This window comes from Trichosurus vulpecula, chromosome X (assembly GCF_011100635.1).
Source record: "Trichosurus vulpecula isolate mTriVul1 chromosome X, mTriVul1.pri, whole genome shotgun sequence".
Lineage (NCBI taxonomy): Eukaryota > Metazoa > Chordata > Mammalia > Diprotodontia > Phalangeridae > Trichosurus > Trichosurus vulpecula.
This window is the reverse complement of record NC_050582.1, coordinates 25430049-25718406: the sequence shown is the minus strand read 5'-3', so window position 1 is coordinate 25718406 and position 288358 is coordinate 25430049. Positions and strand designations below refer to the sequence as shown.

The 288358-nt window shown below is 41.6% G+C and overlaps 3 protein-coding genes across 3 annotated transcripts; 1 reads left to right on the top strand and 2 right to left on the bottom strand.

The window, feature by feature from the left end:
- Positions 1-45703: 45703 nt before the first annotated feature.
- ABCB7 (ATP binding cassette subfamily B member 7) lies at positions 45704-166841 on the bottom strand. The gene is made up of 16 exons (XM_036739956.1): positions 166644-166841; positions 112601-112678; positions 109447-109533; positions 102782-102901; positions 84650-84782; positions 83874-84142; positions 78075-78163; positions 77895-77982; positions 77156-77330; positions 75870-76027; positions 75218-75381; positions 74941-75070; positions 68581-68752; positions 60348-60451; positions 57595-57702; positions 45704-49357 (listed from the first exon to the last, which is right to left on the bottom strand). The coding sequence occupies exons 1-16, from the start codon at positions 166818-166820 to the stop codon at positions 49142-49144; spliced, it is 2268 nt and encodes a 755-aa protein (XP_036595851.1). The 5' UTR covers positions 166821-166841; the 3' UTR covers positions 45704-49141.
- A 54709-nt stretch (positions 166842-221550) lies between these two features.
- LOC118832477 (protein elav-like) lies at positions 221551-224007 on the bottom strand. Its single transcript, XM_036739789.1, has one exon. It carries the CDS (start codon positions 224005-224007, stop codon positions 221551-221553), a length of 2457 nt encoding a protein of 818 aa, XP_036595684.1.
- Positions 224008-247139: 23132 nt separating this feature from the next.
- Positions 247140-281214, top strand: UPRT (uracil phosphoribosyltransferase homolog). The gene is made up of 7 exons (XM_036739870.1): positions 247140-247656; positions 270011-270053; positions 273020-273089; positions 275308-275370; positions 277766-277927; positions 278531-278629; positions 279770-281214. The coding sequence occupies exons 1-7, from the start codon at positions 247352-247354 to the stop codon at positions 279874-279876; spliced, it is 849 nt and encodes a 282-aa protein (XP_036595765.1). The 5' UTR covers positions 247140-247351; the 3' UTR covers positions 279877-281214.
- Positions 281215-288358: the final 7144 nt, after the last annotated feature.

The window sequence follows — 288358 nt, the reverse complement described above, 5'->3', positions numbered from 1 at the left end:
AATTGGTCCCTTTTTCTCTATAGTAATATTTTCTGGTTTAATTTTAGCAGGCGAAAAAAAAAAAGATCGAGGGAGAGACGGGGAGATTTGTGGACAATGCCCTTTCTCGCACATTTTAACATCCTGGTCTCAGCCGAACAGCAGGTACCCAATACACTGCTAAACCCACACATCAGAATATTGACAGCTACAAGATAACCTGACAAAATGACCAGAAAAGACCAATTGGGGGAAGGGGGGTAGTTGGGGGGAGGAGGAGGGAGAAGCGCTAGGGGGCTAAAGTCAGACAGACCTAGAATGTCACGGTTGGAAAGGACCATAGAGATCATCTCTCCCGATTCTATGATTTCCGCTCCGATTCTATGATTTCAGATATTTGGTGGATTCTCACCCCACTCGCCGCCCCCCCCCCACCCCCTTCTGCAGCTCAATCTGAACCGGTGGGAAAAGGAATGTCTATCCCACCGCTAGTATTCATGCAATCAATCTCCTTCCTCTGGGAGGTCAGATTGCAGATTCCGCTTTCAAGACGCAAGACTGTGGAACCTGTAGCCCGGTCTAACCAGTTAAGCCATTGCCAACATTGCAGTTGGCTACGCAAGAGGGTTCGGTTCTCAACCCGGTCAGCTTGAGGGGGGGCAAGTCCAAGAAGAGGATGGGGTGGGAGGAGGGGGAAGTGAAGGAAAAACGCATACACAGGTCAAACCTCAAAACTTAGTCAGCAAATCCATTTTTGTTGTCATTGCTGGGTAAATGTCCAAGGCTTCCAAAAATTGGACATTGTAATACAGATGTCCGGGCCCAAATTTAAATTGCTCAGTAGACAGATGGCTAATTATATTCCCAGCCGCATTTTTCGCTGGGATAGAGTTTCAGACAGTCAGCCAGTTTTATTTGATTAGCCAGTTTCCCAGTTAATATGTAAAATGACAGTTCATTAGGACTTTTCTGTTCCCTTCTAAAAATACCTTTTAAAGAAGGGAAAATTCTTCCCAAGCCATGGAACGTCATGGCGGTAAATAAAACCCCAGGCATATGTTCGCCAGCGTGGAAAGCAGGAACGAGAGGGACGAGAAGGACGAGAGGGACGAGAGGGAGACAGAGAGAGAGAGAGAGAGAGAGAAATGAGTGGGGTGAGAGCTGGGTGCAAGGACGCTGGGCCGCTGGGCTGTCGGGGTACAGAAGCCGCCCCCGCTGCCACCGCCCTGGCCCAATGTGTGCCTGCAGCCCCTTGGCTAGCTCTAGTCCCCTCTGCCAAAGAACAGCAAGAGAAATCCAAGTCCCGAGTCAAAGTGCAAGGAACGCCATATTTATAGCATTCCCCCCCGCCCCCACCAGACCACGCAAAAAAAAATAGTGTCTCAGCACAGACACCCCGCAACGAACACTAGCAAGAGGCCAGAGAGCTAAAGATGCGGCGAGGAAGGGGAGGGGGGCTCCAAATGCCCCTCAAACCAGCCGACGCAGCAATCGGACCAATGGGTGGGTGGTGGGTTGTTTTTTTCTTAGTGAGTGTGAGAGAGAGAGAGAGAGAGAGAGAGAGAGAGAGAGAGAGAGAGAGAGTGTGTGTGTGTGTGTGTGTGTGTGTGTGTGTGTGTGTGTGTGTGTGTGGTAGGAGGGATGGAGGGGGGGTTCTGGGATCCCGGGCAGCTTCCCGGGAGGACGGGCAGCCCACAAGCACCACAAGCTGGCACAGGCAGTCATGCTGCAAGCGCTGGATTCCACAGCACAGCGGCAGCGGCAGCGGCGGCGGCAGCAGCAGGCGGCCAGCACTGCGCCCGCCCGCCCACCATACCCGCACTCCCCGGGCAGCGGCCCCCCGGGGCTGTGCCGGGCGGCGCCGGACCGCAAGCCCGGCTTAGCTTGGGCTGGACCGGGCCATTGCCAATTGTCACGAGGGATGGCCGATCCCGGGAGGGAGGGTGCCGGGGTATGGGGTGGGGGGGGGGAGGGGAACTGGCCTGGCCCCCTCCCCCAGCTCCAGCCCGGGACCAAGAAGGATGCGAAAGGCGCGCGCGGCGACGCCGGGCTTCGGGAGCCAGCCCGGTGCCCGCAGCGCAGTAGGCGCGCGCGCGTGTCCGTGTCTCTGTATGTGTGCCTGCGTGTGCGTGGCCGTGTGTATGTGCCGGCCCGTGTGGCCGTGGCCGTGTATCTGGGTGAGTGTGTGTGAGTGTGTGTGAGTGTGAGTGAGTGTGTGCGTGCGCGCGCGCGCGGCTCCCGCGGCCCCCAGCACTTCCCCTCCCCCTCCCGGGCCAGGCAGGCAAGGAGGCAGGCGGCTGAAAGCGAACGGGGCCTTTCCTAGATTGCAATGCCTGGGAGGGCGAGCGCGGGGCTCGGTGCCCGCGGCGGCCGGGCTCCCGCGCCTGCTCCCGTGCCCGCTCCCGCCCTCGCTCCCGCTCTCACACGCCCTGCTGCCTGCCTTCGCTGCCTCCCTCCTCCAGCTGCATGCAGCAGCAGCGGTGGCACCCGCACCCCCCGCCCCCGCCGCCGCCGCCCGGGGCCGGGCAGGGCAGGGCCCCAGCACTGGATGGCATCCAGGCCACTTACCTCGCAGGCTGGTTCCGGAGGCAAAGCGAGGCGAGGCGAGGCAAGGTTCTGGGGCCCAGGGGGCTGCAAGCGCCGACTGCAGTCAGGGTGCTGCTGCCGCCGCCGCCGCCGCCGCCGCCGCTACTGCTGCTCCATGCGCCTGGACCGCCAGGTGGACGCGCCTCCTCTCCTCCTCTCGCTCCCTCCCTCCCTCCTGCTCTGGGGGGTGGTGCCGGTGCCGCCGCTGCGGACCGAGTCAGCGCCGCCGCCGCTGCTGCCGCTGCCGCCGCTCAACGCCCGCGCTGCTGCCGCTGCTGCTGCCGCCGCTGCCGCCGCCGCCGCCGCTGCTGCTGCCGCTGCCGCCGCCGCCGCCGCTGCTGCTGCCGCTGCCGCCGCCGCCGCCGCTGCTGCTGCTGCAGCTGCCGCCGCGAGTCCTGCGGTCCGTGCCCCGCACGCGCCACCGCCCCGAACCCCGGGCGCCTAGCACGCGGACAGCGCGCGCGGCGCAGAGAGCCCGCTCGGGGCGGCGACGGCCCTCCGAGGGGGGGAAGGAGGGAGGGAGGGAGGACCACAACGACAACGAGCAGGAGCTGGAGGAGGAGGGCGGCTGCCGCTGCTCCTGCTGCTGCTGCTGCTACTGGCTTCGCCTCCCGGGTTCTCCCCTTGGCTTTCTCCTCCTCCCCCTCCCTCTCCTCCTCCTCCTCTCCCTCCTCCCTCTCCTCCTCCTCTCCTTGCCTTTCTCCTCCTCCTCCTCCTCCTTCTCTTCCTCTTCCTCCTCCCCCTCCTCCTCCTCCTCACCCCGCCGCTGCTACTGTTGCTGCCCCTGAGCCTCTGCTGCTGCTGCCTCCCCTCCTTCCCCAGGGTTGCCTTTGCCCATTCAAAAAGGTGCCCAGACCTGGGCGCTTATTGCCCCTGCCATTGTGTGCTCCGTTGACACCCCCAGTGCTGGACTTACTGCCCCCCTTCCCCCCATCCGCTTCCCCTATAACCACCTTTTCTTCCCACCCCACCCCCCCTTTTGGGCGCCCGGGAGCGCGCACCGCGCGGCCACCTGTCATAAAAGGCGCGCACCCCCCAAAAAACTGTCCTCCCCCCGTTGAGTTTGCTCCTGGTCCCGGCCCCTTTCCCCAGCAGGTGTGTACCAATGTTAGGGCTTGCAGAAAGGAGCTTTTCTGAAGTTTGGGAAGGAAGAAGATCGCCATAGCTAGTTCCACTCAGAACCTTCCCACTCATGCCTTCACCTTTTGGTCACCCATGCACTCACCCTCCCTAAATGACAGAGCTCAGAACCCAGGGAGGTTGAGGAGTTTGAAACAAGGGTTGGGCAAAGGGAGCATTCCCCTGCAAAAGGGGGAGAAGAGAGTGGTGGGGGCATAGAGATGCTTGCAAAGAGAACTACAAAGGTCCTAGAAGCGTAAGATTTAATAGCTCATCAAATCCAAACCCATCCTTCTACGGAAAAGGAAACTGAGGCCCAGAGAGGTGAGGTCGACACAAGTAATCAATAGGCCCATGATTCCGACCCAGGTTGTTGTTTTTTTTACTCCAAATTCAGGTTACATTCCACTGTGCTAGCTGCCTCTACTTAGAAGGACATTTAGTTATGCCCTAGCTACACCTCTCAAGGGTCTTTGTGGCCAGGTCTTACCCTGGGTAACTCCATTCTACACCCTACCCTACCTCTGTCTTTGGGCCAAGTCCCAGAAAGTTTCTTGGAGAGTTGTGGTTATTGATAAGAGACTCCATTTGGAGTTTCGGGGTTCCTGGCTATTAAACTGCTGCCTGCCTCCAGCGCTGCCCCTTCCCAGCAAATCAGACCTAGTGCCAGCAGCAGCAGCTTACCTAAGAGAGAAAGGAAAACAAACTAGCAAAAAGACGGTCTGGCAGCCTCATAAGAAACAGCTTCTCTTCTGTTCCTCAACTCTGCTACTGCAATCATAGCCCCATTCTTCATCCGGGGGTCCTCAAGCACTGGACTCCAGGGAGTCGGGAAGACCTGACTTCTAGTTGGGACTCTGCCACTCAGCAGCTGTGTGATCTTGGACAAGTCACTTCCTCCCCTGAGCCTCAATTTCCCCATTTAGAAACTGAGGGGGATTGGTTGAATTAAATAACTTTGAAGGTCCCTTGGAATTCTAACATTCTATACTCTAATATCCCTTTCCACCTCAGCATTCTGTATATGTACAGCTCTTTGGTCTTCCAGGCGCTGCTCCACACACCCCCTACCCCACCCTTTGTCAACAGGCCATGCTTGGAACAGAGGGTCACTTTATGTCCTGCTACCCCCTGGCCAGCCAGCCACTCACACCTTTGCCACACAGTCTGGGAGGCAAAGGTTGGAGACAGAGGTCTGCTGTACTTTGCTTACAGTCCAAGTGCTCTTTGCGTTTGTCTCTGCCCTCCACAACCAAGAAAGTCTTGTCTGCTGACACCATTTACCCTTCTTTGAACCCTTGGGTGGGGCTCGGATAATAACAACTCGTTACATTTCTACTCCGACTCACATTTGTACAAGGCTTCTACAACTCTACGAGGGCTTCCCTCACAGTAGCCCTACACACACCACAGAGGTCATCTAGTCCAACTTGCTCATTTTACAGATGAGGAAACTGAGGCCCAGGAAAGTTAGTGGCTCGCCCAAAGTCACACAGTAAGTGGCAGAGCTAGGATTTGAACCTGGGTCCTCTGACTCCAAATAGAACCTCATCTAGTCCAGGGCTTCTTAAACTTTTTCCATTCTCCACCCCTTCAGCACTTCTTAAACTGTGGGTCTTGACCCCATGTGGGTTTAAGAATTGCTGATTCTGGTCCACTCCCTCATTTTACAATGAGGCCTAAAGAGATTCCATGGCTTGCCACTGACACAGTAGAGCCGGGATCTGACTCCAGCTCCATCGAGTTTTCCACTACCCTGAGCTACCTTCCTGGGGGAGCTACTGCAAGAATCATCATCCCTCATTTTATCGATAAGGAAACAAATACTCCAAGTGACTTGGCCAAGGCCACACAATTAGTAAATATGTCTGAGCCAGTCCTTCTAACCCCAGATCTATGCACCAAGCTCCCCTTGATGAACTAATCTCTGGTATGGAAACTTCGTTATAATATTCATTGCCCCAGCTTGGAATTGGGTGTAACACAGGTCTTCCCTGGCTGGTGCCCAATGAGGACAAGTAACTGATGAAGAACCTCTTTCTTGAGAAGCTGTCTCACCCCAAGGACAGCAGTCCATTAGACTTCAGTGTATAAAAGGGGCCATGTTGGGGAAACTGGCCCCAACTGTCTACATAATGATCAGCGAGTACAACACTAACCACCCCAATTCTCTGGGGCTCTAAGGCACCACACCTGGAGGCCGAAGGGATTTAAGGGTAAGGGCCTTATGATGGCAGTCAGAAGACTTACTAGGTTCTAGTCCCAATTCTTTGAACAGCACACCAAGTGACAATCACAGAAACTCCTTGAAATCAATTTCCCCATCTAGAAAACAGACAATTTCCTCTTCCCCTGTGTGCCTTGTACAGAATTTGAGGGGACTAAAGAGTTTGTGTTTATAACACATTGGTGTAGCACAAAGACCACGGGGCTGGGAATCTGATGACCTGGGTTCAAATCCTGACTTTGTCACTTCTTGTTGGGTCTCGCTTTACTCCTATAAAATGAAAATTTATATTAAACGATCCAAATCCCGTTTCAGCTCTAATGCCCAGTAATGGTCTGGGAAGGGTGGTGCCCTGTCAACAAACCTTGATCCCTTTCCCTGCACCTGCCTCTACCTCTCCTCCACTCAAGAGAATATTATTAACCTTAGAGCTGCTTCTCTACATGTAATTTCCATTCAGTTCAATAACTGCTGATTGTGGCCTTCTATGCCCTGGGCACTGTTCTAGGTACTCTGGATACTCCCTGCCCTCACGGAGCTTACATTCATTCTACTAGGGGGAGACAATTTGGTCCTAGAGAAGTAAATAGAAAATGTGGACACAGGAGGTGCCCTGTGATCTGAGGTTTCTGTGGTTCCCAATTCAGTGCTTTTCCTGCTAAATCAAATGTGTTAGAAACCACATCTTTAGTTTCTCCCCGCCCCCCCCACTATGACCCAAGCTCCGTCCACTTACCCCTCTGTGCCTCTTGTTGAACCTTGGCTTCTGGGTTTATCCTCCACCTGAACCCAAGATGGATAAAGGAAGGGAAATAAAAACCATCATTATTGCAGGGTCATACACACAGGTGTTACAATGTATGGTGTTGCCATATTATTATGCATATAATGCACCATTATACAATTGTGCCTGTAGAATATAGAACAATGCTAATACCTGGCTCAGGTTTGAAGGCCCTTTTTTTCTGAATAATGAAGCAGAATAGCCCAGAGGAAGTCATGGGGACTGTGATGGAGAGGTCAATGGATCGAAACCCCATGTGCCAATCTTTCTTTGTTCAGGGTCAGTAGCCAGCATGGTGGGAGGGGGTCCTATTATAGACTATAAAATCCACTAGGCCCTGAACAGGGTAAGAGAACCTTGGGCCAAGTTCAACTCTTCTGCAGAGCCAAGAGAGAGGTAGCTTCATTTCTTCCCTCCCCTCTCTCCTGCTCCCCTTCCCCCACACACAGCATCAACCCTAAGAGGGCCAAGAATTCCTCAGTCATTCAGCAAATATTTACTGAGCACCAACAAAGTGTGCAGCCCCAAGCTGGGCTACATTTGGCAGATGTAAGAAAAGCTCCCTGCCCTCCAGGAGCTCACAATCTAGCTGGGGAGTCAGCTTACATATATGAAAAAAGACCTAATAATACAGGGGAGCACATGCTAAGGACAAAATACACAGTGGCAGTGTAGAAAAGAAGAATTAATTTGGAGTCCCAGAATCCCAGATTTGAAAGGGACCTCAGTGGCCATCTAGTTCAACCTATTCTAAACCACCACCACCACCCCCAACCCTTGCTTCTAGTTCTGCCCTCTGGGCCCAAGAAGAATAAATCAAATCCTTCTTTCCACAAGATAGCCCTTCAAAGACTTAGAGTTATTAAATCCCCCCCAAGTCTTCTCCAGGTTCAATACCCTGGGTTCCTTCCATTAATCCCCATGTGAATGAACTTCAGACCCTTGCCCATCTTGGTTACCCTCCTCAGGATGCTCTCCGCAGCTTATCAATGTACCTCCTAAAATGAACAGAACACAGTATTCTAGCTGGGGCTCTAAATCCCTTAATCTTGAAAACATGGAAGTAAGAGATCACTGGACTCTTGTGGTCCAGGAAGTCTCCTGGAGGATTTTTTTCATGACTCGTTAGTTTTTAAGTGTTTTTTCTTCCTTGCTATTGACATCTTCATTTATGAATATATCCTCCCCCCTGCCTTATCCAGCAAGCCTTTACTTCTAACAAAGATTTAAAAAGAAAAAATGCAGTTCAGAAAACTAACCAACTGGGTCCCATAGTATATGCAGTGTTCCACAGCCGTAGAATCCTTTCCTTATGCAATGATGGAAGAAATGCCATAACTCAGTTCTTCTCCTGAGCCAAGCTTGCTCAGCGATAAGCATCGATTAGGCATGTCCTGTGTGCAAAGCACTGTTCTGGGCACAGAGGGAGACACACAGCTTAGAAGACACAGTCTCTGACAATGAACTTATACAACAGCATGTGAAAAGTCCAGTAAAGAGGTGGAGAATGCTCTGTGAGATCCAAGGAGGAAGGTCATTGTGGCAGAGGGAGAAGGGGAGGCATCCTGGAAGGGGTGACATCTGACATTCAACGGAAAGGAGGAGGGCATTGAACATAGAGAAGTGTATGAGCAAAGGATTGGAGGCATGATGGCATAGAGCATATCTTGAGGTGAGACAGAGAACTGTCCAGTTTGGTTGGAACATAGCATAGGTGGGGTAGTAGGAGTCAAGGCTGGAAAGGTAGGTGACAGCCGGATTGTGAGGGGCAAAGGAATTTCAACTTTACTAGGTAGGCAATAGGTAACCACTAAAACCTTTTGAGCAGAGGGGTGATACATGCCTTAAAAAGATCATTCTGGAACCAACATACAGGACAGATTGAGGGGGGAGCTGGAAATGGAAAGACCTGTTAGGAGGCTATCATAATAGTCCAAGGGGGTGAAAATAAAGGTGTGTACTAGGAAAGTGGCAATGGGAAGGGAAAAGAGGAGAGTGGATTTGAGAGAAAATGCAGGGATAGAATTGCCAGGGCCTGGGAACTGATTGTATATTTGAGGTGCAGAAGATGAAATGATCACAGTAACCTCAAGGCTTCAATTATGGGGGCAGTGAATGGTGGTGCCACCTACAGAAACAATTGCATCAGAAGGAGAAAAGACAGAAAGAGAAAGAAAAAGATGGGTCTTGGATATGTTGAAATTGATCCAGCAGTGGAGCACCCAGTTAGAGAAGTCCGGTAGGCAGCTGGAGATATGGATCTGGTATTCAGAAGGGAGGTTGGGACTGGAAACAGAGCTTTGATTCTCATATGCATAAAGGTAAGTAACATGTAGAGTTGGGGGATAGAGGGAGATTGCCAAAAGAAAGGTTGTGAAGGGAGAAAGGAAGTCTGCCAAGGACAGAACCCAAAAGAGCACCCACAGTAAGGAGCTAGGAAGAGGAGGGGCCTGTGAAGAAATCACAAGTGGGGTAAGGAATATCTATAGAAAAACTGTTAGCTACCTTCAGTTGCTGAGGACTAAAAATGGGGTCTGCAGTGTATGTGAAACCCCGAAAGAAGAAGGCCTGGTCGTGCGGATGCACACATGGACACACACACACACACACACACACACACACACACACACCACTTCCATCCTGACTGTACCGCCAGGGCAGAAGAAGGAGGGGCTAGATTTCTTCCCCAATCACTAAAGATCGGTACCATGGACAGAGATGAATAGCCGCCCAAACACTGAGCCCTCTGCTACCTCTGGTTAGGTAATAGGATCTCAGATATCAATCATTTAGTCAGCGCCCATCATTTTCATCCTGGTAATAGCTCACATCTATATAGCACATTTGGGTTTACAAAGTGCTTTCCTGCATGTATATTTGTACAGTGTTGCTACAGTATAGTGGAAAAAGCACTAGATTTGTAGTCAGCGTCTAAATCCTGGCTCTGACTCAATTTTCTTATCTATGAAATGGGAGGGTGATAATACCTGCAGACAGGAATAATACAGTCAAGTGGGTAGAGTAGGAAGCCAGGTGACAAACTCTGATAGACTCAGCCCAGCTTTTTCATGATTTGTTAAGTAAGGCAGCCTAATATGATGGAAAGAGTAGTGGGCTGGGAGTCAGGAGAGCTATGAAGAGGAATGACTTTGGGATCAGAAGTCTGGGGTTCAAATCCTGTCTCTACTACTTCCTTACTCTGTATGATCTTATGCAAGTTACTTCACTCCTCTGCGTCTGGCCTTAAATTTTTCATCTGTAAAATGATGAGCTTGGAGTAGATAGCTTCTGAGGCCCCTTCCAGCTCTAAATCCATGAAGCTATAATCCAAGTCCTAGCCCATAATTCACTAGCTATGTGACTTTCAGCAAGTCATTTCCCCTATCTGAGCCACCATTTCTTCTTCATCTGTAAATAATAATAATAATAATAATATTGGCACTCTATTAGAAGATTGGGGAGTTCACAGAATCTCACGGGAGGAAGGTACCTCAGGGGACATCTAGTCAATCTCTGACAAATACTCATCTGCTTTCCACATAAAGACTTCCAGTGAGGAGGAAGCCCACTACTTTCTAGGCAGTTCATTCCACTATGGAATAGCTCTGCTGGTTAGTACTGTGGGAGAGAAAGGGAGGAAGGAGACAGAGTCTCTGGCCTCAGTAAAATTATATACCTACATGGGAACAGTGTGAGTGGAAAGCACTGACTTAGGAGTCTGAGGACTTGGGTTCAAACACTGGGTCTACCACTTGTGTGTCACAGTCATACACTGTTAGCTGTGGGACCTTAGGTAGGTCACTTCACCTCTGTAGGAGTCAGCTTCCCCCTCATTAAAATAACTGGGTGACCTCTAAGGACACTTCCAGCCTAGCCACTTTCAGGTTCTATGAACATTCCCTTTTCCCCATGCACCTGTGGGGAAATGGACATTAGCACAATGCTAATGGAAAGTGACATTTCTCTAGCACCTAATGGCTTACAGAACACTTGCTCCACAACACTTCTGAGAGGTAGGAAGGGGACAAAGATTAGGATCCTCATTTTACAGATGAGGAAGCTGAGACCTAGAGAAGGGAAGTCACTTAACCATAGCTAGTAAGGAAATGGCCGATTCAGCACTCAAACCTAGGGTTTTTCCCACTTCACCATACTGCCTCTAGGGGGCAGGAGAGGAGTCTTCCCATGTGGGAGGACCTTTGGCGTTGAAGCTGACTCTAAATGCCCTTGACCACCCATCTGCCACTTCTCCCCACAAGAGCTAAGGACCTTATCTATATTATCACAATCGCCATGGGCCCATGGCTGAGTGCTCCTAATGGGTGTCTCCAAAGAACAGTGGGTTCTCTTTATGCCTGGCTCAATCAACACATTCATCAAAGGGTTTGATGATGCTGGGAAGCCTGCCAGCCTACCCAGGCATCACTAGGTCACCCTGGTAGGGGCCAATCTCTCTATATAAGCTACCATTCCAGGGTTGGTATGAACCTACAGAGGACCATCCCCAGAAAAAACATCGCCGTTCAACAAGCATTTATTATATACCTCCACAGAAGAATTCAGATGGTCTTAAAAGGGGAAATGAGTATAGGGGAGAGATGGGGAGAGGCAGGGGAGGGAGGGGAAAAAGAAGAGGGAAAGGAATGAGGGGAGGAAAAGGGACAGCAGTGATATGAGAGAGAGAGAGAGAGAGAGAGAGAGAGAGAGAAGGGGGCGGGGAGAGCTGTATCTCCTGAAGCCAGGCTGTGGCTGTCACAGGGATTGGAAAATGACACCCAGTGATCACCATTCCCCTCAATACATAGTATATATGAGGTGCTCAGAGGCATATGCAACTGATGCTGCAGAGGAAAGCACCTAGTTCAACCCCCTCATTTTACAGAAGAGGAAACTGAGGCCCAGAGATGGGAAGGGACTTGTCTAAAGTCACACAGCCAATCAGTAGAAGAGCCAGGATGGGAACCCAGGTATTCTGACTTCCCTGTTCCACTTCAGACACAGTTTGGGCACACAAGTCACAACTATTAACCTGGAACCTCATTTCCCACCTCTATGGGAATGACTCCCAAGACAAACACCTCTTACTCTGACATGGAAGCATAGGATTTTAGAGGCAGAAAGGACCTTAGGAACCATAGATTAGGAGCTATAAGGGACTTCAGAGGCCATCGAGTCCAATTCTCTTATTTTACAGAAGACCTGACACCCAAAGAAGCTAACTGACTTACCTAGGGTCACCTAGGTGGTAGAACTTGAATTTGAACCTACCTCATCCTAATCCCAGGAACAGCTAGGTGATGCTGCAATGGATAGGGTACCAGTCCTGGAGTCGGAAAGACCTGAGTTCAAATTTAGCCTCAAACATTTACTAGCCATGTGACCCTGAGCAATTCACTTAACTGTTTGCCTCAGTTTCCTCATCTGTAAAATGAGTTGGAGAAGGAAATGGCAGGTCATGAAGAGTCAGACAAAAATGAAAAATGACTGAACAGCAACATGCAGTATTTTTTCTACAGTTACTCCTCTAAGATTCCAGTTCTCCTTTGAGCACCATTACTACCTACCCTCCAAATAGCTCCTAGATGCCCCACGAGGATCTCAAAGCAAGTATGTCCAAAATGTGCCCCATCCTCCCAACTCCCTTAATTCTACTGAAGGCATTGCTGTCCCTCAATCATCCAGGTTCATTGCCTTAAAGTTATCTCTGACTTTTCCCTCTCTCCCAAATCTAATCAGTTGCCAAGTCTTATTGGCTCTAACTCCACCATAGCCATCCCCTCCTTTCCACTCAAAGAGCCACTACTTTAGTTCAAGGGCTCATTGCCTCTTGACTGAACTCTTTTTTTTTTACCAGCCTCTTACCTGGTCCCCCAGCCTCCAGTCTCTTCCCTTGCCACAGCTGCTAAGTTAATTATCCTAACGCACAGATCTGGTCATGTCATAGCCTTCATCCAAAATATTTAATCCCTCCCTATAGCTTAGAAGATAAAATATGAGCCCCGTATCTAGCACTTTGAAGCCCTCTTTTCACAATCTCACACCAACCTTCCTTTCTGACCTCTCTCACCACCCAACCCCCACACTCTGTTCCAGCTGATCTAAACTAGTTGGTGTTTGCCTTTCTCATCCTGCTCACCTCCATCCCGGGGATCTGCAAAAAGCCTGGAAGAGACTTTCCCCCATGAATGAATGCAAAAGCATTGATTAAGCACTTACTACTTGCCAAAAACAGAAGACAGAAATACAAAAGGGAGGCAGTCCCCGGCCCTCAGAGTGCTAGTTCTAGTAGGCGGAGCCAATCCATAAAGGGGAGTGGCATTTATTTGGGCAGTCACAAGGACAGCACATGAGGCCATACGGGAGATGATGAACCACCATTTCTAGTAGCAATGGCCATATTGATTCGATTCTGACTCCAAAGCTGGAAACTGGGGGAGAGGGGGAGGTGAAATACTCGGAGAAGCAGCAGCAACCCCTCATACCCTCTGGGGCAATGGCAGCTGATTTCTGGAAATGATGAACTGCTTGGCAAAGCTGCTCTAGTCTGTCCTCTCCACACTCTCCAGCGCTGTTCCCCAATTATTTCTCACCACTTCCCGTCAGCCTGCCTTAGGAGGAAGCTAGCTTTCTCAGGTAATGAGGGAGCAATGTCTGCTGAAGACATCCAACCTTCATCACCCCAGACATGGAGATAGACCCTGGCTGCTGGGACACAAGTGCTGGCCTGCTGGCTTTCCTTGCCACCCACTCCTACCCTGCACTGCCTTCTCTATGATGCTCTTCATTTCTCAGGGAACATTGTGTCATTCTGCCAAGACTACCCTCCCCTTCAACCAATCAACAAACATTTATTAAGCACCTATTATGTGCCAGGTCCTTCACTAGGTACTAGAAATACAAAGACAAAAGGGAAACGATGCCCGCCCCTCAAGAAGGGCGAGGAGCTTACATTCTATAGTGGGAGACAGCATGCACATGTATAGGTCTATACACGAAAATTCCAAAAACACCCACAAGGAGGTTTGGGAGGGAGGGCACTAGCAATTGGGGGGGATCATGAAAAGCTTCCTGTGGAAGGTGGTGCTTGAGCTGAGAGGCAGAGATGTGGAGGGAGTGCATTACAGGTATGGAGCACAGCCAGTGCAAAGGAAAGGAAATGAGATAAAGTGCTATATGTGAGGAATAGCAAGGGGGTCATTTGAGCTGGACTGAAGACTGCAGGAAGAGGAAGAATATACAAGGAAGCTGGAAAGTTAGGTTGGGACCAAGCAATAAAGGCTTTAAAGGCCAAACAAAAGAGTTTATATTTTATCCCAGAAGTGCTAGGGAGCCACAGGAGTTGATTGAGTAGGTGAGTGACATGGTCAAGCCTGCACTTAAGGAAAATCACATGGGCAACTCTGTGGAAAATCAGTTGGAGTGGAGAGACTTGAAGCAGGGAGACCAATGGCCTGCTTAAAGACATGTGGTGATAGTAGAAATGGCGAAATCTGGGAACTGATTGGCTGTGTGGGGTGAAGGAGAATGCAGAGTTGAGGCTGACGCTGAGATTGAGAACTTAGGTGAATGGTGCCCTGAAGTGTGGAATTGGAGAGGTTAAGATAATGGGTTCCGTATTGACTGTCAAATTGAAGATGTCTACAGGCCATCCAATGGGAAATGTCCAACAAGCAGCTGGTAATTCAAGCCTGGAGCCCAGGAGAGAAACCAGGCTGGATAAACAAGTCTGGTAGTCATCTACATAGGGATAGGGGCTGGAGCTTTGATTTCATAGAGGAAACTCCCAGGTGAGGAAACTCCCTCTCCCAATGCAAGTTAGTACCATCTCTACAACTTAAAATCCCAGAGAGTTCCCTAGAGCACTTTGAAGTTAAGTGACATGGCCAGAGTCAGACAGTATGTGTCAAGGAGCACTTAATCCTAGGTCTTCCTTGCTTTGAAGCCAATTCTTGATCTATGTCAAGCTTCCTTTCTGTACAGAGATTCTAATTAGAGCCATGGAAGCTGGTGAAGTCACCAAGAGAGATGAATATAGCAAGAGAAGAGGGCTAAGGACAGAATTGTGGGGGTACAGCCACAACTTGGAGGAATGGTTTGTTTGATGAGCCATACAAGGAGCCAGGTGGGAGGAGAACCAGGAGAGAATAGTGTCACCAAAAAAAGTCAAAAAGGAGACAGCATCCAGGAGAAGAGATCATTTATAACTTTGGAGAGAGCAATTTTGGTTGAGTGATGAGGTTGGAAGCCAGACTGCAGAGGGTTGAGGAGTGAGTGAGAGGAGAGAAAATGAAGACAATGAGTGTAGACAGCTTCTTCTAGGAGTTTGGTTAAGAAAGGGAGGAGAGATATGGGATAATAGCTTTAGGGAACACTAGGGTCTAGTGAAGGTCCACTTCTCTCATTTTATAGAGGAAGAAATTGAGGCCCAAGGATGGGGAGGGAGTTTTATGTGTCTGTGATCTGTTTCCTTAACTAGATTGCTTGCTTCGAAGGAGAGAGGGGAATATCCTCCCCCTTCTCTTGTCATTCACATCCTTTCCCCAGGTCACAGGAATATTATTACCCCAACCTGGCTCCCCAATCACTTGAGTATATGGATTACTAGACTCAAGCTTAGATCTTATTTTCTTGTGTATATTTTCATTTCTTATGCTCATCTTCCCCATTAGACTCTAAGTTCTTTGAAGGTGGGGATCATGTGGGTAACATAAAACCCAATGATATAGAAAGAATAGTAGTCATAGAGCCAGAAAACCTGGGTTCCTGGACCCAAACTCTGCCACTTCCAAATTTCGTTGCCTTCCATGTCACTCAAGAAACTGAACCTGTATGAAAGAGTAGAATGAGTGCTGGCTTTGGAGTCAGAAGACCTAAGTTCAAATCCTAGCTTTGACACTCTTTGGGCAAGTTATTCTGCACTCCAGTTTCCTTATCTCTAAAGGCTTAGATTAGACGGACTTGAACATCACTTCCAGCTCTAGATCTGGGATTTTATGAACTTATGTGCATAAGGACAATAATATGTAGAGCCTCAATGAGTAATTCTGGCACCTGAAAAAGATTCAGTCGTGGGGGCGAGCAGGGGAAGGAATGAAAAGAAAAGTAGCAAGGTCAGGTGCAGCCATAATGAGTGAAGGTGGCTTGTCCCTCAGAGTCCAACCTGTGTCTTTATATCACAGCTGATGATCCCTGACCTCCTAACACATAGGAGGAAGGAGAGAGGGAGTGGAGAGAGCAGCTTGGGGGCAGGTGGGTCCCAGAGGAGGGGCATGATAAATGGACTCTTGTAGGCAGCAGCCTGAGGTCAATTGAGGGAGAGGAGGCCATCATGCTATGGAAGCTGAGTGCCATGGCATTGGTATAGGGGTGCTAGGAGTGATACCCTCAGGCTATCAGCACCGAAGGACAAAATCCAATGACCTCACCCTAGTTACAGCTCTGATAATATGAGAGTCAGCATAGTGTAGTGGATTGGGCCAAGGTTCTAAGGCCACCTTGACACTAATTCAATGTGTGACCTTAGAAAAGTCACACATAGGATTATAGAACTGTTTAGAGCTAGACCAGGGAACTTAGAAGCCATAGAACCCAATTCCCTCATGTTATAGATGAGGAAAATGAAGCCAAAGAGGTTACATGCCCTGCCTGGGGTCAAACAATGAGTAATTCGAATTCTGATCTTCCTCACTCTAAGCCCAGGGCTCTATGCATTGTGCTACCTACCTGCCCTCTCTGGTCCTCAGTTTCCCCATCTGTCAAATATCCCATAATTTCTAAGTGTCTTCCAGCTGTAAATCCTATGAAAAATTTTCTAACTGCCTTCTTTCTTTTTAATCCACTTCTTTCAGGATCTAACAGAATTACAACACTTAACCAAATTGATGCAATCCTGAAAGTTGAGCTCCAAGAGGGGTGAAAAATGAGTATTAAGATTAAATCAATGGCTTAAAATAGCTTAAAATGGATTTTTAAAAAAATTAGTTTTCACTAAGTGCCTTTCTTTTCTAAAAACCATATATGACTACTCCAAGGATCTGTGGTCTGGGAAGTATAGGGAAGTGTCATTGTTGAAACTCCCTCCATCAACACTGACAGCGACTTGTCCGTCACCAGAGGACCATCAATTTAGAGCTTAAGGGATTTTAGAGGTCATGTAGTCCAGCCCCTTCATTTTACAAATGAGTAAACTAAGAGTCAGAGAGGTTCAGTGACTTGCCCAAGGTCACTAAGGTAGCAAGAAACAGTATTCTAATGAGAATGGGTCATTTGGTATTGCAGTATTGAGGTAAGCAGTTGAAAACAGACCATGGCGGAGAGAGCTATAGCTTATGTAACAACATCAGTTGCCTTACTTGCTCTCCGGGCTCAGTTCGGACTCTCTAGACTTTGTCACCACATCTCATCTCCAGTACCTTCCGGCCTCTCCCCTTTTTCAGTTTCCGTTTCTGTGTTGTCTTCTCCCATTAGAACAGAAGCTCCTTAAGGAATAGGACTATCTTTCTTTTGCTTGTATTTATATTCCCAGCTCTTACCCCAGGGCCTGGTACTTAGTAAGAGCTTAATAAATGCTTATTACCTTGCTGAGGATGAAGAAACAAAAGACTCTCCAAACTAAATAAATATACACTCTGGTACTTAGTGACTTCAACGTAAAGGTGGGAAAAAGTGAGAGTGACGGTAAATATATGGGAAAGTCTGGTTCAAAAAAAAGGAATGAGTAGCCAAAGACTTGAGGACCACACAGCAGTGAATGTATCAGGAACACTTCCTTCCCGAATGGGATTGATAGGCCCTAGACATAGAGAGCAACAAATAACACCATAATGAATGAAATACATGGGGCAGCTAGGTGGCACAGTGAGTAGAGCACCGGCCCTGGAGTCAGGAGGACCTGAGTTCATATCTGGCCTCAGACACTTGACACATGTACGAGCTGTGTGACCTTGGGCAAGTCACTTAACCCCAACTGCCCTGCCCCCCCAAAAAAACAAAAAGAAGTATTAAAAAAAGAATGAAATGCATCGTTTTTAAGAATGTTTTTATCTTATTATTTCTCAATTACATGTAAAAACAATTTTTAACATTTTTTAAAAATAATTTTTGAGTTTCAAATTCCCTCCCTCCTCTCTCCTTTTCTTAAGAAGGCAAGCACTTTGACATAGATTATAAATGTGCAATAATATTACATTTGAATGGCTAGGAAAGGCTTGTGACCCAAGTGGGAGCTGTCCCTGAACAGTTGTCCACGACAATCAGATGACTGATTTGTCAGGACAAAGATCAGATCGAATACAAAGCACCCACAAGGACAGTGGAACCCCCCACCCTTGGACCCTTATATCATAGTCCCAGATGGCTAATAGCACACAGAGATAGAAAGAATACCGAAGAGAAGAGAGGTGAGAAAAGCAGCTGGACTGAACCATGTGAGCAGAGAAAGCTCAGAGCCGGGGCAGGACACAGTTGTGAGGGTGGTAAAGGACCAATAGGCAAGGTATCTGAAGGAGCAGAAGAGAACAAAGGCAGGGAAAGAATCTCAGACTTTATTCATATCAAACAAAAGACAACCACAAGAACATTAACAACCCCTTATGAGGACATACTCAATGCCAGCGTTAGTAGTAGGGAACAAGCAGGCTTTCACAATCCGTAGCCAAGACTATTTCTGCTGTTTTGCCATTGACTAAAAGATGTAATGAATATAAGGTTACAATATGCTTATCATTTATTGATTTCTTTAAAAAAATTATTTAATTTGGTAGAATAAAACTGCGCCTTAAAAACAATTTTCCATCAAGGCATTTTCCATCAGTCAAGAGTCCTTGAAAAATATGACAGAAATAACATTGCTCTGATCGTAAATATCACTCAAGGCATAAAAGAGGAAACCATATGCTCACCAAAGGTGTTAGTCACTGTGATAGAAGAAATCCAGTGCACAGTCCAAGTGGAAGAGACATTCCTTGTGGATGGTGAGGTCCTTCAGATGCTCCTGTTGGTAATGATTGCATCCAGCCCGAGAACACTCCTGGAAGAGCTCTGTGATCACTCAAAAGACTTTTATCTAACCATCTGCACAAGAGAGACCGAGTGGATTAAAATGTCCATTGCCCAGATTATAACATGAATTCTGATGGGCACCATTTAGAACTTGCCTATTCATACGAACATCTAGGACAGATAGCACAAATGGACAAAATGGGCCTAGAGATAACAGGCAGAAGAGGGTGGGCCAGATTGTATTGGAGAAATTGCAGAGTTCCTTTAATAACCCCATTTCTCATGAAAACAAAGGTCCATGTCTGTAATACCCATATTCTACATATATTGGTATTCTCAAGATGTCAAGAGAAAATGAGGATGGCTTCCAGCACTTTGGGCGGACTCCCTCTGGCAAACTTATAAGAGGACATTGCCGAGATTCTCCCAGGATGGTCAGGCTCAGAGGGCTTTATTGGCACTTGGTGCTGGACCTGGAGTCAAGAAGACTTGAGTTTGAATCCTGCCTCAGATACTTCCTAGCTGTGTGAACTTGGTTAAGGCATGATTTGCCTTAGTTTCCTCATCCGTAAAATGGAGGAGTTAGGCTTCCCTAGCCTCTTCCATTCAGTTCTAAATCTATGCTTCTATGATACAGTGGCTACAATCTCTGTTCTTGGAGGAAATTTCTAACAGAAGCTCACAGCTCCATTGGAGTATTTCAAATGGGGAAACTGCCTTCATTTCCTCATCTGTAAAATAGAAATACAACTACATTTAATTTAAAAGCTGGGAAAGTTCAAAGCTGTCATCATGGAACGGGAGTTATAGTTTCTAAATACTTCAAATGTGTAACAGTAATCACTTAAAATTTTCGTCTCTCTTTCTTGAAAAAATTTTACTGATCCTTTTCCCTTTTACTCAATTTTCCTTTCTGAATTTGCCCCTGCAAATACATACCCTTTTCAGAGAAGTTTGATAAATCTATTGACCAGCTGAACATGTGGTTAGATTCAATTTTGAAGGTCCCCTCTGCTGTGACTAAGACTTGTTCAAGAAAAAGTCAGACTGGCTGCTCAGGCCACACCTTTTGAGGTCTATGCCTGGGATTCAGATTCAGAAGCTTGATTTTCTCCATGCCCCCAGAAATTCACAGGCTTCGGGGAATTGACTGTGGTGAACCAAACTCCACAGAAGACAATGATTTATGAGCGAAAATGCCAATTTGTTTCCTTACAGTAGGAGCGCTGCCTGATATTGTAGGTCCACTTAGATCAAATTACAGATCAGAAGGTTGCAACACTGAATGTTTATTTTCAGTGTTTACAGGGAAGTCATATCAGGCAACTGCTGAGAGCCACACACCTGGATTCAGAGATCATGGAAGTGACAATCTAACTTTTAATAGAAGCTTCCTTGGTAGCCATACAAAAAAAAATCCCACACCTTCTTCCTTTGGACCACATCATTCTTAACTGAGAAATCTGAGCAGATATGGCTCCCAGGTTTTTCTGAATTGCATTTTCCTAGCTTAGTGCCTGTCATAATGCTTGTTAATGGATTGATTCCAGCAGCTGGATTGATTCCAAACCAGCTTTCATGACCATGAGTCACAGGATTGGTCCACCTGGCTTGGACAGACCAATGTTCAAAAATGGAGAAGAAACCCTAAGGTTAAGACAGAGCAGGAAAAGAAAAGACAAGTAGAAAAAAGACGAATGTCTGTCAAGGTAGGGCACTCTGCAATGCATGCCTCAAACTGCCAGGGAGTTGGAATTATTGGTCTTTTCCCATTCCTGCCAACGATGGACTTGAGGGCTGACTCAGTAACATGATTACAAACTATATACTGGTTGACTGTAGCCCAAGGACTTCATGTGCCTGCACTGGAGACCTTGCCCTTCATCAGGGACTCATGGCCTTAGGTATCCATAGGCCCAGCGGCAGGAGGAGGAAATGGCTTGGAACAAGTGGCCACATTCAATGTATTTTCTGCTAGCATCTCTTTGATGCTTTCTTGATACTTTTCATTTTAGGTAAATCGCTTTCCTTCTTACTGTTATGAGGTCATGTGATAAATGCTGACAGTTATAGAGGGAGGAGATTCAGTGGGCAGGAGCTCGCCATGCTGCAGCCTCGGTAGAATGGTGATGTTAGCTACGTAGATGACTGATGGGAAGCAAAACTCCTGCCTCCTCTTGAAGACCTCTAGCCTTCAAGCTATTGGTTTCATCTAAGGAAGTTAATTTACCCAGGGTTTTTTTAACTTAGTGCTTAGAGTTATTTAAAGGGTGTTTGAGTTGGTAGGAGAGGGAGAAGGGCATGGGGACTACAGAGCTGGCCTCAACAAAATCCTACTTGTGCCATGCTGTAGGTGTGTAACCATGGGCAAGTCACTCAATCTCTCTGTGCCTCAGATAATTAACTCTCTAAGATTCTAAGTCGTAGAGAAGGTTAGTGAACTGTACTGTTAGAGGAAGTCCCTTTACCAAAGAAATCACAAGTCCAGTTCCTATTCCCTGTCACTTAAAAAAGTCAGTGCATATTGAAAGCATAAGGATCCCTTTGGGAATTTACAGTTTTTTCTAATGCTGATTCCCATCCCCCTCCCCCGCACACCCGCCCTTTCCATACTTATTCTCCTGCAAGGTATTTCCCTTGAGTGGCCAAGACATTGGCTTGGCTTTCTCATTATGCAGAACTTTGTCTGCTTTTTACCAGGCTGTTATTTCCTAACTCTCCAAATGGCTTCAGATCATTGTTATTACTGAAAACAGCTTTTAAGGCGCAGATGAGAAGGTCGGTTGGCCATTGAGGGTTACCATGGATGTTAGCTGCTGACTCACAGACTAATAGACCCAATTTCTTCTCTTGCAGGTGCGTAGTTGTTCCTCCTTCCCTGAAAGTACGAGATTGAATGCTAATAAACGAGGGTATTCACTCAAACATTTATGGCAGATCTACTCTAAGACCCTCTGGCTAGGTGCTGGGCAGGGGGAAGGGGGGGGCAGGCTTCTAAGGGGCAGTAGACAGAAGTTTTTTCTCAGCAGAAGAATCCTCTGGCCAGGGAGAGGCCTAGTACACAAATAGCTATAATATGAGGGAGAACATGAGTGGAGATATGAGAGGTACAAAGCCTGGTCAATTTGTCCTGATGTTATTTTTGAACACATTTATTTCCTCATCTGATTGTGCAAGAGCTTTCAATTCATTTTAGATAGGAACACAACTTAGGAGTCCATCTTGTTGATGTTGGAAAAACAGTCCTACTCAGCTCTCAATAAGGTGAATACAACCTGAGGGCTGGGAAGGCCCTTGGACCAGAATGAGTTAGAGCTGGGAGGGCCCTTAGAATAAAGCATGCCAGAGCAGGAAGGGGTCTAGAAACATCAGAATGGCAGACTTGGAAATGTTGTTAGAACATGCAATGTCAGAACTAAAAGGGACTTTGAAACAGAACATCAGAGCTGGGTGGGATGTTGGGACAAATGATGTTAGGGCTAGTAGGGCCCTTAGAACTGAGGATGGCAGAACTGGGGAAACCAAACGGAGGTGGCATGGTGTTGTAGCAGGAACACTTTCTGAAATCAAAAGAATCCTGAATCTACTTCCTCCAGTGTCACTTTAGCCAAGTCTCTTCTCTCCAGGCCTCAATTTCCCCAGTTCTAAAATGAGACCTAGTTGGCCTCATCTTCTTTGTTACTCTGTAGCCTTCCTCTAACTCACCAGAACCAGAAGTGACCCCAGGCTTCACCGTAAAAGAGGGATCAGACATGTTTGGTCCCAGAGAGCAGAACTAGGAGTAATTGTGGTGGAGGGGAGGGGGACTACATGAAGGCAACTCTAGGCTTGAGATAAAGAAAAACGCTTTTAACAATTGGTATTTTTTCTTTTTATTTGTATAATATTTTTATTTCATTTAGCCTTATTTTTTAAACATTTTTTATTTATGTTTAACATTCTTTTCTTTTTAATTTTTGAGTTCCAAATCCTCTCCCTCCCTCCCACCCTTTCCCCACCCACCAATAAGGCAAGCAATAGGATATCAATTATACATGTGAAATCATGTGAAACATATTTCCATATTTGCCATACTTCAGAAAAACAGAAAAATAAAGTGAGAAAATTATCCTTAAGCCTGCGCTCAGAGTTCATCAGTTCTCTCTCTGGAGGTGGATGGCATTTTTTCATCATGAGTCCTTCTGAATTGTCTTGGATCATTGTATTGATCAGAAAAGCCAAGTCTTTCACAGTTGATCATTATGACCAATGGGTGTTTTGTTTTGTTTTTCAAAATAGAATGGGCTGCCTTGGAAGGTGATACTAAGAGTTTTTCTTTGTTTGCTCATTTCCTCAGTCTCTCCCCTAGTCCCCCACGACCTCCCTCCCCATGTTGACAACTCTTGACCTTTCCCAATGAGGGGCAGAAGTGTTCCATATGGAACGCAGTGGAGAAGCTCGGCTACCAGTGACTAATGAAGGCATTTGGTGAGGTGGGAGATAGATAGTTCCATGTCTAACAGTCTGGAACTGGTTGAACAGCCAGATCCAGAGAATAATCATTAATGGTCCCATGTTTGTACAGATGTGCCCCAGGGGTCTGTGTTTGGCCCTGTGCTACTTAACATTTTTATCGATGAGTTAGATCATGCTTATCAACTTTGCAGATGACACACAGCTGGGAGAGATTACCAATACACTGAAAACCAAAGCAAGGATCCAAAAACACCTTGACAAGCCGGGATGTTGGACAAAGTCTAATAAGATAAAATTGGCTCATGTCGAATAAAAAGTCTTAAGCTTAGGTTCAAAAAATCAATTTCACAAGTAAAAGATGAGGGGAGTCCTAGCTAGGCAGAAGTCAGTTTGAAAAAGATCTTGGGGTTTTCATTTAACGTTTTTAGTTTTGACAACATGCCACAATTTGTGGGATGCATCTGAAGCAGCCCTTACTCTATGATCTGGGCCCAGGGTGAGCTCAGCCGTTTAATCTCTCCAAGGGGGTAAAGAAAAAAAATAAAACAGAACCAAACCACCAGGCTCTTACTCCTTACGCAGGGCCCAAGATTGTATTAGCAAAGGGCAGCAAGAGACAATCAAGGAAATGAGGAGACAACTAAAAAAACCCCTAGGAAACCACCAAATGAATCATCCTAAAACAAGCCTGCCTATAGAAGACCTTAAAGAAGAGAGAAAACAAAATGGAAAAAAAGACTGGAGAAATAACTACAAGAGCTATTTTTTTTTAAAAAAAGAACAAAGTAGACAAACAATTAGTTAATTTGAGAAAAGCAAAATAGAGAGTGAAATAGGGACTGAACCACCCTATCTATAGCAATGTGTCAATTACCCTCAAGCACTAAGACAAGGGTGGGAAACCTGTGGCCTCGAGGCCACATGTGGCCCTCTAGGTCCTCCGGTGTGGCCCTTTGACTGAATCAAAACTTCGCAGAACAAATCCCCTTACGAAAAGGATTTGTTCTGTAAAATTTGGATTCAGTCAAAAGGCCCCACCCGAGGACCTAGAAGGCCACATGTGGCCTTGAGGCCACAGGTTCCCCACCCCTGCAAAGAGATTGTCACTTATCCAGGGTCACACGGTCCCTGTGGGTCAGAAACAAGATTTGAACCCAGTTCTTCCTGGCTGGTTCTCAATCTGCTATACTATACTACCTCTCTAAAAAAAAATGAGAGAGAAAAGCCAAGTAATCGAAATCAAAAGTTAAAGTTAAGAATTCATAGTAAATGGAGAGGAAAGAAAATTATCAGAAACTATTATACCCAATTACATACCAAGAAAACTGCAAACTTACATGAAAGAGATGAATATTTACAAAAATACGGGGCATCCCAAAAGTCAGTGGGGTTTTAAGCTATTAAAGGCGTGGATTAAAGCTCAAAAGTACATTCGAATTTTTGAGACAATCTGTATAAAATACCCAAGTTAACAGAACAGAAAATAGAAAATCTAATCAACGTGATTTCAGAAAGAAAAATTAACAAAGCCAGAAACGAACTAAAGAAAAGACAGAAAAAACCACGTCCAGACGGATTAGCAAGTGAATTCTATAAAATATTTAAAGAACATTGAATTCCTTTTCCGTATAAACTTCACAAAAATAGAAAATCCACCTTACCAAACAGTTCCTCTGAGACAAATATGTGCTAGATATTCAAACCGGAAGAGGGAAAGCAGAGGGGACATAATTATATCCCATACCACTAATGAATGTTGATGCAAAAATAATAAACAACATATTACCAAAGAGACTATCACAATATATTTTCGAAACTATTCACTATGGTTACATTAAGTTATACCAGGAATTCGGGTATGGTTCAACGTTAGGAAAACTACAATTATAACAAGTAATATTAATCAAAATAGTAAAAAAAAAAAAACAAAAAAAAACCAACCTCCTGATTACACCAAAAAAGCCTTTGACCACATACGGCACCCGTTTATATCAAAAACAGTAAGGGCATAAGAACGAAAGGATTTTACCTTGATATGATCAACTGAATCTACATAAAACCCAAAGCCAGAATAATCTGTAACGGAAAAATTCTGGAAAGTTTCCTGTGAAGAATGGGGCAAGAGAATGGCGCCCACTATTTCCACTAGTATTTGATATAGTATTAGAAATGCTAATTGTAGCAATTAAATTTTTAAAAATCGGGAGAACATAGTCAGGAAGGAGGTAAAATATCTCTATTTGTAGGCAATATGTTGATTCACTTAGAGAATCCCCAAGATTCGATAGGAAAAAATGAATCGAAACAACTAATACCTTCAGTAAAGTATCAGGATGCAAAACAAACTCCCAGAAATCATTACTAACCTCTCAGTATATTATTGACAAAACGCAGGACAAAGAGAGAAAAAATCCATTCCATTACGAAAAAGCATAAAACATTTGGGTGTTAACCTACTAAGCCAGAGAAAAAACTAAAACAAAACAAAACACAACGAAAAACCCTCTTTACAGAAATAAAGTAAGACTGAAAGATTTGGAAAAAGAGATACGTTGCTTATGGTTCTGTGACACCAACTTAATGAAAATGCTGTTACTCCTTAAATGAACTTACAGATTTAGGGCTATATTAGTAAAATGACCACAGGCGGCTTTGGAAAACTAGACAAAATAATAACAGAATTCATTTGAAGGAACAAAAAGTCAAGAACTTTGAAGGAAATGATGAAAAAAAAATGCAAGAGTGAAAGGGGCCTAACATTACCAGATCTCAAGCTATAATATAAACCAGTAGTTGTCAAAACTATTTTGTGCTCATTAAAAAATAGAAAAGTAAAATGCAGAAACAATTAAAGACAATTGTCCAGTGTTTGATAAGCTCAAGAACATAAATTGCTGGAGGAAGGTCTCCCTATTTAATAATTACTGATAGGGAAACAAACATGCAGCAGGGCTGAAAATAGATTTAGACCAACATCCTAACACTGCGTACCACAATAAACTCCAAATGGTTATACGACCCAAGCATAAAAGGTCACACGATAAAAAAACGAATAGAGGAGTGTGGAAGGAGATATCTTTCATAACATTTGCAAGGCAGGAAATTCGTAATCAAACAAGAGATACAGGGGATCACGAAAGACAAAATAGCCAATCTGAGTTATATAAAAATATGAACTCAGTACACAAAACACGTGTGGCTAGAAGAAAAAGAGAAACTTTTGAGTAGGAAAAAAATCTTTGCATCAAACATCCGATAAAATCTGAAAGCCAAAATGTTTAGGGAATTAAACCAAACTCCTAGACTAAGGTTCATTCCCCAATGGATAAGTAACCGATAGTCTTAATGGAATTATTATAAACTATAAATAATCAAATGAAAGATTGCTCCAAATTACTAACAATAAAAGAAATACAAATCACAACAATTCCAAGGTCTCGCCTCACACCCAGCGAATTGGCAAAGACAACAAAAAACGAAAATAGTCAATGGTGGAGGCACTGCAGAAAGACAGACACACTAATAGACTATTGGTACAGATATAATATCACTATTCTGGAAAACAATTGGGAAACACATTTTTTCAAAAGTGATTAAATTATCTGTATCCTTTTACCTAGAGAGCCTATTGCTAGACATATAACCCAAGGAGGTCAAAGACAGAAAGGTCCCACATATAACAACATATATATTTATAGCAGCACTTTTTGCGCGGTAGCAAAGAACTAGAAACAAATAGATTCCCAACCATCAGTGAACGGCTAAACAAATTTTGGCGCCTAAATAGAAGGGAATATAGAAGGGAATTTTTTTTTAAACTTACAAACATGAAGACGAACACGGGAAGATTTATGTGAACTGATACCAAGTAAGGTGAACAGAACAAAAAAAGCAATCTATGTCGTGATCAAAATAATATAAATGTAAGAAATAATAAAAGAAAAATGAATACAGTATAATCAAGCTTGGACCCGGAGAAAAGTTAAGAAAAGATACCTCCCTTTCTTCATCGTGAAGGTCAAGGAGTACACATGTGCAATTTTGTATATACTGTTAGACATGGCCAATGAGCTGGTTGCTTTTGTTGAACTGGGTTTTCCCCCCTTAGTTTTTATTTGAAATCTTTATTACAAGAGAAGTTTTGCTAGGTAATTGAGAGGAGAGAGAATATATTTAGAAATGAACATGATAGGGGGCAGCAAGGTGGCGCAGTGGGTAGACCATAGGACCTGAGTTCAAATTTGACCTTGGACACTTTCTAGTTGTGTAACCCTGGGTAAATCACATAACCCCGATTGCCTTTAAAAAAAAAAAAGAAAGAAAGAGAAATGAACACGATACTCTGGAGTACCAATATGAAGCATGCTACTTGCTTCTTGATAGAGGAGTGATGACCTCCAGGTACTGAGACATACATTTGTGCACACGGCAAAGGTTTTAAGCTTATTTGTTACAAGGATTGTGCTTTCCTTTTTTCACTGGAGGCAGGATATTGTTGGTGTTGAGAGAAAGGAAGGAAAAGAAAGGCAAATAAAGGAAGGAGGAGGAGGAGGACAAGGAGAAGGAAGAGAAGGAGGAGAAGGAGAAGGAGGAGGAGGAGAAGGAGGAGAAAGAAAAGTTATTGAAGTAATTTTTAAATGCACAGAAAAGAACAGAAAATCAGAAGGAAACACTGGCAAGCAGGACAGCTTTGAAAATAACATGCCAAATCTAATGGGTGCATACACATGGGCACAGACGCGCATGCACACACACATTTTTTAAGTAAACCATGTATAATGGGGATTTGTGGTTTAACAAATAACCCTCTTTCTCTGTTCTGTTTTATATTTGGAAATATTCTTTTTTTAGTGCTCATTAGGTTCAGAATAATTTTTTAAAAAAGAAATGAATGTGATGCAGAAACAAAAGGCATTAATAAACCAACTTTGAAACAAAAAATAAGATCTATAAACTGTCTACAATTATATGAAAAAACATCCTAAATAGCTAATAATAAAAGAAATAGAAAGTATAAACTTCTGAGGTTTTCCCTCTCACCCATCAAATTGGCAAAGATAGAAACAGTCAATGCTGGAGGGTCTGTGGGAAAACAGACACTAATACACTGTTGGCATAGCTTTGACTTGGTCCAACACTTCTGGCAAGCAATCTGGCAATTATGTGAGAACAGTTAGAGAATGCTTCATATCCCTTGAACCAGTGATCTCCCTTCTGGGCATATATCCTAGGGGGGTAAAACAAAATAAAGGTCCCCTATATACAAAATATTCGTAGCAGCACTTTTGTGCTACCAAAAAATTGGAAACAAGGGGAGCGCCCACTGATTGGGGAATGGGTGGACAAACTGTGAAAAATAAATGTAAGAAATAATGAATATTCAGAGAAACATGGGAAGGCTTGTATGAACTGAAGAAGAAAAGATAGAAGAATCAAGAGAACAAAGCATTGTGCTACTACAGCCTGGGGGACAAAAACATAAGCAAGAAAGTTTCTGCCCTCAAGGAGCTTACATTCTAAGAGGAGGAGACAGCATATACAGAAAACGATGTGCACAATAGCCTCAACAATGTAAGTGAAAACAACACATGGAGGTGGTTAGGTCTTAGTAGATAAAGCACCATACTTGGAATGGGGAAGGTCTGAGTTCAAAGCCTGCCTTTGACATTTATTAGCTATGTGACCCTGGGCAAGTCAAAGTCACTTTAACGGATAATAAGAGCATCAGAGCTGTTGAGGATCCAATATATGTAAAGAATAACATAAACTAGCCATTATCATTATTTTATTGATACAAAAAAAATCACAACTGAGATTAAAGGCAATGAACAATCTTGATTCAAGGGGGCAGCTAGGTGGCTCAGTGGATGACTCTAATTTCCTCATCTTCCTGAGTTCAAATCTGGTTTCAGAGGCTTACTTAGCTATGTGAGTCTGGACAAGTCACTTCACCCTGTTTACCTCAGTTTCTCTATCTGTAAAATGAGCTGGAGAAGGAAATGGCAAACCACTCCAGTATCTTTGCCGAGAAAACCCCAAATGGGGCCACAAAGTATCAAACACAACTGAAAACGACCAAAAAACAACAAAAATCTTCATTCCAAAAGACTGATGATGAAGCACCTTTCCTGTTATATGAGCCATCAGGTATAGTTGTGAACGTAGTTGTTTTGCTTAACTCCTTGCTTATTCCAAGGAAAGAGTTTTGTGAGAAAAGGGTTATGGGAAAGCAAAAAGGGATGAATTAAGACAAAAAAAATCAATAAAATTTTTTTAAAAAGGATGAAGAGAAAAATTGTATGGAGAGGAGAAGCATGAAGGGCATAAAGAGGAGGAATAAGAAGAGGGGATAAAGGAGAGGAGAGGGAGCAAGTAAGTAGGGGAGCTCTCTGTGCCCTGGACAATATCTATTTCTCACTGCAGGACAGCCATCTGGATTCTCATGAGGATGCTCCTCAAAACCCAACCTAACCATTCTTTCTCTAGCCTGGGCCAGCCCAAAGCAAAGGAAGGGGGACAAAGGCTGAGGCTGCCATATATTTTGATATTAAAGGAAGACTATGTAGGCAAAGCACCAAATAACCTGCAAATGAGTAGGTGTCGTCTTGGAAACATAAGCCTTGGTCCTTGAACATAGTAAACACTTGCTAACTTGAATCATTACAAATTGACAGCCAGCCAGATCCCACACCAATACTCAGCAGTAAAGGCCCAAATCTCCTCTCCCTCTGAGTTCTTGGGACCAGCTGCTGATGTCTCCCCACCTTACTCTTTTCTGGAAATCTTTGAAAATTAGCCTGGGATGATTTGCCTACCTTCCCCCAGCTACTCTAGAGAAAGAACAGAGATGGAAAAGCTAAATGGAGAGAAAGAAAGAGGGCTTCTTCAAACCCCAAAAGACCAAAAGGTGTGGGCTGATGGGAGCAGGAGGCATGCCATGCAGATCCTGGAGGAAGAAGGTAAACAGGAGGGATTTACCTTGAATCTACTCAGAGATTAATCATGGTCACATTAAGAGACCCACTGTGTTTCACGTGAAGCTGTGGGACCCAGCTGTAAAACAACAGGTTTCCAAAGATTGTAGCCACTCTGGACCCAGAGACATGAAAGAGCATGATACCGTTGGCCATGGCTATGGGGTTATCACTTATTGGACTGGCTGCCCAAGAGCTAATTCCTTAGAGAAGAGGAAGCCAGCACAATTTACTAGAAGAAAGCTAAATAGCCAAGAGAAACAACCTGGAATCAAGGGGCACCAAATGACAGTCACAACAGATAGGTAGAGGCCTCTATAGGGAACAGCTACCAAAAGAAAGCTCCCAGTGAAAGAACAACGTAGGGCAGACACAGGGAGCTTTGGGGAGGAGCACTGATGTGGGGAGGCATCCATTGGCAATTCCCCCCATGCTGGCTCTGTACTAGAAATGGGGGTGTGCCGGAGCCAGCTCAAACTGGCTCATAAGAGCTAATTGTAAAATTTCCAGCATGATCATTTACACCTAATAAATCAGCAACCACCACAAATTAGGACTTGATTTGTTTCCTTGGTGGTATAGACTTAAGAAAGTAGCGGAAGAATGTTAGTGATGCAGATTAAACTTTTAAAATGTGTCATGATTTTCAGAGATCTGATTGTTAAACATTTACCAGCACACCTCTGACTATAAGCCACGAGAACTGAACAGGTACCTGGGAGAGGGAAGGTGTTTCAGTGGCAGGGCCAGGGGTGTCTCTTTACTCTCTATGTGCTTGGATTCTAGTCCTTTTTGTGTCGTTTACTGTGTAAATAAAACCGCTTAATGTTTTATGAAATCACAGACCTAGATTCATTTTTTTCAAAGCCTTGAAAGCTTGGAAATGATAGAGAAAAAATGGTTAACAGGGGGTTCATGTTTAAGATAAGTACGGATACAGTGAGAGTACCTGGTTCCCCTTGGTGAATTCAAGTCACCTGGCCCAGAAGAGAACAGCATGCTCAGATAGTGAACAAATGGACAGATATGATTGCTAAGTCCCTGTCAACGCTATCTAAAAGTTCATGGGAGAGGTGTCATGAGATCAGAGAAGGGCAAATGATTTTCTAAAAAGGGAAGCAAGTCTGTCACCTCTAAGCCTGTGAGCTTGCTTTTGATTCCAGGGGAAATCTGAGAATGGATCAATAAAGGGATGTTATTGGAAAGGAAACAGGGCAGGTCATGCCAGCCTAACCTTACTTCTTTTTTTTTGGATGGGGTTATTAAACTAGTATATCAGAGAAATGCTGTAGATATAGTTTACCTAGACTTCCGCAAATCATTTCATAAAGTATCTCATGGAACAGCTGGAGAGATGTGAACTATTAATCAAATACTTGGATGGTTGAATGTATTGTTGAAAAGAGAGTAATCATTAACAATTCAGTGTCCACTTGGAAGGAGGTCTCCAGTGGAGTGCCCCAGGGTTCTACGCTTGGCCCAGTGCTGCTGAACATTTATTGTCAGTGACTTAGATAAAGGCTAGGATGACAAGCTTGTAGAATTTACGTATGACACCAAGCTGTTAGGGATACCTAACACACTGGATGGCAGGGTCAGGATCCGCAAAGGTCTTGAGAAGCTACAATACTGGGCTGAATGGAAGAAGACGCAGTTTGGTAGGGATATATGTAAAGCCTTGCATTTGGGATCAAAAAATCAACTTCCTAAGGACAGTAATTTGTCAGAAAATAATCTAGGGGTTTTAGTGGACTGCAAGCTCAAGAGGAGTCAACAGTGGGATGTGACCTTGGGCTGCATTCAGAGAGGCTGAGCTTCCAGGACTACAGAGGTGGTAGTGCTCCGTCAGACCACATCTGGAATCTTGTGCTCAGGTCTGGGTGCCACAGTTGAGAAAGCACACTGATAAACTGCAGAACTTCCAGAGAAGGGCAACCATTATGGTGAAGGGTCTTGAGTTCAGGTCCTGTGAGGATAGGTTGAAAGACCTGGGGATGTCTAGCCTTCAGATGAGAAGACTTGGGGGTAGGAGTGGATGTGAAAGCTCTTTTCAAGTATGTGAAGGGCTGTCACATAGAGAAGAGTTTTGACTTTGTTTGGACCCAAAGAGCAGTACCAGGAGCAATGAATGGAAGTTGCAAAAGGGGCCAATCCAGACTTGATCCAAGAAAAATGTCCTCTTGCCCAAAAAAGGAAGGGGCTGCCTTGGGAGGTGGTGGGCTCTCCTTCAAGAAGAGAGTTGATGAGCACTCATTGAGTTTTCTATAGTGGTAATTTCCTTTCAGGTCAGGGGTGGGCTGAACTTGATGGCCACTGGGGTCCAGTCCAACCTACAAGTTCTGCTTTTCTGAGACAATGATCCTTCTACTACTTGCCTCCGGGCAGCAGGTGATGCTGTAGTGGATAGAGTGTTGGGCCTGGAGTCAGGAAGACTCATCTTCCTGAGTTCAAATCTGGCCTCAGACACCAACTAGCTGTGTCACCCTGGGCAAGTCACTTCACCCTGTTTGCCTCAGTTTCCTCATCTGTAAAATCAAGTAGAGAAGGAAATGGCAAACCACTCCAGTATCTCTGCCAAGAAAAGCCCAAATTTGGTCACGAAGACTCGGACACAACTGAAAGGACTGAGTAACTGCCTGCCTCACAGGGTTGTCATGGGCACAAGGAGAACCTTAAGGTACTGTAGACAAAGGAACTGCTATTTTCCTTGCCCCCCTTGCTGTCTAAGTAAGTAATGGTACTGCACAAGTAGTCAGGTAGTTGGTGAACACTAGAACCTGAAACATTCCAATTTGTGGTTCACCACCAAGAGTCCACTGGAAACCTGCAACATCTGGGCTAAAGCTTGTCAATAAAATTAGTCTGAGGTTTAATTTCCTCAAGTAGTTTTAAGAGGCAAATGTTAATCACCACTTCTTAGAGCATTAACTATAATTTCAAACATCAAATTAGAAGGGTTGCACAAATGGATAGCAAATTGTTTTGTTCTTTGTAGCAGAGGCTTAAAAATACATGAATGTACCCTGTGTTCTTCCCCAAACATCCAGGGCAGCAGCAACCCTAAGCCTGTGCAGACAGCATGACTCTGCAGAGGTTTCACATAAAGGTTAGACATGAATATTACTCTACAGTTTTTTGAAACCGGAGAAGCCCACAAAGGGGCTTTGCAAGGTCACAGGTGAAACAGGGTTCCTGCTGTGAGTAGCAAATGCTGCATTCAATTCTAAGCAGAGGCTGTGATTCTTTTTAGTCTCTTAGGTCCCAGACTCTCTAGGCCACGTCAGCAGGTACCATGCAACCTCAGGGATGGAAGGAAGCTCACAGGCCACTTTGTCCAGGCCTTATCTGAGGGACAATCCCCTCAACAACATAATGGACTCTGCTCAGAGACCTCCAGGGCCCCTCTTTAGCTTAGCTAAAGCTTTAGCTGTTAGGAAAGAGGCTTTTATTAAATGTTTCCTATGTGCCACGCCCTGGAGATACAAAGGGAAAACCCAGGAAGCAAGCCCCATTGCTCTTCACCCTACTCTCTGGGGCCAAGCAGAACAGGCCAGCTGCCTCTTCTATATGAAGGCCTTTCAAGTACTCTGAAACTAGTTATGGAGGTGCCCACTCCTCAGTCTTCTCTTCTCCAAACTAAACATCCCTACTAGTTCCTTTAGCTGATCCTTACACGGCAGCTAGGTGACACAGTAGATGGAGCTCCAGGCCTAGAGTCAGAAAGGCCTCAACTCAAATCCAGCCTCAGACATTAATCAACTGTGTGACCCTGGGTAAGTCACTTAACCTGTTTCCCTCAGGTTCCTTAGCTGTAAAATGAGAATGATAGTAACAACACCTACCTCCTAGGGTTGTTGTAAAGCACTTAGTGCAACGCCTGGCACATAGTTAAGTGCCATATATGAACGTTAGCTGTTGTCATCACCACACCTACATCCTTCACCAAACATCTCTCTTAAAATCCACTGCCTGAACTGAACCCAGTACTCTAGATATGGTCAGACTAGGGCAGAGGACAACGGGATCACCACCTCCCAAGTCCTAGACATCTATTTAAAAAAACTCATTTTTTCAATTAACGAAAATTTATTTTCTCTCCCTCTCTACTCCACTCTACTACAAAAAGAAAAATAAAACTCCTGTAATAGATATGCATACTCAAGCAAAAATAAACTCCTACGTTGGCTATGTCCAAAGATAGGCCTCGTTCTGCGCCTTAAATCCATTGCCTCGCTTTCAGGAGGTGGGCAGGCAGCGCACTTCACCATTAGCTCTTTGGATCGTGGTTGGTCACCGCATTGATCAGAGTTCTTCAATTTTTCAAAGTTGTTCGTGCTTACAGGGTTGTTGTTGTTGGTATCAAGTGTTCTCCTGGCTCAGCTCCCTTCAGTCTACAGTTCACCACGTCTTCCCAGGTTTCTTTGAAACCATTGTTTTCATCATTTCTTACAGCAAACTCATATTCCATTACATTCATATACCATAATTTATTCAACCACTCCTCAACTGATGGGCATTCCCTTAATTTCTAGTTCTTTGCCACTACAAAGAGTAATATGTGCATACATGTGGGTCCTTTTCCTCTTTCTTTAACCTACTTGGGGTAGAGGTCTAGTAGTGGTATTGCTGAGCATATCTATTAGCAACTTTTGAGACAGTTTCAAATTGTTTTCCAAAATAGCCAGGCCAACTCATAGCCCCACCTGCCAAGTGCATTAATGTGCCTGTTTTCCTACAGCCCCTCCAACATAACATTTTCCTTTTTTTCAACTTTGCCAACTCAATGGATGTGAGGTAGAACTTCAGAGTTGCTTTCATTTTTCCCTATGGCTGTTGATAGCTTAGATTTCCTCCTTTAGAAGCTATCTGTTCATAATCTTTGACCATTTGTCAAATTGGGGCATGGCTCTGGTTCCTGTACATTTAAATTAGTTCCCTGTATGTATTGAAAATGAGATCTTTGTTGGAGAAACTTGCTGCATGTATTTTTTACCCAGTCAACTGTTTGGCCTCCAATTTTAGCTATGTTGGTTTTGTCTTTGTAAAACCCTTTTAGGTTAAGTTATTGATTTTATCTTCTCTGATCCTCCCTATACCTTGTTTCATCATGAACTTCTCCCCTAGCCACAGATTAAAAAGACTGGAAAGGTAAGAGGGGGCTAGCTTATGAAGGGCTTTGAATGCCAAAAAGAACATTTTGTATTTGCTCCTCCAGTTTGTTTGTGAAGTCTAAGTCATATATCTATTTGGAACTTATCATATAGTATGTAATGTTGGTCTAGGCTTAGTTTCTACAAGCCTGCTTTCTGGTTTTCCTAGCAGTGTCAATTAATGGCACTAGGCCTCTTAATGCAGCCATACACTGAATTCATTTTCTTGGCCGCCATATCACACTACTGTCTAATACTGAGCTTTCAGATCACAAAAAAACCCCAAGACTTTTTCAGACAAATTGCTGGCTAGCCATGCCTCTCTTATTTTGTATTTGCAAGGTTGATTTTTTAAACCCAAGTGTAGGACTTTTCATTTATTCCTATTAGATTCTCCCTTGTGAGGACCTTTTGAATCCTTGCATCTAGCTGTGTCCCCTGCAATTCTGACAAAAGATGTCATCTATGCCAGGGGTGGGGAACCTGCAGCCTTGAGGCCACATGCGGCCCTCTAGGTCCTTGGATGTGGCCTTTGGCTGAATCTAAACTTCACAGAATGAATCCTCTTAATAAGAAGATTTGTTCTGTAAAACTTGGACTCAGCCAAAAGGTTGCACTCAAGGACCTAGAGGACCACATGTAGCCTCAAGGCTACAGGTTCCCCAACCCACCCCAATCTATGTCTTTATCCATCTCTCAAAGGTGCCATGATTTGGTCAGTGTGTGGAATCCCTGATGTGGCAACTCCCTCATAGGATGGAGATTACAAGCCTCTGATAGTAGACCAGTCCTAGAGTGTGCCCTGAGGCCCACAGAGGTTGGAACTTTCCATACTGCTATTATGTGTCAGAAGCAAAATTTAAACCTAGGACTTGTGGAGTCCAAGCCCAGGAATGCATGCATTATGTCATCTTACCTCTGTCTTTATTCTAGTCAATGGATAATATCACAAAATCCTTCACTTCCTTCAAGATGCAGCTTCAACACAACCTTCTACGTGAAGCCTTTCATGAATCCTCTACACACACCCCCACCACCAACTGCTAGGGCTCTCCATCCTCTCCAACTACATTACATTTATTTAAATTTCATTTTTATTCTGAACATGTGTTACGTTCAGATAGAATGACTATTTGCATATCCTTAGAACAGAAAATGAGGATTGCACATGAAACCACAGACTATCATGTATAACCTGCTTTTCTTTTAAAAACAAATCAAGTTCAACCTGTAGCTTTCGAAGCTGTCCTACTTGTCTGTGCTTCTTTCTGGCCTCCCTTCTCTGCATTTTAAAAAAAGATGCCCCAGTGATTCTTTTTCCTCTTTCCTGGGAAGGGAATAAGAATTTATATAGCAGCCACTATGTGCCAAGAAGAACTGTTTTATGTGCAATACAAACATTCTCTCATTTGATCCTTTCAACAACCCTAAGAACCCTTTCTTTTTGCTGCCCTATTCATATCCCCTCCTTGCACTCCCACTGTAGTCCCCCCTTGGAAAAAAGAAACACAAAGCCTTTGTTAAAAATATGCAGAATTGAACAAAACAAATTCATCCATTGGCCACCTCTAACAATGCATGTCCTATTCCTCATCTTCAGTCCATCACCTCTGGCAGGAGGTACCTACTTTGTATTAACCTACTTTATGTCCCAACCAATCTATCAATCAGCCAGTAATTATGAAGTGCCTGCAATGTGCCAACCACTGTTAGGCAGTGGGAATACAAGTACAAAGAATGAAAAACAAATCCCTACTCACGAAGACCTTTTATTTTAATGGGGGAGATAAGTATATAGAAAAATATATAGAGCATAAATATAAAGCTTATGTATACATATGTGTTCACATATACATATACAAAGTAGTTAAATATAAATATAAGGTGGCTGCTAGGGAGGACACTAGCAGTTGGGGGGGGGGGATCAGGAAAAGCTTTCATGAAGAACATGGTGTCTGAGCTGCAGCTTAAAGGGAGAAAGGCACTCTTTAAGGCAGAGGTTAAGAGAGAGGGCATTCTAGGCATAGAATAAAGGACATAGAACAAAGTCATGGAGATAGGAGATGGGAGGGTTAGGAGGGAGAAACAGAGAGAAGGCCAATTTGACTTATTTCACATAGTGTGAGAGGAAAGACTAGTGTACAATAAAGCTGGAAAGTAAGTTGAGGCCAGATTGTATAGGGCTATGCAAACTATACAGAGTTTTAGTTTATTCTAGAGGCAATAAGAAGCCCCTGGAGTTTGTTGAGTGACTGACCACATGGCAGATCTGCACATAAGGAAAATGACCTTGGCAGTAGTGAGCAGGGTGACCTGGAGTAGGGAGAGACTTGAGGAAAGGAGACCAATTAGGAAGCTGTTGCAATAATCTAGCTAAGAGGTAATGAGGGCCTGAAGTAAGATGGCAGCTGTATGAGGAGAAAGGAGTCAGATGCAAGAGATGGCATGAAAGTAGATCTGGAAAATGAGCATGTGGGGTGGGGGAGAGGGAGAAGTCAAGAATAATATTAAGAACATAAAACTTGAGACATTGGAAGGATGGTGGCGGGTTCAACATAAATAGACAAGTTTGGAAAAGGGGAGACTAGGAGGAAGGACCCTGGGTTCAGTCTTAGACGTGTTGATTGAAGCTGAGGGGGGAGGGGAAGGAAAGGGGGGACTAGCTGGGGCTGGCCAAAGAAGGAAGGAAGGAACATTAAGCCCCTACTATGTGCCAGGTACTGTGCTAAACACTTACAAATATTATCTCATTTGATCCTCAAAACAATCCTGAGACAAGCACTATGATTAGTGCCATTTTATAGTTAAGGAAACTAAGGCAAAGAGAGATTAAGTGACTTGCCCAGGGTCACACAACTAGTAAGTGTTGAGCTCTTCCTGAGCCCAGAGCCACTACACTCTCCCTCATACTACCTAGCTGCCTCTAGGCTCAGTGGATCAGGGAATCATCTGCATAGAGAGATGACTGTTAAATCCATAGGAGCTGATTAAGAGTGAGGATAGAAGAAAAAGAGGAGAGGACCCAGAAGAGAACATATTTTTATTATTCTGCATATACTTATATATGTGCTTGTCTCCCTTTATAAGCTCCTAGAAGGCAGGCATTGTTCCATTCATTGTATTTGTACCCCCAGGGCCTAGTGCTTGGCACACTGTATGCACTGCACAAATGTTTGGTTGATTGATAAAAATGTGCAATAGCAAGTACCAAGCACAGATCCCTGGGACATTACAGTGGAAGCTGTCATCCAATCTGGCATTGACCCATTAATAGCCACTCTTTGGGTGCAGCAGCTCAATGTGTTTCTGAATCCAACTAACGGTACTTTTTTGTCTGTTTAGCTCATGTTTCCTTATCTTCTCCACAAGAATAACATGAGAGTCTCAGTCAAATCCTTTGTATGTTGAGGCATAGCAGTAACCCTGGCTACTTAATAGCTCCGACAGCAGAATACAAGCATTGGCAGGAACGACCAAGCTGTAGAGGCTTCAAGTATGGGTCTAGCAGTGGATTGCCACCTCAGGAGTAACTTGGTTAAGTGCACGGAGGGCTGGCTGTCAAGCAATGATCAGTTTTGACCACAGCAATTCACAAAGACCATCTACTAAGTTGTACACAGGTCTATGATCAGATTCCTTAAATATCCCCTATGTGAGGTCTAATACTTTAGGGATACATTTACTTTGAGTGCTCACTCATAGAAGTTGGAACAGATCTGAGAGTTTGAGTTCAATTCTTTTCTCATACAGATGAGGAAACTGAGGCCCAGAGAAGATGTGTCTTACCCAAAGCCATACTCGCTTTTCCTGCTGATCACATGTATTTGACTCCTGGGCAAGAAATGGGCTGCCCACATCAGTTCCTATTAGGACTCTGTTTTTCTCCAGCCTCTCAATGGACTTAGGCAGTGGGACAGATTGCCACCCCTCCATGCATTCTCATTCTGTGTGATTCCTACCCGTGTTGTAGAGGCAGACTGAATTCAGCATAAGGAAAGTTCATCACCAATTAGAGGCATGCATGGGGGTTTTGCATCACAGAAGTCTTCCAGCAAAAGTCTGATCACTCATCATGGGACACCGTACGGAAATTCCCTTTGAAGACAAACACTGAGATTCAGTTTAATCTTCCAGACGATCCATCCAAAATGCTGGAATCCTTTCTCTGTTTTCCTATTTCATGGCTATCAAAGCAGCAAGAAGTTTGCCCACCTGGGAGCCTTCACTCTTGCTACATGGCTGGCCCACGTTCTCTTCCAGGCATGTGTGTCCTGGAGTTCTTGGGTATAAGTCACTGTAAGGTCTTTCCATTGCCATTTGCTGCAATTGTAATCATTAGCATCACATCACGAGTATTCATAAACTTATACAGACCTTGGCAGGAAGGGCAGAATCTAACTTAGGCCAACAGGTTCATTCTACTCTTATCATGAGCTCTCCACCCTGGGAATTCTCCCCAAACTGGAGCATAATGGCTGGAGGTGCGTGAGAAAGACTGAGCACCAAAGTTCTATCGGAGGGGCATCAGCCCTCCTCTCATGGAGGGGATAGACCATATCCCCATTTCCTTTGCATTTCCCCTAGAGGTTTCACTGTTGTCTAACATTTAGTAGATACTAAATAGCTGTTAAATGGGGTGACTGACAAACAGGGGGCTAAAGTGAGGACATACAGGAAAGATGGCACAGGCCTCTGGTATGTTCACAAGTGTTATCCTGCTAGATTTCCTACAGAAAGGAGAAGTGGGAGGATATTCTAAGATGTTCGAAGAATGAAGCGTGGGTAGAAGCCAGCAGTAACTCCACCTTCGGAGACCAAATTCAATCTGAAACTTGGGGTGGAGAGAAGAATCAAGGCTGCCTACACTTTTACAATATGTTACAGATTCTCTGCTTTGCCAGAATTACATTTGCTTGGATTACATAGGTTCATGTACAATAAATTAAAGGGAATCAACTAGGTCAGTGAAGCTGCTGGGGTGGGCTAAGCTCTTCCAAGGGTCACAGTATGGCCCACGATCCTCTGGACTATAGTCTCCAGCACACATAATTGATAACATGTATCAGACACATAACCTAGTAATGCCAAATCCTAGGCTGAAGCTTCTCTGAGGTCAAGGTACAGTCAAATGGATCACAACTCCAGGTCCGACATCCTTCGTTCAGAGGGAAAAGTGTCTTGGGTGACAGAAAAGTTGAGGTTGCCTTTAACCTTTTTCACTAGCCTGATTTCAACTAAAAGGCCTCATAACTTTGTTGAATCAACTGCTGTTCTTAGAGTGTAAAATAGCAACTGCATTCCAGACTCGGGGTAAATTCAACATTTATTGAGCACCTACTATATGTTAGGCACTGAGCTAGGCCCTGATCTTTAGAAGCTTCTACTATAATTGGGTGTGGTGAGGAAATGCAATGTGCACATATAAATACAAGGTAATTTGAGGGAGCACACAATAACAACTGGGAAGAGGGGCTAGGAAAGGTTTTATTTATGAGGTATCACCTAACCTGAACCTTTAAGTAAGGTAGAGATAATGGTGGTGGTGGTGGTGGTGGTGGCGGAGGGCGTTTGGTGTGTGAAGAGGGAGTACATTCTAGATATGGGGGACAGCCTATGCAAAGGCAGAGGCAGGAGATAGAATGCCAGGTTTGGGTAAATACCTAATAGGTCAGCTTGCCTGGAATGTTGACTTTGTGAAGGGAGTGATATAAACTAAGTCTGGAAAGGTAAGCTGTAGCTAAACGGAGAGCCCAAAATGACACACTGAGTTTGTATTTTATCCTAGAAGCAATGGGGAGGCACTGTAGAGGGTCAGATCTGGGCTTTAGGAATGTCATTTTGGCAGCTGTTGGGAGGATGCATTGAAGAAGAGATCCTAAAAACAAGGGAGCCAACAGTAATAGTTCAGGTAAGAAGCAATGAAGAGCAGCATGAGTGAAGAAGAGATCCAAATCCAAGAGATATGAAGAAACAGGATTTGCAACTCATGGAGGGAGAGAGAAGAAACTCCAAAGTTTCCAACCTGGGTGACTAGGATGGTGAGACCCTAAAAAAACAGGGGGTTTGGAAAAGGAGCAGGCTTAGAGGAATATCATGAGTTGCACTGTGGACATGTTGAGTATGAGATGCCTATGGTCATCCAGGCAAAGTACAGCATGCCAATGCTGTCAGCTGACAATGCAGGACTGCTAAGAATTATTAGGGCTGGACATAGTGATACGGGAATCATCTGCACAGAGATGAGAATTGAACCCATGGGAGTTGATGAAATCAACAAGATAGGATTAAGGAAGAGGATGATCAGGTACAGAGCTGTGGGAAATACCAAAGCTCCGTGGATGAGACACAGATGATGATTTAGCAAAGCAGACAGAAGGGTGGTTAGGCAGCTAGGACAAGGAATGAGTGAGGTCACAGAAGCTAAGGAGAATCTCCAGAAGGTAGCAGCTAGTGGGGGTGGGAGGTGGGTGATGGGTGGGGAGGGGCTGGCAAAATTGCACAGAGAAGTAGAATAAGAAGTGAGAAAAAGTCAACAAATTTTGCACTTAAGAGACCATTGGCTCTCTAGGTAGAGGAAGGGAGAGATGTATTTGGAAATGAATGTGATGTAAAAACAGAAAATATCAGTGAAAATGTTTTTTAAGAGTTCCTGGGGCAGCTAGGTGGTGCAGTGAGTAGAGCACTGGCCCTGGAGTCAGGAGGACCTGAGTTCAAATCCAGCCTCAGACACTTGACACACAAGCTGTGTGACCTTGGGCAAGTCCAACTGGCAACCCCAATTGCCCTGCCTTCCCCCTTCCAAAAAAAAAAAGTTCCTTGGTGACATCAGTTTCAGGAAAGTAATGGGATTGCGAACAGGCTGAGAAATGATAAAAGGAGGCAACAAAATGTGAAGATGGAAGAAACAAGTTGGGAAAGTAGCTGAGCTAGAAGGTGAAGGCTTCTTCCTCTCTAGACCTGCAGAGAAAGGAGAGTGTATATGGACTATTGTGGTACAGTGGAGAGAATGCTGGAACATTTGAATTCAAATTCTAGCTTTGACACCATGGGTAAGTCTCTACCTCGGCCTCAGTTTCCTCATCCTTTGTAGTACCTACTCACAGGGCAGTTGTTAGGCTCAGACTAAATAAAGTAAGTACTCTGCAAGCTTTAAAATATGAGAAAAGCATCAGTGGTTATAATACTGAAGAAATCTAGGAAGAAGCCAAAGTTGGTGTGGAAAGGCCATTAGCCAGTCACTGAACTCCGAGTGAAAAGTGTGACTTGGACTAACTGATTATTTATCGGTCTCAGGATTCCCAGGACTCTTAGTAATGTGTCCATCATCTTTTTAGGCAGTTCCAATAAAAGGAATCTTCATTGCTGGTACTCCTTTATTTTTCCTCTCTGAGTGCTAAACTAAGATGATAACTACATTGGAAAAAAATCTTAGTCACACCCTGAGATGAATCTAGAACTAAGATTCCATTTACCCATTCTCTGCATATCACAGGCAGGTTTTGGGTGTGGTTAAAAAGAAAGGAGACAGGAATGTATATACTATACATAACTTTGAAATACCTTAAGGTAGCCACTGAAAGTCAAGATAAAAGCCATGCTCCTACCTTTCAGCAAGACCTAAAAAGAACCTAGGAGCAAACCCATTCAAATCTCAAGCAGAAAGCATGATCCAATGGAAAGATCTCTAAGATGGAAGTCAAGAGATTTAGATTCTAGTCATGACTATTGCAGTAGATTTATATTTAGTTGCCCTACCTCAAGTCTATAACAAGGATCTGGCCTGGGCAATATAGAAGAACGGAGAGACCCTGAAAAGAGGAAAGATCATCAAGTGATGGCAGGATGTGGTGAGGAAGAACAAAGAACAGGCCTACAGAGCCTGTCAGGGAGAACGAAAAAAGCAAGCAACACACTACATTGCAGAGGGTTACCATGTGTCTATGAGAAGAAAATAGGAAAAAATGTAAGGACCAGGTTTAGAAGGGAAGTTGGTTAATTAATATAGAGGCTTCTGAGAGTACATGGAAGAGGAAGGCACCACTGATTGGGAAGAGGCCACTTACTCCTTGTGCAAACTTGGAGAGGTCTCTTCTAGTCTTCCTATCCTCTGATCCCCCTATGGCTTGTTCTGACTGATAAGCTCTAATGGAAAGGATGATACCTCTTTTTTAACATAAACCCTATAAGTCCATATGTTTTGTACCCTGGTGGCAGCTGAGGATCACTACTAATCAGCAGTAGAAAGAAAATGAGAAAAAAGGAAATGTTATTAGGTGATTCAGCTCTTTTAGTGATTCAAATTGCTTATAGGATCGCGCTGATATGGGCAGTCCTTACTCTGGTAAAGGTGGTCAGTTCATCATACCTTCTCTAATTGTGAGGTTCTTGTTCACATGTTCCATAAATCTTTCATATAAGTATTCATCAGCTGGTGTGCCACAGTGGAGTGTGCTAAACTTGGGAGTTCCAGGCTCTAAGTTCAAATCTTGACTCTAACACTTAGTAACGGTACAGTGTGGGGGAGGTCACTTAACCTTTCTTGACCTCAGTTAGAAGGTTCTCTAAAGATCCTTCCAGGTCTAGATCTATAAATCTTACTAATACAAGAGGCCTTTTAACATTTAATATTCCATGGCTGTCCATTTGTTATGACTTGTTCTTGTTACATCCCAACCCAAGGATTTTTCCAGTCGTACGTGGTTTTTACAAACATCCAAGTTTCTCACATGCAAGTTATCACTGGTGATATGCTACAATCTCCTTATACCCAGTGGGTCCAAATAATACCTGACATTCAATATAAGAAATGCAAGCAGATTATTGGGGCTAGGACAAAATCAGAAATATAACCAAGTGTCACCTTTAAACTGTTCAAACAAAACTGAATCATGTGCCCTGTCTCAGTACAATTCCGTGCTAAAAGTAGTCCCTTGTGTAAAACCCTGTATGTAGCTCGCCATCTTCTGTCATGGGTCTGTTTTTGGAGATAACCTAACCTCCAGTATTTGTTAACTCATTTTCTTTTATTTTCTACAGTTAAGGGCAGCATCTGTAGAGCTTCTTTGTATCATTATCATTAAAAAGATTTTAAATGTGGTAAATGAACCTTTGGAAATAACAGTTGGAGGCGCCTATAATCAGAGTCAGAAGAGAAACTGCTCCGGGATATAATTCCCTTTTCCTCCAAAGGCATGACTTTCTTTGGAAGGCATTTCAGAACACAAGTGAAACACTAGTGACAGAGAACATGGTTCAAGTATGGGTATGCTGGACCACTAAGGTGACAGTATAAGCTGTAGGCAATGCATGAATCACAGATTCAGTGGTTTCACTGAAAGGATATTAAAAATCAGGAAAAACATGAGGAAAAGACATGAAACTGGTTGTGTGTGAACCATGAAAATAATCTACTCTTTTTTAAATGGCCAAAAAATTCTCAAACCTGTTTTTAATTAGGGTATGCATGCCCTTCCAACTACCTAGCTAATCAAAATGTTGGTCTACTGCTTGATTTGCAGCCAAGATGTTACCCCCCCCCATCTCATCTCCTAACTCCCCCCCCCCCCAATCATTAGGACTGAGAAACTGGGGGCAATCACAACTTACCTTCCACTGATTGGTCATCAAAAATGTGATTGCCTAATACTAACTGAAAGCACTGTAATTTGCTATCACTTTACCCACATTACTGAGCACTGCAAACAATTACTTTCTCTCTGAAACAAATCCAAGTTCTCTCCTTTTGCATGGAGCTGTAAGGCCATACTCCCAGAGTGTCTATTTCATTATCTGTATTCTTATTCTGAGTGTGTCACTGACAAAATATCAGCTTTCCCTGTGAATTGCAGAAAGAGTTGTTTCAATAGGACACCCATTTCTATTCAGAAAGATATGTCATTTATTTAGTAATGATTATCTACACAGATTATCATAAACAATAAAACTGTAATAAAGGGTTTCCCTAGGTTTTTTTTTTTAAAACCAACCAGTTTTAGCCAGCTTCTTTGGCTTAATACTGTTATTTACTGTACAGTTTACATTCAATTCTCCACACTAGAATTGGAAAGAGGGAAAGGGACTTTTCAAAAAAAAAAAATCATGGAACTTTTACACACATGTAAAAGCTTACAATTATGAATTAATAATAGATAATCCTGAGATAAAAGATGTGAAACAAACAGAATTAAGAAACAAGTGTTGCAAAAATTGCTGCTCAGTGATACATTGAACAATCAGGAAAGCAGGGAGAAAAACAAGTGAAAGCTGGCAGTGAGATGGGCAAATTTGGGTAAGTTGTCCCCAAAACACAGGAACTGTAGGACCTTTGGATACCCTTGCCTTTTAAAGCATGGTGTACTTTGAGGATGGCCATCTTCAAAAATTGGGTTCTGTCAACAGCTAGAGAGAAAGAAAAAACAAAAACTTTATCTGAAGGTATAGAAAAAAGTCTTTATTTCTCCAGAGGAAAAGAATATGCATACTTTCAATTCTTGTCTTTAGGGTACAGATGCCAAGGCTGGTTTTTGCAATTCTAGCACGCTGATCTGGTTTTCACAGGTGACTCTTACATTTGAGCTGTTCAAGTTTTTCCAAATGAGTTCACTGACTCACTCATCATCAGGAAAATGTCCAGACCATTCCTTACAATACAGAACTCTTTCAGGGTCAGTCCAATTATAAACTAGGACTCCCAGGGATGGAAGCGGATTGTCCTGGAGTATATTGGAGATAATCCCAAGTGAAACTTCTGTTCAAAACCCAGATTTCAAGGCTGCAGCATATTCAGAACAAATACTTTTTATAAAAAGCATTTTATTCTGCAGCCCTGACTTAGAGACAACCCCCCCCCATACATAGTCCTTTTGCTTGCTTATATATTATAATATAAAATTACTTCACTACGGACCAAGTGCCCTTTCCTTTGGCATTTACTCTAATTAAATGATCCAAAGAAGCTCTTCTTTCACTTTACCTTGGGAAGAGCTTTTATGTTATTATAGTGAACTACCATAATTACTAGCTGGGTTGGAATATGGCCTCTCTGTCACTGTCCTTGCTCATTCCCCACAGGGACAACAAGGGTAGCAGAATGGAAAGAGGACTGGACCAGGAACTGAGAGCCCTGGATCCAAGTCACTGCTCTGCCACTGACTGACTATGTGAAACTGGGCAGCTCACTTCATTGGGGGTGGGGGTGGGGGGGCCGCGGGGAGAAGAGATGATCTCCCAGCAGCAATAGGGTTGATTGACTTGCCCAGGGTCACACAGCTAGTTAGTGAGTGAGGCCACATTTGAACTCAGGTCCTCCTGACTCCAGGGCCAGTACTCTATCTACTGTGCCATCTAGCTGCCCCCAGCTCACTTTATTTTGAGGGACCAGGATGTTCTCATCCAGAAAATAATTAAGGGGGTTGGCTCCAGTAGATCTTTAAGGGCCCTTACACTTCAAAAGTTCTAGAATCCAATGTGGCCATTGTGATACATCTGCAAAAAGGAAAGGTTTCTCTTGATTGTGCCAGAGGTCTTTAAAAATTTAAAAATTCTAACATCCTATGATTCTGTGAGAAAAGACATTTTTTTCCAAGTCATGGTTCTGACCCCAGGACAACTGCATTTTTCAGGCCACATACTGAAAATGCTTCCTAATTATCCAATGAAAATGCCCAGCAACCTGACTGTAACGACTCAGGATCACGTCTAGACAAGCTTAGGTAACTTCCAGGGAAGAAATCATCGTCTACTTGCAATAGTCGAATAATCCTGGCCCTTCCCTAACCAAGTGTCCTATTTGTATACTGAAAGATTTTACTCCAAACATGTATGTATGTATGTAAGAAAGGTCATTTCATTCCTACCTTCCTGATTATTTAACTGAGCTTCATCTTTAGAGGATCATAGAGCTAAAAAGGACCTCAGAGAACATCATCTAGTCCCAAATCTTGATTTTGCAGATGAGAAAACTGAGGTCTAGGGAGAGAAAGTCATTTGTCAAAGGTCACCTGGGTGGTAAGACTCAGAGGAAAGATCTGCACTCAGGTCCTCTGACTTCCAGGTCAAGGCATGTACATGCTGCTTTTCCTTTTTCCTCTGAGCTAAAGAAAATACCTAGAAGGGAGGGCCAAAGGAGAAAAAGTGACATGGATCTCTCTACCACATTTCCAGTAATGTGACTGATTTGTTAAAAAAAAAAAAAGAAACAGTGATTTCATTCCTCAGGATATCAGTAATGCCTATGGCTGAAGAGGATGTAATGTTTGAATAACATTTTACAGCTGATTAAGCACTTTTTTCTTAATGCCAACCTTAAAAGCAGGTTGCTGCTTCATATATTTCTGGTGCCAAAGACAAAGTACTGGCTTCCAGTTACTCATCTCCCTAGATTTACTCTGATATAATAAAATCGGATACCTGAGTTAGGTAAGATCCAGGTATCTATCTACTGATTCAATACACATAAATAAATCTATATGAACTCTCATATTTCCTGTTATACAATGCACATTAAAACCTCAAAATAATAACAATTAAAATAGTCTGATTTTTTTCTGAGAAAAAAATCTTATTATATACAACTCTGTGTGAATTCTTCCACATTATAGAAGATCAAAAAGGTTTTCAAAATGAATAATGACTACCCATGAGCATAAAAGAAGTACACAGTAGAAAAGAGAGTCCAGTCATCAACTCACACAAGTTTTGCTAATTGTTCCTGGAAGGCAAAACCTGATTACCTGTAGGAGCCCAAGAAGGCTCCTACACAGCAAAGTTCAGACACATCTAATTGCTGAGCCAAGAGGGAAGATCTTACCTAGAACCTGAAGTGTCAACTGAGATTAATGACCTTTGTTCCTCACCTAGAGAGTAGGACTAATCCTCCCTGGGTTCCTAATAGTCCTTAATGATTTTTAAATGGAAGTGGCTTCACTCAAAAGCCCCATCTTCCCCCTGCATAATTTCAGATGATAAAAGAAAAGAACATTTAGAAAAAGAACAAGTTTAAGTTTCCTTAAATCTGACAGGTTATTTTCAAATTATGCTGAAAGCTCTAAGAATCACCTGCCCACCTGCCAAAATAATCCATTTCAGCCTAGGGCCTCAGTGGAACATCTTCCTTGCCGACATTGGTTCAAGGGAATTTCTCCACCAAAATACTTGAAACAACATAAGGTAGGTAGGTGTTTTATCGACTAGCACAGTTGACCTATAAAGCAGGCCTGGAAATCTGTGGCTTTGAATGTGCTTATTAATTAGCTTTCAGATCAATGCAGTATTTCAAGAAGGCAGGCAGCCTATAAGACATTTGCCTTTTTTTCTCTTTTTTTTCTTTAAGGATAGAAACCCTTTTCAACCAAATTGTCAGCATAAAGGAATTTTAAATAGTTTACAGTAATGTGTAAACTCATGTGATTTAGCCGGGTATGGAGATGAACACTTTAACAAATCAATCACAGTGGGGGAAGTTACACCAGTTAGAATGTAAAGAACAGTAAATTGGGTTTCACCCAGTTCTAGTGTGACCATTCAAACAACTGAAAAACCCTGGGAGTGGCTGGTGGTGTTTTATCATCTAATGGAAATGCTGGAATAAAAGGATACTAGAAAAAAAAAGTGGGGTGGGTTGTTTTGTTTTGGGGGGGCGGGGAATGCAGAGAGAGGAAGGAGAATACAGGGACAGACTGAGAAAGATGTGAAAAGAAAATCCTTTGGCCAAAGAACTGATACCTCAGAGGAGAATTTTATGAGAGGGGAATGTCAGATTTTCTGCTTTTGTTTTTAAATAAATGAGGAATTCTGCTTCAGTGCAAATGTGTTACTTGAAGTTGTCTTGTTTGTTTTTGAAAGAAACAATTAAAATGTCTTGTGGAGTTTAGCAGGAACAGTTTCCACATCCTTTAACACTGTTGAGAATTTCTTCTTGGAGTTTCTTCCTTTCCTCCTCTTTGGATGTCTGCTGTTTTCTCACTTCCCACTTAGGATTATTACTATTTGACATAGGGCTGCTTTGGGCCTGCCACATTTCTGAATAGATGCTCCCAGGGCTCGTGAGGAGACTATTGTGGGTTCCCCGCTCAGCTACTTTCCCCTAAAACACAAACAAAACAAATTAGGTCAAATAACTAAGAAAAAGGGAACTTACATATTATTGTTCCTCCGAAAAACTTTGCAAGTCTTCAGAAAAACATCCCCTTTTCATTTTGTAGGCAGAAAATAGAGGAAGAAGGGCAGTACCCTACGCCAGACCTTCTGGCTATGAGTCCAGTAGAGGGCCAAGTCCTGGGCACCACTTTAATTGAGAAGAAACATGTTCTAAATGTTGCATTCTGATGAGTAGGTGGGATGGAAGAAATTTTTAAAAGTTGAAATTTGTACACTTGATCAATAGCCATTTAAATCAAGTCTGTTATTTAAAAAAACAGATTTTCCTGTACTCAAAACAGAAATACCCCAAACCTGCACATGAACTTAAAAATGAAAAGATTTCTGCATGATGATTTATTTCTTCCAGCGTCTGACTGCCTTTGTTAACAATGGCTATTAACCTGAACACTATGTAGACCTGGTACAGATTCCAAATTTTCATCTATGGCTAATTTGCTTTGTCTTGACAGCCACTGGGCAACATGGTGGGAGACAAGATGGATTTTGTCTCTTTTCTTGCTGCTCCTGGTGCTAAGTGACAGGACCTTTACAGATATGCCTGTAAGGAACAGAAATTTGGGATCTGCCCTGGGCCCTTCTGAGTTCAGGCTGGACACTCCAAGAAAGCATGCTTTTATATTCCTTTTGAAATTCCTATCCACCCTGAAAACAATGGTCCATGATCTTTTCTCAGTCTAGTAACCACTTCAATGAGATACAAGACTTCATGGATCACTGATCCAAACTGAGTGCTACCCAAGAATATAAAAAACAAAAGACAAATACAAAAGCCATGGGAAAGTGATATTTTATCAAGAGTAAGATTAAAGAGAGCTGTCCTAAATAAATTTAATTTGTCAGAAATATAACCACAGTAGAATCATGTTTATAAAATCACAGATTTGGAGCTGAAAAGTACCTCAGAAGCTGTCTAGTCCAACCCTCTCATTTTACAGTTAAGGAAATTGAGGCCCAGAGAGGTTGACTTCCGTACTTAGGTAAGGATGTGAACCAGGGTCCTCTGACTCCAAAGCCAATGCTTTTTCCCATACTATAAGAAACGGGCCCTCAAATCACCTGAAGGACCCCTGAAAACCAGGGTTCCCCAAAACATGCCATGAAGTATGCTCCTCCTAATCAACTGAACACATTATCATCTTTGATATTTCAATCTCTGATCTCATCAGTCTAGACATTCTCCCTCCAATGATGCAGATTAGAACCTACTGAAGCATTCTCATTTTGTCAGAGCCTTCCTTGTCCTCCCAAGAGAAGCCCACCAAACAAGTCACTGAGCTTTTGCATTGCACAGATATCAATGGAGCATAAGAGCTATCTATTGGCTGTTCCTCACCTTTGCCACATGGCCAGCCCACTTCCTTTTCTGGTCAAACACCTTTTCAATGATATCCTTTCCATCGCCACTCCTGCAGAATTCTATGGCAGCCTACTCACTCTCATCGTGTACCTCTCCACCTCCCCTCTTTGACAAACCACAATTTTATTCTTTTGATGTAAAAAATATGGACAGACCTCTGTTTGGGGATCATGAAAAGCACTGTATAATTTCTCAAAAATTTAAGTTCATCTACTATTTTAAGTCAATTCTGGGCCCAGTTCATTGCCCATCTACAGTACCTGCCCAAAAGGTTCAAGTGCATAGAATCATCCGGTCTTATTTACTTACTTGGTTTTTCCTGTGTAGGGAGACAGGACAAACTCTTTTGAGTGACTCAAGATCTCATTAGGAGATCCCACAATGTTCCAAGCTTGATGCAATCAGCATAATATTAATAAATCAACGAGCATTCATTAAACATTTACTATGTGCCAGGCATTGCACTAAGCATTGGGGATACAAAGGAAGGTAAAAACTCAGTCCTTGATTCGAGGAACTCACAGTCTAATGGAGGAAAAAACTTGCAAAGCACTATGTACATATAAGATATATAACAGGTAAATTGCAGATAATCTCAGGAAGGCACAAGCAGCGGGGAGGACTGGAAAAGGCCTCCTGCAAAAGATGGATTTTGCATGTCTTAAAGTCAGGGAAGCCAGAAGGTGTATATGAAGAGGGAGAACATTCCAGGTATGGAGGACAGCCAGATAAGAGGCCAAGTGGAGAGATGGATTGTCATGTGCAAGGAACAGCAAGAGGCCAGTGTTATTGCATCTTGGAGCATGCGGAAGGGAATAAAGTACAGCAGTACTGGAAAAGCAAGAAGGGGCAAAATTGGGAAGGGTTTGAAAAGCCAAACAGGATTTCATATTTGATCCTGGAGGTATTAGGGAACTACTGGAGTTCATTAAGTTGGGGGGGAGGGAGGGGGGAGTGAGAGAGACAGACAGAGACATAAACATGGCTAGCTTTCTACCTTACTAAGATTCTTTTGGCAACTAAGTGAATAGTGGGGAGAGATTTAAAGCACGGAGAGCTGCCAGCATGAGGTGAACAGGTCCTGCATTGGGGTGACAGCTGTGTGAGGGGAAGGAAGACGACATATAAGAGAGATGTTTTGAAGACAGAAATGACAAAGACTTGTGGGCCTACTACCAGAAGAGCTGACTAAGTGCAATTTTGGAGTCTTCTCACTAAATAACTCTTTGGTTTGTACTTCTTGGGAATATGTGAATTTGGTTCATTTTGCCCCACCTAAAGTTTCCAAGTTTTTAATGGTTTCTCCCTCAAATTATCATATATTTACTTATGCAAATATATAAAAATTACATAAAGAGGCCACTAGGTGGCATAGTGGATGGAGTGCTAGGCCTAGAGTCAGGAAAACCAAGTTCAAATCTAGCCTCAGATACAAGCTGTATGACTGAGCATCACTTAACCTATGTGTCTGCTTCAGTTTCCTCAACTGTAAATGAGGGCCTACTTCCCAGGGTTGTTGTGAGGATCAAAAAGTGCTCAGGACAGTCCCTGGCACATAATGCTTGTTTCCCTCCCCTCCTTCTGTACATATTGTATCTAACTGTGGATGGACCCTGATAGAAGGTAAGCCTCCTGAGGCAAAGAATGCTTTCATTTGTACTTTTCTATTACTAATACCTAGCACAGTACTTTGCCTATGGTAGGTACTTAACAAACGTTTAGTGACTTTAATATTGGCATTGGAGAAGGATCTTAGAAAGCACTTTGGCCCAAGGGTTGTTAACCTAGGGTTGGTGAACTTTTAAAAAAATATTTCAAAAACAGTAATTCAACATAATGAGTTTCCTCTAATCTCCTGTATTTATTTTATATATTTAAGAACATTATTCTGAGTACCCACAGGCTTTACCAGACTCTTGCCAAAGGAGTCTTTGCCACAAAAAAGGGTAAGAACTCCTGCTCTTATAAAACATTCTCATTTAAAAACATCACCACTGCTGCCACCAAAATGAATACTAATGGTTAGGGTTTTATTGGTCCCCTCCCCAAATGACCCTTAGTTGGTCCCAGGACAAAGCCTAGACAACCTATCTGTGACGACTAGGCAATGGCTGAGGGCAGAAAGCCCGCAGCTTGGATTCTGGGGAGTCATAATCCCACCTCTTTTCCTTGTACCCTTGGCTAAATCCCTTCCCCTCTCTGGCCTCCTCTGCACAGGCTCTAGACAACGAAGGGGTTTGGAGCAGATGGTATCTAATTCCCCTTCCAGTTCTCGGTATCTGTTGGCATTCTGGTACCAAATTGCAAAAAATATTTAATCAATCCAGTTACTGAGAGTAACATTCAATCCCTGGGAGAACCAGGGTCCCTCCCTGTGCCTCAGTAGTCTCATTTGTAAAACGAAGGGGTTGACCTGGATGGTCAGTAAGTCTGGCCACAATTTGGTCCCAACCTACCTTTCCAAACTTATTTCACACAGGCAAATTCCTGTCCTATGCTTTCCATATACTCTAGCCAAAATGGCTTACTTACTGTTCCCCTAACTACATTCTATCTCAAGCTAAGCTATCATCACTCTGGGCCTCAGTTTTTTCAGCTATAACATGAAGGGATTACAATGAATGACTTGAAGATCCATTTCAATTCTAAAGTTATAGTTATATATTTGTTGTTGTTGGGTCATTTAAGTCGTGTCTGACTCTTTGTGACCCCATTTGGGGTTTTCTTGGCAGAGATACTGGAGTGGTTTGCCATTTCCTTCTCCAGCTCATTTTGCAGATGAGGAAACTGAGGCAAACAGGGTGAAATGACTTTGACACAACTAGTAAGTATCTGAGATTGCATTTGAACTCATGAAGATGAGTCTTCCTGATCATAAGCCCAGTTCTACTGAGCCATCTAGGTGCCCTTACTGTTATATATGACTTTCTTCAATTCCAACAAACATTTAGTTGTGGTTTTTTCCAATCTATTTTCTCTTCCTCCCCACACCCCTGTGCCTGGAATACACTCCCTCCCTTATCTCCAATTGTTGCAATATTCAACTTTCTTCAAAAATGAGTTCAACAAAGGGGTTGACCTGGGTGATCAGCAAGTCTGGCCACAATCTGGTTCCAACCTACCTTTCCAAACTTATTTCACATAGGCAGGTTCCTGTCATATACTCTCCATATACTCTAGCCAAAATGGCTTACTTACTGCTCCCCTAACCACATTCCATTTGGAGCTATACTACATAAGGCCTTGAATGCAGAGGCTGTTACAATTTTGTCTTCATATCTATCCTCAGTGCCTGGCACACAGTGGGCATTACAAGTTTGTTCAACTTATACCATAACAACAACATTGTAAAGACAAACAATTTTCAAAGGCTTAAGAACTACATTCAACACAATAATCAAACAAAATTCTAGAGGACTAATGATGAAGCATGTTACCAACCTCCTGATATAGAAGTGATAGACTTAGGATGCAGGTAGAAACATATTTTTTGGACATAACCAATGTGAGAACTTGTTTTGTTTGACTTTACATATTTGTTTGAAGAGTTTTGTTATTCTTTTCAGATCTCTCCTCCATTTGGGGGTGAGGTGGGTATGTCATGATGAGAGTGAGAGAAAACAGATTTTTATTAATTAATTTAAAAAACTAAATATTTGTTGAAGTGAATAAAATCATCTATTACTATAACTTTAGATTTGAAAGGGATCTTGAAGCCATCCAGCAGATTATGGTGAATATAGAGCGGTAAGTGCCAGACTTGAGATAACATGGTTAGTGAGAGGCAGAGTTGCTTGGGATCCATGAGTCCCAAGTCCCAGTCCTGTGCTCTTTCCATTACAGTGCTCATTCCAGCACCTGGCCATGAATTCAACAGCTACAGTTGTTCCTGTGAGGAATGAACAAGACTGAGGCCTACCTATAAGCAAGAACAGCAAAATAGAGGCTCTACTGCACTGGGAACAGGGTAACCCTGGGGCAAGAGTCATCTTCTGTCTCTTTTCCTCACCCAATCTTTACTCTCCTGACTGCCATTTTGGGATCCTTCAAATTGAAAGGACACTTAGGCACTTCCCTCCAAAGTAAATGTCACTACAATTCCATGCAGTAAAAGGCATGGAATGACAGCAGCAATGTGATTGCCTCTAACAATCTAAGAACATAGGAGAAAAAAATGAGAAAATTTCTGAAACTAAGGCTCCAGGACAATGCCTCACCATAATGTGGAGACACCCCTGGCTTCTCAAAGGCTATGTTCAACCAAATACAAGCTCTGACTGATCTTATGCAAGCCGGAAATTAATTCAGTTAAAATCAATCAAAATTTAGTAAGTGCCTACTATGTGTTAGGTACTAAAGATGCAAAGGGAGAAACAAAATAATACTTGTCCTCAAGGAACTTACTGAGGATAATGTACACAGATAAGCAAATACAGCATAAAACAAATGAGTCTGAAGAGCAAGAGAATACAATTGAGGGATCAAGAAAGGTAGAGTGTAGATCATGAAATTTGGGCTGTTCTTTGAAGGAAGCTAGAAGGAAGCTAAGAGACAGAGTGGGGAAGGAATACATTTGAGATATGGAGAACCAACCATGGTGCAAAGGCATGGAGGTGGAGACAGAATGCTGTATATGGGCATTCTAAGTGAATAGAGGCTTCGGAGACTATCTAAAGAAGATTAATCTAACACTCAGAAAGGCAAATAGTAATGAGGTATGGAGGGCTAGAAATGCTTAGCTGAAGATTTGAGATCTCATCCCAGAGGTAACAGTGAGCAGTTGAAGATCTTTTTTAGCCGGAGAGTGACATGGTCAGATATGTTTTTAGCCAACAACAGTTTGGCAGCTGTGTGAAGAATGTATTCAAGAGGGAGAACTGGAAGCAGGCAGACCAATTAGGAGGCTATTTCAGTAATCCTGGTGAGAGACTATGGAAGTAGAGAGAAGGGATAGATGGTAGATATGTTGTGGCTGTAGAATTGACAAGACTTAGCAAATGCTAGGATATGAAGAATGAGGAAGAGGGAAAAGTCAAGAGTGACTCTCAGGTTCTAAACCTGGTAGTGCCCACCAAAAATTGCTAAGTTTGGAGAAGAAATGTAATGTGTCATGTTGGGGATGTGATGAGTCTGACATGCATTTAAGTGTGAACCTGCTATCAGGAAGGTTTGCTGTCTGGTTAGGAGAAGCTTAGCATCACAAGACTGCCTGCCGGGTGAGGAATTTTTTCAGCCATATCAACTCAAGAAGGTCAGCAGATTATTTCAGTATTAAACCTACTTACCTGTTCTGCTGCTACTAACAAACTAGTTCTGATTTGTTAAAAATTAAAGTATTATATAAATCCTCAGAGTGGCAAACTAGAGAGGTAAGCATAAGCCTGCTAATCCATGCTAACATGATATGTGTAAGAAAAGCTATAACCACACGAATGCACAGCACCAGAATATTTAATAAAGGCAACATACAGCAGACAATATCAGTGCTACTTAAGTGGCAATAATATCAAAGGGATACTTTCCAAGTTTCTAATTTAAAACATTCTGGTACAGATTCCCTAATAGACCACGCAACCACAAATTGGGGACAGGAAAAGTAGTCCATTTTGTAATGAATGGTAATGGTGTTATGATCAAAACAAAAAAAAGATCCAAGGTCTCAGGTGCACAGATAACAGAAATTGATTGTATATACATATCATGCAACGGAATGCTTCACAGGACATTTTATTGGTGTGAATAAACCACAGTGGCCCATAGACCCCACCAAGTAATTTGATATATAAAAGATGAGCAAGAATGCTTCCTCTATCTGTACTCAGGGCTTTGAAAATTATAGGGAATTGATGGGTTTATTTGTTTGATATAAGAGCAAAATAACCATAGAAAAAGCTGAAATGGAAGGTAGAAAGTGAGTAATGGTAGAAATAGTCCAACAGTAAGATTTTTTCCTCCCTTCCTCCATTTACTTGTTCCTCGGGAAGGAGACAAGAGAAATGATAATAATTTCCAAAGGTCACCAATCACAACAGTCTTATGCTGATTTTCAGCACAATTAGATGGCACAATCTTCGAGCAACTCTCTCAAAAGAAATGAAACACGCTGTCATTTTTCCTCCCTTTCCCTCACAATGGCTGGGTTTGAAAATGACCATGCTACATGAGGATAATTTTCTTTTGGGACATCAAGGGTCTAAGGAAAATATGTAACATGGCAAAGATGCCAAATGCTCAGCAGCAGGTTTCACTTTGAGCTGAAGAGGAAACGGAGAAATTAATCATTATACACATTCCCTGTGGAAACTGCTTCTATCATCCCTGCATTTAATCCGGTCCTGTTGGAATTTTTGCCTTCAATACCTTGATACACAATGAGTTATCACATTCTTTCTGGGTGCTGTTACAAAAAATCAGGGAATCTCGGTGGTAGAAAGGACTAGAGAGGTCATCTGGTCCCAAGGCCACATCTACAAATGAAATGCCAAAAGAAGACCTCTCAAAATGGAATTTTGTCATGGTTCAAGCCCAAGGAATTGAGAGGCAGCCTGGCACAGTGCAGAGGGCCTTAGAGGCAGCATCAGAGGAGCTGGGTTCCCATCCCAACTCTGCTATGCTATGCTCAAGTCCCTCAGCTTCCTCATTTTAAAATGAAATGAAGGAAATGGGGTGAATGATCTGGAAGTTCCCTTCTAGCTCTAAAGCTCATCTTATGAATTTCACTTATGAATTTAACTTATGTCTCACCATTAAAACAAATCCCAATGTTCTCAGATGACTAAACTTTGGAAAGTATAATCTCGTACCTGATCCAGGACAATGATTTCATCTGCATCAACCACTGTTGATAATCTGTGTGCAATGAAAATAGATGTTCTATGTTTCACCATGTCCCTCATGGCACTGAGGATATTCTGTAAATTTGGAGATGGAGAGGGAAATAAGATTTAAAGAGGTAAAGGTAAACAGTGTACACACACACACACACACGCACACACACACAAACACACACACATTTCCCTCTCACATATTTCCTGAAGGAAAGTCAGTCCAAGCATTTAACATTGCAAGTAATATTTAACAACTTAGGACAATGACGAATGCCTAAACTATCTGTAGATAGAAGCACAAGGATAAGCACAAGAAAGAAGAAAGGAAGGCCAAACATAAAGATGACAAAGAATAACTCAAAGATTCAAGGCAGGTTACATTTCTCTTGAAAAAATATGTGTATCAAAGATGCCTAAGAAAAAGGAGGTTCCCTATCTTTTAGAAAAATCTTGGTCAACTGGCAACACACAGAGCATTGATGATAAACATACGGTCATCTAGTCAGTGAGAGTAAGAGTGAAATGTGAGGTACCACCCAAATGACAGTGCACATAAAAAGCCCCCAACAGCCAAAAAGGGAGGGGGCGGCAGGGTGGCTGGGGCTTGCAAAGGAAGACTTCTTTGTCCCTAAACTAAGCACCAGTAGGAGTGGAGACTAAGTCATTGTGGTGGTGGTTTTTGTTTTTTTAAACACAAGTTAACTTGCTTTCGAAAACCATTCTGATTACTCGATCTTTCTAGAAAATACATCTAAAGCTTCTGCTTTGTAAGCACAGCTGTATTGTAGAAAAAGTGACCTGTGTTGGGCAAAGTAAAGGCAAACAGGAAAAATACCTTCCAGATATACAGCCCCCAAGAACCCAAGTGTATTACAAAATTATAAATTCTGGCCTACTATATGTGGCTAACTCAGAGAAAGGAGTCTGCATTCTAACAGTAGAGGAACACAAAAAAAAAAAGGCTACAACTATTGACCAATGAATGAAAAAATGATAGTGGGAGATAATGGGGAGGAATAGGAAGGAGAGAAAGCAATTTGCTTTTAGTGGTATCTCTTGCATTTCACTTCGCTACCCTGGCATCCTTATCCCCCTGGAATGAATGTTCAGGGTTCTTCACTGGGCAATATTTATTGGGCAATATTCCAGGGGGCTCCAGTCTGTTCACTTAATAATAGTACCTCTTGCCTACCTAACATTTTAAGGTCTGCAAATATGCACTGAAGCAAGTGATGTGAGTACTATCTGAATTTCACAGATGAGGAAACTAAGGCTCTGTGAGGGAAGTGGCTCCAGTTTGAGGTGAGATTCATACTCAGGTCTCCAGTCTCCAGCACACTAACCACCATGTTACCTGAGGAATTTAAGGCTTTAACACTCCTCCCTTCTCAAATCCCATTATCTACATTTTAACAGGGACTTTCAAACCCCCAGGAATGACTTATGGTGAGAATTTCAAGGTAATTGAGAGGATATATATATATTCATCAAGGTGGAGAACTCTGAACATATTATATTGTATTATGCTTTGTAGGCACCTAACAGGGCACCTAGGTGGTTCAGGGGATAGAGCACTGGACCTGGGGTCAGGAAGACCTGAGTTGAAATCCGGTCTCAGAACCCAGATGGTAAGTCACTTCACCCCCATTTGCCTCAATTTCCTCATCTGAAAATGAGCTGGAGAAGAAAATGGCAAACTACTCCAGTATCTTTGCCAAAAAAACCTCAAATGGGGTCATGGAGAATCAGACCCAGCTGAAAATGACTGAACAATAACAGGCAGCTGACATGGGGATGGCCCTGATCAGGGGTCACTTTAAAGCTACAGTAGAATCCTGGGTTTAATAACATATCCTATAATCCAAACAATTCAGATAAAACTGTGAACCAAATTTTGTCCACTGAAAATTTACCTCCCTACCTAAAAGGCTGTTCCAACAATGGTCAGCCAATGAGACTGGGAGCTTGCTCTATCCCTTAACACCAGATGTCCCCATGTATATTAAATAAGAAGCCAGACAAGTGGGGACAATTTGCAAAACAACATTCACCTATTTTCAGTTCTAGATAAGGAGATCAGTTCATGAAATTACTGTTGCTGCTGAGACTTTTGTATTTAATGCAAGGATGTGCTTACGAAGGCTGATGCAGTTGCCGTGGTAGTGTCATGACATTGGTGTCACAACATCCTGATGTTTCACAGCCCTCCCTGTGAAATGAATATAAATTGATAGCAGCACTGCAGGTTACCGTGTACCTGACTTGCATCTTAGTGAGTTGCTCTATGATGAGCAAGAGGTTTTCTGGTGTGCAGCATGTCACAAGCATTTACATGACTTATTTTAATGAGTGTTAAGTGGCAACCAGACACCTCCATATGAGATGGACAAGAGGCTTCTGCCTCAGTAAGCATGCGAGGCAATTCCAACAGCTTTGGGTGAGGCAGGGTTAGGGCTGCGGCACAGGCTGTCACACAGTTCCAACTGGAGACAAGTTTGCAAATGGACTTGACATTCCTATGTCTGGCTCAATACAACTTGGCAATCTTGAGGCCAACCCAAGGAAAAGGTCTACCTTACTCTGCTCAATGGCACCTCCTACTGACCACTTATACTGGAATGAGATCAAAACCCTAAAGGAATACAACTACTTTACAGTGAGTAACTCCTAAGGCAAAAAAGCCAGGGCACTGGCACAAAGCCCATCTTTCCAAAGTCACCCTAATTTACCTCTTCAGTAATTGAGTCTAATGATGACGTAGCTTCATCATAGAGAATGATAGGAGGGTTCTTCAAAATGGCTCTGGCGATCGCTACTCGCTGTTTTTCTCCTCCTGGCAAAAACGAAAAAAACAAAAACCTCTTATGGTAGGTAAGGGATGGATTAAGGAATGGATATGCATATCACAGCCCCAGAATTTCTGGCCATCGCCAGGTGACAACCTCAACATTCCCCCCCACCGCCCCCGCACTCCTGAATTTAATGACACTGCTCATTTTTAGTTATGGAATCTAAGTTGTAAATGTGAGGCATTTACGGAGGAATGTAAATTTTAAGACAGGATTTTCCATTCCAACAAACAAGTAAGGGAAGTAGGGATGGGAGATTACAACTTTGATTTTAGATTACAATGACAAAATAACAAACAGATGAACACCTTAAGTGTTGTACTAGCAGCCACAAAATAACCAGTGGCAGTATTCTCAGAAACATGTCCATTATATGGTACTTGAGGTTACAGGAGAAATCCTTGAATATATTACAACAACATGCTACAGATAAAGAATTTCAACATTAGAGAACAGATAAAACAGGGAACAAATTAAGTATGATATCTAGAATTTTGAAAAAAAAAAAAGAAATTTGGAGTTTGGTGCTTTATGTTTTAAGACATAAATGTCTGACTAGATCAGACCAATGAGCTACAGGTTCATTTCTGTTTCTGGGAGTCACATAAAACAGTCTTTTACAGTAGAGGTATGTTTTCCACAACATCCTCAAAGATTAGAGATATTTACTGAAGCTTCGCTTTAGAAATTTACAACAGATACAGAACCATATTTTTGGAAAGTTGGAAAGGAGATCCAACCTTCTCATTTTACAGATGATAAAGAAAATTCTGATCCAAAAAGTGAACTGCTCAGTTACAAAACTAGTTATGGCAAGGCCTGGTTATAATGCCCATCTCCTGACTATTGGTCCAGGGGTATTGCCACTATGTCATACTAGCATACATTCCTGCCTATGTACAGCATACTAAGTACAATTTACTAATTTTTTTCTTTTAAGAGTGAAGCACAAGAGAGCATGGAATAGTTTACCTATCAGATCTATGGGAAAGGGAAGAATCCATGACACAAGAGATAGAGAGCATTACAAAATGCAAAATGGATAATTTTGATTACGTTAAACTGAAAAGTTTTTGTGTAAACAAAGCCAATGCAACAAAGATTAGGAGGGAAGCAGAAAATTGGCAGAAAATCTTTACAACCAGTGTCTCTGACAAAGGCCTCATATCTAAAATATACAGGGAACTGAGCCAAATTTATAGGAATAAAAGCCATTCCCCAATTGAGAAATGGTCAAAGGATATGAACAGGCAGTTTTCAGAGGAAGAAATTAAATATATCTATAGACATACGAAAAAATGTTCTAAATCACTATTGATTAGAGAAATGCAAATCAAACCAACTCTTAGGAACCAGATCTCTCCTGTCAGATTGGTTAACATGACAAAACAGGAAAATGATAAATACTGGAGAGGATGTGGGAAAATTGGAACACTGTTACATTGTTGCTGGAGTTGTGAACTGATCCAGCCATTCTGGAGAGCAATTTGGAACTATGCCCAAAGGGCAGTTAAAATGTGTATACCCTTTGACCCAGCAATACCACTCCTAGGGCCATATCCCAAAGAGATCACACAAGTGGGAAAGGGACTCGTATGTACAAAAATATTTATAACAGCTCTTTTTGTGGTAGCAAAGAATTGGAAATCAAGGGGATGCCCATCAATTGGGGAATGGCTGAACAAGTTGCGGCATATGAATGTAAGGGAATACTATTGCGCTATAAGAAATGGGGAAGACATGGACTTCATAATAACCTGGAAAGACCTACATGATATGATGCTGAGTGAGAGGAGCAGAACCAGGAGAACACTGTACACATTCACAGACATTTTGATTCTGTGATGACTAACTTTGATAGACTTGGCTCTTCTCAGCAATACAAGTCTCAAAGACAGCTCCAAAGGATCGTGATGGAAAAAGCTATCTACATCCTGAGAAAGAACTGTGGAGTCTGAATGCAGATTGAGGCAAACTATTTGCTCTCTCTTTTTTTTTTCTCTTCTTTTCTGGTTTTGTTCTTCTCTCTCATGATTCATTCCATTGGTCATAACTGTTCTTTACAACTTGAATACTGTGTAAATAAGTTTAATACGAAGGTTTATATAGAATCTGTATCACACTACATGCCGTCTTGGGGGGGAGAGGAGGGAGGGGAGGGAAGGGAAGAAAATTTGAAACTCAAGAACATGTAGAGCTGAGTGTTGTAAACTAAAAATAAAAAAATCTAATTAAAAAAAAAGTTGGGGCAGAGCCAAGATGGCGGCTGGTAAGCAGGGACTGGAGTGAGCTCGGTACCGAGCCCCTCCAAAAACCTATAAAAAATGGCTCTGAACCAATTCTAGAACGGCAGAACCAACAATACAGCAGAGGGAAGCAGGGCTCCAGCCCAGGACAGCCTGGATGGTCTCTGGGTGAGGTCTATAACGCACGGAGCTGGGAGCTGGGAACGGAGTGGAGCAGAGCCCAGCCTGAGCGACGTGGAACATCCAGACCAGAAGCCGGGCGGAGGGGGCTCTAGCGCCCTGGATTAGTGAGCTGCAGCAGTTATCAGACTCCTTGACCCACAAACACCAAAGACTGCGGAGAAGGTTAGTGGGAAAAGCTGCAGGAGTAGAAGGAGTTCGCTGTTCGGCTTCCAGCCCCAGGGGCAGTGGAGGTGGGGCAGCTACAGCTGTTGTTACTTCCGGCTCCAGGCCCACCTGGTGGGAGGAATTAAGTGGTGGATCAGAGCAGGGGTGCACAGCCTGCAGAAGATCTAAGCCCAGTTCGGGTTGGGGGTTGGGGAAGGAGCACTGCTGGTGTGGCAGAGCTGGCACCTCCCCCCCAAACATGGAACATAGAACTCTGTAGTCTACAAGCAGTCATACTACACTGAAAAACTCAAAGGTCAAGTTAGTTGGCTGGGAATATGGCCAGGCAGCGAAAACGCGCCGAGAGTCAGTCTCAGACTTTGCATTCTTTCTTTGCTGACAAAGAAGACCAAAACATACAGCCTAAAGAAGTCAATAAAGTGCAAGAGCCTACACCAAAAGCCTCCAAGAAAAACATGAACTGTCCCAAGAAAAACATGAACTGGTCCCAGGCCATGGAAGAGCTCAAAAAGGATTTGGAAAAGCAAGTTAGAGAAGTAGAGGAAAAATTTGGAAGAGAAATGAGAAGGATGCGAGAAAACCATGAAAAACAAGTCAATGACTTGCTAAAGGAGACCCAAAAAAATACTGAAAAATACACTGAAGAAAACAACACCTTAAAAAACAGACTAACTCAAATGGCAAAAGAGCTCCAAAAAGCCAATGAGGAGAAGAATGCCTTGAAAGGCAGAATTAGCCAAATGGAAAAGGAGGTCCAAAAGACCACTGAAGAAAATACTACTTTAAAAATTAGATTGGAGCAAGTGGAAGCTAGTGACTTTATGAGAAATCAAGATATTATAAAACAGAACCAAAGGAATGAAAAAATGGAAGACAATGTGAAATATCTCATTGGAAAAACCACTGACCTGGAAAATAGATCCAGGAGAGATAATTTAAAAATTATTGGACTACCTGAAAGCCATGATCAAAAAAAGAGCCTAGATACCATCTTTCAAGAAATTATCAAGGAGAACTGCCCTGATATTCTAGAGCCACAGGGCAAAATAGAAATTGAAAGAATCCATCGATCGCCTCCTCAAATAGATCCCAAAAAGAAATCTCCTAGGAATATTGTTGCCAAATTCCAGAGCTCCCAGATCAAGGAGAAAATACTGCAAGCAGCCAGAAAGAAACAATTTGAATATTATGGAAAAACAATCAGGATAACACAGGATCTGGCAGCTTCTACATTAAGAGATCGAAGGGCTTGGAATGCGATATTCCGGAGGTCAATGGAGCTAGGATTAAAACCTAGAATCACCTACCCAGCAAAACTGAGTATCATGTTCCAAGGCAAAATATGGACTTTCAATAAAATAGAGGACTTTCAAGCTTTCTCAGTGAAAAGACCAGAACTGAATAGAAAATTTGACTTTCAAACACAAGAATCAAGAGAAGCATGAAAAGGTAATCAAGAAACAGAAATTGCAAGGGACTTACTAAAGTTGAACTGATTTGTTTACATTCCTACATGGAAAGATGATGTGTATGATTCATGAGACCTCAGTATTAGGGTAGTTGAAGGGAATATGCATATATATGTATATATATGTTTATGTATATATATATAGGTGTATGTATGTATATATCTATGTGTATATGTATGTATGTGTATATATATATGTATATGTATATGTGTATATATATATATATATATGTAAAAGAGAGAGAGTAGACACAGGGTGAGCTGAAGATGAAGGGAAGATATCTAAAAGAAATAAAATGAAATTAAGGGATGAGAGAGCAACATACTGAGAGAGGGAGATAGGGAAAGATAGAATAGGGTGGATTATCTCGCATTAAGGTGGCAAGAGGAAGCAGTTCTGTGGGAGGAGGGAAAGGGCAGGCAAGGGGGGAATGAGTGAACCTTGCTCTCATCAGATTTGGCCTGAAGAGGGAATACCATACATACTCAGTTGAGTATCTTACCCCACAGGAAAGAAGAGGGAGGAAGATAAAAAAAAATAAAAGGGGGGGGGGGATGATGGAGGAGAGGGCAGATGGGGGTGGAGGTAATCAAAACAAACATTTTGGAAAGGGGACAGGGTCAAGGGAGAAAATTCAATAAAGCGGGATGGGTTGGGAAGGAGCAAAATGTAGTTAGCCTTTCACAACATGAGTATTGTGGAAGGGTTATACATAATGATACACATGTGGCCTAGGTTGAATTGCTGGACTTCTCAAGGAGGGTGAGTGGGAAGGGAAGAGGGGAGAGAATTTGGAACTCAAAGTTTTAAAAACAGATGTTAAAAAAAAAAAAAGTTTTTGCATGCAACTAAAAAATAAGATACACAGGCAATGGGGCGTAGAAATTTATCTTGCCCTACAAGAAAGGAAGGGAAAAGGGGATGAGAGGGGAGGGGGGTGATAAAGGGGAGGGCTGACTGGGGAACAGGGCAACCAGAATATATGCCATCTTGGAGTGGGGGAGGAGGGTAGAAATGGGGAGAAAATTTGTAATCCAAACTGTTGTGAAAATCAATGTTGAAAAACAAATATGTTAAATAAATAAATTTAAATTTAAAAAAAAAATAAAAAAATAAAAAAAAAAGTGAAGTGCCTCAGGGTCAACATTCAGAATATGATGAAGTATTGCAGGTGGAGATACAGATTGCAAAAGGGAGTGGTCTGAAAGTGTATTGATGCTAGGAAGTACTCCAAAGAGAAATTTCGAAAGTAAGTCCCTAACAATTTATTTTACAGTTTACCATCTATTCATTTTGTTACAACCACAACACCTGACCACAGCCTGGGACTACCTTGAGGATAACCAACCACACCAGCTAAAGGAGGGCAGTCCCCACTTACACTATCTACATTAGTCAAAACATTCTCCAATACACCAAAGCACATTCTATACAATGGTTGAGCTTTCCTATCTCCTGCTAGATTCCTTGGTGAATGTCTCATATGCCAACCCAGTTCTTGAACCCTTCTCCAGAATTCTTTTTGGGGGCCATATGCAGACTACTATGTATATCCTTCAGATCCCTCTGCCCTCAGAACCCAGCTTTCTCTTATCTCTAGGTAGGAGCTAGCTAAGTTTCTTATTCCATTATCACTACTTTCCAAGGCTCCTTTTCTCCTGAACTCCACTGTGTTCTTCTCTTCATTAGGGTAGTTTGCTTAAGTCCTAAATTACCAGTAATTCATCTCCTTGTCAACACGAACACTCAAGCAAAGCTACAGATGTTGTACAGAAGACTCTTGCATTGCTTAGAAGGCCTGACCAGATAACCTAGAATCATAGAATATCAAAGCTTGAAAAAAACCTTAGAGACCATTTACTACAAATCTCTTCTTTTACACAGGTAAAAACTGAGGTCCAGAGAGAAGAAACTGATCTTTAAGGGCCTTTTCAACTCTTAAGATTCTATGACCCTATGAAGGATTAGAGTATGGACTCCTATTTCTCCTGAAAACAGAAGGGAGAATTTGTCTGAGCTGCATTAAGGTCCACTGGATGGCCAACGATATGGGAAAGGACATGTCTTTATACTTTTCCTCCAGAAATGTAATATTAAAAAAACTTCAAAATAATTCCAAGCTAGCATTATAATAAAAAAAGCAATATAATAAACTTGGCAAAGCTACACCCAAATGTCTCTGAGCCTCCTTTCACTAATGTCCTACTCTGTGCAACATTGCAGCTTGGAACTAACTTTCCTACAAACAAGGTTTTCTATAAGCAAGGCCAGGGCAGCTCAGGCACTGAGGCTGAACTGTGTGAGGACTCACCTAGCTAAGTTCAGAAAGGCCCATTACCAACTGAGGCTGAACTGTATGACTGTCATGTCTTGTATGAAGACTGGCCTAGCTAAGTTCAGAAAGGCTGGCTACTGGATGATGAATGTTTTCTGCTTCAACAACTCACAAAGACTAATACAGGGAAAGGCTGTGATCACACCGATGATCCTTGGATGACTTGGATGACTTATAAAATTGGTGGCACCTCCCCAAATTCCCCTAGCACCTCCTGGGAGAGACTATGGCTGTGGACTGCTGCACATACAATGTCAGACTTGATTGGGCAAAATGCCGCCCAATCAACAGGTTCACAAATACAAAAGGTCTATAACACAGACAGGAAAAAACAAAGCAATCTCAATCTCTCTCTCTCATATGTGTGTGAGATTGTGTGGAGTTGGAGCCGGGGGACCAGAGATTTGCCTCTTATTCACTGTGTGACTTTAGGCAAATCACATCCCTCTGTAAAATGAAGGGGTTGTACTAGGTTTTTCTACTAGGATTTCGAAGGCTTTCGACAACCCTAGATACTCTGATCCTATGTAACACAAGACTAGATTGAGCTCTGGAACCTAGGAACAAGGGGCCATGTGGCAAAGGAAGGAAGCTAGGAAGAAGAAAAGTTTTTCCCCCATTACTGGATGCATAACCATTCCCAGGGCAAAATCTAGAAATCAATGGATTTTACCTTTGGAACTCACCTACCTCTCTCAGTGGCTCTTGCTGGCTTAAGCCTGCAACTACAATAACCTTGCTCAAGTCAGCCCTATACACGATTTGTTCCCAAAAGTGTTCTACCGCCTCCTTCCCCTTCTCTATGCTCAGCTCCTCTTACCCAATCAAAAACCACATTCCAGGAGTACAGTGCCCATAGGTGTCAGAAAGAAAACAATCAATTTCCATAAGACCATTTCTTCATTTGTAAAATAGAGATAACAATAAAAACTGAAGTATTTCAACACAAACATCGGAATGTGATATTCCATAGGTATTTACATTTTAAGAGGCTGCTTACTAAACAAAATGGATCTCCAGCATAATTTCCATCTGTGTAACAAAGTGAAATAAATGTGAGAAATGTGGGAGCCAATGGGACCATCCAGTAGGCAGGTGAGCTCAGCTGAGTCTGCCCCTAGGCTCAGTGCCTCAAAGGTGCTGCTGCTGATTTCTGCAGCTCCTTACACTGCTCTCTGAGCCCAGAGAGTTTCTAGAAGCTCCAGGTGTTTCACAATGGCTCCTATGGTAATGGCAGTTCTAATGGGTTACTTAGAAGTTCAGAGGCTGCCCAAACCATGATGACAGTTACAATGTTTTCCATCAGATCATCATTCTCTTCCCTGCTACTCTCCCAGGCAAATAACAAGCTCAGCTTTCCCTTACTGATTATGTAGCTTATAGGTCAATTAAGAGGTAATGACATGATCATATCATTAACTGACTCATGGTGCAAGGGGGGAAGGGGAGAGGGGTAGAGGGGAAGGGCAAGATAGTCTATAATTTTTGAAGACTACATATATTTAACTTTTTAAAAATGTCGAGTTAATTAGTACTGTTTTTGTGTTTTTTGGATGACCTAAATTCTTATTTTGAACCCAGTCATATACCACCAAATAACCAAGAAAAGACTGGGGTTGGATGATTTTGATTTTGTTTTGTGTGGTAAGGAGGTGGCCGCGGGGGGCATGTTGACACTGACACTGACAAAAAGAGTCTAAAGAACTGAAAGTTACCAGAAAGCTTGAGCCCTCGTTCCCCAACTTGTGTGTTATATCCGTGAGGCATCCGAAGAATAGCATCATGGATTCCAGCCAATTTTGCTACTGCATAAAGCTCCTCAGCTGAAGCATTCATGTTTCCATACAAGAGATTGTAATAGATGGTGTTATGGAAGAGAACAGCATCCTAGGGCAAATACGGAAAAAAATGTTAACAAAGAAAAGGTACTTAAAACACAGGAAATAACAGAGAAACTATGGGACTGTTCTTTTGGGATACGTTTGTGTTACCTGTGGGGGAAAAATTCTATCTGGCAGGCCTTAGTCAAACTATAAAAATTTCAAGCATTTGTTTAGTGAGGGACTATATAAAGTGTTTGTTAGATGCTTCGCTACGGATTACTGGGATAACCTAAAGTTGTTTTACTTTAAAAAGGCAAGTATCTGCTTTTACATCTTCTAAATTCTTTTTCATCTCCAAAAGGTTGGAAGGCTATCATCAAACAAGGAGAACCACAATCTACCTATTATTTGATATAAACAACAGTAATGTGAGAAGCATTATAGTCTTCCTCAGCTTCATCATCACCCTAAGGTATGGTTTTAGGTATTTAAAATAGTAATTCTGCCATTAATACTCACATCTCTTATACTGCCATAATTAATGCTCACACTGGAATGGACTGAACATCTGACCTGGAGACACAGAAGCCTAGATCTTGAAGCCCAACTAAGCCAAGCTGTGTCACCTCATCTCTCTAAACATCACTTTCTCATTTATTTTTTTTTATAGTTTTTTTATTTATTTTTAGTTTACCACACACGGTTCTACATAGTTTTGAGTTCCAGATTTTCTCCCCTCCCTCCCCACTCCCTCCCCAAGACGGCATGGAATCTCATATAACTGTCATGTATAACTTCGCATTGAATTAATTTATGCACTAGTCAAGTTGTGGAGAAGAATTTTGACCAATGGAATGAATCATGAGAAAGAAGAAACAGAACCAAAAAAAAAACCAACCCAAAAACAAAAACAAAAGAGAAGCAAAAAAGGAGAGCATGTAGTGCGCCTCGATCTGTATTCAAACTTCACAGTTCTTTCTCTGGATGAAGATAGCATTCTCCATCTTGAGTCCCCTGGAGTTGTCCTTGCCCCTTAGGTTGCTGAGAAGAGCGCAGTATATCAGGGTTGGTCCTCACGGGATCCATATATCTGTGGCTGTGCACAACATTCTCCTGGCTCTGCTCCGCTCACTCAGCATTATGTCGTGTAGGTTTTTCCAGGTTGTTACGAAGTCTGCATCATCCCCATTTCTTATGGCACAATAGTATTCCATCACCTTCATATACCACAGCTTGTTCAGCCATTCCCCAATTGATGGGCATCCCTTTGATTTCCAATTCTTGGCTACCACAAAAAGAGCTGCTATAAATATCCTTGTACATATGGGTCCTTTTCCCGCTTGTGTGATTTCTTTGGGATACAACCCTAGAAGTGGTATTGCTGGGTCAAAGGGTATGAGGGGGGATGGTCAGAAGGGAGAGGAGAAGTAGCAAGTGGGTAACGGTAAGATAAGGGAGGGGAATAAAGAGGGAGGGTTAACTGAGGAAAGTGGCGGTCAAAAGCAAAACTTTGTTGAGGAGGAGAAGGGGAAAGGGAGAAATAAAAGCATAAACAGGGGGAATTAGGATGGAGAAAAAGACACAGATAGAAATCATAACCCTGAACGTGCAGGGGATGAACATTCTCACAAAACAGAAGCAGATAGCAGAATGGATTAAAAACCATAATCCTACAGTATGCTGTTTACAAGAAACGCATTTGAAACAGGGGGATACACATAGGGTAAAGGTAAAAGGCTGGAGTAAAATATATTGTGCCTCAGCTAAAGTAAAAAAAGCAGGTGTAGCAATCCTAATCTCAGACAAAGCAAAAGTAAAGATAGATTTAATTAAAAGAAATAAGGAAGGACATAATATCCTGCTAAAAGGCACCTTAAACAATGAAGAAATTTCATTGCTTAACATATATGCACCAAGTGGTAAGGCACACAGATTCTTAGAGGAGAGGTTAAGGGAGTTACAGGAAGAAATAGACAGCAAAACTGTAATATTGGGAGACCTCAACCTCCCCCTTTCTGAACTTGATAAATCTAACCTCAAAATAAATAAGAAAAAAGTTAAGGAGGTAAACAGAATTTTAGAAAAGGCACATATGATAGACCTCTGGAGAAAACTGAATGGGGATAAAAAGGAATATACTTTCTTCTCAAAAGTACATGGCACATACTCAAAAATTGACCATGTACTAGGGCATAAAAACCTCACAGTCCAGTGCAGAAAAGCAGAAGTAGTCAATGCATCCTTTTCAGATCATGATGCAATAAGAATCATTTTCAATAAAGTACCATGGAAAAATAAGCTAAAAACTAATTGGAAACTAAATAATTTAATTCTAAAGAATGAGTGGGCCAAAGAACAAATCAGAGAAACAATTAATAATTTCATTCAAGAGAATGACAATAATGAAACAACATACCAAAATTTATGGGATGCAGCAAAAGCAGTTCTTAGGGGAAGTTTTATATCTCTAAAGGCCTACATGAATAAAATAGGGAAAGAGGAAATCAATGATCTGGGCATACAGCTGAAAAAGCTAGAAAAAGAGCAAATTGAAAACCCCCAATTAAATACCAAATTAAAAATAATGAAAATCAAAGGAGAGATTAATAAAATTGAAACCAAGAAAACTATTGAATTAATAAATAAAACAAAGAGCTGGTTTTATGAAAAAACCAATAAAATTGATAAACCTTTGGCCAATTTGATTAAAAAAAAGAAGAAAATCAAATTACCAGTATCAAAAATGAAAAGGGTGAGGTCACCTCTAATGAAGAGGAAATCAAAACAATAATTAGGAATTATTTTGCCCAACTGTATGCCCATAAATTTGACAACCTTAGAGATATGGATGAATATCTACAAAAACATAAACTGCCCAGACTAACAGAGAAGGAAGTGAAATTTCTTAATAACCCCATATCAGAAAAAGAAATTGAGCATGCCATCAATGAACTCCCTAGGAAAAAATCTCCAGGGCCAGATGGTTTTACATGTGAATTCTATCAAACATTTAAAGAACAACTAATTCCAATACTTTGTAGACTATTTGGGAAAATAGGTGAAGGAGTCCTACCAAATTCTTTTTATGACACAAATATGGTACTAATACCCAAACCAGGTAGAGTTAAAACAGAGAAAGAAAATTATAGACCAATTTCTCTAATGAATATTGATGCAAAAATTTTAAATAAAATATTAGCAAAAAGATTGCAGCAACTCATTACGAGAATAATACACTATGACCAGGTAGGATTTATTCCAGCAATGCAAGGTTGGTTCAATATTAGGAAAACTATTAGCATAATTGACCATATCAACAACAAAACTAGCAGAAACCATATGATCATCTCAATAGATGCAGAAAAAGCCTTTGACAAAGTACAACACCCATTCCTATTAAAAACACTAGAAAGCATAGGAATAAGTGGAACCTTCCTCAAAATTATAAATAGCATCTACCTAAAACCATCGACAAGCATTATTTGCAATGGGGATAAACTAGATGCATTCCCAATAAGATCAGGGGTGAAACAAGGATGTCCATTATCACCCCTATTATTCAATTTGGTACTAGAAACATTAGCTGTAGCAATAAGAGAAGAAAAAGAAATTGAAGGAATTAGAATAGGAAAAGAAGAAACTAAATTATCACTTTTTGCAGATGATATGATGATTTATCTAGAGAATCCTAGAGAATCAAGTAAAAAACTACTTGAAATAATAAACAACTTTAGCAAAGTTGCAGGATATAAAATAAACCCACATAAATCCTCAGCATTCCTATACATTACTGACAAAGCCCAACAGCAAGAGATAGAAAGAGAAATTCCATTCAAAGTTACTGAAGGCACTATAAAATATTTGGGAGTCTATTTGCCAAGACAAACCCAGGGCCTATATGAACATAACTATGAAACACTTTTCACGCGAATAAAATCAGATCTAAATAAATGGAAAAATATCAGTTGCTCATGGTTAGGCCAAGCTAATATAATAAAAATGACAATTTTACCTAAATTAATCTATCTATTTAGTGCCATACCAATCAAACTACCAAAAATTTTTTTTACTGACCTGGACAAAATAATAACAAAATTCATTTGGAAAAACAAGAGGTCTAGAGTATCTAGGATATTAATGAAAAGACATGCTAGAGAAGGTGGCTTAGCCACACCAGATATTAAACTGTACTACACAGCAGCAGTCATCAAAACTGCCTGGTACTGGTTAAGAAACAGGGGTGTGGATCAGTGGAATAGGATAGGTACACAAGTAGGAGAAATCAACAAGTTTAGCAATCTACTCTTTGATAAACCCAAAGAGACCAGCTTCTGGGCTAATAATTCACTATTTCACAAAAACTGTTGGGAAAATTGGAAAATGGTAGGGCAAAAACTGGGCATAGACCAATATCTTACACCATATACCAAAATAAAGTCAAAATGGGTTCATGATTTAGGAGTAAAAGCTGATACTATAAGTAATTTGGGAAAGCAAGGAATAGTTCACTTTCTCATTTATAAAAAGAGAATAATACTCTTTTACCTCTACCACACCTCACAAGGTTGTTGTGAGGAAAGGACCACGTGTTAAATAAAACAGGAGCTATTATCTCCAAAGAATTCAAGTTTTACATACATTAAATATATTTTCTTCAAGATGATTGAAGTAAAATCATTGTAGAGTCCTAAACAATAAAACCTGAGGCATATGGATAAAACCAAGGAGAACCACACATGTTAAGTGATTTGTTCAAGATAAGAATTTTCTGATTCTAAGGGCTTATCATGTATAATGTAACAATCATCACCATGCTGCATTCTACAAATCCCTTTTCAATACCTCATCATGGCATGGTGATAGTCCTAAGTTCTCTAAAGGTTTTGCCAGCAAACACATGATCTGGGGGATTCTATCAACTTGGAAAGGTTTCAGACATGGGGATGATGATGGACTATGTGTTTGTCATCTAAAGACCTGGCAGACACAAAGAGAAATTCTTCACTAGAAGGCCAGCTAATCAAATGATAAGACTTTTTTTTGGCCACAGCAACTAATAAAGACTGCCTCCTAAAGCACTGAAGCATTGTGATTTGTGTCAGTAGACACACTGATAAAATTACAAATCTTTTGACTTATCTTCAAAAACCATTAATTAATATTGTACCTCCTTTTTGTTTCTAAGATTCAAAATTTTAAAAAAGCCTTTGTTGTTATCTTTTTTTTTTTAAAATCACCTCCATTTTCTGATATATTACAGCCATCCTTTATAATGAAGAAGTTTGAAAAGGGGGGGAAAGGGAGCAATTCAGCAACACTAACAAATATATTCAAGATTCAAATTTATATTGATCCTCCACTTCTGACTCCTAGCTTAGAGGGCTTGGAAGAAAGAGCTTCCCAATCCCCATGAGGTTACCTCTTTCTTGTTTTTTCAGGATCTTTTATCTTCTCTATGAATTCTTTCTTGATAAAAAAAAAATGAGAAGAACTCTTCCCAGTGCTTTCACAAACAAGTACACCACTCTATCATACCAACAGACTTCAATCTGTGTTCATAGAGGGAGAGAGGAAGTCACAGGATCATAGATTTAGGGTTGGAAAAAATCTTAGAGGCCATCTGGTCCAAGCGTCTCATTTTACAGATGAACAAACTGAAGCTCAGAGAGGTGGAGAGACTTGCTCAAGGTCATGCAGCCTGTGTATGTCAGAGGCAAGATGTGAACCTAAATCTTCCTTACTCTAAGTCTAGTACACCGTGCACTACAACATATTACTTCTCCCTATTCTTCACAGAAAAAAAAATTTAGTAAGAGCATGGACAATTGCTTTTCTAACTTAATTCTCTAAAAAAGTAATATTTTCTTACATTGAAAACACAAAGTGGTAGCTGCCAAATTATCGGGCTGTCCCAGATTTTCATTATGTCTATAACTGTTCCAAATAAGTTGTGCGACTTGGTTGGGACTTGGAAAATCTTTTTTTATTTAGTATTTTATTTTTCCCCAATTACATATAAAAACAATTTTTAACATTCATTTTTCAAATTTTGAGTTTGGAAATCTTTTCAGATCGCTTTTGGTTATTAATTTTTTTGTCCATGAAATTTGACCTCTAGTGCTGAAGTGCCTTAGGACACCCCGTTTTCCTTGCTTTGACTACTGTTGAACATTTGCTCACACAACAGCACATTATTTTTTCTCTTTATGATGAATATAGGCAAAGACCACACATTTAAAAGGAAAAATGTACCTGAGGCACCACTCCCACAGCTTTCCTTAGGCTCTCCAGGCTGACATCTTGGATATTCTGACCAGCAATATAAATGTTACCATTCTGGGGCTCAAAAAAGCGAAATAGCAATCTCACTATTGTGCTTTTTCTGAAATTGGGAAAGAAACAAAAAAGGCAAGATAGTTTAAGTCCAATTGGCATATAGTAGACATTTTCCAAGTGACTGTAATGATGTTATAGTGGAGAAAAGTCACATTGGGAAATCAATGATGCAGAATTTTCTAAAGTTACCCACCCTGACCCACTACCTCCTACAATGGCCACTTTCTTTCCTGCAGGGACTTCAAATGATACTCCATCCAGGACTTTCTGACCCGCAATGTATTCAAAATGTACATTATCAAAAGCCACCGAAGCTGTCTGTGGTGTAATCTGAAGGGGAAGTGCCATCTCTTTGTCCTAGCAGGAAAGAGAAAAAAAAAAAAACAACACACCACTTTACCCACCGCTTAGCATCCAACTATGAAGAAAATGTTCTATTTCACACAGCTAAAAAAAGAAAATAATGGGGAAAGAAAAGAGGAAGAAGTAAAGAGGCTTTTAAAAGAGTCTCATTCTCTTCCCCATTAAATGGCAGAAAAATTCCTTATTGAACACTGTTTCTAAGCAACTTTTTTCCATCACAAATTCTGCATCATTCATTATAAACAAAAGAAAACCAAGCGCATAATACAAATACTTAAGTCAAGTCTAAACGAAATGAACCCCAAGCTAGCCTTTGCATAAAGCTCCTTCCCAATATGAAAGAAAAGGCTACTATATAGTCCACTTAACTCATCTGGTAAAGAAGAAATTAATCAGCTCAGCCAGTGAAAAAGGATGATTTCCCTAGTATAATTCTATTCATGGGATGAGACTTAAACACTTCAAAAGAATAAAGTACTTACTTTAATTTGTGTGTCTACCTTGAGTAGTGTAAACAGAGTGTTCATATCGATGAGTGCTTGTCTAGTCTCTCGGTACACAGTTCCCAGAAAGTTCAGAGGCAGTGAAAGCTGAAAAAGCAGCCCATTCACCATTACAAGATCTCCAACGGTAAGGGCCCCTCAAAATAAAAAGGATTTAGAGGAAGAAAAGAAAGAATGAATTTAGGTGACATTTTCCCAGCTGAGAGAAGCTTAATGTTCTGGCATACAGTTCAAAGCACAGTAAACTGGCAAACTTTTGGCCTATTCATATTTCCAAGTCTATGACTTTTATTCAGCAACCATATGAACTCCCTACTAGGTGCATATCACTGCACCCTAGCACAACAGTGGGAGTTACATACAGAGATAATTAAGACTAGGTTGCTGTCTCATGGAAGCTATAGGATAATTTTGTATAGGTTAAGCATAAGACAGAAAAGTTTACCATCCAAATATTATGAAACATAAAATTATGGGAGAGATTGGGGCAAAGAGAGAAATAAAATCCTTTTCTTTTCTCCAAAAGACATAATTCATGCATAGTGTTGCCTGGTTGCTTACTGATGTAAGCTAGCAACACATATTCAGGGCCTGTGAGAACATGAGGAGATGTTAAAGGATCAGTGATTAAGTCTTATTTTATTTATGACTTAACTCATGTTTGGGAATGCCATACCTACTATCAAGGTTATAACAAATGAATGAAATGATGGGGATGAAGAGTACTTGCAAGAAACCTTGAAAATGGGGCAACTGAAACAGAGAAAAGATGTCCAGGACTCAGAGAAAGAACATTACCTCTCTTTTATTGTGCCCCATTTAAAAAAATTAGTTGTTATTGGCTCCTTTGTTTTGACCATGGCCCATTTTAAATCTTGTGATCTAATTATCAAATTCGATAACCTGGCAGGCCAAGAGGATAAATGAGAAACCTTGGTAGTTCATAAAAAGCTCTTGTCATATAAGACCCGGATGTTTTAGACACACAATAGAGACAAACAGTAAAGCCAGCTAATAGCGAAGTCAACGCCCCTCTAATGTAGTAGAGGATGTAGTATTAGGTTAAAAAAAAAGTTGTTAAAGGAAAAGCATCATAAACAATCAGGAAAACATATTCCATTTCAACCAAGAAGAATTCCCTAATTATATTAAGGTTGGTCTTTGTTACACACATTTCACAGTCAGCAATGGCATATGTAGCCCTTATATTTGTCTTTGTTCATAAAGACAAAAAGTAGAAGGCAGAAGGTAAAGGTATCCATTACCTGCCATAATTCCATGACTGGCAAGAACCATTATTGTTGTTAGGCCAACACTGAAAATAGCATTTTGTCCAAAGTTGAGCATAGCCAGGGTAGAAGTGCTCTTCAGTGATGCTGTCTCATAAGACTTCAAGAATCCATCATATCTCTGTGCTTCATACTTTTCATTATTAAAATACTACAGGATATACAAGGACAATTACCTTGAGAAAGAGCATATATGCCCCCAACTGACATATCAGCAAACACAATTTGCAATCTGTATCCTGAAATCCTTGGGACACTTGCTCAATCACTGACTACCAGATACAACACGATGCTATACTTTCCCCAACTTTCTAAGCCTAATTTTAACCACTGTTTCTAGCTATTCCTGCATGTTGTCATAGGTACACTTTCAAGTTGATCTTTATAGGCCATTAGACATAAAAAACTCTGGCTCTTTAACATAGAGAATAGCATGTGAAAGATGCCTGAAGAACCAGCTATGTTTTCATTCTGAATCAAGTTGGTCATCATACTTTCACCACTTAGAAATTCATTTAAAAGGTGAAATTTTAAGATGGCACCAAACTAAAAATAAGGCACTCCCCAAGGAAGAGGCACCTTTCATCAAAAATGATCATTTCACCAGTCCAATTGATATTCCACAACATTCCTTGAAAATCGGGGAGATATCTGACTTGCACTAGGTCTTAGGAACAGAGCTCAATGTAGACAAAAGCATCAATTCGTGCATTACCTTCACAGTTTCATAGTTCAGCAGTGAGTCTATGGCAGCATTACCTGCATCATTATCTGCCTTGTTCATTTCTATTCTAAATTTAGTTCTGTAAAACAAAAATGGGCAAAGCCATGAACAATCTGTTCCACCAAGGGAATATATCTCTAAATCCCAACTGCCTTCTGGGGCATAGCTTACCTCCAGCGTGTGACTGCAACTGTGTAAGCCGTGTATGCACTCAATGTTCCCAAGGTGACAAGTGCAAACTGGGCACCACATTTGTAATACTGGGGGAGGAAAAGAGAAACAAGAAATAGGTACTGTTCCTTGTAGAAAACAAACTCACTTCCTGCCAAGATGTATGTCTAAACAAGAGGCAGGCTGCTGAGTTCCTGTATATCTACTCCAGCAAAATCCCGAAGTTCACATCAGATCAAGTAATGCCCAAGAAATCCAAAGAGAAATGGCAGTGATTTCTTCTGCTCCAATACTATTAAAAAAAAAAAAAGTCAGCCAGAAGCCTGAGGGCAATATTAAGGGAGGGGCCTCTAGTAAAGCAAGAACCAAGCCAATCAGAGAAGGCCAGGGACAATTCTGCAGTAGCCTGCAACACTCTGAATCCTGATGCAGCAGTCAGTGACTAGCTTGGTGCTGATGAGCTCAGTGACTCAGCACTCAGACCAGGAGAGCACAGGCCCAGGGACTCTGTGGTCTCTCCCTATTACTCTGTCTTTAGATGCCAGAGAAGGCCTGTAAGACCTCTGAACCTCAATGATCCAGGCAAGCCTAAAAAAATGGAAGATAGAGGTCAGCTCCAGGGGAATCAAGGCAAGACCAAGCAGGGCTTGACTACCCCACCCAAAGGCACAACAGTAGAGTAGAAGCTATTCCAGGAACAAAGCCCCAATTTAGGAATTAAAGCTAGAGAGATGAGTAAATCAAACACTGACTACCATCAAAAATAGTTACAAATCTAACCCCATAATAACTGTAAACAGATACTAAAAGGAAAAAGTGGATTTTCCACAAGGACTACATGAATACATAGAAGTGAACCATTAAAAGAATGAAATAAAAGTTGTCATTCAGTCATTTTTCAGTCATGTATGACTCTTCATGACCCTATTTGGGGTTTTCTTGGCAAGGATACTAATGGAAAAAAGTGGAAGGAGAAAAAAAGATTAAAAGCAAAAGTGGTAAACTTTACGTAATAAAAAGAATCCCTAAAAACTAGACTAGAACAAAGAGAAATCAATGACTCTATGAGAGAAAAAAAAATTTAAAAATTGAAGAAAATAGATGAAAATGTAAGATACATGTCATTAAAAACAAATGACCTTGTAAACTGGTCAAGGAGAGGATATTTTAAAATCATTTAAAAGCCATGATATCCCCTTCCCCCTCCCCCCTCAAAAAAGTCTGGATACTATTTCAAGAAATCACAAATGAAAACTGTCCAGATCTATTAGAACCAGAGAGCAAAGTAAAAACAGAAAGAATCCACAGAACATCTCCTGAAAGGAATGCCAAAAGGAAAAGTCCCAGAAATGTCACAGCCAAAATTCAGAGTTCCCACATCAAAGAAAAAATACTTCAGGAATGAACCGAAGTTCAGGACCACACAAGACTTGGGAATTTACTTAAAAAAAAAAAAACAAGCCAAAAACCAAAAACCCAAGAGATCTTGGAATACACATTATTCCAAAAGGCAAAAGTTAAAGGCCTACAATCAAGAATAATTTACCTGAAAAATTGAGTATAACCCTACAGCAAAAGAATGGATCTTTAATAGAACAGAAGACTTGTAAGCATTCTTGATAAAAAGACTAGAGATGAACTGAAACTCTGAAACACAAACACAAGAGAGTCCGGAAAAACCTAGAAACTTGGCAAATTTATTTGAGCAATGAGAAACTTTTTATGATGATGTGCTAATATTCTAGTCGGTGGGGTTTCAAAAGGGTGCCTTCAAAACCTTAATGTCTTCAAAGGGTACTGAGAGCGTTAAATAAGAAACACAGAGTTCTTTGAACGTGGATTGGTTCTGTTCAGGGGGTTTGAAGAGGGGAAGAGAAGGGAAGGTAAAAGAAGGAAGATATTAATGTAGAAAGGAGGAAAGAGGAGGACCTTGCCATTTCTCATAACTGAAGTACATGAGACTATATAAACATGGAGGAAGGAGTGGGAAGGAATGAGCACCAGATGTACCTCACTCCTTCTAAAACTGACAAAGGAGAGCTGAACACACAAGAGTTTGGTGTGGAAATACAGCAAACTCAACCAGAAAACAAGTTGGGATGGGGGGTGTGATGGGCAGGGGGAAGGAAGCAGGAACCAGAGTGAAGATAATACCAGTGACGAAACAGTCACAAGCAAAACAAGCTTCTTGATTCTAAAGAAGGGATGGAAGGAGAGGGGGTGGTGAAGAGAAGAGGCTGCAGGGGTTGGAAAACAACTACAATTTAAGAGGGTGCCCTGGATTGCCTCTTAGACAACTGTGAAACGGCTGGACAAATAGTAATATATAAATATAAAAAGGAATATTATTCTACCATAAGAAATGGCAAAAGAGGTAAGTGCAGAAAATCCTGCAATGGATTGACTACAAACTGACAAAGAGAAGTAAGCAGAACCAGATTTATACAAGAATAACACTGTAAAGAAAAACAACTTCTCAAGACTTTCAAATTTTGATCAATGGAATGATCAACCCTTTCTCCAGAGTACCTATGATGAAGCAGGTTATCCACCTCTTTACAGAGAGGTGATGGAGACAAGATGCAGAGATATTCGTTTTTGGACATGGCTACTACTGTGGACTCATTTTGTTTCACTATGCTTAGTTATTACAAGGATTTTTTTCTTTCTTCCTTTTTTTCTGCATGAAGTTAGTTCATGAGTAGGAGTGAGGGCAGGGGGAAGAGGTGGCAGGGTGTTGGGTAGGAAGGGGAGGTTAGCATAGTGATGCCCCCCAATAGAGGGCCATTACAATACATTTTTAAAAATGCACTAAAGAGAACAGAAGGAAGTTCAGAAAGAAGTACAGATAAGCAGGACGGTTTTGAAAGTAATATGTAGAAATTGTTACATTTTTTAAAAAATAGGTCTCATACAAAATCCTCTTTTTGTATTATGCTGTATATGAAAATAAATCAAAAAACCTCATTTTCCAACTGCAACTAAATAAAATTGTTTTAATAAAAAATATGTTAAGAGGAAGATATAAGCCCAAAAAACTACAAATAAATCCAGAGCAACACCTAAAGAAATTACTGTAGGTTAAAAAAAAAGTTCCCTCATGTAGGCTGAGAACTGATTAGAAGAGTAAAAAAGACTGAATGGAGAAAATTAGACAGCTATTTCAATGATCACAAACTGTGCCTTTACACAAAAGCCCATCTTTCCACTACCAATATTCTCCTGGTGCTGCTATATCGCTGAGAATCATGGAATACCACGCTCTCTAAAGAATCAAATTTGTGGGTGACCCCAAGGGCAACAGAAAGATTTATGATGACTCTAAGTAGGCTATGGCACGTTATCAATGATGATCTGTTTGGAAAAAGTGGCATGAAAGACATCGTTAATGACATGTATAACCAGAAAAGCTGCCTGGTCACGTATGGTGAGTGAAGGATAACAGATGGACAGTCCAAGAGCTGCACTGGTACCTAAAAAATATTAAAAGACCCAAAGGAAGGCCTCTAGCACATTAGATGGAACCTCTTTGAAAGACTATATACAGCAACCTCACAGAATGAGGAGGCAGGGATGAATTGCAACCTGCACCAGTGCAAAAAGATTCCACGTATGCCTGACAAGGGGATGACCATCTTTCTAGTTGTCAAGGTTTAGTTGCCGCTCCTGCAGGCCCAAAACAGCTCTCAGGCCCTGTGTTGTACAGACCTGGTTTACAACCTCGAGGTCATCCTCAACTCCTCACCCTTACTCACCTTTCATATCCAATCTGGCAATGTCTCTGGTATCTATCCCTTTCTCTCTACTCACATCACAGTAATTGTAGTTCAGGTCTCATCATTTCTAGCCTGGACTATGGTAATAGCCTCCTAATTGATCACAGCCATCAAACTTATATTTATAAAGTACATGTCTGACCATGCCACTCCTCCTCTGATATAGCTCCAATGGCTCCCAATTGCCTCCAAGATAAAATATAAATGCCTCTGCTTTACATTTAAAACCCCTCACAATCTAGCTCGAGGCAGCACCAGCTACAGGGAACTGGGGGCACAGTGGCTGGAATGCTGGAATCTTTCAAGTCACTAGAAAGACTTGAGTTCAAATCCAACCTCAGACACTTCCTAGCTGTGTGACTGACCCTTGGCAAGGCATTTCATCTCTGTCTGCCTCAGTTTCCTCAACTGTAAACTGTAATAATAGCACCTATGTCCTAGGGTTCTTGAGACCTAAGGTATAAACTCTCCCTGGAGTTCCCTAGTGACTACTCATATAATGCTCCCACTAAGAATTCTGTCACACTATTACCATCTCAGCATGGACACCCAAGGCAATATCTGCTTGAACATCCTCAAAGGCAAGCAGTCAGCCCTGTACGGCATCAAGACCATCCTATTATCCATCCAGACCCTGCTGGGAGAACCAACATTGACAGTCCATTGCACATGCACATAATGTTAAGCTCCAGACAAATCTCATAGGCTTTAAAAGTGCCTGCTGGAAACCCATGTCAAATTCTGCCTTTGGCTGCCCAGCCTCTCTTCACGGTGTGGTGTGGTGTGGTGTGGTGTGTGTCTTTTCCTCTTCCTCATGACCTCTCTTCTCCCTCTTCTCTCTTATGTACAGGGCTCAGTATCACAGACTTTGCTTCTTGTTCTGATGTTTTTCTTAAACTAAGTCTCTGGTCCAGCCTTCATCATTAATGTATATTGTTTTTATAGAGGCTAAAAAAAATCCTGTTGATCAGCTATTAATTGATCTATATTCACTTTTCTATGTATGTTACTCAGGTCCCCTCCCTGACGCCAAACAGAATATAAGACCCTAAGGGCAGGAATTGGTTTTTCTGTCTTGATCCCTAGTGCAACATGGTTTTTCATGAAATCTGTTGAACTGACTTTAATTACTACATTGACTTTGATAATAATGTAATGAAATAAACTTAAACATAAACAAAAAATTACTTCGAAGTACAAAACCTTTAGCTCTAAAATACTCAGTAGGCCTAAATGCCACATAATGGCCTCAGAAAAGAGTTGAGAAAATACATTTTCCTGTCCTCATTGGTGAAATGCGGGGCTATGGCTACAGAATACTATACATACTGTCAGACATAAGATGTGGTGGTTGGTTTTGCTCAACTTTTTCAAATCTCTGTTACAATGGGAAGGCTCACCGAGTAGGGGAAAAGAAGAAGGTTATACTAAGAAATGAATATGATATAAAAAAGGCATCAGTTAAATAAAAAATAGAAATATTCAGTTTGCTTAAAAATGCTATGGAGAAGCTTAGAAATTCAAAAATGAATCTAACCCTATTATTCTATTTTTATTCTTATTTTGATTTGACATTTTTTGATACTATTCATTTACGAAAATATCCCTTCTACCCAGCAAGCCAATCCCTATAACAAATATTTAAAAGGGAAGATTTTTAAAAAGCAGTTCAGTAAAATTAACCAAGTTATAGTTCTATATGGCTTATAATATATGACCTCTGCAACAAAGGGATGAAGGTTATATCCAATGTTATATCCAAGCCCCCTGCCCCAACATTTCAAGAAATATTTGATTTAACAAAACTGACAACAAAATAAGTTAGGCAATCCACTGGAGTTTGTGGTAATAAAACAGGACCTATATACAAATGAAATTATTCTTCAGGCTCATAATGGACCACCTGGCTTTTAAACCTACAAGCACTGAATAACATATGAACCTGAAACAGTGAATAACTATTAAAGAGACTGTATCTGATGTGCAAATAACAGTTTTTGGTATGAATGAAGTTAGCACTTACCAAAATCCCACTGACAAGGGTCACTTCAAACATGATGGGAAGAAGATTAAATACTAAAGCACTCAGGACAAAACTGATACCCCTTGTTCCTCTGTCAATAGCCTTTGACAGAGCTCCTGTCTGTCTGCTCAGGTGAAAACTCAGATCCAAGTTGTGCAGGTGGAGAAAGACATTCCTGGCTATCCTTCGGATGGAATTTTGAGCCACTTTACCAAATACTGCATTTCGAACTTCATTAAAAAGGGCTGCTCCAGCTCTTGACACACCATCTAAAATAATATTTAAAATAAAAAATTAAAAGGAAACAAAAAAAATGCAAACACCTATGACAAGGATATTCTTATTTTGAATTTTCCATATTGTTGGCAGAGACACTGGAAGAGTACTAAGAACCAATGTACAGTTAGTACATTAAGTTAACTGGGTGGAACTAAGATACACCAAGAACTAATATATGGTTATAGATTTTACCTAACAGTCCACAAATAAAAATTTACTTCACTGTGGAAGGGATCTTTAAGGAGCATTTATTATTGGAAGTTTTTGCCGTGATTTATATTTTGTTCTAAGAGTTGAAAAATATAACTCAGGCTATAAAATCTGGGAATGGATACTAATTAACATGAGGTTTAAAAACTAAACAAAACCACCCAAAAGAATAATAAATACATTAAATGCTAAGTTGTGTTAGTAGTGAAAAGGTTATGTCAGCTCATCTATGACAAACTCCTTCCAGAAGAAAATTAACACCTGTAGACAGATGAAAGAACACTTACAGCCAATCAGAACCGCTGTTGCCATGGTTGCAACTGTATTTGGTGCATCACTCAAGTTTAATATGTCTCCTGACATCTGGTTGAGGTTGTCGACTGCATATTTAAACATGAAGGGAACTACTATATTCATGGCCTTAAAAAAAAAAAGCAATTATCCATACTGTGCTGAAATATTTATTCATAAATGCATAAATATTTACCTTATATTAATGCCTGTAATCTTATTGGTAACTTAACCACTCAATGACAGTAGGACAGTTACAATAGAAAAAATACTTGATATTGGGAGCAGTCACCCTTGAGATTGTAATGCCCACTAACCCCAATCTGTAATATTCATTTACAATGCTATAAGAATGTTTAAATATCACTTCCTCCATGAAGACTTCCCAGTTCCCCTTAACCAGAAGTGATCAGTAGGATCATGGGATTTAGAGCTAGAAGGAGCCTTGGAGATCATCTTAGTCCAATCTTTTCATTTTATAGTTGAGGCAGCTAAAGCCCAGAGAAATTAGGTGATTTTCACCAAGATCATATTGGTAGTAACTCTTCCTCCTATAATTCTTCATTTGTTCCATTCTTCTCATACAGATCCAAGTCAATAAACTTTTATTAAGTGCCTCCTACATGCCAGGCACTATGCTAAGCACTGGAGAGAAAAAAGACCTATTCTCTTCTCTCAGGGAGCTCACAGTCTAATGGACTACCTTGTATTGCCTTTTCCTATAGATATCTGTATACATCTTTCTGCCCTGGTGGACTGTAAGTTCCCTGAGGGCACGGTGTCCAAGTTTTGTTGAGAGGCAGCTATGGCATATGACCTCCGACTTAGTCAAAGGTTCTAGATTCTAGCCCTGGATCTCTTCTACCCATGTGGCTTTTGGCAAATCTCTTCCCCTTTCAGGGCTTTCCAAAATAGAGCATTAAAACATTTCAGTAAGCCCTTACTATGTGCCAGGCACTGTGCTAGGTGCTGAGGATACAAATACAAGCAACCAAGACAGTCCAGCACTTTCAAAAAGTTTACGGTCTAATAGGGAGCTGGAAGTGAGGGAGTAAGTATCCAGATGTGGGAAAAGGCAGCTGCCAAGAAATCTAGAGTGAAGGGAGGCATTGTAAAATGGAAAGATAGGGCTGGACAACTTCGAAGGTTTCTTCTAATTCCTAGGATGATATGACTTTAACTTCCTTAGTTCCTTTAACAATGGCATTCTTAATCCCCTAAGTATCAAGCACAATTCCCCATATGTGTAGATTCAATTAATGTTTCTGAATAAAAAAATTGAAAACAATTGACAATATTTAAAATTAAATATCAATAACTAAAATTTGCTATAATAAACACTAGTAAAAAGCATAATCAACTCCAAAATACAAATTAAGCTTTTAAAAGCCAACATATGATTGAACCACAGGGTAACCTCACATCCCAAAACTTCTACAAAGTTATCAGATCATCAAAGGAATGAGTTTAAATTCCAGGTTTTCTACTTACTACCTGTGCAACCTTGGGCAAGAGGCCTAACTTTCCTGGGCCTTGGTATCCTCATCTGTAAAATGAGAGGGCTGGACTAGGTATGTGGCCTCTCAGGGTCATCTCAGCTCGAAATCTATAAATCTAGAAGCAAGAGCTCTATTAGATTCACGTTCTACTTGAGGAAAAATCCAATTCCTACACATTAAGAACATGCGCTTTCATTTCCTTTGAAAATTGATCTAGGGAATGATGCATGGTGTTACTTGTGTCAATTCCCTACATAGCATCAAGAGCCAATGAGTAACAGGTAAATAGCCAAAAGAATTGAAAACCATAAACGACCAAGTCTCAAATTGCTAATAATGAGAGAAATGCAAATCAAACAACTGTAGTTTCACTTCAAAGGTGACCCTAAAAAAAACCCAAGTCCCAGTAACAGATAATGTTTGAGGGACGGTGAGAAGACATACAACTATGGGTGAAGCTGCTTAGTGGTTCAAATATTCTGGATTCAATTTAGAATTGCTGAAAAGTGAGTAAAGTTTTAAGAAATCCCGCTATTAAGAACATACTCCAAGGAAATAAATGACAGAAACAAAAATTCAATATATACAGAAATATTCACAGAAGGATTCTTTGTAGTAGCAATCAGCCAATCAAATCAAGCATTCAAGGTGCAACTGTGGGAAGGGGGAAAGGAGACAAAGATGTGTATCTTTAGATTATATTCAGATAACACGCACATGTACACACACACGTACACGCATATGCACACATGCATATACAGAGAATTTTCAGACCTAGAAGGGGTCAGAAGGATCATTTAGTTGAACCCCTACATTTAACAGATGAAGAAACTGAGACCCAAAGAGGAAAAATGATTTGCGCCCAAGGTCACAGAGCTAGTGTAAGGCAAAGATGGGATTTGAAACTAGATTCTCTGATTTCCAATCAATCAATCAACATTTATTTAAGCACTTACTCTATGCTACGCACTGTAAATAGGTGCTGGGAATATAGAGACAAAAAATATGCTACCTGCACCAAACAATTTTAATTCTAGTGGGGACAATAACACATGTGACTATATATAAAGTATGGACAAAAAAAGTAATTGGGCGTGGGGGGGGCATTAGCATTTCTATGATAGGGGTTCTTATCCTTTTTGGTATCATGGATCTCTGAGGCAGTCTAGTGAAGCCTACTGACTCCTCAGAATAATGTTATTAAATGAATAAAATACATAGAATTATAAAGGAAACTATTATATTGAAATATAGCTAGGGACAGCTAGGTGGCACATTAAGTAGAGCACCAGCCCTGGAGTCAGGAGAACCTGAGTTCAAATCCAGCCTCAGACACTCGACTTACTACCTGTGTGACCTTGGGCAAGTCACTTAACCCCAATTGCCCTGCCTTTCCCCCTCAAAAAAAAAAAAAAAAAAAGAAATATAGCCACCTACCTATCTATATAAAAAGTTCACAAACCCTAGGTTATGAAGCTCTGCTGTTAGATACAAGAGAGAGAACTTATTTTCTGTGAGCCTTTGATTATTAACATAAGGAAACACATGCTCGCCAAAGATATTTGCTGCTGTCATGCATGGACAATGTCCAGAGCACAGTCTAAGTCAAAGTGGGATTCCTTATAGATAGATAAAGGTCTTCCAGATGTTCCTGTTAATGGATGATAGTATATTGGTTGCATCAAGCTGTGGAATACTGCCAAGCCTCCTAAAGAAGAGGCCCAAAAAACATCCAAAGAGTTTGACCTAACTATCCACATAGGAACCAGCGAACAGATAAAGAATTACTATTATCCAGATTATAAGATATACAGTTGGTCCTGAGAACCAGCATCCATTAGTGTGCTCACATGTGTACGGATATACATATACATACACACACAGACACACATGTATCCCTTGGGCAGACACTGCAGACAGACAATAAAATGGAGGCAGGATTAAATGAAAGGATGAGTGTACGCTAAATTGCATTTGGGAAAGTGTGCTTTTCCCTGAAAGAAAAATACATCTATTTAATACTAATATTCTCCAAGTAATTTTATATGGCTACAAAACATGGAATTCCACAGTTTCTAAGAAATGAAAACCGTGAGTCACCCAAAAAGCAATGAAAAGACATATGGTAGGTGTAAACCAGTTATTACCAATGATAACTTACATATAAGAAGTGATCTTAAAAAAATATCATTAAAGAGACACGGGACCAGAAAAAAGAGGCAAGCCAGTCACGTAGTGAGAGTAAAGGACAACAGGTAGACAACTCATGTGCTACTTTGGTACATAGGCAATGTTAAGAGTTCCAGAATGTCAAGTGAACCCACAAATGCTCATGGGAAAAGATGGACAAGAAGTACAAGGTGAAAGAAGATATGGAAGATTTGTGATCTATACAGTTGAAAGGGGGGCCCACGCTGATGAAATTACATACCCACTGAAGTATAAGAACACGTGAAATTTCTGCAAGGCTTAAGAAAAACAAAGAAATCCCAGCTCCTGTTAACATTCCGTTCTTACACCATTCATTTTTACTAAATATAAAGTCTGTACTGACAACAATCCTAATTTTAGCTACAACTGATAGAAGCTATTTAAATCTTACCAATCAAGGCTCCAATATAAGGTATATGAGTGTCTTAGCAACTAAGCAGGTGTTTTAACACCCAACAATATCATTAAAGTACATAACAGATGTTGGAAAGCTTTATAAAATGAAGCAACTTCGGGTTATGTGTGACATTGAAGCAAACTGTTTCGAACTTTGAAAAGAAAACAACGTATCTACAGAGTAGTAGATTGGATTTCTGGCTTTCTGAATGTAATCTAAATGAGTATATGACTTCTTTCAAAGAAAAGACAAGTCTGAATACATTTTTGGTCTGATAGATGCCAGCCATTGTAAGTAAAGTTATCAACTACTGAATTATCTATACCCCAACTCTAAGTCAGAGCCACTTGACCATTACTTACAAGTTCAGATGCAAATATGGCCCCAAGTAGGAGAAATACATGGGACATGTCAATCCAGAGCTCCGTGGTTCAGCATTATCAGCCTTATTAGGGATTCTGTTCTAGACACAAACTGGGCTAGTACTTAGTCCAATGTAACCAAGCCCCCTTTACTCTGTGTCCCAATAACTGGGTCCCTGCCTGATTGCCCTGTGGCTAAGCCCCTGTTCTGATACCGCTCTCTGGTAGCCTTTAGAATTCTTGTCTTACCTTGCTCTTGCTAGCCATACCAGGAATTGAATTCTTCCTCCAGACTCCTGCCATAAGACAAGCTGTATATCATTCTCCATGTGCTCCTCAGTTCCACCCACACTTCTTTCACCTTAATGCAAAACCTCTTTTATATTTGCCTAGACTACACAGGCCTTTGAACAGCTCTCCTAGCCACTTGTCTCTTCTCTCTCTCATCTATCTTTCATATAGCTTTCAAAGTGATCTTCTGTTAACCAGAAGAAATGTCACAAGTGCATGAGACTCCTAATGCAGAGTTCTGATGATGTCGCTTCCTTATTCAGAAACTTTAATGACTTCTTACTGAGGTCAGAATAAAATAGAAACTCCTTAGAATGGCAGCCAAGATCCTCCACAATCGAGCTTTCCAGCTTGATTTCAGATTACTCCCCTTAACACACTAGCTTCCAGACCAAGTAGAATGCTAGAAATTCCCTGATCTCATTCTTCACTCTCAATCTCCCTTCAGGCTTCCATGCTCTCCGTGCATTCATATCACCCATCTTCTCTGTACATATCTATCTGGGAAATCTTACTCTTCCTTCAAAGTTCAAATCAGGTACCATCTTCTCCACAAAGCCTTCCTTCACTGATTCCTCCCTCTGCCCTACCCCCCACACCAACACCAAGCTACAAGTGATTTCTCACCTCTCCAATTTTCCTAGAACACTTTATCTGAGTCACTCCTCTTTCCCTATCACAATCTACTTCTTTTTGTATATGTCTTGCCCCCTCAATAGAATGTAAGTAAGATCTTTACAGAGGGCAAGGACTCTGGTTTTTCATCTTTCTATTCCTAGAACCTGGTACAGAGCCTTGCACACAATCAGTGTTTGGTGAATGAATGAATGAATGGATGCCCTTCTTGCCCATGCTGAAATCACCCAAACCAATCATTTACATGCCTCTGGTGTCAACCAACTTCCTGTGACTCCGCCTATCTGGCTCTCAACTTATCTATTGCCTACTGGTACTACACCCTGTTACTCCACTCACCTATCAGGGTTGTGGCATCTGTAAAAATGAAGGAGTTGAATTACATGATATCTAAGGTTTTTTCCACCTTTAAAATCCTGTGATGACATGATCTTTTCATTCAGTGATGAAACCTTTCCAAATGGCCCCCTTTTACCTCAGGGGATCTGGCTATCATTAGTCTGGCCTGCCCAATATCCCACTGGGCCTAAGTAATAACAAAGCCTGGAAAAAACCAAACCAGTCAGCATCCCTTTATAGCAGCATGAGATGAGATATCCTTTAAACTTGAAAATGATATCCACAATTGCTTAATCATTCTTAGTCTCAAGGAATACCAGTGCTGACATGGGCCTTGAAGATGATCTATTCTAACCCTGTCACTTTATAGAGAAAAGACTGAGGCTCAGAGGTGGGAAGTGAATTGGTCAACATCTTCATGCTAGGAAAGCTCTTTCCCGCCACGTGGACAGCCACTTTTTCTCTGGAAGCATTTATTCTTGGCCCTCATTCTGCTCTAACCAAGTGAGTATGGCTACCTCGGTTTACCTGGGGAAGCCAAGCTATTTTAGTGACTACTTCAGGAGCACTAAAGTGACAAATTGCTAAGGTAAAAACATTTCTGTTTTGTGTTCCTCTGAAAGCTGTAAAGGAAGTCAACAGGAAAGATAGGAAGCCTGTTTTATTCCCTCTCCCCACAAGGGGAACATACAAGCTCATTCTCCCCAAGGCAAGCCTGGGTGAAGAGATAAGCTTTGTACCATGCCCTTCAAGGCAACAGGTTCAGACTCTCTCAGTCTGATTGGAAAATCAACCAGACTCTAGAGGAATAACAATAAATTCTGGTGTCAACCACATTTTGAAAACCTTTTAATAAAAGTGTGTGCGTGTGTGCACATGCACATGAGTGCGCGCACACACACACGTTTTTTGATGGAACATCTCCTAAAGTGACAGGATATTATGAAGACTGTTCACTCTAGATATTGACAGCAAAAAGAAACATTTTAGTGTATCTGGTAAGAAACCTCCACTCCAACCTATGTTCTAATGCCTTACTCTGGCATAGGCCTGGCAAGCTTTTTTGTGTATGTCATCTACAGATGGAACTTTGCCAAAAGGTTGGCCAACAGTCTAGTCACAGTAATAACCATCTTAAAAAGGTATACAATTGGACAGCAGAAGCTTCTGAAGCTCTTAACCCACAGATGGTCAGGGCATCTGTGGCCAGAACGAGATTAAGGGGGTCCTTTTATTGGCACTGGGTGCAGGACTCTGCTGTGTTGTCCATGTGAAGTTCCAGGCAGCAATGCCAGGGTGAGGAAGAGAAGCACTAGCACACTTAAGAGAGTGCAACCTCAGGGGGACAGGGGGCCTGGTCACAGTTCCAGGGCGGAGAAGAGTGCTCATGCTCTTTCACGGACCAGGGCACTAATCAGGAGACCAATGACTACACCTCTCCATAAATCATACCACCTTGGAAGAACTGAAAATTTATAGGTCCCCAGAACTAGTTCTGCAAATAGCAGCAAGAAAAAACCGGAAAATTGGGACAGTGCCTCCTCCACTTTGGGAGTAGAGCCCAATTTTAACACAAAGTTATAAGTCAGAAGAAGAAGAAGAAGACAACGAAGTCAAAACAGCTACATGCAAAGCCTCAAAGAGAAAGTGAATTGGTGTCAGGCCCAAAAGAATTCCTGGAAGAGCTCAAAAAGGATTTGAAAAATCAAATAAGAGAGGTAGAGGAAAAATGGAGGAAAGAGAATGATGCAAGATAATACTGAAAAAAAGAGTCAATACCTTGGTAAAGGAAGCACAAAAAATACTTAAGAAAATAACACCTAAAAAACCAGAATAGGCCACAATGATAAAAGAGGCACAAAAATCCACTGAAGACAAGATGATCTTAAAAAGTAAAACTGGCCAAATGCAAAAGGAAGTACAAAAGCTCATTGAAGAAAATAATTTCTTAAAAATTAGAATTGAGCAAGTGGAAGATAACAACTCCATGAGACATCAAGAAACAATCAAACAAAATCAAAAGAATGAAAAAAACAGAAGAAAATGTGAAATGCTTCACTGGAAGAAACAACTGACTTGAAAAATAGATCAAGGGGTGATAATTTAAGAATTACAGGACTACTTAAAAGACACGCTAAAAAAGAACCTAGACGTAATATTTCAAGAAATTATCCAGGAAAACTGTCCTGATATCCAAGAACCAGAGGGTAAAATACAAATTGAAAGAATCAATCAATCACCTCAAGAAAGAGATCCCAAAATAAAATCTCCAAGGCATATTATGGCCAAATTCCGGAGCCCCCAGGTCAAGAGGAAAACACTGCAGGCAGCCAGAAAGAATTCAGATATTGTGAAGTCAGTCAGGATAATATGAGGTTTGGCAGCTTCTACATCAAAGGATCAGACGGAGTATGATGGAATATGATATTCTGGAGGGCAAAGGAGCTAGAATTACAACCAAGAATCACCTGCCCAGCAAAACTGAGTATAACCATTTGTGTGGGGAGAGATGGAAATTTCATGAAACTGAGGACTTTCAAGCATTCCTGAAGAAAAGCCCACAGCTGAATAGAAAATCTGACTTTCAAATAAAAGACTCAAGAGAAGCATAAAAAGGTAAATAGGAAAAAGAAATTATAAGGGATTGAATACGGTTAAAGTTTACATTCCTACGTGGGAAAATTATACTTGTGATTCCTAAGAACTTTATCATTATTGGGGCAGTTAGAAGCACTATACATACACAGAGGGCATGGGTGTGAGGTGACTGTGATGGAGTGATAGCCAAAAAATTAAAATTAAGGGGTGAGAAAGAGGTATGTACTGGGAGAAGGGGAAGGGAAAGGTAGAATGGGGTAAATTATCTCACATAAAAGAGGCACAAAAGAACTTGTACAGCGGGAGGGGAGGTGGACAATGCTTGAACCTTACTTTCATTGGAAATGGCTCAAAGAGGGAATAACACACAACTCAGTTGGGTACAGAAATCCATCTTACCCTACAAGGAAGTAGGAGGGGAAGGGGGCTTAGAGAAAGGGGGTAGGGGTTAAATTGATAGAAGGGATGGTGGACTGGGAGAAGAGGTGATCAGAAGCAACTCTGAGGAGGGACAGGGTGAAAGGAGAGAGAGAAAAGGATAAACAGGGGAAAATAGGATTGAGGGAAATACAAAGTAATCATAACTGGAAAAAATTTTTACAGCAAGTTTCTCTGATAAAGGTCTCATTTCTCAAATATATAGAGAACTGAGTCAAATTTACAAGCATACATGTCATTCCCCAATTGATAAATGGTCAAAGGATATGAACAAGGAGTTTCAGATGAAGAAATAAAAACTATCTACAGTCATATTAAAAAATATTCTAAATCAGTATTGATTAGAGAAATGCAAATTAGAACAACTCTGAGGTACCACCTCACACCTATCAGATTGGCTAATATGAAATAATATGACAGAAAAGGAAAATGACAAATGTTGGAGGAGATGTGTGAAAATTGGGACACTAAAGCATAGTTGGTGGTGGTGTTAACTTATCCAACCGTTCTGGGGAACAATTTGGAACTATGCGCAAAGGGTTATAAAACCGTGCATACCCTTTTACCCAGCAATACCACTACTAGGTCTGTATTCCAAAAAGATTTAAAAAAAAGGAAAGGACCTACATGCACCAACAATATTTCTAGCAGCTCTTTTTGTGGTGTCAAAGAATTGGAAACTGAGGGGATATCTACCAATTAGGGAATGACTGAACAAGTTGTGGTATATGATTGTGATGAAAGACTGTTGTGCAAATGACAAGCAGGATTCTTTCAGAAAATCCTGCAAAGACTTAAATGAACTGATGCAAAATGAAATGAGGAGAAGAGGATACACAGTAACAGCAATATTGTACAATGATTAACTATGTATGACTTAGCTGTTCTCAGCAATACAATGATCCAAGACAACTCTGAAGGACATATGGTGAAAATGCTATCTATTCCCAGAGATAGAACTGATGGAGTCTGAATGCAAACTGAAGCAAACTTTTTTTAGACTTTATTTTTCTTGTGTTTTCTTTTTTTTTGGGGGGGGGGGGGCGGGGCGAGGCGGGTAATCTGTTTTTTCTTTCACAAAATGATTAATATGGAAATGTCTTGCATGATTGCACATGTATAGCCTATATCAAATTGCTTGCCTTCTTATCGAGAGAGGAAGAGAGGGGAAAAAGAGAATTTGGAATTCAAAATTTTTTAAAATGAATGTTAAAAATTTTTACATGTAATAGGGAAAAAATAAAATATCACATAAAAAAACTGCCAAAGAAAAGTATACAATCTGTACCCATGAATGGAGGGCCTAGACACCAATCACTTCAGGGATCCTTGAAGTTCTGAAGTCTCAAGTCTCAAGTTCTGAAGGCTCAAGAGGAATCGAATCTATTTGGGGAATAAAATATTTCAGCCACTTAAATTTTCTACATATATGTATATATTCATATATATAAACATGTCGAATCCAACTCAATCACACAGTTGCAACACTCCCTAGCTTTATTTTCTTGACTACTTAAATATAGAACTTAGAGATATAACTGCAAAACCATTGATAGTGATCTCTGAGGCATCATAGGATTTTCAGAAAGGAATAAAGTATAGATTCTACAAATTATCAAACAGTATGCTTAATGTTGAGTCTTGGAAATACATGTAAATTGATTATTAAATGGATAGTTCATGAGCACTTCTACAGGGAAGCAGTGATAGCTATGACAGTATGTGTTCAATAAGAGAAATTAAAGACACACTAGCCAAATTTCCTTTTATAACAATAAACAGGCAGCTAGGTGGATAGTGGATAGTGGATAGTGGACTTAGATTCAAAAAGACCCAAGTTCAAATGCTGCCTGAGACACTTACTACCTATGAGATCTTGGGCAAGTCAGTTAACTTCTCTCAGCCTTCAATTTCCTCATCTGTAAAATGGGGATGATAATAATAGCACCTACTACATAGGGTTGTGGTGAAGCTCAAATGAGACAATATATGCAAAGCATTTTACCAACTTTAAAACAGTACATAAATGTTGGCTATTATTATGTTACTAAATTGGTATATTAGAGAAATGCTCTAGATATAGTATACTTGGATTTCAAGGCATTTAACAAAGTCTCTCATGAGATCCCTGTGCAGAAGATGTAAACTCAATAAGAGCAAAGACATTTATGTTCCTGCGTCCCTAGCACTTAACACATCATGTTACACATATGCATTTAATAAAAGTTTGTTGCTTTGATTACTGAAGACAGAGATACACAATGAAGTGGATTTGAAATGGTTAAATGAGTTGACTCAAAGAGTAGTGATAAATGGACCAAGGTCAACCTAGGCAGAAGTCCACCTAGTATAGTGCCCCAAGGATCTGTCCCTAGCCCTATTCTGTTCAACAATTTTATCAATGATCTAGCTATATGGTATAAATAGCATGTTTATTAACTTTGCAAGTGACACAAATCTAGACACGATAATGTATTAGCTGATAAAAAGATCATTAGGTTGAAATGGTGGTCAAATCTATTAAGATGAAATGGAAGAGAGGTAAATGTAAAGTCATAGACTTGGATTCAGAAGTCAAAGCAGAAGTACCACATGGGGATACAGAAAAATGATAGAGGAGGACAATGTTCAATGGACTCAAAATGAGCAAACTGTACAATGCTGCAACCCCCCAAAATTAATAGAATTCTGGACTACATATATCAAGAGAAGTATAGTGTCTAGAATGAGGCAAGCGATAATCTCTCTATACCAGGCTGCAGTCACACCACACCTACAATACTATATTCATCTAGGAACACATTTGAGAAAGAATATTGGATATGCTCCAGCTTGTCAAAGGAAGGTCATTAAGATGGTGTGGGGACTGAAAGTCAGGCCATTTAACGGTTTCTTGGGGGAATCGGAGGTGCTGAGCCTAAAGAGAAGCCTTAAGACATCACTTCTGTCTGCAAATATTTGAAGGGTTGTCATGTGGAAGAGGGAAGAGAATCAGTGTACTCAACCACAGAAAGCAAAACAAAGAATAATGTGTGGAAGCCACAGAGAAGCAAACTTTAGAAGAACTTCCTAATGATTAGAGCTGTGTAAAAAAATGGAATAGGCTGCCTCAATTCTCAGAGGCTAGAAGTTTTCAGGCAGAGAGGATGATGACTTGTCAGGGATGCTGTAGGAAGGATTCATGGGTCAGATAGAAGTTAGACTAGATGACCTCCAACATTGCTTCCAACTGAGATTCTTTATCATTTGAAGTACTCACAGTAATTAATCTCTTCCATGGTAGCCTGCCATATCTAATGGCTCTCTAGCTTGTACTGCAAGAAAAGAATTGCCTAGTTTTCATCTAAACACTTCCAGACAAGCAGAAGTAAATCCCTTGTTCCTCTATTTAACAACCTCTCAGGATAAGAAGGTGACGGTGGAAAATTAGGCACAGAAAACACTAAAGGAAGATTTGATGGAAACTAGTAGATGGAGAGAAGAAAGAAGTGAATCAAGTATTTAGCCGATTGTCTTAACATTGAGGGAAGAAACTTCATTAAAATGAAAAACTTCATTAAAGTAATGACTCCTGTTAAGAAAATTAAACTCTACCGAATTCAAAATCCATCAACATGAATCTTCCTTCTCTACTTTTAAAAATTTTGGAAATTAATTCAGTGCATACAGCTATTTTTATTTCTCATATCAAATTATCCTTCTGGTTTAGAAATAAATGTATAAATTTCTTCCCTTTGAGGAAATGGAAAAGAGAAGATTTTTAAAAAGGAGCAGTCTTAGCAGAAAAAAAACCTGTATAATTGAGTGCTTAGGACATATGGAAAGGGAACTAAGGAAAGGAACAAGCATTTATGAAGCCCTTACTATGTGTTTGGTGCTGTGCAAAGAGCTTGATAAATATGAACTCATTTGATCATAACATTATCGAATAACAGTTTGGGGAAGGCAACCAATAGATTTAAATAGTTTGCACAAATAATTAATGAACAGAAGACTCTATATTAAAGATAGATAAAATTTACAAGGAAATTGTTCAATGGTTTTCTATCTAAACTACTAATTTAATCAAGAAACTACAAACCTAGTAAGACAGAGAAATAAAGACTGAAAAACGTGTTGCAGGATCAAGTAACCTTGATTTAAACCAGGGGTGAGGCCAGCTGAAAGCTAGCTACTACAATATTCACAAAACAAGCCTGTTTCATCTTATTTCACAGCTCAGCTACATAGAGACAGAAACAAATTAAACACAGAAAAACAACTGACTGACATAGTCCTCAATGTACTAAGTTATGAGATGAAAGTCCCCCAGGAGTGGAACAATTTAAAAGGTCTCATCCACTTTTCTCTATGTTTAATGAACCACCCAATATCACCAGCAGGAGTTTTGTGACAAGTGAAGCAGCTTTTTATTAAAATTCTTATATTAATGCAGTCTTATCACATTATATCCTACAATTTGTCTGACCAAAGGTTAACAAGGCTCCTGGACTAATGAGGCGATGTGAGTTAAAAACATTCCAGGATACAAATCAGTTTTCCCAATTAATGGCTTCAGGAACTACTGCAAAGGAGAAACGTTCCTTTCTCAGAACAGGTACATTTCACTAAATTTTTTCAATTCAACACAATACAACTTTGGAAGTAATGCACTGAGATTATAGTTAAAGGGGAAAAGGTAGGGAGACTCAAATAAAAATCAAGCAGACTGGTATTACCAGCACAATTAGAGGGACAAGGATGGATGGAACCTTTAGTTAATGAGAATCCGAACACAAGCAAGTCCGCCTCAGTTTATATTATTCTAGCATTCCAGAAAAGGTGAATGTAGATTAAATTTCTGTAAAGCAGATCTTTCTTTTAACTTAAATCACTAATTAAAAGATATTTTGTTTTCACTTCTGACTAATCTCTAATGCCATTGGACTTTATTGTTTGCTTGCAAGCTAAAAAAAAAAGAATGCCATTTTAAAAAAAATCAAAAATCAAGTGTATTATATGCCATTTCACTGCACAGTTTAATAACCCTCAAGTTAAAAAAAAACAAAAAGGAAATAAATTCAATCTGACAATTAAAAAATATATTGTACAATGATCAGCTGTAAATGACTTAGCTCTTCTCAGCAATACAATGATCTAAGACTTATGATGAAAAAATGCTATCCGCCTCCAGAGAAAGAACTGGTAAATTGAAAGGCATGAAAGTGAATGCAGACTGAAGTATCCTTTTTTAAACTTTTTTTCCTTGGGTGTTTTTTTTTTTTTGGCTGTGTTTTCTTTCACAATATGACTAATTTGGAAATGTGCTTTGCGTGACTAAATATGTATAACCTATATCAAATTGCCTATCCTCTCAGGGAGAGAGGAGGGAATTTAAAACTCAAAATTTTAAAAAAGGAATGTTAAAAAACTGTTTTTACTTGTAATTAGAAAAAAATTAAAATAGTAAAAAGAAAGAGAACAACAAGAAAAAAGAGTATCTGATTAAAAACTGTATGCAATGGCATTGAAAACAACTAAAGTACACAAGATAAGCTGTGGTCTCTATCAGTAGAGTTAGCATGAGCACCAATGAAGTCCAAAAATTGAAAGAGAATAAAGCAAAAGAATAAGCAAAAGGCAGCATGGTTGTATACGCCAAGCGTGAAGCTTGAGCAGAGTTCAAATACATAAAGATATAAAAAAATTACTCATTAATATGGCACCAATGGCGAGGCTATTAGGTGGTGACACTATGCCACTCCTCAATATATGTACCCCTTTCCTCTTTCTGGTTTCCAAAAGCATAGTATTCAGAGCTAAAATGAACTTTTAAAATCTAGTCTAAAACTTTCATTTTATAACCGAGAACACCTAAAAAGTCATTGACACACCAAAGTGGCTTAGTATATGTACAGAGCACTAGATTTGGAGTCAGAGAGACCTACAGTGAATCATGCTTCAGACACTCACTAGCTGTATATCCTTGGGCAGGTCACTTTAATCCACTCAGCCTCAGTCTCCTCATTTGTAAAACGGTGGTAATAGCAGCATATCAAGTATTTATCAAACTGAAAAAATGACATCACCACCAGAAGGGACCTAGCAAATTAATTTTTTTTTCAGACTCTAGTACTCAAAGTTGAAATGACAACTTAATAAGTATACTTCTATGATAGTTTTTAGACAAATCATATTGGATGGATTCAATTAAAAAGTGTCTTACAAATGTTAAGTAGCACCTTCATCATTCACCTTTCAATTTAGACCACAGAAGGCATTCTTCTCAGTCCATTATTCATATTATTCCTTCTTGAATTAGTCCATTCCTCCAAGGTGTGAGAGGAGGGGGAATGAAGGGGCATGAGTGAGTTGAAAGAATTAATCTGGAGTAAGAATTAATGGCTTCCTTCTGAAAATGTGATAGATGCCCTGGAGTGTGGCTAAGAACTTCCTTTCTTTTGCTTAGTTAAAGGATTATTTTTAAAATGTGATGAAGGTTTTTTATAAAATCTCTTTTCTAAGATTCATCCTTGTTGGAAAAAATTTACTTAAGATTTAACTTAATTTAAACTTTAAAACTACTTGGAGAAATAAAGTACAATACAAATTTTTAAGATAGTAGTTGGATAAATAAAATTCCAAATAACTCAATGCAGAAAACATAAGGTAACAGATCCCTAGCACTCAGCATAGTGCCTGGCACATAGCAGGTGCTTAATGAACACTTATTGATCCATTGAGATTTGCCAGCCAACCTACTAACAAGCTTTTTATAATGTACAAAATTCTCTCAAGTTCAACAGTTAGAGCAACATGCCGGTAGTTGGTTTTGAAAGCACCAGGTAGCCGACACTCCACATAATGTAGAGGGGTCCACTTCATCTTGAAACTGTTACATGTTAAAGCATGGGGTCCTGCATGATACTAGATTGACTGGAAAGAGACGACATGGTACACTGCAAGAACACTGGGCCTGCAGTCTAAAGACCTGGGTTATAGAACCATCAGTCAGATATCTACTTGAGGCAGCTGGTGGCAAGGTAGATAAAGCACTGGATCTGGAGTCAGGAAGAACTGAGTTCAAATCCAGCCTCAGATACTTTCTAGCCATGTGACTCTGGGCAAGTCATTTAATCTCTGTCTCGGTTTCTTCATCTGTAAAACGGGGAAACAGCAGGTACCTAGTCCCCAGGGTTTTTGTGAGGATCAAGATAACATATGTAAAGCATTTTGTATCCTACCAACTGGGAGACTTTGGGTAAATCTATTATTTAATCTTCTCAGCAATATACAATGATCTAATACTCTAATCTCTCTAAGCTTCAACTTGCCTTATCTACTTCACTGGGCTGTTATGAGGAAAGTGCTTTATAAATCTTAAAATGTGATATAAATATCAGCTATTATAATTACACATAATAATATACTTGCAATGCTGGCCAAAACTATAATAGTGCCATCAAGGGTTGGAATAATGACCCTTAAGGTTGAAACATGGGCATTAAATATACCAAGATCAATGCGGAATGTGGGTTAAGAGTGACTGTAGACTATCTTTGGGCTCTGTACTCCTCCAAACACTCTAGGTTCAGTGGAATGCTAGAGTTAAGAAATGGCAACAATAACCTTCCTCTATGGCACTGCTAACACCAGCAGGCACAATCCAGGACATTTTGCTTTTTTTTCCTATTTCGAAAGGAATTAAGCACACCATCTAAATGTTTCCCTTTCCTGCATCTATCTGTTTGATGAAATGACACTGGCTTTCATTCTGTAAGGACTTAACCTATAGATATTTTAGCCATCTAGAAAGTTAGCTTATAAAGGTCTCTACCTCGATAAGATTTTACTCTCAATCATTTTGCTCTAACCAAAACAGTTGTTTTCTCTGAAGAGCAAAGGAATCTACATTTTGAAGGATCTGAACTTATTCCTTAAAAACAAATCCTCCTACAAATATCATTAGTTAAAACTCCTCCTTATGAACAACTTCGTCAATCTTGTAATCTGTTCCCCTTTGCTCTACACAAAGTCTAGAAAAGGATAAACATAAATTTACCTTTAAGTCACCAGTTACTAAAATGTAAAAGGTTAAATTGCCACTCATAATTTGCCTTAAAGCTAAAAATTAACTTTATATAACTTGTATATAAAATATAGAATTGCTGCAAGCATGGTGCTAACTGTAATATTATTACAAGGCTTCAAAATATTGCACTGTTATTGAAATCAGACTGCTCGAACTCTCCTGTCCCTTGGACTTCAACAAACAGCCTACAGCATGGATTATCTGTCTGTTGCTTGGCAACCTGAGAAAAGGCTAAAGTAGAGCTCAGAAGCACTAAGTACTAAAAAGGGAGATGGATGGGGGGAAAATGGGTCCCGGCAAGGAAAAATAGGTGGCCCTAGTGAAGAAGTAAATAAGAAATAACTTTGAAGATAGAAAATGTTTTATCCAAATACTTCGAAGCAGCAGCCAAAGGACAACAATATCTTATTTAATAACATTTGAAAATGAGCTATATCATACAAGTTAATTTTCTAGATAAAAGAAGCTTACACCTTTCAGTCAAAACTTTTGTTTTTTTATAGAACTCTAAGATGTATGTTATACTTGGTCTGCTTTATCAAACTGAGAGTTATAATATAATATAACCTTTTCTGATGAATCACAGTATTTATCATACAGGCATCTTGTAATAAAATGATCTACCTCGTAATAAAGCAATCAATCAACAAGCATTTATTAATTGTCTAACATGTGTCAGGCAATGGCTTAAAGCTACTACTACAAAGAATGAAACAATCCCTACTCAAAAGGAACTTACATTCTAATGGGGAAAACAACAGGCATATATAGTATTTTTTTAAGCTCACTTCATGTCTCTGGTTGAGGTTTTCTCTTTCCTCCTTTGCTGTTAAACTGTCAGCTACATCTCCTCCTTGTCTAACCACTCTTCCAATTTGTTTTGTCTAATCTATTGTGAATTAGAGAACAATAAAACCCAGAGTTTATAAAGCTCTAAGTGAAGGCCTCTGAAAATAACATGCATGGGCTTTATTATAGCTATTGCCCTTTTTCAGAGTTTTTGACTGCGTTGTAGAAGGCTGTGCATGGCTCCTAGATGCCTGACCACCAGAGAGGGAGTTTACTGCTCTAGGAATAATTTTGATAGAACTCATGTAAATAGTCATAACACTCAGTGTCATCAATCCCATCGCTGGCAGCTGGCCGGTCCCAGGTTACAGATGTGGCCAGATGATTTCTGAGGTCTCTCTCAGCTCTGATTCTCTGATCCCAAGGGCTCACTGCTAGAATGCAGCAGGGGGGTTGCTAAGTTACAAGAATAGCCACTTCAAGTCCATCTCTCTTACCTTTGCACTTCCTAATAAGCCCAAAGAAATGGCAACCCGAAGTCGTAGATCAGGTCTATCCTTCGGCCATACGTACGAAAGCATTACTTTTAGGATTTTTTGGGTATCTACATCTTTTAGCTGTTTAAAGAAAAAAAAGAAATAAACATTAAGATGTAACTTCAAATGTAAATATGCTTTAATATCTGAAACATCTGCACAAATATTACATAATTTAAGGGGACCAATACTATAACTATCACTTATTCAGAATCCAAATCCCGTATTTTTCAAAATATTGAAACAATTTTAGGAAATGTAAAGCTATTCCAAAACATTTTTTTAAGCTCAAGGATTTCTCCTCATTTAAAAACTGAAATACCAATCTCAGATCCTAACCTATTCTAGAGAAGGTCAGAACGGAGGGAGATTATCTTCATTAAATAATCAGAAAAATTCCATAAAACCATAGAGAAATGTTTCCACCTCAAAGTTTACTATGGTCAGAAATATTACATTTCTGGAGTTCTTTCTTTTTTAATATTTCTTTTTATTTTCAGTTACAAATTCCTCCCTCCCTCTACTCCATCCACCATCCATTGAGATGGTAAGAAATAGGATATCCATTATTATATATATGAAGTCATGCAAAATATATTTCCATATTAGTTGTGATTCTCCACCCCCCAAAAGAAAGAAAAAAAAATTCTTCAGTCTGCATTCTGAATCCATCAGTTCTCTGTCTGGAGGTGGATAACATGTTTCATCATGAGTCCTTTTAATTTATTTCATATTGTCATTTAGAATACTTCAAGGTCCTAAGTCACTTCTCATAATAGAACACAGTACACAATTCAGCAGTGTAGGACCTAGTATTGGATAAACAGAGCCAAGTAACGGTGTAAAACTAAACATCTTCAATAATACAGCCTGCCAGCTGCACTCGTCAATCCTGACCTTAACCCAATTTGCTTCTTTAAACTCAAATTTTCATTGCCTTTCCCTCACTAGCCCCAATAACTCCAACAAATCACTTTATTTTACTCTAAAGTAGATGAGCATAAATGAACGGAAAAAAAAATCAAAGACACGTAAACTGGATATACTAAAATTGGGGTGGAAGGGAGGAAAGGATGTACTAGAACATATTAAAGCAGTGACTGAAGCTATGTTTCAGCAAAAGGTGATAAAAGTTACTTGATTTCAAGCAGTTTTTTTCCATTAAGAGAAAAATATGTACTATATAAAGGAAACTCATAAATTGCACACAGCCATTTTCTGCTTGTAGTTTCACAAACTATATTCAAGAGTCTATTTTTGTCAGCTTGCTGAGTATAGACTACCATAAATAAGATCAATGTCATACTGTATTGAAAATAGAAGAAACTACAGTCTACTGATACTTTAAAACCTAATGGGAACTTTAATATTAAATACTGAAAGTACGTTAAACAAAATTAAACCAAAAATGTGTGTGTACACATACAAACACAGGTACATCTAATAGATATATAAGAACTCTAATAAGTAGGTAGCTGGTTTTTGGTAAATAGAAGGAAACTATAATTTTAAAATTCATTTTCCCAACCATACTATTACTAAATCAGTATCATTTTGGTGCATTTAGAAAACAGAAAGGGACATTTCAATTGCTTAAACATTTCCTGAGTATTGTAAGCCTTATTTTTCTTGATGAATCAACAACAAAAAGCCCCTGCCCTGCAGGGCTACGGGAAGCTCTCTCTCTCTTGTCAGGATATATTGTAGGAAATATACACCAATAAGGACAAAGAGAGCTTATGGCTAAAAGCAAGAAAATTATTCTAGTTAGGTTAATTGTGCATAAAATGTCACCACTTCATTTAACAAAATGGGTTCCAAAGTTGTGTAATTACGCATTATGAATCCATTAAGCTATAAAGTACATGACTTCAGTTCTAGTTTAGGTAAAGTACAAAGTTTGAAAAAAATAATTTCTCCTTTTTAAGCTAAGACCAAATCTAAATCCAATAAATCAATGGAAGGCTTTTTAAAAAAATTCATATTCTATACCCTCCACCTCCATGTATATATATACATACATACATACATACATACATACATACATGGTACAAGAAATCTATAAAAGGAGGAAGATGAAGAAAGGGAAAACAACACTATTTTTTTAAAGACATGGCTTTTGAGAGGCACTTAAGACTGAAGGACATGGTTTGGGAACTTTTTCTTTAAAGAATTAAACAGCAATTGCTCTCTGATGCACAAAAACTAAATATGGTGAATTAGCTGAGCTTTGGACACACAATATACCATATTTTAAAACCACCACAGCTAATTCCTTGGCCCTGGACATCCAAGAGGAATACTGAAGGAATCCAAAAATGAGAGGGGGAATAAACCATTAAAATAATAGCCTTTCTATAGAACTTTAAAGTTTGCAATGCATTTTACATGTATTATCTCATTAGATTCTCACAACACTGGGGGGCAGGTGGTATTATATGCAATTTACATTTGAGGAATTGAGACAGAGGTTAAGTGACTTGCCTATGGTCATACAGTTAATATGAGTCTAAATTAGGACTTGAACTCAAGTCTTCCTAACTCCAAATACAGCACCATGCCACCTATCTGACTCTAGGAAAGAAGAAAGAACAACAAGTCTGAGACTAAATTGGATGTCACTGTTTCATCAGCTAATTTTTTCAGTTCAAACTAACCAGAAAGCAAAAATAGAAAAGGAATCATTTTCAGACTGAATTCTTAAAAATAAAAATGGAGGAAAGGGGAAAATGGTCAAAGGTAGTGGCAAGAAATTGGTTTCTTTGAAAAACAATGAGTAGGCTGGAGGAGCTCTTAATCATTTGCCTTTAACTTAGCCTACTAGTAGAAGGCCAGGTAATTCCTAGGTAATTATGCTAAAATCTGCCTTGAGAACAGGGATTGTCACTTTTGTATTAGTATAACCACTGCATAACACAGTAATAGGCACAAGGTAAGCCTAAACACACCAACACATTTGTCCACTGATTTATATGTAAGAAGGGAAGCAAGCAACAAGCATTTATTAATCATCTGCTACTGTGCTACAAGCACTGTGCTAATAAGAACCGAGGATACAAAGAGAGGCAAAAAGACAGTCCCTGCTCTCAGGGACCTGATGTTCAAATGGGGGAGATATGAAACAACATACAAAATGAAATGGAGGTAGTCCCAGAGAGAAACCACTAGCATTAGGAGGGCTGAGAAAAGCTTCTTGTAGAAACTGGGATTTTAGTTGAGACTGAAGGAAGCCAGAGAATCCCAGAGGCAGGGATGAGGAGGGAGAATATTCCAAGGATGAGGGACAACCAGTAAATATGTATGGAGGTAGGGAGATGGAGTGTATTATGAGAGAAATGGAAAGGAGATCAATGTCATTAGATTGTAGAATGAATGGATGGAGGAAGGTGTGAGATTGGAAAAGCAAAAAAGAGGCCAGGGTATGAAAGGTTTTAATGACCAAACAGAATTTTCTATTTTATTCTAGAGATGATAGGGGGCAAATGGACTTTACTGAGTAGGAGGATGATATGGGCAGACCCACACTTTAGCGAGGTCAGTTCAAAAGCTGAGTGGAGCGGGAAGAGACTTGTCTAAGGGAAGCCAAACAAGGAGTTATTGCAATAGTCAGGTGTGAAGTGATAGGGGACTGCAGAAGGGTGGTTTCAGTGTCAGAGGAGAGAAGGGGGCTTATATGAGAGACATTACAAAGGTAGAATGAACAGGACTTGGAAACAAATTAAATTGGGGGGGTGGGGAATGCTAGTGAGAAGCATAGGGTGACAGTGAGGGGATGAGCTTGGATGACTGGGAAGATGACAGTATCCTCAACAATGAGAGGGAAGTTAGGAAGAAGGGAAGGTTTTAAGAGAAAGTTAATGAGTTTAGTTGTGGACATGTTGAGTATAAGATGTCTACGAGGCATCTAGTCTGAGATATTCAAAAGGCAGCTGGAGATATGATACCGAAGGCCAGAACAGAGGTTAAGGCTGGATAAATAGATCTCAGAATGATAAAGAGATAATAATTGAATGCATGGGAACTAGTGAGATCACTAAGTTAAAGTGTAAGGAAGGAAAAAAAAAGACAGAGCCAATGCCAAAGCCTTGGGAGACACCCATAGCTAGTGGGCAGGATTTGGATGAAGATTCAGCAAAGAATACTGAGAAGGAGCAGTCAGAAGGCAGGAGAATCAGGAGAGAGGAATGTTGTGAAAACCTAACAAGAAGAGAGTAGCAAGAGGAATAGAGTGTCAAAAGCTGAAGTCAAAAAAAATAAGGATTGAGAAAAATGTAATGAGATTTGACAATTAAGAGATTAATGGTAACTTTGGAGACAGTAGTTTCAGTTAAACAATGAAGTAGGAGCCAGAATACAAAGAGTTAAGAAGAGAGAGAAGAAAGGAAGTGGAGGTAACAATTAACCTTAACAAGGAGTTTAGCTACAAAAGGGAGAAGAGATAAAGGATGATAACTAGAAAGGATGGAGGGATTCAGTGAGGTCTTTTAAGAATGGGAGAGATGTAAATTAGAAAGCCTGAGAGTCTGTGAATTTCCCTTTCTTTATGTTGGTGAGATTATTTTTTTTAAAGTTAGAAAAAACCTACAATGTTGATGACTATATTAATTAAGTGATTATGTAATCCGACTACACCACTCTGTAAAAACGGACACTAAAATCTTACCATGAACAGACTTGCAAAAGTAATACTGGAACTATCTTTGCCATCCTGGTGACACAGATACAATCACAACAGGATCTCTACGGGGACCTATTTTTTGTTGTTCTTCCTGCAGCTAAATAGCCTTAAATTTCAAAACTAGCTGGAACTGACACTTTAAGCATCATTATCAACTGAAAGAAAAGCTAGTTGGCACCATATTAAATTGTGGAACGGAAACAGAATCAGAATGTCAGGTTCTAACCCTAATTCCATCGTGTTTACATGAAGAATAAATTGATAACAACAGTCTTAACTATATGGTGCTATTATTTGCTAGCTTTAATCATAAAGAACTTAGGATTCCAATTCAAGTCAGCAAACATTTATCAAGCACTGACTATGTACCAGGTATACACATACAAAGGAGACATTTCCCTGACCTTAAAGAGCCTACAAGGTAAAGGAAGCTAAGGCATCTACATAAATAACAATACTACAAGGCTGACCATAAAGGGCTTGCTTCAAGACTCAGTTCAAGGTACCACCTTCTTTGATCCCCTGGTCTGCTAGTGCCTTGCCCTCTACTTTGTCCTTATCTTGTATATAGCCAACATAGGGACTTTGTATATACCTATATACAAGAACATCTCTTCTCATTAGAAGGTAGAAGGGATCTTTACCACTTTTTCTTGGTATGCCCTGTGCTTAGCACGGTGTCTGGCACACAGTAAGTACTTAACAACTGCTCATCGATTTTTTAAAATTGACTTGAGGTATGGTTCTCTTTCTGTTCTACTATCATAGATGATCCCCATAGCTTTGTTAGAAGGAAGACACAATTAGTATCAGAGGCATTGAGAGAAGAGACAAGGAGATGATTCTCTAGTTTAGCCCTTTTCACCAACACTGACAGTACTCTAGTTCTGCCTGGACATTGGGCTCAGCTGAAGGAGAGAAAAAAGGAATAAGGGAGATGATAAAAGGAAAGAGGGAGAAAGCATGCTACTAGTGTAGCATGAATCTACTCAAAAGAAATGGAGTGAAAATCCAGCCTTTCAAAAAGGAAAAGGAGATCATTACGTTAAGGCTGTCCCACTAATAGCCCGGACTCTACATAACATTGCAGTGGTTCTACTGCTTTATTTTGTCTATATGATTATAAAGAGATGGAAGAGTTACCATCTAATTTCAGGAGATCCCTCTAGCAGAGCAATGGATTTGCTGTCTGGAGATCAACATTCAAGCATTTGCTCTGCTACTTCATATTAGTTGTATGATCTTGGGAAAGTGTGGACTTAAGGATCTTCATTTGTAAGATGGGGATAATAACCACTGAACTACCCACCTCACAGAGTTGTGGTGAAGAAAGCACTTTCCAAATCCAAACACATAATTTAGACCTGGAAGGACCCTTAATGATTATCTAGGCCAGCCTCCTCATTTTATAGAAAAAGCACCTGGGGCTGGCCAGGTAACACAAAAATAGCAGAGCTGGGATTTGAATCCACATCCTAAATTTTATTCTACTATTCTATTTGAATGCATTAAATGCTACCTAGGTGTGAACTGTTATTATAATTAAATCTATGCAAATAAATTAATAGATGTGGGAAAGAAGGGGAAAAACATATTAGGCTTCAAAACAAACCAATCGGGAAAAAAAATACACCACAAACCTTACCTGAATATGTTATGACTAATTAACCATCTCACTGACATGGCTGGGTTCAACAACCACCATCTATGTGATATTACAAAACTGGAAAGTTTAAGTTGAAAACATATCGACCATCAACTGATATTGCCTTATCTAGACAACAAACATCAAATCTGTGGTTTAGCAATATACCAAAAACTGTAATTAACTGGACCAACCACATTTTTCTAGTAGAGAAACAGCATAAAAGACTCTTAATTATGCATCTTATACATAAAGAGAATCACAAATACAAATTCCCAGCAACATTTATTGACTTCCTCTTACCCCTTCCTTCGGATCTGTGTGAAGTCCTCCTCCTGCATGACCGTGCCAACATGTTCTCTTTTCTACCAAGGGCCACGTCTGGCAAGCCTGGTTGAATATGACACCAATCAGTTCATTAGTTATTCAACAATCTCCTATTTCGGAAATGCTCAAAGAAACCCATTCTTAGAAGCTGGCTTGGCTAGCCTAGTGAAATGATTATTATTTAGTGGAATTTGATTCAAGCTCAAAGCCTCACTTCTAAGGCTTGCACAACAAAAAGGATACCTTCTAAAACTGTTCATCATCTTAAAGGATCTATTAATAACAAACAATTATAATTAAAAATTTAAAACAATAAAACAATAAAGATAATAAACAATTAACAGTGTTTTCTACGCTCTCCATCTATGTTAATACCTACTTTCTCTAACACAGTGCTCAAATGCTTATACTTGATTTTAGGTAGTATGGAGGATGACAGCTGAGCTGTTTATACTTCTACTGTGCTAGCAATTATTCCTGAAATGCCCCCAAATCCCCTCTCCTCTTCTCATCCTCAAATATCCCCCAAATTCCCTCCAAAGCAAAGTACAACAAACATCATACAGAAGACAAGAAGAGAAGAGGTTTGTTGTTGGATAAATTAAGTGTGTTTCTTTTGCACAGTAAGTTGTTACAGGAGAGGCTGGATGTTCACTGTTTAATCAAGAAATAGAAATATTTCTAGTAATAAATTCATTTGAATAAAACTCCACTATAACAAAACAAGGTTCTCTGCCTTAATTTTAATGGGGTGTGTGTGTGTGTGTGTGTGTGTGTGTGTGTGTGTGTGTGTGTACTGCTTAAAATAAGTGAGCCACAGGCTTAGGTTTAAAATTAGTGGTTTATTCAAGGAGGCACCAAGATACAGTAGAAGGAGCCCTGGATAGGCAGTTACAGGACATGGGTCAGAAGTCGTGCTCTGACGTTTAATAAACATTTGACCTTGGCCGCGACACTTAGCCTCTTGGGACCTCAGTTTCCACATTTATAAAGAAAGAAGTTGGATTAGATGAGCTCTAAATCTATGCTCCTATGACCTTGGGCAATTCCATTCACTTTTCTGAGCCTTACTTTTCTCTTCTTTAAGATGAATTCTAAGGTCCTTTCTAGCTCTGTATCCTATGAGAAACTAAAATGTGCAAAAATGATGTGACTTGTAATATCTCTCATAAAGCCTTTTACCACTACAGTAAAGCTAATTTAGCATGTCCCAATTGGTAAGCAAGCCTTAATAAGACACATGACCACTGACTATATCCTACTCTTCAAGTGGATTCCTCACTTTACAGTGAGTGCATCTGATTTAACATCAATTATTTTCCCCTATTATAGGATCACAGAATTTAAAATTGAAAGGACACTTAGCTGTCCCATTTCCAAATAAGAAAAGTGGGGCCCAGAGGAGGGAGGGACTTGCTCCAGGTCACAAAGATGGTAAGTATCAGAGTCCTGACTCAAATCCAGATACTCTGATTTGAAATTCTGTGTACTTTAGACTAAGCCATGCTGCCCATCATTACTGTTCTCTAATTGATCACAAACTCCTTTAACACAAATTGAACCTTATATTTCTACATACTAAGAAAAATAACAGGTCTTTGAGATTTGCAGAATTTTCCTCATAACAATTCCGTAAAATCCCTGTGAGGTTGGGAAAACGGAAGTCAAAGAGAAGTGACTTGCCTAAGGTCTAATGAACTAATAATCAGTAGTGCTCAAATTCAAAGCCAGGTCTTTGGGTTCCAAATCCAGTGATCTTTCCATTATCCATGAACATATATAATGAAGAACTTTAAGTTTAAAAAGAGAGACAGATGCACAAATTTCCCAATAACACTTGGGAATCAGTAAGGCATTTACCTGCCTATTATAAAACACTAAAGGGAGGTGAGGTGGAAGAAGCTACATGGGGCCAAGCATCAGTGTAATAAAAGTGTTCCTCTGATCAGAAAAATACAAAAATAAAGCAACAGGGGAAAACATGAGACACAGCCAAAATGGTTAGTCTTGTCTCAATGTTTAAAAAAAAAATTGACACAACCAAGAACACTTCACAAAAGGCATGAAATTAATTATGCCTCTGCAGTAACCACAATTATCAATAATTCATTAACCAGAGTAAAGTGCTTTGCAAACACAAATACATATAAAGATCATCATAGCACCGCTTTGAATCAGTCTATGAGAGATGACCCTCTCTATTCTTATGAGTTGAAACCAACAAGAAGCTATTACTCAAAATTAGTTGCCGGTTTTTGCATCAAGATTAGGGTGTTTTATAAACAGAAAATACAGAGGAGATTTTTTAACCTAAGTCTCCTGGAAAAACCAATTTTCCCTGAAGGCAGGGGTAACAAGTGATGTTATAGGTTCAAATGAACACCCAAGGTCAACTTGAACACCAAGGTCAACTTGACCTTCATAAAAGGCAAAGAGCAGGGCCTCAAACAATTCAGTTATAAAAGAGGTTTCTTTTTGAACACCAGCTTAAAAAACAAAGGAGTTAGGATTCGTATTAGCTTCCAATTTGGGGGCTCCCTTCTATCCAGTAGGTTCACCTATGTTTTTTTAAAGTACTAGCAATTGTCTCAAATTGCCTTTCATTTACCAATAAGTGAAACCAAGATGCAAACTCAGCATCAACACACTGAGAGCTCCCTGGCATTCTGCTAACCAGGAATCTCTGAAAGAAGCATCAGTCAGTCACTTAAAAAACTCACTGCATTCCATATATCACATATAAACTACTAGGATAAATTTGAGTGTCAACAAACTGCCATTACAGTTATAAAAGTTTTCGGAACATGTTATTCTACTTGGCACTGATTTTGAGAAATTCAGCAACATTTCTCAAGGGGATAAAAAGAGGGGGGGGGGGGAGGTGCGCGCGTGCACACACACACACACACACACACACACACACATATACACAATATTTCAATACCGATTTTTTTCCTCCATTCCCAGGGGCAGAAATATAACTTCCTATTCATCTCACAAGTACTTAGAAAACATGAAAAGGGAAATTATATGAGATGTAAAATACATAGCATAAATTGGAAAATGCTTTAAGGGCTTGCACTTTTCCCCCCCTAGCTGTAACAGAGCAGAAAATACTGTTTAATCTTACCTTTGTAATCTCAAATAACTGTCTTGAATGGTGTGTCCCAAAATGCTTCCAGGAGGCTTGTCTGAATGTGTCTGAAATCTGTTCAAGGGAAAAAAACAGGACAATTGATCAATGGTCAATGTTCAAAGAATATTTCCTTTATTTTCCATAAGGCAACAAAAAATGATAGTCACAAATGATTTTGCTTTGGCAAACTGCCTTTAGTAAACTAGCATAAAAAAGAAACAAAAAGTTGGTCATTAAAAGTCCCCAAGAGTACGTGCTTCTGAAGCAGCTCCCTCCAAGGTTTCTAGTTTTAGGTTGTTTTTTCTCATCGAGGTCGCAAAGTCACCTGCCCTTTTTCTGGTGCTTCTGCACCTCTTGTTATATTGTATTGTTATTGTTCTTTAGTGTTTATTACCTTTATGTCCCTCTCTGCTCTGGCCATAATCACAATTTCTGCTTCCAACTTCTTTGTGATTAGGTTAGCAAAATGTTTACAACTTTGTTAGCTTTTTTCAAAGAAACAGCTTTAGTTTACTTTTAGTTTTATCAATCCTATATTCTTACTTGCCAATTTAACTTTCTCTTCTATTTTTCAAGATTTCCTCATTTGGGGTTATTTACTGGTTTTAAAAGTTGCTCAAAGTATATTTTCATTGATATTGTTAGGTTTTATGTCACCAACATTTCCTAGTGTATCCCATCCCTGTGCCCTTCTCAGTGACTCCTCAGAACAAAGAGGAAAGAAGAAGGGAAAAGGTTTAGCAGAACTAAGGAATCTTGAGACAGTTTGCCAGTATCTTCAAACATCCACAGCTGGACCTAATTTTTAACATGCATATTTGACCACATTAATCCCACGTGATCGGAGACATCCCTGAAATTGTGCTATGATGTCTCATCATCACTCTCTTTTACAGTTACTGCTTCTACAATTTGTTCTTTGACTCACTCATCATTCAGGATGTCGCTATCAAGTCTCCACTGAGATCTACAGTTTTTTTGCTTATGTTTTTGTTATTATTATTATTTTGCTATGGTCTGTAAAGGATGCGCCATTAATGTGGTATATGAAGGTAATGGAATACTATTGTGCCATAAGAAATGGGGATGATACGGACTTCATAACAACCTGGAAAAACCTACACGACATAATGCTGAGTGAGCAGAGCAGAGCCAGAACACTGTACACAACCACAGATATATGGATTCTGTGAGGACCAACCCTGACAGACTTCGCTCCTCTCAGTAACACAAGGTGCAGGCACAACTCCAAAGGACTCACGATGGAGAATGCTATCTACATCCAGAGAAAGAACTATGAAGTTTGAATGCAGATTGAGGCACACTTCATGCTCGCCTTTTTCTCTTCTCTTTTGTTTTTGGGTTGTTTTTTTTTTTGGGTTCTCTTTCTTCTTTCTCATTATTCATTCCATTGGTCGTAATTCTTCTCTGCAACTTGACTGGTGTATAAATTAATTCAATGCGAAGTCATTCGTGGTAGTTATATGAGATTCCATGCCATCTTGGGGAGGGAGGGGGGAGGGAGGGGAGAAAATCTGGAACTCAAAATTATGTAGAACCTTCTGTCGTAAACTAAAAATAAAAATAAATTTAAAAAAAAGAAAAATAAAATATTTGTTAATCATAATTTCTGAATGCTAGTCTTATATAATGGACATAATGGCATGCCAAAAAGTAATGATTTCTCATTATAATAGATACATAGGTAGTACAGTAGGTAAAGTGCTGGACTTGGAGTTAGGAAGAACTGAATTCAAATCCTACCAAAGACTCTGGAGAAGTCACTTAACTTGTTTGCCTCTGTTTCCTCATCTGTAAGATGGAGATAAGAACAGCACCTCCCTCCCAGGATTGTTCTGAGGATCAAATGAGATAATATTTGTAAAGTGCTTGGCAAACTTCAAAGCGCTATATACATGCTAGCTACTACTACTACTGGGCCAGCTAAGATGGTACAGTGGATAGTGTGCTGGGCCTGCAGTAAGGAAGAAGATTCATCTTCCCAAGTTCAAATCTGGCTTCATATACTTACTAGCTGCGTGACCCTAGGTAAGTCACTTCACCCTGTTTGCCTCAGTTTCCTCATGAAATTGCCTCAGGAAATACCAAACTACTCCAGCATCTTTGCCAAGAAAACCCCAAATGGGGTCATGAAGAGTCAGGCAGGACTCAACAACAACAACAACCATATATTCCTTTCCACTACCCTAGACAGAGAGTCATCCCTTGTTTTTTTTTAAATTTATACTTCTATTTATCAGTTCTTTCTCTGAAGGTAGATAGCATCTTCCTTCACAAGTCCTTTGTAGTTGATTTGAGTATTTATGATACTCAGAATAATTTAGTCATTCAGTTATTCTTCAAACAATATGGCTGGTATTGTATACAGTGTTCTCTTGGTTCTGCTCATTTCACTCTTCATTATTTCATCCAAGTCTTTCCATGTTTTTCTAAATCAACCTGCTCCTCATTTCTTATAGTGCAGCAGTATTCCATCACAGTCATACACCACAACTTGTTCAGCCATTCCCCAATTGAAGGGCATCCCCAACATTTCTGTTTTTTGCCACCACAAAGAGAGCTGCTAGAAATATTTAGAACATATAGGTTCTTTTCCTTTTTCTCTAATCACCTTGGGAAACAGACCTAATAGCAGTACTGCTGGGTCAAAGGGGATATACACAGTTTAATAACTCTTTGGGCATAATTCCAGATTGCTCTCCAAATGCTTGGATCAGCTCATAGTTCCTCCTACAGTGTAGTTATTAGTGTCCCAATTTTTCCACAACCTTTCCAACATTTGTTATTTTCCTCTTCTATCATTTTAGCCAATCTAACAGGTGTGATACAATTTCTCAAAGTTGTTTTAATTTGCATTTTTCTAATCAATAATGATTCAGAACATTTTTTCATATGACCATATATAACTTTGATTTCTGTATTGAAAAACTGCCTGTTTATATCTTTTGACCATTTATTAATTGGAGAATGACTCATATTCTTACAAATTTGACAAAGTTTTCTATATAACTGAGATAAACCCTTTATTTGAAAACCTGTCTATAGATTTTTTTCCCCAATTTTCTGCTCTCCTTCTAATCTTGGCTACATTGGTTTTATTTGTACAAAACCTTTTTCATTTAAGGAAATAAAAATCAACCATTTTGCAACTCACAATGCTCTCTGTTGTTTATTCATAAACTCTTCTCCTATTCAGACTGATACGTAATATGCTCCAAATTCTTCTTATTTACTTAAGATATCTTCCTTTATATCTAGGCCATGTATCCATTCTTGGTAAATGGTGTTAAAATACTGGACTATACCTAATTTCTGCCAAACTGCTTTCCGATTTTCCCAACAATTTTTACCAGATAGCAAATTCTTATCCCCAAACCTTAAATCCTTACATTTGTCAGACTGAAGGTAACCAACAGGCCTCAAACCCATTTATGAGTTAGAGGGATGTCTACCCCAAGCAGTATAAAGATCTCCCCCAGAATAGGTGGATAAGAACAATTTGTTCCACCAGTCATGAAGGTGGCTGAAGCAGGCACTATGGAGCTCTTAGAGCTTGGTCAGGCATTGAAGACGCCAAGGTCATCCACTGCATCCCAGGCTATCATCAATCATCTTGAGTTTTGTCTTGCCACTAGACTTTGATGACTCTGGAAGAAAGAATGAGGCTAAGGACTTTACACAACTCTGCCTCATTTAAATCAACTCACTTGCAAGTCAAGACATCACCCCATGATGTCACAAAGGACAAACAACAACAGATTTCAGGCAGGAAAACAATAAAAAATTTATTTTCTGAGCACATCATGCATTGCTCTTAGATGCTTTCCAAAATTGAACTCTTGGGGCAGCTAGGTGGCACAGTGAGTAGAGCACCGGCTCTGCAGTCAGGAGGACCTGAGTTCAAATCCAGCCTCAGACACCTGACACATGTACTAGCTGGGTGACCTTGGGCAAGTCACTTAACCCCAACCGCCCTACCAAAAAACAAACAAAATCGAATTCTTAAGATAACAGAAAGAATGATCAGTATCCATGCTGTTGGGTCATTCAGTCATGTCCAACTCTTTGTGACGCCATGGACCACAGCACACCAATGCTGTCCCTGGGGCTTTCTTGACAAAGATACTGGAGTGGTTTGCCATTTCCTTCTCCAGGGCATTAAGGCAAATAGATGTTAAGTGACTTGCCCTGGGTCACACAGCTAGCAAGTGTTTAAGGCCAAATTTGAACTCAGGCCTTCCTGACTCTAAGTCTAAGACTCTATCCACTGAGCCACCTTGCTGCTTCACCTCAGCATCCATGACCAAGACCCAAATTGTCAGTGTTTCAAAAATATCAATGGGAGGTGGAGCCAACATGGCAGAATGAGAGCTAATAGTTTTGTCTTAACTCTTTCACATCCTACCGTACAACAACCAATAAAAAACACTAGATCAAATTCTGATTGGGAAAGCCAACAAAAAGTCACAGTGAGTCATTTTTTTTTTCCCATCTTAGAGCAGAAAGAGATCCCAGGGGAACCCTGTGCTAGCACTGGCAGCAGGAACAGGTACCATTTTGTATCTCCATTGTTCATTACCTAGTTCCAAGTCAAACGCAGAGATGAGTGGTCATGATCACGAGGGAGTAGTGGCCCTGTGTAAGGAGCAAAGATCAACTTCCAGAACCATGACTGTGAGGCTCTGACCCAACAACGGGGCGGGGGATGATGACTCAGTTCTAACCATTAGCCCTGCACCTAAGCTAGCTGTGGAATAAACCTGGGCAAGAAACCAGAGGGAGCCACTCTAAACCTGCAGAATCTCCCAGCAGGGTAACTGTGAATAAGTCCAGTAGCAATCTACAGAAACTCAACCACACAAAAAACAACAGACTCCACTGGGTCAGATATTTGCAGACCAGATCGTATTGTTAAAATAGCCCTCTTTTTAAAAATCACTATTGCTGATCTCCCTTCTCATTCCATTCCAATTAAAAACTGAGAGAAAGAAAACCCCTTGCAACAAATAGTATAGTCAAGCAAAACAAATCCATGGAGTGGCCATGTATGTCCAAAATTCTATGTCTATGAACCTTGTGTCTATCACTACTTCTTGGTGGGTAATATGCTCTATTACAGGTCCTCTGGAGACAGCAATGATCATGTACTGATTAGAGTTTTTAAAGCTTTTGAAGTTTTTCTATACAGTGTTGCTGTCCTTGTACAAGTTGTTCTCCTGATTCTGCTTACTTTTATTCTGTCAGATGGTCCCTTCCAGATCTAGATCTAGATCTAGGATCCTATGATAAACAGAAATCAATCAGAAAGATTACTAAATTTAGAGTTAGAGGACCTATATTTAAATCCTGGCTTTATGATCTTCTGAGTTTCTGATCCTATGATCTTACAGATCCTTTTCAGTACTAACTTTTATTCCTACAAGCTACACAGCTCCAATGCTAATTCCCAGTTCCCTCAGGTGAGGTGATTCTCTGCTTCACCAATCTCTCAGGCCTCTTTATTTAACCTCTGCTATAAACTTCTATTATTCTAACCCGTATTATATGTGTGTATGTTTCACCTTCCTACTAAGTACCTTGAGGGCTAGGATTTTAACTTTGTGAACCCACCATCTATAGTGGGTGCTTAATATAACTCTGTTGGACTGAATTCCTCATCAAATAATTCTTCTCTGCAAATAAGAGTAAAGGTACAATTCAAGACATAGAGAATTTATATAATATCACAGCCTCTTGAAAAAACAAACAGTTAAGTTCCTATGAGTTAGGTACTACTCTCACCCTCTCATCAGTCCCAGTGCATTTTACCAATATCACATATTTAATTAATTTTCTTTAAGGCAAAACTAATTGGATAGTAAGCAACAAGTAACATCATAAAAAATGAAGCTGAATGTATTTTAATATACAAGAAGATTCAATATTGATGTGGTCTCTGAATCAGTTATCTGTGTGTGTAATCAGATCAATTTGTTAAAGCTTAAATCAAAATTAGTATAAAACTGAAAGATATAGCATGCAACTGAAAGAACTCAGTACAACCCACGTAAACAAATTAATGATAGCGAAAAATGAATAATGGACATTAGAAATTACATTGACACTAATTATGATAATTTTACGTAAAAAATGAAATATGAATCAATTAACATATAAAGGAGACAAGAAGAACCCAAAGAGAACCTTATTAAGGCCAAAAAAGGGTAATCAAGAAAGCAACTAAGTCACAAAGAGGCAAATTTAGGTTTGATGTTGGGTAAAACTTGCTAGGAACTTGATTAGTCCAAAGTGGAATGGCTTGCTTCATGAGGTAGTGAGCTCTCTCTCCCTAGAGACCTTCAATTAGACTTGCTGAACATGTTAGAGTAAAAATTCTTTTCCTGTATGGGTTGACCACTGAGGTTGCTTCCAGCTCTTAAATTCATTAATTCTGTAAACAGCAAACTATACAACTACTTTCACATCTATACAAAATTTTTATGACATGTACATGCATGAAAGTTTCCCCCGCCAATAAGACAAGGCATGTAAAGGAAATAACAGTCAGTCCTCAACTTTCACAAGGGAACCATTCCTAGAAAACAGCCCCAAAGTAAAAAATGCAAATGTTGATACCTTGAACCTATGGGAAATAGGGCACTTGGTTCTGACGACCACCAAAAACTGTAATCTTTCACTAGAGATTGCTGAAAATGCACTTTTGTGCATATAATTCTTCATAAAAAAATTAATCCTGATGATACGCACTTTTCAATAACCATGAAACAATCCCTAAAATGCAAAGAAGAGAGGCAGCACCAGACAGAAAAAAAGGCAGGGGCACCAATGTCAAAAGACACCACAGGTTAAAAAAGGGGGGCGAGGGGGGCAGGGAAGGACAACACCTACCATCTCTAATCTCCCTTTCAGTACCATGGTTGAAGCGTTCCCCATGAAAAACACATGTCTGGTGTGAGTTGCTGGACACTAGTCAGAGCTCAGAACACCCGCAAGGGGAAGTGAACTGTGTTGTTCCACCACTCCGTGCCACTGGGGAGCTTGAGGGTACAATGAAAGGGTGAGAGTGACCACCATCTCATTTACTCACAAACTTAGCTCCTTTTCTATTTTTTCAATTCCCTCAATTCACACATGAGAGAATTCTTTAGCACTTTCTGTAGTGGATTCAGGAACACTTTTTACAAACACTTTCCTCCTTTTTGTGGATATAACAAATCGATTCCAGCACGAAGTTTATCTAGCACCTTTATTTTCTCACTAAGCCACATCACTGACTTTGCATGTTTGGGCTTAGAGTCCAAAGGCCTTGCACTACCCAATGAATTGCACAGCAAGCCCAGAGAAGTACCTAGTTAGGATACCAGCTGCTTCACAAACTTGCACTCATCACATCTCTTCTTCGCAAAGTGCATGTGGTTACCTCGAAAATTAAATGCCCAAATGTTGAGGATTGACTGTAATTCAATCCTGACCCATTTAAATAAGTTATTAATAATGAATTACAGGTAGCTGACATTAGAAATGACATCAACACCAATTATAATAACCTTATACAGAAACTGAAATGTGAATCAATTGCCTTAAGAAGAAGACCAAAAGATCCTGAAAAGAAATTCAGTCAGCAAATACTGGATATACTTGATAAAGTGGGAGATATGGCAATAAATAATAAATAAATAAAAAATAAATACTGCTTTAAAATATAAATTCATATCTAAAGTCTTATGAAGGATAGTGGAGGACTATATAAGACTCATGCACTAAATTAAAACATCTCTAAGGCTAATATGACAGTGTTATAAATATATTTACACTGTCTAGGAATAAACAATAACTTGTTGGAAAGCCAGGAAGGTTTTGACTATATTTTACATTTATTCGATTCTGAATACATGGGTACATCCCTGGAACAGAGTACAGGAGAATACTCAGACTCAGACAAACACCAGTCCTTTTATTGACTCCCAATTCAAATCTCCTGCCTGGCTCTTCATTGGCCAGATGCAACCTCCTGACTGGCTACATCATGCCCTCCTCCAAAAGCTCCTTAAGCATGTGTACAAGCCTCTAACCTTTCACCCAATCAGAAGTCAGGTCTCTGCTACATCACAGCTCTTGATTGGAACCGTCACCTCTAACTTACAATCCACTATCACTACCCTGTGGAAACAAAACTCCTCCCACCATTTCTCACAATGGAAAAGAAAAAGGATGAATGTTGGAAGGGATGTGGAAAAATTAGAACACTAATTCACTGTTGGTAGAATTGGGAATTGAACAAATCATTCTCGGGGAAAAATTTAGAACTATGCCCGAAGAGCTATAAAACTTTGCATACCCTTTGACCCAGCAATACCACTACTAGGTCTCTATCTAAAAGAGATCAAAGAAAATTAAAAGGACATGTGTACAAAAATATTTATAGCAGATCTTTTTGTGGCAGCAAAGAATTGAAAATTGAGGAGATACTCATCAATTAGGGAATGGCTGAACAAGTTGTGGCATATGATTATAATGGAACATTGCTATGGTATACGATGATTTATATGAGATGATGCAAAGTAAGTGAACAGAACCAGGAGAATATTGCATAGTAACAGCATTATTGTAACAGTGATCAACTGTGAAAGACTTAGCTACTCTAATTCAATACAATGATCTAAGACAACTCCAAAGGACCCATGATGAAAAATTCATCTACCTCAAGAGAAGAAACTGATGGACTGAGTATGGAATGAAGCATACTTTTTTCATTTATTGTATTTATTTATTTTTTGCAACATGGCTTATATGGAAATATGTTTTACATATGTATAAATGATATCATATTGCTTGCCTTCTCAATGAGAGAGGAGAAGTTAAGAGGGAGAGAAAGAATTGGGAATGCAAATTTTTTTTAAAAATGAATGTTAAAATAAGGTACAAAAAAATAAAATATTATTAAATAAGAAAAAATAAAATAAAGTATAAGTTTTCAAAATAAAATAATGGGCCAAAAAACCCACCTATGTACTAATCACATCCTCAATGAGGCCATTAATATAAAACAAGCAAGCTTTAATAAGCAATAGTCTATGGTGGTCCACACAACTAATTAAAAGATTCAAGTTATTCTGATACATGTATACTGATAGAATATAAGCTCCTTGGGGGCAGAGACTCTGCATCACCAGTTCCTAGCAAAATGACTGGCACACTGCAGGTGCTCAATAAATGCCTGTTGCTTAACTGAAAATACAAAAACTATACTATGCTCTCTGCTGATTATGAAGAAGCATCTGATTCAGTAGAACAAAACACTGCCTTAAAGGCTCACTTCTAACAAGGTGTCTCTAATCCATACATTAAAATCATTTAAGAAATTATTACAACAGAAATAACCTTGTTCGATGACCCACTAATAACACCTGTCAGGCAACACATAAAAGAGGAAACATATGCTTGACAAAAATGTCTCCCCATTTTTAAAAAATGCCTCTGTGATGAAGGAGATCTACTACAGAGTCCAAAGTGAAGACAGATTCCCTGAGGGTGATGAGGTCCTCCAGACACTTCTCCACATGGATGACATTTTGTTCCCTGCACCAAGCCCTCAAAGACTGCAAAGCCTCCTAGAAGAGATCTGTAACCACCATAAAAAGTTTGATCTGACCATTCACAAAGAAAAAATAATACAAAGAACATCTACTGCCCGGATTAAAACATGCGATTAGATGGAAAGTCCATCAATATGTATACCTGGGACAAAGAGTACAAATGGGTAACTATTAGAGACTAGAATTAAATAGGAGGAGGAGGAGAGTTGGCTAGATTACCCTCAGGAAAATGCAAAGCTTCAATGAACCTAAACTTTTCCTGGAAAAAAAAAAGGCCCATCCTTTTTTCTTTTAACTTAAATAATTCTCTCTCTCCCTCCCTTCCATGCTCATTGACAAGGCAAGCAATTTGATACAGGTTATACATGTGCAATCATGTAAAACATAGTCCCACATTAGTCATATTGTGGGGGAAAAAAGACACCCCCCCCAAAAAAAATGAAGAAAGTGAAAAATAATATGCTTTGATCTACATTCAGATGCCATCAGTTCTTTCTCTGGGGATGGATAGCATTTTTCATCATAAGTCCTTCAGACTTGTCTTGGGTCATTGTATTACTGAGAACACAGTTAAGCCTATCATAGTTAATCATTGCACAATGTTACTGTTACTATGTACAATGTTCTCCCGCTTCTGCTCACTTCGCTCTGCATCAGTTAAGTCTTTCCAGGTTTTTCTGGAAGTATCCTGCTCATCATTTCTCATAGCACAATAGTCTTCCATCACAATCCTATACCATAACTTGTTCAGCCATTCCCGAATTGATGGACATCCCCTCAATTTCCAATTCTTAGCCACCACAAAAAGAATTGCTTTATTTCTGTACAAATAGGAGCCTCCCCCCCCTTTTTAAATCTCTTTGGGATAGAGACTTAGTAGTGGTATTGGTGGGTCAAAGGGTATGCATGATTGCCCTTTGGGCATAGTTAAAATCTTCCCCCATGATGATTGGTTCAGTTCACAACTGTACCAGCAATGCATTAGTGTCCCAATTTTCCCACATCCCCTCCAACATTTGTCATTTTCCTTTTCTGTCATATTAGCCAGTAGGTAGAAGGTGGTAATGGAGTTATTTTAATGTGCATTTCTCTAATCAATAGTGATTTAGAGCACCTTTTTTATTTTCTTTCTTTCTTTTTTTTTGGAGGGGGATAGGCAGGGCAATTGGGGTTAAGTGACTTGCCCAAGGTCACACAGCTAGTAAGTGTGTCAAGAGTCTGAGTCCAGATTTGAACTCAAGTCCTTCTGACTCCAGGGCCAGTGCTCTATTCACTGTGCCACCTAGCTGCCCCATAGAGCATCTTTTCATTAGCTATAGATAACTTTGATTTCTTCATCTGAAAACTGCCTGGTCATGTCCTTTGACCATTTATCAATTGGGGAATGACTTGTATTCTTATAAATTTGACTCAGTTCTCTATGTATGAGAAATATGGCCTTTATCAGAAACATGTGCTGTTAAAAAAAATATTCCCAGCCTTCTAATCTTGAGTACATTGCTTTTGTTTGTTCAAAACCTTTTAAATTTAATATAATCAAAACTATCCATTTTATATCGTATAATGCTCTCTATTTCCAAAGGCCCATAGTTTTAACAGCATTATTCTATCAATATTGCTATCTACCAGGAAGACATGGACCACAACAGTCTTGAAAAAAAATGAAAATGAATATTATGGAGTGCAATAAAGATGAACATAATGGCTGTAAGTAGGCTGTAACACATAACTAACCAATAAAGAATTTTGCAGAACAGCAGTAAAAGATTCATCAGGGAAATGCATGATCAAAAAATAAAATAGGTTGCTTATACAATTAAGACTAGGGATAACAAATGGACAGTGTTAGCAGACAGCAGAGAATGCATCAAGAATGTTGGGTGGACCATCTTTGGCAAACTTATGAGAAGACACAGAAAAGAGAAGTCTGAGACAGACAAGAATAGATGAGTTGCAACATGTACCATGGAAGAAAAATCCAAGTTGAAGAAATGAAAGATCCATTTTAGTTTAGCTATTGTGAAAAATCTCATTAAGAGATTCCTATAGTAGTTACTGGACAAATGTTTTCATCTTGTTTACAATCTGAGTTTAAGGTTCACATTAAGCTCACTGGTCATGGAATTTACAAAGTTACCTGCTCAAAGAACAAGGTCACAGTTATCGATAGTTTATAACAATTTCTAAACCGTTTAATACAACAGAGTTCGTTAAAAAGACAATTGTCTACACTTCTGAATTTAAACTGGAAAGAGAAAAAGGTATATCTCTAGAGCACTTAATTCTGAAAAGTTATTAAACAGGCATGTGCAAATATTACCATTTAGTGACCATGAATCACCTTTCTGAAACCCTGGTCAAAGTACACATTTTACTATATCAAACACCACATTTAAGGCCTTAGAAAAATTTTCAAAACAAAACAAAAAACCCACAATTATATAACCTACTTCTAAATCACTAAAGTGTAAAAGAGATATAATTTGGACCTAAATTCCTAACTCTCCAGACACTGGCTTGGTTTTTTTTTAAAAGGTGCTTGTAAATATAGCAGAACAAAGACATCTTAATCTCACAATTTCAGTATTTGCATAGCAGCAAAAGGCAAACAAGGACAGGATGAAGAGAAAAGGGAAAGATTTGCAGAAGTTGAACGAATCCAGAACATCTATCATCCCTTGATAAGATAGTTTAAAAAGAAAGTTGTCAATTTGATGTTCTCCCCAGTTTTCTTTCTTTTCAGATATGAGCAGACAGCTCAGAGTGTACTACTATGTGACCTTATCCCAGGCACTAAACATGCCAGGACTTCAGATTCCCCTTGCGTAAAATGAGAAGGCAGAACTAGATCATCTCTAACGTCTCTCTTCTAGTTCAGAATCCAATGCTACATGAGCAACAAACTACAAAAGCTGACCATATATGTACAGTTTAATATTATAATAAAACCATTAATTGGACACGTTTAATGACAACTAATTATTAATGTGCTACATCATAATTAAAGCTTAAATAGTAGAGGACCATAGAATGAGAGATTTAGAGTTGGACAGAATATTAATTAGAGGTCAAAGAATCCAACTCCTTCATTTTACAAAGGAGGAAAAAGGAAACCAGGAAAATGAAGTCACTTAACGTAGATCACATAACTGGTAAGGGACAGAGTCTGGATATGAGCCCAAAGCCAGCAAATATCTACAGTGGTGATGGTGGTGGTGCTGGTAGTAGCAATAACAGCAACAACTAACATTTATATAGCACTTACTAAGTTCCAGGTACTGTGCTAAGTACTCTACAACTCTGAAGTAGATGTTATTATTATACCCATTTTATAGGAAACTGAGGCAAACAGAGGCTAAGTGACTTGCCCAGGGTCACAGAGACAGCAAACTCAGGTCTTCCTAGTTCCAGGCCCAGTGTTCTATCCAACATGCGACCTAGCTGCCCCACATGAGAAACATATAATACCTGGCTTCCACAAACAGCCCTAGTGGAACACTTCTAATATCTACTTCCACACATGAATCAAATGTAACACTTCCATGACCTACTTCCAAACATGGAACAAATAGGGAGTTCTAAAACCAGCATCAACAAATGCTCCAAATTGCACTGTTGTAGTACTTTGCTCCACACATGGCCCAAATGTAACAATTCCAATTCCTCATACTGCAGAGGGTCCAACTGAAACAGATACAATACCTGCTTCCGCCTTTGGCCAGATTCGAACACTTCTCATACCTTCTTCCACACAAGACCCAATTGGTATAGTTTTAATAATTGTTTTGAAACAGTTCTATAATGTGCACTTTAACAAATGGTCCCATTGGAACAGTTCTAATACCTACTTCTACAAAGGGCCTAAATGAAACAGTTTTAATACCTGCTTCTAAACAGGGAACAAATGAAATTGTTTCATTATCTACCACCATACCTCATCCAAATGTAACAATCCGAATATAGGCTTCCAAACATGTCCTAAATGGAACAGTTCTAATACAGCTTTCCAGATATGACCTAAATGGACTAAGTCTAATAATACAGGCTTGCAAAAATGGCATGATTTGAAAACTTCTACTATCTGCTTCTCCATTTGGATCAACTGGAAGCATTTCAACACATGGTCCCACACAAGGCCCAAATGAAAAGTTCTAATACCAGCTTTAACATATGGCCCAATTAGAACACTTCTAAGACCTTCTTCTATACTTGGTTCAGCTGAAACAGTTCTAATACCTACTTCCTCATAAAAGTCAATTAGAACAATTCTAAAACATGATTCCTCACATGGGGAAAAAAGAATAGTCCTAACACTTTCTTCCATATGTGGTCCAAACAGAATTCCAATACCTGTACTTGCACATGGCCCCAAAAGAACAGTTCCAGCATCTGTTTCTGCACATGGTCCAACAGTACCTACACCTGTATCCACCAGTGATCCAAACAGAACAGATCTAATATCTGCTTTTATACAAAGTCCAACTGGTACAAGTTCTAACACCTTCTAGACAAAGTCCAATTGGAACTATTCTAATGTCAGCTTCCATTGGAACACTTCTAATACCTCCTTCCATGCATGACCCAATTGGAACAATTCTAATGCCTTCTTCCACAAAGGCTGAATTTGAATAGTTCTAAAACCTGCCATTACACTTGATCTAATTAGAACAATTCTAATACACGATCCCTTAAATGAAGAAAAAAAATAGTTCTAATACATTCTTCCAAATTTGGTCCAAATACAAGGGGATTCTAATAACTGCTTCCATACATGGCCAAAATAGAATAGTTCTAATAATAAAGACTTCCACATATGGTATAACTGGAACAGTTATAATACCTTTTTCCACACATAGCCCAATGAGAACAATTCTAAAACCTGCATGATACATGATCCAATTAGAACAGTTCTAAAACATGCGTGCGCGCGCGCACGCACACACACACACACACTGATTATGTCACTACTCAAGAAGGCTTCATTTAATTATTGTTTCCCACCAAAGAAAATCCCACCACTCGGGTTATCTGATTAAATCTTAACAGACTAATCAAAGAAACGTATTCATAATTTGAAGATAAATGTCATGGGGGTGGGGAGGTTGGAGGGCAACAAGGCTATGTATTAAATAAATTCCAGTAAGATCAACATGAAAACTGAAATATTAGTTAATGTAGCTAATTCAAATATTGTCGTCTTCTTCCAGTTGATTCACTAACTGGAAAAGGTAGAAATACTCTTCCCACCTTTTTTGGTTTAGTCGTTTTTAGTTATGTACAATTCTTCGTGACCCTGTTTGGGGTTTCCTTGGCTAAGATACCAGAGTGGTTTACATTTCCTTCTCCAGCTCATTTTACAGATGAGGAAACTGAGGCAAACAGGGTTAAGTGACTTGCCCAGGGTTACACAGTTTAGTAAGTGTCTGAAGCCAGATTTGAACTCACGAGGATGATCTTTCTCATGCTAGACCTGGTACCCTGTCCACTGTGCCACCTAACTGCCCTTGCTTCCCATTTCCATTTACAAATTCTCCCTAACCATGTTGAATAAACTCTGTTGCAACCTCTCCTCCTTTGAGCTTCACACTATTCACACTTACCACTAAATCTGGATCCTGGTAGCCACTGCCTATCTACCCCAAGGACATTCTCCTTCCTTGCTCGATGAGCTCAGTCTTTCCACCACTGCTCTTGCCCTCACACTAGGACACTTCAACATACATACTGATGCTACCTCAACCACCCAAACTTTTCAATTCGTCAATATCCTCTATTCTCATAACTTACTCCTCCACTCTACCTAAACTTCACACAGAGTATCATAACAATAATCTTGCTATGACCCAAATATTCCATTTCAAAATTCAGGAATTTTGAAATTCCTTTATTGGATCAAAAGCTTTTGTCAATTCCACCTTTCCCTACAACTTACAAACTTTCTGTTGTCTTCACTACGATCTCCAATCTCTCCATCCCTCAGTTCACTCCCAGGCCATGACCCTACAGACTACATTCTCTTACCTTCCCTATCCCCACCTGTTGGTGAAACAGTTCAACTTTGCACCATCCTCTACACCTGGATCCCTATCCCCCTTGTCCTACTGCCAATTGTGCCTTTCCAAACCCGAGTCTTGTATTGCTCTGACCATCTGCCACCTTCACTTCTATTCATATGATACAGAAGGGAGCTTGAGAAAGTCATGAAACCAAGCAAATTGGGCCCACTACAAATTTATGTTACATAATCTTAACTGGGCCCTCATTGCAGCAAGGCAATCCTTTTATATTGCCCAACAGATCCACTCTTCCACTCCACAAAATGGCTATTTCAAACCTTTTCACACCTCCTCAGGCTTCCCACAGCACCCCTTTCCACTCTCTCTGCTGAGAAACTTGTCTCATACTTAGCTAAAAAAAAAAAAAAATGGAAGCCATTCACTGAGAACGCCCTCTTCTTCCCTCCTCTTCTCACATAATTCAGACAGCCCACTATCTCCCCCTTCACAGGCCTAAGGTGAAAAGATGGCCCAACTCCCTGACAAAGCAAATCTCTCTACATACATCCTTGATCCTATCTCCTCTCACCTTCTTTAGCAAATTGCCCCCATTATCATCCCCATTCTAATCTTCAATCACTTCCTAACTACTGGCACTTGCCCTGCTTCCTACAAACAAGGTCATGCCTCCTCCAAACTTAAAATGCCTTTACTTAATCTGTCCATCCCTACTGGCTATTATTCTGTATTTCCCCTGCTTTTTTGTGGTTAAAATCCTTGAGAAAGCCATCTACGATTTCTGCGTCCATTTCCTTTCCTCTCACTCCCAACTCTCTGCAATCTGGCTTCTGACCTTATCAATCAACTGAAAGTGCTCTCTCCAAAGCTTTCAACGATCTCTTACATGCCAAATTTCATGGCCATTTCTCATCTTTCTTAATCTGTCTGGAGTTTTTGACACCCTCGCCATTACTCTCCCCTCCTAGATACTCTCTCATTTCTAAACGTTCAGAATATTAGTCTCTCCTAATTCTCTTCTTACCTGTGTCACCACTACTTCTCTATCTCCCTTGCTGGTTCCTTATTCATGTCAGGCCCGCTAACTACGAGTGTCCAAGATTCTGCTGTGGGGCCCTCTTCTTTTCCCCCTCCCTTTATACACTATCTCCTTTGGTGTCCACATCATCTCCCAGGGGTTCAACTGTCACCTCAAAGTGAAGGATTATTGAGGGAGGGGAGAGAGTGGGAGAGGGAGGGAGACAGAGACAGAGACAGAAACAGAGGCAGAGGCAGAGAAAGAAAGAGTTCTAATCTCTACTAAGCTCCAGTCCAACGCTATCAACTACCTTACTAGACATTTCAAACTGGATGTTTCATAAGGAACATGTCTCAAACTTACCAAGTCCAAAAACAGAACTCATTTTCCCCCCAAAACTCTTGCCTCTTTACAATTGCCCTAGAGAGCACCACCATCTCCCGTCTGCCAGACTCACAAACTCAATGGCATTTCTGACTCCTCACTAGCATTCACCCCACACATCCAATGTGTTTTCGAATCTTTTCATTTTCACACCATCTTTTGTGCGCGTCCCACTTTCTCCCACCGCCTCTGTCCAATGCACTCCTAACTTCTTGCCTGGACTATTTCAGTAGTCTTCTAGTTGCTCTTCTTCAATTCTTTCCTCACTCAAATCCATCCTCCACTAACCTACCAAAGTGATTTTCCCAAAGCTCAGGTCTGACTGTGTCACTCCTATACTCAATAAATGGCAGCAGCTCCCTATTACCTCCAGGATCAAAGAAAAACTTCTTTATTTGGAATTTAAAGCCCTTCACAACCTGGTCCTTTCTGACCTCCCAATTTCTTATACTTTACTCCCCCCTCCACACACTCTATAATACAACTAAACTAACCTCTCCTTATTGTTTCTCACACATGGCAGTCTATTTTCTGACTCTGTCTTTGCATTGACTCTCCCCTGCGTGCATGGAATGCTCTCCTTTATCACCTCTGACTCCTAGCTTCCCTAGTTTCCTTCAAGACTTAGCACAAATCTCACCTTCTACATGAAGTTTTTACTGCTCCCCTTCCCCCTCTACTCTCCAGTCCTTTTTCTCTAAGACAGGGGTTCTTAACCTTCTGCGTGTCATGGATCTCACCAGCAATCTGGTGAAGCCTACAGACTCCTCAGAAAGTTTTTAAATGCATACAATAACATACAAAGGATCACAAAAGAAAATAAAGTTTAATGATTTTAGATAGATAAAATGGACATAGTTATGTACATGTTTTCTGCCCCATTGGCATGTGAATTCCTTGACGGCAAAACATATCCCTTGTCTTTCTTTGCATGCCCAGCGCCAAGCACGTACTAGGCGCTTAATACATCTGTTTTGGGCTTTCTTTGTTATCTGCAATGCTTTTGCAACAGTGCCTAGCAAATGCTTGTTGGCTTACTGATTAAAGGGAAAAATAACATTTTTTCTACACCAACAGAAGCCATTCCTACTAAAAAGCAAGACTTAAGCACCTTTATTCCTGCAAGACTACTATAGAGATATTTTACCAGTTCACTGAAATCTCTGACAATTACCATTACTGAAGGATAAAAGAAAACCCTTGGTTGAAAATGTGTACCCCCACCTCCATACCCCCTGGTGTTTTATCACAGGCAGGAAAAAACCTTGTTGTTTCAAAAGGCTGAATGAGAGATTTGTACATACCTCTTCTTTTTTTCTGCTTTCATGAAAACCTGCACACTTTTTTTCATATTTTTAACTTGAAAAAGTCAAAGATCCCATGTTGCTAGTGGAGCAACACAAGAAATCTGGAGGGAAAGAACACTGGAACCAGACTCAAAATACCTGATTGAATTCTGTTCTCTGCTACTTACTAGCTGAACTGACTATAGGAAAATTACTGCCTCTAGTTCAAGGAAGATAGCTAAGCTAAAATCATTAATAATTAGAGAAATGCAAAGTAAAGCCAACTCTGAAGTTCCACTTTATACCTACAAGACTAACAAAGATGACATAAGAGTAAGATAACAAACACTGAAGCTGAGGGAATCTATATAGACACACTAATGTCCTGTTGGCAGAGATGTAATATGGACCAGCCATTCTGGAAAGCAATTTAGAATGATGCCAAAAGTTACTAAACTCTGTATACCCTTTGATCTAGTGCTACCACTTCTCAACAAGATCAAAGAAAGAGAAAAAGGAACCATATGTATGTGCAAAAATATTTATAGCAGTTCTTTTTATAGGGACAAAGAACTAAAAACTAAGGAGGTGCCTATCAATTGGGGAATGGTTGAACAAATTACGGTATATGAATATACTGTAATATTATTGTGCCATAAGAAATGACAAAAACTTTTGAGAAAACTGGAAAGCAGTTTGGCAGAAGTTGGGCACAGACCAACATCTCTCTGTAAAAACTCTAAATGGGTACATGACTTAGATATAAAAGATGACATTATAAACAATTTAGAGGACCAAAGAAGAAACTATGTTTCAGACTCCGGAGAGGGGAAGAGTTTGTAACTATACAAATGAAAGGCTCACAGAAGATAGGACATTTAGTTACATGTATATCCTTTCACTTAGCACCATGTCTGGCATAGAGTGAGCACTTAGTAAATAACTGTTGCCTATTATTGCTTTTCCCCTGTACAAAGAAATACTCACTTTATTAGGTGTATAAGTAATTTTAAAAACCACTGCCTCTCTCTGGGCCTGTTTTTCTCACCTGTAAAATGAGGGGTTGGATTAGGGTCCCTTTGGGCCAACAACTACATGTTTACTCTGACATCCAAGGCACAAGGCACCTGCCAAACGAAGCCAATAGAACAAGGACTCTGGATATTAAAAGAAGAGAGAAAAGAAACTTTTGAAGCAACTGGTTTCAAATATTACATTAAGAGGACAATGAATAGCACAGAGAGATTTTCTCTATCATATTAAGAGTAATTTAATGAGAACAACTTTGATAGTAAATGAGATTTTTCTCCCACTGTGCTGGCTTATTGGAACCCAAGAACTTTAGAAAACTGGTACTACCATTGCTGGCCCTGTTGTGTTTGTGCACTGAACAGAGACGTTATCACACATTTCACACTGCATCTGGAATGCTGAGATAATGGAAAAAGAAGTTGAGAAAGTGGAATTGGACCTATTTTCTGCTACTTTACAGTTTCAATTTCCAGTAATTTAGACAGTCTTGCTCTTTATGGTTTACTAATGTAGACTGGGAAAAAAACCCCCAAGCACATCTCTTAACTCAGTTCCACTTTTAGACCATTCACATCAGTAGCAGGCCTGCCACTTGGTTTAGTTATGTTTTTCTGTAATAGTCTCATTTGTGTTTGTTGCTTTTTATGGATTTGTCAGGCTGCCACTGATAAGTAAATTACCTCAAGAATTACACTAAACTCATGCAAGACAGCATGTTCATCTTCCTGGGTCATGCTGCAAAGCTCACTATTCAGGTCATATCCAATACATCCTGATTTCCTTTATAAGCAACCCAACAAAGTCTGACACCAGACAATCTCTCTGACAGAAAAACCTCAAGACACTTTGCTTCCAAGAGAGCTCTGAGACAAAGAAAATGAACACACAAAACCAACAGTGCTCACAACAGGAACTAAAGCAGCTCCTCATTATTCTGCAAAAGACAGAAAAGGGGATTTTGAGAAAACATTTTAATTTTAAATCAAATGAACCTTGGCTTATCACAACCCTAATTCTAATATGCCCAAAGTCAACTACTATTACAGGTAAAGGCAACCGGTGTCATTCTGGGCAATATTTGTTGGTGTTTTAGCACCCTCTGGCCTAGCAGGTGGATTACCTTTCTAGCCCCTCCCCCACCTATCCACCTTCTACTCCTCTTTATACTCTCATTTGTGGAGACTATCATTTATCCACACAATCCAAGTCCTGCCCATGGCATTCGATGATGCGAATGGAAAGAACAAAAACAACAGAGAATGGTCAAGCTCATCACCAAGGCTATGTTAATGAGTTGGTTAGTTTTACTGACCTGGTTTGTTTTCCTTTGTCTTTCTTTTTTATTTTCTATTTCAAGGGATGGCTCACTAGATAGAAGGTAGAAAGAGGGACATGCCAGAAATGAAAAAGTGAATTTAAAAAAAAATACACTACTACTACCACCCCCATCCCCAAAACCTACTATGAGCAGCACAAGGAGTTGGGGATGCTGAGGGTTCAGATCCTGTCTCTTCTGTTTATTACCTGTGTGACCCTGAACAAATCACTTAACCCCCACTTGGACCTCAGTTTTATCATCTGTAAAATGAAAGGGCAGAACTAAATAGCTTCTAAAGGCCCTTCCAGCTCGAGATCCTATAGTACTTTACCCACAACAAACTTAGTTGGTAAGTATGCAAACGATTACTATCCATTTTTGACACATGAGAAAAGTAGGCAGAATGGCTTGTATGCCATTCATATAGCTAGTATAAAAATCCAAGTCTACTAACTCCAAATGTGGTGGTTCCTCCCATTCCATCAGACTGACTCTCTGGTTTTCTGCATCTACTAGAGTTACAAATGTGTTGCTTTTCCATTACTTGAGATTTAGAAGAAATGTATTTAAATCCCAGTTCTACAACCTGCTACCTGATATGACCCTGGGCAAATCATTTAACCTTGTGAGCCCGAAGTTTCCTCACTTGTAAACTGAGAAGGTTGAACTAGGTTATCTCTAAGGGGTCTGCCAATTCGAAATTCCCTGATGCTATGATCGTGCTAAGCAAAGCAATGAACTCCTGACCATACAGCCAACAGGTAACTGATATAGAACAGGACTACATAGTTATTAATAATATTATAGCCAAAAATTTATAAAACCAGCTCCTCAGAAGTGAGGTTGGGTCTTTAATCTTTATATCTTCATTCTGTGGCCTCTCCTTTATCTCAAGTCACCTTGTGGTTTAAAGATCTGCCAGGTCCTTTTCAATATTCCTTCCAATTATACTTCTAAAAAAACAAAAACTGATCCTTATTTAGTACATACACTTACTAAAAATCATTGTTTTCAAGTAATTCCACCCTGAGTTTTTCTAGAAACATTCTGGAAGACGTCTATAAGATAGCCATTCTGAAAATGAATACCTCTAGAAGGTCTGAAGCCTAAACTCTCTTCTCTAAACTGTCACACTAACCCTTCCTGAACTGCCCTCATTGTCACTAACCCAAAACTTGAATAAGTGCTTATACACAAATGTTTTATATATACGGTGATTCCTGGATCTTTGCCCTGCGAGTGGGGGTCCGTAATCTAAAATGGACATACATACAAGAATCCCAGCAAGACAAATGTTACAGACCAGCTTGGTATATGATAGATCAATGAGATGTAGTGGAAAGAAAACCTGGGTTTAATTACTAACTCTGCTTTCTACCTACGTGTGACCTTGACCAAGTCTCCTGCCCTCTGAGGTCTTAGTTTGTTCATCTGTAAAATAAACTAAATGACCTGAGATCCCTTTAAGCTCTGGATCAGTAGTTCTTAGCCTTTTTTGCGTCCCTCTGGCAGTCCGGTGACTGCCTATGGGCTCCTTCTCAAAATGTCTTTAAATAACAGAAAGAAATGCTAAATTTCAGACAGCTGGGTGGCACAGTGAGTAGAGCACTGGCCCTGGAGTTGGGAGAACCTGAGTTCAAATCTGGACTCAGGTACTTGACACACTTACTATCTGTGTGACCTTGGGCAAGTCACTAAACCCCAATTGCCCTGCCTTCCCCCCTCCCCCCCAAAAAACTATGGGGCAGCTAGGTGGCACAGTGAGTAGAACACCAGCCCTGGAGTCAGGAGGACCTGAGTTCAAATTCAGCATCAAACACTTGATACACTTACTAGCTGTGTGACCTTGGACAAGTCACTTAGCCTCAACTGCCTGGCCTTCTCCCCCCTCCAAAAAATAAATAAATAAATGAAGTGCTGAGTTTCCATTCCTGGCACATAAGGCAGCAAGGTGGCACAGGACCCAGAGTCAGGAAGACCTAGGTTGAAATGCAGCTTCAGACACTTACTAGCTGTGTGACCCTCTCTGTCTGTCTGAGCTTCCTCATCTATAAAATGGAAATAACAAAAGCCCCTAACTCCCAGGATTGTTGTGAGGAACCAATGAGAATTTATAAAGCACAGTGCCTGGCACACAGTAGGTTCTACAGAAATGCTAGCTATAAGGTGAAGCCCCAGACAAAATGAAAGGACATAAATGAGCTGCTATCTGCACATATGGAAGGAGTATTCATGTCAATGAAGTTAAATGAATGCATCAGAGTTCAAGCATATAAGAAGAATACAAAGTACTATGAGATCAGGAAATAATTGATTCTAGTTAGGGAGGATCACAGAAGCCTGGGCCTTGATGCAAACAGGCATCCAAAAATGATGCCATTGTCATTAGAACTGATAGCACAAGTTCACATAGTCAGTGCTTTAAGGATTACCTTGTGAGGTGTATTGTTAGCATTAATATTCCCATTTTACAGCTGAGTCCTAAACAGTAGTGATATACGTAAGAACAGCAAAGAGGAAAAGAAAAGCAGAAGAAAAAGAAATGAGAAAAATTCAGGCCATCAGCACATACCTGGAGCACTCTAACACTTAAACGCTCTGGCTTCCTGCCTCCACTATCTCCCCCTGCCTATCTGTCCTACACACTGACAAATTAATTTTCCCAAAACACACATCTTGCGCATGATTTCCATAAAGCACAAATTGAAAGTGGCATACATCCCCAGCAACCTCCCCCTCCGCCTCTGCCTCCATGGCTTGTCCCAGAGCCTCCATTTCAGGGAGGTGCTCAGGCCACTCTCTCCTTTCCAGGCTGTAGTCTGGATTCCCTCTACTATGCTCCCTGGGGTAAATCTGCCCCCCAACACTTTCAGCTTCCTTCCTTCCTCCCCCTCTCCCCATTAGAATGTAAGATCCTTGAAGACAGGGCTGGTCTTTTTACTTGAACCTATATTCTCAGCACTTAACACATTGTAAGCACTTAATAAATGCTAGCTGACTGACTGACATCTCTGATCAAGTCATTCTATAGCAAAGAAATCTTTAATGGCTCTCCGTAGCTAGCAATCAAAGCCCTCTACAACATGGCTCCAAAAATCTTTTCTCAATACGAGGCCTCCACTTTAGCCCACTTGTTAACTGCCACCTGAATGTGCTTCATGTTCATCTAGTTTCACCTACTTGGCTTCTACCTCTCCCTGGAGGGGGGTGAGGGGAAAGGTCAGGAGGCTAGGCATCTACCTCTACCACCTTCTGTATATCCAAGTCACTTCTCTCTGGGACTGTTTCCCTCTCTGTAAAATGGGCTGCATTAGAGAATATTTAGTAATGTCCTACAGATGAAGGAAGCAGTCTCTACTCTCAAGAACCTTATATTCTAATAGAGGAGATAAGGCTATGTGCGTATGTATGTATGTGTGTATATGTGTGTGTGTGTGTGTATGTGAATGAATACATATAAAGAAAACAAATACAAAGTAGTTCAACACAAGATTGTTTGGGAAAGAGAAAATCTCAAATGTCCCTTCCAGCTCTGACATTCTATTATTCACAGGATTATTCGACTCTGCGAATAGCAGCTACCTTGGTTGCCAGTTAAAAAACTGGTTAAGAAGGCCCTCAGACCACCACCAAAGAGTAAACCAAGATAGAATATCGCCTTAAATGAAATGTGCAGTAAATATATCCTGCCTTCCTACATGACTACCAGTCATTTGTTCTAGCTACTCCATTCTAGGTGTTTTTGTTAAAGTACAAGGCTTTCAAAAATTACCGATACACTTCAAAATTTTAAACATTGTTTCTATCCCAACTCCATCCTATAAATTGTATTTGAAAGCAAATTTATTAAAGTTTAGCACAACTATATCATACAACTGAATACTATGTATATTTCTAATGCTGCAAATAAAAAATTGCTACCAAAGATGAAAAGATAAACACAGGTGGAATTTAAGTCCAGATGAACAGGGAGAAGAAAATTCAATTTACCTTTAAATTCCATTTACAGTTTACATACCTACAAACCAAGCCATTCAAATCTAAAAGTTATACAAGGATTTTATGAAGACAAGTGTAACTGATACAGCAATGACTTGGGAAATACTTCAACACTGCACTCTACCAACACAGATTGCAGCCCTTCCATACCTTAGCAGGTAGTATTCATAATTTATGGTCAAAAAAATTCATCACCTAATAGGCAACCCTCTAGTGATGGGTCTCCAAACTTAACTAGACTAGCCCTCAGAAAATACCCCATCTGTGTTCTTTTGGCATAGTATTAAAAAATCCTAGGTCACTTCCATGACATAATATGGCATGTAGGACTTAGGTAAGGAGTTTATAACTTTCTCTATGTCAAGGAACCTTTGGCAATCCAATGAACAATTCTCAGAATTTTTTTTAAAGTTTCTAATCAAAGGAAATGCTAAATTTCATTTAGAAGTTAATGGGGGGAAAAACATTTTTTCCCCATCCAAATTCACAGACTGCCTGAAATCTATCCACAGACCCCTAGTTAACAACTCTTGACTTAGGTGGAAGTTGGGAAAGTCAGCTGACTTTAAATATCTCAAATAAACTACTTAGGCACAGACAAGTAAATCAAATAATTAAGCTCAGCCATAGTTCGGTTTTCATGGCTTTCAAGAGGCCTAAATCAAACCTCTAATATTATTTGAACCTAGTTTTGTCATTTAATTCAGTTTGGTACTGTTCATGTATCCATTTGCACAATAATAGCTACTCTATTCCAGACTATGACAAAATTATATCTATCAAGGGCATTTAATCAGAAGCAGAGAATGAAAAGCTAACCATAAATAATTTACTACTTCTGAAAGTACAGGTCTTAAATGATCAAACTAAAATAATATTCAATATTTCCAAGGTGAATGCTCATATTTTAAAAGGTGATATTCTCACACCATTCAAGGTAAATGTTTACACTTCTCTTATGTGAAATTCCTGCTCAGTATGACTAAATGTTAGGCTTGATAAAATTTAATAAGCCAGAAAATATGCTTATTTGTGAAGCACAGACAGTCCCCCAACTTGCAAATAGGTTGTGTTTTTTAAAATTCAATTGTCAGTTTTTTGATATTCAGAATATATTTTTCCACAAGTGTGAGGAAGGGGTGGTAACTTCATCAGTGAAAGAACTGCCAGTGTAGAAACTCTGTCCACAATTGATGACCTACAACTTAGGGTGTTAGAACAGGAATTCTTAAATAGCGGCGGGGGGGCGGGCGGGTAGATTTTAATTGGTCTAATCAAAAAAAGCATTACAAATAGCTTTTCATAGTGTTAAGTGAATGAGCAGTGGTCTGGAAATCATAAGAGCTGGATTTTCATCCCATACTGCCACCTACCAGCTCTCTGACCACAGGCAATTCATCTTCCCACTCTGAGCCCATTTCCTTATCTGTAAAAAGGGGATACTTGCCTTTATCTTACAGGACATTTTAAGACAAACTGCTTTGTGAAACTTAAGAGTATTATGTAAATGAGTAGTTATTAGAGGTACAGATCCCCTGATCATTAACAAGGCATAAAGAGTTCCCAGTTCCACTAATGCATTGTTGGTAGAGTTGTGAACTGATCTAACCATTCTGGAGAGCAATTTGGAACCATGCCCAAAGGACTATAAAACTGCGCACACTCTTTGATCCAGCAATGCCCCTTCTAGGTCTGTATCCCAAAGAGATCATTAAAAAAGGGAAAGGATCCAAGTGTACAAAAATATTTATAGCAGCTCTTTTTGTGGGAGCAAAGAATTGGAAATTGTGGGGCTGCCCATCAATTGGGGAATGGCTTAACAAGTTGTGGTATATGAATGTAATGGAATACTATTGTTCTATAAGCAATAATAAGCAGGCAGATTTCAGAAAAACCTGGAATGACCTACAATGAACTGATGCTGAGTGGAGCAAGCAACACCAGGAGAATATCATACACAGTAACAGCAACACTGTACAATGATCAACTATGACAGGCTTAGGTCTTCTAAGCAACACAATGATACAAGACCACTCCATAAGACTTGTGATAGAAAATGCTATCTATACTCAGAAAAAGAACCAGCAGATCAAAGCATACTATTTTCACTTTTTTTCTTTTTCCTTCCTCGTGGTTTTTCCCTTTTGTTCTGATTCTTCTTTCACAATACGGTTAATGTGGAAATATGTTCAACATGATTGTACATGTATAACCTATCTCAGATTGCTTGCTGTCTTGGGGAGGGGGAGGGAAGGGAAGGAGAAAAATTTGGAACTCAAAATCTTACAAAAATGAATGTTGCAAACTATCTTTACATGCAACTGGAAAAAAAAAACTATTAAGTGGGGGAAAAAAAAGAGTTCCCTGTCTCCTTTGGATTGCACACTCACCGCAAGGGTTTGCCACTGTCATGGAGGATGCTTAGTGCAGAAACCAAACAGAAGAATTCATTATAGTGATGTCCTCCAGATGTTCCTGTTTGCAGATGGCATTGTGATGATTACATCAAGCCCTAGAACCCTGCAGAGCTTCCTAAATGAGATTCAAAACCAGTTTAAAGAAAAAATAGTTCTGCCTAAAAATCCCCATTGTAAAAAGCAAGCATAGCTGAAAAATGCCTATTGTCCAGACTATGATATGCAGTTGAATAGAGTCCATTAAGCTGGTGTACCTGCATGTATGCATGTAGGCATGTATGTATGTATGTATGTATATACCAGAGATGGACAATTAGTTGGGCCCAGAAATGAATTGGAGGAGAAGAGAAGGACAGATTGCATTTGGGGAATTGTGTAGCACTTTCAATGACCTCGAGCTGCCCCTGCAACAAAATCTCATCTTTTTAACACCAATATTCTCCCCATGACGCTGTACAGCTATGTATCATAGAATACCACAATTGCCAAGGTATCAAAATTGCAGGTCACCCAAAGGGCAACAGAGAGACAAATGGTGGGTATAAATAGGTTAGAACATTATTTCCAACAATACAAGAAGCAATCTAAAAGAAATATCAAAGAGATCTATGAGGAGAAAAGAAGGTGGGTCAGTCACATGAGATGGAAAATTAACTGATGAGCTGCAATTATGCCTACATAATGTTAAAATACCTAAAGGAAGGCTCCAGCACAATAGGTAGAAAGACTCCTGTTGGGGGCAGCTTGGTGGCGCAGTGAGTAGAACACTAGCCCTGGAGTCAGGAGGACCTGAGTTCAAATCTGGCCTCAGACACTTGACACACTTACTAGCTGTGTGACCTTGGGCAAGTCACTTAATCCCAATTGCCCTGCCAAAAAAACAAAAAACAAAAAAAACGAAAGACTCCTGTGGAAGATTTCCAAGAGGGAAGGACAGTAATCTACGCCATTTATAGGAATACCACATCAATTAGATCACAGATCCACATAGGCCATTCGTAAGTCTAATGTTTATAAGACAGTGACTGCCTATCTTATTTGCCACAATAATATTAGTGGCTCATACACATGTCTACAGAACTTTAAGATTCACAAAGTATTCATCTTTACAACCCTGTACAAGTATTATTATTCCCATTTTAGAGATGGACAACTGAGGTTCAGGGAAGTCAATTTTCCCAGGCATAAGTTAGTCACAGAACATAAGTTCAAATTTGTCGCCTCACATAGCTTACATTTATATACCACTTTTAAAATTTATTTTTAAAAAAGCTTTACATATTTTTACCTGGTTTGCTTCTTCTAATAACTCTGTGAAGTAGACAGTAATTCAATTCAGCAAACATTTATTAAGGGCCTGCTATGTGCTAGGCCCTTTGTTAGGCACTGAGATTAGAAGGACCAAAAAAAAACCCCAAACAAACAAAAAAAAAGGGGGGGGGGTCCCTTTCTACAAGAAGCTTATATTATCTACAAAGGAAAATACAAAGAAAAAAATGGGCAGGGGGATAGATGGGTACTAATAACTGGAAAAGATCCGGGAAAGACCTTGTATAGAAGGTGACACTCGAACTGAACCTTGAAAGGACCTGAGGATTCCAAGAGACATCGGTGAAGGCAAGCATTCCAGACATAGAGGACAGCCAGAAAGGCAAGACAAAGAAGTCAGCTGGTAGATGCAATTAGCTCAAAGCAATGACATGTATTAAGATGACATAGCAAGAAAAATAGCTAAATATTTAAACCTGGGGTATACTCTCCCACAATCCCATAGGACTGCAGGTTGGACTGGAGAATGTGTGAAAAATCTGCATGTTTTTGAGGGGTACCCTGCCAGCTCCCACTACTAAAACTCCGGCTTACAAGTTCCCAGAACAGTCAGTGGACAAAATTAGCTCAAAGCAACAGTTTCCACTAAAAAAGCACAGTGGAAACAGCAGTTACCAAACATTCCCCTATAAACCTGAGACACAAATCTCAACTACTATCCGTGGAAAAGTGGGCACAAGTGTACAGTGGTAATGAGGCACACAAAGTAGGGAATATGACTTCACACTAGCTCTGGAACTCTCATCCTAGTGGCCTGTCATCTTGGTTGGTGAGTGATTCATTTGTCTCACTATATCTAAGCCAGCTCTAGCCCCATTTCGCTTTACTCCCCGGCCACCTGGCAGCTTGCATCCTTTCCAGCTATGGAACTGTAATCAAATCAATACTGCCATTGCTACAGGAAAGGGTTTGTCAATATACGCTCCTATGGCCCCATTCGCCACAACTTTTGAAGCTAAAATAATCCCTGGTCACTGATCTCCTTTGTATGTTGTCTTCTCCATTAGAATGTAAGCTCTTGTGCATACCTTTTGACCCAGCAACACCACTACTCTGTCTGTACCCCAAAGAGATAAAAGAAAACAGAAAAGAACCTATATATACACAAAACAATTTCTAGCAGCTCTTTTTGTGGTGGCAAAGAACTGGAAATTGAGAGGATGCCCATCAACTAGGGAATGGCTGAACAAGTTGTAGCATATGATTGTGCTATAAAAAATGAGAAGCAGGAAGCTTTCAGAAAAACCTGGGAAGACTTACATGAACTGATGCAAAGTGAAGCAAGCAGAACCAGGGGACCATTGCACATAGTAACAGTAATACTGTATGATGATCAACTGAATGACTTAGCTATTCTCAGCAATACAATGATCCAAAATAATTCCTAAGGACTTATGATGAAAAATGCTATCCACCTCCAGAGTGATGGCAAAAAGTGATGGCACCTGAATACAGGCTGAAACATACATTTTTAAAAACTTTATTATTCTTGCTCATTTGGTCTCTATTTTATTTTGCAACATGGCTAATATGAAAATGTTTTGCATGATTGCATACGTATAATCTGTATCAAACTGCTTGCCTTCTCAAGAAGGGGGAGAGGAGTGAGGAAGCAAATTTGGAACTCAATTTTTAAAAAAGAATATAAAAAATTTGTTTACATGCAATTGAAAAAAAATTATATATTGAAAAAAATTATATACTAAAAAAAAAGAATGTAGCTCTTTAAGGGCAGTCAGTGAATGTCTTCCTTTTTGTATTTGTATCCACAGTGATTAGCACACAGTCAAGGTCTAAAAATTCATTAAGGGACAGGTAAACCAGTTTAGCTAGAATATATGAACAAAGCAGTAAGGGCAAGTAATGGTTTGTCCATTTGGAAAGGCAAATTGCAGCTAGACTGTGAAGGGCTATCCATGCCAAACAAATACTTTATGCTTACCTAGACACAATTGGGAGCCACACAAGTTGAACACAGGGGTGACACGATCAGATCTGTGCTTTAGGATGATTCTTTTGGCAGCTGCATGTAAGAAGGACTGGAGAGGGGTCAAACTGAAAACTTTGTAGGAGGGTATGACAAAAATCCAGGTGAGATGGTGAGGTTATCTAAATTGGTGGCTATATGAGTAGGAGGAAAGGAGTCAGACACAAGAGACATAACAGAGGGAGAATCAACAGGATCTCGCAACTAAACAGGTATGTTGGAGAAGAGCAAAGAGTTGAGGATGATTCCAAGGTTATAAACCTGGGTGAATGGTCACTAGTACAAGAATTAATAGCCCCCTGGTTCACAGAGGAGGAAACTAAGGCCTGTAGTGCCTTTCTTGGAGCCAAATAGCTAGTGAGCAGTAGAGATGGAATTAGAACCTAGCTCTCCTCAATTCAAGCTCAGTGCTTATACCTACTAGGCTACTCTGCTTCTCATATGAAGGTTACCTGATAACATGTACTAGCCTGCTTACATCCAACATTCTATAAACTGAATAAATCCCTCATTTATACTCTTTGTCACCTTTACCTGCTCACTTAACAGTTCTTGAACAGATAAAGGCAACAGGAACACTTTGACTCCCAACTACTAAGTCTCGGCTTCTTGGTATTTACCGGCAGGGACATTGGCCAAGCATATGCATTCAACTGATGCCTTAATCACCATTATGTCAGTGCTTTTTTTAAAAGTACCTACATAAAATCATGCAATATTTGAGCTAGAAAGGGCCTTAGAGATTAAATCTAGTTACAGGATCACCAATTGTTAGATCTAGAAGAAACTGCAAATTCCCTAATTTTCCAGGAGAGGAAAGCAACACCCAGTATGGGTAAATAACTTGTCCAAGGGTCACACAGGCTTTCTGAGGACAAAGCTCTCCTGACTCCCAATCCAGTGATCTTTCCATTGTATACTGCCTCACTTGTTACAAATAAATTTTCCCAATTTAAACTGACACTGTATTTTGTATTAGTTTGACCACTTACAGAAATTTGATTTATGTTAATTAATCTTAATTAAACCTACTGTCCTTTGTTATTGAGCAATGAATTTTAAAGAATGCATATGAAAATAACAAATTATAGCGTGCCCTACTCCTGGTTTTTATGATTATTCAACATACCTTCAAATTGTAAAAAGGAAAAATATCTTCAGGCACCTGGGCATCTATAATGTGCTGGGTATTTATTGCTAATCTATAAAGACTCACTTCTAAGCCTATAAGCTTCTAAAGGACAAAGATCATCTAGTTCATAGGGCACTCATATTGAGAATGAGGTAGGACCTACCTCATTCTGGTAGGTCATAGGATTAAAGATTTAGAGTTAGAAAGGACCTCAAAAGCCACCTACTACAATCCCTCATTGTACAGATGAGGAAATGGAAGCCCAGAGAGGTTAAGTAACTTTCAAGTAACAGAGTCAGGAATTGAACACTGGTTCCTCTGACTTGAAACCTAATGTTCTCTCTCTCTCCATTACACCATTTGGTAAGTAGGGCTTCTATGTCACAAGTACTAGCTTGGATTTGGGAAGCTTCTAGAGTGTTGAAGAAGCAATTTAGTTTGGGTCGAGTCTTTGTGGTTTTTCTTTTCTAATTGTGAAACTGAGTTTCTTCACAACTTCCCCCTTCCCTTCCTGAAGTTCTATTAGCAGGTGGTCACATCCACATTTTCCAGGTCTGAGCATAACTGTCATATCTAGAATGCAGTTACACTTCACTTCCTACACCCAAGCTAGACAATGAGGTCCCAGTCCACAAAGCTTATGGAAGTGGGGAATTTTTATTACTGGCACACATGGCAGGAAAGAAACAGGAAGGAAACAAGCTATTTATTAAGCACCTATTATGTGCCAGAAATCATGATAAGTGCTTTACAAATAGTATTTCAATATGTCATATACAATAGCACGTACCATATGATGCGACACTGCTGGAAGAAACAAATCAACACTTTTTAAATGTCCCAATAAGAAGTCCTCTTTACGAACACATACCTATGGGTAAAGAAGATATTCTGCAGAGAAGAGTAGGAAGACTCCAGGGTGGGTTTCAGTCGGGGGCTCAGCAGAGAGGACTCTTCTTAACAGAGCCTTAACTACTAAGGGGTGAAAGGGGCTTTGTCCAGAGTATGGGGTTGGGGGGAGGAATGAGGACACTTCCACACTTCTTCCCTGTAGCCCCCAAGAAGCCCAGAGCACAACAAATGTCACAGGACTCTTGGGAGAGAACAATTATGCCAAGATGAGATTATCTTCTCTGCTATTTGACAAGTTTAATTGAACTCACTGACTTCCCAAGCCCACTGGTCATCTCTCAATACTCTGAAGACCTAAAGGGTTCATTGTCAGATGTTCAGATATCATCTACTAGCTTGTATTGTTAGCCATTTTACCTATTGTTACCTACCTGCTGTGTTCTGTCTGCCAGGTAGATTGTAAGATCCTTGACAGCAGTGACCATTATTAATAGCTAGCATTTCTATAGAACTCTGTATACAACATATATACATACATATATATATGTATATTTATACAGTACCTACTTCAAGTCACATTCCATCTAAATATATTGGGGAAAAAAACACATTTCAAACTACTGCCCTCTTAGAAGGTCATGCATAGGACTTTAAGTTGGAAGAGACTTTAGAAGTCTTGCTGAGTATCAAGGAAGTAGACTGAAACCATCTGACCTACAAGCTATTACATAGCTGCCAATTCTCCCCTTTTTTCTGGTCATTAACCAGGGGCTATAAAACTGGCAAAAGGAAATAAGAGAGCTTTCCACTCCTCCTTTTCTTCTTGTCTCCCCCCCACCCACCCCTCCATAATACTTGCTTAAAGAACCTGAAGCCTTTCACAATTTGGTTTTCCTTTTTTTTTTAATCTTTTAAATTGCACAAAGCCTCTCATTTGAGTAAGGAAAACAACAAAATTGTTGAGATCTTTGTAGCTTCCCCCCTTTGGTTTGAGTTCAATACCTCTTAATTAAGTACTTCTTAATTTAATCAGTGTGTGCTAGCAACTACATTTTGTGCATTTTGACAAGTCTATTTAGGGACTAAGTTAGACCAGATTAAGAGTACCTGAATTTAAAAAAAAAAAAACAGACCCAAAGGTTTTGAAGTTAGAGATTTAAAACCTCATATTTCTGATACTGAGCCTGCTGTAGAGCTGATCACTGCTGCTGGCTGACTGGCATGCAATACAAGCTTGGTTTTTTTTAACTTGTTTGAAATTCTCTAAAGCAGAGTGTAAGCTGCATTTTTATGAATTGATGTGATTTTTTTTCCTTAGCTGGGGCTGCTTTTTTGTTTGTCCATCTTTGCAATTCACATGGGTTAGATTCATTTGCCCTCCCAGTTTACTTTCTAAATATGGGGTGGAGTACACAAGCTATCTTCATTAATCACTTTTCAAAAAGTGAAAGTCAATTCGGCATAATGAGAATAACACTGAATTTGGAGGCAAAGGATTTGAGCTTTCTGGATTACTACCTGTGGGACTTAGCCCTCTCTGACCATGTTTCTTCATCTTATCAAGACAAGGCGGCATGGTGAAGTGGAAAGCTCACTGCATGGGAATTCAGAGGCCCTGGGTTTGAATCCCAATTGGCACTTACTACTTGTGTGACTTTGTACAAATCAATTAACCTCTCTGGGCCTCAGTTACCACATCTGCAGAATGAGGGCACTGAACCAGATGACTTCTAAGCTCATTTCTCCCTCTCCACCTATGGCACTATAATGGCAGGGAGTCTAGACTAGATGTCTAAGGTCCATTCCAGCTTGAATCCCATGCGCCAAGTCAAGCCTGAAAAACATTATCAAGGATAGGTATGACCAGAAAAGATGGGCCAATCACAAAACAAGATAAGAGACTGACAGACCATGTAGAACATTGGTACCCTCAAGATAAGAAAGGAAGAAAGGTATGCAAAATGTTAGGTAGATTCTCAATGGAAGATTTATGTGAAAATAGACAAGAAGTCACACAAGGTGAACATCTGTAAAATAGGGAGATACTTGTGCTACTTTATAGGATCTTGGTTGTGCCCGCACCAACAAAAAGGGTACCTATGCAATTGGAATGTGTCAAAGTATCAGGAATGTTAGAACTGGACCTCAAAGATCATCTAGTAAAACATTTTCTAGCCCAAAATATACTACAGACCAATAAACTATCTAAATTCTCTTTTAAAAAACCGTTCTACCATTTGCAGCTTCAACATAGCAATTCTTGACAATTTATGGGTTGGAGGTATGGAGCCAATGGTAGAAAAGGAGAACGCAGTGGAAAGGAGAAAGAGGAGAGGAAGAGTCGTGTTAAGTTAGAAGGTTTTAATTAGTAAAGGGCCTTCGGTAGTAAAAGTTTTGTTGAATACTAAAAATTTGCCATGGGGATCAGAGATCTGAGAACACTGATTCCTTCCAAGTCCCTTATTTTATACATGAGGAAACGATGGCCAAGAGGAAGAGGGATGACCTGCCCAAAGTCAAATAGCTAGTTATGGGCAAAATTAAGGCCAATAAGCCTGGTCTCCTGATGTCCAGTTTCAATGGTTTTTTGGCATATTACCATTCCATTTATTCTCTACTCTCTTGTATTTGTCGGCTACCTTTATATTAGGCAGTAATAGGTCTCTATTTGGAGGTGGGAAAAGGATATCACAAGAGAAGTAACTAGGAAGAAGCCATGAATTCCAGGAACCTGGTCTTCAGGAGGGAATCTCTTGATTGGAATGGTGGGAAGGGAGAGAAAATTGCAGGAACAAGAAGACAGTATGCTGGAATATAGGTAATGAAACTTCTTAAACATCAAAAAAAAAGAGCTGCATTTACCTGTAAATACAATAAAAGATGAGTGTTAAAAGCTATTACTGGTATAAGTGATGTAGTGGAAAGTGGGCAGACCTTAGGGTAGAAAAGGCCCTGGGTTCACAGGCCACTTCTGATGTACACTGGCTGTGTGACTGGAGATAAGTAACTTCCTCTCTCAGTCTCTCTAGACAGCTCTGTAAGGCTATAAATTATAGCTAAGTTGCCTATCTGCACAGATAAAATCATAGGTCCAAAAAATTAAAATTGTCAAAGCCAAGTACTTCTCAAAGAGAACTCAATCATGAACTGTCCCCCTTTCCATAAAATAAAGGTAGTCATGAATAACTCAAGTACAACCTGTAGCCATGGCATTACTATAAACCTTGAATTTTAATATCTTATTCCTCAAGGTACTCTGTCATTATAAGTTAATTTTCCTCTCAAAAGACACAGTACTAATGAAGTGACTCAAAGTTTGTAAGACGAGAAAACTGTGTATGTTTTGACAATTACATTAAAAAGTGACATTTGATTATACTATCCCACTGGGGGGATTGTGGCATGGCCCAACATCTAATATGAAACACATGCTGCTAAGAAAAATATATGATGGTTCAACTTGAAAAACTATCCAAGGTTTTGGGCAACATAATCTGACTACCGCTTCACTGAAACACACTTTTAACCTAAAGTATACTTTCAATTCAAAAAACACGACAGTGAGAAAAATATGATTTATCTTTTGGTCTTCTCAATAGTCCCAGTGGATTCCAGATACCTCACTTAACAGCCTCACCAATCATGAATACAATAGGTGATTTCACTTACATAGTTCTGGTACAGAATCACAGCAATGAAAGTGTCCTTAAGGATTATAGAGTTCAAACTCATCATTTTATAGATGAACAAATTGAGACCCAGAGAGAAAACCCAATTTTCCCAAAGGTCATGTAGCTAGGAGATGGCAGAACGAGGACTGGAACAAGTCCTGGTATAGCGTTCTCTGCAGTATACCATGACTTGTTCTACTTCAGCTAATGTGAGGATCAGACTGAAAATAATACCTTTGAACCTTCATCCATCAACAGCTAGTGGAAAAGAACTCCCTCTTGAACCAATTAAAGCTCCTATCCCTGTCCACAAAGTCACAATAAACATCAACATTATGGATGAGATGAAACTAGCAAAAACAATGGATTTTTCAGTACTGTTTTGAGGTTCAAATGAAATAACATTCATTAAGAGCTATAACATTGTCAGACTCAGGCACTTGTATTGGGTTTTTTTGCTAATTTTTTTTTTGGAAGGGTACATGGGAAGGTTCAATTTGGAAGTAGGCTTATTTTAAGAAGTGACTATGGTATAAAAACAAAAACTAAAAAGTTTTTAAAAGTACTTTTAAAAAAAAAAACAAACAAACCAGCAATGGATTTGGAATCAGAAGGTCTTGATTACGGGATGGAGCCAAGATGATGGCTGGAAAGTATGGACTTGCTTAAGCTCTCCCCCAAATCCCTCCAAACACCTGTAAAAAATGGCTCTGAACAAATTCTGGAGCTGCAGAACCCACGAAATAGCAGAGAGAAACAGGTCTCCAGACCAGGAGAGCCTGGATGGTCACCAGGAAGGGTCTATCGCACGGTGCTGGGAGCGCAGCACAGCCCAGCATGGGCCACACCAGGACAGACCACACCTGGAGTCAGCCAGCAGAACAGGCCCTAGGGCCGTGAATCATTGAGCTGTGGCAGTTACCAGACTTCTCAACCCACAAATGCCAAAGGGCAGGTTAGTGGGACACTGCAGGATTGAGTTCAGAGCAGTCCAGCCACCAGCCCTGGGGGTGGTCCAGCAGTGGCGGTAGCAGCAGCAGGAAGATCCTGAGGCTGCTTCCAGAGCTCCAGCATCAGCTGCTTCCCCAGTCCCTGGCTCACACAGGGGGAGGAATCTACCAGCAGATCAGAGTGGGAGTGCAAGGAGTGCTTTGTGGGCACAAAGGAAGGTTCTCTTGCTGTGCCCTGCTTGGACCTGTATTGTGGTCCTGGTTGGCAGTTCTTGGGGGAGGAGGAGCACTGCTGGGACAGAGCCTGGGGTGATGGTGGAGTAGAAGTAGTTCTGAAAACAGCAGTGCTTGGACCCTAAAGCTTGGGACAAAGTACTTTCTAATCTACAAGTAGTCATACACTGACAAAAAGCTCAAGGGTCAAGTAGTTGGCTGGGAACATGAAAAGGCAGCAAAAATGAACTCAGACTCAAACTCTAGATTCCTTTTTTAGTGACAAAGAAGATCAAAACAGAAGAAGTCAACAAAGTCAAAAAGCCTCCAAGAAAAATACGAATTGGTCTCAGGCCAAGAAAGAGCTCAAAAAGGATTTGGAAAAGCAAGCAAGAGAAGTAGAGGAAAAAGTGGAAAGAGAAATGAGAGAAAGAAAATCATGAAAAAGAAATTGATGACTTGCTAAAGGAGACCCAAAAAAATACTGAAGAAAATAACACCTTAAAGAATAGACTAACCCAAATGTCAAAAGAGCTCCAAAAAGCCAATGAGAAGAATGCCTTGAAAGGCAGAATTAGCCAAATGGAAAAAGAGGTCCAAAAGACCACTGAAGAAAATACTACCTTAAAAATCAGATTGGAGCAAGCGGAAGCTAGTGACTTTATGAGAAATCAAGCTATTATAACAAAGTAATGAAAAAATGGAAGACAATGTGAAATATCTCATTGGAAAAACCACTGACCTAGAGAATAAATCCAGGAGAGATAATTTAAAAATTATTGGACTACCTGAAAGCCATGATCAAAAAAAGAACCTAGATATCATCTTTCAAGAAATTACCGAGGAAAACTGCCCTGACATTCTAGAGCCAGAGGGTAAAACAGAAATTGAAAGAATCCACTGATTGCCTCTTGAAAAAGAACCCAAGAAAAACCTCCTAGGAATATTACAGTCAAATTCCAAAGTTCCCAGGTCAAGGAGAAAATATTGCAAGCAGCCAGAAAGAAACAACTCAAGTACTGTGGAAACACAATCAGGATAACAAAAGACCTAGCAGCTTCTACATTAAGGGACTGAAGGGCTTGGAATATGATATTCCAGAGGTCAAAGGAGCTAGGATTAAAACCAAGAATCACCTACCCAGCAAAACTGAGTATCATGCTCCAAGGCAAAATATGGATTTTCAATAAAATAGAGGACTTTCAAGATTTCTCAAGGAAAAAACCCAGTGCTGAATAGAAAATCTGACTTTCAAATACAAGAATCAAGAGAAGCATGAAAAGGTAAACAAGAAAGAGAAATCATAAGTGACTTACTAAAGTTGAACTGCTTTGCTCACATTCCTACATGGAAAGATGATGTGTGTAATTCATGAGACCTTTTCAGTATTAGGGTAGTTGAAGGGAATATACATATATTTAGAGGGCACAGGGTGAGTTGAATATGAAGGGATGATATCTAAAACAATAAAATAAATTTAAGGGGTGAGAGAGGAATATACTGAGACAGGGAGAAAGGGAGAGATAGAATGGGGTAAATTATCTCACATAAAAGTGACAAGAAAAAGCAGAAAAGGGAAGAGGGGGCAGATGAGGGGGAATGAATGAATCTTGCTCTCATCGGATTCAACTTGAGGAGGGAATAACATACACTCAACTGGGCATCTTACTCCACAGGAAAGTAAGGGGAATGGGATAAAAAAGGGAGGGATAGAAGGCAGGGCAGATAGGGGGAGGAGGTAATCAAAGCAAACACCTTTGAAAAGGGACAGGGTCAAGGGAGAAAATTTAATAAAGGGGGACAGGATAAGATGGAAGGAAATATAGTTAGCCTTTCACAACATGAGTCTTGTGCAAGTGTTTTACATGATACATGTGTGACCTATGTTGAATTGCTTGCCTTCCTAGGAAGCGTGGGTGGGAAGGGAAGAGGGGAGAGAATTTGGAACTCAAAGTTTTAAAAGCAGATGCTCAAAAAAAAAAGTTTTTGCATGCAGCTGGGAAACAGGATATAAAGGGAATGGGGCATAGAAATCTATCCTGCCCTACAAGAAAGTAAAGGGAAAGGGGATGGGGGGAGGGGGGAGTAGGGTGAAAGAGGGGAGGGCTGACTGGTGAACGATACAATCAGAATATATGCCATGTTGGAATAGGGGGGAGGGTAGAAAAGGGGAGAAAATTTGTAACTCAAAATCTTGTGGAAATCAATGTTGAAAACTAAAATATTAAATAAAAATGATAAAATTCAAAAAAAAAAAGAAGGTCTCGATTAGATTCCCAGCTCTGCCACTAACTACTAACTTGGGTGATCATTCAACTTCCCTGAACCTCATTTTCCTTACCTGGAAAATGACTACATAAGATTAGATGATCCCTAATTAGGGTCTCTTCCAACTCTGGCATTTTATAATTCTATAAATAACAGCCAAATGGAATATATCTGGGATAAGCATCCTTTAAAAGGTAAGGTACTTCAGTGGGAACATCCTATACAAGCCAGAATACTGATAGAATCCTTACTCCAGAGCCAAAAAAGCCAAATGCCAATCTCAAGCAAATGAAGAAAGTTTAAACTCAATTGGCTCTGCAATCTCAACAATTCAGAAGTTCCTCCAGGTGACAGAGATGGCTCTCCCTGTCCATCTTGTATGGCTCAGCATAAGGGGCCCACTGAACATGCTGGAGGTTTTCCTTAATTTCTCCTGAAGGAAACTTTAAACTGACTATCAAATATGCCACCAAAGATTTCTTGAATTATAATAAAGATACTATGGAGAGAGCATCCTTAAGGTCATTCTGGTAGCCAACAAAACTTTAACTGTTGTAATGATTTCCATAATGCCTGGTCTCTGCATGTCAACAGCATTTTCTTATTATGTGTGTAAGGATATGACTTTGCTTCTCAGAACTTTGTATTTTTAAGTGCTATTCTTCCTCACTTGAAAGAATGTAAATGAATCAATGCTGATTGCTATCAAGTATTTATACATAATTATACTAATAAGTAAGGCCTTTATCCCCTTGACAAGATCTTTGTGCATTGTAAGTGTATTCCCCCTTCACCCAAGGAATCTGAGTTAGCATTTCAAATGCTATTACAAAATTCCAAGGGGAAAAACATAAACACTTTTATAAGGCTTTTGATTCCTCACTTTAAAGAATAATAACAGCTAATTCTTAGCATTTATATAGCACTTCAAGGTCTGTAAAACACTTTTGTTGTTCTCTCACTCAGTTGTGTCCAACTCTTCCGTGACCACATTTGGGGTTTTCTTGGCAAAGATGCTGCTGTGGTTTGCCATTTCCTTCTCCAGCTCATTTTACAGATGAGGCAAACAGGGTAAAGTGACTTGCCCAGGGTCACACAGCTAATAATTGTCTAAGACCAGATTTGTACTCAGGAAGATAAGTCTTCCTGACTCCAGACCCAGCACTCTTTCTGCTATGCGACCCAACTGCCTGAGAACAACCCAAAAGATTCTCCAGGCACTTGTCAAATAACTGACATGTATCTTATAGGTGTTAAGCATCTCTGGATTTTCCTTTCACCTCTAACACCAACCATGGTCTCTCCGTCTTTGCCCCGTAACATCTGGCATCATTCACAAGAACCTAAACATTTTCCCTCATTAACTACCCTTGAATAAATTGGGAAATATCCCCTTCTCCTACTCTCATCCCCCTTAATCAATTACTGTGTTCAAAGATCCCCAAGCATAAACCTGGAAGTAGGGGTAGTGGATAATAATTTGTTCCTGACCAATCACCATCCTGAACCCTCAAAAAAGGAAGGAGCATCTCTAGCACATGTCAGAGATGGCCCTTTTCCTATACAAAAAACGGAAAGCCAGACTACCGTGATTCATTCAAGAAATCATTCATTATGACCCAGTAGGATTTATAGCTAAGATTCAAGGACGGTTCAACATTAGGGGAAAAAAAAAAATCAGTATAATTAATCATATTAAAAAACAAAACATCCAAAGCCACATGATCATCTCAATAGATGCATGCAGAAAAAGCCACTGACAAAGTATAAAATGTCTCTATGCTAAAAACCCTACAAGGTATAGGCATTGAGGGACCTTTTTATAATATGAAAACCATCTATCTAAAATCAAAAGCATTCATCATAAAGAATAGGAATACGCTAGAACCTTTTCCAACAAACATAAGAGTGAAGCAAAGTTACTCATTCTTCCCACTATTATTTGATATAGTTCTGGAAATACTAGTAACAGCAATGAGACAGGAGAAAGAAATTAAAGGCATCAAGGTAGATAAAAGGGAGGTAAAACCTATCTTTATTTGCTGATGACTTGATGGTATACTTGGAAAATCCTATGGAATCAGCAAAGATATTAATTGAGACAATAACTTCAGCAAAACTGCAGGCTACAAAATAAAGTCTCAAAAATCAAACAGTGTTATCAGATAGAAATCTGATAATAACAAAACACAAGAAGCAATAATAGGGCACTCTCATTCCAAATAACTACAGAATGCATAAAATATCTGGGAATCAACTTCCCAAAGTACACAAAAGACTTGTACATATTCAATTACAAAGAGCTCCTTAATGAAATAAAGAACAACTTAAATAGCTGGAGGAATATTCAGTGCTAATGGTTAGGTCATGCCAATTTAATAAAAATGACAATCCTACCAAAATTAGTTACACTTGTAGTGCCATACCAATCAAATTACCAAGAAGATACTTCCTAGAACTTGATCAAGTAATAAACATTTGAAAAAGCAAAAAATTTAGAATGTCAAGGGAAAGGATGAAAAGACGTGAGGATAAAGGGAATAGCACTTCCAGATTTCAAACTAGAGCAGTCATCAAAACTATCTGATATTGGTTAAAGAACAGAGTGATGGATCCAAGGAACAGACTAGACGAGGGAAAATCAGAAACAACAGAACTCAATAACCCAGTGTTTGATAAAGGAGAAAATAAATTATCTAGGAAAAAACTCCCTATTTTATAACAACTGCTGGGAAAACTGGAAAGCAGTCTAGCAGAAATTAGGTTTAGACTAACACCTTACACTCCACTCCACAATACGTTCTAAATGGATATGCAACCTTAAGATGAAAAATCATACTATAAAAAAATTAAAAGAGGAATAGATCATATACCTCTTACAACTATGGGTAGGAAATGTATTCTTAACCAAAGGAAAGACAGAGGCAATGACCAAAGATAAAACAGATAATTTCGATTACTCAAAACTCAAAAGTTTTTGCATAGACAACATTAATAAATCTAGGTTAAGAAGGGAAGTGGTCTAACGGAGAAAAATCTTTGTATCAAATTTCTCTGATAAGGGCTTGGTATCTAAGATGTGTGTGTATATATGTATATATATATATAGCCAGCCATTCTCCCAATAGATAGGTTATTAAAGGATATGAATAAACAGTTCTCAAAAGAATTGCAAAGTATTCACAACCACATGAAAGAATGCTCCAAATCACTAATAAGAGAAATGCAATTCAAAACAACCCTGAGGTTTCACCTTATGCTCTGCAAATTGGCAGAAATGACCCGAAAATATCAAAAGTTGATGTTGGAGGGGTGATAGAATGATATGCACACTTATATAATCATTTTGGAGAGCAATCTGGAATTATGCAAATAAAAGCAATTAAAATGCTGATACCTTTTCAACCAGAGGCAATATTACTGGGCTTATTACCCCAAGGAAGCCATTGATAGGAAGAAAATCCCCACATACACCAAAATATTTATAGCAGCACTTTTTGTAAAAGCAAAGAATTGGAAACAAAATAGATATCCATCAATTGCAGAGTGGCTAAAAAAATTGTGATACATGAATGTAATGGAATATTATTGCACTGTAAGAAATGATGTGTGATAAATACAGAGAAGCACAGAGAGATCTATATGAACTGATGCAGAGCCAAGTAAAAAGAGCTAAGAAAACAATATACAGAATAACAACGTAAATGGAAAGAACAAAAATACCAAAAAAAAAAAATCAAAGTGAATATAACAAAACTACAAAGATCAAACAAGACTTGAATGAAGTTGTAAGAAAGGATATTAAGGTATCTTGTTTTGGTCCCACAGAAGTTATTGGGAGATAATCAATAGCTGTGGGGGAGCTCACTTACTAAGACAACGGCCATCCTGGCTAGGGGGACTAGAAAGGCTAGCCTGGAACAACCAGTTCAAGCCTGAGGGGTCAGTCAAGTTTCCTCACTACCATGTGTACATAATCTGCATAAATTAAGAAGGGAACGTAGGGAAATGAAGAATGTAAACTAATCCTAACTCAGACAAGGAGGGTAGAACTGGTTAACCTCACTCCTGCATTGGTATCTGTGTGGGTGTTCCTAATGAGCAACACATCAGCTTCTAATAAACGCATTCCTCTGCCCACTCTGAGGTCTTTGGGTGAGAGCGGGCCATCGCATGGATCTTCCGAAGGTTATGCAACCAGGAAAGCAATGAGCTGCAGAAGCACATCTCAGGCTTACTTCCTGATCCTGACTAAGGAGTCCTATGATCCCCACAGCCATGTTAAAGGGCTATCACGTGGGTCTTCCTAAGGGTCTGACCCTGCCTAGTGGGTCCTGTGATCCCCACAGTGGTGTATCTCACAAAGAGATAAGAGAGGACACTCCCAACCCACCCTTTTGTAGGGGTGGGAGGTCCACAGGTATTACACATTGCACATGCTTTCAGACTTTTTCAATGTATCTATTGTGCTGATTTTTTTTTCTTTCTAAAAAATACTATTTGTCATAAGAGATGGCTAGGAGATAGAAGGGAGAGGTAAGGGAAGGGGAAAAGATACTTGGGGAAACTATGCTGATGCAGGAAACAGAAGATATCAATAAAAAATTGTTTTTAAAGAGAAAGCTAGGAGGCCATCTTTGAAACCACTCAATCTGGGAAACTACAACATATGATCATCTCAATCTAGATACAGATTCAAAGGCCAATAGCATCTCACTCCTATCTCCAACTGACTGTAAAGATGATCCTTTAATAAATCTCCTTTGAACATGTTTTATATATGAGCTCTCTTTTCCCCTTCCTAATGAAGAAGCAGGGTTACCACACAATTGCTCATTTGAAGAGGTATTTGCCAAATGAAGAAGCTGAAATAAGAGAATTTGATCAAGGCTCCTCCTCATTTTTAAAGTTCTCAAAATTAAAGAGCTCTCATTTTCAGTTGCTGCAACAAACTGTTCTAATTTAGGCAGGAAATGTTTTTCATTGTCTGTGTACCCCCATAGCTTATAAGTCTTGAACAAGCAGATGCATACTAAATGCTTGTTGGAGTTTCAGCCTTCAGAGCCCATAACCCTAACAATGACCACCTTGGAAATGGTGCTTCTACTGTTGCCTTCAGTGCCGCTGGATTTGCCAATGCACTTCACTGACTGTGGCTCTGTGGACAGAAAAGTCCAAGAGGTGAATGCAAAGTCTTGCCAACAGAGTCCGGCAAGATGCACAAAGGAGGATCCTGTAGTGTCAATGTTACCGTCACCAGTTTGAGTGCATGGACTTGTGATGGGTACCCTTCTACTCATCAGGCTTTGGGATAGGAAAGATTACGAGTGGCATCAATTGTCTCATTGAAAAAGGCAAAACCTATAGCTACTTGAACAAACTGCCAATGAAGAGTGAATATCCTAGTACTAAATTGGTAATGCAGTGGGAGCTTGTGGATGACAAGAAAAAGTCTCTTTTCTGCCAGCAGATCCCAGTACAGATAGTGTAAACTAATGAGCTATATCACACCAATATGCCTGTCTTATGATGAGATTAAACAGGAGTTGGAGATGGGTGGTTGGGAAAGGATGAAACCTGAAACCAACTCATTTGTGCCATAAGAAAAAAGGAATTTCCAGGACACTGTCTGGAATCCATAACATATCCAGAATCCAGTTCCCTGCCAGATCAAAAGTCATTGCAGCTACACATTACACTCCATAAGATGAAGGGAAATTGAACCTGAGGAGCTGTCTTCATTCACTATCCTCTGCAGTTGGCATGGGAAAAGGCCAAGGAAAATCTAAGGAAAAGGTTGCTTTGAGGTCTCTAGGAATATAGGATTGAGTTATAGGGTTCAATTTCAAACACCAGTGGTACTAGTGGCATATTAAATCTAGAAGCTTTCAACCATAAGCACATCATTGTGAGTAACACTCCTGTCAAATATCTGGTGTGACCACCTGGCCACAACACCTTGCTCCCTGTCCCCTGTTTTTACATCTTCCAATGTTCTCAAAATAGCTTCTGTCTCCTCAAACCAAAGAACTCTGCTGCTAAATGAATGGACATTGGTTTCAGTGGTTGTTGAATTATTGTTTTAATTTTGCCCTTTATGTTGGGTGGTATTTACTGAACAAATAAATGTATGATTTTTTTACACAAATTTATGGTGAATGTACAGCAGCATGTATAGGTTCTTTCTTTTTTAACCTTATTAACTTGCAACTTCTCTTTACGCGCCTGGAAATACTCTTGAATAAAGCATTTGTAAATCTTTTTTAAAAATAAAAAGAAATGTTTGTTAGATCGGATTTGGTAGTACATTTTCATAAACCTATAATTTAAATGCTGACAAAAATAAATCCAATTTTTAAAATGCACCTTTCAAGATCATGATTCACTGTAAACAGAGACTAATCTAGTGCAAAGAGCACTGGACTAGCAATCACTACCAATTAAAAATCATCCCATGTGAAACACTAAAAAAAATTATTGACCTTCAAAATCAAATATCCCTCTTGAAGCATTTCCATTTATTAATAAGCTTTTGATAGCTAAATTTTGGACAAATCTCAGAGTTTTTCTGTAAATGTAAAGTGACTGGAGCTCTGTAAAATTAAGCTCAATGCTCCAAAACACTAATAATACTGTAAATAATAATAACAATAATAACAGCTAACATTTACATGGCACCTACTAAGTGCCAAGCACTTTACAAATATAACCTCATTTGATAAATCAAAACAACTCTGAGGTTTCAACTCACATTCAGCAAACTGGCAAATGTGACAAAAGACTATTCCTGTCAATGTTCTAAGGATTGGGAAGACAGGCACAATAATGCATTGTTGGTAGAGCTGTCAACTGGTTCAGCCATTCTAGAAAGCAATTTGGAAGTATGCAAAGAAAGAAACGAAAATGTTCATACACTTTGATCCAAAGATTCCACTGCTAGGTAATTACCCCAAAGAGGTCATTGACAAATGAAAGATTTCATTTACACAATAATATCTGTTTTTTTCTGGAAGCAAAGTAGATGCCCATCATTTGGGGAATGGCTAAATGAACTGTACTACATGAATGTTATGGAATATTACTGTGCTCTAAAAAACGATGAGCATGATGGAGAAAAGCATGGAAGGACATGTATGACAGAGAATGAAGTGAAAAGAGCCAGGAAAACAATATGCACAAATAATGTAAATGGAAAGAACCATCATGACAAAAGGACCTCCCCATGTTCCCTGGCAGAGGTCTGGGGCCCCCAACTTGAATCACTGCATAGAATGTCATTTTTTCCAATGCACTGATTGATTTTACTGAACTTTTTTTTTCTTTTTCTTTAAAAGAATATTCTTATAACAGAGGGCTCTCTGGGAAAGGGAAAAAGGATACAAGGGGAAATCTAGGAGATGTAAAAACGAAAGGTAACAATAAAATCTGCTTTTTGAAAATGCAGTTTAGTTACTTGGGATCTTTTTATACAGAGCACTATACCAGGTTTAAGTGGGAAATAAGAGAGGGCTATGACCATGACTAGGAGTCATGAGACCTGGGCTGTCAAGTATTTATCACTCTATTTTCTATAACATATACATATATAACTTTATTTGTGTACATTAGCACCCCTACTAGATTACATGCTCTTTAAGGACAAAAATACTTCTTTATTGTTGTATCTTCCTGAGCTCTGAGAATACTACTTTGCACAGAACAAGTACTTCAATGTTTTCTGATTGAATCCCACATACTGGCAGGTTAGTAAGATCACTTTGTATATGAAAATATTATGTTTCAAGGACAGGTTTCCCTCCAAAACTTGGGAACAAAAATTTTTAGTAGTCACCCATGTGCTGACATGACTGAAGTAACTCCCAAATAAGATTAAATTGTAACTAACATATATGATTGTTATGAGATGTCATAATCAAAAGAAATATAGAACAAGGATAGTTGAAGAATAATAATTTTTTAATGCATATATAGCAAGGCCCAGCAGAAGGATTATTCTGAATAATAACCAATAGCTCTCCAAAGAGGAAAGGATGATTTTTCATAGGTTCATAGATTTAAAGCATGAAGGGACCAGGACCTTAGAGTAGTCCAACCCCTACATTTTACAGATGAAGAAATTGAAGCCCAGAGAGGTTAAGTGACTTTGGCCAGGATCATACAGGTAGTAAAATAAGTTGCTAAGCTGATGTTTGAACCCAGGTTGCATGACTCCAAGTTTTATTAAGTAAATGGAATATGCAAGGCAATGTGTTAGACATGGGAGATGGGGGGTTGGGGTCCTAGACCTGTGATTTCACTAATGTAGGGAACTACTTTTATTCAAATTTCAAAACCACAGGCTAATACTTCAGGGGAAAAAATGGACTTTCAATGAAATAGAGGACTTTCAAGCATACTTGATGAAAAGACCAGAGCTAAATAGAAAATTTGACTTTCAAATACAAGAATCAAGAGAAACATGAAAAGGTAAACAGGAAAGAGAAATCATAAGGGACTTATTAAAGTTGAACTGTTTACATTCCTACGTGGAAAGACGATATTTGTAACTCATGAGACCTTTCTCAGTATTAGGGTAGTTGAAGGGAATATACATATATATACAGACAGAGGGCACAGGGTGAGTTGAATATGAAGTGATGATATCTAAAAAAATAAAATTAAGGGGTGAGAGAGGAATATGTTGGAAAGACAAAGGGAGAGACAGAATGGGCTAAATTATCTCACATAAAAGAGGCAAGAAAAAGCTGTTATAATAGAAAGGAAGACAGGGCAGGTAAAAGGTAATGAGTGAACCTTACTCTCATTGGATTTGGCTTAAGAAGGGAATAACATACACACTCAGTTGGGTATCTTACCCTACAGGAAAATTGGAGGGAAAGGGATGGGGGGTGGGGGGGAGAGGAATGATAGAAAAGAGGAAAGATTGGGGGAGGGGATAGTCAGAAACAAACACTTTTGAAAAGGGACAGGGTCAAAGGAGAAAATTGAATGAATGGGGCATGGGATAGGATGGAGGGAAATACAGTTAGTCTTTCACAACATGACTATTATGGAAGTGTTTTGCATAAGGATACACATATAGCCTATATTGAATTGCTTGCTTTCTCAAGAGAGGGAGGTGGGAAGGTAAGAAGGGAGAGAATTTGGAACTCAAAGTCTGTATCAGTAATTAAGGTGGGACTTTCTTTTACTGTGTTCTCTTTTTGCACTTATTTAATCAAGTGCCCTTGAAGAGTTTGGGCTATGACCTCCTTGCCTCAAGGGAAAACCTGGTTTGCTTAGGTTTGAATGAAGACACCAGAGGCTTTTAGGTCACGGGTTAGAGGGTAGATTTGAGTTCAGTTGACCCTGAACAAGATATATAAATACATAAACTCAGAGGTTGGCGTTTTTCCCTTGGGGCTCTCACTCACTGGAAAAGTGGCATGTGACTCTGGACAAGCTGTTGTAACTGCTGCCCCACCCCACTTTGCTAACACAGATGTTGGTTCGTATTTGGTCTGTTTATAATGTATGTTTGTAATTTATTTGTACTTGTTCTGAAGTTCAGGTTGCTGGGTTTTCCTCCTGAACTAAGTGAGTTATATATGTATGTGTGATTAAAGTGAGATTGTTAAGCCCTTGAAGTTATTTTCCTTAGTAAAGCAGATCAAAAAACCTGTGCTGGCAGCTCTTGTTGCTGGTCTTGTTGGTTTTACACAACCACAGTAGCTGCTAGCAACATTATTGCTACAAAGTTCTAAAAACAAATTTTAAAAACTGTTTTTACACGCAACTAGGAAATAAGATATACATGCAATGGGGTATAGAAATCTATCTTGCCCTAAAAGAAAGTAAGGGGAAAGGGAAGGGGCGGGGGGTGATAGAAGGGAGGGCAGACTAGGGAAAGGCGCAATCAGAATGCATGCCATCTTGGGGTAGGGGGAGGGGAGAAATGGGGAGAAAATTCGTAACTCAAAATCTTGTGAAAATGAATGTTGAAAACTAAAAATAAATTAACCTTAAAAAAATAACACAGGAAATTCCTCCTTAACTTAAGATCAAAGTGAAAGTATTAATGATGCAATTCAACCTTTTGCGTGAATCAAAAATATGGATCTGCTTGTTGTCTGAATAACAGCTGTTTTAAAACCTTTTGATCCACCAAGTCCTTAAGGCTTTCTCAATAAGAAATAAGATCATAATGTTTTTAAAATGTATACTATGATTTCTGTATTCTTGATAAAATTATAATAATACCTGGGGTATTAACTCTTTAAACCTTGAGAAGCTGATTGTGCCAAAGTGTCCCAAAGTGAGTGTCCCAAAGGCTTGAGTCTTGAATTTGGAGTGAGAAGACTCACTTAATCCTTCTAGGTGTCAGTTTCTTCCACTCTAATGAGACAATTGAACTAAATTATCTCTAAGCCTACCCATCACTTCTCACGTGACATTTCTGGTCTAATGTTTCCACAGAGGACTGACTCTTAGTTTTCTTAATATTTTGATAACTATTTCAGTATAATTGCTTTCCTTTGTAATCTTACGTATTTTATTTCATGCATATAAAAATGATCTGAGAAGGGACTCATAAGTTTCACCAGACTGCCCATGACACAAAAAAGGTGAAAAAGCCCTGCTCTACACCTTCCTACATTTTGTGGTTACCAGTAGGGCATTCTGGCTTATCCATTTGTCATCTTTCCTGCAACATGATGAGCCCCACCTTCTTTTCCATATAACATTTCTAAATGTTTATTGATCATTTTGACAGAATCAAAAATCAATCTAATTCCTCAACTCAAACTCAACAAACTTTTAAAATTCTCTACTATGTACAGGGAACAGGGTTACACAAAGTCATAAATGAAACAGTCTCTCCCTCTCAAAGAGTTCACGTTCTGGGGGGTGGGGATGGGGATATAATACATAAAATAAGTATAGTACAGGAAAACTGGCTGAGGTGGATCAGAAAAGGTTTCACAGGTACCTGAGACAAGCTTTGAAGAAAGACAAGCATCTGAGAGGCAGAGATGAGGGAGTCTATTCCAGGCATGGGGAACAACTTGTACAAATATATGGAGGTGGGAGATAGAATGTCAAGTCAGGAAACAGTTTGCAGGCCAATTTGGTCAGAACATAGAATTCAAGGGGGCAGAAGTATGGAATAAGGCTGGAGAGGCAGTGATCAGTGTGGGGATACAAAGGAAAAAAAAATTGCCTTCAAGGAACTGGAGGCGGGGGCGGGGGGAGGGGTGTAGTTTACAGGGGAGAGAAAGAGGAATACATGTATGATACAAAATAAGATGCTATATATGGAAAGAATTCTGGGAAAATTTTAGGTGGGAGAGAACCCTTTTAGGTGGGGAAATCAGGGAAGACTTCATGGCATAGTAGCTGAGCAAAGCTTTGAGGGAAGGGAAGGAAGGCTTTTGGCAAGCTCAGATGAAGGAAGAGTAGAGTCAAGCAATGGAGAAATAGCTTATTCAAATGTATAGCAGCAGGAGATGAAGTGTTGTATTTGAGGTGTCCTTTTGGTTTGGAGTGTTGCAAGTAATGTAAAACAAGATGGGAAAAAATAAGGTGGAGTCTGATTGAGGAAAGCCTTAAATTATTATATATATTATACTTTGATGCCTATGTATTCCCTCTAGTTGTGGGTTCCCCTTACTGGGAGGTCAAAGGATGAATGCTTCGGGTAGGCTGAAGTAGAAGAGCTTCTTTTGGGTTGGATGTGGCTGCTGAGGTCCCTTCCAATTCTGGAATTCTATGACTTTTTGAGTCTGCATTTTATTCTAGAAGTAGTGACTTTTGAGAAGAAGAATAAGTGGAGTTTTTTGAGCAGGAAAGTGACTTCATCAGATCTGTCTTAGGAATAATAATTTGGCAGCTATGTAAAGGATAGAATGAAAGAGGAGAGACTAGAGGAAAAGAGAACAGTTTAAAAGGCCATCATAATAGTCCCAGTGAGAAGTGACAAAAGCTTGAATCGGAGTAGTGGCAATGTAAATGGAGAGATGTTATGGAAGTAAAATTGAAAGAAACCGGGAACTGATTAGATGTAGGGGCCAGGGTAGAGGTAATGTTCAAAAATTATTCTGAGATTTGAGTGTTAGAGAATTAACAGAAACATGAAGAGGGCCAAACGTGTGGGGGGGGGGGGGGGAATAAATTCCATTTTTGTTGGGTTTCAGATGTTGGTAGATCATCAAGTGAAGATGTTAAGCAGACAGTTGGTGATGCTGGGCTTGAACTCTTCAGAAGCATTAGGGTTAAGATATATAGAGATGGGAGTCATCTGCTTAGACTTGATAACAGAATTCTAAGGAAAGGATGAGATCACCAATGAGAGTATAGAAAGAAGAGAGTATAGGACCCAGCCCCAGGAGACACCCACACTTAAGGAGTAGCAGGAAGACAACAAACCAGAGAAGTCAGGTGGGAGGACCAGGAGAGAGGACTCTCACAGATGGCTATCCAGAGGGAATATCTGATACTGCCAAGAGCTACAAAAAGGTCAATGAGATTAAGAATTGAAATAAGGACATTGGATTTAGCAATTAAGAAGTCATGGTGGACTACAGTAAAATAAAAAGTGAATGCTACAAAATAACAATGACTAAAATTGGTCCTAAAGATTCAATTCAATAAACATTCAATAAGCAGCACCTACCATGTGCTAAGCACTAGGGATACAAATAAGACAAGAAAAAAAAAAACAGTCTTGGCCCCAGGGGAGTTGATAATCTAAAAGGGGAAGGCAACACATAAAAAGGAAGTTGAAAAGCAGGGGGAGGGGGAACACCACCAGGTACTGGGCCCACTGGGGCATGTGGTTCCTTGGAGTAGAAGCCAAGCAGGGCAGCTGATGGAGAATGGAGTTACTAGGGAGGTTGGCCCTATAAAAGAAAGATTTGGGAGATGTTTAGTGCTCTGCCCTCCAGCCCTCCAATCAGAGAAGAAGACAACTGAGGATGAATTGAGAAGGTATAGAGTATCCAAACCGGAGTCATTCTTCTTGGTGATAAAATTTCAAGTAATCAGTTTACCCTGGGGGCAAAGAGGAGAGTTCACTGGAACGCTACAAGTCCGACTTTTTGTATGATACTTTTTTTAAAGTATTTTTTAAGTTTTGCAGTTATTTTTCCTTCCTCTTTAAAAAACATCTTTGAGGGACAACTCTCCGGGAGGGAATGGAGAGTGGGGAAACAATGGGGAACTGTAGGTGGTTTAAAAAAAAGTATGAAGAAAAACTTATTTACAAAAAAAAGAGGTCAATGTTGACCTTTGAAAATAGTAGAGTGGTGGATTGGAGACCAGGTTCCAAAGGAATGCATAAAATAGCCTAGGGAGAAAAATAGAAAGCTAAGAGTCTAACACTGAAAAGGAGACAGGAAAGTTGAAGGATATGGAAGCAGAGTCAAGGGAAACTTTGGAGGACAGAGGAAATCTAAGTATGTTTTCAGCTAGCTACTCCTACGATACATTTTGTTGCAATTTAACATTTCTAACAATAGAAGGAAAAAAGATAACACGCTCTTGTAAAACACTTAAAGTAATAACAATTTACTCTGACCAAATGCTATATTTAGAGAAAATGAGACGGCTAGGGTTCATAATAAGCAACAACGAAAAGTACATTCCCTAGCCACGATCTCATGCATATTAATTACCCGCAGCCAGAACAAATGGCTCTATACTTTCGACATACACAAGGCCTCGGAACTTGTTAGGCAGAAAGGACCAGCCATAGTCACAATGGTAGGAACTGGGGGCAAGGGGAAGGGGAAGAGGAGGAGGGGAGGACTCGGGCGCTCGAAGGCAGACGCAAGAGTTACCAGATTTGAGCCTCGCAGTTACGGGGCACCGCCAACGAGAACGCCAACTCCGTTGGTCATTTGTCTAAAGGTGATCCGCTGTCATTTTTATTACGTCTCGCTTCAAAACTTGCCTTCCACCCTGAGTCGCTGCTTGGGGGTTCACAACTTCTGCATCCCGTTACTTTTTCAAAGTAGCAGGCAGTTCACCTTCAGTCGGTAAACACCTAGGGGCGAACTTGCAGGAATGTGTTTACCCCCTCTCTTAAATCAGGAAGACGGAAGCTGTGATGTAATGGAAAGGGCGCTGGGTTGGGAAGAAGAGAATCTGGATTCAAAATCCACCTCAACTCCTCATACCTGGGCCGCCCGAGGCAAGTGGCCGGCTCAACGCGGGGCTGCGGGTGGGCTGGGAGCGCTCGGGGCCAGCTGCCTCTCGAGCCCTACCAGGGTCGGGGTGGACTCGGCGCCAGCGCTGCCCACTCCGACCTCGGGGAGCCCCGAGCGGCCACTTCCCCCCCCTTCCGGCCGTGCGCTCCCTCGCTGACCCCCCAAAGCTTTCCCGGCTCCGTCCCCCTCCCGGCTCGCGCTCACCTCCCCGAGGCGCCCCCGCCCCGCGGCGGCGCTCCGGCCCGAGGCCTCCGGAGGGGTCGCCGGTGTCCGAGCCCCTTCCCCCCGCTTCCCGGTCGGTGTGGGCTGCCGGGCTCGCCTCCCCGACTCCCTCCCAGCCCGCCATGTGGCCAGCGCTCCTCACCTGATAGGCTCGGCGGCTCCCCAAGCCTCCCCACGAGCCGCCAGCCCTCCGCGGCCGGGCTCCGCCGAAGCCGGGGCTCAGGACGGAGCCCAGCGGCCGAAGCAGCGCGGCCGAGAGCCGCTGCCTTTCATGAAAGGCAGCGGCCACGGCCGGGGGACACAGCACCAGGCGCGCCATCTTGAGTGGGGAGAACGGTGGCTACGCGAAGAATTGTGGGATAGTGACGGAGTTCGCTTGCGTCTCCGCCCCTCGGCTACCTTAACTACCTTGGTCACCTCTGTTGCGTCCTGAGCTGCTACTTCCAACCATCGTTCGCCGGCCGGCTCCCGGGCCCGGGACTGCGGCGCTGGGCGGAAGCGCGCTCCCGGATAGGGGCTCCGGCCTCTCCCCGGAAGCCTCGCTGTCGCCCAACCCAGCGCCGGTGTGTTGGCCTCCGGACACCCCCAGACTCCGCTTGGAGCCTCTTGCCGGCTCCCCACCCCCCCCCATTCTTATCTGCCCGTGACTCCTCGCTCGGATACTCGAGCGCTCCTTCCATATGTAGTAAGCCCGTCAACATTTATTAGGCTGGCACTGTGTGTGACCCAAAACGAAAGTCTCCCTGCCCCTAAAAATCGACTTCCACCCTGAGTCACTGCTTGGGGGTCCACAACTTCTGCATGGGGGAGGGAGGGCGTATCCGCTAATAAATATGGGGCACCTCGGGTCATGCCGAAGCCGAAGGAAGGTGAAGCGACTTGCCCATGGTTGCCCAACTAGCTACCCAGCTTAAGTAAGAGGCTACATTCGAACCCAGCTCTTCTAATCTTACAACTTGACCACGCTGAATCTCTAAATCGGATTATTGCTTTTATTTGAAACTTAGTATCGTTCTCCTTGTATACTATGTGGGGGTGGGGGTGGAATGGAAGACCTGGGTTTCGGTCCTGCCTTGCATACTCAGCTCTGTAACCCTGGGCAAGTCAAAAACCTTTCATATGTTACAGTTTCCTTAGCTGTAACATGGAAGTAATGATAGTCCCGACCTCGCCGGTTGTTGTAAAGATCGAATGAGATCATGTAAAACCTGAAACTGTTGTGCAACCACGTGCTTCGAGTAGTGGGTGTGAGGTGGTTGCTCTCTTACCGAAGAGCATAACAAGCTCCGATGGAGAAAAGAAATGAGTTTGGATTAGATGACTTCATAGGACTTTTCCAGATCTAAATCTATGATTTTATGACCCTACACACAGAAAAGCAGTAGCGTTCTATTTAACAGACATTAAGTGCTGGAGATGCAAAGACAAAAAAGCTAGCAATCATTGCCCTCAAGGAGATTACATTCACCTGGGAAAAAAGGGATACACCATGTACACAAATGAGCAAATATAAATTAGAGAAAAACAGTGACGAGGAAGGGATCGATCAGTGTTCTTGAAAATTTGAGGAGGCGGAGATCCCTAAGGGGGTCGGGGAGGGAAGAAGGGAAGTGAGAGATCTGGGAAGGGCTCTCAGAGGAGTTAGGACCTGGGAACCTGAGCTGCCAAAGAAGGATTCTGAAATAATTATGAAACGAAAAGGCAAAGAGGGCTGCACACAATGAACAAGGTCACACAGGTTGTCAATGGCAGAACCTGAAATCAACCTTAGTCAAGTCACTAAGCATTTATTAAGTGTTTTCTGTGTGCCAGGCACTGTGCTAAGCACTGGGGACACAAAGAAAGGCACAATCTCTGTCCTCAAGGATCTCCCAATCTAATGGGGGAAGCTAAAGGTCCTCAGACTCCAAGTTCAGGTGTCCTTCCACTTCACTGCATTTCTTCATATGTAAAAGATAAGGATGGAGACTGGACCTGTGATATCTGTAGTATAAAGAACTCCCAAATGAGGAAACTCGCTTCCCAATGCAGGTCAGCCCCTTCTCTGCAACTTAAAGACTAGCCTACAAATGAGGTGTCAATCAAACCCAGCAGCCAGACAACCAAACCAGATAAAAATGTAATTAGGAAATACTTAACAAAATAAATAAAAACAATAAAACATAGACAATTGTTAATATGTGATTTTCAAAGTCAATATGTGCCTGCAGGGATCCTTATGTATAACTTCATGGCCCCTGTTCTATTTGAGTTGCCACCACAGGCCTAGAACACCAAGAAGTTAAGGGTCTTGCCCAAGATCATATGTGTCAGAGGAAGGACTTGAACCCAGGCCTTTCTGGCTTCAGGGCCAGCTCTCTATCCACTGTACCTCTACTAGCACTGTGTATAAGGTGGCATCTCCCTACATATAAAGAAAAAAAAATCTTAGACCCAACAAAAAATTTTCATCAAAGCTGAAAATTGTCCCTGATTTCTGGTCCCTAGGTAGCACTGTCCAGTGATGCTCTAATTAATAGAGAGGGGGGAGGAGATAGGAGGGAGAGAAAGAGAGGAGAGGAGAGAGGAAGAAGAGAAGGGGAGGGAAAAGGAGGGGGAAAAACAATCCCATGTGTCCTTTGGGACAGGCCAGCAGCATGCGTAAACAATGATTTTTTTTAACTCAATAAAAGGTGATTCAGTGGATAAAGCACCAGGCCTGGGGTAGGGAAGACCAGAGTTCCAATCCGACCTCAGACAGTAGCTGTGTGACCCGGGCAAGTCACTTCACCGTGTTTGCCTCAGTTTTCTCATCTGCAAAATGAGCTGGAAAAGAAAATGGTGAACCACTCCAGCATCTTTGCCAAAAAAACCCCAAATGGGGTCACAAAGGGTCAGACATGACAGAAAAGACTCAAGGAAAAGGTAGGAAAGAGTCCTAGTTTTGGTGCCAGTTTCTTCCATCCAGCTTTTCTGAAGCCAGAAGGGGGGCTCTTGTTAAAACACCAGTCACTTGGCTCTCTGAGTTTCCATTTCCTCATGCTTAAAATGCAATTAAACATGTATTAGGTACCTATTATGTGCAGTGCTAAGCTGGGTGAGTTCCAAAGTTTAGATCCGCTACGAGCTCAGATCCAGCTTGTCTCTCTACATTATACAATACTGGCTTCCCCATTTTCAGATGCCAGAGAGCCAGGGATTTGAGACTTCAGCACTGGATGTTATGAGTCCCTTTCTGCTGAGGAGCTCAGAATCCTAGTATGAAGCCTTTCACTCCAGTAACCTCATCCTGCTACTGGTTGGGACTCTTCCTCTTGTTGCTTATTAGTGGTGTGGTGAATAAAGTGCTAGACTTGGGGTCTGAAGAACAGGAGTTCAAATCCCACTTCAGGTAATTACTATCTCTCAAGTTACTTAAATCCTCTGGGCCTCAGTTTCCTCATCTGTAAAATGAGAACGTTAGACTCAAGGACCTCAAAGGTCCCTTCTAGATGCAGATCTATGACCCCCTAATGTACCCCTCTGGGCTTTAGTTATCACATGGTGGGGGGCAGCAGGGAGGAAGAGGGGAGCCTTCCATTCCTAATAATCTTTGGATCTGAGATTCTAGTGCATTGCCTTGTCTCTCAGCCTCAAAGTCCTTACCAGGCAATGATAGAGGGCCAAAACAAGCTGATATTTTCTTCCATACTGAACCCCTAACCTTTGCTAGATTTGGAGGGATAAAAAAGAATAGGAGGACTTAGTATTATGGAAAGAATCCCGAATAAATGACTAGGAGGCCTCTATGGCCTTTGGGCTCTTTGTGGAGTTGGGGTTAAAGGCTGCTTCTTTCCTTTTTTTCTCCCCTGGGCAAACCAGCTCCACCTCCCAGCCTTAAAAGTCACATCAAGTCCTCACCCCAGTGCTGATAAAATACAAACTCCTCCCCTGGAATTTAAAACCCTTCTCAATCCTACCTACCTTTCTGGTCTTAGTTCTCTCTTCCTACTCCTTCCCAATAAGGTGACCACCCATCTCTGCCCTCTGTGGTTCCCACCAGTTTTCCCAAGGCCCAGAAAGCAATTCAGCCTCCTTTAGACTTATAATCACATCTAGGCTGTACACCATGAATCAGGTCCAGTCCTCCCTCTCTACTCCACTCCCCAAATTGTTGTAACCTTCCCCCTACCACATACACATACACACAAGGAAAATATAAACCCCTTAAGGGCAAGGACTGTTTTGGTTTAGTCTTCTGTCTCTAGGGCCTTAGCACACAGTGCCCTGCACAAAGTGGACACCAAAAAATGCTTGTTGATTTTGCTGAGTTCAAATCCTGATCCTTCCACTAACTTGTTTCCTGGCCATAACAGAGAGAAAAATTAATCAGATAGTCTGGTTAAGTCTCCTTCAGACTTAAAATCAGCCCATAGTACTGCAACAAAAGCATGTAAAATTACAATGTTTTATATGATGTTGGTGATTTGAGAAGGCATCGGTAACACAGAACTGTTAGTATACAATCATCTCCAAAATTGGCAATCATAGAATATAGACACAGAAGGAGTCTAGAATTCATCTAGTCCAATGACCTCGAGTAAGCCACTTCTATCCAGGGCTTGGTTTCCCCATCTGTAAAATAAGGACTCTGAGCTAGATGATCTCAAAGGTGGCTTCCATTTCCAAATCCTGTAATGTGTATGGTACCATTCAAAGGAACAAATAATCATTTACAAATACTTCAGGAAGGGGAAGGTTGGGCGCAACTTATACTTTATACAGAGCATCATTTTCCAGAATACTTGCTCACAATTCCCATTTCTATAATAACTTTCTGAGGCAGGTAGGAGAGGTATCATTATCTCCATTTTACAGATAGAGAAACTGAGGACAAGAGAGGCAAAGTGACTAGCCGAGGGTCACACAGGTAGTCAGGGACAAACTCAGAAATAGAGCTCAAGGCCCAGTTGCTTGAACTCAGGTTCTTGGTTCAATTACCCATAAGTCTAACCATCTGTATAGAGAAGATACCTGAAACATCTAAGAGACTTCGGTCAAGCTTCTTGAGTCATTTAATTTTCCACTGTGAGCCCCACTGGGATGAAATGATAAATGTGGATGGCCATTCCCTGAAATAGAATGAATCTATTGATGATTGATCAATCAATTTTTATTAATCTCCTCCTGTGTGCCAGCCACTGTGCTGGGTACTGGGCATACAGAGACAAAGAATAAAACAATCCCTACTCTCAAAGAGCTTCTATCATAATAGGCTTGACAACATGTACCTATATAAGTATGAATGGAATATACATACATAGAAAAATGCAGGTAAATGCCAGAGGATCTGGGAGGGAGGAAACTAGCAATTAGGAGGAATCATGTGAAAAGATAGTGCTTGAGCTATATCTTTTTTGTGTCTGTGTTTCCTTTGTTTTATTTGGAATTTAAAAAGCACCAGGTTTTCTATATTTAATAGAACAGGAGATTGTCTCTGAAATTGCAAATCTCCATTACTTAGGGGTGATTAAGACTACAACTGGGGTGGTGCTGTGAGTAGAGAAGGGAATGTATGTGAGAGATGCTATAAACCTAGAATCAATATAGGAGAGGATTGCTTATTGTGGTGAGGCAAGTGAGAAGTCAAGATGACCCTGAGGGTAGCAGCCTGGCAGACTGGAAGGATGTTGGCAGCCTCAACAGAAATAAGGCAGTCTGGAACAAGGATGCAGCCATTTTGCAGGCCTGCCCTATTCTGATGCACTGATGTGCTGGCTGCAGCTGACTTGGGCCTTCCCACCTCCAGGCCAGAAAATCCGGGGTTTCTGAAGGATGATGGTAGCTTTTCTCCAGGCAAAAGAATCACCAGACTCTCTGTCATAGTGACAAACAAAGACTCTACAAACAGTGGCTGAGAGTGAAAACCAAAGGATTTGCTTTAACCTCATCAACAACAACCAGAATTTATTAATAGCCCACCTAAGTGTGCTAAGCACTGGGAATACAAAGAAAGGCAAAAAACATGGTCCCTGCCTTCAAGGATCTCATGGGAAGGGGAGGGACAGGAAGACAATATGCATTCTATGTACGTACATAGAAGATATATACAGTGTAAGTGTGAGGTGATGTCAGAGGGAAGGTAGTGGGGGAAGGGGGGAGATTGGGAGGAAGAAAGGGGGAGGGGTTGGGAAGAGGACCAGAAAAGGCCTCCTGCAGAAGGTGGGATGTGAACTGAGTCTTGAAGGAGGCTAGGATCATATACAATTTGGAAGAAACCCCATTATTTATTGGTCTTTCCATCCTCTTCAAGCGTTGGAGGACAGACAGTTTATGTCCTTGTTCAGATCAGAGCCAATTTGCAAATGGGTCATCCTATTCAGATCTGCAGATAGGATTGAGAATCCTGCTAGGTCACAGACCTTACAACTGGAAGGCACCTCAGAAAACAGCTAGTCAAACCTCCCCATTTTGCAGATGAGGAAACTGAGGCCCAGTTAGGAGAAATGATTCACCCAAGGTCACACAGAAAATTACTGGTAGAGCCTAGTTTTCTTGCCTAGTCCGGTGCTTTTTGGCATAATCATCTAGGAAGTCCAGGGATATGCTGGAGCTTATGGTTAAATTTTCAATGTGAGCATTTACACCTCTGAAATAAGCAAGCCTTACAAAGGAGCACCTGTTTAATTGTTTTGTTGATTTTCTAGACTTAAGAAAATGTCAATAATGCAGATTAAACATAGAAGAGTTTCCTGAAGTTTTTTGCTTTTTTTTTTTTCAGAGAGCCAGTTGTTAAACAATTGTCAGTTCACCACTGCTAATAGGTTGCAAACATACTCAAAGTAACTGGAAGCAAGGTATAAGAAGCTCAAGAGGCAATGAAAGAATGAATTCATTCTTTAGTACTGAGACTTTCTTCACCTACAAGAATGTTTCCTAAGAGCTGAAGTCTGTCAGATACAATTTATCACGTGTCTATGCTTCAAGTCCATAAAAGGCAGTGAGCAGCATCCCAGTTCCTGAGCTTTGGTTAGATACTATTATTGTGGTTGCCCTTTAATGTATCTTTCAATCTATGTCCTAGCTTTGTTTCTTGTCAATTTCATGACCTTGGGCAAGTCACTTAATCTCTTTGGGCCTCAGTTTTCCCACCTGTAAAATAAAGGGGTTGACTAGATGACTAAGTACTTTCCAATTCCAACATTCTGGACACTAGACTTGACCTTTCCCTTAGGTCAAAGTGAGGCCTTCTAGGAAAATCAGACAAGACCCATCAGTATCTCTCACCCTCAATACTGAAAGAGATCTGTGGTTTCAGCAACATCTGGGCTTTCCCTCCATTGACATTCATGGCCATCCCACCACACAGTAGTGCTAAAAGGAACCTTGGAGGTTTTCTAGGCCAGCTGCTTCTTAAACTGTGGGTTGTGACCCCATATGGGGTTCAAAAAATCTGGCAATAGTAAAAGGTTTTTGAATGCACCGTGACCAAAAATTAGTTTGAAATCAAACTTGTAATGAATTCAAGGTGTTTCTGGCAGCGTTTGCCCATGCTACATCACGAAACTTCACTGCAGCCTTGGTTCTGAACACACGGCATGCGTACTTTGCACTGTGCATGCTGTCATGCTAGACAACACCAATGGATGCTGCTGAAACATGGAAAGTGGTCATGAGCAGAAAAAGTTTAAGAAGCTCTGATCTAGACCAATTCCTTCATTTTACAGATGAAATTGGACCCCAGAGGCCAAATGATATGCCCAGTGATTGGAATATAATAAGTAGCGAATCTAATGCTCCTCGGTTAAAACCAGTTCATCCCTTGATGGCCAGCTTTCCAACAATGAGACTAAGTTGCCCCATCATCATATCTATACTTGAAGTCCTCTCCGTTCAGTAGGAACTAACAGCCTGAAAAGCTAGCAGAGCCTTCAAGAACCCAGGCACAGCTCCATATTTATGAAGAAGTACCTGAGTATAGGATGGTAATCATGGAGGGAGAAGAGATCTCAGCATGACAGCCTTGTAACTGGGCCAGTTGCAACCCACTTTTCATTGTCTCTAGTTGTCCTCATCTGTGAACTCTTACCATGGGCATCACTTACCAATCTAAATCCCTTTTATAGGTTTTATAAAGTTTAGAGATGTTCTGTGCACACACCCCCATTTTACAGATGAAGAAACAGAGACCCAGAAACATCAAGCAGTTTGCCCAAGGTCATATAGGTTAGTGAGTAGCAAAATCAGGATTCTAGCCTAAATCCAGCATGCTTACCACTATACTATTTATTTTTTTCTTCTGGAAGAAATGGAGAATAGTTGTTTAATGTCATTCACTCCATCTCTTCCATGTCATCTCCTTTTATGTACCTGCAGGCCTTTATTTAAAGTCACTGGTAACACCAGCTGTGACACTGAGGAAGATACTTAAATTAATCCTTTCTGCTCTCCCTTCATCATAAACCTTCCCCAGCCTCACTTATTTTCTCCTTGGGGGGAAGGGAGGGGGTACTTAAAGTAGTGTCTTATCTTAAGTTACCACCCTCTCCTCCCAGTCCCTCTCCTCTCTGGAGATGTAATCAGTTGTCAAGGGCAATAATTAGCTCACTGTTAGCCTAGGGGTGATAAAATCAACCTCAGATTCACACAGTTCTTTTCTCTGCCATTTTATGGAGTTTATATCATGACAAAAAGTTGTTCCTAAAAGTCACCCTAGCTCAGAGTACCCACTTAGGAAAATCCCTACCACTCAGACCAAGATTCTGAACAAAATTTGTGCTTCTCCAGCTCGCTCCTGGCTTCTATATAGTTGAGGCATAATCAGGATACAGGAAACACTTGGGTGGAAGAAGAGAGTAGAGTGTATTGGGGTACAGTGCCTGTTATGATTAATCAGGCATGTGGAGGAGAATTGAGCAAGAGGGGAGAAGGAGCCCTTTTGGAAGTTCCTTTGATCCTTGAAGAGGTTGGAACAAGTGTTACTTCAGGCCCAGTTCCATTCTGAGATACCTGCCAATTCATTGGGCCACCTTGATTTTTCCCTTCTTTGAGAAGCAAGTGAACTCTTCTTTCTGTTTCTCCAGTCATGTGTTACCCCTATGCCTCAAGAGGGGCTGAGAACCGTATCTCACTGCCGGGGTGGCTTTCCTCTCAGTCTACCCTCACAGACACTGAGTGTGCCCTTTTAAAAGGTTCTGGGAGTGAATTCAGTAATCAGAGATAGTCCACATTACTCTCAGGGTTGAATGGCAATGCTTAACCCTCAACATTTCAAATCCCAGTATGCCACTAGGTTCTCAACTCACCCCGCCCCTCCCCGCAGTGAGTCAGGAATATTTGAGTTTGAATTCTGAGTGAGATGTTTACTAGCTGAGTGACCCTGGGCAAGTCACTCAACCACTGTCTGCTTCGGTAAAATGGGGACGATAATACTGATGAGGGCACAGTCTCTGGGAACCCCTTGAACCCTTGAACTCTCCTTGAATCTTCCCACTCGACCTGGCCTTGGCCTGAGGCTATAACCATTAGGCCCAAATGCCTACCTTGCCCAATCCTCTATTGTCCAGCTGTTTCCCACCCTTAATCCTGTTTCCCATCCTTAATCCTGATCAAAATATCTATACCCTAGCTCTGTTACCCTAGCCCTTTATGGTCTGTCATTTCCATATAGCCTTCAGCTATTTTCCCCACCCTGGAGTCTGACCTCATCCTTAAGTCCCTCCCTGGACCCCTCTTCTGGTCACCCCAGACCACCCCTCAATCCCTCCCACAACCTTTGTGTATATAATCTCCATCTTGCCTCCATGAAGGGGGTCAGAACCAATCTAGCTCAGATGGGTCTGGCCCTTTTTCCTTACAGGCGTTGCAAGGGGTGGGATCTCTCGGGGCAGGCTTATTTGGCTAACTCTTAATAAACTTTATCTTTCCCCTTGGCTGAGAAAGCTTGAGTCGAATTCTTTCGGCAGGACCCGGCGTGTCGGTACTTTGGGGTGTCGAGCACCTCTCACCCCAAACCCTCATCAGTTGGATCCTCATCTAGACAATGCCCTCTAATTACAGGTGTCCCTCAGGTTCTGACCTAGGCCTTCTCATCTCTCTCTATACTACTTCACTTGGTGATCTCAGCAAATCTCATTACTTTAATTACTTAATTACTATCTCCTCTATGCTGATGATTCTCAGGTCTACCTATCCTGCACCAACCTTTCTGCTGACCTCTAGTCTCACATCTCCAACTGCTTTCCAGACTGGGTGTCATGTCCAAAATAGAACTCATTAGTTCCCCGCCCCCCCAAACCCTCTCCCCTCCTACGTTTCCTAGTACTGTAAGAAGACAACACCATCCTCTGTCTCTCAGGCCTACAATTTCAACCCCTCACTATCACTTATCCTCCATATCCAATCTGTTGCCAAGGCCTGTCGACTTCACATTTGCAACATCTCTCAAATGTGCCCCCTTCTCTCCTTGGACACTACCACCACTCTGGTACAGGTCCTTATCACCTCATGCCTCGATTATTGCAATAGCTGCTGGTGGGTCTGCCTGCCTCAAGTCTTTGCCCACTCTAATCCATCCTTCATTCAGCCACCAAAGTGATTTTCCCAAAGTGAAGGTTGAATAGTGCATATTCTTTGCCCCACCCCCCAATAAACTGCAATGCTTTTCTACTGCCTCCAGAATCAAATACAAAATGCTCTGTTTGGCATTCAAAGCCCTTCGAAATCTAGTCCCCTTACTCCCCAACTTGTACTCTGTGATCTACTGACACTGGCCTCCTGGCTGTTCCACAAACAAGATACTCCATCTCTCAGCTCTGAGCTCCCTATACCCCATGACTGGAATGTTCTCTGTTCTCATCTCCACCTCCTGACTTTTCCTGGCTTCTTTTAAGTCCCAACAAAAATCCCACCTTCTACAGGAAGCCCTTCCCAAGCCCTCTTAATTCTAGTGTCCTTCCCTTTGCTAATTACTTCCGATTTATACTGTCTATAGCTTGCTTTGTATATATTTGTTTTCATGTTGTCTCCCCCATTAGATTGGGAGCTCCTTGAGGGCAGGGACTGTCTTCTCCCTCTTTTTGTATCCCCAGTGCTTAGCATAGTACCTGGCACACAGTAGGTACTTAATAAATGTTTATGGATTGACCAACGATATATTGCCAGATATTCAGCTAAGCACTTTACAAACATCATTGCATTTTATTCTCACAACAAGACTGAGGTGAGTGCTACTATTATCCCCATTTTACAGCTGAGAAAACTAAAGCAGGCAGTGATTAAGTGACTTGCCAAAGGTCACACAGCTACTAAGTATCTGAAGGCAAATTTGAACCCAGGTCTTCCTGACTCCATGTCCAGCACTGTGCCACCTAGCTGTCTGTATTTAAAATCAAATTTAGTAATCATAAAATGTAACTTTCCTGTGTGAACTCACATAGCACTTTGATGGGCACCTCTCATGTGATAATACTATATATTATAGGTACCTGTGCTTGAATCTTATACCCCAATTAGACTCCATGAGGAAAGGGTCTGAGGCTAAATGTTCTCCAGAAAGGGAGGGGGGAGAGACTTAATATTTTAATAATGTTTAGTGAATGAATGAAAGCTGACATTTATAGTAATAGCTCATTTAATCCTTAAAAACAATCCCGTAAGATAGATGGTACAAGAATTATCCCCATTTTTCAGATCAGAAAATGAGCCACGGTAAGGTGAAGTGATTTGTCTGGGGTCACAAAGCCAGCACGTGGCTGATCTTGGACTATCTGTATCCCCCAGGTCTTCTGATTCCCTATCCAGAGAGCTTTACAATTCATCACAGTTTCTGAGATGCACAGTAAGGCAACTTTTTAAAAATAGGATATAAATTGTTTGTAACTGTATTCTCCTGCTGCTTGAATACAGTGAATTTAGGGGATTAAATTAATAGTAATGAGCTTTCCTATGGCACTAATTAATCCTCACAATAGGTAAGAAACATTATCCTGAGCTCACAGATGTGTGGCAAGCACGGAACTCCTGATGCTGACATCAAGTACAACCTTGTTCACACACTGACAATCTCCCTTGCAAAGATTTCCTCCTTTGCACTGAAAGCAAAAGACTAAACAAAACAAAAGACCCGACTCCTTCTGTGCGTTTCCTAAGACTCCAACCAAGGGAAGTCTAAAGACAGATTCCCCTTTCATCACTGCACACGGTTTGCTTTTAAATATGCCAGTCTTAGAGTAAAGAGAAGTAAGAGCTTCATTTCCAGAGGATAACAAAGATCTCCCCATTATTTTTGCAAATCTCCTCATTCTTCATATTTCTCCAGACTGCCAGCACTACCCTCATTTAGATCTTCATGTTTTAGAAGACACTCCATGCAGGAATAGGAAATGGCTTAGCCGTGTAAGTAGGCTAAATCAGCATCGGCAAAAATCCATCAGGAGTGTGCTCATGGGAGATTTGGGCATGGGCAGAGAAGTGCTCGAGAGATATATGAATGTGAAATCCAGAGATTTCCATATAAAACGGCCTGCTCATGGAAAGGCATCAACTTGGAAGGTTAACACTATGCTTTATGAGAAAAGAAGAGCATCAAGCTTATTATGCGCCTTATCACCTCTGGACTGGGCCTCACCGTTAATGCTGGGTGTGAACCGGGCAAAAGCAGTTTCATTTTGGGTGGTCTTTCCAAATGAATCCTTCATCTTCTTTATTTCTTGCTTAAGGGTATAAGGAGGGATTCATGAGGTGATGTCTTTGTTAGAGTGCACCGTGGTATGAAAAGAACAGTTAGTTCCTGACCCTTGTTCACATTTCCCTCAGGGCTTTAGGGTTTACAGTATGCTTTTATATAGCCTCCAACAACCTCACCATACTCTAGATGAGATAGAGAAAAGAGGTATTAGTGCCATTCTACAGATAAGGAAAGTGAGGTTCCAAGAAGTTAAGGGATTTACTTGCACAAACTCACACAGCTAATGTGCAGTGAAACAGACTCACACTCAGGTTTTTGCTGCCTTTATTGATCATGGTAAAGCTTTTGACTCAGTTCCACACTCATGGCTTATTCAGGTCACTGCAAATATATAAATAGCACAGTGAGAGGACTGGAAATCTCAACCTGGAAAACTGTCCTCTGTCTAAAACATACCACCAGATCTTCCCCGCCCTCTTCACAGAGTTCAAGGACTTTAAGTATGAAACACTGACTATAATGGCAGCCTTTTTTGATATGTTGGTTAGTTGTGATGAACTAGGAGGAGGGGGAAAGATACATAATGGGAAATCTAGGCCCTGTAAAAAGAAAAGCTCCATCATTTTTTTAAATCACCATGCTATCAAGAGCAGTTGACATTGAAATGTGGCATCTTTCAGGGAAGCAGTTTCAGCCTTTTATGGCTCAGTCTCAAGCCCAATGTAATCTCTGCTAAACATAATTGGGAGTGGATTCTAAGTTATAAGAGTCATACCAAAACATTAAGTTATGTCTCCACCGAAAAATACCCTAAACAACTTTTCCATCTCATGGAATCTTCCTTCAATGATATCAAAGTGACAACTGGAATCAATAAGAATAAAATTTCTATGGCACACCAAGGAAATTTGGGGACTTAAGGCTTTGAACTTGAATCCAGAGATCCAACTGAATCAAAGGAAGAAGGTGATATTTACAAATGCTTTGGTCTTCTCCAGGCAAAGCATGTTGAGCATAAAGCTGTCAAGAAAATTACTGTGTCTTCCCGTGTCAAGAAATGTACTGGCATTTGGAAACCAAAGCTTAATGGGATATGCATGTTTAAAGCAATTAAAACCTAAGCAAAAAAAAATACTTTTGGAATTTTAACATAGAACAAAACAGATTTGCAAAGTGTTCTAATGAAAACTTGTGCAATGTTAACAAAACACAGGGCCTATCACCCTAAGGCAGCTATGGAAAGATGGATGCTTTCTTATCAAAACAAAGAAAAGGAAATGATAGATGGTCTTTGAGCACATGCTAAGCAAATCACAAATACTTTGGGATCAAGCAAGCAGACATCACTTCCCTGAGAAACAACAAAGTCTGAAAATAGGTATGCACTATTGGATTTGTCAGATGAACCCAAGAGTGGTTTACTCTGGGTAAAGCCCAATGAAATGGCTAAATCCAATGGCTAAATAAATGGCTAAAAATCTGATAGTAGAATCAAAAGGCCCTCCATGGGTGGCATCCATATGAACTTGACCAATGATATGGTTGAGTCCAGCAGCCAACTCAGGTTGGCCGAGTCCTATAGATTTACGTATTAAAACAGATGGATTTTTACTGACAATTCAGGAGAAGGTCATCATTATTCCAGTCACCCAGCTGGATACCTAGGTGTCATCCTCAATTCCTCACTCTGTCTCCCCTTCCCATATCCCATCAGTTTCCAAATCCTGTCTTAGTAACATCTCTCTCATGTGCTCTCTTCTTTCATTTGACACTGCCATAAGCCTAAATTCTTTGATATGCTTTGTTATATTAGTCCTGAGGCTGGAGGCAAATTGTATGCAAGAACAGTTATCAAGGCAATTTTCCATTTCCCTTCATTAGCTAACATTTACTGAATGTCTATTGGGTATATGACACTGTTCTAGCACCATGGTAGGGTTTCTGCAATAAGAAGATATAGCCAAAAGGAGCTTTCATTTCCAGAAACCTTTGGGTTGTAATCTGAAGGTTCCCAAAGAAATAGTCATTAATTGAATCAGTACTTAGATGTGTGGCACCAACAGCCCCCCCCCCACACACACACACATACACACACAGCTTTACATACATAGCAAACACCAAAGAGATCCCGGGTGCATGTGCCAAGCCATGGTGGGAGTAGGCAATAAGCAAGTGTCATCCTTTGCTGAGTCAGTGTAAAACCACCTTTTAGCAGGGTGGCTGCTCCTCACTGCTCTTAACATATACACAGACATAGCCGCCCACCTCCAGACAGAGGTGATAGACTTAGTGCAGATGAGGGCATACTTTTTCTTTTTACATAGCCAATGCAGGAATTTGTTTTACTCAACTATTCTTATTTGTAATGAGTTTTGTTTTCCTTCTTTCTCAGTTGGGGAAGGGAGAGAATGTAGATCTGAAAACAAAACAAAAATCAATGTGAAGAAAACATACATGAGAAACTGCAGGCTGTAGGGGAAGGGCATGACTACCACCCATCAGAAGACCCAGGTTCTCATCTAACTTCTGTTGCAAACTATCTGCACCATCTTTGACCTCTCTGGCCTCAGTTTCCTTCTCTGTAATATGAGGGAGGTGAAGGGCTGCAGAGAGAAGTAAATAGAACCAGGAAAAACAGTGTTCAGGTATTTAAATAATGTCGATGAAAAAGAACATGGCCAAATGTTTAGAATTGTAATGTTCAATCTTGGCCTCAAGAAAGAGGCAAGACAATGCATCCTTCTCCTTTCATTGAAGACATGGGAGAACTCTGGGTGTGGAATGCTGCCATCAGATGCCAGTGGCCAGGGTGGCACTTTCCTCATGTATGAAATGGGGATAGTAATGACACCTGTCTCAATAGGTTGTTGTAAGAATCAAATGAGATAACCTCTATAAAACTTTTTTGCAACCTTAAAGCACCATATAAAAGTTAGATGTTATTATTGAAGAGGCAGGTTGGAGTATTTCTGGACCTCATCACCTCTCCCTGGGACTATTGAAATAGCATCCTAAGTGGCCCCCTGCCTTCAGGTCCCCCCCCCACCCCGCTCCAATGCATTTTCCATTCAGCTGCCAAAGTGATTTTCCTAAAGCACAGGGCTGACTGTGCCCCCACACCCAGTCCTGCCTTCTACAATGCATGCCAATATAAAGTTATCTCTTTGGCATTTGAAGCCCTTTAGAACTCGACTACTCCCTGCCTCTCTAGTCCCCTCCATACACTCTACCATCTAGCTACATTGACCAACTTGATGTTCTTGGCACACAACATTCTCATTTCCCATCTCTGTACATTTGTCCTGGCTGTCCCGCATGCCTGGAGTGCTCTCTCCACACCTCTGCCTCTTAGTCTCCCTGGCTTCTTTCAAGACAGAGCTCAAATGCCACCTTTTATAGGAGGCTTTTCCCTAGTGCTTTCCCTTCTAAGATTCTCTGCCATCCATTCTACATAAATCATCTATGTACTAATTTGTCCCCAGGGCTTAGCCATCATGTCCCCTTAGATCCTGATAGAAATAGCCTAGAACTCTGAACCCAGGGTATAGTAGTGTAATATATGCCAGATCTTCTTCCAGCCTAGCTCCTGCAGCCATCATTAAGGGGAAGAATCATTGCGGAGAAGAGGCTCCGACTTCCTTATCACTGTCAGCAACAAGTGCTTACCAACTGCCACCAACAGACAGATCAGGGGTGGGAACCCTGGGAGTGGCAACACCTCCCAAACCACTGGCCCTGCTTCCAGCCCAGCCCTCATAGCCATCACCCAGGGAAGCAATTCCTATGGAAAAGGGGTCATTTATCCCCACACACAGGTCAGGTTAGTCAGCCTAGCTGAAGCAACAGGGCACCCTAAGGGAGAGACAGAAGGCAGCATATGCCAAGCAAGTCAATCTACCACCACCCCCTCAACCACCATCTCTCCTCAGACCCTGCTGGGGATCCTTAACCCCAAAGCCTTGGCAGTATTGATACTTACAGCCCTGATCCCTCAGCCATTATCCTGGGCAGCAACTCCTGAGGAGATGCAGTCTAGAATAGGCTCCTGCAAGGGCTATCACCACAGTTGCTGTAGACCCAGATCCTAAAGTTCTTGTCACCCAAATCATTCAGCACTATTCCATTTAACCTGCAGCTGAAACCTTCCATAGGCGGTGTCTCCTCCATGAGAATGTGAGCTCCAGGAGAGCAGGGACTATCTAGCTTTTGTGTTTGTGACTCCAGGCCTCAGCTGAGTGCCTGGCACATAGCAAGCAATTAATCAATGTTTAATGCTTGCTTGATTGAATCATCTGAATAGAGATGATAATTGATTCAAGTAGTCAGCTCTCCCTTTTCCTCATTAGCATAACATTTTCTCCTTACATCTTCAAAATTTCATCTTTTATGATTTTCGATCTCTTACGTGCCAACCTTACTCAGGGAATGAATTGGATCCTTCCTATTACTTCCCTTTGCAATTTGGTCTCTCCATATTTAGAGGGTGGGACAGACTATGCCCAGCTTCTCCAACTCTATCATATACTCTATAAAGGAGAGGTCCTGGTTTCAGTCATTTTTACTTCAGCAGCCAGTAAGTTTTACTCCCCTTGCTATTCAGAATTCAATTCCAAAGAGAATTTCTCCTTGTTGTATCCTCCATATTTTGAAGTTATTATTTACTTGAGTTGTGAATTTCTTGGCTGGGAGGGGAGAGAAGAGAGAGAGACAGAGACAGACAGACAGAGGTAGACGGAGGGAGGAAGAGAGAGAAAGAGGGAGGAAGGGAAAGGGAGAGGGAGGGAGGGAGGAAGGGAGGCAGGGAAAGAGAGAGAGAGAGAGAGAGAGAGAGAGACGGAGAGAGAGAGAGAGAGAGAGAGTGAGGAAGAGAATCTCTGTATGGCTGAGGTTCCCTATTACTAAAATATCATGCTTTTATGCTAGCTTTGTGATGTTTCCTAAATTCTTTATCTATTTCTTCTTTCTGTCCAAGTGGTCTTGGAATATAGTCTATTTCAAAGACAATAATACTTTTTCTGCTGATGATGATCCCCACTCATGATCTCTACCATATTTCTCCCTTGAACTACTGAATTTCTTCACATGAATATACTTCTGATGGATATGAGACAGTATATGTCCCTAGATGCTTCTCACAAACATGGCTATAACTAGGAATTCGAGCAGCTAGAGCAGATTCAGTTGTGGAGGCAGATCTCTGAAGACAAGGCCCTCTGGGGGAAAAAGACCTTGGGTCATAGCTCTATGTGTTTGGAGAAGGGTGGTGGTGTGGTGGAATAGAAAGCTCTGACTTTCTGTGACATTCAGGAGGGATGTCATGAGCATCCCCTGTGAAAGATGAGGAGGGGGCCCCTGGGCCACTCTGTTCTGGTACAGTCATGGTAGAAGAGGGGAGCATTCTATCCCCTAAATTCTAGATACTGCCCCCATGGCAGGGCCAATGAATGACCCTACCCCAATTCCAGGTGGCAGGTAGGGGGTGTGGCAGTGCCATGGAGGAAGGTATTCCATAAGAGAGAGGTATCCTCTTTGAATTGCATTGCATCAATTCAACCTTAAGCAAGTACAGTACCTTAAGCAAAGACAATCATTCAAGAAGCACTTATTAATTGCTTACTATATGTTAGGCATTATGTTAAGCACAGGTGATAAAGGCAAAAGGAGTCCCTGCCGAAATTCTAATGGAGGAGACATTAAGTAACTAGGTGGATATAAGATACACAGAGAGTAGATAGAAAATAATCTTAGAGGAAGGGCACAGTGGAGATGGGGGTGGGGGGAATGGAACTTGGAAAGGCCTCCTGCAAAAGGTGGGATTCAAGCTGATACTTGGAGAAAGCCAAGGAAACTGAGGCAAAGATGAGGTGGCAGAGTATGCCAGGAATGGGGAGAGAGAGTGCAAAGGTAGGGCAAGAGCATAGAGGTAGTGGCCCCAAGAAGAAAACATGTATGTCTTTGTGATGTTAGCAGCCTGGACAAAGCCCCAGTCACCACACTCTAGTTACATCTTTGTCTACCATCACACCAAGGCTCTCCGCCCCACATTCTTTTCTCTTCCCTGATTCCTTCTTTATTGTAGTCAGCCCAGGTCAAAAAAAGATTCTCTGTTCCAGGCTCCTGGCAGAGCCAAACTCCTCGGCAGAGAGGAAGCTTCCAGGCAGGGTGCTTATGTCAAATATTCTTTAGTCAATGTAGCCTTCAAATCAGGGCTTCTGGCAAACAAGAAACAATTAGCACACATTGCTGATTTGTTGCCTTGTTCAACAAACTTTCCCCTGACAACTCCCACCCACTTAAAAACCTTCATAAATCCTCTGGCCAAGAGCTCTTTCTTCTTACCCCACTTCCCTAGGATCAAAATAAGTTACATTTCCCGGAGGCAGTAACTGTTCAGCTCTTAGGTTTTTTTTATATTCCCAGCCCCAGGACAGTCCCTGGACTATGGTAGTTACTTAGTAAATGCTTGTTAAATTCATTTTAACATGTGGTCACCAGGGACAAAACTACTGTGTAAATAAGGGAGGGAGCCAATCGATCATATCAAGGACTTGACTTTGGCTATCAGAACGATTGTGAAGGTTACCAGGGTCACGGCCAATGGCCAGTGACCAAGCACAGCAGCTTCCTGAGATAGAAGCGGAATCTAAGGGCAGCCCAGAGTTTGAGGCAAAATCAAAACAAGGAGGAAAACACCGAGCTGAAGGTGAAAGTGGGACAAAGGTGCCAGAAATCAGCTGCCTCATGGGTAATGAGATCCCCCTGTTAAGATCTTCTGGGGAAAACTGGATGCTCCTTTGGCTGGTGTATTGCAGTTGGGATTCCCTATCAGGCAGGGATTAAACTAAATGAGTCTTAAATGTCTTTCAGTTCTGAGATTCTGAGAATACCAGAGTCTCATCCAAAGTGTGATAGAGCGAGCAAGGCTTGGGCAAGTGGAATGGGACACGGTCACACCTGCACTTTAGAAAAGTCACCTTGACTTCTGTGCACTGGATTGGGGAAGAGACTTGAGGTAGGAAGACCAATTAGAAGGCTACTCTAAGGCAGCTAGGTGGTACCGTGGATAGAGTGCTAGGTTTGGATTCAGGGAGACCTAAGTTTGTATTCTGCCTCAGATATTACCAGCTGTATCACCCTAGGTCATTGCAATAGTCCAGTTGAGAGGTCATGAGCACTTGATCTAGGATGGTGGCAGTTTGAGTGTAGAAGAGACACATATGAGAGTGATAGGATTTTTTTCCTTAGGAATTCAGAAGGAAAGCTGTTTCCCTGGTTGCTCTTAAGGGGGATGGTAGACCTCTGTTTACACTCACCAGCTTAGCCTCTTCCCTTCAAATGCTGGTTAACACGAAAGGCCATCACAAATAGTGAAAAGCGAGTAAACTCATTTATCCAAGCAAGACAGAAAATAAATAAAAGTTCTAGAGATCAGGATATACCAAAGAAAATACAAGAATAAATGAGCTCTTCAGCTGGTTGTGAAATAAGATCTTAGCTCAAATATGGAAATAGGGAATGATCTCCCGCTTCCTTTTTATTATTATTGTTTTTTTTTTGGAGGGGGGAAAACAGGGCAATTGGGGTTAACTGACTTGCCCAAGTTCACATAGCTAGTAAGTGTGTCAAGTGTTTGAGGCCCCATTTGAACTCAGGTCCTCTTAACTCACTGCGCCACCTATCTGCCCCAAAAGAGAATGATCTCATCAAAGGGAGTTCTACTCTCAGGGTTGGCTTCCCATGTAAGTCTGTAGCAACTAGGGTTCCAGTCAGCATTTTAAAAGCTAGTGTTTGGGGCAGAGCCAAGATGGCCGCATGAATACAGCACCTTAGAGGAGCTCTCACACAGATGCTGTCAGATACCTCTAAAAAAGTAAATCTGAGCAGATTTGAGTTAGAAGCCACTAGTAGACTGAGTGTGGCAAATTTCCAAGCCAGGAGAGTTCTCAGGGTCGACAGGATGGAACTGTAGGCTGGGAGAGTGCCCAGCACAGGGAACTGTGCCAGACCACATCAAAGCTGAAGCAGCTGCAGAAAACAGCCAGCTATCCAGGCTAGGAGAACACCGGGTTCGCAAAACTGGTGGTGTCTGTCAGAGGTACAGGAGGAAGCAGCATAGCGCCTGAGGCCATGAACAACTACTCCAGAGGCTTGCAACCAGCAGTCTAAAGGTTTGAAACATGCCTTCTTGAACTTCTGGGAGCCATAATGGACAGCTAAAACAGTTCTCATCCCTCCCTCTCTCCCTAACCCAGATAATACATACTCCTTAGGGAGAAACTTTGAAATAGGAGAGCCAGAAGTAGGGCTTCAGTAACCTTTTAGCTTGAGAAGTTGGGGAGAGGGCCCTCATCGTGGTGGTGGAAGGAGACTAGTACTGGAAGAGGAGTATCCCAGCAGGCCCCACCTCAGCAGAACAGTAGGAGTTCCCGAGCCTCAGGACTGCGGAGCCAGCAATCCTCAATACCAGGACCCCAGACATGCCTTCGCACAGCCAGGGGAAGTAGCAGACATCAGACATCAGCGCAGAAAATGGCTGTACCACAGCACTAAGGGAAGAGGAGACTTCCAGCAGCCAAACCATATCTACCCCACACCTCACGAAACCAGAGGCCATAACATACAAAGCCAATAACTATGCCCACAATTCCCAGAACAAGAAGCCTGGGACAGAGCCCCCCGAACCCCAGAAACAGAAATCCACTTTAAATCCAGGAAAAAGTTAACCAACATGAAGAAAAACTCTAGGAAACCGAGGACCATTGATTCTTTTTATGGAGACAGGCATGATCAAAATACCAATTTGAATGAGGACAGCATGGATACCATACCCACATCTGAAACCTCAAAAGGGAGTGTGAACTGGTCTCAAACCCAAAAAGCATTCCTGGAAGAGCTCAAGGAGGATTTTAAAAATCAAATTAGAGAGGTAAAAGAAAAAATAGAGGGGCAGCTAGGTGGCGCTGTGGGTAGAGCACTGGCCCTGGAGTCAGGAGGACCTGAGTTCAAATCCGGCCTCAGACACTTGACACACGTACTAGCTGTGTGACCTTGGGCAAGTCACTTAACCCCAATTGCCCTGCCAAAAAAAAAAAAAGGAAAGAAAAAATGGAAAAAAAATTTACCGATGAAAACAAAACTTTAAAAAGTAAAATTGCCGAAATGGCTAAGGAGATTCAGAATCTGGTTGGAGAAAATGACGCCCTGAAAAGCAAAATAAACCGAATGGAAAAGGAGGCCAAGAAGCAAAATAAAGACAACAATTCATTAAAAAATAGAATTGAGCAAGTAGAAGCTAATGACTCTATGAGGCATCAAGAGTCAGTCAAACAAAATCTAAAGAAAGAAAAAATAGAAGAAAACGTGAAATATCTAATTGGAAAAACAATTGACCTGAAAAATAGGTCCAGGAGAGACAATCTAAGAATTATTGGTCTACCGGAATGCCATGAGGAAAAAAAGCCTGGACAGTATCTTCCAAGAAATTATTAAGAACAGCTGCCCTGAGGTCCTAGTACCAGAAGGCAAAATAGTCATCAAAGAATCCACCGATCACCCCCTGAAAGAGATCCCAAATTGAAAACTCCAAGAAATATTATAGCCAAATTCCAGAATTTTCAGGTCAAGGAGAAAATACTGCAGGCAGCCAGAAAGAAACAATTCAAATATCATGGAACTACAGTCAGGATCACGCAGGATCTTTCAGCTTCTACATTAAATGACAGGAGAAGTTGGAATATGATTTTCTGAAAGCCAAAGGAGCTTGGACTACAACCAAGGATCAACTACCCAGCAAAATTGAGCAAACTTTTTCAGGCAAGGAAATGAACATTCAAGGAAATAAGAGAATTCCAGATCTTCCTGATAAAAAGGCCAGAGCTATATGCCATCTTGGAGTGGGGGGGGAGGGTAGAAATGGGGAGAAAATTTGTAACTCAAAATCTTGTGGAAATCAATGCTGAAAACTAAAAAATGTCAAACAAAAAATCATTAAATTAAAAAAAAAGAAAGGCATGGAGAAATAATGCAGCTTAAATTTAAAAAGGCATATTAAGAGAACTGGTTGTTAAACATTTGACAGCATACTGAGTTACTCTTTCACTTGATAAATGTCTGTGGCTTCCTGTTAATTCTAGGATTAAATATTACTTGAATTTTATCTTATCTTTTTTAAATTTCTCCCTTTTATATTTGTTTTATAATGTATGTTATTGTGTGTACATTTACAATGTTAGTTACATTGTTTACATTTGTAATGTACATATAATATACATCATGTACAGTATAATAAAGAACATACACAATTAAAAAAAATAAAATGTTCAGCAAACCAAAAAAAGAAAAAAGAAAAAGAAAAGAAAAAAAATTTAAAAAAAGGCCAGAGCTCAATGGAAAATTTGATCTTCAAATACAAAACTCAAGAGAGACATAAAAAGGTAAATGGGGGAGGGGAAACCTTGTTAATCAATAAGGGCAAACTGTTTATATCCATATATAGGATCATATTGTTTTATATATGTTATATATATGTAAATCTTGAGAATAGTACAGTTATTATGACAATTGAAAGGGATAAATACTGACTGTGGGTGTCAGTTTAAAATAACTGATATAATGATAAAAAAATAATTAAGGGATGTAAAGGGATGGATTTGGGAGAAGAGGGTAGTAGAAAACAGTAAATTACATCACATGAAGAGTCACAAAACATAGTATAGTAGAGGGAAAGAAGGGAGGGAGAAGAGCTATATTTGAGCTTTACTCTCATCGGATTTGGTTCAAGAAATGAATAACATACTCAGATAAGTATAGAAATTAAACTTGTCCTACAGGCAGTAGGAGGGGTAAGGGGAAAGAAGGGGGATGGTCAGAAGGGAGGGAAGAAGTAGCAAGGGGAAAAGGGTAAGATAAGGGAGAGGAATCAATAGGGAGGATAAACCGAGGAAGGCAGAGGTCAAAAGCAAAACAGAGAGTAATCATATCTGTAAATGTGAATGGGATGAACTCTCCTATAAAAACTGAAGCAGATAGCAGAATGGATTAAAAACCATAATCCTACAATATGTTGTTTACAAGAAACACATTTGAAACAGGGGGATACACACAGAGTAAAGGTAAAAGGCTAGAGTAGAATATATTGTGCTTCAGCTAAAGTAAAAAAAAAAATCAGGGATAGCAACCCTAATCTCAGACAAAGCAAAAGCAAAGATAGATCTAATTAAAAGAGATAAGGAAGGACACTATATCCTGCTAAAAGGCACCATAGACAATGAAGCAACATCATTACTTAACATATATGCACCAAGTGGTATAGCATGCAAATTCTTAGAGGAAAAGTTAAGGGAATTACAGGAAGAAATAGAAAGCAAAACTATAATAGTGGGAGACCTCAACCTCCCCCCTCTGAACTTGACAAATCTAACCTTAAAATAAATAAGAAAGAAGTAAAGGAGGTGAATAGAATTTTAGAAAAGGCAGATATGATAGACCTCTGGAGAAAACAGAATGGGGATAAAAAGGAATATACTTTTTTCTCAGCAGTACATGGCACATACTCAAAAATTGACCATGTACTAGGGCATAAAAACCTCACAATCCAGTGCAGAAAGGTAGAGATAGTCAATGCATCCTTTTCAGTTCATGATGCACTAAAAATTATTTGTAATAAAGGATGATGGAAAGATAAACTAAAAATTAATTGGAAACTTAAAAAATTTGATTCTAAAGAACGAGTGGGCCAAAGAACAAATCATATAAACAATGAATAACTTCATTCAAGGGAATGACAATAATGAGACAACATACCAAAACTCATGGGATGCAGCAAAAGCAGTTCTAAGGGGAAGTTGTATATCTCTAAATGATTACATGAATAAAATAGATAAAAAAGGAGATCAACGAATTGGGCATGCAACTGAAAAAGCTAGAAAAGGAACAAATTGAAAATCCCCAATTAAATACCAAATTAGAAATACTGAAAATCAAAGGAGAGATCAATAAAATTGAAATCAAGAAAACTATTAAATTAATAAATAAAACTAAGAGCTGGTTTTATGAAAAAAAGAATAAAATTGATAAACCTTTGGTCAATTTGATTTAAAAAAAGAAAGAAGAAAACCAAATTACCAGTATCAAAAATGAAAAGGGTGAATTCACCTCCGATAAAGAGGAAATTAAAACAATAATTAGGAATTATTTTGCCCAATTGTATGCCCATAAATTTGACAACCTTAGGGAAATGGATGAATATTTACAAAAATATAAATTGCCCAGGTTAACAGAAGAGGAAACAAAATACTTAAATAATCCCATTTTGGAATAAGAAATTGAGCAATCCATCAATGAACTCCCTAGGAAAAAATCTCCAGGGCCAGATAGTTTTACATGTGAATTCTATCAAACATTTAAAGAACAATTAATTCCTATACTTTATAGACTATTTGGGAAAATAGGTGAAGAAGGAGTCCTACCAAAATTCTTTTTATGACACAAATATGGTACTAATACCCAAACCAGGAAGAGCCAAAATGGAGAAAGAAAATTATAGACCAATTTCCCTAATGAATATTGATGCAAAAATTTTAAATAAAATATTAGCAAAAAGATTGCAGCAACTTATCACGAGAATAATACACTACGAACAGGTAGGATTTATTCCAGGAATGCAAGGCTGGTTCAATATTAGGAAAACTATCAGCATAATTGATCATATCAACAACAAAACTAGCAGAAACCATATGATCATCTCAATAGATACAGAAAAAGCCTTTGACAAAATTCAATATCCATTCCTATTAAAAACACTAAAAAGCATAGGAATAAATGGATCCTTCCTTAAAATTATGAATAGCATCTACCTAAAACCATCAGGAAGCATTAGGTGTAATGGGGATAAGCTAGATGCATTCCCAATAAGATCCTGGGTGAAACAAGGATGTCCATTGTCACCCCTATTATTCAATTTGGTACTAGAAATGTTAGCTTTAGCATTAAGAGAAGAAAAAGAAATTGAAGGAATTAGAGTAGGCAAAGAAGAAACTAAATTATCACTTTTTGCAGATGATATGATGATTTACTTAGAGAATCCTAGAGAATCAAGTAAAAAACTACTTGAAATAATAAAAAACTTTAGTAAAGTTGCAGGATATAAAATAAACCCACATAAATCCTCAGCATTCCTATACATTACTAACAAAGCCCAACAGCAAGAGATAGAAAGAGAAATTCCATTTAAAGTTACAGTAGACACTATAAAATATTTGGGAGTCTACCTGCCAATACAAACCCAGGGCCTATATGAACACAATTATGAAACACTTCTCACACAAATAAAGTCAGATCTAAGTAAATGGAATAACATCAGCTGTTTGTGGTTAGGCCGAGCTAATATAATAAAAATGACAATTTCACCTAAATTAATTTACTTAGTGCCATACCAATTGAACTACCAAAAGATTATTTTACAGAGCTGGATAAAATAATAACAAAATTTATCTGGAAGACCAAGAGGTCCAGAATATCTAGGGAATTAATGAAAAGAAATGCTAGGGAAGGTAGCCTACCCACACCAGATATTAAACTGTACTATGAAGCAGCAGTCATCAAAAGTACTTGGTACTGGCTAAGAAACAGAGTGGTGGATCAGTGGAATAGGTTAGGTACACAAGACGCAGTACTCCACGACTATAGCAATCTAATCTTTGATAAACCCAAAGAATCTAGCTTCTGGGCTAAGAATTCACTATTTCATAAAAACTGCTGGGAAAATTGGAAAATGGTAGGGCAGAAACTGGGCATAGAGCAATATCTTACACCATATACCAAAATAAAGTCAAAATGGGTTCATTTAGCATTAAAGGCAATTTGGGAAAGCAAGGAATAGTTTATCTATCAGATTTATGGGAAAGGAAAGAATTCATGACACAACAAGAGTTAGAGAGCATTACAAAATGCAAAATGGATAATTTTGATTATGTTAAATTGAAAAGTTTTTGCATAAAAAAGCCAATGCTACAGAGATTAGGAGGGAAGCAGAAAATTGGGAGAAAATCTTTACAACTAGTGTGTCTGATAAAGGTTTTATCTCTAAAATATTCAGGGAACTGAGCCAAATTTATAGGAATACAAGTCATTCCCCAATTGAGAAATGGTCAAAGGATGTGAACAGGCCATTTTCAGAGGAAGAAATTAAAGATAGACATATGAAAAAATGCTCTAAATCACTATTGATTAGAGAAATGCAAATCAAAACAACTCTTAGGTACCACATCTCTCCTGTCAGATTGGCCAACTTGTCAAAAAAGAAAAATGATAAATGCTGGAGAGGATGTGGGAAAATTGGAACACTGTTACATTGTTGGTGGAGTTGTGAACTGATCCAGCCATTCTGGAGAGCAATTTGGAACTATGCCCAAAGGGCTATGAAAATGTGCATACCCTTTGATCCAGCAATACCACTTCTAGGGCTATATCCCAAAGAGATCACACAAGTGGGAAAGGGACTCGTATGTACAAAAATATTTACAGCAGCTCTTTTTGTGGTAGCAAAGAATTGGAAATCAAGGGGATGCCCTTCAATTGGGGAATGGCTAAACAACTTGTGGTATATGAATGTAATGGAATACTATTGTGCTATAAGAAATGGGGAAGATACAGACTTCATAATAATCTGGAAAGACCTACATGATATAATGCTGAGTGAGCAGAGCAGAACCAGGAGAACATTGTACACAACCACAGACATATTGATTCTGTAATGACTAACCTGATAGACTTGGCTCTTCTCAGCAATACAAGGTTCAAAGACAACTCCAAAGGACTCATGACAGAGAGAGCTATCTACATCCAGAGAAAGAACTATGGAGTCTGAATAAAGATTGAGGCAAATTATTTGCTTTCCTTTTCTTCTTCTTTTTTTTCTCTTTTGTTTTGTTTTTTTGGTTTTGTTTCTTCTTTCTCATGATTCATTCCATTGGTCATAATTTTTCTTTACAACTTGACTATTGTGTAAATAAGTTTAATGAGAAGTTACATGTAGAAGATATATCGGATTCCATGCTGTCTTGGGAAAGAGAGGGGTTGGGGTGGGGGGGGGAAGAAAATCTGGAGCTCAGAATCATGTGGAACTGAGTGTTGTAAACTAAAAATAAAAAATCTTAATTAGAAAAAAGTTCCATTCAAAACCCTCTCCCTTTCTTTTGGCCACCTCCCTGGAACTCTTCTCTCCATGTCTCTGCAGCCAACTCAGATAAGTCTCTGACCACAGGTATATAGCATCACCCTCAGCATTCTCTCAGCCAATCACGAGTCACATTGACCTCTGCTTATGCAGCATGAAGCACAGGGTTGTCTTTCAGGGCACCACCTAAGGGATGCTTCAGCCGGATATCCTAATTGCAGATGAGGTTCTTAAACCTCAACCAATAGAACGACAGCAAAAGTCACAACTTCATTTCAAGGCAAGGTGCAGAGGGTGGCCAGAGCCAAACAGAGCAGGCTGGAGACAGGAGAGTCAGAAATCAAACAGAAGCTTAATTTCAACATGAGGGAAATGGCTTGCAAGCAAAGATGTGTGCCAGAGCCTCTCTCCTGGTAAGGGGGACCCCCTTTACTGGAGGCAGATCTCAAAACTTACACCTATGGCTACACAGTGAGCTGTAGCTCCAATAGTAAGGGGTAACAGCAACAATGAAACAAGTTTGATTCAGAGCAGGGCTTCATGACCAGAACATGGATACAGCAGGTGCTCAGAGAACACTTGCTGCTGCAATACAATAATTATATGAAACAATTCTGGGATTTTGCTGTGGCTGAGATCATCCAGAGGTAAACAGAAAGGATTGTTGTTATGCCAAGCTCAGAGCACAGCCTGCTTGCTGGGCCTTAGCTGTGGGAAACAGGGTGTCTCCTAATATCTTGACAGGCAAAACCCTTAAGCTCTATGGACTTCAGTTGTCCAACCTACAGTTCCCACATTTTCTAGCAGGCTAAGCATTTTCAGTGAAGAGCTTTCTTCTATATTTTGCCTGGTCAAAAGCTCTGGGGCCCATTGAACTGACTGAGCAAGAAGAGGGCCCTATAAGAGACCTGATGACAGTGTCATTCACTTAAACTTGCTCCTTATTCTCACGATTTGTTAATGCACTGAACTCCTTGGCCAGACTCCTGGATGGCATTCTGGCTTCTCTCCTCCTCCTTTTCCTCTTCTTCTTCCTGCTTCTCCTCCTTTTTTCTCTGTTTGGACCCTATAGTCTCTGGCATTCTTTCTTTGCTCTTTTCACTGGCAGTAAAATTGTGATTTAAGAATAAAAGGTACCTTTTTAAAAGGGCCTTTTCCAGTAGTGCACTACATTCCAGATGACATTTGAAATGTTTGCTGCTCCTTTCAGGCATGTTCCATTTGTGTTTTATTTTTAGTCAATCACATAATTTGAGTCAATAACATAATTTCATACTTACGTCACAAGGAGATTTTCAAAAAGCTGTATTTTTCCAATCAAACTAATAATTGGACAAAGAACAGTGGGAAAGAGGGCCCTGTCATGAACTATTTTCTTACTGACAGTTTCTGTCCTGGATATGGGAGGTCTGAATAGGGCTCAGAGCATTTGTCCTCCCGTGGATTCAGTAGCCCAGAATGCCTTTATGCTTTAACTTATTCCACACTCTGTCCTCCCTCACAAAATGTCAGCACTAGCCTCTCACCATGGGTCCCTTGGCCTTTGGGGCAACACCAGTTTTGAATAACTGAACTCATACCCTAAGACAGTACAGTGGAAAGATCATTGGCACTTGGAAGACAGGAGTCCTAGTCCCAGCTCTGATAGTAATATAAGACTGGGGTTCCTCTTTACTTAATCAAATCTCCTACCCCACTTAAAATGAGTGATAAGATGCTCAATCAGTCTCAATCATAGGCCTCCGACTAAGTATAAATAGTCTCTGAAAGCCATTGGATGAAGTAAAATGATGTCATATAGGAAAATCAGTGAGTCATTAAACATTTATTAAGTGCCTACTATGTGCCAGTCCTGTGCTGCCTACTATGTGCCATGTACTGTACTAAGTACTGGTGATACAAAGAAAAGCAAAATGAGTCCCTACTCTCCAGGAGCTCACAAGTCTAATGGAAGACAACATACAAACAACTATGCACAGACAAACTATATACAGACTACATTGAAGGAAATCTCAGCAGGAAGGCACTAGCATTATGGGAGATCAAGAAAGACTTCTTGTAGAAGGTGAGATTTTAGCTGGGACTTTAAGGAAGCCAGAGATGCCAGAAGATGGAGATGAGAAGGGAATGTATTCCAGATGTGGGGGACAGCCAGGGAGATACACATACACAACCATATAAAACATATATGTCTATATATAAAAAGGACCATATAAATGCAAGCCAGGAGAGAGAGTGCTCTAGCAACCCTTTGAGGAGGAACTGATGGTGGGGGTTAGGCAGAAGGAGAGGGCTTGGCTTTGGCCACCTCCCCCTTGGCTAGAGGAGGACCTTGAGAGCTTCAAAAGGGATGGAAGATGTTTGAGTTCCCAACTTCCTATTGGTGTCCTAGCAGCACCCCAGATCAGCCAGTGGCAGAATCTGCATTAGGAGCCAAGGATAGAGGGAGCCCAGCAAAGAAACTAGCCCTAGCCTGAGGGGGACTTCTTGAGCACTCAGTGGGAGAACGAGATGGGAGAAATGGGAGAAAAGGACGTCCAGAAACTAGTACTTTGTGTCCTCTCCAAGCTGGAGTCCTCTTTTCCTCTGGACTTTCTACTTACTTTGTGGGGGAGTGTGTCCTGGACTTTTTTTTTAGGGGGGGAGAAGAGAGATTTTTTTCAACCAACTATTCTTACTATATCACCTTAATAAATAGCCCTTTTGGTTATATCTGAAAGAGATCATACAAGTGGGAAAGGAACCTGTATGTACAAAAATATTTATAGCAGTTCTCTTTGTGGTGGCAAAGAATTGGAAATCAAGGTGATGCCCATCAATTGGGGAATGGCTAAACAAATTGTGGTATATGAATGTAATGGAATACTATTGTGTTATAAGAAATGAGGAGCAGACAGTCTTCATTATAACCTGGGATGACTTATATGAACTGATGCTGAGTGAGGGGAGCAGAACCAGGAGATCAATATACACCATTACAGACACATGGTATCTGTAAGGACTACCTTTGATAGACTTGACTCCTGTCATCAATGCAAGGTTCAAAGACAGCTCCAAAAGACTCATGATGGAAAAAGCTATGCACATCCAGAGAAAGAGTTATTGAGTCTGAATGCAGATCGAGGCAAACTTTTTGCTCGCTCTCTCTTTTTTTCCCTTTTTTTTGGTTTCATTTCTCCTTTCTCATGATTCATTCTATTGGTTATAATTCTTCATTACAACTGAACTATTATGTAAAAAGTTCAATGTGAAGGTATATGCAGAACCTACATTGGATTACATGCCATCTTGGGGGGTTGGGGGAAGGAGTGGGAGGGAGAGAAAATTTGGAACTCCAACCTTGAGTATTGTAAACTAAAAATAAAAAAATAAATGTATTTAAAAAAAATAAATAGCCCTTTCCACAAGCTGCTTAAGACTAGCTGACTCAAATGATTCTCAACTGATAAACTTGGAGGGAAGCCCAGCAGTTGGGGCTCTAGTCTTGCCCATGGCATTGGAAAATCATCCCCTGGCAGAGCCAAGATGGCAGCTGGAAAACAGGGACTCACTTAATCTCTCCCTCAAATCCCTCCAAACACCTGTAAAAAATGACTCTGAACAAATTCTAGAGCTACAGAACCCACAAAATAACAGAGGGAAGTGGGTCTCCAGTCCAAGACAGCCTGGATGGTCACTGGGAAGGGTCTGTTGTACCATGCTGGGAGTGGAGCACAGTCCAGCGTGGGCCACACCAGGACAGACCAGGTGCTGAGGAGACTGGGCAGAGCAAGCCGTAGGGCCACGAATCACTGAGCTGTAGCAGTTACCAGACTTCTCAACCCACAAACGCAAAGACAACTTAGCAATCCACAAACACAAAGACAACTTAGCAGATCAGTGGGAAAACTGCTGGATCAGGGTGAGAGAGGTGCATGGTCGGCCCCAAGCTTGGGGGTGATAGAGGAGGTGCAAGATGGTGATGGCAGCAGCAGGAAGCTCCCGTGGCTGCTTCCAGCGCTCCAGCTGTGGTTGCTTCTGGTCCCAGGCCCACCCAGTGGGAGGAATCAAGCAGCAGACCAGAGTGGGGGTGCAGGGAGCACTTTGCTGATGCACAGGCAGGGTTCTCTTGCTTTTCCCTGCTTGGATTTGGGTTGCAGTCCTGGTTGGCGGTTCTTGGGGGAGGAGGAGCATTGCTGTGGCAGAGCTTGCTGTGTAGAAGTAGCTCTGAAAAGAGCAGTACAACGCCCCTGAATCTTGGGACAAAGCATTCATCATTTTGAAGGCAATCATACCCTGACAAAAAGCTCAAGGGTCAAGTAGTTGGCTGGGAACATGAACAGGCAGCAAAAATAGACTCAGACTATAGAATCTTTTTTTGGTGACAAGATCAAAACATACAGCCAGAAGAAGTCAACAAAGTCAAAGGGCCTACATCAAAAGCCTCCAAGAAAAATATGAATTGGGCTCAGGCCAGGGAAGAGCTCAAAAAGGATTTGGAAAAGAAAGTAAGAGATGTAGAGGAAAAATTGGGAAGAGAAATGAGAGAGATGTAAGAAAATCATGAAAAACAAGTCAATGACTTGCTAAAGGAGACCCAAAAAATACTGAAGAAAATAACACCTTAAAAATAGACTAACCCAAATGGCAAAAGAGCTCCAAAAAGCCAATAAGAGGAAAAATGACTTGAAAGACAGAATTAGCCAAATGGAAAAGTAAGTCCAAAAGACCACTGAAGAAAATACTACCTTAAAAATTAGAATGGAAGAAGTAGAAGCTAGTGACTTTATGAGAAACCAAGAAATTGTAAAACAGAACCAGAGGAATGAAAAAATGGAAGACAACGTGAAATATGTCATGGGAAAAACCACTGACCTGGAGAATAGATCGAGGAGAAATAACTTAAAAATTATTGGACTACCTGAAAGCCATGATCAAAAAAAGAGCCTAGATATCATCTTTCAAGAAGTTATCAAGGAAAACTGCCCTGATATTCTAGAACCAGAGGGTAAAATAGAGATTGAAAGAATCCACTGATCACCTCTTGAAAAAGATCCCAAAAAGAAAACTCCTAGGAATATTGTAGCCAAATTCCAGAGTTCCCAGGTCAAGGAGAAAATATTGCAAGCAGCCAGAAAGAAACAATTTGAGTATTGTGCAAACACAATTAGGATAACACAAGATCTAGCAGCTTCTACATTAAGAGATTGAAGGGCTGGGAATATGATATTTTGGAGGTCAAAGGAGCTAGGATTAAAACCAAGAATCACCTACCCAGCAAAACTGAGTATAATACTCCAGGACAAAATATAGATTTTCAATAAAATAGAGAACTTTCAAGCATTCTCAAAGAAAAGACCAGAGCTGAATAGAAAATTTGACTTTCAAATACAAGAATCAAGAGAAGCATGAAAAGGTAAACAGGAAAGAGAAATCATAAGGGACTTACTAAAGTTGAACTGTTTTGTTTACATTCCTACATGGAATGATATTTGCAACTCATGAGACTTTTCTTAGTATTAGGGTAGTTGAAGGGAATATACATATATATATAGACAGAGGGCACAGGGTGAGTTGCATATGAAGGGATGATATCTAAAAACAAACAAATAAATACAATTAAGGGGTGCGAGAGAAATATATTGGGAGAAGGAAAAAGAGATAGAATGGGGTAAATTATCTCACATAAAAGTGGCAAGAAAAAGCTGTTCATTAGAAGGGAAGAGGGAGCAGGTGAGGGGGAATGTGTGACTCTTGCTCTCATTGGATTTGACTTGAGGAGGGAATAACGTACACACTCAATAGGGCATCTTACCCTATAGGAAAGTAAGGGGGAAGGGGTTAAGAGAGGTGGGATGATAGAAGGGAGAGCAGATTGGGGGAGGAAGTAATCAAAAGCAAACATTTTTGAAAAGGGCCAGGTTCAAGGGGAAAAAATTGAATAAAGGGGAACAGGATAGGATGGAGGGAAACATAGTCTTTCACAACATGACTGTTATGGAAGTGTTCTACATAATGACACATATGTGGTCTATGTTGAATTGCTTGCCTTCTCGAGGGAGGGTGGGTGGGGAGGGAAGAAGGGAGAAAATTAGGAACTCAAAGTTCCAAAAACAAATGCTCAAAAAAAAGTTGTTTTTTACATGCAACTGGGAAATAAGATATACAGGTAATGGAGTATAGAAATCTATCTTGCCCTACAAGAAAGTAAGGGGAAAGGGGATAAGGAAGGGGGAGTGGGGTGACAGAAGGGAGGGCAGACTGGGGAAAGGGGCAATCAGAATATATACCATTTTGGGGTGGGGGAGGGTAGAAATGGGGAGAAAATTTGCAACTCAAAATCTTGTGGAAATCAATGTTGAAAACTAAAAAATATTAAAGAAATGAAGACAAAAAAAATCATCCCCTGGGGCAGCTAGGTGGCACAATGAGTAGAGCACCAGCCCTGGAGTCAGGAGGACCTGAGTTCAAATCCAGCCTCAGACACTTGACACATTTACTAGCTGTGTGACCTTGGGCAAGTCACTTAACCCCAATTGCCCTGGCAAAAACAAAACAAAAAAAATCATCCCCTGACTCCTCAGGGCTTTTTGTAGGACTCTGAGGGGTAGATGTAGCTTTGCTCCAGGATGGGACAGTATTCTGTGAAAGAAACAGTGGGAAAAGGATCTTTAGAGTTTATATGGGCTACACATTAATAACTCTGCCCTTTGGAGATCAATTTACTCCTCCAGAAAATGAGAGGTGTGGACTGGAGGCTCTCAACAGAATAAGGGCCCTCGTAGCTCTGACATTTAGTGTTCTAAGATCTTTTTTTAATGGCAAATTACAGTACTATACTAATTTCTGTACTATCAAGTAATACAATACAAATATCTTCTGTCTTCACTTTTTAAAAAATGTGACCTTGTATTTATTGATGTCTTTTGTTTTTATTTCCCATCCATTTCCAAACATACTCATTCCCCTTCCCTCCCCCTAGAGGCATCACTTATTATTGTTGTTGTTGGGTTGTGTCCAACTCTTCCTGACCCCATGGACCATCCTCCATTATCTCTTGAAGACTGTCCAAGCTCATGTTTGTTGTTTCCATGACCATCTATCCATCTCATTCTCTGCCATCTCCTTTTCCTTTTGCCTTCAGTCTTTCTCAACATCAGAGGTTTTTCCAAAGAGTCCCATCTTGTCATTATGTGGCCAAAGTATTTAAGCTTCAGCTTCAGTATTTGACCTTCCAGTGAAGAGCCTGAAGTAATTTCTTTAAGTATTGACTGATTTGATCTCCTTGCTGTCCAAGGGACTCTCAAAGGTCCTCTCTAGCACCACAGTTCAAAAGCATCATTCTGCAGCTCTCAGCTTTCCTTACAATCCAAGTCTCACAACCACATGTTGCTACTGGAAAAAACCGTATCTTTGACTATGAGGGCCTTTGTCAACAAGGTGATGTCTCTGCTTTTCAGTCCACTGTCCAGATTTGCCACAGCTTTCCTTCCAAGGAGCGAGCATCTTTTAATTTCATGGCTGCAGTCACTGTCTACAGTGATCTTTGAGCTCACGAATATAAAATCTGACACTGCTTCCATTTCTTCTCCCACTATTTGCCAGGAAGTGATGGGACCAGTTGCCAAGATCTTAGGTTTTTTTTTATGTTATGCTTCAAGCCAGCTTTTACACTTTCCTTTCACCCTCATTAAGAGGCTTCTTACTTCCTCTTCACTTTCTGCCATCACAGTGGTATCATCGGCATATCTGAGGTTATTGAGATTTCTCCCAGCAGCCTTAATTTCAGCTTTTGACTCATCCAGCCTGACATTTTGCATGATGTCCTCTGCATATAAGTTAAATAAATAAGGTGACAACATGCAGCCTTGTCATACTTCTTTCCCAATCTTAAACCAATCAGTTGTTCCATGTTTGGTTCTAACTGTTGCTTCTTGGCCTGAATACAGGTTCCTCAGGAGACAAAATGATCTAGCACTCCCATCTCTTTGAGGACTTGCCAAATTTTGTTGTGATCCACACAGTCAGAGGCTTTAGTGTAGTCAATGAAGTAGAAGTAGATGTTTTAGCAATACAAGGTTTTAAGACAGCTCCAAAAGACTCATGATGGAAAAAGCTCTCCACATCCAGAGAAAGAATTATGGAATCTGAATGCAGATTGGAGCAGACTATTTGCTCTCTATTTTTTTCCTTCTTTTTTGGTTTTGTTTCTTCCTTCTCATGATTCATTCCATTGGTTATAATTCTCCTTTACAACTTGACTATTGTGTAAATAAGTTTAATGTGAAGGTATTTGTAGAACCCATATCAAATTACATGCTGTCTTTGGAGGGGGGAGGGAGGAGTGGGGGAGAAAATTTGGAACTCAAAAACAGGCGGAATTGAGTGTTGTAAAGTAAAAATAAAACATAAATTAAAAAAGAAGTAGATGGTTTTCTGGAACTCTCTTGCTTTCTCCATAATCCAGCTAATGTTGGCTATTTGGTCTCTAGTTCCTCTGCCTCTTCAAAAACCAGCTGGTTCTTCTGGTAATTCTCAGTTCACATACTGCTGAAGCCTAGCTTGCAGAATCTTAAGCATAACCTTGCTGGCATGTGAAATGAGCACAATTGTTCAGTAATTTGAACACTCTTTGGCATAGTCCTTCGTTAGGACTGGGATGTGAACTGATCCATCTGGCATAGCTCATAGTTTCATTAAGCTATGCAAACCCCTCCACCACCACAAGGCAGTGATCCAGGGTGGAGGTTATCTCTCGTAGCAAATCTTTTAAAAAGAAAGTTTTAAAAAGTAAACAGAAGATGAGGAAGGAAAGAGAACAGAAACAGCTATAGGGATCAAGAAAGGTTTTGTGTAGGAGATGGCCTCTGAGTTGAGATTTGAAGCTTAGGATCCTAGGAGGTAGAAGTGGGGAGGGAGTGCATTTCAGGCATGTAGCACAGCCAGTACAAAGGCCCAGAGATGGGAGATAGTATACCAAGTTCTGGGAACCACAAGGAAGATAGATTGCCTGACATGGAGAAGTAATGAGACACTGCCTCTCCTCATCTCAATGTTGTTTGTAATTTGTGGGATGCCTTTTGTGGCTCTAAAGCATACACACAATGCATAAAAGGATAAGCGATGATGTAGCTGTTGCCTCAGGTCTACTTGGGCTCTATTTATCCAAATTGTGTCACTTGAACTTGCTCCGAGTTTCCATTTTTTGAAGAAAGTGGTCTCCTCTGCACTGCCAACTCAATCCTTGCTTTTGATAGTATTCATTCCTCTCTGACCTCCATTGGATCTCTTCTCCCTGATTTGATACCCATCTCCATCTGTCCACCATTCAACGAAGGGCTGTTCTGGACTCCAGGCTAGCTGCCTCACCCCTCTGAGGTCTTACTAGAGGCAGAAGCCATTAAGCTTTGTCAATTCCCAACCTAGTGATACTGAAGGCGAATTCACAGTGCAATTTTGGCCAAATGGAGATGCTGACTTAGGTCAGGAACCCAGATGAAGCCACTGCAGTAGTCTAGACGACAGCAACAACAAGGGTAATATAGTGATGAAGTGTGTAAGCCCTGGGATGCTGGTTACTCACAACTAGGTTGGGAGCCCAGCCCTCTCGAGTATAGCCGACCTACCATTCTGTTAGCTTTATTTCAGAGAAGCAAAGAACTTTGGAGTGGGTTATACTCACTACCTTGCCAGTCTTCTTTCATATCAGTCTCTTCCTCTCATATTACTTGACTATGTTTATTTGGTACAAGAGGTGTTTTCCCCCATTTCCTTCTCTAGTTAAGTTGCAAAGGGGTGGAGGGAGGGGAGTTAGCAGTAATGATCAAAAAAGAAGAGGGCCATTGTAACCCTTTTTAAAATGCACAGATGCATAGAAGAAAACAAAGACATTCAGGAAGAAGCACAAACAGGACAGTTTTGACAGTAATGTGTAGAATTATGTTCTTTAAAAATAAAAGCAAATGATGTAGAGATTCATGTTTTCATTTAGAATTCTCTTTTTGTGCTCTGCTGTATATGTAGAAATGGTCTTTTTTGGTGTTTATGGTCAGAATAAAAAAAATTAAATTAAAAAGAATCAGTTGTTCCTGCTCTAGGCTCCTTCTTTGTAGGGAGGAACTCAAGGCAAAATGTCAGAGAAGTTGGTCAGTCAGTTCATTGGAATTACTTCCTTCCCTGATTCAGAGACTGGGGAGAAGGAGGGAAGGAGGCCTCTGAGGGGAGGGATGGAATAGCTCACCAACCATTGTCCAAATCAGTGATGGGGAACCTGTGGTCTCAAGGCCACATATGGCCCTCTAAGTCCTCAAGTGCAACCCTTTGACTGAATTCAAACTTCACAGAACAAATTCCCTTAATAAAAGGAATTGTTCTGTAAAACAGACTCAGTCAAAAGGCTGCACCCAAGGACCTAGAAGGCCACATGTGGCCTTGAGGTTACAGTTTCCCTACCCCTGTTCCAAATCATCAAAGCCATGAGCTCAACTACAGCAGGGACTCATAACAGTCAGAAAGGGAAAGATGGGAAACAAAATGTAAAGATCACCCTCACCCACCCCCCCTCCTCAGCACTTGCCCAAATAGTCTGGCAACAAAGCCATCTACAGTGGATGATCAACTCCTCTTTTTTTCTGATGACTACCTCCCAGAAAACTTCACAAAACCCTGCCGCTGGATCCAATGATAAAATGTCTAACTAGTAGACTTTGGGGATAGCATCTCCATGGTGACTCTGGGTTACATTTATCTGGCTCACTAGCTTATCTCCGTATTAGATTGTAACCTCTAAGGAGACAGGCACTTGTGTCTATAGCTAAACTTGCCACCTTATCTATGATGCTCCTTTTGTAGTGGATGCTTAATAAGCATGTTATAAATGAGTGAATTCTGACCAAAACCACTCCCCACTTTCCTCAGCTGCTCTGGGTCAGACCCTCCTATTTTTGTCAGTCATTTTTTTCAGTTGTGCCAATACTGGCAATCAACATTGCTCTCCATGACCCCATTTGGGGTTTTCTTGGCAAAGATGCTGGAGTGATTTGCCATTTCCTTCTCCAGCTCATTTTACAGATGAGGAAACTGAGGCAAACAGGGTGAAGTGACTTGCCCAGGGTCACGTAGCTAGTAAGTATCTGAGACCAGATTTGAACTCAGGTCCTGCACTCTATCCTCTGTGCCTCCTAGCTTCTCCAACCTTCTTATTTTACAGAGAAGGAAATTAAGGCCTAGAGAGGAAAAAAAGAGCCTCACACAAGGTCATTTAGGTAGTAAGAGGTAGCTTAGCTGGGACCAGTCTAGAAATCACTCCCCTAGGTCAATGTTTCTCAGGCTGGTTTGGTTATGTAGGCCCATCAGTAAGACAATTTTCAGCACACCCTTTATATATGTTTATATTTACTTTTAAATAACATAGATGTACTAATAATTGTGTTCATTATGGAACACACAAAAATAGAAATTAAAAGAGGATGAGATAAAATGAAATACTATTTGATCCCAGAGTCAATAGGGAGTCCCTGGAGTTTATTTATTGAGTGAGGAAATTATATGGTCAGACCTACACTTTAGGAAAATCACTTTGGCAACTGCACGGAGGGTAGATTGGAGAGGGGAAAAATTGGAAGCAGGGGGACCAATTAGGGAGCTGCTGCAATTGTCTAGACATCAACAACAACAGTGACAGTAATAGTAATAATGTTAGCTAGGACTTTCTAGTGCTTTGATTTGTCTGCAAAGCATTGTACACGTTTTAACTCGTTTGATCAAGTCAAGAGGTGACAAGCTCCTAAGTGAGGGTCTTGGCTACGTGAAGAGGGAGAAAAGGGTAAAAGCAAGAGATGTGAAGGCAGAAAGGCCAAGATTTGGCATTTGGATTGAGAAAGAACAAGGAGTCAAAGATGATGAACAGAATGATGATGGGGTTCTTGACAGCAACAGGGACATTTGGAATGGACTGGGTTCAGGGAGCAAGCGAATGCAATGACGTAGTCATGATCCTATCCAAAGCAAAAAGCAGGGAAACAGGGATCGTTCTGAGAGGGGGCAAGGTGCAGTAGACAGAGAACTGGTCTCCGGTTCAGGAAAACCTTATGTTACAGGCCAGATCCCACAAGACCAATCTCCCGGTACTTTAGGTCTGAGTTCTGAATGCAATGAGACACTTGTAGAGTCTGTCCAACAGCTAATAAAAGGAGATTGGCTATAGCAGAGGAAAGATATTCGAGAAGGCTATGCGGTGAGGCTGCCCCACAGCTTCAGAGATGGGAGTTCCCAGGCAGATATGTCCCCTCTTGTGGGTCCCTCTTGCCTGATCTCTATGCTTGTTCTTTTGTTCATGGATGGTGCATATGAATGCAAGATAATGTGCTCTGACTTCATTGGGGGTAGGAGGGAAAATATGTTCTACATTAAATCTGGCTATGGTATTCAGGTTAGTAAGTTTTCTTTGAGCTAATTGCATCCTGGGGCTAGGTCCTGACTGGAAAAAAATCCATCTGTGGGGACCTGTGAGCTATAGATTTATACATGGATTTATACATGTATCTCCACAGAAGACCTTGGACATGGGGAAGGCAATCCTCTGGGAACCTGTCCTTGCTGTTTGCAGAGTTCCTTCAAGGGGCAATCTCTCCACCGCGGGCACTCATGAGGAAAACAAACTGGTATGCTTATGTTCTTCCTTTCCTTGACCAAGACTTTGTACTCTTAGTCATTTTGGTACCATTCATGATCCCATGGATGTCACCATAAGGGAGTTGGGATCATTTGTCTCAATGAATATTGGGAAATTCTCTGTTAAGTTTTTGGTACATACTCCAGGAAGACAATAGATTTCTCCATTGTTGTTATCACTTTACCACTCTGAGGCTCAGTTTCCTCATCTGTAAAAGAAGGACAATAATACCTATAGTACTTCACAGGTAAGTACAAGTATCTCCATTTCACAGATGAGGAAACTGAGGCAGACATAGGTGAAGTGCCTTGCCAAAGGTCATACAGTTTGTAAGTGTCTGAGGCTGGATTTGAACCCAGGTCTTACCTCAGCTCTAGAGTATCTGGTGAGCCTCATTTCCCTCCCTGTTGTCCCCGAAAACCTCAAACTAATCTGTTCAAGTCAATATTTTACCAAGCACATTCTCCTATGTCTGAAATAATCATCTTTTATCCTTCTTTAATGTGAAGTTCGGTGTTAACCTCTGCACCAGATTGATTAATCTTTATTATATTTAACTGAAGGAACCAGCCATATTCTTGTGGTCATCCCAGAAGAATCAGGGAGGTGTTTGCCTTTGGGTCCAAGCATTTTCCTTTCCTTGAATTCAGGACATTGTTCCATGGGGGCAATAGGGAGCCCCTGCAGATCTTCTACCTTGTTGGCCTTCCAGTCAAGCACCAGGAAGGAACTGGAGCACCTCACCTCTGTTTGTACTCAAGTGACCAGGACGCCTTAAGTCCTCTGAGCCAACTAAGTCTTGAGAATAGCCACAATACTTCTTAAGGAAAAGAACTAGCCTGACCTGAACTGTAATAGGGTCCTGCAGTAGCACACTGACTTGAAAAACCCCACAACATTAACATTTTGTTGCTATTTAGTCTTTTTCAGTCATGTGTATGTCTCTGTGACCCCATTTGGGGTTTTCTTGGCAAAGATGCTGGAGTGGTTTGCCATTTCCTTCTCCAGCTCATTTTATAGATGAGGAACTGAGGTGAATGGGGTTAAGTGACTTGCTCAGGGTCACATAACCAGTGGAAGTCTGAAGATAAATTTGAACTCAGAAAGGCTCTATCCACTGGGCCACCTAGCTGCCTCAGTACTAACATCTATATTTTATTTGTTTTGTTAAATGTTTCCCAATTACATTTTCATCTGGTTCTGGCTGTACTCCAAGGTGTTGTGGGCAGCATGGGCCACATGTTTTATACCTCTGCTCTACAGGACCTTCCACCACTCTAATAACTCTTGGACTACCCTGATTTGGGGGATGTGAGAAGACTGGCACAGGAAAAACTAAACCAGAAAGCTAGCAAAAGCAAGACAAAAGAAAAGAGTGTCAACAAGGTGATGGCCCCTGAAAGACTGGCCACGTATAGGAGAACAAAAAGCAGAAGTCCTAGGCCTCTCCTCCTTGCTTTGCCATTTACAGGAGTCTCCCAATGTAAAGACAGAGGGCAGCTAGGTGGTGCAGAGGATCAAGTACCCACCGTGGAGTCAGGAGGACCTGAGTTCAAATACAGCCTCAGATACTGACTAGCTATGTGACCCTGGGCAAGTCCCTTAACCCTGAATGCCTCTAAACAAAACAAAACAAAAAACCAATGTCATGACAGGAAAGAAATGATGGTAAACATGGGCAGCATTGGAAAGATCAGGGCTACATCCCGCGATGGACTTAGAGGGCAATTCTTGGTATCTCTGATGGCATTGAGGCAGGCTGCATGTAAGAGGAGAATGATTTCCTAGCTGCTTTAATACAGATGCCCTTGATTCATGAAAAGTCTAAGTGACTGCAAGAGATGTGATTGTCTGGATGAAGCCCTGACCTTTCCAATGCTGATAACGACTGGGAATTAAAGGAGAAGCAATGTGGAGGGAATGATCACTTCAAGAGTTCCAGATGCTGGGCCTGCCTTTGCCACCATCCATGTCAATGAGGCCTTGCTGGGTATATATTCCTCTTCTGCACCTGGGGCCCATAGTGCTGCCCTCTACCTATTGCCGATGCCACTGCTGGGGCCCAGCTCTGGCCCCCTGTGCTAGGCAGAGCACTGCCCTACTATGCTGAAGGTGCTCTTTCTCCAGGACCTGTGTGCTAGGGCTTCCCATGCCAGTACCTAGCAGTGCCTCCAAGCTAGGCCATGTCCCTGATGCCACAGGCCAGGGCTTCACTGCCCCTGGTTGGTCTACCACATTGAGAGCTTTGGCAACTCAAAGGGGTTCGGTCCAGCCAGGCCAAAGCTTGGCTTCTTCCTCCTGTCAGTGGTCATCTTCCCCAATGCAGGACATTGCTCCTGCTACCATTCAGCTTCCACCTAGGGAACCAGGAGCTCCTGATGTCTGGAATATAAAAGACTTTCCCCAAGGCTAGCAACAGCCAGTTCAGAATGGCTCATTTAGGCTCAAAGAGTCACAAAACAAAACAAAATAAAATGAAAAGCCCCCGCAAAACACACAAAATTAAACCCAAATAAAGTCAGAGGCTCTTCTAGGTCAGTAAGCAAGCAGTAGACATGTTAGTCAGGCCTGGGAGAGTACCTGTGCTTGACCTGCACAGAGGCCACTTACTAACCCCCAAGTAGCAGTTCCAAAGAGAAAGAAAATTTGAGTTCACAAAAATTTGAGTTTTAGATCAAGAAGAAAAACTGTCTTTCTTCTTAAACTGCTGCAGTTACACACACAAACCCAATCCAATTAAAATGAGAAGGGAAACATTTAATTGGGAAACAAATTTTTTGCAGCAAATTTCTCTGATAAAGGTCTCATTTCTAAGATATATAAGGAACTATATCAAATGTATAAGAGCGAGATCCATTCCCCAATGGAGATAACTGGTTAAAGGAGATAAACAGGCAGTTTTCTAAGGAAGAAATCCAAACTATCCATGAGCACATTTAAAGAATGCTCCAAATCACTAATAACTAGAGAAACAAATGAAAACAATCAGGCCACACCTCCAACCCAGCAGACTGGCAGAGAAGACAAAAAAGGAAAATCACGAATGTTGGAGCAGCTAGAGGAAAACAGGCACATTCATATACTGCTGGAAGTGTTGTAAATAGGTTCAGCCATTCTGGAAAGTCACTGAATTGTACACACCCCTTAGTGCAACTATACAAAGAGATCAAAGGAAGAGAGAAAGGACTCCTATATACAAGAATATTTATATCAGCTCTTTTTGTGGTACCAAAGAACTGGAAACTAAAGGGGGGGGAGGATCCTGTTGGGAAACGGTTGAATAAATGATGTTATATAAATGTAGCCCTGATCTTAGAAATTTGAGAGGCCTGGCATAGGCAGCATAGGAAAAGGAAAAACAAACCAGAAAGATCCAAGTCAAAAACGAAACAGTATAAGCAAGGTAATTGCCCTGAGAGAGATGGCATAATGGTTAGAGTGCTGGGCAGAAAGCTCCGACTTCAAATTTGGCCTCAGATACTTACTAGCCGAGGGACCCTGGGCAAGTCATTTAACCTCTCTGTTCCTCAGTCTCCTGAACTCTAAAATGGGGATTATAATAGCATCTGACTTGCAGGGTTGTTGTGAGGATCCAATGTGATATTTGTAAAGATCCTAGCACCTAGTAGGTACTTAAAAATGCTTGCTTCTTTACCATAATCAATGAGGAGGCGGGATAGTCACAATCAGGGAATAGTTCTAGTATCTGATGCAGAGTTAAGAAAGCAGAAGCAGAGTAAGTTATTCAATAACAACATAGTGACCAAGCAGGATTCCAGAGGACCCGTGATGAACCATGCTACCCACTTCCATCACCAAGAGGCGAAGGCCTTAAAGTGAAGAAGGAGAATTCATTTTTGGTATTTGTTTTGCTTGACTATACATAATTACTGGAAGTATTCTTTTTTTTCTTTCCCTAGTGAGGGGTAGGGAAGAAATAAAACAATTTCTTGTTAAAGTAAAATTAAAATAAAAAAAATAAATGGATGCAGTGCCACCTGCCATGGGATATGTCTGTCCACAGCTCCAATTCTGGAAAAGCCTAAGGACACTGAGAAAGGCTAGAGCCCAGCCCTTCAAGGGGCTATTTATTCAGTCCCTCGGACCAGAGTCCCAACGAATTGGCTCGTGGCCCAGCTCCCAGAGGCCTTCCAATGCTACTTAAAAAGTCCTAATTCGTTCCTTAAGCAGTTTTTCAAAACCCAAAGTTCTTTACCCATTCACACAGAAATCACACAGTGTTTCTTTTAAATTTCAAAGAAATAATGGATTCAATTTTACATTTCAAATAATCACCTTAGAATGTGTTTTGCATGACTGTGTAATAGGTTTTGTTTATCATGCCTTTTACATGGGTGGCCTAAGGGAAAGGGAAGAAACTATTGGGCACCTACTAATGCCATCCACAGAGATAAATGCTTTACAAATATGATCTCATTTGATCTCCACAACAACCCTGGGAGGTAGGTGCTATCGTGATCCTTATTTTTACAGTTGAGGAAACTGAGGCAAATGGGATTAAGTGACTTGCCCAGGGTCACACAGCTAGTAAATGTCTCAGAGCAAATTTGAACTCAGGTCTTCCTGACCCCAGGCCCAGCTCTTTGTGTACTATACCATCTATGGTGAGAGTGGTAATAGGAGACAAAGTGCAAAGTGGGGATGGGGGTAGCGGAGAGGAGGGGGAAGAATTTGGAACTGAAAATAAAATAAAATTGAGTTTTAAAAAGAAAATCAGAAAAAAGAATGTAATGAGAAAAAGAAATCACCACAAATTATTTCCTTAAAGCTTTGTCTTTTTCTGGGGGGGAGAACATAAAAAATTCTGGGCATAATTCTTTAAATAATTTTTAAAAATGTACTGATTTATTTTTACAAACCTTTATTTTCGGCCCCCGCCCCTCCCCATTGAATAACAGCAACCACAACCATCCCTTACCACACACCGTACTCTAGCAAAGTCAATTCTCACAGTGGCCACATCCACAAACCTATGTCTCCTGCTTCTCTATAATGTTGGTGTCATTGCATAAAGTGTTCTCCTTTTTCTGCTTGCTTCACTTGGCCTCAGAATCATAGAGCCCTTCCCTGTTTCCTCGCAAAGCGTCCATTTTGTCATTTCACATGGTCCAATAACATAGCACAATTTCCTTAGCCATCCCCCATACTAGATTACTGTGGTCATTTACTGCTGTGTATTGGGTGCTTCATCTAGTCTACTGATCCACCACTCTAGGTCTTAACTGGTTCCAGCCTGTCCACTTCGTAATAGTCTGAGATCTAGCACTGTGAGGCCACCTTCCTTCGCATGTCTTTTTCAGTGATCCCCTTGATATTCTTGAGCTTTTGTTCTTCTGGATGAATTTTGGTATTATTTTTTCTAGTGCTAAAATTTTGTTTTGGTAGTTTAATTGGTACGGCACTAAATAAATTAATTTAGATATAATTGTCATTGTTATTATATCGGCTTGGCCTCCCCGTGAACAAATAATATTTTTTTAGTTGTTTAGATATGACTCTGTGAAAAATGTTTTGTAATTGTGTTTGTACATAGTTCCTGGGTTTATCTTGGCAGGGAGATTCCCAAATATTTTATATTGCTTATGGTTATTTTAAATGGTATTTCTCTTTCTCTCTCTTCCTTATGGGCTTTGTTGGTAATATATAGAAATGCTGATGATTTATGTGGGTTTGTTTTATATCCTCCAACTTTGCTGAAGTTCTTAATTATTTCAACTAGTTTTTTAGGTGAGTCTCTAGAATTCTCTAAGTATACCATCATATCATCTGCAAAAAGTGAATTTTTGGTTCCTCATTGCCTATTGTAAGTCCTTCAGTTTACTTTCCTTTCTTATTGCTATGGCTAGCATTTCTAGTAGAATACTGAACAATATTTATAATAATGGTCATCCTTGTTTTATCCCGACCCTATTCGGAAGGCTTTTAGCTTATTCCTGTTACAGATGATGCTTTTTGATGGTTTTAGATAGATACTACTTAGAATTTTAAGAAAAGCTCCATTCGTGGCAGCTACATCATGCAGTGAGTAGAGCACTGGCCCTGGAGTCAGGAGGACCTGAGTTCAAATGCGGCCTCAGACACTTGACACATTTACTTGCTGTGTGACCCTGGGCAAGTCACTTAACCCCAATTGTCCTGCCTTCCCCCTCAGAAAAAAATAGAAAAAAAAGAAGAAAAGCTCTATTTATCCTTTTTTTTTTTGGAGGGAGGAAGGCAGGGCAATTGGCATTAAATGACTTGCCCAAGGTCACACAGCTAGTAAGTGTATCAAGTGTCTGAGGCCGCATTTGAACTCAGGTCCTCCTGACTCCAGGGCTGGTGTTTTACTCACTGTGCCACCTAGCTGCCCCCATTTATTCTCATAATTTCTAGTGTTTTTAATAGGAATGAGTGTTATATTTTGTCAAAAGCTTTTGCTACATCTATTGAGATTGTGATATGATTTTTGCTGGGTTTGTTATTGATATGGTAATTATGCTGATAGTTTCCCTAATATTGATTTTTAAATGGTTATTAATAATTTGCATTTTTTCCTTTGAAAGCTGCCTGTTCATATCCTTTGACCATTTGCCCTTGTTCTTATAAATTTGAAATAGTTTGTAAATATCTTGGGAATGAGACCTTTATTCTGATAAATTCCCAAGAAACTCACTGCAAAGTTTTTCCCCCCAGTTAACTGTTTCCTGTCTAATTTTAAGTGCATTAGATTTGTTAATGCAAGAACTTTTCAATTTCATATAATCAAAATGGTCTATTTCATTTTCTGGAGCTTTAGTTATGAGTTAACTTGTTCCCTGATCCTTAGATCTGAATAATCTCTTCTTTGCTCCTCTCATTTGTTTATGATGTCACTAAGGCATACATTAATTCAGAGTTTATCTTGGTAAATGATGTGAGCTATTGGTCTATACCCAGGTTCGGCCAGACAGTTTTCCAGTTTTCCTAGGGGTTTTTTCTTTTTTTCAAATAGTGAGTCCTTACCCAAATAACTGACATCTCTATATTTATGGAACACCGTGTTACTGTGTTCCCTTGCTTCGACATGTTGTTTACTTAATTTATTCCACTAATGGACCACTCTTGTTTCAACCAAATTGTTTTTAATAATTGCTGCTTTGTAAAAGAGTTTGAGATCTGGTCTTTCTAGACCTCCTTCCTTTGCTACTTTTTTCATTATTACTTTTAAAATTCTTGTCATTTTTTTCTTCCATATGAAATTCCTTATTACTTTTTTTTAGCTGTACAAAATAACCCACCATTTTGAGAAGTAGTTTAGAATTTTGCAAATAAAATGACAGAAATATCTGTTGCTAGATATTTCACTACTGGGCATATCCCCATCTTCATTGAGAAAAAGAAAGCTCTCACTTACACCAAAGTATTTATGGCAGCACTTTTTGGAGTAGCAAAGAAGTGGAAATGAAACAGATGCCCATCAATTGGGGAAAGGCCAAACAAATTGTGGTACATGAATGTAATGGGATATTACTGTGCTGTAAGAAATAAGGAATATTATGAAGCCCAAGAAGCAAGGAAAGACAAGAACATACACCAAGGGACTTAAACAGGCAGAAAACAGTACGCACGACAACAACAGCAAGGGAAGGAACAGACTGTCCCTGTGCCACCTGTGCAGCTGCTGTTCTGGGTGCTCAGAAGTGGGAGAGGTTAGGATCTGGGACATGGAGGAAGCAGGCTGACCAGGAGAGTGTTGGGGCATAAGGGTGATAAGTGTGGCTGTACTGCATATGCCTCATCATTGGCTCTGTCAGGGAAGGGGTAGATGCTGTCTGTTTTTCTGCTCCCTGATTTGTTGATCACATATTCCTTGAGATCAGGCCACATCTGTGACTTGTCCCAAAGTGTGGCATGCTAGCCTCTGATTTGCACGCTGGCAAAGAAGCCCAGTCCCAGACTTATTTCTAATGAGTTGAACCAAAATATGAGGCAGCCAAGGAAGCAGTGATAGTGCAGCCTCTGTGGTGACGCAGATATGATTCATGGATAGGAATTAAGACATTCATCTGCCGACATCCCACCATCTAACAGTAGTAATTGGAATTGATTTTGCTCAGCTCACAAACTTTTTCAGGTTGACTTTACAGGATGCATTAAAAAGACCAAAATGGAAAGTTGGACTGCTTTGTCACCCATCCTCATCCTCCCTTCTTTGGTGTTTGCTCACACTGGCATTCCTATGCTTTGAATCAACTACCACCCCCACTCTGGATTCCTACTTTGTACTTACTATCTCCTTCTCTTTGGTATCATCATTTTATACTTATGCTTCTACAAGGAGATTATAAGCTCCTAGAGAGCAGGATCTGCTATGACTATTTCCATGAACCCAATGATAAACACAGCATTATAGATAAGATAACTGAGGCCCACAGAGGGGAAGTGACTTGCCCAAGGTAACGTGGCAAGATGACAAAGTTAGAGCTTGTTCAGCTCTCTCAGTGGTAGATTGGAAAGACCACTGGACTTGGAGTTAACCTGGGTTGAGATGCTGCCTCTGTCACTCACTACACATGTGACTTGGGGCAAGTCACTTCTTCATCTCTAGGCCTGTTTCCTTATCAGTAAAACGAACGGGTTGGCCTAGATGGTCTCCAAGGTCCCCTCCAGCTCTAGATCTATGAGAGGGGAAGGGAACATGTATTTATTAAACAACTGCTCTGTGTTGTTGTTTGGCCTTTGTTTTCAAAGAAGACTGATGACATCACAAAAATCAAGATGGCTGGCAACGGCCTGGGATGCAGTGGTCGACCTTGGCTTCTTCCACATTGGACTCAGCTCAAGGCTCTCCACAGCTTCTTCTTTAGCCATCTTCGTCCGTATAGGAACTAATTGTTCTTATCTCCCCATTTTGCTGGGGGATGTTTGGGGTAGACACTGCCCCTCCTCCAACTCACCAATGGGTTTGAGGCCCGTCAGTTACCCTGAACCTGGTTTAGCCCATCTGCTGAAAAAGTTTTGGGGGTTTTTTTTAGTTTTTTTTTGGATGGGGGAAGGCAGGGGAATTGGTGCTAAGTGACTTGCCCAAGGTCACACAGCTAGTACATGTGTCAAGTGTCTGAGGCCGGATTTGAACTGAGGTCCTTCTGACTCCAGGGCTGATGCTCTACTCACCGTGCCACCTAGCTGCCCCTTCTGAAACAGTTTTACTGAGGTGTGGCCACTGAGCATGCTCCAGCTTCTTGGCGCCATAGGGAGAGTTGAGGGCCAGGTGGACACCAAAGGTGGATAAGCAGCCCTCACACCAGAGGTGCTAGTCCTCCCTGAGCATCCCATAATGTGCTAGGTACTTTACAATGATCCGATTCTCACAACTACCCTGGGAGGTAGGGGCTATGATTATCCCCATTTTACAGATGAAGAAACAGAGGCAAATGGAGGTCACTTAGGTAGTATCTGAGGGTGGATTTGAACTCACTCTTCCTGCCTCTTAGATGCCTCTCAATAATAACAGCGAACATTTCTATAGAATTTACTATGCGCCGGGCATTGTGCTAAGTGCTTTACAATTATTATCTCATTTGACTCTCACAACCACTCTGGGAGGTAGATGCTATGACTCTCCCCATTTTACAGATGAGGAAATGGAGGCAAATAAGGCTTCAGTGACTTGTCCAGGGTCACTTAGGTAGTATCTGAGGCCAGATTTGAACTTAGGTTTTTCTGATTCCAGGCCCAGTGCCTGAATCCACTGTGTCACACAGCTGCCTCTAGAGATTTCAAATCAGTTACATTTGTCAAAAATCTTAAAACAACAATTAAAAGATGAGAATTGGGGGCAGCTAGGTGGTACAGTGAGTAGAGCACCAGCCCTGGAGTCAGGAGGACCTGAGTTCAAATTCGGCCTCACACATGACCACTTACTAGCTGTGTGACCCTGGGCAAGTCACTTAACCCCAATTGCCCTGCCTTCCCCCCTCAAAAAAAAAAAAAAGGAAAGAAATCAGCATAGAAAAAACTAGCAGAGAGACTAAGAATTAGCAAACATAGAAAACTCTCAGTAAAATTTTTAAAAATTGGGCTACAGAATGCCAAGAGACAATTCCAAAAGAGGAGAATGTCTGTAATAATTGCAATTAGAACTCCAGATAAGAGAAGAGAATGGCCCCAAGGATCCAGGGAGTGGTTGGAAGGCCTAATAAAGTAACTGAAGGAAAAGCTTAGGGCATGAAATTATAGCTCAATGAAAAACTCAAAAGGAGAGTATATGACTTCAATTGAAAGCTAGAAAATGGCAGCAAAGCAGTAGACAATCTGTAACACAACAGACAGAATCTAAAATTCTAACACTATAGAGAGAAATAACAAATAACTAATCTTTATTTGGCCATTTAATGTTTGCAAGCCTTAACCCTTCATGATTTAAAATTCTCTCCATGCTTTCCATGCACATATCATCTTATTTTAGCCTCACAACAACTTTCTCTCGAACTTCAGAGAGGTAGGTACTTGATTAATGTTTTTTAAATGGATGAATTAGTGGCTTCTCTCATGGAATGCTTTCCTCAGATGAGCCAGGTCTATCCAACCCTCCCCTTTCAAAGAGGAAGAAGCTAAAGGCCAGAGAAAGGCTTGGCGCTGGTCCAGACTGGGCCTGGAAATCACACCATTATGCCACATATTCCAACTCAGGTTTTTCCAGATTCTAAGTCCCAAATCCAAAGAACTCATGAGATATCTACAGTAAAAAATTATAACTCTGAAAACAGGTCTGAGTGAGACCATCTAAGAATCACCAGTTTCCCAGAAAAATATAACGAAAGAAAAAATTACAGTATTTCAAAACATCATTAAAAAAATTGTCTCGAATTTCAAGAGAAGCACCGAGGAAATACAATCGTTAAGCTCCAGAACTGCTAGGCCAAAGAGAAAATATTTCAAGCAGTAGGGAGATGTTAATTTATTGCCCATGAAAGAACTGTGTGGTCAGAATTGGGAACTGTTCATTAGGAAGAAGAAAATGGAAAAAGATTGGAATACAATATAGCAAAAAGCAAAGGAGAATGGCTGATACCTAATAATAATTTATCTTGGGAAATTGAGCATAATCCTACAAGAAAAAAAATGGACTTTTACCAGAATTCATACCTGGCAAGCATCCTTTGAGGAAAAGGGAGTTGGGCAGAACCTTTGAAATGTAGACAAAGGAAACAAAAGGAATTTAAGGTAAATAAATGTGAAGGCTAGATGTGGATCCCGAGTTTACATTCTTAAAACAGGAAAAAAAAATTTCTGTCTAGTGTAAGGGGCAATAAAGAAAGAAAGGAAAGAAAAATACTAGGCTTCGGTGTGGAGAAATATCTTGATAACAGTAATAATAGCTAACATTTATATAAGGTTCTATGTTATCTCATTTGTTTCTCTACACATAATATAAGGTGGTGCTAGAATTGTTCCCATTTTACAGATGAGAAAACAGGCTGAGAGAGGTTAAAGGATTTGCCCAGAGTGTCTGAGGTAGGATGTGAATTCAGGTCTTGCTGACTCTAGGCCCAATGTGACATTAACTAGCTGCCTCTTCGATTGGGGATTCTTAACCTTTTTTGTGTTATGGACCTCTTTGGCAATCTAATGGAATTTATGACCACCTTTTCAGTGCGATGTTTTTAAGTACATAAAATAAAACATGCAGGATTACAAAGGAAATCAATTATCTTAAAAGAGTTATCAGGATATTTTTAAAAAGCAAGGTCAGAGAAAAAGAGAAGACAAAGGCAAGGAACCTAGTATTTATTGTAATTGGAATCCCACAGATGAAGATCCTTCCAAAATAGAGGTGGTAGCGGCAGGGAGAAAAGGAAATCATAAAAACTAATATTAAAAAAAAGAACCAATAACAATGAAAAACACCCAAAGACGCACCTATCTGAAGAAATTAAAAAAAGAAATTAATCCTTTTAATATAAACGTCAAAACATTTTATTATCATTAAGGCTAAATATATTCTATCAAATATTCTCAATTTGACTATTAACTAAGTTATCCACAGCTAATAACTGCTTCTGTTACCCAAGCAAAAGAGGGAGCTTCTCTTCAGTTTGAAAAACACAGTTCCATACAAAGAACTTACTAAAATAACAAAGTCACCCTTAACTCTGATTTTTGTGTTTTTTTCCCAAGCCTAAATTACATTAAAATAGTCAAACCACAAAAAATAATTTAAACATTTTAAAAAATCTTTCGTTTTTCATATTGTGCAGTAAGAAAACATTTTAATAAGCATGGGAATAAATTAAACGATACTTCAACACAAATTTGAGCTCTGTCGCTTAAATATAAATAATAATACAATCCTTCTTTTTAGAAATACACTCACAAAATTCAAAGGAAATTCTTAAAAGGAAAAGGGTTAACTGAAAAGGAAAAAAAATCTCATGTCTCTATGACACAGATAAAGAAACGTCTTTCTTCCCAGAGTTTAAATGAGGAATTGAATAAAACAGCTCCCTCTGATTATTACTCATGCATATGTACCTTTCATATCACCCAGTAAGTGATTAAAGCAAAAAGTGAAAAATCCCCTTCAAATGTACCCACATAGCCCAGTGCCATCCCAGCACACAAAATCAATTTCTAAATTTCTGAAATTTTAAATCAAATTTTTTTCTCTTCTTTTATAAACACAGCACATTTCCTAAACACATCTACCTTATCACACAGTACTATAATTCTAAGATATGTATGTAATTTTACAGCATACCTCCTCTCTTCTAAATTAGGAAATTTCCAATCTCCACCCCCCCCCCCAAATTTACATTTTAGCTTGTTTTGCAGAGATTCCAAACTGATGGCATAAAGGAAAACAATATTTTCTTTGAATAAAAGGGACTGAGGTATTCAGGGGTAGAATCTCCTCCCTTCTGGTAAGTAGTAAATATATCTTTTTACAATTCCAGTCAGGTACAAAAAAAAGATTTAAGCCCATCTTTTTATATCACATCCTTAAAAAAAATTACCTATCCTTAAAAAAATTACCAATTTAGTTTAAAAACATCATCTTGATGTCTGCAAAGTCATCAGTGTATTATGAACTTGATGGTTGTTCATTTTCCCCTCTATTAGCCAAAAACTTTTTTTATCTAGATTCTCTTGCAAAATACTATTTTTTTTTTGGAAAAATTCTTTGCCAGAAAACCCCGTTCTGGCAAATATTTAGCAAAAAGTTTAGTATCATTCACCAGCATCAAACTGTTCCTGTCATTAGGACCCCCTGACCCTCTAAAAGAAGTCATAATATAAAAGAAAAATTAAAAAAAATTCAACTTTTTTTTTTCAATTTTGATTGTTCCTCTTTAATTCGGGAAGAGGATGGTAAGCTGGATCACTGTTTTGAAAAGTGAAAAACCTCCAAAAAAATTTTACCAATCCAGCTTAAAAACACGTATCTCGATCTCAGCAAAGTTACCAGTATATTATGAATTTGCGAGTTGTTCATTTACCCCTTTATTAGCCAGTCATAATCTCTTTATGTAGATTCTCTTATAAAAATCCTATTTTTAGAAAAATTCTTTGCCAGAAAAACTTGTTTTGGCAAACATTTACCAAAAACTTTAGCATCAAACTGTTCCTGTCACCAGGCATCTCTCCCCTAACCCCCTAAAAGAAGATATTATATAACAGAAAAAATGAAAATAAAATTAACTTTCTTTCCAATGTTGACTACGGATGGGGAGGGCTATCAATCAAAGAAAAAAAAAACCCTCAAAAAAAAGTTTACCGATGCGGCTTAAAAGCACATTATCTTGGTCTCAGTCAAGTTACCAGTATATTATCAACTTGACAGTTGTTCATTTTCCCCATTAGCCAGTCAAAATCTTTTTAAACAGATTCCCTTATAAAAATCTTATTTTTATAAAAATGGACTTTGCTAGAAAAACCCATTTCAGCAAATATTTAGTGAAAACCTTAGCATCATTCTTAAATTGTTCACATCACTGAATATTTCCCTTGACCGCCTAAAAGGCATAATATAAAAGAAAAATGAAAAAAAAATTCAAGTTTCTTTCCAATTTTGCAATCTGATTGTTTCTGTTTAATTTGGAAGAGGATGGGAAGGGCTACCAATCTAACTGGATTACTGTTTGGAGAAGAAAAAAAAGGGAGAAATGTTATTTTCTCTTTTAATTCTATTGTTAAACAAAAAAACAACCACTGGGTGGTTTTTTTTTGGATAGGTTCCCTTTCCCCTCCTCCCTCACATATATGAAGAATCATCATAAAAGACCTACTTACAAAGAAGCTAATACATGTAAAAAAAAATAAAGGCAAATCCCCCTCTTCATTGTTATCTAGATATTCTACAAGTAACAGCTATTAAAGAAAAAACTCCATGCATGCCAAGTGTGCTATTTTGCATTTTTCTAAGCAGGATAAAACCCCTTTCCAGATCTACCCTCAAGACCACCAAGACTTTTCAAATTTTGCAAACTAATCAAGTTAAGCTGGTTTACAAAGTCCACTGGTGACAAATGGTACCAAGTTTCTTATCTTTTCTTTCTGCTTCTTATGTTACTGCACTCCTTTTGGCTCTGCATAATTCAAGCCTTGTGAATTTTGTTGGTCTTAAAGGAAACCTGCAACACACGGCCACCAAGGCAGTAGCCATTCAGGCTGGCAATGGCTAAGGCTGCTTCATCATAGCTGGTCATAGTGACAAAGCCAAAACGTTTGCACTTGTTGGTTTTGAAATCCCGGATGATCTTGACGTTGTTCACTGCTCCAAAGGGCCCAAAAAGCTGCCAAAGGACACTCTCATCAGATTCACGGGACAAATTGTAGATGAAGATACACCAGCCGCTGCCACTGCCACTGCCACCGCTGCCACTGCTGCTGTTGGTATGGCCTGAGGTCATTCCTGCCAGGCTGGTCGTGTCATCAGAAGAGGAGGACGAGAAGCGCTGGACTCCATAAGTCATGTTGGAGTTGTCTAGTCCCACTTTCCGGGTTTGAGGCTGTAGTGGCCCATGGTAACGCTGGGGAGGCTGCCTCATCAAGCTCTGAGAGGTCTTTGGGGTATGGTGATGAGCAAACTTGACCATGAGAGGCTCCAGGAAATTGCAGGGCTTCTGGCCATCGAGGGCCTTGATGGCCTCCTCAGCCTCTGATCTGGTATTAAAGCAGATGAAGCCCACACCCCGGGAGGCCCCACTGACCTTGTCTGTCAGGATTCTTGATGCTACAATGTGGCCAAAGGGAAAGAAGAGCTGTTCTAGCTCCTTCTGTGTCATAGTCTTAGGCAAGCCACTGATGTAGAGGTTGGCCTCTTGGATGGAGGATGAGCTGGGAAGAGCATAGGACACCTTAATGGTTTTTGGGGGGCACTGAAGCCCATTCAGCAAGCAGAGAGCTTTCTCTGCATCCCTGGGGTCCACATAGCTAATAAAGCCATAGCCTAGGCTCTGGCCCGTCACCTGGTCCCGCGCTAATGTGCAGGACTGGATCTCACCCACAGTGGCAAATAGTCTGCGGAACTCCTCTTGGGTCATGTTCTGTGGCAGGTAATTGACGATCAGATTGGTCTTGGGCTCAGGGGAAGCTGCCAAGGCCTCCTCTGCATTTGCAGTCCCTGAGGAGGAAGAGGTACCTGCTACCACAGCAGCATCAGAAACAGGAGCTGATGTAGGCTGGGGCTGAGGAGTAGCAGCAGCTGCTACTTGGGACAGGACTGAGGCCCGGGCATCCAGGCGAGCTTGAACAAAGGCAGGGAAAGGAAGAAGAGGCCAGGTAAAGGTAGGAGCCAGAGCAGGAAACCGGGCAGAGGTTGAAGCATGGCTCTGGGCAAGGACTGGAGGCTCAGCAACTGCAAAGACTGGGGCAGGAACAGGAGCAGGATCTGGAACGGGCACTGGAGCTGGGACAGGAGCAGGAACTGGAACAGAAGCAACAGGCAGAGTAAAGGAAGGTGCAGAAGCAGGGATAGGTGCTGGAGCAGGAGCTGGAGCCGGGACAGGAGCCGGAGCTGGGACAGGAACTGGAGCTGGAACAGGAGCTGGAGCCAGGACACGAACAGGGTCCAAGGTAGGGACTGGAACCCAAGCCAGTGCAGGTACAGAAGTTGGGACCCCAAGGCCAAGGGTCAGATTAGCAGCCAGGATGTGGCCCTGAGCCTGGGCATGGGGAATAGTGGCAGCAAGGGCAGGGACAGGGGTTGGAGCCTGGGTTGAGGCATGGGTCAGATTAGCAGCCAGGATGGGGCCCTGAGCCTGGGCATGGGGAATAGTGGCAGCCAGGGCAGGAACAGGGGTTGGAACCTGGGTAGAGGCATGGGTCAGTGTGGCTGCTAGGGCAGGAGCCAGAGCCTGAGCATGGATCAGATTGGTAGCCAAGGCAGGGGCTGGAGCAAGAGCCTGGGCAGAAGCATGGGTCAGATTAGGGGCCAGAGTTGGGGCTGGTGCCTGGGTAGAGGCATGGGTCAGATTAGTGGCCAGAATTGGGGCTGAAGCCTGGGTTGAGGCATGGGTCAGTGTAGCTCCCAGGTTGGCAGCCAGAGCCTGAGCATGGACCAGATTGATAGCCAAGGCAGGGGCTGGAGCCGTAGTCTGGGTAGAGGCATGGGTCAGATCAGCGGCCAGAGTTGGGGCTGGAGCCTGAGCATGGATCAGATTGATAGCCAAGGCAGGGGCTGGAGCCTGAGTCTGGGTAGAGGCATGGGTCAGATTAGCAGCTAAGAGAGTGGAAGGGGCCAGGGGCGGCTGCAGAGGTGGGGTCTGGGTTTGGGCCTGTACATGGCAACCTGTAGCAGCAGGGAAGGTGCTCAGACCATTACCGGAAGGCCCGTGGTTGGTGGGCCCCAAACTGTTGCTTGTGTGGCTGCTAGTGGTGGGTCCCATGCTGTAGGTGGGCCAGTTGATAGAGGATGCGGAGGTGTCGGAGGCGTGCCCGTCACTGGTGGGTTCGGCGGCGCTGTTGGTGTCATCCTGGTCATCGTGGGATGTACTGGGGCTGTAGGTCGCCTCAGGCTCCGCGCCTGCGCCCGGAAGGTTCTTCAGACGCATTTTGGCTGGGACTGGCTCTACCTTTAGCACCCAGGCTAGAAGAAGTTGAACTGCTGGACTGATGGGTGGTGAGGGTGGGCCGGTGAAAGGCGCTGGAAACCGCTGGGCAGAGCGGGCCCAATTCCAGCGGCCTGGAAGCACACGCACAGGACAGGCGGCCCGTGCGACTGGCTCCCTGAGAGGCCGGAAGCGGAGTGAGCCAAGGGCGGGGCCGGGGGGCGTGGCCAGCTAGCCACGCGAGAATGGAGCGTAAAGGCGCCCTCTTGCGTGCGTGAGCTTGGCAACAGCCGCTGCCATAGCAACTGCGGGCAAGTAGGCCAGGGCACGTTGTGGCGCCACGGGGGGCAGAGGTCAGAGGTGGGGGGTTAGGTGGGCAGGGCTAAAAGAGCAAGGCCTGGGGCCTCATAGGTCAGAAAACTTTCTTCAACCTAGACCTGCACCGCCCACATTCCCAGAATTCAGGCAACTTCTGGAGAAATTGGGGGGAAACTGTTCTCCCTCACTACTTACACTAAGCAAAGGGGCAACCAAGCAATTGTGCATGCAGTTACAAAAAGCTAGCCACTCCACGGAGTCATAGCTGCAAAAGCAAGAGACGATCTGGCAAGTGACAAGTGAACTCCAAAAGGAAAAAACAAAACATGGATGTAACTTTTAAAAAAGAAGTATCTTTTATTGGTTTTTCTTCCTGTTGCTTCCTAATGATTTCCTCCCACAGAACCTGCTTTTATGCCAAATAAGTACAGTTCAGCAAAACAAATCCGTCTCTCGGCCTCATACGTATATCTCCCCATATGCTTGTAGCCTCACGGCAGAGGAAGGCACTCTTTTTCTTTTGAGTTTATTGCGAAGGAGCATGACATTGTCAGACCTGCACTTTATTCCCTGCCCCCCCCCCCCCCCCCCCGCACTGAATACTATTTTATTTGTTCCAATTACTTTGTAATGAGAGTTTTCAACATTCACTTTTTTTAAACTTTTTTTTTATTTTAATATTTTTTTATTTTTAGTTTACCACACACGGTTCTACATAATTTTGAGTTACAGATTTTCTCCCCTCCCTCCCCAAGACGGCATGGAAGCTCATATAACTACCATGTATGTTAGGGGCGCTCTGGACCTGGGCCTCCTGAAAGGGTAGTGAGACGCCAGGGAGTCTGGACCTGCTGACGCAGCAGTGCCTGTGTGGCTTCTGTTACGTCAGTACCGGGGCGGCTCCAACTGGAAGGGCTCCACCTTCGGGGAGGAACTGGGGAGGAGCTAACCCGAAACACCCAATATAAGGAGCACCCCAGAGAGGGTCAGTGGGATTTTGTGTAAGATTCCTGGTACGCCATTGCAATAAAACTGCTTGTCGCATTCCGGTAGCTGTCTGGTGATTCTCCTCTCGCGTCCCCCGGGAGGAGCCGGAGACGTCCGAAGACCCGTGGGCAGGGTGAATGTGAGGGGGTAGTCGGGGAGAACGGGGTGCTATTGTGGGGCACACCCGTCCGGCCGCCGACAGCTGGCGCCCACACAGGCACTGCTGCGTCAGCAGGTCCAGACTCCCTGGCGTCTCACTACCCTTTCAGGAGGCCCAGGTCCAGAGCGCCCCTAACACATGTATAACTTTGCATTGAATTAATTTATACACTAGTCAAGTTGTGGAGAATAATTATGGCCAATGGAATGAGTCATGAGAAAGAAGAGACAGAACCAAAAAAAAAAAACCCCAAGAACAAAAACAAAAGGGAAGAAAGAATAAAGGCGAGCATGTAGTATGCCTCAATCTGCATTCAAACTTCACAGTTCTTTCTCTGGATGAAGATAGCATTCAACATTCACTTTTATAAGATTTTGAGTTCCAAATTTTTTTTTCTCCCTCCCTCCTCTCCCCCCTCCCCCAAGAAGGCAAGCAATCTGATATAGGCTATACATGTATGATCATATTAAATAGACTTCCACATTAGTCATGTTGTGAAGGGAGAATCTTGAGTACCACTCTTGAGGTCACAATGGTCCCTGTGCTGATGGGACTTCCCTCATCTTTAACTGTTGTTTTCTTTTACCTCGTGATAGAAACTACAGAAATTGTCCTGGGCCTGCTCATTTCGCATATACTTTATCAGAATATTTCTCATTTACCCAGTTCCTGTGTCCTCCAATTCTTTATAGCTGTTGTTTGTTATGGCGTGATAATATTCTAGTCCATTCACATACCACAGTTGGTTTAGCTATTGCCCAGTCAGAGGGCACTCATTTTATTTTCTGGTCTCCTCCCACAAAAATGCAGCCATAAACATATATGTATATGTGACCTTTCCCTCTCTGACAGCCTTGAAGCGTATTCCTAGTAATGGTACCAATGGATTGTTTACGGACTCATAAAATAGAATTGCAAATGGATTTCCAGCACAGTTGGACCTGCTTCACAGCCCCACTTACAATGCATTAGCGTGCCTTTCTTCCCTAAGCCCCGTCACCATTTACTATTTCATCTTTTGTCGTCTTCTTCAATCTGATAGGTGTGCTGTGAAACCTCAGTACTTTTAGATTCCATTTGTCTCATTATTAGTGATTACGAGCATCTGTTTGGATATATGCCTGTTCATATCCTTTGACTGTTTATTGAAGAATGGTTCTTATTCTTATAGCCACATGGATTTAAAAGTGAATTCTATCAAAGCAAATAACTTAAGTGCTACATAAACTGCTTGCAAAAATAGAGGGGAAAAGGTATCTTGCAAAAACTCTTGTGTGCAAGATAAATAATGGTCCCAATAACAAAACCAGTGGGAGATTAAGCAGAAAATAAACTATAGATCTTGGTCATGAATGACAAGTGGCACCAACATTTTAACTGAAAAATGTTCAAAGTCACATTGGCTAGTTAGGGGCAGAACTGTAACTAGAAGTCGGTCAATCAGTAAGCATTTATTAAGTGCCTACTACATGCCATACACTGTACTGCTAGGGATACAAAGGCAAAAAACAGAACGTACTCTTAAGGAGCTCACAGGCTTATGGGGAAGAAAACATACAATGATGTCCAAACAGGATAAATTGGAGATAATCAATAGGGGGAAGGTAATAGCATTAAGTGGGATTGGAAAAGGAGTCTTGTGGAGGTGTGATTTTAGATGGAATTTGACAGAAGCCAGGGAATCCAGAAGGTAGAAATGAGGAGAAAGAATTCCAGGCACAGGGGATAGTGAGTGCAAATGTATGGAGAGGGGAGATAAGAGTGTTGTGTGCAAAGAACATTGAAGAGGCCAGAGTCATTGGGTCACAGGGAGTGCTGAGAGAGTAAGGTACGAAAAGATTGAAAATGTGGAGGTAGGCCAAGTTATGAATGGATTTGAACACCCAAGAATTTTATATTTGATCCTGGAGGCAATAGGGAACCACTGGAGTTTATTCAGTAGTGGGATGATATGGTCAGATCTGCACACTAGGAAGATTACTTTGGCAGCTGAGTGGAGCATGGACTAGAGTGAGGAAAGACCTGTGGGAGAGAGACCAACTAGCAGGTGATTGTAATAGTCCAGTTGTGAAGTGATGAGGGCCTGCACCAGGGTGGTGGCAGTTTCAGAGGAAAGAAGAGGGCATCTAGGAGAGATGTGTTACTAAAGTAAAAATTGCCAGAACTTGGCAACAGACTGGATATGGGGGGTGGGGCATTGAGAGAGAGTCAACAAAAGATGATGCCTGGATGACTGGGAAGACTGTGCTACCCATGACAGTGAGAGGGAAGTTAGGGAAAGGGGGAAGGGGAAATGAGTTAAGATGGTTGGGGTGGGCAGGAAGATGACTTCAGTTTTGGACATGTTGACTTTAAGGTGTCTAAGGGATGGATGTCTAGTTCAAGACATCTAAAAGGTAGTTGGAAATTCTGAACTGGGCTGGATAAATAGATCTGAGAACTGTCTGCACAGAGATAATTGAATGCTTGGGAGCTGATGAGATCACCACATACTGTGATCCCAGCCCTATGTGAGACCCTGGAGAGTCCACAGAAAAGTCTAAGCCAGCCACTGCCCTCATGGAGCTTGCAGTCTAGTCAAGGAGATGTTTAGCATCTAGGTGTTTGCCAAATCCAGGTTGAAAAAAAGAATCAATACAATTGAATGCTGCCTGGGCGTTACAGACTACAAATCAGAGAAGGAAAGATCATTGTGATCTAGGACTTTCTGGAGGAGGTAGTTATGATTTAAGGGGGACCCAAGTAGGATTGAGACAAACATATAGGAAGAAGAAGAGCATTCCAGGAGGGAAAAACATTTTGCTTCTTGGTTTCTGGTATTATACATAGTACAGATGTGGGTGTGTGTGGGGAGGGGGTGGGGGGTAGGGTGGTTACTCCTATGTATATCTGACTCTATCTGACTGTAGGATTAGTATTCAAATCGAAACATTTATTAAGTGTGAGAAATGGTAAAAGTTAGAGAAAGTTACGTTTCCACAGAAGAGTTAATTAAGTTCCACAGAATAATTAATGAAGTGTCAGCTCGAACAAAGAAGGAATAAAAGTTAACTGGGATGAGAGTCCTCAGCCAATGGGATTAGAGTTTGTGGTTTTGCAGAAACTGCAGTTTCAGAATGTTAGGAAAACTGGTCTAAATTGGGTTTGAAGAGAAAACTGGGTCAAATGGCTACCACGAATGCTTAATTGGTTAATTGAATATTACCTCACACAGCCACAGGGAAGAGTTTTCTGCCATTTTTGAACATAGGACGTATGTTGAGGAGGGGGGAACATACCAAGGAGTTGCATGTTGGGGGCGTATAGGGAAGACTGTGACCTAGAAGGGAGGGAACCAATCTGTTCTCTAAAGGGAGTTACTGAGTTGATGGTGCATCAATCTATGTCGGTCTAACAGAATAAAGTTGGTCTCATTCCTGTACTCTCCACTCTCTCTTCCTAAAGAAGGGTGGAGTCCGCTCCTGGCCAGGAACATTTACCAATTCCTTTGAATTCTTCAATAATAATAATTTGCCCTTGATACCTGAATTTCAGTGTCAAGCATATTTCTAACATAAGTGCCCACTATGTGCTAGAAAACTGCACAGAGGCTATAAAAATAGAGTCCTTGGCCTTAAGGACCTTACAGTCTACTGGGAGTGGGGGGTGGGGAGTGGGGTATGATGTTTAAAGTTAAGTATATTCTCAAGGAGAAAGAGATAGGGACAGAAAGGAGAATCCCAACAAAATGCTTAAGGAAAATTGGAGGGCAGAGAGATCACTTGTGAAGTCCAGGCCTGGAGGTGGAACTAAGACCGAAGAGTGATCAGAAACCATTTGGTGAGCTCCAGTCCACAAACTATTCTGAATAGATCTAGAAAATGCACCAGATCAAATCCTGATAAGGAAATCCACTTAAGCCAAAAGGAGTCATTTGTCAGCCTGGGTATTGGTAAATAGCCTGGGGATATATACATATACATATGCGTATGTATATATAGGTATATATATTTATATATAATACATAATATAGTATATATACAAGTTATTTAATATATACAGTATATATAATATACAGATATATATATATACACACATATATGCATATTATATACAGTATATGTGTGTATTGTAACAGTCCTCTGGCATAACAGGCCCTCCTGGGAGGATATATGGTTCTCTTATCGATCCTTGCTTTCTACCACTGGGCTCACCAACATAGGTGCTCCATGGCACCAGGCTAAGTCCTTGCTGGGGTACCCACCCAGTTTATGTTCAAGGAAAGGTGAGTGAACCAGCCAGCTAAATTAGGGAAAACAACCTCCTTAATGAGTTCAGCCCTGCCTCCAATTCACTTGCAAGTCAAGACATCACCTTCCTAATGTCATCAGTCCTCTTGGGAGTTGGGGGGGCAGAAGAACAAACAACAATTCTCCTATGAATAACATGTAAAATGATGGGAATCAGCTCTATGCAAAGCTTTATTGCAAACAGTGGGAAGGATGGGGAAGGGAAAAGGAAAAGGGGACTAGAGCTACAAATCAGACATAGACACTAAAATAGAGTGGAACTCATGTAGGGCAGCACTGCATTGGGGAGGAGGACAAAGACAAGGGTCCATTCAGCAAGAAGGACTAAAGTGCCCTTCGAAGACAGGGCTTCTTATACTCTGATTTGGGGTGCCCCTCCCTGAAGCTGGCTGAGTTGCATATCAGGGATCAGGGGAAAATACTATTTTGGGGGTTTGCACATCAGGAAAAAAACAAGCTGGTGGTAGACAAAGTATTATTTTGGGGACACAGTTGTACTAAGTTTCGAAAAATACTTTTAGTATTTTTCCATGAGTATGCTCTATAAGCTTACAGTCTCCCTTAAGGGCTGTCATGGTAGCCTTATGACCACCAGGCCTAATCTTATAACAATGGTTTCCATGCATAGATTCTATAAGCTACAGCCTCCCTTAAGGGGAGACTGTCAGGGTGGTTTCAAGACCAGCAGGCCCAATCTTATAAAAAATGGCAGGTATGTGGCTCTAGGCAACCCTGGGCCACAGATTCAGAAATAGAAGGAACTTTGGAGATTGTCTCTTGCAATTTACTCCTTCTACAGCTGGGAAATTGGGATCCTGGGAGACAAAATGTTTTGGGGAAAGTCACACTTTCTTGGTGGAACCAGGATTTCAAACCATATGCCTCTTTAAGCCTGGCCTTCTTTCACCTCTGCTGGCTTCTACTCTCTCACATTCTACTCCATCCATTTTGGGTAAAGGTGATAAGCTCCAATTCAAGTCTAGAGGACCATGACATGCAGAGTCAGAAATGAAGTGTGCACTTTGGCTGCCTGGATAATCTTCCTTCCTGTCATATAATTGGTCATGCCCCTACCATGCTTCAAAATTTTCAGTGATTCCCCATTGCCTACTAAGTAAGGTTCATAGTCCTTTGCCTGAGCTTCAAGGTTCTCTACAGTCTAGCAGTATTGCAGATTGCTCCATTTCATACACTCTATCTACATTACAGCCTTGAAGGGTGGGTATATTTTGGATAGGTCTTTTTTTCATATTTTATTATTTAATATTTTAGTTTTCAACACTGATTTCCACAAGATTTTGAGTTACAAATTTTCTCCCCATCTCTACCCTTCCCCCTACTCCCCTCCCCCATCCTGTGGCAGCTTCCAGAGTCCCTGGCTCACACGGTGGGAGGAATCAAGCGGCAGATCTCAGCAGGAGTGCAAGTAGCACTTTGCTGGCACAGAGGCAGGGTCTCTTGCTGTGCCCTGCTTGGATCTGGGTTGTGTCCTGGTTGGCGGTTCTTGGGGGAGGAGGAGCATTGCTGTGGCAGAGCTTGCAGTGACATTGGAGTAGAAGTAGCCCTGAAAATGGCAGGGCTTGGACCCTAAAGCTTAGGACAAAGTACTCTATACAAGCAGTCATACCCTGACAAAAAGCTCAAAGGTCAAGTAGTTGGCTGGGAACACAAACAGGCAGCGAAAACAGACTCAGAATCAGACTCAGAGTTTAGAATCTTTTTTTGGTGACAAAGAAGATCAAAACATATAGCCAGAAGAAGTCGACAAAATCAAAGAGCCTACATCAAAAGCCTCCAAGAAAAATTCGAATTGGGCTCAAAAAGGATTTGGAAAAGCAAGTAAGAGAAGTAGAGGAAAAATTGGGAAGAGAAATGAGAGTGATGCAAGAAAACTATGAAAAACAAGTCAATGACTTGCTAAAGGAGACCCAAAAAAATACTGAAGAAAATAACACCTTAAAAAATAGACTAATCCAAATGGCAAAAGAGCTCCAAAAGGCCAGTAAGGAGAAGAATGCCTTGAAAGTCAGAATTAGCCAAATAGAAAAGGACGTCTAAAAGACCACTGAAGAAAATGTCACCTTAAAAATTAGACTGGAGCAAGTGGAAGCTAGTGACTTTATGAGAAATCAAGAAATTATAAAGCAGAACCAAAAGAATGAAAAAAAATGGAAGACAATGTGAAATATCTCATTGGAAAAACCACTGACCTGGAAAATGGATTCAGGAGAGATAATTTAAAAATTACTGGACTACCTGAAAGCCATGAAAACAAAAAGAGCCTAGACATCATCTTTCAAGAAATTATAAAGGAAAACTGCCCTGACATTCTAGAATCAGAGGGTAAAATAGAAATTGTAAGTATCCAGTGATGGCCTCTTGGATCCCCAAAAGAAAACTCCTAGGAATATTGTAGCCAAATTCCAGAGTTTCCAGGTCAAGGAGAAAATATTGCAAGCAGCCAGAAAGAAACAACTTGAGTATTGTGGAAACACAATCAGGATAACACAAGATCTAGCAGCTTCTACATTAAGGGATCAAAGGGCTTGGAATATGATATTCCAGGGGTCAATGGAGCTAGGATTAAAACCAATAATCATCTACCCAGCAAAACTGAGTATAATGCTCCAAGGAAAAATATGGATTTTCAATAAAATAGAGGATTTTCAAGCTTTCTCGAGGAAAAGACCCAGAGCTGAATAGAAAATTTCACTTTCAAATACAAGAATCAAGAGAAGCATGAAAAGGTAAACGAGAAAGAGAACTCATAAGGGACTTACTAAAGTTGAACTGTTTTGTTTACATTCCTACATGGAAAGAGGATATGTGTAATTCATGAGACCTTTCTCAGTATTAGGGTAACTGAAGGGAATATACATATGTATAGACAGAGGGCACAGGGTGATTTGAATATGAAGGGATGATATGTAAAATAATAAAATAAAATTAAGGGGTGAGAGAGGAATATTTTGAGAGAGGGAGAAAGGGAGAAATAGAATGAGGTAAATTATCTCACATAAAAGTGGCAAGAAAAAGCAGTTCTATTGGAAGGGGAGAAGGGGCAGGTGAGGGGGAATGAGTGAATCTTGGTCTCATCAGATTTGACTTGAGAAGGGAATAATATACACACTAAATTGGGTATCTTACCCCACAGGAAAGTAGGGGGAAGGAGATAAAAAAGGAGGGATCACAGAAGGGAGGGCAGATAGGGGGAGGAGGTAATCAAAAGCAAACACTTTTGAAAAGAGACAGGGTTAAGGGAAAAACTGAATAAAGGGGGACAGGATAGGATGGAGGGAAATATAGTTAGTCTTTCACAACATGATTATCATGGAAGTGTTTTGCTTAATGATACATGTGTGGCCTATGTTGAATTGCTTGCCTCCTCAAGGAGGGTGGGTGGGGAGGGAAGAAGGGAGAGAATTTGGAACTCAAAGTTCTAAAAACAAATGCTCAAAAAAAAGTTGTTTTGTACATGCAACTGGGAAATAAGATATACAGGTAATGAGGTATAGAAATCTATCTTGCCCTACAAGAAAGTAAGGGGAAAGGGGACAAGGGAGGGAATGGGGTGAAAGAAGGGAGGGCAGACTGGGGAAAGGGGCAATCAAAATATATGTCATCTTGGAGTGGGGGGGAGGGTAGAAATGGGGAGAAAATTTGTAACTCAAAATCTTGTGGAAATCAATGTTGAAAAAACATTAAATGATAAAAATATGAAAAAGAAAAAAAAAGAAGAACACATGTTGGGAATCATGGAGAAGATTTTCAAGGCCAATAATTGATCACAGATTTAGCGCTTGGAGTAGATGGCCTCTAAGGTCCCTTCCAATCTCCTCATTTTACAGAAGCTGAGACCCAGAGAGGGGAAGTGACTTCTGAAGGCCTATGCCACTGCCTTTACCTCTATCACTAAGAGGCAACCCAGGATCCTTTGCCCAAAAGCCCCAGGAATAGCACTGTCTCCTAGGCCACTGGCCCCCTGCATCTGTCATCCAGGGAAGCAACCTCTGTGGAGACTGAATCTCCACTGCCCTTAGCATTGCCAATAACAGAGCTACTTATGACCCAGAAAAGAAAATTCTTAGGAGGAAATTTACAAGGAAACACAGACAAATAGGACAGCTTTGAAAGAATAATGCTGAATTTATTATGTTCTCTTTTTTTATAATCTCTGCATAATAGGTTTATGGACAATCCCTTTTTTCAGTGTATGTGGAAATTATGTTTGATGATTTTTTTTCAAGTATAGGAGAAAAAAAAGACATTTATAAGAAAGAAAAAAAAGCTCACCAAAGTTCTTGACCCTATCAAATGATTTAAAATTATGGGGTCCACTCAATATGATTTTATTAATAGAAATGACCTTAAAGAAGATGTATTACCATCTATCTCACGGTGACTTCTTATTCATCATAGGAACTTTCCATATGCCTACAGGACAATCCTCCCATGTGTTGTCTCTCTCTCTCTCTTATAATAGTCCCTTGAAAGCAGGGAATGTCTTGCTTTTCTATTGGGGTCCCCAGTCCTTAGTACATAGTAAACACTTAGATATTTTTTACTCATTCACCTAGGTAATCAAGTGGTAGAGCCAAAATTCAAATCCAGATCTTCTCACTCCATTTCTGGGGCTTAATCCCCAGAAAACACTCTTCATATTGTGAAGGCTAGAGAGTGTGGATGGGCCTAGTTGGACTAGATTTGTGACTAGATTTAAATAGGAGGATGAGGAGGGACTGCTGGATCACATTTGAGAAATTTCAAAGTTCTTTCAATGATCTCAAGCTGCTCACTTCCATTTACAAAAAAAACTCATGTCCTCAAAACCACTGGTCTGTTGGGAGAGGCAGTGTGGTGTAGGGGACAGAGGGCTGGCCTTCTTTGGACTCAAGATCACCTGGGTTCTAGTTCAGTCCATGCATACTGGCCTACTGGATCCTGGGAAATTCACTTAACCTGTCAGTACCCTCAAGGGTCTCCAAGACTAATTTACATAAGTTGACCTAACCAGGGGGTTTACTCATAGGAGCTTTCCACACCAATCAAAGCAAAGACCCAGACTGCTCCTCCTAGCCCCCACCTCCTCCTTGCACACAATTCCCTGATGTTATATGACCACAAACCATAGAACTCCATGTTTTCCAAAGAATGAAAATTGCAGGAGGTCACCCGGGCTCAAGTCTACAGGTCAACTCCAATTTCGATTCTTTGGAGAACATGGCATTCTATGGTGTGCAATCATATAATTGAACTCCCAGGGCAGTAGAAAGCTATATAGTAAGTGTAAACTGACTGCGGATTATCAGCGGTGATTTGGCCATGGGAAAAGGCATAAAAGCTATCATTAAGGATGCATAGAGCTAGAAATGGAGGGGGGTCACAAAAGGGTCCTGTTACTGCCAATCATCAGCATGCAGACTCCCCACTCTAGATCACTCAGTGGCACTCTGCTTTTTGGAGTTATTTCTGCCCAGTCTGAATTAAAGAGAACTTGGAATAGCTTAGAAAATGCCTAATTTAAATAAGCTGGAGGAGACCCAAACTGAGCTCAGTTTCTCATCATTCATGACTCTGGCAGGTATGGAGGGGGGTTGGTGTCCTACTCCCACCCATGTGCAGCTCCCCTCTCCCAATGGCCAGGCATTTAGACAAGTACTGCAGCAAGCACACACACACATCCCCTTCACATTCCCTCTACTACTGCCTTCAGCTCTTCAAGGAAAGGTTTCTGACTAACTCACACTAAAGTACTTTGCTGAGAGCAAAGCATCCCTTTAGCACAAACCTGATTCTCAGTGCATGCTTCTTCCTTCAGCATCTTGAGGTGAGGCCCTCCAGACCTGCATGGCCCCAGAGGATATTTCCTGAACCCCTTCAAGAGGCCTGGGGAATGGTGACCATCGGCAGGTCCCTAAGCGCTTCACGTGATCACCTGCTCAATCATTGCCTTTTGACTCCATAGCACCCATCTCATCATCCTTCCTGTCTGCCAGAATTCTGGTGGGCTAGTCATGTTGAAATTTTGAAGGATAAGAGATGTGGCCTACAGTGATATCCATGAAATGCTTTGTTTGCTCTAACTTTGTTACTGTTTTTTAAAATACCCTCCATCTCATTGGAGCCTCCCCACAAACTTTGATGGCAAGTGCTTCAAACATTCCCATTTCACAAATGAGCAAACTAAGGTTGCCCTTGGTCATATAGCCAGAAAACATCAGAATCAAGTTTCAAATCTGTGCCTTAGGGACTCTAAGGTCCCACCTTGATTCTTTCTGTGCCATGTTGTCTCCATTCCCATCCAACAATATTGAATGAGCCACAGAGAGCCTTCCAGAACACGGGACAGAGCCTTTGTAAAGGATTCATAAAAGGACATAGCTAAAAATAGGTCAGGATGTCAGGGAATGGATGGGATGGGACCTGCATGGGGAGAACAAAAGAGTGTTCGTGTGCCTGAGAGCATAGATCTTCTTCATATCCATTGATATAAATGGATAGGAGCTGATAAAAATAAAATGGAAAACCAGAACAATTAATTTCTTGAATATTTTGGCAATTTCATTAGTTGAAATGGTAGCATTTTTTCTACTGCCAATCATGGGAATGTTGGGGGAGCAGAAATACGCTTCCAACTGTGGAGGACTTTTCTCAGGTGATAACACACTACTATAACACACTTTCCTCAAAAAAAAAAACCCTGGGAAGTAGACTGTGTGACTTTGATTATCCTCATTTTCCAAATCAGGAAACTGAGGCTCAGAGAGGTCACAGTATCATAGAATGTCAGAGCCAATGGGACTAGACTGAAGTAGGAGGGGCTGGATGACATTCGGGAAATTTCCAAGTTCTTCCAATAATCTCAAGCTGCTCACTTCCTTTTACAAAAACCTCATGTCCTCAAAAGCACTGTTCTGTTGGAGAGGCAGTGCGGTGGAGGGGATAGACAGCTGGCCTTCTTTGGACTCAAGGTCACCTGGGGTCAAGTCCAGTCCCCCCCACGCCCCCCCCCCCCGACACATACAGTCCAAGTCCCTCATTTTAGAGAGGGAGATGACACCCAGAACAGTGATCATCTCTAAGGTCACACAGAGCTGTAATACAGACCTAGTTCCTCTGACTCCAAATCTAGGTCTCCACTCACATCATGGTGACTTGCATAGGGTCACACAGATTGCATTAGGATTTGAAGCTTGGGCTCCTGGGCCCAAGCCTATGGCTACTTCTACTAAAACACACTGCCAATGGAGAAAGAGGTATGGAAGATACTCTGGACACAGTTGTCAAACCTCCTGTCACAGGGGTGGTAGCGAAGTCTAAGAAAGCTGGTAACTAGGATTGTCTCTAAATGATTTCCTATGCCTGACATGACTAAAAGGTGGGCTAGCAGGAGAGTTCTCTCTTAGGAAGTGATCAGATATTTTCCCAGTGACCTATGGAGGTACCTACACTTGGCATGGAGGATGTGGGTATGGAGAGGTTAAGCTGGAACGCCAACAAGGCCCTAGGACTTTAGAAATCCTTCCTGTTGGATTTGGAGTTAGGAGGGCCCAAGTGAAGTTCCAGCTCAGACGTTTATTCAGAGCATGAATGTGGGTGAGTCACTTCAGCTTTCTAGGCCTAGGCTTCCTTTTCAATAAAATAGGGCCAATAATTGTGAAGACCAAATGAGATCCCATATGGAAAGCTCCTTTTGAAGATCACAACGCTGTAGAAATGTTAGATATCATTAGTACTCCTAAGATACAGGCAAGGTCCTGGATGATCAATATTCTGCCTCCATTCCCCACTTTCTCCTCCAAAAATGCTCCTCACTTACCTGTGGCAGTCACATTTTGTGAAATGTGTATGTGCAGGAGGGGATATGTTTAGAGGCATTGCCCCAGTCAGGAAAGTAGTGCAAGTGATCTGTGGATCAGTCAATCCACAAACATGTCTTAAGCTCTTATCCTATTTTAAGTACTGTGCTAACAATCTAGGGATACAAAGACAAAAAGGAGAAAAAGGAAAGAAAGGAAGAATCCTTGCTCTCAAGAGCTTACATTCTATTGGGCGAAAACACATACATGTATAAATAGCTATAGCAGCTTTTTTCTCATAACCTTTAGAAGGCATCAAATGCTCTGTCCCAGGCTGCCTATCCTCAACCTATAAAAGCAAATTTAGTCCAGCTTCTGGGCTGGTGTTTGTAAAGTGACCTAATAGTACAGGGGCTAAGTTGTTAAAAGTGTGAGCAATAGGCGATTCTCTTCTGTTGTAGAGTCACAGAGTTCTGGGCAGCCTGGCCACTTAGGTGACTTTTCCTACGTATCTCCGTGTTTTCCTGGGCTGTGTACATCCCTAGGGAAACTTTCACATGGTAGGCTTTATGGAACGGCTGCTAGGGGCCTTAGGATCCAGTGTATACTATGTGACTTGGGCAGGGACAATGTTGGGCCCCAAGATAATTCCTGGCCTGGAGCTTGCCAATCCCTTCGTATCTCTTCCTGGTTCTCTTGGCCATGTTTGTGCCAGAGGTTGCAGGACCCTTGCTCTCAGAAATCACAGGACCCTGACAAAGACCAGGCTGAGAGCCAGACCTGCAGTTCAGTACAAGACACCATTCTGATCAGTGCTTCAGGATCCCACCCAGGTCATCCATCGCCAGAGCTTTGGCCAAACGCATCAATCCCTGCCGGCAGGATCTGAATGTGGGTGACAATTGGAGGATGCTGATGGGGGCAGAAGCATAGAGAAGCCAGGCTTACTTGGAGAAACTCCTGTTCAGCGGTAATGAAGGGATTTATATCAATAATTTTGTAGGCAAGTACATATTAGCTCATGGTCTGTAATGTAATTTTTAATAAGTCAGAACCAGGATACATTTTAATTATCTTGTCAATCCAATTCCCTGCAGTTGATAGATGGAGATGGCATTCAACTTTAGCTCAGTCTCTTTCCTTAGAATCCTTTAGACAATTTGGAACACCTGATATCTAGAATAATAACTCCCATCCTCAGTACCTGAAGGGTTAAAAAGTGTTTTCCTCAAAGCAATAGCTATAGTGCTATGAAGAGCATCTCCATTTTACAAGGAAGAAATAAAAGCTCAGATCAGGGAAGGAGTTGCTCAGGGTAACATGATACACATGCTATCTCATAGGTCTCCCCAACATCCTTGAGAGGTAGGTGTCATTATGATCATTACTATCATTCAATTATCACCTCATTTTACAGATACAGAAACTGAGGCTGAGAAAAGTTAAGTGATTTACCCAGAGTTGCACAGCTAGTGTCTGAGATTTGAATGGGGATTCTAATGCAGACCTTCCTGATTGCAAGTCCAGTGCTCTTACCCACTGCCCCACCTAGCTGCCTCTGATCCTTACAACCCCATGAGGTAAGTTTCTTCTGTTTTTTTTTTTAAGTACTCCCATTTTACAGATGAGGAAACGGAGGCTGATGAAGATTATGTCACTATCCAAGATCACATGGCTAGTAAATCCAGGGCCTTTCTACTATAAGATGCTGCCCTTGACATTTGAATAGGATCATTTTGAATTAAGGTCATCTCCAACTTTTGCAGCTCTCATCAGCCCCTCCTTGTGCGGCCATTTCTCTCTGGCCTCACTCTCCCAGAGCAAGGCTGATTATATCTCCCCCTTAGTGCACACTCCTCCATGCTTGTTCACACTTCTGCATGCTAGCTTACACTAATGAACACTCACCCACGCTTGTGCATGATCATTCATGCTTACTCATACACCTTGTTCAAACTAATGAATGCTCATTTACACTCACACACACTCATTCACACTCATGTATATTCACATTCATACACAACCACACATGCCCTCACACTAGCAAGTATGTGTGTATGGGTAGGACAGTGAGTGTAACAACAATACACACTCATCCACATTCCCACACACTCACCCACAATCAAACAAGTCATACTTTTGTGCATACTCACACTCAATGCATCCTCCCACAGTCACACATCATGTAGATTCACACTAAAAAACTCACACTGACACTCTCCCACACATACGTATGATGCACATTCATGAATTCACATACTCAGACACACTCATAGAAACTGACACACTCTCCCACATCCTCACATACTCAAGCATACTCATGTACTTTGCTACACACAGACTCACAAGTGTGAGTACATAAGTGTGAATTCTGTGAATCTGTGAGGGTGTGCAAGTGTGTGGAAGAGTAAGTGTGCATGAGTACATGCTGGAGAGTACGTAAGTGTGCAGGTGTTTCTGGGAGTGTGTGTGAGCATGTGGAAGCCTGCATGAGCCTGCAAGAATGGGCACAAACACATTGGGATTGTGTACTAGTGAATGTAAGTGCACACTGTATGAGTGTCTGCAAACATACAGAAGTGTGCACGAGTATAAGTGTGTGAGTATGTATGTGTGTTGGTGATTCTCTGTGAGTGTGTGTGTGTGTGTGTGTGTGTGTGTCTAGGTCAGTGATAGTCATACACAGGATAATGGAAGTGACATCATACAGATAATAAAGGCCAAGTTGGGACAGTGAGAAGCTGCCTTCCTTCCACCAACTTGGTCAGACTTTCTTCCTTCTTCCTAGTCAAGGTGTGGGACATCTGGGTTCCCATCACCTCCACAGAATCGACAACAAAAGGCAAAATGTCAACAGATGTCTAGGTAGGGATTGCGGTTTCTGCTTGGTTTCCCCATTTCTGATGTCCAAGAGAAGGAGGCACTAGAGAGAAAATCAAACAGGGAAAGGAAAGCAAGTAGCTGGCTGTCTTTGTCGGAGGCCTCAGGGCAGTGTAGTCATTGCTGTCACCACGGTCCTCAGAGATGCTGACGTCTCAAGGCAGAGCACATGATGGCTTTTGTTGAACAAGAAGCAAATGAGAAGGCGGGAGAAATGTATACGAAGGCAGAAGAGTTCAACATTGAGAAAGGTCGTCTTGTGCAAACAGAGACTGAAGATAATGAAATATTATAAGGAGAAAAATTGAGCAGCTGAAGAAAATTCAGATGTCCAACTTAATGAATCAGGCAAGATTGAGAGTCCTTAGAGCCAGAGATGACCTTATCTCCGAATTATTAAATGAAGTAAAGCAGAGACTCTTCTGAGCTCCAGTTTCACATCACCAAATGCCTTTTACACATCTCCAGCTCAACATGTCCACCACCCCACCCCCTCCTGCTTCTTAACTGCTCTATTAGTAGCAAGGACACCATCATCCTTTCAGACTTCTAGGCTCTCAAGCTCAGTGTCAGTCTCAGCTCCTCCCTGGCACTCGTCCTGTGCTCTGCTACCCCCCCCCCCCCACACTCATAGCTGATCCAGTTCCTGTCATTTCTACCTTCACAAATCTGTCTATGTCCCTCTCTTTTCTACTTATTCACCACTGCTTTATTGCCCCTGACCTATTCTATGGCAACAGGCTTCTAATGGGTCTCCCTGGTCTCCACTCAGCTGCCAAGCATAGGTATGACCATCTTAAACCCTTCTTCAATGAAGTCCAATGGCTCCATATTAGGAAGGAAGGAAGCATTTATTAAGTACCTACCACACGCCAACTACTTTACAAATGCTATCTCCTATGCTCGTCAAAACAACCCTGCAAGCTTGGTGTTATTATCCCCATTTTCCAGATAGGGAAACAGAGGTAGAAGTTAAGGGACTCATGCAAGGTCACACAGCTAGTATGTCTGAGGCTGGATTTGAACTCTATTCACTATGGCACCTAGCTATCACCCTGCCCGTCACCCCATGAAATAGAAAGTTGTCTGCTTGGCCCCTTCCTACCTTTCCAGGCTTCTTCTGCATCATTCTGCTCACACACCGCATTCCATCTCCTCCTGCCTCTATGCTTTTGCACTGGCTATCTTCCATGCTTTCCTACAGACTCAGTTCAAATCCTGTCTTCTACTAGAGACCTGTCCTGGGCCACCTAGCTGCTAATACCTTCCCCTTCGAGATTCCCTTCCATCTACTTTCTCTATGCGGTATATCTTGGATGTACCCATTTACATGTTGGCTCTCCCATTAGAATGTAAGCTCTTGGGGCAGCTAGGTAGCAAAGTGGATAGAGCACAGGCCCTGGAGTCAGGAGGACCTGAGTTCAAATCTGACCTCAGACACTTGACACTTACTAACTATAAGACCCTGGGCAAGTCACTTAACCCAGACTGCTTCAAGTACAACAAAAAAGTAAGCTCTCTAAGGGTCTAGTACTTAGCACAATACCTTGGCCCATAGGAAACATAATTGCCAATCAGTTGCCCAGTTGTCATTGAGTCTCCTGCTTCTGGGACCTGCCATGGATTGGGCTCAGCTGGGTATGGCCGATTATTTCTTCTCTGGCTTTTGAGTTCTTCAGGTTACTATAATATGCACAATGGACATGCATTCACTCTAGGACTACCAGCAACATACATGTTTGGGCCCACAGCAGGGGTTCTTATTTTTCTTGTATCATGGACCCCTCCCTTGGGCAGTCTTTTGAAGCCTATGGACCCTTCTCAGAACAGTGTCCTTAAGTGTACAAGATAAAATACAAAATGTTGTAAAGGAAACCAATTCTACTGCAATATAGGGTAATATATTAAAAAACAAAAACCAAACCTAAACCTATGAATCCCAGGTTAGGACCCCCTGGCTTAGAGGCTTTCCTTCACTGTATCTATAATTCAGAAACCAGAGTCCTGACTTTGGTTTATTTATTAAAATAAAACGTCTGTATCAAAAAAAAAAAAGATGCAGTGCAGCAACATTTTGGCTAGCAGCTGTTGTGTGGTGTAAGACCCAGCAACAAGAGCTGCCAGCATGCATTCATTGATCTGCTTTACTAAGGAAAGTAACTTTGAGGGGTTAACAATCTCACTTTAATCCAACATACAAATATCATTCACTTAGCTCAGGAGGAAAAGCCAGCAACCTGAACTTCAGAGCAAATACAAATAAATTACAAACATCAACAGACAGACCTTGTCTCAAATCTCAATGCGTAATTACCAGGGTTTAACAAAGTCCCAACATACAGGTTTACAAGCGGGGTGGGGGGGGGGCGCTCTTAACGGCTGTCCAGAGTCTCTTCAAGTCACACACCACTCTTCCAGTGAGTGAGAGTCCCAAACAGAACATCTGGGTTTCTTCAAAGCCAGGGGGCTCTTAACAATGGCTGCCCAGAGTTTCCACATCAACACTGCTCCATAAGTGAGCCCCAGACAAAATGCTAACTTCTGAGTTTTTATACTCTGTTCAGGGCTTGAAGGACTCATACCTAATCAGCAAAAGGGTGTGAGCCTGGGGCTTTACACCTAGTAAGGTTTAATCAAAGGCATTTGATTCCTTTAGCATTTCTAAAAGAGAAAACAGTAAAAAAAAAAGTCCCACCTTAATTACCAATACAGGCAGCAGCAGCAGTAGTTGGGCATGTGCTATGGAAGTTTCCAGCAAAGACAGAGAGAAGGAGTGTGTCCAGAGCAGGGGCAGCCCTCTGGCTCTCAGGGAGGCTTTTTTGATTACCATACTTGTTCTTGGACATCACACTCAGAGACCTCTCTGGCTTTGTAGGACCTGTCCAAGTTGACATAGGCTTTGGGCCTGTAACTTCTCTAGTAACTTCTCTACCAGAGGATGGCCTGGAGGAAGATCTCTGTAGAGATGCCTTTTCCTTCCTCACCTTGGAATGCTAGGGTGGCAGTACCCAGAGGCAACCAGGGCCTCTCACAGTCCATGTTTTTCTGTAAATCCTCCACAGAAGACAGGACACAAGCCACATACTAGAGACCTTCCTCTGCTCTGCTCATTTTCCCATCCTCCAGGCACAAGCATGTGCCCTCCAGGCTGCAGGTTCTCCACCCCTGATCCAATCTATTTTGCTGTTCAGTTTTGCTTCTAGGGCAAATGGCACTCAGTTGCCTGCCATCCATCATCCCGGGTTGGAATCATCTTTTTGGATTTCCATAGTCCATGTCACCCCTGAGACCTTCAGTCAGAATACCCTCTGTATGGTGAATTGAACAACAAAATCAACATGGGCACTTGGGCACATTTGGCTTCTGAAACTGAAGCAATTGTGGATGAGCAGACATAGTGACCTTGCTCCGAACAGGAGGGATTGCGGCCTATTTCCTCCCCCTGATATCTCTAGGGCAAGAAGAACTGCTTCAGTTCCTACACAGGGCATTGAGAAAAACAAGGCTATTTGTCTGATTAGACACTCAAGAAGAATACATGTAGCCCAGCTAAAGTCCTGGGAAATCTTACAGGGACCCCATAAAGTGTCTGGTCTCCAGCCAATGAGACCATTTTCAAATTATGGCTGCATCTAGCTTGGTGCTAATGAGACCAGACTATCTTGCTGCCACTTTCCTTGGAGCATTTATGGGCCAAGTAGCCGCTCCATTTCTTCTGCCCACTTCAAGTCAGCAGGTGCAGCCTGTAAACCCCAAGATCATTGGCAATGCTTTGTTTGCTTGGGGAGGGGGGAGAGAAAGAGGGATGGGAAAGAGATGCTGCAGATTCAGGCTCTCAGGACTGAGGGGGATTAGAATCCTTGGCTCCCCTTCACACTAGCCAATCAGGACTGTGGCAGCTGGCTACTTCAGGAAGAAGCTTAGCAGTGTTCATCCCTGGAGGGTCAGCACTAACTTGGGGAGGAAGCAACCAGGCACAATACCCTCCTCCCCCAGAGAAGAGAAAGAATCTAACTATTCATTTGGGCTGTTGCAATGGCCGCCTTGTAGGGATTCTGCTGTCCACTTTCTTCCTTTATCAATCTGTCCTTGATGCCGATGGCACAGTGAATGCTTTCGTTCACAGATCTGTCACTCTTGCTCAGAAATTTCAGGGGCTTCCTATTGCCAACCACCAAAAAACTCGGAATGATACTAATGTTGTTCAGTTGCGTCTGACTCTTGGTTACCCCATTTGGGGTTCTCTTGGCAAACATACTGCGGTAGTTTGCCATTTTCCTCTCCAGCTCATTTTGTAGAGGAGGCAACTGAGGCTAAGAAATGTTAAGCGACTCGCCCATGGTCACACACCTAGTGAGTGTCTGAGACCACATTTGAACACAGGAAGAAGAGTCTGAGGCCCTGAACTCTATCCACTGTGCCACCTGGCTACCCAATAATAATAGCTACTGTATACATAATATTTCAAAGTTTGCAAAGCACTTGATATATATTATCTCATTTGTTCTTTACAGAAACCCTGTGAGCTTGGAGGTGTTACAATCTTTATTCTCATAAAATGAGGATAAAAATTTCAACTCTCGTCTTCCTGGCTCCAAGTCTAGCACTAGGGTGGTGTCAAAAGGAAAGGGATCCCTGCCTTGGGCTGCATGCAGATTTGACTCAGAAAAACCACAAATCAACATTATCTACATTGTATTGTATTTTTATTTGTTTTGTTAAACATTGCCCAGTTACATTTTAATGTGGTCGAATTTGACACCTCAGCACACTACCCTGAATAAAAAAGCAAAGACAGGTTCTTGGCCAGGAATACCGTATAACTGACAAGAGCTGGCAAGAAATCGATTTGCCAGCACTATTGCAAATATTATCAAGAGCGCTTTAAACTGAAAGTGGAGAGAGATAGGACAGAGCCATTCCCATATATCTGCCAGGCCAGCTACCACACAGAGCAGCATCTACAAACCAAAGGAGAGCCCCAGTAGGAAACAGGAAACAGCATCCAAGTGAGAAGCTAGCAATCATGGGAAACAGCCTTTGTGAAGTTCTAAGCTTGGCGGGGAGGAAGGTGGGGGGGAGAAGAAGCAAGATAGTCCCTGCCTTCAAGGAGTTGGGCAGGGGGGATTGGAGGGACATGCTGGTAAATGTTTAACAAGGGGGTCTCCAAGAAAAAAAACATTCAGGGCACACTTTTAAATTTAATCTGCATTATTAACATTTTCTCTACCACTTTCTTAAGTCTAGACAAATGACAAAACAATAAATCATGCCTTGGTTTGTGGCTTTTGTGTATTCTGGAGGTATAAATGCTAACGCTGAAAATTTAACAATCAGTTTTCCTAGGAACCTCCTTGAGTTGGCTCTAGCATACCCCAGGGAGGGTCACAGGATCAGGATCTACTAGGGTCTGAACCTTTGCCATGTAAGACTGGCTGGTTGTTTCTGGAAGGGGAAAGGAAATTGTCTCTGAAAAGCACCCTTGGCGATAGGATTTCTTGGTAGTCCCAGGCTGGTATTGATCTGACTTCCTGGTCATCTAAGGACATAAAAAAGGCTTGAGCATATGGAGCTGAGCCCTTCATACTTGGTAGGCATGAATCACTACACCCTGTCCTGTTAGTAGAAGGCACTTCTGTATGGAGAGGAAGGGTCCAAATCTATACCTCAGAGTATGGGTGGGGTGGGGTGGAAGGAATTTGGGTATATCCAGAGAATGCCAAGTTCTATAATCCTTGTTAAGTTTCTATAACCTTAAAGGCAGCCAGGTGGTTCAGTGGATAAGAATTCTAGGCCTAGAGTCAGGGAGACCTCAGTTCAAATCCACCTCAGAGACTTCCTAGCTGTGTGACATGTCACTTAAGCTCTATTTGCCTCAGTTTCCTCATCTGTAAAGTGGGGATAATAATAGCACCTACCTCCCAGGGCTGCCGTAAAGATCAAATAAGATAATAATAGTAAAGTGCTTACAGTGCCTAGCACATAGGTGCCATTTAAACGTTGGCTATCATTATTATTACTAGCTAACCTTTATATTGATTACGCTTTAAGGTTTGCAAAATGCCTTTTTTTTTTTTACAAACATTATCCCATTTGATCCTCACAACAACCCTGGGAGGTTGGTATTCTTACTAGTACTCCATTTTTCCAGCCATGGAAACTAAGGTGGACAGGGTAAGTGCCCAGGGTTCCACAGCTAGCTTCTGAGGCAGAATTCAAACTCAAGTGTTCCTGACTTCAAGTGCTATGCTCTATCTGTTGAGCCGCTAGAACCACTGATCTCGCCCAAATTCTGATTTTACAGAAAAGGAAACTGAGCTCCAGAGGAGATGTGGCTTACCCGTCACCAAGGCGGGAAGTGGTCAGGCAGCACTTACCTCCAGTCCCCTCAGTCTCCATGCACCTGCTGGCTCTCCCTCGGGAAAATGAAGAGGTTGGACCTGGTGGGAAGTCTAAGAATTCCTCCAGCTCCGAAGCCCGTGGTTTTCCCCGTGAGGGTGCGAGTCCTGGAAGGCCTCAAGGATGACGTAGCTCGTAGCCCGGGATGAAGAGTAAAGTTGTCCGCCCCCCACGTGCTGGTGTCAGAGCCATACCGAAGAACGGGTTAACCAAAAGAGCCCAGGAGCGGCGGGTCCTGGAGCCAATGGCGCGAGCCCGTGGGCGGGGCGGACTGAGCCACAGGCCACTGGGCTGAAGGGGCCTAGGGGAGCTGGGTGGGGCCCGGCCGGAGGTGAGGGGGCACTGGGAAGGGGAGGGGGAGGGAGTGCTGGAGCTGGCCGGTCTGAAGCTCGGTGTGGGGCTGGGCTGGACTGGGCAGGGCCCGGAAGGGGACCGCGCGCGCTGCTCTTGCCAGGTGCCCGCGGACTCCAGTGCCTTTGGGCTTTTGCAACATAGGGGCGGCGGGCCCCCGTTGTATGGCCAAGGAGCTCCGGCGGCGGGACGCCATGCCCTGTCATAACCAGCAGCTCGCGGCCACTGCCTCCCCCTGTCCCGAGCCGGCAGAACCCGGCGGCGAGCCGGGACAGGACCAGGCGGGAGGCCCGGCCAAGCTGCCTGCCACCAACGGCGCGGTGACTGGGCCAGCCGGGGACAGCACCGAGGGCCCCCAGCCAGAAGACTGCGAGCCTGAAGACCTCTTCTTCTGCCCGCTGGGCCCTCAGCTCAAACTGCTACCCATGAACGACCAGATCCGGGAGCTCCAGACCATCATCCGGGACAAGTGAGCTCGGGGGGGTCGGGGTGGGGGGCCGGATGTGGGGCACCCCAGCGGGGGAGGCCACAGACCCAGAGCCGCCTCTGTCCAGCGTTCAGATGGGCTGTTCTCATCAGGCTCCTGTTTTTTTTTTTTATTAATTGCAGACACCTTGCTGCCCCCCTCCAGCCGCGCTCTCCTGAGAGAGGAATCAGTTTCCCTAACACCTCTCTCTGCATGCCCAGGGAGCCATGTGGCACAACTTTATCCAACTGGCCACGAGGCCCACCCTTGCTCTGTCCAAATCTTCCCCTCCATCCTTGTTGGACTTGTGGTTCCTGGAATAAAGTTAGAGAGTACTTTCACTTGTAATGCTGATAGACCCGTGGGTGAGACACTCCTTGGCTTTTGTCTTTCACTGGAAACAAGTAACTTTTCCTGAGAGGAAGTAGTTCTTGGTAAAGACTCCAACCTCGACTGACCTAGAGAGCCAATGTCACACGGGGGCTGGTCATCCTCAGTCTCTTGGTTGGGATTGCTTTCCTGTAATTTTATCCCAAACTCAAACATCTACAATATACCTAGTTCCTGGAGCCAAGTTTGGCCTAGAGAAAGTCCCTCATTCCCTAAACCAACAGGATCAAAGCCTCCTTTTCTGTTAACTTAAGACTTGAAGGATGTTTATAAACTTGAGCACAGAGTTTTAAGACATTTCAGCTGGCCCTCAAGTGGCAGTATCCCCTTGTTATAGTGTTGGGCCATTCAGTGGCCTACTAGGCCAAAACACAGAGACAAAACAAGACCCTTTTACTTTTGAGGGGCAGGGCTTAATTTTTAAGCAAGGCACTTTCCATCAGATAACATCTTTTGACCTAGCCAGGTAGTTAATGGAGAAGGTTCACCTATCTCCCACCCACCTTTATCGGTGGGCTATTCTTACAGTTAACTAATAACTAAAAACATTGGCCAAAGGCTGTCTTTTGGAGTGTATTTATAGCCATTTTGGTGCTCTTGGCAGTATACTGCAAGTGTGAGATCCCTAGTCGATGGAGTCCCTCCAATTCACCTGATGTAATTGAACCTCAGGTAATAAAGAAAGTGAGGTCTAAAGAGGCCACCTCTTTCAGACTTTGGCCTGAAGTGGGAGCTTGTGAAGAATGTCCAAGTTTGACTCACTTGCTGCTTAGAAGGGGTGTGTTCTGTTTGCCTTGGAAAAAGGCAGAAGACTTGGCTGAGAACAGACTCCCAGAGAGTATCAAAAGCCGAGGGATGAGGTTGGGGAGTCAGCTATAAAGGCACAACCCAGCTTGTTACTTCTTCCTCCAAATGGAGGTTCAAATTCACCCCTTGTCTAGCACGAGCAGGATAGCTTAAGAAGAAGAGGGGTAAATACGCGCGTATATAAGTTTACTATGTGTAAGCATTTTTACAAATATCTCTTGATTCTCACAACAACCCTGGAAGGTAGGTGCTGTTATTATCCCTATTTTGCAGTTGGGGAAACCGAGGCAATCAGCAGTTCAAGTGACTTGCTCAGGGTTACACAGCTAACAAGCATGTGAGGTTGGATTTGAACTCATTTTCCTGACTCCGGGGCAAGTAGGTGGCTCAGGGGATGGCCCTGAAGTCAGGAATACTTAACTTCCTGAGTTCAAATCCAGTCTCAGACACTTCCTAGCTCTGTGACCCTGGGCAAGTCACCTCACCCTGTTTACCTCAGTTTCCTCATCTGTAAAATGGGCTGGAGAAGGAAATGACAAACCACTCCAGCATCTTTGCCAAGAAAACCCCAATGCCAAAAAGATTCGGACTGAAAAAGCTGCTTAACAAACAGCTTCCTGACTCTAAGCCCAGCACTCTATTCGCTGCCTCTGAAGAAAAGCCCAAACCTGTGGGACTCCCAAAGAGAAATCAAGCACTTGAGGTGGATTCAACAATTTCAAGGCCATCAGACTGAGTCCATAAGCCCCTTGGAGGGCTCTGTGTGGCCCAAATAGGATGCTCACATCAGCTGCCATGCTTATAACTGACATAGTAACATCAGACATAGCAATACTTAAGCCATGTGACTGAGCCAAAGTTCTCAGCAGTGCTCTGACTTGTAAGGCAACTGTCAAAAAAAAAACAAAACACCTTACTGATTAAAGACTGGAACCCAAGCAAAGCTACTGGTTTGTCCTCCAGTGAGATGGCTCCTCCAGTCAGGCTCCAAGAGATCAAACTTCCTAGGTCAGTGGGTCCCAGTAAATCGATAAGGCACCTAGCATGTATTCCAGCTGAAGCCCCAGGATAGCATTCCCTTTGAGGTGCCTCCCTTAATTCTCACTCACAGCTCAGGGACCCTGGGGAACAACTAGCCCAGGTTCAAGGTGCCTTCGGGGTCCACACTCCTAGAACTAGAGCTCACAAGCCACCACTGCTAAGACCTGAGTTCAAAAGTGACCCAAGACACTTACTAGCTGTTTAACCCTGAAAAAGTTGCTTTTCCTCTATGGGCCTCAGTTTCCTCAGTTGTAAAATGAGGTAAAAAATAGGGCTGTTGTAAAGATCAAATGAGGTAATATTTGTAAAGTGCCTGGCACATAGGAGGCACATAATAAATGCCATTCCCTTCCCCTTAAGGGGAAGGCATTTCATGGAATAGCACAGTATGAAAAATAGTAGCAAAACCTCTCCCACTCCAACCTGGGCCCACCGTCCCATAAACACGCCGAGTTCAGGGTTAGGGTGAATGGCCCAAGAACAAGGCCTGAAGTGGGAGCTTATGAACTTCCCGAGTTCAAATCCAGTCTCAGACACTTCCTAACTCTGTGACCCTGGGCAAATCACCTCACCCTGTTTACCTCAGTTTCCTCATCTGTAAAATGGACTGGAGAAGGAAATGACAAACCACTCCAGCATCTTTGCCAAGAAAACCCCAAATGGGGTCACAAAGACATAGACATGACTGAAAAAGACTGAATTCTCTCCTCCACTGACCCTCCTGGCGTCTCTACCAGTCACTTAATTAACTATCCTCTGGGGAGTTTGCTGGTCCTTTCATGTGCAAATGTATCACTCTCAGTGTGAAAGTGCAAATGGGCCAATCAGTTTCACACCCTATGCAAATTTGGGCCCGGAAAAGTTAGAGCGGTTCCTTTAAGCTCCTGCCTCAGTTACACACCCTTTACAATCTCTTATTTCTTCTTGGAGATTGAAGGAAATCTACTGAACCAAATCCTCAGATCAACACCTCCCGCCATTATATACACATACCACTGTAAACTGTTGTTTAAGTACTGGCAAGAACTCTAGAATCAAGAGTTTGAAATTCTCAGCTGTTACAGTCAGAGGCAGGTCATGCTGAGCTATGCTGAGCCTCAGTTTTATTTTCTGTAAAATGGGGTAGTAGAACTATTGACTAAGGACCCCCTGCCTTCCATCAGGTTGTGAGAAGAATGGTTTCCAAAGCTTTACGTTTTACAAATCATTTTACTGAAAATAGTCCGCTGAGGTAATTACTGGAAATCTTATCCCTATCTTACATTTGGGGAAGCCATATGTAAAACCAGAGAGATAAGGTAACTTTTTCCGAGTCTGGACTACCTGGGACCTGAATGAAGCAGAATGAGACACTGAGCTGGGAGGGGAAGAGTCTCCTCTATTTTGCACGTGTTTCTTGTGACAGGAAATGCAAAAAGTATTTGCAGAATAGAAGCTGAAGTAGCCTTAACTCTTTACCCTGGACCTTTTTTGTTGAGCAATGGGGGAAAAGCCACAAAGAATAACTCTTGGAATGTCAAATTCATCCTCAGCTACTTAGGAAAAATAGACTGTGGTGGTTTTAGGTTAGCATGTTTAAAGAGGCATTTGGGAAAGGGGCCTGAGCCAGGTACAGATGTCATTGGGGACATAACAACATAAATAAAAATACAATAAAACACAGATAATATCACGTTGGGAAACTAAGTCAATATGTGCCCGTAGGGGATCTTTGTGTACAGTGTAGTGGCTCCATTTCTATTTGAGTATAATTGGTGTAGTGGACAGATCACCATTCTAAGGTTGTCAACAAGCATTTATTTCAATCAATAAGTGCCTGCTATGTGCCTGGCTGTATGTTAAGCACTGGGGATACAAAAAGAGGCAAAAGACAGTCTCTGCCCTCAAGAAACTCACCACCTCATGGGGGAGACAGGCAAACAAATACAAACAAATTGAGCTGGGTAAATGGGAAATAGTTAACCTAGGGAAGGCACTGGAATTAAGAGGGGTTGGGGAAGGCTTCCAGTAAAAGATGGGAGGAGTGGAGGAAGGAGAGCATTCCAGGAATGGGGAATGGCTAGAGAGATGGAATGTCTTGTTTGTGGAACAGCCAGGAGGCCAATGTCACTGGATCAAAGAGTACTTGTTGGTGTAAGTATGTAAGGTGTAAGAAGACTGGAAAGGGAAGAGGGGGCTAGAAGACTATTGGGATAATCCGGGCATGAGGCGATGAGGGCCAGAATGATGCCAGTGTCAGAGGAGAGAGTGGTGGATTTGAGAGGTGTTGCAAAGTTGTAATCCTCAGGCCTTGGCAACATTTGGATGGGGGGGGAGGTGAGAGTGAGGAGTCTGGGATGACTGCTAAATTACAAATCTGAGGGACTAGGAGGATAGTGTTGCCTTCTACAGTAATAGGGAAGGGGAGAGCACTCCTCACAGTAATAGGAAAGTTGGGAAGAGGGGACAGTTTTGGGGAAAGACAATGAGTTCTGGTTTGGACATGTTGAGATTGAGCTATCCATGGAATGTCTAGTTCAAAATGGCTAATAGGCAGTTTGTGATGGGAGACTGGACATCAGGAGAGAAGCTAGGGGTGAATTTTTGTTTCTCTAGAGTAGGTATATAGGATCTAGGGGCAGCCTCCCTCCTATTCAGGCCAGGAACTCCTCCCCCCAACCATATCTGAGAAATTATCTTCACAGAGATGATAATTGAGCCCAGTAATTGAGCTGATGAAACCATCAAATGAAATGGTATTGGTCGGGGAAGAGAAGAGGGCCTAGGACAGAGCCTTGGTGGACCCCCAATAGGGTATATCCCAGAGGAAATTTTCCCAGAGGAAAATCCAGCCAAGGAAACTGAGGAATGGGCAGAGAGCTAAGAGGAGAGCCAGGAGAAAGAGCACTGTCATGAAAATCTAGGAAGAAGAGAGAGGCCCAGCTGGGGGAGGCTTCAGAAAAGGCCCCATTCCATTTGGCACTTCCGAATTCCTTGGTTAAGGTGGAGAGAGAAGTTTCTGTTGAATGATGAAGTTGGAAGCCGGACTGCAGAGAGTTAAGAATGGAGTGAGAGGAGAGAAAGAAAGGAGGGGCCCGATTATAGATGGCAGCAACTGATGGACAACTGATTCGATTAGAGATGAGGTAGCATGGAGGGAGTTCTTGGAAATCAGGGGGTGCTTAAGGCAGAGGCTTAGGTTTCTTTTCATTGGGAGCAAGGGCTTTGCTTCCTTGATCCCCATATGTTTACATTTGCAAGGTGTGGCTTGGGCTCTGGAGAGCTGAAGACACAGCTGAGTCCTGATTACCTTTGCTGGTGTGGGCTGCACATACTAAGCCTTAGGGTATATGGGCCGAGGAACTAGTTTCCGAAGATGCTAGCGTTTGTTTTACTCCTCTGGGGCTGACAAACTGCTGGTATTTTGATGTGCCATCATGTATATGGATGATGGGCCTGTCTGCTGGTGTTCAGGTCATTGGAGCATGTCAGCCTTCCTTTTCTATCCTCTGGTCTTTGGGAGCTACTGAGGGATTAGCTGGATAAATTTGCTTTGGCTCTGTCGACATGGAGAATTGAAAATAGGCAGACCTTATATAATTATTTGAAAAATTGAGAGTGTAGTTTGGGCTTTTTCAGATACATCCCAATATAGACCTTGTCTCTAAGATGAGATCTCTTTGAAAGGAAAAAAAATAGGTTGTGTACTGAAATACATCAAGGGATCTGTGATCTTATTGATATGGGCATTCTTTGCATCACTGCACATGTCTCATCCCATCCGTGTCTTCTCATGCTATATGATCTTGTCTATGCTCTCTCATAGATCCTCGTGGAAAATCCATTTTGTTCTTTGAATCTTTTTAGGTTTTTTTTGAGTTTATTTGATCCTTCTTTTGGGGGAATCTCTAGATTTTCAATAATTTTTAGGACTAGTCAGTGGTTTTTGTTTTGTTTTATTTTGAATTTACTTATCTGTCCAACTTTAGTTCCTGAATTGGGGCTTTGTGCCAAAGCCAGGCTCTGCCTGCTTTATTTGTACTTGGGTCCCCTGGGTCCCTTCTGGGATCACCCCACCCTCCTAAATCTTTGAGGTTCAGAGGGCTCCATCTTCAAGGCCCTCTTTGGCATCTCAGGACAGATAGTTAGGAACCTCAGAGCTCCTGGGCTTGGGTAATCCTGGTCTGATTGTTAGAGCATTGTGCTTGTCACTAGTTGATGCCTCCTGCTGCTCCTTAGGGCTTACAGTGTCCCTATCCTGGGGCTTTCTAACCCTAACCTGTCTTGGGGCTTTCTCAGGGGAGCCTTCCTGGCCCTGGACACAAAGCCTGGCAGACTACCCATGTATATAGTCTCTGGTCATGGGCGAGAGCCCCGTGCTGACACTGTTTTTGCTGGAGGTTGCCTTTCCTATTGTCTGTGGGTTTCTGACTGGATTTCTGGGCACTTTGGAGGCGGAAGGAGTAACTTCCTTTGGTTTCTTGAGCATGATACAGCCTGGTGTGAATTTCTGTTACTCTAGAGTAGGTATACAGGATCTGGGGGCAGCCTCCCTCCTATTCAGACCAGGAACTCCTCCCCCCAATTTTCTTAGCATATCCCCCTAATTGGCCTTTTTACCCAATGCAGCTCTTGCTAGAGCCTTCCATCTTGATCCCTTGTTCTCACTGTAGGGCCTGCCCTTGTTTTCTGATCCTTTCCTTTCCTGGGTGGTGGGGGGATATGCATACATACACACATATATGTATGTATCTATACACACACATACACATATCTAAAGCTATGATATCTTTTACCACTTCTTTGGAGTAGGCCATCAGTGGCAACATGCTGTGTACCTGTCTCATTTTGCATCTATTCATTGCCCTTTAGGTCAGCTTTGATTCTGCAAACACTGTGGTGTTTGAAGATGCAGAACCATTCAGCATTTCATGGAGAACTTTTGTGCTAAAAAAAAAATGGGTTTTTGCACCAGACAGCAGCTTGAGCTCCTTAAAAGCAGAGCATTTCCTCAGCCTGCTCTCGTTTTCATGGGATCCTGGGTCTGGAGCGGGAAGGGACCTGAGAGGCTGTCTGGTCCAACCCTCTCATCTTACAGTTAAACTAAGGATGGTAATTTGCCCAGGGTCACACAAGTAGTAAGGGTCAGAGGTGAGATCTGAACCCAGGCCCTCCAACTCCAGCTGTCCTGTATTTAGCCATCCTGTTAAAGCATGCTTTCGTGAAAAGAGTAAAAAGGGCACCAGTCTTGAGGATTGAGGGAAACCTGGTTCGAGTCCCAGCTCTGAAACTTACTAGTTGTGTGACCCTGGGCAAGATAGTTCACCCCTTTGCACCTCAGCTTCCTGATCTGTAAAAGGCCAGGAGTATACCTTGTATTGTCTATCTCCCAGGGGTCTTCTAACCCATAAAGTGCTCCATCCAGAGTGAACGCTCTTACTGCTTAGTCGGGGCGGGGGGGGGGGGGGGGGGGGGGGGGGGTGGGGGGGGTTGGTCAGCAATGAAGTGGCTTTAGAAGTAGGGCACATTGATTTCTAGTTCTTTGTTCTTATAGATATGCTTTCCTTTGGGGCCTAGAGAAAAATCTTAGTGCATGCCATGGATTCAATCTTTCCTTGAGCATACTTCATAAGCTTTGTAGCTGAAGGTCCTCTAGTGTTTGATAAAAGGCCCTTTTCCCAGTTTTCAGCTCTCTCCCTTTTCTCCTGAAGTATGTTTTTAAGTTAGTCCTAGCTTCCTTTGTTCTGCCTCCTAAGTAGGGCTGGAGGTTTGCTGCAGCACTCAGCCTCTACAAGCTCAGTGGTCCTGGAGTGTTTGAAAGTCAATGAAATGGAAGGGAGAGCCCGCTCAGCTTCGTGCTGTCCTTGGCTTATTTCCTCTGAGTCTTTCCGGAATGGGGGAGAAGATCAAAGAACTGTCAATTTTGAGCTAAAAGGGACCTTCAGAGTCACCTGATCCAGCCCCTGCAGTTTACAGTTGAGGAACAGGTGAGCGACTTGGCCTGAGGTTGAACTGGGAGTAAATGGTAGAAGCAGGTTTTGAAGCCAAGTCCTCTGACTCCAAAGGCAGCAACAAGCGTGATTTCTACTGCAGGGGGCTGGCCTCTGAGGAGACGCCAGTCAACTCAGCACCCACTTATTAAGCACCTACTATATGAGAGGCACTGGAAATAAAACCAAAGCAGCAAATGAAACCATCAATCTCTGTCCTCAGAGTTTTTGAAAGCACCTTTGGGAGAGTGGGTCAAGTTGTTGCTTATTGTATTCTAACACTACAGTGGTCCAGCTAGATGAAAGGCAGGATGGGAGGAAAGGGACAACGGTACAGTTGAACATACGTTTCCTGAGCACCACTGTGCTAAACACTGATGGCATATAAAGTTTCAATGAGACATAGTGTTTGGGAAGTTACAGTCTGTTAGAGTGATGAGAATCAAACATAGAACTGTAGTACTCAATATTATATGAATAGCAAGGTAGAGTGGACAGAGGGGCCAATTTTTTTTTCAATTACATTTTTTTTCTCATTTACATGTAAAAGCAATTTTAACATTCGTTTTTTAAAATTTTGAATTCCAAATTCTCCCCCTCCTTCCTCCTCTCCCCCCTCCATGAGAAGGCAAGCAATTTGCTATAGATTATACACGTGCAGTCATGTAAAACATTCCCATATTAGCAATGTTGTGAAAGAAAAGAGACCAAAAACACAAGAAAAATAAAGTAAAAAAAAAGTCTTCTTCCATCTGCATTCAGACTCCGTCAGTTCTTTCTCTGGAGGTGGACAGCGGTTTTTATCAGAAGTCCTTTGGAATTGCCCTCGTTCTTTGTATTGTTGAGAATACCTAAGCCATTCACGACTAATCCTTGTACAATGTTGCTGCTATTATATACGATGTTCTCCTGGTTCTGCTCACTTCACATCAGTTCATGTCTTCCCAGGTTTTTCTGAGAGCGTCCTGCTCCTCATTGCTCAAAGCACGGTAGTATTCCATCACAATCATATACCATAACTTGTTCAGCCGTTCCCCAATTGACAGGTATCCCCTCGATTTCCAATTCTTTGTCACCACGAAAAGCTGCTAGAAATATTTTTGTACATATAAGTCCTTTTCTCTCTCTTTTTAAAAATCTCTTTGGGATACAGATCTAGTAATGGTGTTGATGGGTCAAAGGGTATGCACAGTTTTATAGCTCTTTGGGTATATTTCCAAGTTGCTTTCCAGAATGGTTGGATCAGTTTACAACTCCACCAAAAGTGCATTAGTGTCTCAGTTTTTCCACATCCCCTCCAAAATTTGTGATTTTCCTTTTCTGTCATATTAGCCAATCTAATAGGTGTGATATGATACCTCAGAGTTGTTTTAATTTGACTTTCTCTAATTAATAGTGATTTAGAGTACTTTTTATATGAATATAGATAGTTTTGATTTTTTTTTTCACCTGAAAACTACCTGTTCATATCCTTTGACCATTTACCAACTGGGGAATGACTTGTATTCTTGTAGGTTTTACTCAGTTCTCTATATTTAAAAAATGAGGTCTTTATAAGAGAAACTTGCTGCAAATTTTTCCCCCCAGCTTCTTGTTTTCCTTCTAATCTTGGCTGCATTGGTTTTGTTTGTACAAACCCTTTTTAATGTAACGTAATCAAAATTACCTATTTTAATGATCTCTATCTTTTGCTTCATCATAAATTCTTCAGAGAGGCAGAGGAACTACTTACTAATCTGCACTGGTGGAGGGAGTTTCCACACTGAAATTCCCTTCCACAATTAAAATCACAGATCCCAGACCTTTGAGGTTTTGGCCAGACCTTAGGGTATGGCAATTTGGAAAAGGGATTTCTGGCTTGTTCTGAGGTTGTCCCCAGTCTAGATGAAGCAAGGGAAACTTAGTTGGCTTTAGGGTTGACCAGTGTCATAATGTTTGTAATTACACCCTAACTAGTATTTTTGATCCAGTGACACTTGCCTCTTGGCTGTTCCAGGAATAAAACTCTCCATCTCTGGGTTCCTGGCATTCTTTCTGGCTGTCCCCCAGGCCTGAAACACGCTCCCTCTTCCTCTCTTGACTACTGACCTCCCTGGCCTTCCCCAACTTCTCTTCATTCCAGTGTCTTCCCCTTATTCATTATTTTTCATTTAGTCTGTCTCCCCCATTGGATTGTAAGGTCCTTGAGGGCAGGGACTGTCTTTTGCATCTTTTTATCTCTCCAGTGCTTAGCACTGTGCCTGGCACATAATAATGGTGCTTAATGAATGCGCATTGATTGATTGACCTGGAGACCCTAGGGGTACAAGGGACCTTTCTGAACTTTGCTTTTCCCTTATGCACAATGTGGGTATTGGACTAGGTGTCTTCAAAGGTCCCCTCTGGCTTACAATACTTTTGCGAATCTGCTGGGTCCTTTTGGGGGAGCTCTCTGTAATTACTACCTCATTCCCTTGCTCTTTTGCCTCCCCCGCCCCCCAAATGAAATAATTCCGATGTGCTCTTTAGTTCATTTGAACATAGCCATCATTTTTGCTTTTGTGTACTTTCCATGTTAACTTCTGACTGGCTTTTAGGCTTATGAGGAAGTCACTGTAGCTAGCTCCTTAAAGTTCATGATACACTTTCCTCAACGTCTGTAAATTATGGAGGGCAGCTTTTCCTCCTCATCATCATCATTTTGCAGGTGAGAAAGTTCAAATTCGCAGAGGTCAGGTGACTTAGCAGCAGCAAAGCTGGATCTGCCCCCTTAGTCCTTCGAGGTACTCTTTTCATTAAACCATGCTGCTTTGTTTGGGGAAGAGTTCTCTGAGGAGATATTTTGGGCAAGTACAAAGAAAGCGTTTAGTTAGTTCCCCTTTACCTAATTGTGAATGTTTACACTGGGCCCAGCCATGCTGGCAAGTACAAGTAAAGAATTAGTGTTAGCTTACTAATCTGTGATCTTGAGGACTTGCCAGGTAGTAACAGTTATTTTTGTCCGACTTTCACATCTGATTAGGTTTGCTTAAATCCACTGGGACGCTTTTATGAGGGTGAGGGCAGGAGGAAACCCATAAATATTTATGAACACAGTGTCTACAGTGGCCTGAGAGTGAGCTTCTCCTGAGCCAGGCCAGGAAGCTGGAGACCCCTTGCTCAGAATTCTGGAGTTCCGATTAAACTTGAACTTGAAATGAAACATTCCTTTGATTTAAACAGGGAAGCCTGTTTTTCAGGGCTAGGGGAAGGCCTTTCTGATGGACCTGTTGCTTCAGGAAGATGCCTGCTTTAGAACTTTGTTTGTGAGGCTTCGCCTTTTCCTCTGCCCCATGACTCGCTGAAACAATCACAGCTCACTTGCCTGCGCTGCTTTTTTTTCCAGCATACGAAGTGCTTAACATTCATTATCTCGTTTGATTGGTCCAACAACCTTGCACCGGAGGTAATGATTATGAATGGGAGCAATGATTAGTTAGAGCTTTGCAGTTTACTAAAGCTTCCCTCATCATAGCCCTGCTAGCAAGGCATCTCAGCCCCGTGCTGGAGTGGAAACACATGGGAGGAGGCTCTTCAGTGCTGGAAGCAGGCCGGACAGGAGGCCAGGTTTTCTGGCATTATGTTGCAGGTCCCACTTTCACTTCCCCAACTCAATTGTTGTGTCATCCTTTGGAAGGAGACAGGAGTAGTGGCACATGACAGTTATGGGTTGTCGGGGTTGGAAGAAACCTGCTTGAGTCTAGTGAGTATGTGAACAAGGAGGCCCACTAGAATGTATTTCAGTGGCTGTCTGGGAGGGAGAACCCACTGCCTCCCAAGGACAGCGTTGGGAGTGAGGACATATTTCTTCACCTGAACCAAAATTAAAATCTATGTCTTTGTACCTTCTGCCCATTGTTCCTGGTTCTGCCCTCTGGGGCCAAGCAGAGTATAAAATCTCTCTTTCAGGTGCTAGCCCTGCCCTTCAGATACTCATGCTTCCCCAACTCTTCTCTTCCCCAGGCTAAACATCCCTAGTTCCTCCAAATGATGCTGATATTACATGATCTCACCCTACAACATCATGATTTCCCTCCCCTGAATGTTTTCTAGCTTCATGAAATGCAACACCCCAAACAGAGTACTAGACCTGGGCTGGTCAGGGCAGAGTACAGAGTGGGGATATTGTCTCCCTACCCCTTGCCACTTCTCTTCATGCAGCCTGAAACTGACATTCGCTTGGTTGGCAGCCATGTCACACTTGTATGGCGCTTGTGGTCTGCTAAAACCCCTAGAACTTTTTCAGATGAATCCTTGTGACAAAGCAGAATTTCCCCATTAGACTTCACAGGGACAAACTTCTGAGCACAGCCATGAGTGATCTGAGCAGTGGAGGAGGGAGGGAGAGAAGAGGTGTTTTTTTTTTAACTTAAATGTAATGTTTTAACAGGGGTTTTGTTTTTCTTGCTTTCTTAATGGAGGTGAAAGATAGATCTTCATGAAAATAAAAATTAATGAAAAAGCTCAAATGGAAGGCTTGAACTTTAATAGGGATAAATGTAATACTATCTGATTTGGATCAGGGCCCAAGGTTGTTAAGAATCCTGACAATGGCATCCTGTGTGGGAGCTATCCTTCACTCCCAGCTCTGTGTCATCTGTGAACTTGATCAGGGTGCCCCCTATGCCTTTATCCAAGTCATTGATAAAATGCTTTGATGCATTGTTAAGCAATACCTGGCCAAGTACAGATTCCTGGAGCATTTCACTAGAGACCTTGTTGATCCTCTGATGATGACTCTTTGGGTGCTGTCCTTCAGCCAGGTCCTGAGCCACTGAGTTCTCCTTGTCTAGCGTCCAACATTCAGAATCTTCAGCCCAGCCCCCTGAGTTGGAGCTTGGAAGGCTGCTTGCCCAGCTCGTACTACCGTGGGATCTCTTTGATGTCATACAGGTTTTGGAAATACAGGCTAGTGTAGATACTGCCTGGGCAGACTTGATTGAAATCAATTTGATTTAATTCACTCTCTTCAGGCCTTGATTTCATCAGTCTTTAATCAGTTTCCACAAAGGAACATTTTTGCTTACCGTAGCTTAATATGTCCTCTTCATTGCTTAGATATGATTTGCAGATCAGCTTACACCTGAGAGGAATCACTAATGCTTCATTTGGCCCTGGCACAGAACATGCCTAGGTTGCACTGCTTGCATTTACCACGTGTGCCAGTCATGTCCCTAGGTAGAACAAGATCATTAGGATGTTCCCACAGGGCCTGCCGCAGCCAGCCTCTTCCTCCCCCACTTCTCAGATCACTCAAGGCTGTGTTCAGAAGTTTGTCCCTGTGCAGACTAATGGGAAATTCTGCTCCACAAGTGTCTCTTGATTTTCCTGCCCTTCCTGGGAAGTTGGCGTTGGGGTCAGGGGAACTGGGTTCCAGTCCCACAAGTCCCACAAGCTCCCTAGCCCTTGGCTCCTAGCTTACTTCACTGTCTGATGAGGGTGTTGGAGCAGCTGCTAGCCTCTGAGGTCGCCTTCTAGCTATGATCCCATGATTCCTTGCCTTTTGCCTGTGCCTTCTTCCTGGTTTGTCTCCTCCTTGAAGGTAGGGAATGTGGCCCCCACCGCAATATAGTGACCACAATAAACAGCTCAATAAATATTGGTCGAAGGAATGAACCCCAGCAGAGGACAATTTCCCTCTCAGCAGATTTCTTTTTGCTTTTAAGGAAAAGTAGAAACAGATGTAGACACTAACTGTAAACTTTGGGAGAGATAGTAGGGATCTTCCCTGGAGATTATCTTTCATGTCCTAGGCTCAGGTCCTTCTGGTCTGGTGTTCTCTTTCTTCTATGTCTGCTTGTCTCCCTCCTCTGGATCCAAGTTCCTTGAGGGCAGGGACCACATTTTTTGCCTAATAAATGCTTGTTAATCCACTGACTTCTAGGGGCTGGGCCCTTGAAATCCACTTTGTAATTATAATACAAATTATCATAAGAATATCCCAGCTTCTCTTTATGGCCCTGCCATTCTTAGTCCTACCAGCCCCACTTGCTCCTTGTTGCTATTTTCTTTGTTTACAATCCCTTCCCAACAATTCCCCCACCCCCACCGAACAGTCTAGCAAAATACATCTAGCCACATTCTTAGCTTTCTCCAAACTTAGCTTTTCAGACTCTTTCATGTTGCCTGCTGAGAGCCACCCTGGAGCAGAATGACTGCCATAGGTTTACTAGCCACTGGGTGTGAGGTGGTACTTTATTCTGTTTATTAGCAAGGGATTGAGGGGAAGTAGTGGCAAAGGCACCAGACTTGGAGTCAAGAGAGACCTGGGTTCAAATCCCAACTCTGACATTTCTAGCCTCCTCACCTGTAAAATGGGGATAAGAATATATGTCATTGGTGAGGTAGAAAAGAGTGCTTGAGGCAGATGGAGCCAGCAGGACATGAGATAGGAGATAAGACCTGGATGTGACCAACCAGAAAAGTGATCAAAGAAGACCATGACCTTCTAAAGATTTCTCCTGAGGAAATGATGCGGATACAAACAGTGCCCCAAAGGTTAAAATAATATTGAGAGTTGCTTTTCCAGTACTTTGTGAAGCCCCTAGTTTATTCTGTACCCTGAAGGTGCCCTAAGGTCCTTTCCCCCTTATCTTGAACCTGTGCCAAAAGAATTGCTTTTTTCTCCCTTATCTTCGGTTCCCTGGGTCCTTTAGATTTTAACCTGCGTCCTCCTGCCCTCTCCTTAAATCCTTAAACCATAAAGAATTCTCGTTGTCTCCTTCATCCTATGTTATCCTGTCCTGTTTTTAATCTTTAGCCTCCATAAAACCTCTAAAACTACATCACCATTCTGAAACTTCTACATAAGCATAACTCCCCCAAATATTGGGGTCTCACTTAGCTTTCTTGCTACGAGATCCATGCTGCTTTTGCATCAATAAAGCTCCCCTTGGTTAGAAGAAAATCATCTAAGTGAATTCTTTCACACCTGAACCAGCTCTCCCAACTCTAAACCTCATCATTTCATAACTCACAGATTTGGTGTAAAGCTCAAATGAGACAGCAGCTAGAGTGCTTTACAAATATTAAACCCTTTAGTCAGTTATTATAATTAATCTTATTAATATGAGAGGCAGCAGGGCATAATGGAGAGAGAGCTAGCCTCAGAGCCAAGAAGACCTGGGTTCAAGTCTTGTTCTTGATCCTTAATGTCTGTGTGGCCCTTGGCAAGTCACTTCACCTACCCTTCAGTACTCCATATCACTAAGACTCTTAAGTTGTGGAGAAGGTGCTGGCCTGCATCATCACCTGACAGCTTCCCAGGTCCAGGCCCCTCTGCTTAATATTATAAATCCTAGGGACCATCAGTTCCACTGGCTGGGGGTTGGGGTTTTGAGTCCACCTCAGACATGTGCTGCAAAATAAAGGCTTAGAGTCAATGGGCTCTCTCTAAATTTATAATCCTATGATCCTACTTCACTCAGAATTCAAACAGTGCCCTCCTCATCCAGTCATTTGAAAATATGGTGAACAAACCTCATGATTTTATAGATGTCAGTCATGTGGCTTCTCAACCTTTGATTTTTTCAGGCTGAAGAGACTTTGGCTTTTAAAAAAAAATTCCTTCTGTCCCCTCTATCCCTCCCTTTCTCACCCCATGCTATGAAAGCTTCCCAAAAACATTTTAGAAAAAAAGGTTGATGAGTAAGTTACAACAGGCCGCAGGAGGCCATGTAGAAAAATGAAAAGAGTGCTGGATTTGGAGTCAGAGGCCTCAGGTTGCAATCTGGCTTCTGACCTCATCAGCACACTGTTGTTGCCCTTTCCAAAGTTCCCAGTGATTTTTGACCTGTCAGATTTGATGGTCTTTTTTTTTTTTTTTTTGGTCTTCATCCTTCCGACCTCTCTGCTGCACTTGACATGGTTGCCTAACCTTTCCTCCTGGACACTTCTCACTCTTGGTTCTCCTACCTGTCAGCCCACTCCTTCTCAGGCTTCTTTGCTGGTTCATCATCCACATCATGCCCCCTGTTGGTGTTCCCCAGTGTTGTGCCCTGGGCCCTCTCCTCTCCTTCTCTACTATCTCTCCTAGTGACCTTATCACTTTCCTTGGATTTAACCATCACCTCTATATAGATGACTCCCTAGATCTCTAGGACAGTTCTAGTCTCTTCTTTAAGTTTTAGTTGCACATTACTCCATGTTCATTGAGACTTGCTTACTTTACAGCTAGTAAATGTCCGTGGCTGGATTTGAACTTGGAGATCCTAACTTTAGGTGTTTTGCTCCATCATTTCAGAGTGCAGCACAAGCACCGCCTTCTGCAGGAAACCTTTCTTTTTCTTTCCAACTGCTAGTGCCCTCTCTTCCAAGTGGTCTTGTAGTTAACTAGGCATTTATTTGTATTTATTCTCTTTACATTTATTCTGTACAGACCTACGTATGTCCTCATTGTCTCCCCAATTATAACGTAAGCTCCTTTCCAGTAGGAATTGTTTCATTCATTGTATTTGTGCTTTCAGAGTCTAGCATAGTGCCTGGTATGTAGTACTTAATAAGTACTCCTTCAATCTAACCTAAGATCCCATTATGTTTGTTGCCTGCCACATGATACAGCTGACTCTTATTGAGCTTGTGATCCACTAAAACCTCTAGATCTTTTCCAAATGGCCTGCTGTCTGACCTTAGGCTTTTCCTATCTTAGACCTGGGAAGCTGAGTTTTCTTTGGAACCCAAGTTTTAGACTCTATTTTTATTCCTATTAAAATTAAGCTAATTTGATTCTTTCAAATATTCAAATCTGTCAGTCTTTTTGGCCTTCTGACTGTGCCACACAGTGTGTCCAGCTTTGTGTTAATCTGCAGCTATGTAAGGTTGCCATCTCTGCTTTTATCCAAGCCAGTGACAGAAATGTTAGCACAGGGCCGAGCAGAGATCCCTGGGGCACTCCACTAGAGACCTGCTAAGATGATGTTGGATCATTAATAACTATTCTTTAAGTATGATCAGCTCTGAACATACCTACTTGGGTTCTTTTCTTGTCCACATCTCTCCATCTTTTCCACAAGAATCACATGAGATACTTTATCAAATGCTTTGCTAAAATCCAGGAAAAATCTGTCTACAGCACTACAATCATCTGCCAGTTTAGTGACCCTGTCAAAAAAGAACCAGAAGTTAGTTTGTATAACCAGTCTTTGATGAAGCCAAGCTGCTGCTTTATTATTGTAAGTGGATTGAGGGAGCACCGCTTCCTCCTCTTATTATCTGTCCTCCATTCCTTTAATAGCATGTTCTAGAATTTTGCCAGAAATGGAATTTGGGCTCACTGGCCTAGAGTTCAGGCTAAGTTCTAGTCTCTTTTTGGAAAATGGTGACATTTGCTCTTCTCCAGTCCTGTTACGTTTTGTAAAATGAGGGATATCAACTATTCTCTGGGTCATTGGATGTCCGAAGTAGAACACATAAGGACCCTTGGGATCCTCTAGCTCCTTCTGCATTGTTTTACAGAGCAGCGAACTCTCCCTGAAACAGTGGTCTCCAGTAATTCTCTTGTCCCTTTTCTGGATTAGTAATGAAGGGCTCAGAGGCCTCATTTCATATGCAAATCCATATACTCAAGCGTGTTATCTCTGGAGACATGAGTCCACACGGGAGCAGAAACGGACCGTTGTTTTGCTAAATGGGATTTTCTGTGCACACTCTGAGCATCAATAATTTTGGTTATTGTAGTTTTTTTTCACCTTCCAAACTAATAGGGGGCCCCCTGGGAGTCCTTAAGATTGGGACCCTAAAGTAGTCCCTGGCCAGTTGTAACTTAGCAGAGAGCATTGCTCTGTTCTCTAAAAAAGTTTTTCTCAACTTTTTCCCTATTATTTTCTTTTTTGAAAAAAATTAAAAATTTCTATTTGAAGTTCCGAATTCTCTCCCTCTCTCTACTCTCTCCCTCACCCATTGAGAAGGCAAGAAATATGATACCTGTTATGCCTATGAAGTCATTTCATATTATTTTCAAGGATAAGGGGAAAAATTTCAAGAATAAAACTTAAAAAATACCGATTCACTTTAAAAAAATCCAATTAAAATATTGAGTCTAATAAAAATCTACTATGTAGGGTTTGAGTAAATGCTTTAGAAGGGGCTTGTTATTTTGTCATTATTTGCTTTAGCATTTCAAGATCTTGGTAGTTCTCCTACATTTTAGTTCTACGAATTTCTTATAAGGTGCATCTATTTTATAATAAACTCCCAACTACAAGAATCTTAACAGCTCTCTTTGGAGTTTGGAATGTTTGGATGGGGTTCCTTTTTGAGAAGGAGAGAGGCCAGTTTACCAAGCAGGGGAGCCCCAAACCTGACATCGGCTTAGCACTAGGACTCAGGAGTAGCCAAGGAAATGTGATGCGCCTGCATCGCCAAATGGCTGCCTTTGCCGTTCCACTTATGCCTGCTGCATGTGGGGCTCGGGGAATTAGAGGCAAACGGAGCATTTTCAGTGTGGCTGCTGTGCCTTCATCAATCAGGATGTACAATTGAAAGGGCACTCAGCTTAAAGTTTAATTTGATTTCCATGCTATGAATTATGAGTGTCTGGATGTTCTTGTCTGTTTAAATATTAGGCAATATTGAAATGGTTTTGAGCATTCTGGGTGTGTGTCTTGCTTCGCACTGGATGTTCTCTGGGCTGCCTTTCAAATAGAAGATGATTAAAATGTCTTTTCAAAGCTTTATTCCCAGTAGGAGAAATGCAGTTTAGTGGTTCCAAGGCAAAAAGGAATCGAGTTAAGCTTTTCCTCCAAGGTTCTGTGGCTAATGAGGCCTAGGGTTAGTTTTCATAAAAGCATCTCCATTAACAGAAGATCCATACCACAGCCAAGCTCAGAACTAGGCAAATAGAAGGTAAACATTTGTTGATTGATCATTCAGACAAATATGTGGCTTCACTCGGTTTAACAGAATGTCAGCCTTAGCAACACTGCTATGAATGTAAATGTAGGCACTGAAGGTGACTGTGGATTTAAAAAAATGTAATCAACTTATTGTCTTCTATCTATATTTGAATTCCGAAATTGATTTAAACTGAAACGGAGCTGATCTGGAAAGCAGCAGGGGATAGGCTAGTGAGGACTGTTTGAAGTAGGCCGCCCCACTGCAGCTGCCTCCTGATTTCAAAAGCTCGGTGATTTCATCTGCATGGGCGACACAGAGCAGGCTCTTCATGCCTTTGTCAATGGTTTCATGCATTGCTGTGGCCAAAGAATTCCTCACCCGTTGGCCTACCTTCGGGTGATTAACCTCTCCCCACTTGGTTGAAATGACAGAGGCTGACTATGGCACCTGAGTCTGTGGCTGTCCCTTGGTCTTTCTGGCTCAGGAGGACCTGGCCAAGTCGAATTGGCTGACCCAGCCTTCTGAGAGGTCAAGGTCCCCATGGAGAGGCCCACAGCAGATGTGCAATAAAGACTTGTGGATTGATCTGTGTGTTTATGAAGTTTGGACCGGGAACAGCAATGCTATGGATTTTAATACAGACATTGGCCATTACTGTGGGTTCTAAAAACTGTAATCACCTTGTATCCTAGCTATATGTTAATTTCTAAATTGATTGAAAGTGAAGAGCATAGATTTGAAGTCTGGAGAGCAGCGGGGGATAGGCTAGTAATTACTTGAATTACTAGTGATTATTTGAAGTAATGCCGACTTGCTACAGTGCAAATATGCCTGCTTGGAGGGCCTGTCAGGGACAGAAAGACAGCAAGACTGTCCTGAGCTATGTGTATTCTGCTCCCAGAATGGGCCCAGCCTGTGTGTGTGTGTGTGTGGGGGGGGAGTGGTGAGGGTGGGGGGGGTGGTGGGCAATGGGATGTTTTTATTTGGAGGATGGAAAAAAAGGGTTTGTTCCACCCAGGCTCAATGAAACTGCTACTTCTGGGTGAAGGAAGGGAAAAAGGCCTTGCATTTCATTTCCAATTTCAAAACAAAAGATTTGTGAGTTTTTGGTCACTTGGCAGAGTGAGGAATGCTGACCTAGAGGAGAGAGGAATATTTAAGTAGATAGTTCAAGGGATATTGTCTGCATTCTATGTTTCTTTAAGAAAATGATAGAAATTATTTTTTGAAGACTCTCCATTGTCTAGTCAGAGCAGTGTTTGTTTGCTAGTTCAGGCTCCAGCGAATTGAGCAAGGGGACTCCATGTGAAATTTGTATTTCACTGCTCTTTCCTTCCTCAGCAGGAATGTTGTAGAGCCACATTATAGAAATGAAAGGCAGCAAGGTTTAGTGTGGCTGTTGAAAGTCGGTACTTGACATGGGCCCTGATTCGGGGCCAAGTGTGTGTGTAAATGGGAGCTGAGCCCTCTAGGGTAAGAAACTGTACTTTAATTAGGAATATATGGCCTATGTTTTGGAATTGATTGTTCTATCATAGTTGATATGGTAGAGGACTTACCTAAACAGGTTTGTTCAATGCGATTAGGAAATTAGTGGGAAGTTTTGGTGCTTATGCTGTGTCTCCCTCAGAAAATCAGAAATAAGACATCATCTCGTTGGTACTTGCATTTTATATCCTTCCCAATGAAGACACCCTTCCCACCCTCAGGTTTACCGTGGCCTGGAAAAGGCTCCCCTTGGTGACCAAGCATCTGCTGGTGACAAGCCAGCCCTTTTATATCCAGCCTGGGCGTTTCTAGTATGTCAGATCTGCCAGAGCTTGGCACCCACAGGCTTCGACTTTGAGAATCCAGGCTCACCTCCACACTATTATGAGGCATCACAAGAGGGCTTTAATGGAGAAAAAAAATACAGGAGTTGTTTTATATATATATATATATATATATATATATATATATATATATATATATGTATGTATGTATTTTAAAAAATACCTATTAACATGCAACACATTTTCTTTTTTGGTTTTTAAACAGACATAGGCTTACTACGTGACACTTGTTGGATATCTTATCAAGGAGAGTCTTGTTCAGGTTGGGGTTAAGTGAGATGGTTTCTGACATTTTTATCAGGTTCTGTAATCCCTCTAATTTGTTCCAAAATATCCTTGACTTTCCCCTGGAAACGATTAATACTGCCCACCCCTTCCCATGGTCCAGCATCTCTGAGGTCCATCAATGTATTTCAAGCCCCAAAGCATACTGGGGCCAAATTAGTTTGCCCATCTCTACAGTAGGCCTGCAGTGGTTTTGCATGCAAGTGCAGCATTCTCCTGCTTCTCCCAGTGAGAGGAAGCGAATGTGGCTTCTATAGCCGGCTGGAAAGAAATGGTGGGCCGAAGTAATGCGTGCTTGACATATGTCCTTCTGGGGTCCGGGGCTGTGTGTTTCGGGACTCCTGTGAACAGGACGGATGGGGGTTTATAAATACACAGAATGTAAATCAATTCCAAGTGTCAGTCACAGCGTGGTTGTTTTTATGAGAGAATCCAGTTTGGTGGAGGGTGGGGGCTCTGGACAGAGATAACAAGAGCAAGTTTGGCCTTTCACTTGAAGTTGGGGGGCTGCCCACGATGGAGCTCTGGTTTAAACAGTGGCAGTACAAATGGCAGTTTCGTCATGCGTGGGCACCACAGGATGAGAAAGGATGGATGCATAGGAAGAGAAAAGCAGAGCAAGAACAAAATGGCTTATGGTTTTGAAGAAAGGACTAAGAAGCACTTGTTAGCTTGAGAAAGGGAGCTTGGCTGTGGAGCTAAAAGCTCTCGAAAGGGATGGGCGGAAGGAGGGTTTTATTTATCTGTTGGTAGGGGCTTTTAGAATGGAGGAAGGCTGGGGGGGGCACAGAAATTTCAGTTTTGTTTGGATGGTTTTCTTGACAATTTGTGTTCTGCGTAGATTTAGTGGTGCCCCTTGATCTTAAGCAGCTTTTTCTACCAAGATAGGGCACTTTAATTCCTGCTTGCTCTGGGCATGCTGGACAAACATTTTTCAATGCCATTTATTCACTAAAAATGTTTTTTCTGGTTTCTGGTAAACATCTGGACATTGCACATAGGAGATTTTAGCTGTGTGTGTGTGTGTGTGTGTGTGTGTGTGTGTGTGTGAGAGAGAGAGAGAGAGAGAGAGAGAGAGAGGAAACAGAACAGGTGTTGCAATTGGTGTTGTTACTATATGTGTAAATGACTATTTTGCCATAAAGTTGTCATTTAGACTAAAATTGTACTACTCTCTTTTAGGACGGCCAGTCGAGGGGACTTCATGTTTTCTGCAGATCGTTTGGTAGGTGAAGGGTGTCCATTTCCATTTCATTGTTGTGACTCAGTGACACCTGCCAAATGCCACTCAAGGGGGAGGGGGAGGGATTGCCAGCTGCTTGCCAGCTTGCTGAGCTTCCTGAAGTTTTACTTCTATGGTTGGAGTAAAATTTGGCCTTTATATCCTTTCCTCCCGAAGTCCTTCATGTGAACTCATTTCCTATAGCATTGAGGACCTACTGCCCCTCAGGTAGACATGGCTTTGAGCCTTGGCTCTGCCACTCATTGGCTGTGAGGCCTGAGGCCTGGACCTCAGTTTGACTTCTCTGTAAAATGAGACTGGGCTGGCTGCTTCCTCAACTGCCAGGGAACTCTTAGAGCTCAGGGCAGCGAGCACCATATACATGGGTATTAAAAAGAGGATCTAGGGTAGCCATGGGAGGAGATAGCCAGCCCCCAAGGACTAAAACCTTTGTTTAAAGGAGAAAGGGGTGGGGTATGATCATGGCAGAGAAAAGTTCCGTCTTCTCTCATCTATTTTTTTTTTGGAGGCAGTCAGGGTTCAGTGACTTGCCCAGGGTCATACAGCTAGTAAGTGTCTGAGGCCAAATTTGAACTCAAATCCTCCTGACCCCAGGGCCAGTGTTCTCTCATCTATTTTTCTCAGAGATATACTGAATGGTAGGTTGAAATGCTTTCCTGGTACCATGCGTCTAATAGGGAATTGTTTCTCTTCAATGATAAATCCTAGCCAGGCCTGATAACTCTGATCTCATGTGGAGGAGTGTTTGTTAGGCCTTTTGCCTTAACCATCCTTTATGTGACCAGATTCAAAGTTGTGAACTCATTGGATTGAGAAAAACAAGGGCTGTTCATTGCTTAGAATCAGTCGGCAAGCATTTCTTAAGTGTACTTGGAGGTCGGGGAGGGGAGACTGACTAGGGCCTTCTGGATGCCAGGACAAGATTGCTGATGGTGGAGTAAGAAAAGCAGAAATACTGTGTGTTTCAGCCTCTTAGCTTTAGCCAAATAATGGAAGAGAAAATGAACTTTGTTGAAAAAATCCTAGATCCTATGCTCTCTGGAGGCGTTAGTTATTCGACTTGAGTTTTCCTCAAGGCTCAAAGAGTACAGCCAACTTTACTGCATTTGGCTTGAAATCCTGACTACCATTTACTGTGTGACCCTGGCAAGTTGCTCTCTGGGTTTGTTTCATCATGTGTGAAATGAGGCCATAGACTAATAATATACAAGGGGTCTTGATCATCCCAGACTTAAAGGTAAAAATTGCTTGGGACTCCAGGGGCTGTACCAAGCCCCACTGATTGCAGTTGATGGCAATAGTTTCTCTGTGGTACCAGAAATCAACTCATCTGCCTCCTTTCTATACTTGTACCACCTAGAGGGACTGGGTGCAATATGCCATGAGAAAGAATCTGGAGAAGCCAAGCGTTCCCTAAAGGAGGCTCTTGCCACTTGCCTTTGCTTCTCTTCAAGGCTCTGGAAAAGCCCAGGCTACACTCATTGGGAAATGGGAAAGGCCCCTGGGGCACAGTGACTGGAGGGAGAATTACTCAGGGCAGGGCCTTGGGCTTCTTCCAACGTTGACCTGAAGTTTCTGGTCTCAGGAAAGTGGCCCCTGTTCCTAGTATTGAGGAATTCAGCTAGCTACTTGATCAGTGAGAACCCCTGCTAGCAAAATGGCAGTTCCATTGCCCTCCCTGGCCACTGGCCTGGTCACATCTTAGTCACGGGGCTCAGATCTGACTGGGATTCTCTGCAATTTGTTTGTCCCAGGCTGAGGTGGCAGGAGCAGGGGGTGCAGGGGTGCTGAGTGCAGGGATGGTCCCTTCAGGTAGAACAACAGAGAGCCCTAGTCTCTTCACAGAAAGGAATTCTGGCTTTGCCTGGTAATTTGCTCATATGAAATAGAAATTTTCCTCAAAAGTGGTGGCTGGAGGCTTTGACATACTGAGATCCCGGGGTTCTGGGCCCTCTGCCTAGTGCTGGGTGCTGACAAAGGGCTCTGCACCACTCAGCATTGAGCCTTTTAATGGGTGCAGAGCCTTCATTGGGTTGAGATCATGGAGTCCAAGCCCAGGTTTGACTCTGCTTTTTCCTTTTCAGTCAGTAATGTCATTTTGATTGCAGAAAATGAGTGGTGCAGACTCTACCTGGCTTTTGCCAGAAGGTCCCTTCGGGTAGCAGCTGATCTCCTTTGTGGTGGCCCTTCTTAGCTTTGCTTCCACATCCTCTATAATAGTCACCAGGAAGCCTTTTGGGGTACAATAGCTCTGCTCCTCTCTTTACATGAATTGTCTTTTCCTACCTGAGTAAGGGAGAAAGGAAGAGAGAAGAGGGGAGAAAGAGGAGAGGGAAGAAAGAAGAGAAAAGAGGAGAGAGAGGAGAGAAGAGAAAAGAGGAGGAGAGAGAGAGAAGAGAAAGAAAGAGAGGAGAGAGAAGAAAGAGAGAAAAGAAGAGAGACAGAGGGGAGAGAAGAGAAAGAGAAGAAAGAGAGGAGAGAGAGGAAAGAGAGAAGAAAGAGAGAAAAGAGGAGAGACAGAGGAGAGAGAAGAGAGTGAGAAAGAGAGGAGAGGAGAAGAGAGGAGAGAGAGAGAGATTGAAATATCACAGTTACCATAAAGATCACTTAGTCAAAGGCAGAACAGTGTACCACCAGATTTGGGGCCAGAGGACCTGGTTCAAATCTTGCCTCTGCATGAGCATGGCTAAGTCATTTATCTTCTCAGTAAAATGAGGGTGTGTGATGGGCTGAGATATGAGATAAGCTGAGCTCTGATGTTCTGTGCTTCTAAGATAGCAGTGGACGATGCCATGGAAGGCCCTCTGCAAAGGCTGAAGTGTTCCTTTAGATAGTACTGAGTTGATGCCTGGCATTCTGTCCTTGGGACCAACATATTAGAGGCTGGTATGTGGCAGATGCTAATTCCCTTCATTAAATCTTAAATAATTCTTTCTTTTGTTCTACAGATCAGACTTGTTGTGGAAGAGGGATTGAATCAGCTACCATATAAAGAGTGCACAGTGACCACTCCAACAGGTAATCAGGGCAGCGATTCCTATCCCTTGGAAAGTTTGTGGGAGAAACAATAGTCCGCCCAGATGGGAGGAGGGGGTGGGACAGGAAAGGAAGCAGCCTGAAAGAAATCAATGTGCACAATGAGGCGTCTCTCTGGAGCTGGTCTTTTTAGCGTCTTAATGAACTCTGTGAGACATTTAGCGCCGTGACTTTTTCTTAATGGTTTGCTTGTCGATCCAAGTTAAAGGTTAATAAATATCCTTCACTAGGCAGGTGTTGTCTCCCTGATGGCCCGTGGGGACGCAGCTAAGAATTGCACCTTGGTGGGGGAGCTACTGGCTGGTAAATGGGAGAGACTGGCTCAGCGTTCAATCAAATACATTAGGAAGAAGAATGATAATTAGACTGAACAGTGGAGATGGCGAGAGCTGAAAAGGTGCCTTGCTTCCCGCCCCGCCCCCCCATTTTTGAAAATATGGTTTAGCAATTTAGGGCTCTGGGCGGTTCTGGAAAGCTGCTTACCTTGGCTCACCTTGTGAAGGTCGGGCATCTAGCCCTTGAGATCCCCAGGTGACCAAAGTGCCCTGCACACCTTCAGCCCTTGTATAAATGCTAACCATTATTCTGATTGTTAAGCTTGGAGGTGGGTGTGGCAGCAGTGGCCTGGCAGTCAAAGGTTTCCATGCTGGGTTTGCTCTTTACTGTGAAGTCTAGGGCAGGGGACTGGAATACTCTTGCCACAATCTTCCTGAGTGTGGCTGAAGCAGATTAAACATAATTGAGCAAAACAAATCAAAATCTGATGGAATATAGGTAATATGAATGAGTAAGTGGCCCTGTTTCTATTTGAGTTTGACATCACTTATTCTTTCTCAGCCTCAGTTTCCTTGTCTGTCAGAGTTGTAATCCTCAGACTCACTGTGTGGCAGGGTTGCTGCGATGATATAAATGAGATCTGGGTATGGAGCACTCTGCGACTGGTATGTATGGTGGAAGCCTGATGCCGTGGAGTCAGTTAGAATGCTGGCCCTCATATCTGTCTAGCTCATCTGTGAAATGGGCCTCATACTGGCTATTACTTCAGGATTGTTCTGAGGAAAATACTTTGTGGATCTTCAAGTGCTTTCAGAATGCAAACTCTTACTACCAACAGCAGCCTAGACATCTGTCCGAAGCAGTCCAAGGCAGGAGGAGAGATCAGCAATTGAGGTGGCCTTGGCCACTGCTTCATCCTCTTTGGAACTGGGCGGCCGGGCTTGTGTTCAGGGCAGCAGAGGAGATGTCCCAGTAAGGCTGCTGTCATCATTCACCTGGGAGATGATTGAGAAAAAGGGCCTTCTGAGATCCTAGTCAGTGTATGGGGTGGGGTGGGCCAGAGCCTTTTTCAGGGTGCAGTAGGGAGGGTCAGTGGTTTTCCATTTAATTCACTTTAGGAGAATACAGACATTTTCCTCCTATTATAATATTGACAGTGGGCATTTCTGTAGCCCTTTAAAGTTTGCAAAGCTCCTTTTATTCATTCTTTGATTCTTAATGATCCATGTATCATTATTTGAACCTTATAGCAGGCCTGTGAGGTCAGTACTATGAGTATTATCATCATTCCCATTTATAGATAAGAAAACTGAGGCTCACAGAAGTTGTGACTTGCTCATACGGCTAGAGGTGGGATTTGAACACAGGTCTTCCAGATTCCAAGTCCAGTCATGTTGCTGTGAGAAGAAATCCTATCCCTGTTTGATGAATTCCCCAGGGATTTATTGTGGAGAGCTGAGATGTTACTCTAAAAAGCCTCATGTGAAAGTGTCATAATAAACAGGCTTTAATACTTGGATGGCTCCAGGTCAGGCACTGCTCTTGTGGGGTGCAGATGCCAGGCCAGCCAGGGCCTGCCAGGAAGCCTCTAGAAGGGTCTTCCCAGTGGGAAGGAGACACTCTGGAGCACGGATCCCAGGCCAGGCCAGCCAGGGCCTGCCAGGAAGCCTCCAGGGGTCCTAGGATGGAAAACAAGGTTTCATTGTGGCCCTGTCTGTCCTTCTCTTAGTTCTCACTCTTACTGCCTAAAACAAATGTTGATTAAGCATCTTTGGGCAGAGGGCTATGCTCAGGTGCTGATAAATCGTGTTTGGAGAAGGTGCTGCTCATCCTTTTGCCCCTAAACCAGAGGGGCCTTCTCAAAGAAGTATCTGCTTCAACAATGAAAGATAACATTGCCTTTTCCCCCTTTCTTCTTGGACAGGATATAAGTATGAAGGAGTGAAATTTGAGAAGGGCAATTGTGGGGTCAGCATAATGAGAAGTGGTAAGTCTCTCTGTGGTTTGCTCCCCCCCCCCACCCCAGTCCTGTTCGTTTGCTCTAATTGCAGCCTACCTGAGCTCCAGCTTCTTTCTCTCCGTTGCCTGCCCTAGCTCTCCTCTCCCGGTGCTTCTGCAGTCCTGGCCGGCATGTTGCCGAGCTTGGCTAATTTTAGAGGCAGTCTCTTCCCCAGGGGCCTGTCTACATGTGCAAGGTTGTGTTAAAAGAGGAGCAGGGGAGGCTGGGAGGATGCTGGGGTGGGAGACTGCGGTGGCACGGAGACAGCAATGGAGGGAGATGGTACAGTCAGTACCAGACTGGAGGAAATGGTGCTCCTTTGTTTTACTGGTGGCTACAATCCCATCCAGGCAATGGCTGTACTGGAGGACTTGTTGGGTCTTTTTCAGCATCGCAATGATTCTGTGACCATGTAGGCAAAACCACTTTCTTGGCAATAACCGTATTTCCCCCTTGCTGGTCTTGTCGATGTTATATTTGTACGTAAGTGCTCCCTCGCTAGGATCAGCCTTTGGTCACAGTCTCCAGTGAAGTCCTGTGCTTGTAATTAGTACAGAGAGCTGTGATCATGACCCTTCTCCCCTGCCTCCCCCCCCCCATCCCTGCAGGACCAAGGTGGGGCGGGAGAGGGAAGGAGCCCTGGGAGCTGCTGGAGTTTTGTAAATTTCCCCCATGGCTTTTATTAACAAGGATGGGCTAGAGGACGTTTGAGCAGTTTTCACCAAAGTAGGTGTTTGAAGCAGGAATCTTGGGAGGCTCAGATGAGATAATGGACAGAAAGCCCTTTACACATCTTAAACTGCTGCATAAATGCCAGATGTTATTGTTGTCGGCGTTGTTGGTGGTGGTGTTGCTGCCATCCAGTTCCCAGGCCTCTGCTCTGGTGATGACTTCATTCCCTGAGCCTTCTACTGCCCTCCTGCTGAGCTCAAGCCAGGTTAATAGAGCACTACAGGGGTATGCTCGGAAATGTTTAACAACCGGAGATCTGGGGGCGGGAATGCATATGCACATACTTTTAAGTGAAATTAGCATTTTCTTCAGTCTAGGTAATCGACAAAACAATAAACCAAGCCCTGATTTGTAGTGATTACTGATTTCCGAGGTGTCAGTGTTCACCCAGAAAATTAAGCGATCAGCCCTTACCCTGGTTCTAAGGAGCTGCCTGCTGGATAAGCCATAGCATTGGTAACTGAAGGTGGCATTTCTGTATTGACTAGTCCCTGGACAATCTTGTTCAACCTCCTTTGAGTTGGTGAAGCTATGAGAGGAAGGCTTATCAGGCATTATTCATTCGACAAACATGCCGTGCCTGCCATGAAGAACCTTGTCCTGGACAGGGGATAGGTTTCAGTAGCTGAGCAGTCTTTAGTTTGTTTCTTTTCTCCTTGATTTTTGATTACAACCTTTTCCCTTAAAAATTTAAATTCTAAAATGACTTTTGGCTCCCAGGCCAGGGTGATAGTTGTTGTTGGTAACCTATCCCCCCCCCCCCAAAAAAAAATCACACACACGCACACACACGCCACTACCACCACCACCACCAACAAAACCAAACAAAACTCAAAAGCAAAAACCCCAACCCAACAGTCAGATGCTCCTTATTCACTGTGTGCTGGAAAAGCTTCTTCGGCACTAAATTAATTCATTGCTTCACCGAGTGACAGTCTTTATGACATTGTGTTCTAAGAGCCAATCATCTTTGGTCTCTAACACCCATTCCCTTCCCAAGAATCTTTCATTCTTAACCTTAATGAAAAGGACATTGTCACATAGATGAAGTGCCAGGTTTTGGTGATTTAAGCATCTTATTTAAAATAATAGGAAGAAAAAATGTTAGGAATATGACAGAAGATCACGAGCCAGGAGAACACAGAGCTTTTTTTGCCTTGCTAACTCCGGAAGCACAGCGGCACTAGGCATGAGAACTAAGAAATCAATCCTCTTTTTATAGCACTTTCAAACCTCATGGCCCCCCAGTGAGGGCAAGGTTTATTGCCTTCATCTTAGAGATACCGCAACTGAAGCGTCACGAGGTAAGCGTCCTGGCCAGATGCCCACATAAGGCATCAGAGCTAGGGAGTCAGCTCAGGCCCTTTGACCTCCAGCATCTCACTTCTTTCCTTTTCTTTAGTAACACTTTCTTTTCTAGCAGGCTGCAACACAGCTAGCTTTCATAGGCAATACCTATAACTGAAAGGTTCCATTCTAGAGCATTCTAGAATGCTGATCTTAGCTTATTGGGCAAGGCACTGGAAGACTCCTCAGACAAGGCAGAGGAGACATTGCCATCTTCTTGATGGTGAACCTTCTGTATCTGTCACAAAATCCTGGGGTGGCACTTTATCCATCTCTTCTTGTCCTTCCTCATCTCTGCCCTCAGGGGAGGCCATGGAGCAGGGTTTGCGGGACTGCTGCCGCTCGATCCGAATTGGAAAGATTCTGATCCAGAGTGATGAGGAGACCCAAAGAGCCAAAGTCTATTATGCCAAGTTCCCCCCAGACATTTACCGGAGGAAAGTCCTGCTGATGTATCCAATTCTAAGTGAGTGCATGCTCATTGTGCTCTGGAACCTTTGGTGAGGGAGGGCTTATTTTTATGCATGACTCCTGGCCTGGTAACTCTCCACGCAAAAGCAGTTCCAGCTCTTGCTGCTCTCGGGGCTTCTGAGTTAACATGGGCAGTTCATGTATGAGTTGATTGCCAGATATCAGAATATACAGTAGTCAAACTTCATTAGCTCCAAAGGGATTTTCTGTCTTTAAGTGGCAAGGGATGTGATGAGGCAAAATAAGCTGAATTCAGGGAGCATTGCATTGTGTTTTGTTCTCCAGTCCAGTGAAGGCAGCTGGGAGTTTCTCAAAGGTTTATCTTTATCTTTGTCGGTCATCTTTGTGATCCCTAGTTTTTCTGGTCTTCACACTGATTCTGGGACTCACATCGCTCACCACATGAGCCAGTGGGCTTCTGAAGGGTGACTTTGGGGGTAAGATTCTGAAGTCATGTAGTGAGGTCCCCTGGCTAGAGAATAGGTTGCTTCCAGGGTAGTTTTGCCTATGGTCTGCATCAGGGAGCTGCAGAGACTCCTTAAGAGGAATTAGGTGACCATAAAAGGATTTTAATGGCCTTGGGTTTCATTTTATTCAGGCACTGGAAATACTGTCATTGAGGCTGTAAAAGTCCTTATAGAGCATGGTGTTCAACCCAGTGTCATCATTGTCCTCAGTCTCTTTTCTACTCCTCATGGTAAGTCCTGACTTGGGTAATGGCTGGGACTCCAGATGAGGTACAGAATGGGGAAATGTGCATCTGCTTGGCTTCTCTTATGGAAAGCCCTGGCTTTATATTACTTTCCTGTTAAGTCTGTAGCCAGTGGGTATGTTTACAATAACTATGTTGGCTGGCTGCCCAGTCACCAGAGGAAATAGCACTTGGAAATATAGAGCCTGTGATTCAGCTGAGTGTTGTGGAAAGGACTCTGGACTTGGAATCAGAAGTCGGCGGGTTCCATCCTGGGTCTGCTGCTTGGTAGTCTCTCTGAGTGTCCATTGGGAACATCCTACTTTCTAGTGCCTGCCTCAGAGGGTTGGGGGAAAAGCTCTGTGTGAACTGATCTCATAACTATCAGGATGTCTGTGCTTCTGTCCGCTTGGCCGTTACCTCTGTTGACCCTCTGCGGGTGCTCTTTGTGAGGCTCTGAGCAAGGGAACCACATCAGTCTTTGGCTAGCCTGAAGATAAACCTTTGGCCATTTGCCTAGGCTTCTAGTCCATTGTTGAGCCTGACCTGGAAGCCTCCCAGAACTTGCCTAAGCTCGTCACTAGGGCATGATGAGACATGGGGAGGGAGGGGAGCAGTGGGGAACACCTTAGTCAAGGAGAAAGTGCAGAGTGCTCTGTAAATGTGAGCAGCAGGGCTTGAGGACTGGGAGGCATCACTTTAAAGTCCCACAGAAAGGGAGAATAAGGACAGTTCGTTGGTGGTCAGGTTCGGGGGAGGGATTGCTGCTGACTGGCAGGCCTCTGGGCATAGGGTGGAGGAGAGCTCCCCTCTCAAAGGAGGCACGATGACCCTGGAAAGTTGGCTAGGTGACCATGAAACAGTTCTGATGACTTTAGGTTTCATTTGATTCCAAGCATGGAAATACTATCATTGAGGCAAGAATTAACCCCATTTTACAGATGAGGATAGTGAGGCTCAGGGGGGCAAAATGGCTTTTCCAGACTGATTGTAGCCAGTGAGTGAGTGTTGGGGCTCACACTTTCTGTAACATTGCTATTCTTCACTCTCTGCTAGTCCACTACTCTGCCTTCCCCCTCAAACCAACCAACCCACCCAGTCTTGGTATAATACTGGTTTTCCTTTGTCCTTGTTCCTTTTTTCAAGGTGCCACATCAATCATCCAGGAGTTCCCAGACATCACAATTTTAACCACAGAGGTCCATCCTGTTGCACCAACACATTTTGGACAGAAGTATTTTGGAACGGATTAAGTTCGAAGAACACTGGGTTTCCCTGTACTATATAATACAGTACATATATGTACTGTATTATAAGAGCGTATTAAGTTTCCTCTTGTTATCCTATTTTGGTTGGGGAATGGGATGAGACAGTGAGGTGGAGGGGCTGTTTAAATGGATTTCTTTTTCTGGGCCAAATGGGAAACATTGGCGGTCTCTTCATTTAATTTGGTTATTTCTTGACTATTGGAACCAAGTGCAATCATGAGGCACACTCAGCTCTATGAATTGATGGGAATTTTAATAATGTGCTTATGCAAATTACTGGACTCTTCAGTGAATTAATTTATTCTCTAGTTTCTGAACTGCCCTGTTCTGAGGTTTCTTGTAGTTACAAATAAAACCAAAAAGAGTCAGTTCTGTAAGGCCCACTGCGAGTTGCGTTGTGTTCTGTTTGCTTTCTGCTCCAGAGAGAGAGAGAGAGAGGGAGAGAGAGAGAGAGAGAGAGAGAGAGAGAGAGTGTGTTTGTGTGTGCGTGTGTGAGTGCGTGTGCATCATGTGTGTGTGTGCATGTACATGTGCGTGTGCGTGTGCGTGCGTGTGTGTGTGTGTGTGTGTGTGTGTGTGTGTGTGTGTGTGAGTGCGAGTACGAGTACACTAAGCCCACTTTCCATCTTCCTCTGTTCTCCACTTTCCCAGTTTTGGCTCTTTCTGGTGACTCTTAAAGAAACCTGAATGCCTCTGGAATTGCTCATTTTCTTTCCTATCCGTGCTCAGCTGGCAGACCGAAGATGTCGGCCCCAGAATGTGTGCTTGACTTTTCAGCTGGTCCATTATTTTCTTTGTGGCTCACTTCCCAAGCAGTGAGTGGCTGGCTGGGCAGTGAAGGAAAAGGGGACCATTTTGGCAACTGGGCTGTAGCAGTGACCCCCACTGACCACCCCAGGGAAGTCAGAATGGCAACACAGGAAGGCTAAGTACAGTTAAATACCATCAATCCAGAGAAAGCAAATGATGGTTGGGTGTGAGTGGGGCGGGGTAGGGGGTGGTAGCAGGAAGAATGGTTTCTTGCTTGGTCTTCTGGCCAATAAGTAAATTAAAACGATGTGATTTCATATTCCTGTTTTTTACTTGAAGACTATGATTTGGAAAAGTCATTTGGCAAGTTTTGTTTATTGTAGATGTGCCGAAATGGGACAAAAGAAGGTCATGTTTTGTATAATCCCAATAATTTGCGGGTGTTGCTATTTTGGCTTTCAAAATGGAGAGGAATCATTTTTGAAACAAAAGCTTCTTGGTCAACTGCTTGTAAAAACCTGTACCCTATTTTGCATTGCATTGATATTAAAAAAAAACCCAATTCTAACAGTGGTGGTTGGCTGGTTGCTTGACTCATTAGGGATTTGTGGGAACACAGGCCGAGGTGTGACCTGCTGCTTTTCTGAAGTGGAAGACTTAATCTCCAATAGACCTGAGCTACTGAGAGAAATGTCAGCAATGGCTGCCTGGGAGGGGAGGAAGTGATGGGCAGTGGGAGCAGAGAAGGGCTTGAGAGCTGGTGCACATTGTGAGCACTCTTCTTCTAGCTTGTCACTTTCATTTTACAGATGGCTCAGAGAGAGGAAGGAACTTGCTCACAGTCACACAGGTAGAAAGCAGCAGAGTCTGTATTTGACTCTGAATTCATTTCTTCTCCAATTATGCCACACTGATTCTTTAGCAGAAAGGTAGCAGTCCCTTGCTATGTGATGCCTCTGATGGCAGTCTACACTGCAGTTTTCTGTGGTCAATCTTAGGGAGGCAGCTGGGATGTGGGGAAAGAACACGGGATTTGGAATTTGGAGGACCCGAGGCAAAGCCCTACTCTCCTATGCTGTTAATCTTTGTGTGCCTTAGTTTGCTCATCTGTAAAATGGGGCTACCACCTGTGCATACCTCACAGGGTGTACCTTGGGGAACGATAAGACTATGTGTTCAAGTCTTGGGTATACTTGTCAGTTATCATAACTGATTGTGACTTAGGTATTTGGACACATTCAGGACCTTGGTTTATTCTAGCCTGCTTCAGGGAAGCTGGAAAGCAGCAGGGTTACATAGCTAGGCCAGTGCTGCTTTAAACTGATGCTTAGCTCTTCTTTGTTGTGGTCTTGTTGTATTGGTAAAAGTGAGTGTTAGCTTCATCCCTATTCACATGTATACGAAAATGCCATTTTGCTATTTAGGCACTTCACCATTGTCCTCTGATCCTTGTTAGGCCTTTGTATCCACAGTGCCTTAAGCACCAAACTGTTCCGATTACACATACCTATCAGTAAAAGATTTTTGAGCACTCACCCCCATATGTGAATATTTACTCATTTATAAATTATATGTCTGTGCTACCGTACTAGTAATTATGTACATTCTAAATCTTACGCAGAAAGTAGCAATTTGAAAAGGATATGATAAAGATGAAATATTTTGAAAATCTTTATGAATGGTGCAGAAAATCTTTTTTCTCACTAAAAAAAATTAATGATGTTTTTGGTAAGAGCGATGACATTGAATGTGCTTCATTGTTTTTGAAAATCTTGGCTTGCCACTGTGATACAGGGATTCGAAGGGCTGGTGTCTGAGCTCCCTTGGAGTTGAGTGGCTGTCAGAGCTGAACAGGGGAACTCAGAAAGATACATGGATCCCATTAGAAGAAGTGCATCATGGGCTGTTCTTACTAAATTATGATACTCATTTTTCAGTCCCATCCACCAATTATACAAAGGTTTCTCTTGAAGTTCAGCTACTAAATTTCTATCTTTATGTTTATCAATTATAAACTAATTGAAAGGAGTTGTAGTTTTATAATTATAAATGTTTTATTTATACAAATAACATATGTGTGTGGCAATATATATATATATATAAGTTTTATTCATATAATTACATAATTTATAAATATTTTGCATTAATAAGAAATAGATTCAAAACTCAGTGAAATTCTTCATTTGGAAGATTTCTAATCAGGTTAGAAAATTCAAAGTTTTTTAAGTGTGCATGTGAGTTTTTATAGGTAATCCATTTGTCCTCATCAACCCTGAGCATCCAGAAAGAGAAAGTCATCAACATTAGAGGTCAAGAAAGATGAAGACTAGAAAGAGGCCACTGGATTGGGTAACTGGTGAGAACAGTTCTACCTGATGAGGGGTCAAGCAGAAAGAGGTATTGGGATCGTGGGAGACTGGGATGATGGTGGTCTCCAAAACAGAGACAGATGGGCAAGAGAAGCAGGTTTGGGGAGAATGAATGTAATGCGATTTGTGATACAGACTGGAAGCCATGCAGGCCTGTAGGTGGAAGGCTGTGGCTATTACTGGCCCCAGGGGTTGGGGGTCCCTCATCCCCAGCATGCCCTTTGGAGTGCCTGCAGTAGCTACAAGGTGATCTGGAACATAAAGGAAGGGGATGTTGGGACAGGAGCAAGGAATGGAGGGGGCTTGAGCTCTAAGTGGTTAAGGGGCTGATGTGGTTATGTTGCAAACAAACTAGTTATCACTGGGAGAGTGCTGGATTCGAGCCATGTTCTCATTCTCCATTTGGAGACCACTACCCTAATGCCCGGGCCTAGGATAGGCACTTAATGTCCAAACTAAATTGAAGCTGATTTTCCCAGACTTGTTTCCTCCTGTGAAATGAGGCAATGGGACTAGATCGTTCCCAAGGTTCCTTCTGTGACTGGAGTAGTCTCAGCTTGGTTATCATATGGGAGGCCCAAGGGAGGCAGGAAGAACCATTCCCCCAGGGTTCTCCTCTGCCCCTCCACTCTTGCTGCTTTACTAGAGCAGTTCGAGTCTTTTCACCAAATGTCATGATCTGTTGGAACTCTTCAGGCCTGGGAGAATTGTTCAGGTTTGCATAATCTGGGCAGAGGAAGAGGGCATTAGCTCTGAAGTCAGAGGACCTAGGCCTGAGTAACTTTGGGCATGGTTTAAAGGCTTACCCAAAGACCTCCCGCCATCCAGGGGCCATCTAGTACACCCCGTCATTAGGTCCCACCTAGCTTGAGATCCATGAGCCTGTGAACTCAAAAAACTGAGCAATTTAGTCAAAACCAGATTATTTTTAATGCAGTGAACTGCCCAAGAGTATATAAACTCTGTACATTTCCTACGGAAGAAACAAATGCAAACACAATAGAAAATGACACTGAAATATTGTACATACAGTACTGAAACTTACGAACTTAGTAATGATACCATTAAAACCTTATGCACGTAGCATCCAATAACCAATAAATGGTGAAGGCTTGACAAGAAAACAATGAACATAATGCTTTATGCAGAAAAATTTTCACAAGAATCCATTTTTTTAATATTTAAAAACCAGTGTCAACATCACTAAAATATCACTAACATGAACTAAACACTCCAACAGCTGTCATTCTGGCTGCTTTACTTTCAGGAGAAGCGCTTGGTCCCCCGGTTTGGAAGATCATGGGGGGACCTGCGGGGTACACGACGCTCAGGAGTCCACTTGTCCTTAGCGCTGTCCGTGCCAATACTTGATCAAATGGTAAACACGATATTCTGAAGAGAGTAACTTGGATAACATGCTTTACCTGTAATAAGCCTTGGAAACTCTGAGCACGGCTCGGATGTACACAGGGGCAGAGAAGCGTTTGATTGGATGATGCTGGGTTGAAGAGGTATTGCCCTCCTCATGTCTCTCCAGCTTTGGCCATGCTGCCACTGACTACAGAGATGGCACAGCTGATGGCAGTGATTATTAGTAATGCGGAAAGTTTAGTATAGTGAGAGCTGTGTTAGCTGGCACCAGAAAGAATACCCAGGATCCATCTTCAGTCTAAGCTAATGGGGATGCTGCGCTATCAGCTGCAGCGAGGTGGCACCATTGTGCACAGAGTGCTGGACCTGTGGACAGGAAGACCTGAGTTCATATCCAGTCCCAGATAGTTACTAGCTGCATGAACCAGGGAAGTCATTTTCCCTCTGTCTGCCTCAGTTTCCTAATCTCTAAAATAGGGCATAGTAATAGCACCTACCTCTCCCAGGGTGGAGGATCAAAGGACATATTTGTAAAGCATTTTGCAAGTCTTAAAGCATTATTTCAGTGCTCTAGTTAGCTGTTATCAGCACCTGTTGAGAGCCTTCTAAAAATGCAAAGTTGATGCAAGGTCCAATTATTTTAGTGAACGTTAACTTTCCCCAAATCCTTTAGGCAGGGAAAAAGTAGAAAGCTCTAAGAGTCCATGAGAAAGGACAGTACTTGAAAAGACTGGGTTGAATGGCAATGGCACACACTCCAGGTGACTGTCTTTTGAAAATAACCAGGCCCAGAAGCAGAGATTGGAAGTCACCTCTCTGGGGCGCTTAGCTAATAGGAGTATCCTAGAGGCTGAATCTGTGGTTTTCTTCATTAAAACTTCAGTGTCTATAGATTGAGAATGTAGTGTGAGAAAAGTTTTGGGTTTGGGGGAAGTCACAAGCTAATGGGTTAAATGGGACTTTTAGCAACTTGGCTTAGCCTGTAGTTCTTCTTAATGACCTACCGTTCTTTAATCCATCCCCAGCCTGCCCCCTCCAGAGAGGCCCTTCATTTTTGACCAATGCACTCTCAATTGCTATCATTTCCAACAGCGTTTGCTGTTCTTGGGCAAATCCTTAGATTTTTTTATACTTTCATTCCAATTCCCATTTGCTACAGTGGGACTGCTTTTAGACTTTGCCAAAATTTTCTGCAGTTGGCTGTGTGAGTCTATGCCAATGGGTCAAATTGGTTAAGTTGTTAAAGTTTCTTGAGGGTGAAGGGTTCTCCACCTCTAATCCACGTTCTTAAAAAGTGTTTTGTTGAAAACCTTCAGATTCCTCAGGGCTGTCTGCTATGGGAGGAAAGGGTACCTCTTTAGAAGTCAAGAAGAAAACAAGTCACTTACTTTTTTAATGGTGTTGCAGATTAAAATTAGATTTTAAACCTGGTACCTGGCAAATAGAAAATGCTCATTAGATTGGGAAGGGTGGGGTGGGGGTAGGACCAATTCACATGGATTTAAAAAATCATTTTGGTGTTTGTAAAATGGAAGAATAGGAACACACAATGTTTTCTCATCCATGTGGGTCCAGATCTGTGACTGCACTGGGATAGGGAAGTCCCAAATGAGGAAGCTCCCCTACCAGTGCAAGTCCACCGAGAGGCTGTCATCTAGTCACTATGTGTTAGAGGTCGGGATCTGAACCCAGGCTTTGTGGGCAGCTAGATCTGGCTGCCTCTGCCCCTCCCTTGTGTGTGCCAGCCTACAGATTCGGAATGCACAGGTGAGTTGAAATCAACATTTCCACTTAAACTTGCCTGTCCTAGACTTCAATTCAGATTGAAAGCAGTTCTAAGCTTTGTTCATTCTGAAAGTGGGAACGAGTGGTTTTAGAGGCAAGCATGGAGGCTTGCTAGTTGTATGAGAGTGGACAACAATGAGGCTCAATGACTAGCATTTCTAGGACGCTTTAAGGTTGCAAAATGCTTCATGTTTGCTGTCGTTTGATTCTCACGACAACCTTGGGAAATGGGTGCTATATTACTCTCTCTCTTTTACAGATGAGTCAACTGAGGCACACTGAGGTTAAATGACTTGTCCAAGGTCACACAGCTGATAACTATTTGAGGCAGATTTTCAAACTCAGCCTCCTGACTCCCAAGTTCAACGTCCCATCCACTGTGCCAGTAGCAGCCTCTCTCTACTGCCACTCTCTGGGTGTCAGTTTCCTTCTGTCTAAAACAAAGGAGCTGGTCTTAGTGATCTCGAAGGTCCCTTCTAGCTCTGACAGAATAGGATAGTGTGCCAGATTCCTGGGGGTGCATGAACCCCATGCTCTATTCCATTCCATCTAATGGGCTGTGTGGAAACTGACAGAAAGTGGACAAAAACTTTTTAATGAGACCATAGTATTGGCTATAAGAAAAAACCCCATGCATACACTTTGAATACATTAACATGGGAAAGTACAGCTTGCCAGCCTTTTGTACTCAATACTCGGTAGCAAGAGTCAGAGCACCACATACAGTCAGTCACATTGGCACAGATGAAACCAAGAAACTGGGGGAGGGGAGTATCAGTAGCAAATTGGCAACCTGACCTTAACTGCTCAGTGAACGGTGACTTGGTTTTCTTGCTCAGAGGGGCATCGAACACATTACAGAGAAAGAGCAGAAGCCGCCTGCCCTGGCCCCTGGCCCCTGGCCCCTTAGCTTGGTTAATCAGTGGGAGGTCTGTGAGAGGGGTTACTTCCCAAAGGCATTATAACCGCAGCATCTCCTCCTGCCCCCATCTGCTACAGAAAGCCCATTTCTTGGTCATTACATTCATCACTCTCCTTTTAATGCCTGCAAAGATGGTCCTATACCTTGGGAAAGGTACTTTCTGGCTGCCTCCTGTAGAGCACACATGAACTTGTAGTATGGTCCTGGAGTCAGCCTCAGCCCTCTCTGGGAGGTGAATGCTTACTGGCTATGTGCTTTTTGGAAGTGCCTATTCCTTGGTATGTTACATTTCATTTGCATGCAAAAGGCTACTGATGATGCTGTACATTTTGGCTGTACCTCCAAAGCCAACTGAGACATAGTGGAAAAAGCCTTGGATTTGGGGGCAGAAGATCCAGGTTCAAATCCCAGCTCTGCCACTTGCTAGCTGTAGAATGCCAGCCAAGTGACATCCCATGTTCTCTGGGCCTGTTTCCTCATTTGTTAACAGACACGACCGGGCCACATGATCTCTAACGACCCTTCACACTCTAAATGCTATTTTCAAAGAAAACGATCTCAAGGAAGATTCCCATCATCTTGGTTGGGATTGCTTTCTGACTGGCAGAGTATTCGTGGCCAAACAACATTGATGTGACACCACACGAGAGATCCTGAAAGCGACCTCTGAGCTCATCTAGCCAGATCTCATTTTACAAATGAGGGAAGTGACGCTCAGTATCCAGTCACAGAGCTGGGAAGCGGCAGAGCTGAGCCACGGACCCTCTGGCCCTTTCCACTTTTAGCTGCCCTCAGAAGTCGAGGTTCAGGAATGCACAGAGGGGGTGATTGTCACCAGTAGAGAATGTTGGGGGCCCTTTTGTCGAAAGAAGCCATGGAGTCCCTTAATGCATCTGTTCCCACACAGTTCTTGACTGAGTCAGCCTTGCCTAACTGGACAGCTCCTAACTTCTCTGAGCTAAAAAAATAGAGAAAGTCATCCCATCAAGGAGAAAGGCATTAAGGGCTCATGTGATCACAGAATATTTAGTAATACTGGGGTGGTCCAACTTCTCATTCTAGCCCTGTATTGGACTGACTGAGGTGAGGCCAGAAGATAGACTAGCACCTTTCAGCACAGATGGGAAAGATGAGGGCTAATGGCTGGAGCACCGAGTGGCATGAAGTCCCTAAGAAAGACAGGCCTGTTCCAGTGGGCTTGTCATGTCATGGGCCCCTCAGACAATCTGGCGAAGCCTGTGGAGCTCTTCTCAAAATCATCATCTTAGAT

Excerpts from the sequence above, each read along its gene's own strand:
- UPRT (XM_036739870.1), top strand. The coding sequence starts at position 247,352 with ATGGCCAAGGAGCTCCGGCGGCGGGACGCCATGCCCTGTCATAACCAG. Across the intron at positions 247,657-270,010 it reads CAGACCATCATCCGGGACAA|GACGGCCAGTCGAGGGGACT; the intron begins GTGAGCTCGGGG and ends ACTCTCTTTTAG. Across the intron at positions 270,054-273,019 it reads TGTTTTCTGCAGATCGTTTG|ATCAGACTTGTTGTGGAAGA; the intron begins GTAGGTGAAGGG and ends TTTGTTCTACAG.
- ABCB7 (XM_036739956.1), bottom strand. The coding sequence starts at position 166,820 with ATGGCGCGCCTGGTGCTGTGTCCCCCGGCCGTGGCCGCTGCCTTTCAT. Across the intron at positions 77,331-77,894 it reads TGAACTATGAAACTGTGAAG|TATTTTAATAATGAAAAGTA; the intron begins GTAATGCACGAA and ends TATATCCTGTAG. Across the intron at positions 49,358-57,594 it reads AAATCATTGTCCTGGATCAG|GGGAAAGTAGCTGAGCGGGG; the intron begins GTACGAGATTAT and ends TTTGTGTTTTAG.
- LOC118832477 (XM_036739789.1), bottom strand. The coding sequence starts at position 224,007 with ATGCGTCTGAAGAACCTTCCGGGCGCAGGCGCGGAGCCTGAGGCGACC.